The sequence below is a fragment of the Cricetulus griseus genome, chromosome 2 (assembly GCF_003668045.3).
Source record: "Cricetulus griseus strain 17A/GY chromosome 2, alternate assembly CriGri-PICRH-1.0, whole genome shotgun sequence".
In the NCBI taxonomy this organism is placed as follows: domain Eukaryota; kingdom Metazoa; phylum Chordata; class Mammalia; order Rodentia; family Cricetidae; genus Cricetulus; species Cricetulus griseus.
In genome coordinates this window covers 274,692,398-274,980,755 of record NC_048595.1, presented here as the reverse complement: position 1 = coordinate 274,980,755, position 288,358 = coordinate 274,692,398, and the positions used below count along the sequence as shown (strand labels likewise).

Genomic DNA, 288,358 nt, shown 5'->3' with positions numbered 1-288,358 from the left:
TTTTGAGTGCTAATGCATAAAAAGAAAAAAGAAAGAAATTAGGTTTTTAAGAGGGAAGAATCTATGAGCAAAGTAAAGTTGGGAGTTGTTTTATTAACAGTGATGTGATTTGAATTTGCATCTTACCATAAAGAAAGGTACCCTTTAGAGATATCCAGAAGGCTATGGTTTTTACTCATTATTCTGATAATACAATGGATGTTCCAAGACAAGCTGGGGGTGGTAACCAAGGACTTCATTTATCTGAAATTAGAAGTACCCACAATGGGTTGGCAGGGCTGTGGGCAGCATTGTGTGTTTCCCAGCTCTCTCTAATTAGCCCTAGAAAAATGCAAAGAATAGCATCCACATTTTGGAGGGCTTATTACCTGAAGAACCATTTTCCTTTTGTTATATCCAGTGTGTATAATTATGTTTTCAGAAAGCCTCTGTTTTGGAACCCTTCCCTCGCTGACCTGCCACCTCGTTGTAAGCCGTACCCAGCAGCGTCTCTTTATCAAAGGTTGGTTCTAAGAAAAGTTTATTTTAAAGTAATTAATAGTGATTGTGTGTGTGTGTGTGTGTGTGTGTGTGTGTGTATGTGTGTGTGTGCATGTGTGTGTATGTGCATGAGTGAGTGAGCGTGTGTGTGCATATGGTAGACTCCAATAACTTTCTTTCCAGGTCTTTGAAAGTAGCCTACCCAACAGTTGCATGTCCCTCTATCTCCTGATCTACTCTGTGGGTCACTTCTCGGGACCATTCCTTCCTCTCCCTATAGCCTGAGCCCAGCCACACTGGCCTCTCAGTTCCTCCTGGTGCTGAGCTGTTTCTGTCTTGAGCCTTTTCACTTTCAGTTCCCTTTCACCGAGGGCCTCTCTCAGTGTTCTTCACTAGCCATTTCTCAGCCCAAATGCCAACTCTGCAACTCCCACTGCTCTCATACGGTCTTGTTCCACCTACTAATCTACTGCCTATTGATGACTTCCTTTGTTCTCACTATTTTTTATCATCTGAAACTGATTTATTTACTCTCATTTCCCCATGGACTGTAGCACCTTTATCTGCCTTGCTCTTCCATTTACCTCTAACCACTAAGCAATACCTAGCAAGTGGGCACCTGTAAATAAGTATACATGCATCTTTACTCAAAAGTCTATCTATAGAGGTAGAAGTTAGAATACAAATTACTTTTGGGGTGTATTGATAGGGAAAGGGCATAGAAGGCAGTCTCGTGTGTTAAAAACATTTGTCATCATCAGGGTAATGGACGCATGAAAACACATGTATACAAACATGAATTTAATTGTACATTTATGGTTTGTCAAAATTTGACATATTTGTTTTGATAATTTATCAAGAGATGATATCCCCACATGATATTTGGGTAGCATTCAAGCTAGCTGTCCAGACCCAACATCTCTAACTGCTTTTTGGAGAATTGTTATTGGAAAATAACCATTGCCTTAAAGGACAGATGTAACACCGAAAACAAATAAAGCTGGTCCCCCAAGGATGCATATCACTTTGAACATGGCTCTAACTATATCCTCAGATAAGGTCTTATTTAGCAGAGGGAGCCTCACACATTTTAGGGGCAGTACCACAGTAATACAGAAGCATGAAAGAAAAGATAAGAAATGAAGATTAAAATACCAAGTATTACCTGGGTTTGGTGACACATACCTTTAATACCAGCACTAGGAGTCAGAGGCCAGTGGATCTGTGAGTTCTGAGTTCTAGGTAGCCTGTTCTCTATAGTGAGTTCCATGATAGCCAAAGATAGGTAGTGAGATCCTATATGAAACAAAACAAAACAAAAATACAAACTATTTAACAAAGGTATCATCAACTCATCAGTTTAATTGAGGAAAAATGATTAGAAAGAAGTTAAATTTAGAGGACATTAGCAGGGTATGAACCATATTAATTTTTTGGAATGAAAAGTTTGACATATTTATCTATATGTACAAGAAAGTTTAGCAGAAAGAACCACTGAGTAAGTTGTTTCTTATTTCAAAATATGCTTTTAAAAGATATAAAATAAATGATCCTATTATTGAAGGACTTTGTGGAAATAATCAAGGACAGTCTCATCTATGTAAGTTAATTTTTCAAATGCAATGAAATCTTAACTCAAGCATAAAATGGTAAAAGTTACTTAAAATATATTTAATCTTGTGAAATCTTTCTAAACAAAACAAGGATTTCTTCCCTTTATTATGCAAAATTTATTGACATGGTACACTGGTTTCTACCAGGTTGAGTACATGGTCCACCTGGATGGGCACACAGACCTGTCTTCATGGTTGCAGGTTCTATTGTCCTTATCCCAGCAACAGCTGACTATGTCTATCCTTCTCCACTTTCTTAAACTCTGCACAACTTTAACAACCCCCTTTTTGTTGGGCATGCTCCTCTGGGTCAAAATAATACTCCAACTATCATTCCCTGAGTGATTCACTGCTTGTAATTTGCTATCCAATTTGACATTACATTTCTAACTAAGAACAAGCATCACCACAAAGCTTAGTGACAACTGGATTACCATTTGACATGCCATTCTCCCACCCCCACCTCCTTAACTCAAGGTTCAAAACTACACAGAAAAGCTTCTACTTCATCAGAAATCAGGCCAGTAGGTAGCCTGGATGTGGATGAAGTCATTGTTATCACAAATCCCGAAATAGTAAGTAAAAACAAAAGACTTAATTGGTCAAAGAAAATGCATTCCCTCATCAAGGCTGGTCATGAGAGACAACTCTCATCTCTAAACATGGAGCATACTGAATTCTACTATGTTGCCTTAAGCCCAAGTCTCTATCTTCTGATCCTTACTGATCCACCCACTACACAAGTACCAATTTCTCTGAAACTGGGTATCCATGTTTTGTCCTGAGAAGAGATTAGAGGATGCCGAAGGTACTAAAGCGATCCCACCTACGGTCTCATTTTTTTCTGACTTTTTCCCCTGATTCTCTTCTTAGCAGTTCAGATTTTACAATTCCTTATTGGGGATTCCTAATCTCTGTATTATCTGGATGAAGGAGTGGAGGTTCAAAGAGGGGATCTGTGCTGGGACCAATATCCTGAGCTGACAGAGCAGCCACCTTGCCCCTGTCTTTGAAGCCTGGATCCTCATCACTGCCCTATCCATCCACAGGACCTGAGCGAAGGCATCCTAGAGGACTGGATTTACCAACTGTGATAGCTAATCTTGTTTGTCAACCTGACTATATGTGGTAAGACAAAATTGAGCACACTCAAGGAGGTATGGCTGTAGACTTGACTACATCTGGAACCAACTAAAACCCAAGGAGCTGGGAGAGCCTGCCAGGGATTTTCTTGACAGCATTATTTGACGAAGGAAGACTCATCCTAAATCTGCGCCACTCCTGATGGCAGCCCACATAAAAGGACCAGGAAGAAAAATGGCTTTTGCTTTTTGCCTGCTTGCCCTCACTCTCACTGATAAATTCATCTATCCTTGCTGCTGAGGTGTTCCTTCACTGGTATTAGAAACCACATCTTCAGGATTCCAACATAGACTGAAGACCAGCACCTTTCTAAGAACCCTCCAGGACTCCAATGCCAGATTGGGATTGCTGAGACATCCAGTCTCATGGACTGAATAACTACCAGATTCACACCTTTCCATCCAAGGACAGCCGTTGTTGGACTAGCTGGACCACAGCCTGTAAGCCACTCTAATCACACACACACACACACACACCACACACACACCACACACACACACACAGAGAGAGAGAGAGAGAGAGAGAGAGAGAGAGAGAGAGAGAGAGATTCTGTTTCTTTAGAGAACCCTGTCTAATATACCAAAATACCCTTTTATGTAGGGAGCCGTCCCTGCATTCTCCATTACAAGATGGCGCCTGCATCCGGCAGGCACCGAATGTAAACAAGATTATTGCGCAGGCGCTGGGTAATTTTCCATTCCTTGATCTCTGCCTATTCCGTGGCGTCATATGGCCGGATGAGCTGCAGCCAATCATGGGGTGACACGTCCAAGGCGGCGGTTGCCCTCCTTTATTAGGGGACGGGATTCTTGGCTCAGGGTCTCCGCTCTGGTAAGCTTATGCTCTCCTCTCAAGACGCATTAAAGCTTTCCTGCAGAAGGATCCGAGTGTCCTGCGTATGATTTCTTGCTGGCGAGAAATACAGAGCGCGCGGGACACTTTTACTTTTCTATCCATATCAGTCTGGTGGAAGCTTTGGACCTCTCTGCTCCCCACCTCTGAATATTCCTATATTATCTCTATGCTTTATGACGATGAATTACTTTATGTCATAAATCAGCTATTGTTCTGCAAATGCACTGTAATAAACTTACAGAAGTTTATGTTTAAGAGATCTCTTTTCCTGCATGTCTAGTCCTCCTTTTACTTTTTATTTTGATACAGAGATTCACTAAGCTGCACAGGCCTGCCTGAACTTATTCTGTGGCTATGCAAGGTTTTGAACTCAAAATCTTTGTGTTGAGGCCTTCCAAGTAGCTGAGACTACTTGGAAGTAGTCTCACTGAGCTCACACTGAGCCCAGCTTCTAAGTAAGAGTTTTGGCATGGCACATGACTGTGATTCTAGCATCTGGAAGATGGAAACAGACACTCATTAAGGGCAAGGCCAGCCTGGGCTACACCAAGAGACCAAAGTGCTGCCTCAAGATAAAAAGAAGCATAAGGAATTAGGAGATCACCACTTGTAACTAGCTTGTTGGAAGCTTTCCATAGGTCAAAACACCAACCCAAATAGTGACTGCTGAAGGCAGGGATTTTAGCTCCAAATGGAGGAAGGTGATAGAAAAGAGTTGAACGTGTGGGTACGTGTGATCATGTGTGTGTGTGTGTGTGTGTGTGTGTGTGTGTGTGTGTGTGTGTGTGTGTGTGTGTGTCTGTGTCTGTGTCTGTGTCTGTGTCTGTGTCTGTGTGTGCATGAACATTTGTGTGGGTGTTTCATATGTTTCTCCTGAATCACTAATGTTTATCATAGGCCTATGTTTCCCTTTCTCTAACTTGGCATTTTAGGCATTAGTAATATTTTTAGTTGAATGGATGTCAATTTTATTTATTTTATTTTCCCCAGTTTCAGATGTTAAGCTCTCTCTCTCTCTCTCTCTCTCTCTCTCTCTCTCTCTCTCTCTCTCTCTCTCTCTGTGTGTGTGTGTGTGTACTTTTAGCATAATCTTTGCATATTAGATTTACCTATGCCTATGTTAATTGTATAGTTCTTATATGAATGGTAGAGGAAGATGAAGGGAGAAGAAAAGAATAAGGAAATGGATTTCAAATTGTTTTCATCTTTTGCAATCCAGGATGACTGCTGTAACTGACTGTGGCCTCTTGTGAGTGGTGATATGACTGACACACAACCCCTTAATGTCAAAATTCTTTAGGATCTAGCACAACTAGCACAAGTTTTTCCCCTTTTATTAAAAATAGATTTTCTTCCTGTATGATATATCCTGTTCATGATTTACTCCCCTTTTACTCCTTCCAGGACCTCCACCACACATTCAGATCCACCCCTTTCTGTCTCTCCTTAGAAAAAATATACTTCGAAGGGATAATAATACAACAAACATGATATAATATAATAAAAAGTCAAAACAAATACTAACACATAAGAAGAGTTGGATGAAACAAACAGGAAGAAAAGAGCTCAAGAGAAGGCTCAGGAATAAGAGACCACTGTGTCCACCCTCACATAAAACACCAAACTGGAAGTCATAGCATATACACAGAGGACCTGGCGCAATCCCATGCAGGCCCTTTGCATGCTGCCTCAGTCTCTGAGCTCACATGAGCTTTGAAAAACTTAGTTTAAGAGGCCTTGTTTCTTGGTGTCTTCCATCCCTCTGGCTTTTACATCATTTTCTGCCTCCTCTTCCATGGTGCTCCCTGAATCCTGTGGGGAGGGATTTGATGAAGACAAGCTGAGCTGAATGTTCCAAGATCTCGAACTCTCTGAATAATGTCTGGCTGTGGATCTCTATATTTGTTCCTATCTTCTGCAGGAGGGATTTCTCTGATGATGGCTGAGCAAAGCACTGATCTATGAGTTAAGCTTAATGACATTAGAAGTAATTGTATTGTTTGGTTTTATTCTATTTTAGACATTAGCTTAACTTCTCTATGTTCAATGAGTTGTGTAAATGTTGTCTTCAGCAATGGGGACTTGATGTCAGTTTGTGCAGAGTAACCTATAATCTGGGCAACAAGCCTGGGTTGTTTGGAGAGTTCATGGGACCCTTTTGGCCAACAACTCAATTAGATATAACCCAATCCTGATACTGCAAGTGTCATTGGCAATAAGAGATGTCCATTTGAGGCTCTGTCTTCCTCATTATTTGGTAATTTCATTCAGATTGCTTTCATATATGTATATATTTTAGGAAGCTTCTATTGTACTAGGTGTCCATACTACCCCTTAAATGTCCCTTAATTTTAGATGTCTCTGTCCATATTTTCCCCCTTACCCACGTCTTGTCTCTACTCCTACCCAGATCTTCCTATATCAGCTCCAATCCTATCCATTCATAACTATCTAGTCTATTTCCCTTGTCTAGTGAGATCTATCTGTCCCCCCTAGTCCTACTCTATACCTAACCTCCGTGTCTCTAAGATTATAGCTTGGTTATCATTGGCTTAACATCTAATACCCACATATAAGCAAATACATATTTGCCTTTCTCAATCTTTCTGGTAACCCATTACCTCCCTTGGGATGTCTTTTTCTAGTTCCATCTATTTTTCTGTGTTGTGGAATAATCTTTTTGTACACTGTAAAGATGTGTCTTTTCCAAGGCTCCTTCTGATTGGCTTAATAAATAATAAAGAGATGAATGGTCAATAGCTAGGCAGGAAGATGTTGGACAGGACTTCCGGGTAGAGAGAGAGGAAGAGGAGATGAATCAAGGAGTGAGAGAGATGACAGAAGACATGGAGGGGAAACAGGAGATGCAAGATGGAAGAGAGCTAAAAAGTCACAAGGCAAAACATAGATTAATAAAAATGGATTAATCTAAGTTGTAAGAGTTAGTGGGACAAGGCTAAGCTATAGGCTGAGATTTCATAATTAATAATAAGTTTCCATGTCACTTTTTTTGTGAACTGGTAGAAAATCCCATTTTAACTGTTGAGTGGTACTCCATTGTGTAAATGTGTCACATTTTCCTTATATATTCTTCTGTTAAGGGACATTTAGGTTCTTTCTAATTTCTAGCTATTACGAGTAGAGCATCAATGAACATGGTTGAGCAAGTGTGTCTATAGTAGATGAAGTGTCCTTTGGGTTTATGCCCAAGAGTGGGGCATTAGTGATTTTAATCTAATCTAAAAGCTACTTTTATTCTACGAGAAATTCATACAGTGTATTTTGACTATATTCACTCCCTATTCCTGCCCTCCACTGCTCCCCCCAACTCCTCCCAGATCCAGCCCTTCCTCCCTACCCTCCTCTACTTTGTCTTCTTTTATTTATTTACTTAATTTTATTATTACTAGTTTTGTTAACCATATTGTTGTGAGTTCATGGGTGTAGTTTCCTTAACATGTGCAGAAGACATTGTTTCATAGCAGATATCTTGGTTCTCTAGTTCTTGGGATCTTCTGCTCCCTGCTTCTGTAATTGTCTATGAGCATCAGGTGTGGTGGTCATGCTTTGAATGAGTTAATTGGTGATAGGCCCTCTACCCTAAGTTATTCTCTGCACGTTGACAGCTGTGTGTTTCTGTTATGATCGTTGTCTACTAAACAAAGCTGCTTCTGTGGTGAGGGGTGAGAGCTACACTTTTCTGTGAGTGTATAAGCATGAATATTTAGAACACAGTTAGCAAGTATACTGGTTTGGGCAAGTGGCAGTAGTAGGTTCTTATCTAGATTCCTTGACCTCACTAGTCCTGGGCTGTTGCCTAAATTTACAGTGTCCTGCATGAATTCCCTGCTATCTAATTTATCTTATGTTTAAATTCAGTGGCTGTTGGTTACCCCCAGGATATAAATGACATCACTGAACCTTTTGAAGTATCTTGCCATGCTGGTCATTGTTATGATTTGTAGGCATTACAGCTAGATTGGACTTACTGGGTTGACTGTTTTTCTCCCTGGCGGTCAGTGTCAAGTGAAGCCAGAACATCATCAGAGTCTGTTTGTATCAGCTCATGCCTAGTCTTCCCATCCTGTGGTAACCCACATTACGGGGCCAACTGTTGGGTCCAGCCTACCTGTCCAGTCTGTACCTGAGAAGGGGAGTGTGGGTTAAGGAAAGAAACAGGCTAGAGACAGAGTTGAGAGGGCACCTGGTGGATACCAAGATTACTTTATTATTGCTCAAAACTCTTATATACCCCAATTAAAAGGGAGGGAAGGCAAAAAGAGTTCCTTACCAAGACACAAAAAACAAGCAAATGTAATTAACCTTCTCAATATCCAAAACATCTGGTAACCACACCTTAAACCAAATATCCTGTTGTCAAGGCGAGACATCTATTAGTTACTCCTTAGGCCAAATACCCTGTTGTCTAGGCAAGACATACAATAGCCACACCTTAGGCCAAACATTCTGTTATTTAAGCTTGAAAGAGCAATAGTGGGTTTGAACTCTCTGATCTTAAGTCAAGATGAAGTGGAGCCATTTCTATGGACCCCATTATTGTCCTTGTGCAGCTACCTCCAGCATGCCTTTGTGCCCCTGTCCTACTTTAACTGTCAATTTAAGGCAACCTAGAGTCACCTGGTAATGGACTGTCAATTGAGGGATTTCCCAGAGAAGATTGGCCTGTGGCCATGTGTGTGGGGAAGATTATTTTATTGATACAGTGGGCCTAGTCCACTGACAGTGGAAACATCCTGTAGCAACACAGTACGGGAATATATAAGGAAGCCTGAAAGCAAGCAAACCAGTGAGCAATGCTTTCCACAGTTTCTTCTTCAAGTTCTCCCTTGAGTTCCTTCCCTGAAATCTCCATGATGGACTGTATCCTGGAAGGAAAGTTCTTCCATGAGTTGATTTTGGCACACCTGTTTCATCACAACAGCTGAAAGGAAACTAGAACATGGCCTCTCCACCATTTCCACACGGGGCGAGGGGGGGGGGTAATTCTTTCTGCAGGCTTTCTTTTTCCTACACCATATTTTTGTACAAATGAAGTCTAACTTTTAAAAAGAGACATCAAAATACCTTTTAGGCTGCAAAAGGGGGCCAATTGGTCATAAAGTATTAAATAGAACATCGGAAAATGTGACTAAAAGGAGAGAAGGGGAATTCAGGCGGCTGGCCAGCCCAGTTTCATCATATTCAGGGTATAAAGGGATGGCTCTCAAACTGATGGAAATTGGAGTCATCTGAAGTTCTTATCCACCATGAGGCTTTCGAGATCCTAATCCAGGAGACAGCACAGACTTTTGATTGAAGGTATCAAGTGATGCTGTTGCAGGTCTTTGAAAGCCATTTAGGGAATATTTGGAGTATGAAATGGCACACAGTTGTCAATTTGCTTGGCCTTTCTTCTCCTCCTCTTCTTCTTGGTTATTTATTTATTTATTTATTTATTTATTTATTTATTTATTTGAGACAATGTTTGCCTGTGTGTCCCTGGCTGTCCTGAAACTTGCTCTGTAGACAGGCTGGCCTTGAACTCACAGAGATCCACCTGCCTCTGCCTCCCACGTGTTGGGATTCAAGGCGTGTGCCACCACAGCCCAGCTTTCTGTCTATCTTCTGAAGCCATAAGGGTAAGCACCTTATCATTTATGCCTAAGTAATATATATCACCTTAAATCACACTGTGGTTCTGGATATTTATCCTTTCATTACTATCCCTTCCCTCCATTTTGCAAGCACAGGATATTACAAGTTGAATGAACACAATGGTCTATATTAGGATGTTAAGGCAGGGAATTTGTAGTGAACAACTGGGGATATCTCTGTTGCTAAGCCTGGCCATAAGGAATTGGAACTAGCTTGTAGAGGTAATTTGGAAGTTAGGAGAAGTGAGATAAAGAAGCCCAAATGTTGCAAGCAGAGTCCACAGGGTGTTTGGGGTAGGGTGGGGTGGGAGTACTCAGAGGAGCGGAATGTAGGTAAAAATACAGACAGTAAAGTTTGGTTTTTGTGATCTCAGGTAGAAATGTGGAGATAATTGGGAAATTTGACAAGAGACCATTCATGTTACATTCGAGCCAGCAATTTTTTGACACACATACCCAGAGACTTTCAGTGAGGCAAAAGATAAAAGTACTGAACCAGTTAATTTGATAAAGAAAATTTGTAAGCCAGCACAGTGCACAGGTTGTGATGTGGTTATTGTTGACTGCAATATTCAAGGGGACAATAGAAAAAAGATGATTTGAGGTATTTTAGGAATTAGCCATATGCCACCCATGACTAACTCAAGTATATGAAAAAGTAAGCTCATTTAAAAACTTTCCTCTGTAAAGAGATGGTCTCTGAGGTACCCTGCTTGAACAGGGACATGCTGGGGCCAGCTACAAAGATGTTTCTCATTTCGTCATGTTTAGTCCCTCATGCACTCAGAAGCCGTTGCAGCTATGACCAAAAGTGATCTAACTGATGGAGCTGGCAGCAGCCCTTGGTACATCCATGTGATGCCAATTTTACAGGAAGAATGAAAGAGTTACAGGGTCATGGGGGCTTCCACCCAGACTTCAAAGGAAAGCAGAAGAGGCCAGACAGTATGTGATAGGCTGCCCCCTCAAGGGTAGCATATGAAGCTGTAATTGTGAAGCCAAATGTGGAAACCCCAGGAAGCTGCAGAGGACAAGAACATGGACTATCTACCAAGGAAAGGACTAGGCAGTGAGTTGAGTCAGCCTAAGACAGAAGTCATTTGGTTGCAAATAGAAGATCGGAGAATCAAGTCCAAACATTTTGAACTCACTCCACACAGCATGCTCCACTTCCAGGATACGATGTTTGTCCTTCTGGGTTTCAGTCTTGCTTAGGGCTGACCATTCATTGCTGTTTTCCCATTCTTCCTTTTTTAGGATGGGGATGTTTACTCTATCTTCAAGTGTGTCAATTTCTTTTTTATTTTAGAGATCATTACAGCTAAGAGTTTGCTGTGAGTCTCAGAGGAGATGTTGAACTTGGACTTTTGAGCAATATTGTACCTCTGGAGACTTTGGGAATTATTTTTTGATAGACAAAAACATTTTTGCATTATGAAATGGCCATAAACCTTGGGACCCAAGGGTGGAATGTTCTCTTCTAAATCTGAAGTGCCCTCATTGGCTTACTTATTGAACACTGGTTCCCTAGATTGCTATACTATTTGACGGATGTGGTAGAAACCTTGGGAGGCACGAGTCTAGCCAGGGGAAGCAAATCTTTGGAGTTTATATCATGAACCTACTCCTCTCCCTTTATTTGCTGTTCTATTGCTGAGATAATACATTATGGCTGAAGCAATTGATAAAAGAAAGAATTTAACTGAGCTTAGAGTTCCAGAGGTTAGTGTCTATGATGGAACAGTAAAGACACAGAGACAAGTAGCTGGAGCCATACCTCCTAAAGCTTCCCAAACAGTTCTACAAGCTGGGTACCAAGTATTCAAGCTTGTCAGCCTATGGGGCCATTCTCATTCAAACCACCACACTCCTCTAGCTGCTTCCTGTCAACCATGTGAAAAACAGCCTCCTCCTTCACATGCTGTTAATGTCATGATGTTCTGTCCAGGCATATGGAGTCAAGCAACCATGCATGAATCATATATGGATGAATGCAAGCAAACCTTCCACTTTTATGCTGCTGCAGTTGGCTTCCTTGTTACAGTTACAAAAGAGTAACTAATATGTCCTGCTTTCTTTAAAACTTATTGGTGTTGAGGATGTAAGTACAAGAGCCTCAGTTAGCAACATGGCTGACTCTCTGGCTCTAGACTTCATATACACTGTCTTTTTGGTGATTAGGCTTTGTGCTCTGTTGAACTAGGTCTTGTGTGTGTGTGTGTGTGTGTGTGTGTGTGTGTGTGTGTGTGTGTGTGTGTGTGTGTGTGTAGACAGGGTTTCTCTGTGAAAGAGTCCTGGCTATGCTGGGACTCACAGGCTGGTATCGAACTCACAGGGATCTGTCTGCCACTGCATCCTTTGTGCTTGGATTAAAAGTGTGCACCTCCACTGCCTGACTGTTGAAATAGGTCTTAATTAGAATGCATTAAATATCAACTGTGTTATCTGTCAGAAATGCAGAGTCTTTGGCTGGGCAATGGTGGCGCACTCCCTTTATCCCAGCACTTGGGAGTAGAGAAAGGTGGATCTCTGGGTTTAAGGCCAACCTGGTCTACAGAGAGTTCCAGGACAGATAGGACTACACAGAGAAACCCTGTCTGGGGGGAAAAAAAGAAAAGAAGGGGAAAAAAAGGAATACAGAGTCCTGGCTTCACACAGATTCAGTTAGAGGGGGACTGAGTGGCCTGAAATTTGCCTTTGCTCAAACTTGTCCTAGAGTGAGTGGGGGTCCCTACAGCAACCTGGATGGAGTCTGTTCACTGGTTGTCTCAGTCTCTCCATGCCCAACTGTTTCCCCTTTTCAGCTTTGGAAGCTTCATATTAGTCTTTCCTTCTTCCTGAAAACCTTTGTCCTCCAGATATCTGCAAGCCTAAATGTTTCCTTTCAGTCTGCTAGTAAGCTTCTTTCTCAGTGTGACCTGAGTACTTGACACAGTGACATAACCATTTCACTCCACCTATATGCCTTATATAGGTTTTTTCTTCTTCCTGAATCTCTTAACTTTTTAAAGTCCTATACAGTTTGATTTTCATATTTATATACACTACTTCTCTCTCTCTCTCTCTCTCTCTCTCTCTCTCTCTCTCTCTCTCTCTCTCTCTCTCATTTTTATGGCTAGAAAGAATACTCCTTGAATTCATGGTTCCTTCATTTGCTCACTGAGGTGTCCCAAGTGTCTTCAGCACATAGCAGGCACTCAATAAATATGTTTTCAATGAAAACAATTTTCTCGAAACTGGATGAAAAATGTAAGTGTGCCCAGAGCCATTCATGTTTTAATTTCTAAATACCTCATAATCCAGATTGCTAAAAATCTTTCCTTTGCAACTGAGAAGTGCTTACAATGGTGATGGTGGAGTGTGACAGGATGGCAGTTCTGCCTGGTTTCTGGTGCTCCATAGAGGTGTCCCATCTGGGGCCACTGTACTTTATTTAGCCTCACTTCCCATGGGGCTTTTCTCCAGGTGGCATGCAGTTTTCTAACCAATGCCAGCTTTAGCTTTGGAGATTTTTTTCTGCTACCACACTGTCCATCCTTTTAAGCAACCAGACATCCACTGATTGTGTGCAGCATGTGTGTGCTATAGATATGTAATATGGATTATAAGAAACTTGCTTGGAAGGCACAGGCAAGTGAGACCTACAGGGGGGAACAGGCAGGAGCCCCAAAGTGCTTTTTTTTTTATATGAAAGTTCCATGGTCATCTGGCTTTGAAATGGTTAGTATTGATTTGCTATCTGTGCACAGTGACTTGCACCACTCAATTCTTGCACATATTAGACAGACAGCAATAACTGATGCACTGAAAGATAGTACCTTCCTTTTAAAGTACTTATATCAACTACCCATGTACCTGAATATCGTAATAGTCACGATACACTACCTAGTTTAGTCTTTTAAAAAGTGGTTAAGTTTCCAACTAACATTCACTCCACCGAAGGAAACTGCTGCCTGCTACTCTGTTTGCTCAGGTTCTAAGTGCTTGGGCAGCTGCTGTGTTGTGTTTGCTGAAGGGAAATTGGATTCTTAAAGAAACCGAGTAATCTTCTCTATTAAGCAATAAAGTACAACGGGCTTTGGGCACATTTAGCAGGTGGGCTTGAAAGTGAAAAAAAAAATTGAAGATAACATTTGTATTTTAAGTGGACAATTTAAAATGTAACGACATGCATTTAAAAGAAAATGATGGCGGGTAGATTTTTTTCTATTAAGATTTCCCAGTTAAGACAAAAGGGGCAGAATATCAAGGAACTTATATAATGAAAGAAGTCGCTTAAATGGAAGCAGGCCCTGATTTTAATTGAGATCCATCTTTAAAAAATAAAAACATAGTGAAACTTATTCCATATTTCCAGATCTTCTTCTTCTAAAACTGATTAAAATTTTTATTTCATTTATCATTTTATTTTGTAGAGTCGCTCTTCACAGCAATGCTGTCACAGTATGGGGACTCTCATAATACTCTGTTTATAGGTCAAAATGAAAACCAAAACCAAAACGAAACCAAAGGCGTTATTCTCCAACTCATTAAAGAGGCGGGCCTTCCCTTTTAATATATTCATTTTTAATGAGACTGTTGGCGATTTTTTCCTCTGTGTTTTGACGTTTGTTAACTGTGAAATCTGAGACTGGAGACGCAAAATATCCCACAGTTATTGGTGATATACTCGTCTTAATAGCAGAACCACAGTTCTCGTCTCCGGCCCGAATTCCAGAGGCTAATTTCCACCCCTCCCACGGAGTCACCTGCTCTGGGGGAACCCCAGCCAGAAAGCCGGGTCGTGCCAGGTCAAATCTTGTGCGTCTCTTGTTTACTCCGCCCCGGGCTGGGCGGTGGCACGGACAAGTGGGTGGGGAGAGGGTGCTACGGCCCGGGGCTCCGCGGGACTCTTGGTTCAGAGGGCTTGGGAGAAGCAGCTTGGGTGCCCCGGGTGGGTGGCGCGCGGTCGGGCTCTGCGACTTGCCCACCCGGAGGAGGCGCTCCCGGCGCGGGCGCCGCCCAGAAGCCTGTGTCTGCGCTCTGGCGCAGCGACCTCCTGGGGACCTCCCCCGAGGGTGCACACGAGTCCACACACGCTGGGTAACGGCCCGAGGGAGCCCCGGTGTCCCCCGGGTGTTGCCGGGTTGGGGAGGAAGCCAGAGTCCCGGCCCCTACTCGCTTGGGATTCCCTCCCCACCCCCCGACGCCCCGCCCATCTCTCCCAGGGCTGGGTGTGATTTCAGTCCGGACCAAGGAAACAGAAGCGCACAGCTGGAGGTGGCAGCTCGCCCCCTTTCCCCGCAAGGCGCCCCCAGGAAACCGGCAGCTGCTCTGCGCGCCGCTGCCCCAGCCTATTTAAATACCCCGACGAGGGCGGGCGGCTTCCTGAGCAGGGTGCACCCGGGGCGCCCTGGGGAGTGACCCCGGGCAAAGCAATTGGGGCATTTCGAGCGCATGAAAACTTCGTGCTTCCGCCGGGGCACGGAAAATGCTAGTAAAACACTTTGAGAGTTCCAGGGGCTGCAGTATAATTTTTTTTCCCCCTCGATTGATAACAAACTCGTGAGTAGAGGCGGGGGTGAAGAGGCGAGGTGCCCTGGCAAAATGTGAGGAGCACACTGATCACCTAATTCCTTTCCCTAGGAAGGCAGGGAACCGGTACGTGGGAAGGGGGGGTGGGGTGGGAAGGGGATGGGCACGGAGGAGGTTTCCACACCCTAGTAGGAAATTCTCAGACTGCTCCAGACGCCCCAGTGTTTCTGCGTGGCAAGCTGATACCGATCCTCCGGGGAGATCCCGGTTCCAAGCGAGGGGAGCGAGGCCGCGACCTTCCCTCCCCGCGAGCCCGCAACGGGGCCAGTCCGGGTCGCCCGGCGCACCGCACATCCCTCGCCCCGCTGGCCAGCTCCAGACTGGTTTTTCTGGTTCAGCCTCCCTCCCAGGGACGCGCTGGGGGATCCGATGACGTCGCTGGCTGAGTCTCTCCCTCTTCCTCCCTCCCTCCGCTCGCCTCTCCCCCGCCCGCCCTCGCCGCGCACTCCTCCTAGTAACTTCTGTTCGGGGAGGCGCTGCCAGGAATAACCCGGTGCGTCCACAGCCCGGAGGGGAGGCGGCCGCTGCGGCTCCCGCACGCCGACAAACTGCGGCCCGGGCCCCGCGGCTCAAGCCCCAGCCTGGCGGCCCCGGCCCCCGGCCCCGGCTCCATCTCCTTACAGTGTCCGAAAATAAATAAATATATAAATAAAGGCAAGAGGAGCCTGGGCTGGCGGTGGGGATCGCCTCCCTCCCTCCTCCCTCCCTCCGCGCCCGCCCTCCCTCTGTCCTTAAGGAAATGCTACCAGACACCCCCCACCAGACACGCTCAGCCTGGATGAGGAGCGGCCGCGGCAGCAAGAACAAGGGCATCAGGGGGCTTTCCTCCCCCCCTCCTCTCCTTCCTCTTCTTCCTTCTCCTGCGCTGCGGTGACTTTACAGGTGAGCGGCCGCCGCGGCTGCGAGGATCCCCCCCACCGCCCGCCGCGTCGCGCCCTCCTTCGGCCGCTGTCACCCGGACTGCCGGGAGCTGACAGCCGCCCGAGGGGTTCGCGGCCGGGAGACTGGCGGCCGGCGGGAGGCGGGCTGGAGGTGAGGGGGTGGAGAGCTGGAGAGCGGGGCGCCGCCGTGCGCTGTCTCTCCCTGGTGGAGGAGGGTCTCCGCAAAAAGAAAAAGAAAAAGAAAAAGAAAGAAAGAAAAAAAGAGACATCTCCGGTGACTGTGGCATAAGTCTTTGCCAAGTTGAGTCTTGGACATTGAAGCTTGCCGGGAGCCCGAGCAACTTGAAAGGTCCCCTGGCTGGGTAGCAGCCTCCCTCCACGCCTCGACTCTTGGGTACTGGGTGCAGCCCGGGGGTGCGTGGAGGGCGCACCGGCCGCTGGCAGAGCAGAGCGGCGGGAATCTAGGTCCCTCCTCGGCTCGGTAAGTGGCCTCGGCGCTGTGTTTTTCCTGCCTGCTCCAGAGATAGAGCTTGTTTCACTTTACCCTCAAATCGCCGTCGCCCAACTCCATCGCCCCCTCGGCGGCGCGCGACCCCGGTCGGTTTCCCGGTGGCCCAGGGGTGAGGGTCGGAGGGGGCGGGGATGGGGGGGAGACCTCGGCGAGGGGGGTCGGGCGCGTTGGGAAATGCGGGGAATACCCTGGCCGAGGATCTATGCAGATGAGGGGAGGCTGCTTTGCGTAATGTCCTGGGGGGGAGGGGGCCGCGCGGGAGCGCTGGAGGCAGGAATGTGCCTGGTTACTAATGAGGGACGTGCACCGGCGCGCACCGCCCGGCCACCGCTGCGGCTGTCGCGGCCGGCGGCCCGTTGTCAGGTAGCGGGGGAGGGGGCGCGCGCGCGGCGCGGGGCCGGGGCGGCGCGGGCAGGCGGGCGAGCGAGCGAGCGGGCGGGCGGGCGGACGGCAAGGGCCGGGCCGCCGGCCTGCGGCCGAGCGAGCGCAGCCGAGGCTTTGGCTGTGGGCATTTCGGTGACTCCTTTCTCCTCCCGAGCGAGGAAGGAAGGAAGGAGAGAAGGAAGGAAGGAAGGAAGCGAAGAAGGAGGGGACTGTCTCCATGGAAGGTTCAGGCGGAGGCGCCCTCGCCTTGCGGGTGCACCGGCCGCAGAGCGGCTCCAGCCGCCGCCGGCTGGCCCCGGGCGCGTGGAGACGGGTGGGGGCGGATTGCATGCTTATTTGTGCTTCTGCTTGGGGGATCGGGAAGAAACATGTGTGTTTGGGCTGTGCACTGTGAGGAGCTGGGTCTGCGCCTTTATGTCTGTTCCCTGAAGTGGGTGGAACGTTGGCCCGTTCCGGGAATGTTCCATGACGTGGTGCAGCCACAGGAAGGGGGTTAACGAGGGGCTCTCTGCCGCGGCGGCTCTGCTGGCTGCTATCAAAGCAGATGTGCTGCTGCTGTCGCACCTCTCACCTCCCTTCACCCCCAACCCCCCCCCCTTTCCATTCTGTGCATCTGGTACTGGTAGGACTAAGACAGGAAAACAGCTCTGTGTGTGTGTGTGTGTGTGTGTGTGTGTGTGTGTGTGTGTGTGTGTGTGTGTGTGTGTGGTGTCTGTCGTATTTGGTGTGTGTGTGTGTGGCGACTCCAGATCTGCCCTGCCATCCCAGCTGTTATCACAGATCAGTGCGCTTTATACGCATGTGCCTCCCGCGTCCTGTCCCTCTTACATAACATACCCAGTGCAGCAGAGAACAGGAGCAAATGCGACCCCGACCCTCCAGGCTCACCCTGTGTGGGAGCTAGAAGGTCGGAAAGGGTCTCTGTCTGCGTGTTGCTTTGGGGATGCGGCTCCCAGTGGGGAGAGACCCAGGGAAAGGAGTGTTTCTTTTAGCGGTTCATCACTTGCCTGCTTGGAAGCATGTAAGTGCAAAGGACTGCAGGAACTAGTCCTCCGAATGCGAAAGCTTTTGACTTGCTTCGCCAAGGGAAAGTGGGCGCTCTCACCTCAGAGATGGAGCGAAGAGCAAGGGTCTGTAATAAGGACGCATGGAGGGGCCCCGCAGTAACGTGCTTAGGCTGGCGGGTAGAGTGGGCTAGCACGGAGGCGACCAGAGGAATCTCTTGATAATAGGTTACACTAGAAACCCCAGGACACCTGTAATGGCTTAGAATTCACACAGGAAGCTGTGTGTGCAACTGACATTGCAAAACCCTTATGCTCTGCACAGTTATTTAGGCCCAAAATGAACACAGAGAGGCTTGCTTCCGGTACTTTCATTATAACAGAAAAATTGAACTGATTTTTTTCCTCCTTCCCTTTCTGCCATTTTAAAAATAACTCAATTTATTTTAAAACTATATTGGTACTTTCTTCCACTCACAGGAGGACTTTTTTGTTTTTTTGTTAAGCCAACTCAGAGCCCTCATCGAGGGCTATTGATTTTTTTTCTCTTCAGCACAGTTTCTTTTGCCTGAATAATCAAACCCAGGAATTACTTGAAATATTAAAAAGATTCATACTAATTAAATTTGTAGTGACCTGTCCCCCTAAAAAAGCCCATGGAACTTTATTAGACACATTTCCTGTACTGATACAATGATACTATTTGTCCTTGAGCAAACCAAGTTATTTTAAATATGTGCATATATTATTATGGATAAATATGTGTAAGGGTTTGCAAATGTCTGATTGCTTATATGTCTTATAGGCATGCCAAGATAAAATTTTACACATTACCCAAGAGGATTGTATAATGAGCATGTAGGGTTTGAGTTTTAGGATATAGGTCCAGAAGTTTAATCAAGACAGAAATGCTTTGCTTGTGAGTAAGGTGGAAATAATATTTTATTGCTAAGAGAAAATTTTGGTGGAGCCCTAAGGAGTCATGGTACTGGATTATAACTGCATTTTTATTCTGAGAGGAGAGGGAGTTGCCAATATCCATACAATGACAGTGTGCTTCAAGTGTCATAATCTGTAGGACCACTAGGCTTGAAATAGGCACTATATTTCTCATGTACAGAAAAATACAGTATCACAACGCTGAATCTTTTGAAAATTGTCTGAGATTGTTGATTGCGTTGAGAATAGATGGTGTATAACACAAAATTGCTTAGCGGCATCTGTGGTGCATTCCAGTGATTGTATTTTATCAGATTGACTTTATTATTTATATACAACTTATTGTATATGAACTTGCTTAAGATTAAATCGGTGAAAATTGATGGGGGATGGTAATATATTAAAGCTACTTCATATTTAGACTTCAGCTTATATTTTAACTGGCTAGATCCTGGGGGAGGGGTGTTGTTGGGCTAAATAGTGTTAAAGTAGACATTTCTGTAAGACATCAAAGTATGAATAATTTGTTATGGGTAACATATCGCATAAGAAAATGGTCCTGTTTGGCTACATTGAAAGAACACCTAGCAGAACCTTTAGATTGATCAGCTCCTTTCCTATGCAATACATTTACAAATGTTCTTGTTACTATGAAACAAAACAGAAGACAACATATATGCAGGCGTGCCTTGGAGAATAGTGGTGCATGTGTCGGCTTGAACTTTTGGCACTATGACATTATTCAGAAACCAGGCTGAATGTCTTATGCTTATTCCAGTAAAATGATAAATTTATTTTATACTTTGCCAATTTTTTCTTTGTTTTTAAGATGTGAAGGACTTCATTTCAGCCATAACAACAAATAAGTCTGCTGTTTGTGTTCCTTTTTAGTTCTTGACTTAGTACCACATAGGAAAAGATTTGTAGAAAATGTTTGGCATGGTGGAAGTGTAACCCAGTGTTACATGTGAAATAGTTGAAACTTATACTCTAATAAGAGGAAAGTGGCTCAGATCAACCGGATACATGGCTGTGGGTCAAACGGGTTGCAACTCTCCTGCTGGCTAAAAACAGTTTCCACCTTTTATTTCCCATCAACACAGGGAGAGAGAGCCTTCTGGTAAGTCAGTCCTTTACATCAGCCCTGTAGGTGGAGAAGTGGCTCTATGTATGCCTTACTTGCACGTTGCTGCGGTAGACTTCTTATTTACCAAGTTTTATGTGAACTCACTTTGAGTTCATGCTTTGGCGAAACCTCCTTATGTCAGTGTTGTGACTTTTAGAGTTATATCAAAGAGTGGAGCAAAGGAAGTTTGCTAGCTCAGCTTCATGAGTTCGGGTCTCACATGGAGCTTCAAATAGTCCTGGGTAAGTGGGTTGGTTTTTAATCACTGGAAGTCTTCTGTAATACCAAGTAAAAACTTAAGTGGGTGCTTTGCTGTGAAACCATGGGTGGACAGAGAGTACTGAGAAAATAGGGAGATTTTGTGATAATATATTTGTACTTGTTGGAAGGAAATGTCTGAGCAGTGGCACCACTTTCTTAATTTGTCCCTGATACCACAATGGAGCTGTGCCCACTGTGGTAGTTAAGGTAAAACTTGGAAGAAAGAGTCTGAAAATCAGTATTTGCAAGAGGTGTCAGACACTGTTAGGTCATTTGGAAAAATATTGTAGTGCTTAATTATTGTGGCACAACTCCAAAACTTCAGGGAAAGAGGATGTGTTTCTTTCTCTGTGCAACTGAGGCTTCTCTGAGATGAGCTAGCATCTGCTGGCTACATAGTTGCATTGGGAGAGAACCAGAATTGATCTTTCATCTATATTGGTCTAGAGCAGAGATGTGCTAACCCTACACATTAGCACCATCCATCATTTGAAGTTATCAACTGTGACAAATTATTTTATTGTCTAAGTTAATCTCGAAGTTTAGATTTCCTACTAGCCTGAAACGGTGTGCAACCACTTAGACTTGGAGATGAAAGTGATGTGTATGCCCCGGAGGGTGAATCTGGGCAGGAAGCAGGAGGCGTCTCATCACATCTGGGTCTCAGGGTGATTGACTTCAGGGCCAGGAATAATCAGGCCCACCTTTTTTTTTTTTAATTTAAATTTAAATTTTTTAATACTTGCTACTCATACTCTTAGTTGTCTTTTCAGAATACCATGACAGATGTCCTGTCACCACAATTGAAAGTCTAGTCATTCAATAAGTATTTTCGATGGGTTGGTCCTTATGCTAGCTACTAAGGATATAATGATGGATCAAATGAGAAAGGGGGTTGGTGGACAGACACTGGACACATGGTGAATTTATCTGTGTAATCCTGAATTTGTTTGCTATGGAAAATACATATAGGAGCTTGTGTCACCCTGGTCTGGGAAGCAAAGAGTCAAGCACAGAAAAGTGGCTGAGAAAGTGTTGAAAGAACCATGTAATTTTCTTGAGGTTGGGAGATGTACATGTGTCCAGGGGCTGGAAGCAAGCCACAGGGGCTGGAAGGCTGATAACAAGAAAGAAGTGATAACAAGATAAGGCCAGACCAGGAGGGTGAGCCCTCGGAGGCAGGTGGACCGCATGAGTGATTGCCCAACCAGGCATAAAAGAGGCCTTCTCTCAGCAAATCAGGCCCTGTGATGCCCTTCCTAGTGGCCATGTTAGAGGAGGGTTGTTGGAAAGTGAATTTCCAAGGACTGCATCCAGATGTGTCACAGTTGTCTTCTTTATCAAATGGTTCTGGCCCTGGCCCTCTGGGAGGTTTTGTTTTGTTCCTTCTTTTTTTTTTTTTTTTTTTGATTTTTCTTTCGGTTTTTCAAGACAGGATTTCTCTGTAACTTTGGAGGCTGTCCTGGAGCTCGCTCTGTTGACCAGGCTGACCTCAAACTCACAGAGATCCATCTGCCTCTACCTCTCAAGTGTCACCACCACCCAGCTCCGCTAGGAGTTTTTAATGGCATTGAAGGAGCTGACTTCAGTTGAGTATTTGTAGTCATAGGGAATTTAAATTACAAAAATATTTATTTGAGGGCTCTAGTAAACTGAATTGGCCTGTGTCATTGATCCAGTTGATGACTAACTACCAACTCAGAGAGTAGTTTTTTTTTTTTTTCTTTTTTGTTGTCCTTTTTTTTTTTTTTTTAAACAAGTTTGTGGTGTGAAGGAACCAACTAATATTTGAAGGCCTGCATGAGCTGGATCTATTATTTCTCAACAACTAGTGAAGAGTGAAACTTAGGATTCTCTAGATCATTTATCTACATGACTGCAGGTATCAGGGTTTAATTTCACATGATTAGGGGTCAGTGTCCTGTGATGTTGAAGGAAAAGAATTGGAAAGAAAGGCTTCTGAAGGTTAGCTTTCCTTTCCTTTTTCACTTGGCTTACTTTGTTAGTGTTCTCTCAATCTCATTCTTTACGTAATATTGAAAAAACGTAAGTGGCAGTCCAAGCTTGGACTCTGTGGGCAGGCTCACCGCCAGACAACAGGACAATTATCTTCAAGGTTTCTTTTAGGATCTGGAGAAGACTTATGGTTTATTGTAAGCCTTATTAAAAAACAGAATTAAAACTTCCAAGTCAAAGCAGAGTATAGATGGAAGCTTCCTGCTCCCTAAATTGGAAAGAACTGAAGGTCTTCCCAGGAAAAGGGATTTGGAACCGGGAGCTTTGAAAGCTGAATAAAGTAAGTGAAGTGGTGTGGAGGGTGGGGTGGGGAGGGGAGGATAGAGTGGTGGTACCAGGGAGGGGAAGAGTCAGGGGAGCTTGGAAAAATAGCTGGCTGTAGATCCTCTGGACCCTTAACAGTCTGGAGGAAGCTGGGCTGCACTTGAGGGTTGGGGCAGAGCAATGATGTTATGAAGTGTGTATTTCAGAAAGGTTACTAAGGTCTTGGTGGTAAGGAATTGGTCAGATTGCGGTAACATTCAGTATGGAGGCCAACTCTGTTGTGTGACAGTGAGACTTCTTTCATCTCTAGCCTCAGGTTATCTTAACATGCAGTAAATAAAGTGATTAAAATATTTTATTCAACATTGCTGTTTCAGGTTTGATCTGCAATTTTAGTGGAATATGATACTATTATTTTAAGTTACTCTGCAAAGTTTCACCTTAGAAAATATTTATATTGTAGTGAAAGCTGATTATCTAACACCAGTGTGTAAAAGTGTTTGTAGTCAAAATCACAGGGCATTTATACTTTGGGGTGGAAATGTACAAGGATGGTGGGTGATTCATTGGAAAGCTATTAGAACATGGTTTCTAATTGGTAACCATTGTATCTAAGTCATGACAGCACTGGACAGTAAGTGGACAGTAGTTGCAAATGCACAGCCTCATTTGGCAAAGTTTTATTTGGTGGTTTCATTTTCTCTGAAAAGAAAGAATATCATAGGAGATCTTATTTGCATTGGGGCAGATTCACTTATGTCAGAGGTCCAGCAAAAGCTTTGGCAACTGGGCTTTGGGTAAATTTGGACACACCTTCATTTGTAATAACTTAAAGTTCTCCGCATGCCCTCCCTCAAACATATAAACATGATAGGAAGCCATGTGCGTTCAGTGAGAGAGAAAATATCTATAGTTACAAAATGACACCATGAATTCTGACCTAGATGGGCAGAGAAAACATTTATTTTAAAATTGAGATGCTAATTCCATGTAAGGAAGACTATTGGGAAGGTAATTTAAATTGTAAGTAGCTTTGTACTCCAAATTGGGAGATTCATTTGAAACTATGCTTTATTTCTTTTGGAAGCTTGACAACTAGTTTAATAGTGTACATATGAAGTGCTAATTTGCCTTGTTAATTGGATGCAATTAAATTGAAGTTATTTTATACTTCTTAATTGTCTGAAAATTACATGTGTTGCCTTGTCTGTGTAGTGGGAGGCCAGAGCCAGGGAAGGTGTAGCAAGAGTGCTGTGCGGAGGACTGAAGGTTTGTTTGGCTTGGTCTTCGAAGTGACACTTTTTGTGACAAACTGGTCATCCAACCTCTCTGGACTTCATTTGGAAACAAAAGAGTTTGGAACAGATGGCTTTTAGAGCCTCTTTCTTCATATATTCTATCAGTCTAAAATTCTACTTTGTCGTTATAGGGGACACGGTGTCATTTTATTCTGTAATTATGGTATTACCCGAATGAACAAAACTCTTAAAAAAAAAAAAGTTGGCACAGGGCCAATTTAGCAAATTAGTTAAGAGGGAGGGATTGGAGGCTTAAAGAGCCCTGGTCCTATGACAGGCCCCATAGCAGGCACCACTGCCCACCTATGAGCTCACCAATGCCCTGAGATTTGGTGTTATCTCTATGTTTACAAGTAAAGGAACTGAGTCATTAGTGGAGCAGGATTTGAACTCAAGGCTCCATGCCAATCCATGGTATGTAATTGTTCACGTTAAGAGTCTTTCAAAAATAAAAAAATAAAGGCCAACCATTTTTACCACTGAGTATAGGTTTCCCTCAGCAGCCTGTGGGTACTTACCAGGGAGTTGAGTGAGTATTCTATGGATAGGGAGCCTCAATTTGAAATCAGAACAGGATGAAATGCACCTGGGTAAATTCCAGCTGGGGTGTGGGGGTGTACAAACTCACTCAACAGCCCTGAGTTATGAAAGAAAGGAGGGAATACCTGTTGGAGGGTCATTGTGAAACTTCAGTGAGAAGGTGTGCTCTGATCTCTGTGAGAACTTAGTGAATGTATAGTACCAGGGCGGCTATGATTATTTTTAAGGGATTGCGCTGGAATAAAAACACAGCAGAACTCAAGTTGTTGTGACAGTAAAATATTCCTGAAGTATTTTCAAATGGTCCCTTAAACTCTTGATTGAATCGGTCTAGAAAACAATGTCATAATGTACAAGGCTTCAATGATTAACAAATGGAAACACCAATTAAGATCTTGGATATTTCTCATTCAGCTCAGCCAGGGTGCTGCACCCGTGAAGAGAACTTAGTACTCTGGTGTGGGAAGGTTTCACTCTAAAAATAGCCTTTGGTGCCTGAATTACCCAACTTGAACTTTTGCCTAAGTCTCAATAGCCAGAGCAGCAATGTGCACCCCTGAGGCCTTGGGTGCACTCATGGGGCAATTTTGGAGACTGCTGATTTTCAAATGTTTTCCTTATTAATTCAGCAAAGATTGGTGATCAGGGAAAGGTGGTGGTCTAGACACTGAGGCATCACCAGTGAACGAAATAGTAAAACAGAGAAGTCCCGAGCCTCAGGGAGTTTGCATTCTAATAGACCGTTTTAGAAATGTTCTGGCAAATTCAGTTACTATGCTATATTTTTTCAAGGTGTTCAGTAATTCCTTCTTATATAATGAGTCTTTAGCTCAAATAGGATTTAAAGAAACACTGAAAGATCACTTAAAATCACTACTGAAATATCCCACTGATTTAAACATATGTATTTATACACACATGTATACAAACATATAAATAAAGACTATAGCACTATTTATTTTTATTTTTTTTTCAGGGTTAAGGGTACAGTGCAACATGCACCCAAACCAAGGTTTCATCTGTAGTACTGCAAAAAAAAGAAAGCTGAAAACCAAATGAGAATTAAATTCTTTTTAATAGTGCTATCAGACTTGGCATGGGAATGAAACAACATTTTTTTTTGTTTGCAAATAACATATCACATTGTATTATAAGTGCATTTGTGATTTTGGAATTTATATTTTACTATTATTTAAATTAATAAAGTTTCTAGTAGATTAGGATGGCTCCCACTTCCACCAAAGTGTGCTGACCACACTGTGTGATGGTGGGCACATGGTATGTATTAACTGGATCTCCAGAAGCATCCACTAAAGACTAGGAAAGAAGTTTTCTCTCTCTACAAGGTGGGATATGTGCATAGCCACATGAAAGAACCTTATGGATCCAAGACCTGACAAGACTCAGTCTCAATGGCCAGTCCTTCAGTATGCTGCCCACTAGTGTGTCTTGCTGTTTTATTTTATGCTCTCTAGTTACAAAGACCTCTTGAAGCCAATATCTAAATCTCCTGTCTGTTTTCACCCAAGTTAACACACAAGCTCGAGCCCTTCTGTGGCTGAGAAAGGGACTTTGTCTTGAAATTGGAATTTGTCTGTATGAGGAGTTAGTTTTTTTCTGTTGAAGAGGCTCTCAGGAAGAGAGTTGTGTGAAGGGTTCTTGCTCACGGGTTGGGCTGTAGGGAAGTGCTGTTTCTTGTGGGGCCAGCTTAGATGAACATGGTATAAAAGAGGGAGTACATTTCTTTTTTCCTCTTCCCCTTGCTCCATGGAGGCCAAGCGAAATGCAGGAGGCCAGACTTGGAGTGAAACTTTGCCCTGTCTTGCAAAGCTGGTGATGAAATTCTCCATCTTGGGCACTGGGCAATGTCCCTTGAGACAGTCCTGATGGCCAGCCCAACACTTTGTAGATAGGTCATGAGGAGTTCAGCTTCTAATTGCCCATGGAGCAATGATCAAACTTTGTTTCTTTCTTCTCTTGACTTTTTTTTTTTTTTGACTAATCTCCATTCCTTTAAGCAAGGAAGAAAACCACAAGGTCATAAACATCCAGTTTATTTTCTTGTCCTTAACCATGTGTCAGAATTGATTCTAGAAGTATAGAAGTTTTGGAATTAAATGAGGATTTCAGATGCCAGCTCCGCTCTTCTAAAGATGTGCTCATTAAACTTTGCAGTAGGGCTGGAGGAGCCTCCAGAACGGATGACTCGAAACCCTGACCCCAGCACTTTATTGCTTGCCTCATTATTGATTTTCAAAATGACTCAGGCCAAGTGACTGTACCTCTATCATATTTTGTTGTTTTTTTCATCCGTGAAAGCAAAGGTTTGCTGGTACCACTGCTCTGCCTCCTGGGAACGGAGCAGGGCAATACAAGGGAATCAGAGGGGCTATTTTTAGAGTGGGAAGCAATACTAACTTTTGAGAATAATCCAGTTGCTGGAGAAAACAACAGCAAAACCCTACACACAGCAATATGTTTGTGACAAGGGTTAGCAAACCTTTCTTGAGATGACTTGTTGTTATTGCTGCAGTTTATTACAGAATGTGTGTTTCCAGAGAGATAATGATTAGACTCTTCATAGCTTCTGATAATGTCCCCTGATGGGTTTAATGTGATATAGATCATTACCATACAAGGCTAATAAAATATTGAGCTAGTTACAGATGTGTTCAAGCAGTAAATAAATAAAATGAAGAAACTGAGGGAAAGAAAACACACCCAAAGGCAATTGTTTTCGAATGTGTAATCTGTTTACTTGTTCAAATGACCTTAGTTAGATGCATGATGAACTTGGTCCCAAATTCAATCAAGTATAGCCTTTAAAATGGGCCAAGTGGCTCAGGATATTCTAAATGACCTTTTAAAAAACACAGCACTCAACAGTATTGAATATAACAAATAATTGGACACAAAATGTGGATGGTAGATTTTTCTAATGGACAAACTCCAAAATCTGTTAAGTCATTAGTTGAGTTTTGGCTGTGTTTGGGGAGAATTTTCTAGTGTTAAAACTAATGAAGCCTGACAGTGGTCATTAACAGCTGGAAAAGTTTTATCCCTTAGTGGATAATCCCATGAATTTATATTCTGAAGAAACTGTCCTGACCACCTTTTCCTCATTCTCATGGGTGACACAAGAGGGAACAGTTGAAGGCTATCAGAGGACATTTCAAAACTAATAATTACTGTGGTTTTGAAGTTGACTAACATTATATGAGGTCATCTTATAGCCATAAAAACAATATCTCCCTGTGTATGTTAGCATTTGTAATCTCCTTTTAATCAACTGGTTTGGGTTTAAGTTCCTTAGGAAGTTTTCATTATCTGCCACTCTATTGCATAAAGGAAATGGCTGTTCTTCTTTGTATTTGACATGGAATTGTCCCTGGAAAATGAGATAGAAGATGGGAGAGGAGTGAAGAGTAGGGTCTTTTGGAATATGCACATGTCTTGGTGTTTTAGACTATAGGTTAGTTCCTGATGCTTTTTTTCTAGTGTGTTAGAGTTTGTGTATGAGCCAGCTGTCCCAAGCTTCTCATAAGATGATTTTAGTCTTTCTCTGTGATAGATTGTGTAGCATGTATGGCTGTGGTGATGTGGTGAGCGCATTCAAGTGTCTAAAACGATGCTGACCAGTGATTTAAGTACAAGATCTGATGTAATGAGTTTGATCTGTCAGCTAGTGACAGGGTGTTTTGCAATGTGAAGTCTCTTATAAGATTCTGGGTGTAGATAAGACCACTGGAGTCATCATTTAATCCCCAGCCATGGAAGAAATATTTCAGGACAGTTCACCCTGTATTCAGCCTCTACTTAAACACCATTTTCTTTGGTAGGCCCCACCTACTCGTGGATAATTCTCTTCATGAGTAGTATAGTTCTCTGCAGGAATACAGAATAAATTTACCCATTGTCTGGCAGAGGTTCCTACAATTATTTATATGATAATCCTGTCCACTTTGTTCATTCCCTATTTTCCAGGCTAACTATTCCTAGTTCCTTCAATAGATCTCCTGGGACATTTTCATTTTTATTATTTTGTCAGGGACTGGGTGTTCATGTTTGAAACTGACTCCAGGCTGTTTTTTTATTTTTTAAAAATAAGACCTGAAAATTAAGTTGCTTAATTCTATCTACTCTTTTGTTCCAAAGTTTGGAAGATGGCCCAATTGGATCATTAATGTTTTATAGAAAGGGCCCAGTCATGCTAGTTGAAATTTTGTAGACAGCGCATCTAAAGCAGAGGTACCTTGTAGAATTCTACAGTGCAAGCTGATTTTAGCAAGTATAATTATAAGATTCCGGTATATGTAAGAAGCATGAGAAAATAAAATGCTTTATAAATACAAGCTGGTAGAAAACAGACTGTTTCACCACCACTGTCAAAACCTGTACAATCTAGCATGCTTTGGAAAAGAACTGTGGAGAGGAAGCTATTTTTAAAAGAGACAGGTGAAGTACCAAGAGAGAGGCTGAGACGATACATTAAAAAGGTGCAAAATAGCCCTTGGCAGAGGATGTGGGAGAGGTTTCCTGGAAGAAGGGGATGCTTGAGTGAGGCATTGACTTTGACAGGCATAAACATGGCCAGTGCAGTGAAGTGTCAGCAGTGTGTTCAGAAAGAAGACCTTTACTTTGAAGACAGCAAAAGATGCATAGGAGGGGAGTGCTGGCTGAAAAGACAGCTTTCTTAAGAACTTGCATTCGGGTACCCCTAACTCCAAGCAGTAAGAGATATACTCTATTGCACTGAGAGTTGGAACCTCATAATTTTACAAACACAGTTGAAAACGGTGAAATAAATAGGTGAAAGAAATGTATTCAGAAATTTCTTCACAAGAAATTCAGTTGTGCTTGTAAACCGCACGGCGTATAAAGACGTTGGTTCTGCATGGGCTTACTGTTATTACATACTACCTGTCCAACAAATGGAGCTGTCTCAAAACAATGACTTCAGTCTTAAAGGTAGAGTGAAGTGAATGTGTGCCAGGTAGACCCATTGCTACCCACTCTGGTGCTGTTTAGGCCGACCCCTTTACACTTCCTACCTTTTGGGATTAATAATGACATGCTTAGTTTACATTATTATCACTTTAAGATAAAGTTAACTAGTGTTTCCTGCAATGTCTTTTTTTTTCTACCAATTAAAAATGGGGGTGCAGAATATTGGAAGTATTCCCATGCAAGTGCATTAATTGTGCAACCTCTGAATAGTGCAGAATAGTATACCGCTATTTTTGCATCTTTGTAACAGGCTTGAGAATTTTTCTTGTTTGAACTCTGCACTGCCTATAGTGTCCAAATGAAAACTAGCTTGAATTCACCTGCCCAGATTCCTTATTAATCTATAAAGTGAACAGCTAAGAAAGTCAATATTTAATCAGGCATGTATGTCATAGAACAAGCAAATCTATATAGAAAGGTGATATATTAGCCTTATAATAGTTAATGATTATATATTACTAAAATAAGAGTTCTCGTTTCCTGAATAGGTACTTTGATTTTGGTTCTCTTAATGATTATGCGAGATTATCATATTTTAACTTCCTTCACATTTTTAATTTTTGGAGAAATATACTTTGTGTGGGGCTAGTAGAAACACAAGGTAGTGTGTGTATCCTTGATTTTCAGGCTCCATTCTGCATATGTGAGAACTCTGATGTTCAAGCACTACTATAATTTAAGTTTTATTAAAATTTATAAAATAAAGTATAATTAAAATCTACTGTTCTGAAATATTAAATATAGCTGGTAACTGACAAAGGAGGTGTGCTGTCACACATTGGAATGCTTCCTGTTTTGCCACTTGAAAATACATTAACAGCTTCCTAGAGGTCTGTGGTCTGAGGGGATGGTGATGGCATCTCATCCTGTGTCACTGGAGGGAAAGACAAGTGGTCCTTGGGGCTGTCTAAGTTACAGGTGCTTCAGTTTGACTTGATACCCAAGTGTGTGTGTGTATATATATCTATATCTATATCTATATCTATATCTATATCTATATATATATATATATAGAGAGAGAGAGAGATAAGTTATCCTTTAAGTTTCTTTTTATCTCCCACTCATTTGCTCTTTTTCACACAATGGAAAAACACCGTGGACCTGAGGAACTTATAGTTTTATATTATGCTCTGTACTTTCAATCACATGTTTATTCACAAGGTGATCTATTTTATTGCCATTATACTGGTTTTTATATCTTTAGTCTGTGCTAAATTTATAGCAGTATTAGCTTCATTTAGCCTGTAATTAGGATTATAAAATAGAATTTTTAACCATCCCTTTGTTCATTCCAAGTGTCATCATCAACAACGAAATATAAACCGGAGAGCATGAGGTTTGAATAAAACCTTCACTGAGCCTAGAGAGTATTTGGGCAGTCACTTGTAGTTTGTGGTGTGTTAATTATATGCCAGTGACATAATTTGAAAGAGTAAGTAAAAATATTCACTCATAAAGAAATGTCTAGTGTAGCCTTAGCGAATAAAACAATGATTGAGATGGAGAAGCACACTGAAATTAGTTGGTGAGGAATCACTCAGGAGAAAGACAAACCACTGAAGGTCTTCCTGGGATGGGACACATTGGAATCCCCTTTACAGTCAAGAAAGCTTGACATTGTTGGGAAATTCATAGAAGTTATTTTAAAAGTTGAGATCTCTCTATGTCTCTGTCTCTGTCTCTGTCTCTCTGTCTCTCTCTCTGTGCGCGTGCGCGCGCGTGTGTGTGTGTGTGTGTGTGTACGTGTGTGTGTGTATAGAGATGGTTTGGTGTTTAAGAGCACTTGTTACTCTTGCAGAACACTTGGGTTCAGTTCCAACCACATATATGGCAGCTCACAACTATCTGTAAATCGAGTTCCAGATGATCCAATGCCCTTTTCTGACCTTTATGGATGTGGTGCAGACAAAACACCCATACACACAAAATAAAATGAATTGAAAACTAATTTTTTTTAGTTACCATGTCCATGCTAAGGAAATGAGGCCTTTGAAAAGATTATGTCTTAGGTCCTCCCAGGTTGGCATTGCCGCCCTTCTCCCTGAAGTAGAGCAGTGGTGGCATCTGAAGGAACAAGGACAAGGTGCCCCCTTTCAGCAGCATTGAGAGGAGCAGAGCTCAGGTCTTTACACAGTGGACATTTCAGAATGCAGAGCTTATTTTTTGATGATATGTATGAAGTACATAGTTTTTCCCCCCTCTGAGATAGGGTTCCTCTGTGTAACAGCTCTGACTATCTTGGAACACAATTTGTAGACCAGGCTGGCCTTGAACTCACAGAGTTCCATTTGCCTCTGCCTTCTGAGTGCTGGGATTAAAAGTGCATGCCATCACCACCTGGCATAAATGGAATATTTTCATACTAGGTAAATTTATACTGATTACTCAATGAACTAATTTTGTTCTTTGGATGTTAAGCTAAAAAGACAAGGGATTAAAGACACATTGGCTTTGGGTCACTATAATGGCATCCTAGGTTTCCTTTGATAGTGTCTTAGATTGTAAGGATTGAATGTGACAGCTGACATTTCTCAGATTACATGTTTATGTCCCTTTAGCATAAAAAATAATCTGCCTTTTAAAATGAAGGGTCTTGGATTGGACATGCAGCTGAGTTAGTAGAGTGTTTTCCTGCTTGGATCCCAGCGCTGCAGTGGTGCATACCTGTGATCTCAGCACTAAAAAGCTATGGGCAGGAGGATCACAAGTTTAAGATCATTTAGCTAGAAAGCTTGTCACAAACAAGCAACAAACTTCTTTATTAAGGACTAGGCCTGGGTGATGGATTTTACAGAAGTGTTAAAATGGTGTTCTCTGTCTTGATTCCTCAATTCATTCTTTCATGTTTCCCTAGTTTACAGTGAAAGTTATGTTTAAATAATGTTATTATACAACAGAATTATAAATATGTTAAAATATATTTCATAGGTCAGTTTCATAGGTTCACAGCAAATTGAGAAGACTAGAGAGTTCTCATATGCCTTACTTGTGTGTATCCTTACTCTCCCCTTCAATATTGTACCAATGAGGAAGACATGTTTCCATCCAAGGGTTTATATAGAGAGAAATTACCATTACTGGAGGTCATAGTTTACAACGTGTCAAGCTGTAAATGGCTCTTGTCATGCATGTCCCATGAAACACTTGGTAGTTGAAATGTTAGAGACGGTGATTAAGTGCCTATAATACGGGCCCACCAAGAGAACTGAAGGCATCATTTGTCTTGTAATTAACAATCTATCTCATTAACAAACTGAAATGAAACTATTTCAGTTTTTGTTTCACAATGATTATACAATACCTTATGGTCTTATTTTTAACCACTATTAACCTTAACCCACTGACTTGTAGAATTACACAGGGTTATCATGGCTATGACTTGAAATTAAATAGAAGGCTAGAAATTGAGGATAAAGGGAACAAGATCAGTGGCTTAAAAAAAACGATAAACCAGTTGTTTTGCCTTTAAAATATTTTGGTCAAGTATTTTGTTGCTATTATCCAGGATAAATATAAGATTGAGCAGATCTTAGGAAACTTTAAGAAATGAGTTAAGAACATTAAGACTTTAATAGGTGAAAGATTTTATGTTGTGCAATGGGTAATAGCATTTCTTGTTATCTTTGACTTCATTGGAGGTATGCAGTTTGGAATATGCGTTTTCTTCTGCCATGTGACAGTTGCTTAAGGAATCCATATTGGAGATAGAAAGTGGGGCTGGAGGGGAGGATGGGAGAAGGCAGGCCACTTAGGTGGTCTCCATTTTTGATGCTTTAAAAAAGATTCCCAACGGAGAGTCCTATCTGGGAAACTGCATTCAGGACTCAGCCAGGAAAGTGTTCTTGGGGGTCTGAAGATGAGAGCTTCTTTTTGGGGAAGATGAGCCCTGCAGGAGGGAGCCACTGTGGAGGGCAGGGAGTCAAGTGGCCTCGCCTGGGAGCATAGACCCCTCATGCAGGGATGCGGTGGAAGCCTTGGTGCCCTCTCAGGCCTGCGCGCCCCCGCCCTGCCCGCTGCTGAACTTTGGCCCCGGGGCGGCCACCCGAAGGAGCTGACTGCGATGACGTCTCCTCTGCTGTCAGTGCACAACAGGAAATGCTCTCCGCCTCCCCCCTTCCTGCCGGGAGAAAGTGGGGCTCTCTGCTCCCGGCGGCTGGCCAAGACCTAGTTTCGGGGCCCACGCCGAGCACCCCGCTTCCGCAAGGGCTCCGGGTGCAGAGCTTGGCAGGGGCCGACCGGGCGGGCGGAAAGCCAGGGTGAGCACTGGCCGCGGACCGCCCAGCCTGGGGACCCCGAGCATCCGGAGGGGTCCCCGAAAGGAGGTCCTGAGTGCTGAATAATGCTGATCTCATAGGGCCTGGGCTGATTCTCCTGTTGCAAAGCCCTGACAGGAAACCTCTTTAACTCTGCTTCTCAAGGCCACCTTTTTATTTTGTTGTGGAAATACTGACATGGGCATCTAGAGCAGAGCATAAACATGACAGTGCCAGGCGACCCTGCAGGACACACTCCTTACCAGCAATCGGTCTCAGTAGTCATTTAAGTCATTATTTAGGCAAAGTTAGGTTTGTTTTTAAAAATACGAACCATTTTGCAAACTTAAGGACAATTCCGCAGCAGCCGTGGATTTATTATCTTGAAACTGCAGATACTTTCGCTGACTTTCCACCTCCCTGGTAGACCTAAAACAACTGAAAACAAAGTCAACCTAAGCTTTTTAACAAATGTTTACAAAATCTTTCAACATTGCATTTTATAAGTGATATTCAGGGTTATGATCTGTAATTTCGTGGCATGGATGCCTGTGTCACACATGCCTACAAGCACGATAAAGAGAAGAGCCATCAGCTAAGCGAGCATTGTGATAATTTCCGTGGTTGACTCATGAATAGGCTTTGTAATGGTAGATTGTTCTTCTGGCCGCACAGCCAAAATGCCAAAGTTCACTATGAGGTCTGCCGAGGTTTCTTATATCAAACACTTGACAAGAGTTTTAGTTAGATGAAAATGCTGTGCAGTAGTTTCCAGTAAACTTGAAAATCTTGTGGAATACAAACACTGCATACTCTTTAAGCTACTTGTAAAGCTCATCACTGACCTATGCGTATGTCCCCACATGATTACTCCATGTGTGTGTAACATATGATGATGTCATTAGCCTCAGGGAACTGTCGATTTATGCAGTGAGGGACTTTAAGGCTATTTGAATAGATTTTTGAATAAGACCGGTCGATCTTCAAACTGTGTCTTTTCTTTTCTTTTCTTTTCTTTTCTTTTTTTTTTTTTTTTTTTTGCAGGGGGTAGTTTTTTCCCTTTTGGACTTTGACACAATATGGAAGGCTGTTTAGTGAAATAAACTTGGAACTTAACAATCAGGGAAGTTGTATTGGGGGGAGCTGACTTAATTGCACAGACATCATTACTATCCGCTAGCACTCTTTTATTCAACATAGCCTAAATAATGTTAGGGAAGGTTGCTACCACTGAGCTACACCCATGATACGCTCCCGCCTCCCCTCCCCCCTCCCCGCCCCCCCCCCAGACAGGGTTCTCTGTGTAGCTTTGGAGCCTATCCTGGTACTCACTTGGAAGACCAGGTTGGCCTCGAATTCAGAGATCCACCTGCCTCAGCCTCTGAAGTGCTGGGATTAAAGGCATCAGCCACCACCACCTGGCATGATACACTTTTAGTTGTTAAACAGATTCAAGAGCAAACAGGTGATGAGAATCAAAATGTCTTGTGGAGTTGAAGCATATGATACTAGTGAAAGATTAATTTTGGGGAGGTGATTTTTCTTGTCTTTGTCCTCTGTGTGAAGTCAGGCAGAAGGTACATTGGATGTCATGAAAGTTATTTAAGTACATGTCAGTTTCATCCTTGAGGTCACGTTATATTTGCGTCCATTCACTCTGTTCTCTATTACTTAACTGCTTCTAAATTCAGCTTGTCCATTTATAACATTAGCATTGTGACAGTATTTATTTAGTAGATTTATAAGGATCAATTACTCCAGATTTGTATTAACAATAATCCCGCTTTTTTATGCAGCGTCTTGTTGGAGGTGCTAAGTAGGATCCCCAGACATATTAATTGAATCTCATAATCTCCAGGAGATTAACACGCTGTTGTATTTAAAAAAAAAAAAGTGTGAGGAGTACTTCTCATGGCACCAAATTTGAATTTTTATAACATTAATCCAAACTCAACACTTGATCTATTTTTGTGTCTCAAACACATGTACTTTGCTTCTTACATGAATTAGATATACCTTGTTTGAAGGGTATACTTTCTATGCTGTAGAAAGGTCATGTGTCTTCATGGAGCCACCCTACAGATCTCATGGGAGCAGTACAAATGTCTTTTCAACTCTCATCTTGGAAGTTGGATTCCTGGAGGGAAATCCTCAAAGAAATATTCCTGCACTAGAACTCAGAATTATAATTTCAAATATCTTTAAAAGACTTATATGATAAGTGATGCATTAAAACACTTTTATTTACTTATACCACAGATTTGCTATCTACTGTCTGCCTTTCCTAGTGAACTGTGCAATCGGAGGCTGTTTGCCCCATTGTTACCATATCCAATGCCTAGAGCTGCACCTCACCCTGAGTTCTGGCTCCATGCACAGGTGCTGAATGGAGCAATTGGAGGAAAATGTCCTGATAATCTCTGATTTCAGACATGTTCCACATTCCTGGCCAACTTTCAGAATTCTCTTTGTCAAGTGCTTTAAATTCAGCAACAATGAGACAATACTTGAAGCTTCAGAAAATGAATTGTAAGCATAATAGGGGCACAATAAATGTTTATTAAATTGAAGTATTGAAAGACACAGGATGCTTGGCAACCCTGCAGGCCTGGTCCTCTATTTACTGTTTTAGTCATTAACGAACTGCTGTCCATCGAATGAGAGTCATTTTTTAAATAACATCACATTGCCCTATTGATTTACAAAAGAAGGCATTTCAGGGGGAAGTGGCAAGCAGTCCACTTGAATCGGAATAATTTGCTCTAGCTCTTAACCCTTAGGCTCTACTTAACGGTGTGAGATTCGAAGTGCGTTTAAGAGTTTAAACCTAATGCATATTTGACTTTTCATCTCTAACATGATTGCTGATGCTACATTTAAGTTTTTATGGAAATCAGGATAACACATTAATGTTGTAGGCTGTACTTCCGGTGGCTAGTAAAGTGCTTAACAGGTTAGGTTGCTCTGTACAATCACCAGTGGAGCCCAGGATCAGAAGGGCCCTGAGTGTGATGCAGTGCTCTGTTGTGTTAGCCTTGAACGTTTAAGTATTTTAGGCAAGGATCTCTGTATATTTGTTTTGTCTTGTCTCAGTACATCACGTAGCTGATATTCGTGTTCTGTCAGTGTCTGTGACAAAAATGAAGGTCTGGCCCATAAGTCAGACGTGGATGTCAATCCTGAAATTATCAGTTTGATTGTGAGATTCCGCTTCTTCTGTTTTTCTAAGGTGCAGCGAAATGGAAACAAGGTGTTGGAAATCTGTGTTGCAAAGCTCCAGGGTTGGGGTGTATCTGAAGTTGAATATGCACAATCTTTTTCTTTTCTCTTCTTTTCTTTTCTCTTCTTTTTTTTTTTTTTTTTTTTTTCTCAAGACAGGGCTTCTCTGTGTAGCCCTGGCTGTCCTGGAACTCTGTCAGTAGACTAGGCTGGCCTCACATTCACAGAGATCTGCCTCCATCTGCCTCCTGAGTGCTGGGAAAAGTCGTGTGTTACCACCCGTTGGTAACAAGCACAATTTTAGATTGGAAATCCTTCCCTGAAGTGCTCATGACAGCCTCTTGGTTGGATGCAGCTGACAGAGTGCAGGAGAGTGTAGCAGCAGGAGTGGACATAGTCTATATTAGCTTCCTCTTCCTTAAAATTAACTCGTTGCCTTTCCTATCCTCAGCTATAATTTAATAATTTTATAATGGTTACTAAGTTGTAAAATATTTCTCCCTACTGGTGGTGTTGATCATTGGCATTCAGCCTGTTTACAACTAGTTATTGATTTGTTGCCAGCAGCACGTTATATATGGCAGCATTTTAATCAAAACACCCTTGTTTTCTGGAGAATACTATGTATTTATGTCCTCATGCATGGATGGGACTGTCCTTTATAAATACACTTAACAAATTGAAATTCCATAATTCTTACTGAGAGTTAGCACTGTTGCCTAATCAAATTCAAAGTGGGGAAACAGTGCTTGTCCAGGGTTGTATGTTGTGGAGCTGGTCTGCCTTGGATTGAATGCTGCTTGGCTACTTTTCCTTGTGTGATTTTGGGTTGGTGATGTCATTGTGATTTCCAGCAGATGATGTCATTTTTCTTGGCTTCAGTTTCCTGATCTGCAACACAGGTACATGGGCAAACTCCTAGACAAGACTCCTGGGCATTAAATGTGTTGAAGTCTTTGGTCTTTAAAAAGCACCCAGTAAAGGTGAGAAAAGGTTAGATAATTCCAGATCTCATTATTTAAAAAAAAAGATTTATTTGTATGCATGTATGGATGTGTTTGTGTGTGTAATGTGTATGTAATATTTTTTAAAGTAGGTAGGTGAGGCTGACTTCAAACTTCCTACGTAGTGGAGGCTGCTGTTAAAGTCCTGGTCCTATAACTTCCATCTCTGGAATTCTGGAATTATAGACTCTGGACCATTGTCTCTATTTTCAAATCTCAGATGAGATCTTGCATCATTACACACAGAAGCATCACGGTTGAGTGAATGAACTGACCTTGCATGCAAGAGTGAGAATATTATGAAATGAAAGCAAAAGTAGAGAGATGCTGAGGGAGATGAAGGAGCTTAGAAGGAGTTCTCTTCCTCTCCCTGAGTATATGATCAGATGGTGAAGCTTCCTGGACATCCAGACAACATGGTGGGGAGCAGCACAGGAGTCTGGGGAATTAGCTGAGTCTAAAGGGCAAGTGGCAGACCATGGTACATAGGGATGGTAGCTGAGGCCTGAAAGATGTGGACTCAGAGAGATAGAACATTACCCAAGAATTTTTTTCTAGTAACCACCAGAGCCAAGAGTTCCTTTTGGGAGACTGTAAGCCTCTCTGTCAAGGATACTATGGAGACTTTAAGTCCAAGTCAACATTGAAAGGTATTTGGTATTTGGGAGATGACTTACATTGATATTTTTTTTTATCTGTCATTTCCTGTTTATTATGAATGATTGCTTATGCCCTGACTCCTGGTAGGTACTCAGAGACATTTAAATTAGACACCCAAGTGTCTGAAAGAAGATAAATTTCTACAATTTCCAAAAGAAGTTTTACCATCCTTTCTTTCACTGTAGGTTACAATCGCCGGTTTCTGATTAGTTCGTGGCCCTGCTTACTTGTAATTTTTGATACGAATAGAACCATATGTGCCTTACTCATTGTCACTGAAGAATTCCTAAATATTTTTAATTCATGATGATTGAAAAAGATTGTTAGGCACTTTATGTGTTTATTATTTTTCCTTACATTTAGTTATCTTATACATTAAATTCTTTGTCATATGAACAAGGCTGTTAGTCTCTTTAGCTTATAGACAAAGAAATTAAGTTTCTTAAACAAGGTCCCCTAGCCTGTGGGATTTAGGGATTTGAGTTTTAAGCTCAGGTAGTCAGGATTTAAGAATAGGTTTCTTTTTCTGTAACTACATCACTTGCCTTCTTACAGATCTTCTGTGGCGGTAGGTGAAGGAATACCTGAATTAGGGAGACAAAGATGGAGTAAAAAATATTGTCTTTAACCAGAGCAGAAAATATAACTTTAAAAGATTGTCTTCCTGTTGATGAAAATGCCTTTTATTTTTCTAAAAGAAGTTCCTTTTTCTGTTACCACAAACAATCCAACTTCTTTACAATACTGCTTGAAATATGAGATGCACTGGGAGTTGTTTTCCTGGAGTTTGGAGAACTGTCAAACGAGTTATCCCTTTCAGTGTTGGTCATGGGGTCTTGGTTGCTGGGCCTGGTACTACAGCTGGTTATGTGGATGACACAAGAGTGGATCACCATTGGTATTGCCAGAAAGAGAAACAGTGAGCCACTCAGCTTGTGATGCAGGACTAGGCCAATACCAGCACTGAACGCCTTGATCTTTGGAACAGGACTTGGGAGGTACCAAGGTAACTAAGTGACAAATAAGTATCCGAATAGACAGAACGTACATTATTCTTAATGCTTGTGATTTTCTGTTTGGCTGTAACTCTGACCTTCTCTATCAGTCATATAAAATGGGGCTCATGGAAAAGTTGTGTCTTCACAATAACAATAACTTTATATTGTGGAACCAATTTTCTGTTAAAGAAGTACTTTTTAAAAAAGTTACTTTATGTTCCAGGGCTTAGCAGTGTCTTTAGGAAGCTTTGTGTACACACCCAGAACAGGGCGTTTTTTTAAGCCTATTGTTACATTATTTGAATAGGTGATTATTCCAGACCTTTCTGCCTCCCTGGAGGACATGGATTCTTTGCACTTTAACATCAGTCACTCCAGTGGAGTGGTAGATTCATTTACAGTTTCTTGATATGACTTGACAGTAGTAAGGCTAAGTGTGTAAGGACAGCCATGTCAGGTGTGTTTATTTTCAACCAACTCAATAAAGTTACAGTCACCAATATTTTAAATATTACTTTGCTAGTCTCACATAGTTAATGTGTATTACATCTTAGAGCTCAATGGATTTGAACCTAGAGTTTATTTTGTAATAGGCAAAATAAGGGAATATTTATTAAAAACGGGCCTTGGAATGATGGGAGCCATTCATAGTGTCTACCACACCAGGGCATGAGTTTTGAAAGAGCAATTTGATCTGCAAAAATAGATGTGTATGTGAGATGACTGTGGACCTAGATTTGCATGAAGATATTTGTGGGCACTTCCTGGTTTAAGTTTGAGCTTGGGAGGTGGCATCTCAGTAAGATTCAGCTTTTAATTTTTAAAACACATGAATGAATCAAGGACCAGGGTATATAAATCTTTGAACCCAGTGAAGATGACTCTTTTGGGGAGAATACAGATGATTTTGTATTTTTTCATGTATAAATGATAGTTAATAGTAGTCTTTACTAATATTCCTTTTTTCCCCCCTTTCTTTTGACTTTGGTCTCACTAGAAAAGAAGGTTGAGGTGCCTTGTAGCTTTTAGAGGTTTTTTTTTTTTTTTTTTTTCTTTTCTTTTCATCCAGCTTCAGTGTATAAAACATAGGTTGAACACACTGGAGTTAAGAAAGCCAGTGTGAGATACTGAAAGTGTCATTAAACTAGAGTGACAGGATAGATGGGGAAACTTAGAGATTTGTTCAAGATATTTACGTCAAAGGATAGTGCATTGATGGGTGTGGTGGCACACACCTTTGAGGCAGGGGCAGGTAGGTTTCTGTGAGTTCAAGGCCAGCCTGGTCTACACAGTGTGTTCCGGGACATCCAGAGCTCCATAGGGAGACTCTGTTTCAAAAACAAAACTAAACAAACAAACAAACAAACAAACAAAAAAAACCCTAACTTGACCACTTAAAATTAACCTGTAGGGTATTGTGTACTGTGAAGCAGTGCTTAGATGTGTTAACTATTAGTACTTAGGCAGTGGCGATGGTTTACTCTGAGACTTTAGGCTTTCCTAGTTGCTTTTATGCTGTCACCTTAAATGATCAGAGCCCATATATCCATTCCTTAAAATTAGTTTGCACATAAGAAAGTACATCTCTATAACTTGATTCATTTCCTTCATTCATTTCCTCTTGTATTTGTGTCAATTCTTATGAATGCGCGAGTTCCCTAAAATCTAGAGAACTAACTCCGTTGTTCGGTGGCAAATAAGACGTTGTTAGAGTGCTCTATTTTTACAGCTGCACTTCGGGGTGTCACGTTCTCAAGAGGTCAGCTGGGCATGACCTCATGGGCATGAGACAGTTCTGAAAGAGCCACAGGCCTGCAGAGTTGCAAAGTGAATACAGAATGGCTGAGTGCTGTGGCACCTATGCTGTTGAAGCTGCTGTCCCTTTCTCTTAGCAGCATAGATATTAAGAACTGAATATAAAGATAAGAAAGTCCTTCACCCCTCCAGGATATAAGTCTCAGGAGGAGGCAACTAGAAGGCAGCCATGGAGACTCTCTGGTTGCTGTCTTAGGGCTAACTCTGAGCTCATTTAATAGAACTGAATAGGAAGGAAAGGAGCAGGAGGTGAAGGAAACAGGTATTGAGAAGGGAAGTACTGAGACTGGTAAAGTTTCGCTTCACTGACATTGTTTTTGTTAAAATTGTAAGACACTTGATGGTTTTGTGAGTGTATGAAGCTGCACGAGAAGAATTTGTTTGCCATTCGCATGTGAATATCTGGGAATGTGGCTCAATTTTGCCATCATTACTTTGTACTTCCTTGTATGAAGGTTTGAGGCACAAATACTGATACTTGTGTTGCTGGTTACCAAAGCTATTTGAACTTGTTTCTAATGTTCTTGACATCCTAGAATACTCATGCAGAATCCTTCAAATCTGTGGTGTTTGGCAGTTTTATCTGGAGGCCTGTCACATACCCTGCTTCTGCAGTGGTGGCTTTGTGGTTACTTTCCCAGTCACCAAACCAATGTCTACACTTAGAAGAACTTTCACTTGGGTTGGAGAAAGTAACTGCTTTATTTTGGTGACATAATTTCCCCCCCTTTTCATTATGTGAATATTCTGTTTTTCATGTCAAATAGATTGATCGTTCTAGAGGTGAAAGAATTATAAAACCAGTAGAAGCACATAAGAACCAATAACAGAAAACCGTTATCGTTTGTTTTCACTTACGTATCTGGACTATAAGAGTAGGAAAAATAACTGACTAATCAGGTTGATATTTTGAAACCGTGACCTAAATTAATAAATGTTTATGGCTATGTAATTATTAACAATGCTGTATTGGAGAAGACATTAAAATCTAATTAAATTACCTGAAACTACTGCAAAAACATTTATTGTGTATTCATTGTGCTATGGTAGAGACTCCCTAGAAAATTTAAGCATGCCACATACATCTTTCTAAGGAGAGAATTTGCATTACAATGTAGACAATTAGAATTCAGCATTTTCTCTGGGTGCTCATTTACTATTCCTCAACTTATTTACAAGTGTCTGTTGAGTGTTTTTTTCTGTGCTGGCTGGGCACTGATATAAGAGTTGAGTTTGTAGTAGGACAAGGTAAGTCTGGTTCTGGCTTTAATACATGTTGGGGACACTCATCTCTATTACTACAAGTTAACCTGAAGCACAGCGGTGGAAGTGAATATGGTGTTAGCACAGAGAATTAAGGACAGTGAGGGAAGAGTGAGGGGCCTGGTGGTTGCACCAGGTTGAGGAAAATGCTTGCACACAAGCTCTGTGGTGGGTGGAATTACAAATGAAAGGCATAAAGAAACATGACTATGGCGAGAGCATCTGGGGCCAGGGAGGCAAAGCTGGGGAAGTTGGTGGGGTTGGTTCTGTCCTGGCCTTCTGTCTTAGTTAGGGTTTCCTTATGAAGGAAAACATTTGATTGGGTGGCTTACATGTTCAGCGGTTTAGTCCATTATCATCTTGTATGACATGGTGTACAGGGAGACATGGTGCTGAAGAAGTAGCTTAGTTTCCTACATCTTGGCTTGCAGGCAACAGGAAATGGCCTGTCTCACTGGGCGTGGCTTCAACATATATGAGACCTCGAAGCCTGCCTCCACAGTGACACACTTCCTCCAACAAGACCACAACTACTCCAACAAGGCCTCACTTTCTAATAGTGCTACTCCCTTTGGGGGCCATTTTCTTTCAAATCACCACACCTTGTAAACCTATGTTAGAATTTTGGTCTTTGCCCTAAAATAGATGGAAAGCCAAAGAAGTTGTCTGAACAGGCATGAAAGGATCGTACTTGCATTTTGAAATTTTCTTCATATATGGTATTAGAAACGCTTTCATAATGAATATAGAAATAGTCAAGGACTTTGTAACCCATTGACTGGATCACTACATTGGATTAATCTACTGTGATAACGTAACTAGAGGGCTAGAGGAAGAGGAGGATAGAGCAAGGTGGGGAGACAAGAGAAACTAGAGTGATTTCTAGAAGGAGAATCTTACAGGACTTGGTGGTGGGTTGGATACAGAGAGAAATAGCCCTGAACATGCCATAAGTGTGTAGCTGTGTATCTATTGCATTGGAAGGGGTAGAGGTGCCTGCCATTCATTGAGATAGGGTTACTGAGGCGAAGCGGATTGAATGTCTTGACTTTTGGCATTGGTTTTGCTGGGTTTAAGGTGTTTTTGAATGACTGAGTGGGCAAGTAATCCGGTGTCAAGTGACAAGCTGTGACTCTCTAGGTAGAGAGAAAGGAGGGGATGAGACTGAAATGTGGCAACCAGCAGCCCATTGATGGTGGCAGATGGGGCTTCAAGAGGCATAAAAGGTGTGGGGCTGGCCTGAAGCACTCCTGTTTTAAAGTTGGATGTGAGGTGAGGCCACAAGACACATTAGGCAGTACGGTCTAGAAAACAGCAGTAGAGAGGAAGCACTGTGGCAGTATTTAAGTGAGCAGAAATGTACATTTGTATTCTAAGACTACTGTGATCTAGTACCACAAAGAAGGGGGCTGGGACAGTGGGTTTCCACTGGCTTCTCCTGGGGTCTGCTGGACATATGAAGTCAGGCTGTCAGCAGGTCTGAGGCCTTCTGAGGGCTGGGAGGAAGAAGCTGTTCATGAGTTCCCCCCCCACTCCCCAGTTCCTGGTGACAGCTGGCAATCATGGGCATGTTCTGGCTTGTCATCACTCTAATTTCTGTCCCTGTCTTCACACAACATTCTCTCTGTGGGTCTCTGTCATCTTCTAAGGACACCAGACATGTTGGATTAACGGGCAACCTCACTCCAATATGACATCATCTTCACTAATTACATTTGCAATGCTCTATTTCTAAATAAGGTCATAGTCTGGAGGGTCTGGAAACACACACACACACACACACACACACACACACACACACACACACAGAGAGAGAGAGAGAGAGAGAGAGAGAGAGAGAGAGAGAGTTTAGTATATATAAGGAGGACTCAGAATTCAATTGTGAGAGGATTTCTTCTTACGTAAGGCCTTCGTGGCATGTAGTTTCAACAGAGACACAGTTCCTATTCTTATACAGTGCTATGCTGCTCAATAAGATTCAAATCAAATATCATGTATAGCAATAGGAGCTCTGAAGAGTCTAGGCAGTCTGTGCAGTGTCCACAGCCATGCACCGTGGGGCCCAGATTCTTATTCGAGGAGCTGCACCAGAGCTCAGTGCTTAAGCATCTGTTGCACACCCCTGTGTGCTATGACTGCAAACACTGAGCAGTTCCCGGGAGCCTTTTAAAAATAGATACTGGTACAAAGAGAAGTTTTACACCAGACATTGGGTTTTTGCTAGGTTATAGTTCTCTTGGTGGGAGCATTGTCAGCCCTAGAGATATAACTTCATTTAAACCACACACACACACACACACACACACACACACACACACACACACACACACACACGTCATTTTAGTAAGAAAAAAAATATTCCTTATTGTTTCCCAAACATGTTTAGTGTTATTTTCCCCCCTTCTTTTTCTGTATTGACTTCTCACTTAACAGCCCCACCCCCCAACCTCAACCCCCACTCCATAAATACTTGTTACTTTCCTGGTTTCTGTGGTTATTCTAGGTGTAAGAGCCACAGGACCGGGAAATATGCTGCGACAAGGAAGCTTCACCCATGATACTTCAACAATATGAACAAGGACAATATCAATAGCCATGCTAACATGGGAGGGTGGAATCTCATAGACAAAGAACTTCGGGCAACCAAGGAGTGTGCTGAGAGCGGGAGTAGAAGTCTTCCTCAGGGAAGAGCCCTGTAATTTGTTCTCCAATACCAGTTGGTCAGCCCTGAAATCATATACATCCAAATAACACTAGCTGGACTGAGCAGGTTGTATTTGTATTGTATATGTAGCCATTATGAAAGAAATGAATTTGAGAAGGAGGGGGCATGGGAGGAGTCAGAGGGAGGAAAAAGGAAGAGATGAAATGGTGTGATTATATTTTAATTTCAAAAGATAAAAGCATAGATATTGAAGGCGATACAGTGTTTAAGGGCTGTAATCTGACCAGCTTCTTGGGCACAGGACAGGTGTTTGTGCAGGTGGGGATTTGCACTGGTGAGTAAGGCGGATGAAGGACTTTGCTAGGTACTTTGAACAATCAACAGTGTCACAGGGAAGGAGGACCATGAGTAAGCCAAGAGATACAGGTGCGGGTGGGGCTGGGGCAAGAGTGGGTGACTTCTTGTGGAAAATGAGGTGTCTTCGGCCCTGTTCTAGGTTTCACTTCCTCTGGAGGCTGCACTTGGCCCCCACACCCAAATCTTTATCTTCAATCTCTCAGTCGTCATCAGAGTTGCTGTCGCTGTGTTGCTTTGGTTTCATTTCCTGTGCAGTTCCTTTCCCTCTGGTCTGAGGGGACCCTGTAGGTATTGCTAGCTTCCAGGGCTTGTGGGAAACTGCCGGTGTGCACAGTTTAGCAGGGAAAGTGCATTGCGCTGGCCTGGGTCAACAGTAAGGAGCTGGGTGCTGTGGATCAGCTTACTCTTCCGTTTTAGTACTTTCCATCCAGCAGCTCTTGATTGGGGTTTCCCCTTCACTGGGTTTAAAAATCAGACAGTTGCTCATATTTCAGGGACTTTGGCTCTATCCAACTGATATGACAAAGGGAATTTTCTCTTTCCGTGGCCTAGAAGCAGCTCTTAGAGCGAAAGTCTCGTCTTCTGGATCCTCAGGCTTGAAGTTGAAGATGATGTAACTGTCTGATTAAGAATCAGATTGAAAACTGGTCCTATGCTAAGAAGTTGGGTCCCATAGGGCACCATGAACGCTGGTTCTGCCACCCTGCAGGGTAATGGATAAATGGTATATCTTGGGTAAGAGGACAGTACTTTTCCTTGTTGACATGTGCTAAGTATGTTTTCATTCCTACTTCTGAAATAACTTGATTTCTTCTTTTTTTAAACATGTAAACCAAACAGTGTTTCCATCGAAGCAGTTGCTTTGTATTATGATCACCAAACTTTACCGTGCCACCTAGGTGTCTCCAGTCTGCAGCCTCCAGCTTCTAGTGGCCCAGGATAGGTATGAATAAAGCCCTGCACAAAACTGTAGCCTGATTTGTTTTGGCTTGATTTTTGTCAACTTGACAAACTAGAGTCACTTGGGAAGAGGGAACTTCAATTGAGTTATCTCTGTCACAATGGCCTATGGGCTTGTCTGTGGGGTAGTTTCTGAATTACTAATCTTGGAGGCCCAGACCCCTGTGGGAGGTGCCCTCTGTAGGCCTATGGGCTCAGTCTATAAGAAGAGTCTTGAGCAAGCCAGAGGAAGTGATCTAGTAAGCAGCAATCCTCCATGGTTTCTGCTCCAGTTCCTGATTCCAGGTTCCTGCATGAGTTCTTGCCCTGGTTTCCCTCAATGATAGACTGGGATGGAGAAGTCCAAGTTGAAATAAACCTTTTCCTTCTCAAATTGCATTTGGTCAAACTGTTTATAACAGCAACAAAAAGCAAACTAAGGCATTACTAAAAACATTATGAGAAGTGTGTGTGTGTGTGTGTGTGTGTGTGTGTGTGTGTGTGTGTGTGTGTGTGTGTGATAACTCAGTTGCATTTTTCTTGAGTGGAGTCTTTTTGGATGATTACTTCATGTGTCAATGTCTAAAGTTTAGGACATTTTTCTTTTGTATCTATATTTTTATTCTGTAGGTTGTTCTCAGCATGGGCTCTGACTCCTAATGTTTGAATCCATAACATGCCCATAATAGACCTCAGTGTTGGGGAGACTCAAAGATGCCAGCACTGGCTACACAGAACTAACTGCAGCAGGGAAAAGCGATGCTTATTCCTATGACATGAAGATGGAAATGACAGTAAAAAGAGAATTGTCATGACATAAAGAAATCTCTGAGGAGAACGACATGTTTTTCTTAGAGTACCTTGGGAAAGTGTGGTGGGAGGGAGCAGACTACATCTTTAGATATAAACAAAAATGGATGTAGATATTAGAATCTGTAGTTGTATTTCTCGAATAAAAGCCATACAGCATTGCTCTTCAAACAGCTTTCTGTGGTGATGGCCATATCCTATTTCTGCCCTGGTTTTGATGAGAGACACTGACCCTTTTTTAGGTTAGGGCATTTGAAACATGATTATTACTGCAACTGAGGAAATAACTTTTCAATTTTATTCAATACTGCTTTAAGTTTAAAATATAAAACCATATACCACTAGTGGCTATCATATTGGACGGTATAGCTAGATGAAAAATATGCAAAGGACTAAGCCAATATTATGAATTTGGATAATTCTCTTGATCATAAATCATAGAGATTTTGATTGGATTTTTTCTTTTCAATATAGTTTAGTACAAATTGCTAGTGTGGAAGCATCCGTACAAACAAATAGGAAAATGCAGTTGGATGTAAAGAAATGATGCATAGTCTGTTAAGGACATCTTCTGCCTTTGTGCAAGCACACAGTTCATGCGCACAGACCTCCATATACACACACAGGTGGGTAAGCTGACTCATGAACGTATGGGTGTGGATGCACTCTTTCTTGTACTCTTTCTCCTTTGGCTTTTTAACATGGAGAAATAGGAAAGTTTTAGATGTTTTATTCTTTGGAAGGAGTAAGAATGACTTAATGTTTTTCTACTGGGGGGTAAGTCAGGCTGGACAAAGAGTTCATACTAGAGGTCATTTTCATTCCTGGCCTACAATGACAGGCTGACTTGCTTAAGGGTTTCAAGTGAGACTTAGTTTCTGTGTTGTAGACGGTGTGTGTGTGTGTGTGTGTGTGTGTGTGTGTGTGTGTGTGTGTGTGTCACAGTGCTGCCTGTCTGCCTCAGCAGGTAATGTATATTTATAAAGCTTCCTTTTAGGGTGTTCTGTCTAAGCTAGTATCTTAGCTTTTTATAACCCTGCAGGACACTTCTTTTTCCCTTTGTGTTGACTGTGGTACCAAGAGACATGGCTATACATATTTTCTCCTTGATCTTCAATGTCCTCTGGCAAGCTCCACATCTCTTCAAGACCCACTTGAAAATCCCCCTCTTTAAATTCTACTCCATTCTTGCCCGAGAAACTTCCTTTCTGAGTCGTAACAGTACTCTGCCAAGTTTAGACTGTGCCGCCCTCAGTGTGGATGCATCCACCATGCCCTGGAATACCCTGAAATGTTGCTTCTGGATGCTTTTAAGTTTTTTTCTTATGTCTGTGCTTTGTGTTGTGCTGATTAGAATGGAAGCTCCCGGGGCAGAGGCTGGCTTTGATCTTTATTTTCTTGAGCTTTTTAGAATTAATTTTATCCAGTGGCATGCAGAGTGGCCTTCCGTGGAGGCTGCACTGTGATAGTTAAGTGGAGAACATGGGGCTTCAGGGCTTAGACTGGCATCTTTAGTGAGTTCTGAATGGCTGTTTGGAGCCAACCTTACCAGCTGTGTTATACCCAGCAGTCTCTAGGGGTGCTTCTAGGATTTAGTTCTGAAGGTTCAAGAACACTGGTGATTTAGTGGGTTTGAGATAGGGTGCAAGAAACCTGAATTTTAGGAAGTGAACCAGGTAATATACATGCAGCTGCTCAAGGGCTGTTCTTTGAGAAATAGTGATGTACATATTGTGACACCACTTCTGTCCCATACCCATGAATGGCTTTTGGTGGAAAGGAATATTGCTGTTAAGGAATGTAAGATTTTGAGGGTGTTGTTGCTGTTCTTCTTCTGGAAGGAGATGGGAGACAAGGTGGAGGATTTTCTAGAAGAAACATCTGTTTAGCTGGGCATGGTGCTACATGCCATTGCTCTCAGCACTGGGGAAGTAGAAGCACCAGTATCAGAAGTTCTAGGCCAGTTTTAGCTATATAGGGAATTTGAACCAGCCTGAGCTGCATGAAACACTCAAAAAGCAAAAACACACAACAACAAAAACCCAAACAAATCATCTGTTTAAATCATTATCATGTTAGCCAATTTCAGCTGAACACTGGGCTATCACATCAGAAAGGTCAGGATAAAGATAGATGGTTTCTCAAGCCACAGTGGTCTAAAGCACTGGCTGAGCCACCACTCAGTTTGTCCTTACTCCAGGATCGGTTTTCATAGGCTTCACGATCTGATCCTCAAGAGACAATTAGGAAGCTGGGCAGTGGTGGTGCACGACTTATTCCCAGCACTCGGGAGGCAGAGGCAGGTGGATCTCTGTGAGTTCGAGACCAGCCTGGTCTACAAGAGCTAGTTCCAGGACAGTCTCCAAAGCCACAGAGAAACCCTGTCTTGAAAAACCAAAGAGAGAGAGAGAGGGAGACAGAGAGAGAGAGAGAGAGAGAGAGAGAGAGAGAGAGAGAGAGAGAGAGAGAGAATTAGAGAAGTGTCTGGAAAGCAAATGGAAAAAGTGCCACTGGCAGCAGATGGCACATTGGTTGCAAAAGTAACCCATGGCAGTCAAAACGTAAAAACTAAAAATCAGACAGAAGACATTAAGAAATCAGAAACAAGGCATTTAGAAGGCAGAACAAAAAAGTAGACAAGGTAGAGCCACTGAAGAATGAAGGGACCAGCAAAAGTAAAAAGGTGACCTTGAGTTGGCTTCAGTAGCTAGCAGTGATCTGTTGCTCCAGCAGATGCTGTATTCCCAGAGCTTAACGGAGGTGTGGCTCATGCGAGCGGCTCTATAGCAATCTTGTAGTAAATTGAAATAACCAGATAAGTAAACAAATACATGGGTTTTAGATGGTCATCTATGTCCACATTCAAGACCCTGAGAGATGCATGACTAAAAAGACAGGCAAGTACTTTTTCCATTTTAGGTCATATAGTCTCAAATATTTTAGTATATGAATGCTTAGTACCTTGTTCATTCTTAGTTGCTCACTGGTGTTGCTATTCTCCCACCTGCCTTTTTCATGTTTAAATTGTCATAAAATACATAGGCTATTTTTTTTTTTTGGATTACAAATCCCCATACATGTAGTTCTAACATTAAGGAATTTTGAGTCATTGTTCAATATTCAGCATACCTCACACAGATAGCTTATTTTAAAGTCTTCAATAAAGTTCAGGTAAATTTTTTGCATATAGATCTGAAGAGGTCTCTTTTTACATAGCTAACGTTGGATCATATTTTATGTGACTAATTATCCTATAGTAGAGCATAATGATTTCCCTGGAGCATGGTACATCTATTAAAAGTAGATCTTTAGCATACATACTAATTAAGAAAATGCACACTAGTGCTAGCCCATACATAAGCTCCACATAGCAAAGAAAACCAAGGGTGGCCTTGAATCCTTAGGCTCAAGTGATTCACTGTCTCAACCTCTTGAGGTACTGGAGCTACAGGTGTGTGCCACCACACCTGGCTGAAAAACCGCTTCCAATATTGTGTAAAATAGGCTAAATTGCTTTGAGTAACTCTGCACTTTGTTGCGGAATCGTGTTGTCAAGTGGTTCTAGAACTTGGAATTTATTTTAGTCAGAGAGAGGAAGGAAGAGGTGACAAGTCTTTTACTGTAGGCATACATCAGGTCCTAGTGAGAACCTGAAATAGGCAGAATGTTTTCCTTCCAGGAACATGCTACCAATTAGACGTGAATCAATTAGCTGGTCAGGAAAGACCCAGTTATTTAGCTCTAGGTCTCACATTGTTTTATTTCACTTTATTTAAAGCTATATGTTCAAACTTGCCTCATTCTTGAGTCATTCCTATTCCTTTCTGATTGGAAACCACAACCACACCTAAGAACAACTTAAATACCTGGTCTGATTCTTTCAATGGTCTAGGAATGATGCAGAAAGAACAGTGGCTTTTGTGTTGTTTGTATTCGCAGGAAGTATGCAACCTAGTATCAGTGATTTATGTACAAAGGAACTCAAGATACTCAAAGTCAGAACAGAAGGCAGAAAACAAGTGCAAGTTCATAGGTAAAGGTCAAGAGCAGTTACAGGAAGGAAGCAGACAAGATTTTATGAACACTATGGGCCTTCATGTATGGTTAACATCTTTGGAAGGAAAAACAAAGACTGGGAGTGGCATCCCTGGGAGGGTGAATATTACAGATAAAATTAGGTCCACCTTACAGGGATGAGTAAGAGATGGGTATTGATGAAGTTTTCAGAGCATCATTCACAGGGGCTGTCCTATAAATGATGGTTTCTGCAGTGAACAGCATCGTGGTCCTGAATGAAAAAACGTATGCAGGGCTTTGCTCAGCATAGGCTGGACTACTGGATATGCTGGTGGATCCTCAGTGAAGGTTATTGAACTAAAAGAGCCTGAATGCCTCTGAATTTGGTGCCACTAGGATTGTATTTTTCTTGGAAAGAGAAAGATGAGGAAGACACTTTTGAATGACAGAGTGACTAGAAATTTGGAGAGTAAGGATAAACTAGCAGTACCCAGGATTAAATGAATTGAGATGTTACTGGGCTTCAGATGTGTTTAAAATGATTCATTATAGCTATCCAAGAAAAGTCTGAGTAATACATCAAACTGGCGCTCTTGGGGACGATGCAAGACTCATGCCAAGCCAGACCTAGCATCGACTTTCACCTGAGTCTGTATTTTTTTTTGTTGTTTCTGCCTTACACAGAGGCCTAATTTCTCTGGTTTCTTGTATAATAATTAAGCTATTAAATGAACATTCCAGCATCAAAATTTTGCTGTGTGTGTCTGTCTCTGTCACCTGCTCTCCACTTGCATGTTGACAAATATACATTTGTGGATTGGTCCTGGACTTGGGTTCTCTCCTGTGTTGATCACAGATGTTTACTTTTGGTTTGTAGTTCCCTTTAGTTCTAGTTCATGAAGGCTTGTTAACATTGTAGTTGGAGCAGGGTAAGGGCCAAGTAACAAGGATGGAATTCTGAAGATGAACATGGAATTCCATCCATCCATCCATCCATCCATCCATCCATCCATCCATCCATCCATCCATGGTTTATTGCATGCTGACGAGGTGAGGCACCTCTTTAGTGTGGTTTTCCTATAGGGTCCTGCTTTCATTGCTTCTGTCTTTCTTCTGTCAACCTCTTTGCAAAGGTTTACAATTTCTGCATGACAGCTGATTGTCCCCAGGGGTAATAGCGAGGCCTTTGATAGTGTTAGCAGCAGCTGGTTTTATTTTTGGTTTTTGTCAGGTGTTTGTAAGTTGAGAACCGCCTGTATTCAATATGATTTGGTGGTGTATATGGCCTCCCATGGAAGTAATGGATGTGGCAAAATAAGGGGTAAAATGAACAGTCTTTAGCATCACATTCTTCTATAAACTTTAAAAACGTGGGTGTGGATGAATGACTGTGAGAAGATGACTATGCTGCAGAACATTCAATCTCATTTCAGGTAGATTGGAGTTTTGCTTGGTTTAGAGATCTGGTCACTGATGAATTCTGTTATGGAATAGTAATGGTTCTACGGAATTTACAGGTTGATACACTTGGGAGGTTTTATTTTGGCGCCTACCAGATTACTGTAAGTCAGTTGTTTGTGTCAGGGTTATAATTTATCTCACCAGCAATATTGTCATATACAGAAAAGATCTGCCTTGTATCAGTTTGTTTAAAAATTTCCTTCTATATGCTAGTTCTTGCTCACATGTGTGCCTTTGAAATAGTTAACTATAATCCTTAGCTTCAGTCTTGTTAAAAACATTTACTTTTTTAATAATTTCCATATTTTAGTTTTAATGGGCACACAAATTTGATTGAATACAATGTTCAAAGATTTCAAAAATGTTTCATTTCTGAGTGTTTTACTTTTCTCAAAAGTTTGTTTGTGAAATACTGTGAATATTTTTAATTATACACAATCCCTATCTTATTCCCAAGTATTTTCCCATTTTTATCAAATTTGTATCATAGTAAAAAATTTCACCTCATCATTTTGCTTTTCATTAAAAACATGTTGGTGACTTTTCTTTATTAGTTATTTTCATTTTCTAATTTATTTATTTCTCAGTTACTTTTGAAGAAGTTTCTTTGAATTCTGTTTATTCCAAATATTCTTTAATATTCTTTAAACTATTTTTATTGCACTAGTATACTGGTTCTCTTTCTCTCTCTTTCTCTCTCTCTATCTCTCTCTCTCTTCTCTCCCTCTCTCTCTCTCTCTGTGTGTGTGTGTGTGTGTGTGCAGACATGAGGATGTGTACACACACACACACACACACACACACACACACACACACACACACACACACACACAAATAGAAGTGAGAAGGTCAGAGGATAACTTGTGTGAGACGGCTCTCTCCTTCCACCTGAGGGTCTCTGAGGATTAAATACAGGTGACAGTATTTAACCCCTAAGCCATCTTGCTGGCCCCTAAATATTAATTCTTATTATTTGAACTTAGTTTTACTATCAGTATGATGGGTTTGTTATTTTTTCTGTTATTCACAGGTTTTTATAGTGTTAGCTTAGTTTTTGAGTCATTTGTTTGGGGCTAGCTTTCCATTAGTGTTTTTAGTGTTCTGTAAGTAGTCATAAAGGCAGTATGGGCCCCCAGTTTTCAACATTTAAGTGGATACTTGGTCTTCAGGAAGAATGATAGAATGCTCATGCTATTCATTGTCAGATAATCATGATTTTACTATCTAGGGATGCTAATTTATCATATATTTACAGGTTAAATGCTATTATTGACTGAGAGTTTGGGTGGTAGATGAAAACTATATCCAAGAATTTCTGTATTAGGTGTGGGGGTGCATGCTGCAGTCAGCACTCTAGAGGGTGAATTTCTGACCAGTTTGAGCTATATAGGGAGATCATGACTTGAGAAGACAAACAACAGAACTCTCCATTTCTATTTACAGTGAATCTGACTGGTAAATTAAGAAATATACATTTCGTATTTATTAAGTGTTTAAAAGCAGTCCATGTTTGGGAATTATTTTTTCCATGTGCTGTTAAGCATTTATGATACTACCTCTGAGGCTCATAGTCTATTATGTAAATGGGAAGTGCTTCTGGAACTTATAATGCACTTCAGCATTTTGTTTTTAATTGGTTCAACTGACTTAAAAAAAAAACAATCTTGTTAAAATAACCTGTTACCTGATACAGTTTATTGATAGCTGAACACTATATTTGTCAACTCTGACTTAGGGATGAGAATTCAATATACTCTCCGGTCTTCCATATAGGAGAGGAAACATTTGGAAAGGTAATGAAAGATTGGTTTTCCTCAAGTGATTTTGAAACATGGTCTGTATTAGAACATGATAATCAAGCAAGCAAAACCATCCACATGGTTATTGAGAATGTTTAGCTTAGTTGATATTAATAGTCATGTTGGAAGAGTATTCCTGCTTACAGTCCATGTGACATACCAGCCTAGTGTTAACTTGGATCCAAAGATGAAAATATGGGTTGCCTATGGTTACTTAACTGATAAAACATAGCGTGAGGGTGCTGGGTAGCATGTCTGAAACACGTAGGCTGAGAAGAGTTTGGGGATGGAGAACATAAACCACTCCTACAGAGTGTTGTAGGTATGGTTGATGCTTACTTAGTAGTGAAAGCTCAAGAGTGAAGTTCTGGATCCTTCAGTTCTGTTTCTCTTGGGTAAGAAAGGGCTGTTCATTTCAGACTCTGGTCATGCACCCAGTTGCGTTGGGTTGCCTTATTTTCTTTTGGAAGGAATATGTGAACGGAATCTGGATCAAGTTAGATTTCTACCCTAGCACACTGATAGGAAATTATTATTATTATTATTATTATTATTATTATTATTATTATTTGTGTGTGAGTATGTAATAATGTGTGAAATGAAATATCACATTCGTAGACTGTATTTCTCAGTGCTTTTTAAAGTTTGATGTTCTATTGTTCACATTTCTAGGGAAATACATAATTTAAAGGAAGTGTATGTGACACTGAAACCTTTTTCTCAGCCAGTTTTTTTTTTTTTTTTTTTTTTTTTTTTTTTCAGATCGCTAGTTACGGAGTTTTCTGAAAATGTCTCTTAAGGGGATGGGTGAATATATTGAAGGTGATTAGTTCAACACATGAAAAGCAGAAGTGGGGACATATGCCCCTATTTCATTTATTTAATTTTCTCTGTCATTTGGGGGTACTCATCAAACACTAGTTGAAATTGAGGTAGAAGAGTAGAGTTTGTAAGTCTAAAAACTACCAGAAATTCAAGTCTTATCCTGATAGCGCGTTTTGTCTCTGTTTGTAGCTCTCTGTGAGTGAATTTGCCCTTCTTCTCACTGTGTTAGCTCCATGCAGGTGTTCTCTCTCCTGCCTTACACATGTAGCAAAATGACTGATGATGTTTAGGCCACTTCCAGATTGCAAATTGCTACTGTGCTATTCTACATTAGCCCTGGCATTTCTTACTTCATTTCGTTTCAGTAAAATGGGGAGAGAAAAAATCTATGGGAGATGAGTGTCATGGACTTTAAGCAGACATTAAATATTATAGAACTTTTATAAAGAAATCTGAGTCTGAAAAAGTTCCCACCACACTGGTTCTCCACCTTCTAGCAAATTTTGAAATCAGTTATCAAAGTCAGTGAGTGAATGCTGGGAGCAGGGCTGATTTTATGAAGTCTCTTTGTTGATTGACACTGTGTCCCAGAAATTATGTTTCAGGTTTTCTGAATTCACTCTTGGCATGAAAGCTCTTGAGCCTGGAGTATTGTTATCTTTATCAATGGAGAAGAACACTTACTCAATGGCAAGGGTGGCTTTGGGGAAATTGTGCTTGCTCTCTGGCCCTAGAGAAGTTGATTTTCTATTTTTTATTAATTTTTTAATTTTGGAAACAATCTTACTTTACATATCAATCCAAGTTCCCTCTCCCTCCCATCCTCCCATGCCCACCACAGACCACCCCCATCCCATCCCTCATCCACTCCCCAGGGAGGGTGAGGCTTTCCATGGGGGATCATCAAAGTTTGTCACATCATTTGGGGGAGTGCCTAGGCCCTCCTCTGTGTATCTGGGCTGAGAGAGTATCCCACCATGGGGAATGGGCTCCCAAAGTCCATTTGTGCACTAGAGATAAATACTGGTTCCACTGTCAGAGGTCCCATATACTGCCCAGGCCTCTTAACTGAAGTTGGTTTTCAAATTATTGCTTCGAGCTTCCTTAATGTGTTGGAGCATGATGGTTAATATCCAAAGTTTTATCCTTTGTCTGGGTGATGTATTGCACAGTCTTTTAACTTATTTATTACAAAATAGAAACGTTGGGAAAAGACCCAGATCTTTCCTGCTCTCATGAAGGGAGTATTAGAAGGTCAATGTAACTTTGGTCGATCAGCAGTTGGATGTTCTAACTTTTCTGTCCTCATTGACAACACCCTGCCTCATCACACATATTTGTTATTTTTTCACCAGTCTTCCACGTGTATGTGCACTCTGTTTGCATCACTTAGTCAAAAGATGGAAATGCCTGTTTCCTATCTAGGGCCTCTAGATAGGGTTCTCAGAAGGTCTTGAACCACTGGATTGTTGACAGGGTGGAGCCATTGAAATAGAGTGAGTCTGTTTAAACAGATGCCAGATTCATCACTTTTAGGTGCATTGTTACTAGTAATTATGAAAATAGACATACTGTTGGTGGTGAGAAAAAACTGGTGTACAGCAGTTATTCCTGGGTGTTTTTGGAGGCATTAAGATCAAAGAAACAAAGTTACTATGAAAACAAAATCATGACTGAAAAAGGGTGATCTAAGGCTGGGTTCAGTGAATAAAGTGATGGTTGCACAAGTGTGAGGTTGTGAGTTCAACTCTCTAGCATTGAAATAAAGGCTGAGCATGGAAGCATGCTCTGGAAACCCCAGAGCTGGTAGAGTGGGGTCAGATGGATCCCTGGGGCTCCCTGACTTGTCCTTCTAGCTAAAACAGTGATCTCAAGGTTCATTGAAAGACCCTGCTTGAAAAAGTTTTAAGTGGAGAGGGGAGGGGAGGGGTGGGGAGGGAGGGAGGGAGGGGGGAAGAGAGGGAGGGAGGGAAAGAGGGAGGGAGGGAGAGAGGGAGAGAAAGAAGACACCTGATAGGGATTTCTGACTTCCACAGGTGCATACATGGGTGAGCACACATGTCCACATACACATTTATACACTACCTACAAACAGAAAGAACAAAAGAAAGAAAAGAAAAAGAGTGAATTTTGTCAACTTGGATGACTGATTAACATATTGAAAGAGTTTGGTTTGCTTAAAAGTTCATCCAGTATGAATCCAGTACTCATTTACAGTGTGACACATGATAGCATAACTACATACCATGATACACTCCACTTGATTTGTCTAGGGTTGACCATTTTGAGTTTTGTAGACTGAAGTTATGCATTTGGATACAGGATACTTTATTGTGATAGAGGGATATCACATTTTCATTTCTGCTCTCTGGTGACATCAACCTTGATTACTTGGTTGAGATAGAGGCTGCCAGGTTTTTTCCACCATAAAGCTATTACTCCCCCCCCCACCTCTCCTGAACTCTGCTTTAATTGGGTAAAAATTATGCTTTCTCTCTTTAAGTATGCATGTAGGGTGGGGGAGAGATATTTATCAATACATTTTATTGGTTGATTGATTTCAAACTGGACTCATGGGTATCTATTTTATTCTTTGGGTTATCATTCGATGCCATCATCATTTATCTTACAGCCCTTAAGTATTTTCTTTTCCTCTTTCCTTCTCTGTCTGTCTCTCTGTCTCTGTCTCTGTCTCTGTCTCTGTCTCTGTCTCTGTCTCTCTCTCTCTCTCTCTCTCTCTCTCTCTCTCTCTCTCTCTCTCTCTCTCTGTTTTCTTTTTTCACACAAGGTTTCATCACTGTTTGGCCAGACTGAAACTCTGTATGTAGTCCAGGCTGCCCTTTAACTCACAAGATCCTTCTGCCTCTGCCTCCCAAGTACCGGGATTACAGGTGTGCAACACCATACTCCACAAAGTTTGGCACAGCAGATATTACCTATGAACTGCTTCTCCTTTCTCTACATGCCTATGCTCTCATTATTCAAACATGGAGATCCCATGTTTTCACCCATTTTCATAGTTATATTGTAATGTATGCACTGTGGGTTGAGAAGTTATAATATGTAACTTCTTGTCAGCAGATTGGTGAATTTACCTGAGAAATTGAGACTCAAGATTATGAGGAGGTGTGACTAGGACCAGAAGCAGATGTCCAGGTAGGAAACTCAAACTTGCTTTCCTTAACTCCTTTGAGCTTGTTTTAGCAGAAGTTGAGATGCTAAGAGGGGGAAGGGTGATGGTAGAGATACTGTTTGTGAAAGGAAATCACACTGTTTCTTTTTCGGATTCTGTTACTGAGCTCCCAAACATAGGTGAGCTTTGAAATGAGGTCCAAAAAGAACTTGTAGACATGTATGTATATTTGAAAATGGATTCTAGACATGATTTTGGTTCTTGAAAGCTATTCAAAAAGTAATTATAACAATATAAATAGTATTTAGGTTTATTATGCCAGAGGTTACACCTACCAGTTATGAGATGTTTGACATGTATCTCAGTATGCTTATTAAATGTGGATTTATTAATATTTTACATTTCTCGAAAACTTCCCTGGATGTTATGAGGTCATAAACACCTTCTACTAGAAGGCTGGGGGAAGCTCATGTATCATGTATATGCTCACAACTTGGCATATGGATGTTAGAAAAGTGAGAATCAGTTCAACAGCTGCTTTTATGGTGCTGATGCTGTGAAGTTAAGAAACAGGAAGTCAAGAGAAAATCTGAAATGCAAGTGCAGTTAGTACTCACAGTGATTCTTACCTCTGCCATAGAAGTGTAACAGCGGGATGGTGCTTCCATGTAAACCACAGAGGTGTCAGCTGCATGGCAACCTCTTGTCTACCAGAGGGAATGGGTACACAAATGCATTTACAGCACTGTGCTGGCAGGTGGGGGGTGGCGTTTGTGGGGAGGGAAGTTGAGCACTTTGAGTCCTGCTTGTGTGTGTGTGCGTGCGTGCGTGCGTGCGTGCGTGCGTGCGTGTGTGTGTGTGTGTGTGTGTGTGTGTGTGTGTGTGTGTGTGTGTGTGTGTGTGATAGGAGACTGCAGATGGCCACTAAGGTCATCCACTCTCCTTTGCCTCTCCTCTCTTCCCATTAAGGGAACAATGAGGGGAAGCTTAGGCAGGCTACTGCAAGAGAACTGCCCTTCTTCTCTCTAGCAATGCTAGCATGGGTACTACTTCTCTGGGTGTTTGTGTGTGTGTGTGTGGGGGGGGGCATTTGGCTGCTGATCTCCAGTCTCATTCTGGAGAGCACTGTGGCATTATATACACAGGGGCTGCTGACCACTGAGTTTGGTTTTCCCCTTTGGGGGAAGCGGCAGGCCAAGTGCCCATGGAGTGAGCATTCCTGTCCATGCTCTCCCAGCCTCTTCACATAACTCAGATATCAGTTCTTCTCTCAGTGGGTCTCACAGCCACACCCATCCCTAGAAGTCTCAGATGCCCTTTGCTTCCTTTCTTCGTCAGGATAGATGGTACCACACCTTCACTATTTACCTGTCTATATTCTGGTGGAGCAACCTTTGTCCTACTTTCTCCAGTCCAGGAGATAAAGGAGGGATATTCTGCTCTTTCCTAGTTGCTATGAGAATAATCCTTAAGAAATCCCAGACTACTTTTGTTCCATGGAAAACTTGAGCTTGAATATTGATTATCATTTCCACTGGGTTCAGAGGTTTGAGATTAAAATGAGATCCTATTCTGTACAGAATTTTTTTGGGGGGAGTGGGTGGGTAAGACAATCACACTGTGTAGCTCAAGTTGGACTGGAATTTGAAATCTTTTGAAATCCTCCTTCCTCGTCATCTCAAGTGCTAGGAGTGTGTAGCACCACTCCTAGCCTTCTAAAATTTAATATCTGGCCAGAATCTTGGATGGCTCCAGGGTTAGAAAGAGCTGAGGTGAGGCTGAAAGGGGGTGACAGTGTGCTCCGAGAATACTTGTGCAAGAGCCAGATGGTGTTTTCACATCTCTCTTGAAGGTGCTTGCTAGTAGGTTCACAAACAGAAATGGCCCAATCTAGTATTGTTTCTGTTGTGAACATTCTCATTGGATTCACTTGAAAAAGAGATGAGTTCTCAGTGGTAAAGTGTCTTACATGCAAGTACAAGAACCTGAGTTTGGATTCCAGAACCATGTAAGTGCAGAGTGTGCCAAGGAAGCTAGAAACAGTGGCTTTCCTGAGCCAGCTGCCTACAAGACTAGCCTTATGGGAAAGCTTGAGGTGTGGTTAAGATTCACCTCCATGTGCACACAGCTGCAACCATCCACACACCTGCATCCACACACATGTCAACATGCTTGCATACATTCAAACAGATATAGTACATGCACATATATATGAAAAGAAGAAGGAAAAGCCAGGGATGGTGGCATACACCTGTAATCCCAGTACTGGGGAGGGGGAGGTAGAAGAATCCCTGAAGCTTATTGGACATCCAGTCTTGTTGAATTGTGAGCTCTGGTTTCAATGAGAGACCCTGCCTCAAACACTAAGTGGTGAAGACACTAGCATCAACCCATGGCCTCTGTGTGTGTATACACACATGTGCATACATGCATGAACATATATACACACATACAACACATATACAAATAACTAAAGATAAGTAAAAAAGAAATTTGTTGCAATAGGCCATTTATACACATATCATTTATTTCATTTATTAATTCATTTGTCCAAGTATTTTGGTTAACTATTGTTTGCTGGCCAAGACACACACACACACACAAAAAGACAAAATATATACCTGCTCCTAATTAATGTACTATAAGTAAGAACCGAATACTACAAACACAACAACAGTAACCCATAACACAATATGAAATGAGCTATATGAGGGTCAAAGCATCCATTAAACCTAGCTGTGCCAAGAAAGTAATGCCTTAGCTTTGCTTGAGGGCTTTGACAGGGACACTAATGCCTGAGTTATATTTTGCAGGATGCATGGGAATTTGATAGATAGTAGGAGAAGGGCATTCTAGAGGTACAGAATGCTGGCACGCAGAGCATAGAGACAGGGAAACAGCAAGCACTGCCCAGGGTAAGCAGCATATCTGCTTATGGTTTGGTTGCAGGACAGGTAGAGAAAGAATGGATGGAGTCACAAGGGAAGAGTCTTGAGGAAGAGCATGGCTGTGACTCTGTCTATCAGGGGATGCCATAATGGTGGATGTGACCTCTATCCTGTAGGTAAGGAATATCCTGTAGGTAAGACATGCTCATATTTGGATTTTACATAGACCTTGTAAGGCAACACCATGAGAACATGAATTAGAGGAATTCGGTAGTATATGGATTTGGGATTTGGGAGACATAGCATGCAGACCATTACAATCTTCCTGCAAAGAAAGATAAAACTTAAGGCCTGGGCTAATGCTGTGGTGTCAAGAGTAATGTATACAGGACGGACTGTCACTCTCAGCAAACAGCACTGAGTGACTCAGTCAGTGTGAAGAGCATGGGAGAGGAGGTAGTCCCTAGGATTACAGCTTGGCTGACAGGGAAGTGAAGTGGTGAGACTGCACGAGATGGGGAAGACAGGCAGCCCTTTGAGGAAAGCAGTGACCCACATTGTACATTTGCCGAATTTGTGGTCTTACAGTCTGTGGGAAGGTGCAGCTTTGCAATCAAATGACCTGATTTTCCACTTTACTTCCCCAACTGCTTACTGGCGTGCCCGTACCTCTGTTACTTTACCTCGGGTAACCTCCGTTTCCTGTTCTGCAAAGTAGGGGTGACACTGACTTGCAGGCAGCTTGTGAGAGGTGAAAGCGACAGTTTATACCGATTTCTGGACTCAAAGCCCATTCTTCCTCCAAGAGCAGATTCTTGTTACCACAGTGTCTTCAGGTGCATCCCAAGCCCAAGAACCCAGCAGAGAGGCTGAAAAAAAGACTTTACAATCCAGCGAATAAAAGAGAACAGGGCCAGGGCCATGCCTACCTTAGACTCATTCACTCAGAGTATCTGTTGAGAGTAGGTATGTCTAAAACGACAGAGAGACTTAGCCCTCAGCCACAAGGGTCTTGGTGTCTGCTGTACAGGACAGGAATGGAAACCAAGGAGTTTCTAAAGAAAGGATACAGACAAATCAAATCTAGGTAGGTGTGTGTGTGTGTGTGTGTATGTGTGTGTGTGTGTGTGTGTGTGTGTGTGTGTGTGTGCATGTGCAGCAGATCTACTAAAATCTAGAATGTTCTCAGCATTTTAAGGGCACTCTTCTAGTCTCTATAGAACCCAAAGTTGACTAAATTCTGACTTTTCACACTGCCTTTCTTAGTTTTGTCTGGTTTTGAAAATTTATAGCTATGAGATCAGATGCTCTGTTGTTTTGTGTGTCTGACTTATTTCACTCAATACATGTTCGTGAGATTAATTGTTACTGTGTGGACCAGCAATTCATTCTCATGACAGTGTTGAATTCCGTTGCACAAATGTCATTTAGCCATTTTACCATCCATGAATTTAGTTTTCTGTATAAGGAACAGTACTTTGGTGAACATCATATATATATATATATATATATGTGTGTGTGTGTGTGTGTGTGTGTGTGTGTGTGTGTGTGTGTGTGTGTGTGTGTATCAGTAAGGGGTGGCCTAGGGGGTGGAGTTACTGCATCAAGAACTTGTGTGTATCCATTTTAGTAGGGGGTATGCCAGCTTATTCTCCTTTCAGCAATGCATGTGGGACCAAATGCCCCACTCTGATACTGTAAGTCTGACCATCTGATGATTATGTAGAGGTGTAGTTACTGAGATTTTCTCTTCTGGTGGTTTATGTAGTTGAGTCCTTTTCTCACATTGTTTTACTATTGGCTGCTCTGTTTTATAATGAACTCATTGAAGTATTTGTCACTTTTCCTGTTGGTTTTTCCTCCTTTTGAAGAATCAGTGTTGAACAAGAGAAATATTATCGAGGACTTGTCAAGAACTGGAATTACAGTAGTAGAGTAGCCATGCTTGATGCCCTTCTGAAATTTGTGATTTTTGAATGGCCATCTATGTGTAGGATGGGTGAGAGGCTAGACAGCAGAAGAGGTGGGGGCCAGAAAAACATAGATGGTAACCTATTGATTTGTGTGGACAAGGGGGAGGGAAAGGTTGCTATTTTAAGGAAAAGGTGACAACCAATTGAGCAGAATCCAGGAATGGCCACTGTGTTTGGAGATTAGATACAATGTTGTGTTAGTACACTTATGGTCAAAATGCTCCAAAAAGCATAGAGTTGGATGCTTGGCCAAGACACAACTTCGGGAAGCCAGTTGTGCAGCATGACGTTTCAAAAGAACACCGTATAATTGGGTACCAGTATCCAACTACTGGCAATTTGGCTAAGGAATAGATCAAATAACAAGAAAGGAAAATATGAGAAGACAAAGGTTGAGAAAATAAGACTGAGAAAGGTAATAAAAGAATTAAAAAATTAATACCTTGGAAATTTCCATTTACACTTCTTCTTTGTAAAAGGGAAATTTTAGTGGATGCTAGCTGGACTCAAAATGATTTTAAGCCAATAAATGAAAAATAACATGGAGGCTTAAGGTTATACAGGAGGGAAATAAAGTACTGCAAATGGCAAGGTAAACTGGCTGCAACATCACAATATAATTATTAAGATCAAAATGTAAACTTTAAAATTTTTTTCAACAACTTGTTGCAGGATGAATGTGCTCCATGTTACGCTTTTGGTCACAGAGTAAGATAGTTGTAAGTAATTACACATATGAATTGTGAATGATTCAGGATACCTTCAATTTACATAAGGTCAAGCCTGTTCCTGGAGTAGCTGTGGAGATTTGGTGAGGTCTGGGGGCAATGTCTGATATTCAGGCAATGGAAAAGGGTGGTAGAATGGTTGTAGGCATCTATTCTGAGTGCCATCATCTTGAGCTCAAACAACATTCCACTGCTCACCAGCTGTACCCTGGGGAAAGCTAGCTGGAGTCAATTTTCTCCTTTGCAAAATAAGAGAAGTACCAGTGCCTACTCTCAATCGTTCCCAAGATAAACTATTAAGAGTAAAATACTTGAAATAGTTCAAATGACATTGTGGATAATCAGTAAATGTTATCCTGAAACATAGCTTATATTTTCCTATCCTCTGTTAAAGGCACATACAATTTCAAAGACTATTCAAATATATATTGCAGTTCTTTTGAGTGTTATTCAACTAAAATCACTGGCCACTTGTTCCTTGGTGCATAAATGTGCTCTGTGCCATAAAAGTCATGCTTGAGACATGGCTTCTACCCTCTTTGCATAATACTTAGGCTATGCTGAGAAATAGCAGAGAAAGTAAAATAAAGTCTCATCACAGGTGAAAGTTAGTGGCATTTAGGTGAGGCTGGGAACACATCTCATCTTGACATATTACTGAGCATAGCACGTTACACCAGAAAGATACTGCTGCATTTTCTGGAGCGACAGGTAATACAATGGATGGTCCCAATGGGTAACGCAAGCAGACTATCTGGCATTCAAGGGGTGACTCTAGTAATGATTATCTGAATTGTATGCAACTGACCTAACATAGTTGATTTCCTCACATGAGCAACAGGCTAGGTACCAACCTGCTGAGGTTATCAAGAAGGTTAAATCAACAAATATTGGTAAAGATGCCTTATGAACCATAAGATGCTGGGCATCTGTGTTGTTTGGCACGATTTGTGTGATCTTCTGTTTGCATTGCTGAAGATTGATGGCTGGACAATGAACACTTACAATAATGTAATTTTAATAGGATTATAGGGAACCTTATTCTCTGTAGAGTAACCTTGAATCTGATAATGGATGGCTAACTTCCTGCAGAGATTAGTTCAAAAGAAAAAAAATATGGCTGGAAGGTAGAATAGAGATTTGAAAGGTTAATGGGCTGAGCTAAGGCTACAGTTAGCTGGTGCAGAATAGAACGGGCCCTGAGGGTCATTCTGCAGTCTTCAGGGCTTTCCTTCATTTATTCCCCAATTGAGAGGAGGGAATTGACAGGTTAGACTTTGAAGTCAGACCTGAGTTAAGGTTCCTGCTCTATGCTTTACTAGGCACAACTTACCAACACCTCTGAGCTCCAGTTCTCTCCACTCTGAAGGAGAGTCGGTCATTTGCCTGACCAAGCTCTGAGTGTTAGAGCTGACAGCTGACATGGTCAAGTTCCTCAACAAGTAGCTATTATGATTTCACATTGTCAGACTTCAAGTCAAATTGAATCACACACATGCTGAGTAGGAATATGGAGAGCCCAGTCATCAACAACACGTTCTCTGAGGTGGATTCTTTGTGCCAGGATCCAGTTCAAAACATTACATGTATATTGTTCTCATTGGATCTCTGAAAGTGGTGGATGCCCTTTAGTAACAGTGATTTCCACTAAAGTTCAGTCTGTAGTGCCAGCTTGGGCAAGGTCGCCAGCACGGTTCACAATCCTTGGCATTTATGACTTGATCTCATTTCTCTTATTTCTGGATTATTCTTGCTCCTCCGAAGTCAGTAGAGAGCTGTGGGGATGAAGATGAAAGGACTGTTTCACGGGAATCTTTTTTTTTTTTTTTTTTTTTTTTTGAGTGGGTATTTGCTGTTGGAATCAGCACCATTTCTGTTGAGAATAGCGGAAGAGACAGCCGCACTCATGGGCTGCCCTACTTTTTTTCTTTTTAAATAATATTTTAAATTTATTCTTCAAAAATTTCATTTATGTATACAATGCATCTTAATCCTACAATGTATCTTAATCCTATCCTATCCTTAATCTCCTTACTCCCTCTCTCCAACCCCCCCCCCAGCTTCTCCCTCCCAACTTAACATACTTTTAACAACAAACAAGTCATCAAGCCCAATTATTGTTGTCCAAATGTGCACAAGTGTGGAGTTATTCACTGGGGGCATGGGCAGTGTGTCAGTTCAGCCACCTCCTAAAGAGAAGGGACTCACCTTCCCGCAACAGTTATCACCTGCCAGTAACTGCTGTCCTAGTTAGCTTTTTGTTGCTGTGCAAAAACACTGACTAAAACCAGCTTGAGGAGGAAAGGGTTTTTTCATCTTACACTCAAGGTCATAGTTCATCTCTGAGGGAAGTCAGGTCAGTGCAGGAACTTAAGATTGGAACTTGGAGGGAATGAAGCAGAGACTTTGGAGGAACACTGCAGATTGCCTTGTTCAACTTGCTTTCTTTTACAATCCCAGGCCCACTTGCTCAAGGGTAGTACCACCCACAGTGGGCTGGGCTTTCTCCCATCAATCATCAATCAAGAACATAGTCACAGACCAATCTTATGGAGGCAATCCCTTAATTTAGGTTTCTTTTTTACCAGATGACTCTGGTCTGCATCCATGTGACAAAACCAAACCAAACCAAACAACCTATTCTCCCAAAACAAACCTAGTACAGCTACCTGGGTAGGGGTGGGATCCCCGGAAGCCCCTCCTTATTCCAGCTGGAATTTTTAATTGACTTGATCAAGTGCAAGTCCTGTGTAGGTAGCTACAGCTGCTGTGAGTTCATGTGTATAACAGCCGTGTCATGCAACTTTTGAGCGTGTTGTGAACTCTCACTGAACTTTGCTTTTTGTACAATGTAATAATTATACTTCTTATGAAAACTGTAGAGCCAATCCTGGCACCGTCTCCAATTCTAATCTCTGCTCCTTACTCCTATTTAAGTAGTTGGCATGCACTAAGTACAAAGCTTTGGGCATAGCCTGCCATCTGTTTACATTTTAAGTCAATAGGATTCTTGGTTAGCTGGCATTTCCACATTTTAAATGGTGATGCTTCCCCACAGGATGCAGCATTGATCCCTTTGAGAGGGCATAAGGATATTCACTTTATACTTTCACATTTACCTGCTCTTTGATTTTTTTGCCCTGTTTGTAATGAAGATAAGCTTATCACATCTGTCTTGTTATTTTGCATCCCTTGTCCAGGTATGTATACTTAGAACACAGTCCCTTTAAGAACCGCAGCCATCAGCAAAAATAACTTAGGGCAGCTCAGGTTACCGCCAGGCAGTGAAGACCTCGGGAAGACCTCAGGGGGTCAGGTTGCTCAAGTCCAGCCTTCATTGTAGGGGTGCAGGGAGAGCATTCTGTCCTAACAGAGGTGCTATGAGTTGATGTGTGTTCATATGTCCTTATCTTTTGCCAGGGGCCCTCAACTGGACTTGTTTTCCTCTGGGTTTGCCTCCTTCTTCACTGTGGAAGACTTCCTGAGTGGATTACTTACATTGCTTTAAGTTCATTGCAGTCCTGTTCTAGGACTGGAGGATAAAACCACTCTTAGCTGTAATCTTAGGTTTTGTATTATTTCCTGGAAAACAGGAATGAAAAAGATCAAATCCCATCAAAACAAGCATACCTTTGCCAAAGGTGAAAATGTGGTAGAATAGAGAAAAAATGTCATGTGAGGATACACCCTTGTCCCTGGAACCTAGAACCTGTCTGCACAGGCCTGCTCCTGATTCTTTAGAGGAATGGTTTTACTGGCTGGGCATAGCCATGGGATCAAAGAATAAATAGGATCTAATGCTTAGTAAAGACCAAACAAACAAACAAACAGAATGAACTCCTTAGTTAGGTCCAGTTTTTCAGTTGTGAAACAATAGGGAGATGTCTTAAGAGGCATTACAATGCATGACCTGAAACAAAGATCCAGCTAGGTCTTTACCATTGTCTCAACGATGCTGGGTGATAGCAAGTTGCAAAGGGTGGAATTTTAACTGGTAGGTGGCATCTGTGAGTCACTCAGTCTCTCCTTTTATGTAGAAGGAGGGTGAGGCCCAGAGGGATGGGTGACTTCTGTGAAGTTACCCAGCTGGTTGGAAGGAGATGTGCAGGTGCAGCTCAAAGACACACATCTTTCCTCTCTGTCATGAAAATACAGACAAGACTCAAGATCTCTTCAAGCCCGACTCTTATCTATAAATGGGAATTGTACTGCATGGCACACTGGCTTTATAAGGTGTCACAAAGATTTGCTAAGTGAGTGTGGCTGAGAACACTTTCAAAACCACTAATTTAATGTCTCAGTATTTATACATATACTCACATGTGTATGATGAGATAGGCATATGGTACAATCTCTAATACTTGGTTGAAATTTTAAGATGGAACAAATGAATGAAATCCAAGTTCTCTTTTAGAAATATGAAACTCTAGGAAGTTTCTCAAGTAGAGAGATTAGAGCAATAAACTTAGGACAGTTAACCCAGATGGCTTTGTTGACTGACTCTATCAATGTGCTTTCCTGAAAGATGGGAATAATAAAAAGCTCAGCCCATCTTGAGGTTGTCCTGGTGAGGACATTATAGATAAAGCGCAAAGTAATTCATGAGCTGAAAAATCTATAGAAAAAATATAGAACAAAAGTGAACTGTTACTATTCTTCAGATACTGTCTAGGGCTGGCATTCCTTGTTTGTATAGTAGCTCTGGTGTAATTAAGTAGATAGGTCATACACATAAGAGCTGTTGTAAACATTGTCTCCCCTTGGTGACTGACAAACACTGTACACTGCCGGTAGTGACTATAATGGGCCATAATTTTTTTTTTAAAACCAGAATTTACAAATAGAAGTGTAACTATCTTTGTAATTATTTTAAACTTGAACCTTCCCTGTAGAGATGCACTCAGATTGCTAAGACATATGCATGATGCTCTGTCTATTTGTAGGACATTGTTCTCTATAATAACATGGGGCTGGAGAGTAAAACATTATTTTTATGACTCTCAGTTATACCATTTGCATTAATCTTTATGTGCCTGGTATATTTCACTTAATCATTATTATAGAAGAGTCAGGAGCTGTAATTAAAGTAGTAGTACCTGACAGATGGGAAGGTCAAATGTTTCTTTCCTACAGAAAGCAGAGCTGAAAGGGAGCCTCAGATCTGAGGTTTCCTCCCAATTTCTGTGTGCTCGCTGCAGTAGTGTATGTCTCTATGTCTTGTCAGTTCACCTCCTTCATCCCTATAGTCATTCACTTCCAACATGACACTCCATTGTGCAAGGGAAGAGGACTCAGTGAATTTATAGCCATGGACAGCATGCAGAGACTTCAGTACTTTGTAAGATACAGTTTTTAAAGAGATTATTGGAAGGTGATGGACCGAGGCTTTGTTACATGATCCTCTGAGCTGTGCAGAGCAGTTTCTGACCCTGTTAAGAGTAAATTTGCATATGGAGCAAAGACTACAGACACACAGTCTGATTTCTTTAACAAAAGGGTCAACATTGAATAGAGGAGTGAAGATACACACCCCAAGGACCACTGACACTGGAATGCTTGTGAACATGACTGTTTTGGTGAGCTGGGGGAAAGCTGGGTACACAATGGGGTTCCACTTGTGTTCGGGTGGTATTCATGATCTGTTTGGGTCTAAATTATTACGATATAAAAGGTCAAGTTCCGTAGTTATACTGGGCCCTGTTTCAAGTATATTGGGAGGCACAGGTGTATAGACATGTGCTGGTCATGCTGATATCTGATAAATGTGTATATTTGCATATGAGAAATAAGAATTCTTCTGTTGCTGGTCATCATGATGCACACCTTTTATATCCCAGCATTCAGTAGACAGAGACAGGCAAATCTCTGTGAGTTCAAGGCCAGCCTGGTCTATGTAAGTGAATGTCAGGACAGCCAGGACTAAATAAGGAGACTTTGTCATGAAAAAAAAAAAAAAAAGAAGAAGAAAGGAAAAAGGAATTCTTCGGTTGTGTTTATACTGTAGACTAGTCATTGCTTCCATATACTGAATTCATTCTCCATAGGTGCCAGCTATTACAGCATGGGCATACTTTAGCAACCCCAGTTTAGCCTCACTCTTCTTAATAGATTGAGAGCTCAAGATTCCCAGTGGTCATATCATTGAGTAACATCTTAGTTAGCTTTCTGTTGCTGTGATAGAGCACCATAACTAAAGGCCACTTGGGTAGAAAAGGATTTGTTTCTTTACAGATCCATACCCCAATTCAAAGTCAGGGCAAACACTCGAGGCAGAAACTGAAGCAGGGCTATGGAAGATTGCTGCTTAATGGTTTGTCCAGCCTGTTTTGTATGCACCATAGGGGCACTTGCTTATGGATGGCCCCTCCCATATCAATCACGAATTAAAAAAAAAATATCCCATAGGCTTGTCTACAGTTCAGTCTTATGGAGGCATTTTCTCAGTTGTGATTCATTCTCCTCAATAACTCTATCTTCTGTCAAGTTGGCCACCAAGCCAACCAGGATACCTAATATAATAATTTGCTTTGGGGCCCTATGAATATGAAGAGTTATAATGTCATTGTAGAGTACTATCATTCTATCTATAATAGTTGCACAAATGTGTCAGGCACTCTGCTGGGAGCTGGAGGGGAACTAATGAGTACAGTAGCCTCTGATACCAGGAAGTTCACATCAAACACGCTGTTTAGGCAGAAGAGTTAATAATTACAATAGCACGAGGGAGTACTGCCACAAGACTTCCTGTGCCACAACCCAGAGCCAGTGAAAGGTCTTCACAAAATATTTTCCAGTGTGTGTGTGTGTGTGTGTGTGTGTGTGTGTGTGTGTGTGTGTGTGTGTGCTCTGTATCTGTATGTGGAGGAAGTCAGCAGACAGCTTTCAGGAGTCTGTTCTCTCCTTCCACCATCTATGTTCTAGAGTTTGAACTCAGATCCTCAGGGTTGTTGGCAAGCGTCTTTATCTGGTGAGCTATCTCTGGCTGCATGGAGATTTTAGTGGAAATCTTGCCATAGACAGATTTGTGATTCATTAAACCACTCTTGTTTCTGTGCATTTCTGTATAATGCGGTTTGAGAGAACTTAAGGATAATTACTGCATTTACCCAAAGAGAAACAGTGAAAGCTAAAACTGAGGTCACTGCAGTGGAGTTAGAGAGAAGACAGACAAAAGGAGGAGGAAACCTGATAAAATTGACTAGTGTTGTGATTAAGTTTGGGAGCTGAGGGTTAAGGCTGGGATGAAGGTAACTTTCACTGTTCACCTTTAGTACTTGGATGTTTGGCCTTATCACAGGAAGTGAGATATGTGGCGAAGTAAGTGTATGTGTGTGTGTGTGTGTGTGCATGCACGTGTGTATGCTTTTCTAGGTACATTAGAAGTTGAAAGATGACGGTAACTTAGTTGAATTCAGCCCATAAAATATCTAGTAAGTAATCTTGTTTGCCACATTAAAAAAGACTGTTAGTAAATAATGAGACATTTCAAGGATACAATAAAACCATATTAAAAACAAAATTCTACTCAGATCCTCAAACTGACAGGGGCAACTAACCATATAGTATAAATTGATATTTAGCTGTCCTCTGTTAAGCATGATATATTGAACTGGAATGTATTTTCCCACTTTTGATATAGTTAAAATGTGTAAAAAGATTTCCTAGCATGGTTTTCCATTAGTGATATGTTAGTCTTTCTTTGCAGTGACAAATATCAAGAGTTATGCTTCTAAAGGAGGAGAGACTTGGTTTATTCTCAATTAGAGAGATTTTAACCCATCATACATACAGGGCGTGTTGTGGCAGCATAATGTAACTGACATCATGGTGACTAGGAAGTGGGCAGAGGGAGTGACTACAGCAGGTCTTCTCATTTGTTCCATCTGGACCCTCAGTTTATCAAATGATATCATCTACTGTCAGGGCAGATCCTTCCCACCAGTTAACTGGAAACACCTCTACAAAGACAACCTTCAGTTCTACGTTCTGCTAATATCCTAAGCATCAATCAACCCCACTGAGACTAACCATTCCAGGATGATCTTCAATATGGCTTCTACAGAGTCTAATGCTAAAAATGGATTTATTCCTCTGTATTGTATTCCTTCTATGCTATTCTAGTTTATGTCTCCCTTTTTGCTTCCAGTTCGGTACAGATAGTCAAATAAGCTGATCTTAGGTTAGAGGGCTAGTGATTTTGGTTGTGTTCCAAAAGATAAAATCAATTGCTTTATTAGCTGTACATTGGCATTTAAAACAGTTAAGCTATGCTTTCTTTTAAGATTTATTTATATTATTTATATTGACTTGTTTTTATTTTGAGACAGAGTTAAGACTCTGTATCCTTGGCTGGCTTGGAGCTCATTATATAGACCAGGCTGGCCTGGTCTGGAACTCTCAGAGAACCACCTGCCTCTGCCTCCTGAGTACTGGAATTAAAGGTGTTTGCCACCATGTCCAGATAAAGATTTATTTATTGATTTTATGTGTAGTGGTGTTTTGCTTGCAAGTATGCCTGTGCATCACTTTTATTCCTGGTGCCCTTGAAGGTCAGAAATGGGTGCCAGTTCCCTTGGAACTGGAGTTATGGATAGTTGTGAGCCACCATGTGGGTGCTGGGAATCAAACTTCTGTGCTCTGAACCACTGAGTCATTGCTCCAGTCCCAGCTGTGTTTTCTTTAAGCTCTTAATTGTCATACATAATACAGGAAGTGATGTCACATATTGAAATATAAAACCCATCATGATAGTATAGTTTCTAATCTAGGGTAAGCAAGTTCCCTTTTCTAAGAAGAAAAAAATGCTTTGCAGATTTAATGATGGATATGGAATTATTAAAACCAGGGAATGATGATGGAAATAGCTTATGGGAATCAGGCTTGTTCCCTGGATTGACAGTTGCTGATCTGTGCAATTGGATAAAGGGCTTGCAAGGAACCTGGCTTTCATAGACCTGTCCAAGCACAGACCAGCATGATGGAAGGCTATCATGTGTATGAAGTACAGTGGAACCTGGCTATATCTGGGTACTTTAGCTCATTTTGAGCTATTTAAAAGGCAAGAGGTGTGTCAAATTAGTGAAATCATTTTGGTTTCTGAGTCATTAATTTATGGAACTTCTCATTTTGATAAAGAGGACTGTATCTCATCTATTTATTTTTTCTGTTTCTTAAATTTTCTTTATGGTTTATTATTAAAAAAAAACAAAACAAAACAAACAAACAAAGCAAACACTGAAGTTTTGTGAAATGAGAGCTACCCTGTATTTACTTTGTTCCTTGGCCTCCCATTACATGATGCTAATATGTGAGTTGTTTAATGGAGAAATAGAATATGGATGAATGAAGTGATGGAGGTGCAGGTGTGTTTCTTCAACATTGCTTAGAGACACTCAACTAGGGACACCAGTGAACATTTCCATTTAGATTCTGTAAAGTAGGCCACATGCTGTTGACACGTATGCATAGGAGAGAAATTCGAGGAGCACTCTGTGAAATCTTTGAACTAAAAATAATTTTCACCTGTATTTTTAGCCCTGTTATCATACTTGAGGAAAGTGGTGGAGAACGTACCAGTAGAGGAAGATGTCATCTTAGCTGTTTCAGAGAAGCCAGACTCTTCTAAATGAAATCCCAGAGTATGCTGTCAAAGTTACAGCCTTGTTGCTAAGAGCTTTTTGCTAGTTGTGTAGGCAGGAGAGTCAATAACACTAGGTACCAGAGCTAAACTGCATCACAGAGCCATACTCTATGGCTGATGATTTGCATGGTAGCAATGGAAGTCTGTCCATTATGAGGAAAGAATTGTTAATTAAGGCTAACGAGAAGGGCAGAGCAAGCAGGGGAGGTGTTCAAATCCCGAGGCTGAATTTTAGGCTCTGTCACAGCCAGTTTCCTTCCTCATTCACTACAGTGACACATTTGCTTAAAGGAAACTTGGACGGGAACATTTTTAGATATTCAAATGGAAAATATGCTCAAATCCAGCCTTTGCCGCTCTGTAAATTCTGTGAAGGACCCCTTCTCCGGAGTATCGAACTGTGCATATGTTTGAGTAGGAGGGAAAAAGAACAGATGACTTGAAAACTATTAAAATTGTGACATGTAAAAAGTGATTTTCCTCCTCATAAAGTAATAATAATAAAATAACCTAACAACCCAGGCTTTCAGTCTCCATTAACGTCTCGTGGCTTTTGCTCAATTAAGATATTTGCATATCTTACTTCATTTATGATCTTGATTAACATGTAATAGTCCACATGTAGCAGGTGTATGTAACACACACTATAATTATTTCTATAAATTATCCAACCACTTCTGAAAAATTATAGCCGCAAAGACAGTGGGAAAAATGTCAGTTTCTTTCGTGCACCTTGTAATTAAGCTTTATGCCACTTACAAACATATTTTCAACGGACAAAAGATGAGTAACTGCAGTTTGTGTTATTTTCCTAACATTGATTTAGAAAAGCAACCAAGACTATATATCTCTGGAACCGCTATAAGCGGGAATTGTCCTTTGAAAGGTGTTTATGAGATAGCTGTTTGATGCTTATAAATTTATGCTAAAGTTTACTAAACAGCTTAATGTGGTGGGAGCCTATCTAAACCAAGCACTCCCGGTTGTGTCTGTTGAACTTAAACTTCAGCACTTCAGCCACTTAACTATGGCACGTTGACTTCAGGTCTGTTGTAAGAAAGTCTAAATGTAGGCTGTTGAATAATCCCTTTGAGGGCCCTGTGACTATTTTTATGCCTGGATATGCGTCATCAGTGGGTATTTTCTCTGGTGACTCGCTTACATCAGGTCTCCTTCCATACATTCTACCGGCGAGTGACTTATGATTGATGGGAAGCACGGCTGTTGTTTAGCGTTATCTGTGACCTCAGCGAATGGACAACAAGAATTTCCAGGCTGTTAAATTCTCTGCATGCCTGAAGACAGGGGCTCACGGTGTTGATCCAGGCAGGTAGTGAGGGATATCATTCACCAGTGATGACGGGGGAGGGACAGGAGAAGAAAGGGGAGGGAGAAAGAGGGGAAGGAAGGGGAATTCCTTTTGTGAACAGCAGCAGCCTGGCTCAGCTAGTCCCTTAGCCCTCCTCCGTGGCTGCCTGTGGGGAAAGGTGCATTTCCGGGACCCGAGAAAGTGGATAGTTAGAACCCTGCTGTGGGCAGCGGGTGGTAACTCTGGGGTGGGTTGAGCGGCATAGGGCCCTTTCTTTTAAATTAGTTGAGGGGTTGCTTTTCAAATCGGCCGGACTGATCCTTGAGCAACTGGATTAGTTTTTGTTTTTTGTTTTTGTTTTCTTCATCACGAATAAGAGCAGAGGTTTTAAAATTTAAGATGTTCGGCAGGCACAGTGATAGGAATTTTGTGTTGTGTTTCGTCTGGCGATATTTGGCTATCCATCTGGCACTATTTTTTTTTTTTTTTACCTGCATCTTATTTTTGACAAGCTATGGAAAGCAGAGCTGTGCATTTGTGTATATGTATGGAAATGAATTATAAGTAACACACAGAATTGCAGAATTTCTTTTTTCATTTGCCTCCTTTCCCACTTTGTTTTTCTTCAACACGTGTGTAAGATTACAGCGGAGAGATTGGCCCCAGCATCTAAACAACTGTATGTGCTGCTTTCTCCCAAGCGGTTCCTCTGTCTGTCTGTCCTTCCGTCTATCGCCCACCGCTTTTTTCCCTCTCTATCTTATCTTCCTCTCCTTATCATTTCCTCATGCTACTTGTTTGCAAAAGTGATGACTGACTTCCTGTGGAGTGAAGGGAGGTGGGGCTTGAGAGAGTGGGTGGGGGTCACCTGTGAGTCAGGGCACTGTGTGTGATGATCTTTCTAGTTATTATTTTACTTTCTTTAAATGACAATTAAACAAAATTAAAACTCTCCATTTACTGTAGTGCAGTTATAATGTTTACTCATTTATGTAGAATTAGTTTTCTGATCTTTTAAGACGATTTTCATTACTCAAAGAAATTTTTGATTTCACTCACCAATTTTATTGTTCCCCACCCCCCTACTCCCAAATAAGGGCATTTTCTCTTAATGTAGCATTACCAGTATTACTGCCACAACTTTCTAGATGGTTTGCCTCGTAGGAACCAAATTAGGAGATAATCCCAGGCCCTAGTACCCTGAGAAAGACATGTGGGGTGAAGAAACCCTCCTGGAAGTATTCTGTTCATAGCTCTTGCTTCTTTCTGTTCCATGAAGTGGGCATGGGACATTTTGTAACTATTTTTGTCCTTCCTTTCATATGAGCTCTCCTAATGGTAAAAATCTATCACCTGTCAAGTCATATTGTTTCAGTTTTCGACATTTAAAATTCAAATGACTGAAGGAGAGAGAGAAACAAGTGTCTCTGTAAACCTCACCTACAAAGACACTTCTTTCCTTTTGAAAACTTGTTCCTTGGATAAGCAGGATGACTCACAGCAAGCAATTTATCACTTGAAATCTGTGAGAGATTGAAATTCAGAGCTATGAGTTTTGAGTCACTGGTGATATAATGAATTAAGCTTTCATAATGGATCTGTTTAGAAGGAAATTGTTACAACATGGGTGAAACGCATTGTTGGTTGACTTCATTGTAGTATTGCCCCCAAGAGCCACTGGCAACTCCATTTGCTTATTGGAGAGTGACAGTATGTGGAAAGATGCATTTGGGGGGTTAGCTGAGACCCTTATATTCTCCTGTGCTCTGGGTTGTGGAGGATGTTATGAGAAGGTATGCAATTCTCCCTTTCTTTAAAATGATTTCAGGCTTTTATGTGGGGGAGTACAGGGGCAGAACCAAACATGTAGGAGGATTATGTATTCTTCATTAAAAATATATTTCACAGAAGATTATAATTTGTGTGGGAGGGAAATAGTTGCTTGTCCCTTGATTGCATTGTGCTCATTCCATGTAAGAGCTATTTGAGTTTAGTCAGGATTGCCTCGTTTTGGTAATCTGATGACTGCCTCTGTTTGGAGAAGAGAATATAATTTTGAGGCCACACGCTGATGGGTAAGAGTAATTATTCTCTTTTTGGCAGAGCTTAGCATGGAATCTGCTTTGGCATTTTTATAACTACATATGCAAATCTATCCTTCTACCCCAGCCCCCCTTCTCTCTCCATGTACAGTGATTTCTGTAATCTTCAGTATTGTGAAACTCTACAGGTGTAAGACATAATGATATGCATTTGATGTGCAAACTTAAGTTAGAGCAAGATCTTGGCTGCAAATGGCCTTTCTGCTAAAGCGGACCCTGCACCCAGAGTGGATTTCACTATATACTTGGTTTCTATGGAGACACGTTTATTGCTTGTAGACGATCACTCTGAGTATAGGGTAACTGACTGTTATATCAACTTGGGTCAGAGCAGCTGGTGGTGGTTCCTGGCTAATGTGTGTTCTCTCTGGAGGTGAAGCGTAATGGAAGACTACCAGGAGGTTCCATGTTCAGCCCATGCTTGCCTCTTGTTCCCAAAAAACAACCCATTGACTAAGCTTCCTGTTGCTTGTACAGAACTATGAGAACACTAATAAGAGTCCACAGCACTGATGAAATATAACAACTTTTCTAACTTAAATAAGCACACCCGACTGTTGTGTGTGAATAAGCAGAAACTTCTCAAAAGCACCCACAGTTAAGGTGATGTGTGTATCAGGAAACCGACCTGTGAGACAAACCAGAAGACCCGCTTATGGAGCTCATGTGGCGGGGAAAGTGATATTTTATTTGGTAAAGGGTGCTTCTGCTTTCCTGGGCCATTAGTGAGTTGAGTAGAAATATTCTCTACTTTTGTGAATTCTCCCTGGTAGTTAATGATGCTTTGCACTTCACATCAGTCATTGCACAGATGAGGACCAGGAGGCATTGTAGACAGATGGACTCTGAAATTTCCCATTCTATCGACAGTGGTTAAGGGGCAGGTCTGCTTACAGGATCTTATCTGTGGGGAAGGAGAGGAAAAGCTCTCACCTCCTATGTCTGATGTCACCAGTGAGTGTTCAGAGTCCTCCTGCGGCCCTGATAATGGTAACACGATGGTAATTGGTTAAGGTTGTGTCTGTGACCCTGAGTGCACTATCTTAATCACCCTATAACAAGGATTGACAGAGGCCCCCAGTGGCTGATGTTTAGATAAACCAGGAAGTACTTGAATTTCTACAACAAGATGTCATCATTTAAGCCAGCAGAGTTTGAAACTCCTGCCCAGTGATGACTTTGGGGAAATACTTTCACAGAGCAGAGACCATTAGGAGGTAGCAGGAGAATAGATAGAGACGAGTGCACTTTTAGTGGAAATATTATTTTGTACTCTTTTCAGTTGGAAAGAAAGGAATTGTGTGTAACTGAAAAAACAAACAAACAAACAAACAAAAAAAACCAAACAACTCTTGCATCTGTTCTGAGATTTGAAAGTGGAGTTCTAGAGCTGGTGCTGGCGTTCAAGGAATTTCACCAAAGCCATTCTTCTAAGTTCACTAAAGTTTGATGACACTACACAGTTGCCTTTAAAAAAAATTAAGACAAGTACAAGAAGTCACCTATCATCCTGTGTGGAGGGGATTCTTGCCACACCTCAGACCAAGTGGCTGTGGCTCTCTTAACCCACTTTGAAGTTCACTTACTATAGAACGCTATGCAAAATTTGCCATTTCTAAGCCTTTATTTTCCTTAACTGATTAAAATTTCCTGACATGTAGATTTACAGATACTTAAATAATGAATTGCCCACAAATGTCTCATTTTCTATAAAATCATAGCCTGACTCCTGTGTGAAGTAGGTTAGGACATATCCCCAGTTGGTTTCCTGTGTTTTTTAGATTAGTATATGTGCATGGAGAGGTATTTATAAGGCCACCCAGCATAGTCCAGTGAAGAAGTTATCTTCCTCCTGGGGGAATAAATTTAAGAAAGGCTGGGAATATATAGTGCTACCTGTGAAAACGGATCTAAGTACTTAAAGTACAAGACACAAGACGAAATGTCTGCTGTTAGGAAAACCCAATCTAGCAAAGGAAAAAAGGGGTGACCACCTCACACTTGGCTGAAACAGGTGCTTAGGACCCAAAGCCAAGTTCAGGAAATGAAGGAGAAGGGAGTACTGTGGATGGTAATTTGAACTTTGCCTTGGCATCTGACTACGGGAAGACTTGAGGCCTACCAAGTAATAGGTGTAAAGATTTAGTCAATGCATGAGAACCAAGTGAGGAATTGGGGGCAGTCTTGTCAGTGTAGACCAGCTTTTTCCATGTGTAATGAATAGCTGAAGCAAAGCTTTCTTTTTTTCTGTGGAAAGTCTGCCTCAAAGGAAGAGTACAGGACACCTTTGCCACCATAAAGCTCCCAGGCTGCAGAGAACTTATACCTTTAAAGGCCAGCCATGCTGCCTGAGAAGAGAGGCTTCTTTGTCATCAATGTAGGACACATTGGTGACTGTCTCTGGTGGCAAAGGCTTGCCTGATCGTCCCACTTGAGGCTCAGCTGTCCCACTGGGACACTTGGATTCCTCTCTGATCTTTGTTTCTTCTCTGAAGTCTCTTTTTTGGGGGTCAGGGTAAAGCCTCACCTCTCAGAGCAGGCTGCAAGCTGTGGGGTTCTTGTTGTGGGTGGTGGTGGTTAGATTTGGATGCCTGTGAATACTTATCAGAAACTTTCCAACATTGTCCTCTTGTTTGTTAGTAGGCAATCATCTCAACTGCAAAGTGCCAAATGCATATGAAAGCTGAGCTTGGAATCCTGGGAAATGTCCCATCCTCTGGTTGGGAAGGAAAATAGAATAGTAAGAGGTGGGGGAGGGGTGGAAGCCAAAGAGAAGGCAGTAATAGGATGGGTGGTTTAGAAAGTTCTCAAATCTTATCAGGTTTATTTATTCACAGTACACTGAGGGTGTTCTGTGCTAATCTCTAGATAGAACAGTGACCCAGACAGAGTCACTGCTCTCAGAGTTCATTGGAAGGCAGGGATCAAGGCCCTTGCTATGATTACAACATAACCCAGGAAGACAGAAAGGATGTGAGGTCAGCCTAGTTTGGTTAGAGCATGGGAGTGTCACTTAGAGAAACTAGATTGTGAAAGTCTGAGGAGGGTGCTCTGAGATGTCCAACCATTGACAGTCATGCAGAGGTAGCCAAATTCAGTTGGTCCGGGATGTTGGGCAAGAGACGAGGAAAGAGCACTTCAGCAGCTGTGAAGAGGTGAACACATGGGGAATCTGTTATTAGCAGGATGACTTTTGAGTCTGAGACTGAGGAGAAGAGGGTCCAAGATGATGATGGGGTTAAATATGGCCTGTTAGAGGGGGGCTCTAGAGGTCAGGTAATGAGGATTAATGTGACAGCAACTCATGAAATGTTTATCTCTAATTTATTCCTATCTCTTATGCTGGGTATGTTCTTTATTGAAAAAAAAAATCTACTGGGTATTTCAGTTGATTCAAATCAGCCTGTTAGTGCCTCCACTGCAAGGATCATCTTAAAATGCCATTTTAAATAGATTAATATGAAGGTTCAGAGCCTTCACTAGCTACTTGTTGCCCACAAATTAAAGACATGCTTCTTCATAAAAATTTAGAAATCACCATTTTCACAGGCCTTTAGAATTTGTCAAGGACTTTCAACAAATGGTCTTGATAAATTCCTACAGCACTCATCTGGTAAATGGGCTAGATATTGTTCTCTCCTCTCTCACCTTGTAACTGCTATAATAAAGGATCAGACAAGTTAAATAAGTTAAAGCACCTACCTTGCTAGTGCCTCACGGTGCAGGAGAGGCAGAGCCAATAATAGATATCAGGTCTTCTGAGGTCAAGTTTAAGGTGTTTGTAGCACCGTGGCCTCAGCTTGCCTGGAAGACTTGTCTCTGTTCTGAGCCTAGACCTTTAGAATTAGGATGTTGAGATGTGGTGTCTTTGGTTCCAGCAGCACTGCAGGGAAGGCTCTCTGTGTCCCTGTAGTCCTCTTTCTGTCACTGCCCAGAAGCTGTCATCTAGGGCTGTCGGCTGAGACATATTCCCTTGCTGATTTTCCCTTAGATTGGGAAAAGCCTGTTTCCTGCCAGGACATCTGGGGAAGCACAGAAAACACTGTGTACTTCCCTCAGCGTCTGCTGGTCTCATTTGGAGCATTTGGGGGGGGGGCATGCTTTCACTGCCTTCCCATTTGTTTTTGGATGGGTTTTGGCTATGGCAATGGCCAGTTTTTCTTCCTAAAGGCTTCAGGGAGGTGTGCCAGGGAATCAGACATTGCACCTGGAGGAAGTCTAGGGATCAGTACTGGTTTCAGAATGTATGCTCAATTGTGTTATTAATGGACCTGATACACATGGTGCTCTGACAGCAGTAGTTTTGAGAAGTATTGCATGTGGAAGGGTGTGGAGCCATACTTTGAAACACACATTCGAATTAGGAACATTTGTCAGTGATTGTTAATATTTGTTAGTGCAATGACCGATGAGATGCATCTGTGTTAACATGATCTTACAACATATTCTGTTTCTATCAGTTTCTCATTGCATGGAAGCTAAAGTCATTTGGATTTTGACAGGGTTTCTTTGGAGGCAATTTACTGCCTCAGAAGTTTAAATGATAAAAAAAAAAGCCTGACAGTTAACTAGAATATCTCCTAGTGAAGGGAATATATGCATGGGAATTATGACATACTTCAAGAGGGCTACACTGCCTATCTACAACAATTTTCCCACCCTCAGATCTTGGCATTGGTTTGGATATGTGGTTCACATCTATTGGTAGTGTGTGGGTTTCAATGACAGTGACAAAAGCTGAGATAGAGAAGTCTCCATACCTTTACAAGCCCATAATGTAATCCTTATACCTTCCCTGGGATGATGCATTTCACCTGGGAACAATTGCACAGTTCTCCAGGAGGCTGAGGAACAGGTTTCTTATTATTTCTTATGCTTTCAAGTGTTGGAATCCATAAATATTTGGAGATTGGATCTAAGGCTCTCGACTACCAAACTAGATGTTTCTCTCTTTATTTTCTCTAATGTAACCAAAGGTGTCGTGAATCACAATGCTTTGAAATGAAATACAAGTTGTGTTTTGGTAAAAAGGCATTTTAGGGAGGTAGTGTTGTGTAAATTGAAAAAACTACTGAGTGAGAATATTCCTGAAGTGGAATTTAAATTCTGAACATTTTAGCTGTGCATCATTTAACTTGTAGGTAATTGAAAAAATTCACCAGAGTAATACTAGAAATATTGAACTAGGTAGTCAGAATAATTTACCCACTGGGCCTCATAATGATTATTATGATCATTATAATTAATTATAATTATAACTAATACTAATTAATGATATAATTAATTAAATGAATAAGACATTTTGGATAGAAGAATAGACGTATGCCTTTTGAGTTTGTTATTACATACATGACACAGTAAATTGAAAGATGAGTAGGACATTATTAATAGAATTAATAGAAGCCTGCTCAAAACATATGACAGTAAAGAATAAGAAAGAGAACAAGTGGACACTTTGGTGGACAGCATTGCATCTTCTTTAAGAGAGACCTCATGTGGCATAGCCCAAGATAGAACCCTTCAGAAGTACCCAGCCTTTTAATCTCACCACTCTTTCCCCATTATTTTTGGGATGGCTTCAGGTATTTGAAACCATTTTGACTTTCTCTGGCCTTGTGCTTTTTCAGAGCTTTTTGGTGTCCTGTTCATCATTCCCATCCCTATTTAGCCTCGCTTTCGTGTACCCCTCTTCTAGTGCAAATTGATCTTGCTCACTATTATTTGATCAATTTTACAACTCTCTGCATTTATCCTTCTCACTCAGAATTCTTGAGAGGATCTTTATTGTTCATGGTGTAGGGGACAACTGACACTCACAAAATCAGCACAGGAGGTGGAAGGCAGAGGCCCTTGTTCCCATGCCCATGGCCTCTTATTTGCCTTGCTTTTCAAAATGCCTCTCATTTGCATGGCATTACTGTCACCAGTTTCTCACTCAATGTTCACCTTAACCAAAATCAGGGCCATTTGTTTTCTTCTTTGAGCTGCACGTTTGGAGTAGGTGACCCCTATGATAAAAGCTACCTTCTCTTAACTTCTGTGACATTCATGATGCTTTTCTCCACATGTCTCTTTGGTCTCGTTCCTACCCTTGCCCTAAACATTGCAGTCCCTAGGGTTCTGTTCTGTTATTTGTCCAAGTCTCCTTGCAGATGCCAAGTAAGCATCTGGTTCCAAGTATCATCAAGTTGCTCAGTGTCAAAGTTTTATCTCTATGAATAGATTTTCTTGTGAGTTCTCAACCTGTATACTTGCTGAATATGAGCAGTTAGACAGACAAAAGGGAATGGTTGATGTCCGTTTGTTCATCTCTGCACCTCACGAAACACTTCAAAAACTCCTTTCTAAGTAAATAGAATAATTTCACATACCACCCATGCTCAAGTCACGAATTAGCTCTTTTTTAAATCTCTCTCTCTCTCTCTCTCTCTCTCTCTCTCTCTCTCTCTCTCTCTCTGTGTGTGTGTGTGTGTGTGTGTGTGTGTGTGTGTGAACTCCTGCTTATGTGAATTGCCTGTATATGTCCACATGCATATGGAGGCCAGACAGCCTCAATTAGTACAGTTGGGAGCTCCATCCATCTCTTTTGAAAAAGGGTCTTCAATTGGCCTGGAACTCACCAATCAGGCTAGGCTGGCTGGCCACCCAGCTCCTGGGATTTGCCTGTTATTATCTCCTCATCACTAGGATTACAACAGTGCACCACCATGTTCTGGCATTTTTATGTAGGTTCTGGGGGGTCAGTAAAGCAAGTGCTTTACTTGAATTCTCCAAGCTGAGAATTCATTCTTGAGTCTACTCCTTTCTGAGAACGCAAGATAAGTCTTTCTGGATCATTCTACAAAAGAAATGCTGCATGGTGGAGTTCTCACTGTTGCTTCTGCTACAGTTTCCATCAAAGCCACCATTTAGTGGCATAGTCTGTTCCAAAAGATGTTAACTGTCTTTCTTGACTATATTCCCTGAAGTAACCTGGGGGGAAAATGATACTTTTTCCCCTTTTGCTAAAAATCCCCCAATAAACTAATTTGACCCTTTGAATTAAATCCAGTCTCGTCCCCATGGCTATGGGTCTGTGTTTCTCAGGGCCTCTCCCTTTCCTGCCCCATACCCTATTAGGTTGTCATCATATGGCTTTTTTCTGTTCCTTAAGTTTGCTAAGTTTGTTCCTGCTTTGGTCTTTGCAGTGAACTGTTTTTCTTTTATGGAAGGCTCTTCACTTTCATCTGTTCAGGCACGGGGTCTCCTTTTTAGAATCTCCAATGTTGTTTTATACAGGCCATTTGTGACTCAAGTTTGAGCAGATGCCTCTATCCTCAGTTCACCCTTAAAATTTTTCATTGTATGTAGGTGTTGTACATAGAGCTACATGAAGGCTTTTCATACAGATACATATTATGCATTGAGTACCTTGTCCACCCTTTACATCTCCCTCCACTCTGTTGTGCCCTTTGCTTCACTACACAGTTTCATTTCTGCTTTCATGTCATATATATTTATATATATATCTGGGTATATACATATATGATCTTGTGTATCTATTTAAAATCTAGGCATCACATATTAGGGACACATGGTATCTTTTTCTTTCTGAGACTGGCTAAATTCGCTTAATACAATTATCCATTTTCTTCCAAACAACTTTGTTCTTTATGTACAGATGAAAAATATTCTGTTATGCCTATGTGTCATTTTCATAATCTAGTCGTCTGTTGTATGTCAAGGTTGGTTCCATAACTTAGCTATTGTGGCCAGCATAGCAGTAAACATTGATGTGTAAGGATTACATTACATTCCCACGACTCAGCTCACCTTTTTATCTCATTCTTTTCTTTATAGAGATGACCAGATTGCTCTTGTGTGTGTGCCTTCCCATTGTTCCCAGCTCCCCAGGTTCCTGACATGTTGTGATTATTGTCTGTATGTCAGGACTCAGCACAGTGAGGAGTAGGCATTTACAGAGTCTTGCTGACTCTTCACCACTTGCACCTGCTCTCCTATCTAAGACAAAGGTGTTAACCAGGCTAACTCAGTGACCCCAGACACTGCCCTGCCTACTCAGTTTAATACTTACCTCATCTCCAAGTCCCTGACCTGTTTAGTTGACTATAGTTCCTATAAATGGACCATGTTTATTCAGGTTTGCAAGCCTGTGGTTCACCCTTCCGGAGTGAAGTGTCCTTCCTTTTCTCTTCTGTTGGCCACATTCCCCGACTCTTTCTCCCTCCCCAGCTTACTATTTAGTTCTAGTCAGGCTAACCTCAAACTTTTCATCTTCCTGCCTCAGTCTCCAGGGAGCTAGTATTATAAGATGGCACCGGCTTGCTCGGCTTCTCCTTTTCTCTTGAGAGCTGTCGTTGTAGTCAGTCCCTGAGATGCCTTGAAGTATGGGCTGTGGCTCTAGTCATATCTCTTTTGGATGTCCATGATAGCTCTGAGGGTGTCAGCATCCAGGACACATGTATGCTTCCACCCCAAACATGGATTTCAGAATAAGAATATTTGCCTATTTAGTAGTTGATGTAGAACAGAAAAAAATTACAAACAGCAATCAAAATCGGTTTATCTTTAAGAAGCCTGAACTGGAGAAAAAAGTCTGAAGGTAGAAATTTTAGATAGATTATGATACAGTGTTTTGTAAAGATTTGTAAATGAGAGGCTGAAGAGTTGGCTTGGCAGTTAAGAGATCTTGCTGCTTTTACAGAAGACCTGGGTTCAATTCCCAGAACTCATATGGTGGCAACTATGGTCTATAACTCCCCTTCCAGGAGATCCAGTGTCCTCTTCTGGCCTCTGTAGGCTCTAGACATGCACCTAGTATCCTAACTTACATGCAGGCAAAATATCCATACACATTTAAAAGAATAATACAGTAACAAAAGTATTTTAAAAGTAGTTTGAAACTGAACCTACGAAAGCTTTTGCTACGAATTTTGATTTTTGTATGAAACGTGTTTGTGGAGAGTGGAAAGGAAGACAGGCATTGTCTCTCCAATTAACTTGGGTCAGAGCTCGAGTTGGGTTTTTAATTTGGTTCACTCTGTTCAGGTATTTGGAATGTGGAGAAGCTCTGTGAAAATGTCCCGCCTACACGCTTTGAATATCCTCTTCCTGCTATCTTCAGAACAGCTTGCTTCTTTTAATAGCGAATGGCTGAGTGCAGGGGAGCCGTGTGTAGTGGGTGAATGTAAGTACAGTGTGTCCTCCCATTCCCAGCTGAAGTCATGGGCTCTGCCCAGGGCTCTGTGAGAGACTCAGCTGGGTTTTCTTTTTGATGTTGGTCAGGCCCCCGGAACTCTGTGGCTCAGAAACATGCTGCTCATGCCCCTTGGACCCTCAGGAGAGTTCCTGGTCAGCACTGAAGCATTCAGGAAGTGGAGGACACCTCGTGTACTCGTTTTATGTAGATGCTGATTTATTATTGTCCTTTAGCAACTTTTCTGAATCCATGTGGGCCTGGATAGGAAGAGCAAGAGTTGAGGAGTCTCAGGCTTGTTTGGTAAGTTACAGGAACCCAAGGCCATGAAATCTGGCCTAGTTCAGTGAACATAAATGGCATATTTCTCCCCTTTCAGAATGGCAGGAAAAAGTTCACTTTGAGCTAGGAGTAACCATACACTCCTTTCCCCAAAGATAACTCTTTTTCAAATATTTCAAGCAAATGTATGAAAGAAAACATTTGATAACATAAAAGGCACCCGGTTACTGTCATTGGAAATATGGCTTGTCCAGAATGTGCTGTTTTGTGTAACTCTGTTTTTCTTTGCTTTAGTGGCCCTATGAATCAAACCTAGAGCCTTGCACATACCAGATAACTGCTTTACTACAGAGCCACATCCTCCACCTCACCACTTTTTTGAGGGCATCCGTGTATTTTAGGACAGTAGGGGTAAAGGAAATACTTAGTGCTGTACATATCTTGCTTGGATTTGAAGTAAATGGCATTACAAAAATTGAAGAGAATAGATGTAAAGGATTTCCAGAAGGTTCCATGATTTAGCATGGCAACTTGTGGAGTACTTGTTAGGTTTGCTGCCAGGTATTGGTGGCCTGCCACTCTGTCCATGTTCCCATGCAGCGTCCTCTGCTGGGTCCTGGCTGTATTAAAATAAATGTGTTGTTTAATACTTTAGAATTGCACTGTAATTTCTTTCTGTGAAAGAGACTTTTTTTCCATATAAAACTAAGGGCCATTTCTTGGTGTGTATGTCTTATGGTTTCTCTTGTGACCTTGTTAAAGCTCCCTGGAGAATTAACACATGTGTAGTTTGGGACTAGGAACCCCTAGAATATATGGTTATAGGATAGTGGACTGGGAAGGAGGGCTTGATCTGGAAGGGTGGGGAACACTGGGGCAATACATTTTATTACCAATGTAATGCAGTTATTACAAAACTGTGTAATGGGAATCACTAAGAAAGCCAGTGGTTATAAAATCTTACTTTAACCTTCAATCTTGGTCACAAAAGGGCTAATTGCTATCAAAGAGAAGTGGTAAGCATTTAATTGGTGCCTCTTCTGTAGGTAAAAAGAAATAATTAAAAGGAAATAATATCTCTTCGCTTTGTTCAGGTAGGAGCCTTTGTACTTTTTCTCTTTAGGCAATGATTTGAATGCCATTTAAATGAGGATGGACTCTGATATTTTCTTCCTGGTGAGCTCACTGGCTTCTCACCCACCAGATATAATAATACCAACCATTTGCTGGTACAGAAAAAGATGTATCAATTCTTATTTTATAATGGAATCACTTCCCACTGTCCATTTATTTCTTTTCCTCCTCCCTCTCTGTCTCTGTCTCTCTGTCTCTCTGTCTCTCTCTGTCTCTCTCTGTCTCTCTCTGTCTCTCTCTGTCTCTCTGTCTGTCTCTCTCTGTCTCTCTCTCTGTCTCTCTCTCTCTGTCTCTCTCTCTCTCTCTCTCTCTCTCTCTCTCTCTCTCTCTCTCTCTCTCTCCCTCTCCTTTTTCTTGCTAGCTGCCATCTGGCTTAACCTTTTGACTATAACTATCAGGGAAAATCGTTGCTTTACAGAAGTGCTTTCAAAGCTTCATTTTCTCAGACATTGGACATCCTCGTTACTCCAGTTCAGGAAAACTTGGTCAAAAGCAGATCCATTACTAAGCTATCAGTAAATAATTAACCACTGACTTGTTCCCAAGTTATATACTCACTGGTTTAGAAATGATTTCCCAAACTACTGAAGATAAGAGAGGTTATTCCCGGTTTCACTGTGTTGCCATTGTTAACAACTTGTAGCGTGGGAGACATCAGCTGATTCCTATGCACTGGTCCAGCCACTCAATCAAACAACTTCTTGGGGTTTTCTCCTATAGTGGCAGTGATTCAGAAGACACCACAGTCATTTGTGAGGACTTCTCTGTCAGAGTTACTATGGGTCTGAATGTCAGGGGATTGTTTAGTTCAGGAGGAACACTTTGTTGCTTGGCTATTAAATCTGTGTTCCAACACAGCTGAATTTCAAGTTGCTTGTTTGTGTACTTTAAACTCTAGCTGTAAAATGCATTTATTTAGGTAATGCATGGCATAGCATGCTTTTCAATGCAGAACTCAGGAGGCAGAGGCAGGTAGATCTCAGCATTCAAGCCAGTCTGATCTGCATATGAAGTTAAAGGCCAGCCAGGGTTGAATAGTGAGACCCTTTTTTTTGTTTTGCCTTGTTTTAAGACATTTATATGAGATTTAGTATATGCTAACGGTGTAAGAGCCTAATTTCTATCTGTTAACCAGTCAGTGCTTTGCCTGAGTTTCAACTGTATGCAAAGTTCTTCTGTGTCTGGTAGACACAGGCAAAGAGAGGCGCCACAGCTGGCTGCAAGGGCAGGTAGAGATGCGGAGATGAATGATAAAGATGGATGGAGGCCAAATAGGGTGTTAATGTGAGCATATGTCTCATACTTTTGTAAATATGTATTTTAGTGATCGATTTTTAACTTCTGCTTAGTATGTTTCTTAAGGTTATTTTTTTTAGGATTTGATTTGCAATATGAAAATGTAGATAATGTTTGTTTACAAATCTTTTGTTTTATCCTATTGTCTTCCTTAAAAGAAAATATTTGAAAAATAGTTTGGAATTGTCATATTTATGTTGTTTTCTGTTCCTTCAGAATGTTAAAAATTGCATTTTGGGCTATAAAACAAGCAGCTAAGGTCTTGGTTCATTGCCTTATTTTTTTAATTAATAAATTTTGTGTGTGTGTGTGTGTGTGTGTGTGTATGTGTGTGTGTGTGTGTGTGTGTGTGTGTGTGTGTGTGTGTGTGTGTGCATGTATAGGCATGTTTGTGTGTGACTGTGCATGCCACTGTGTGTGCAAGTGCATATGTGTGCTTGTGAGTGTGGCGGCCAGAGGAGAGCCCCTGGTATTCTTCTTCAGGTGCCTTCTACATTGTTAGGTTTTGATTTTTAAATCAGGGTCTCTCAATTTTATCTAGAACATACCAAATGGGCTAAGTTACCTGGCTAGTGAGCCCCAGGGATCATTTGTTGCTCCTTCTCACCAGTAGGTTTATAGGTACAAACTTGGTTTTGTACACAGGTCCTGGGGATTGAACTTGGGTCCTTGAGCTTTCAATGCAAGCACTTTACTGACTGACCTATCTCCCTAGTCCCTGTCAGCCTTTTCCTTTTGTGGTGAAGATAATGAGCCCGTACTTAGTGGCTTATCATATGCTTCAAAAGACTGCTGATTGGCACATTTTTCACCCAAGGCCTTTTAGGGGTAACTGTTTCAGTAAACTTGAATTGGTGAGTAAAGACTCATGTGCATACTGTCAAGGCACTAGTTCAAGTCAGCTGGGTCTTTTACTTGTGTGCTAAGTTGATGTCTTAAGTTGCTGGAGGCAGTAAAATGGTTTTCTGTTTTTTTTTTTTTTTCTTTCTTTCTTTCTTTTAGTTGAAAGTAATAACCAGCCTTAGGAACTTCATGTTGGGCCTGGAGCTGAGGGCACATCTCTGGTTAGTGTCCCAAACTATGAAACAGCAACAACACCCCCCACCCCAACAACTCGTAAACCAAAAAACGGCACTGTCTTATACACCATATTCAAATGGGTTAAGATGTGGGAAATTGGTCAGAGAAAATTTAACATAGCACTTGAGAATTTTTTAAAGGACTGAACACCAAAGTTAAATGTGGAGGAATTACTTCATATACATCAAAGGGTAAAGTTGAACTGTGATGTTGGTAATACAGTTGAATGCATCATTTCCCCCTACATATTGTTTTCAGTTATTTCTATCTGAATCTGAAATTTGTGCATAGTTGATAATTATACACTTGTCAAACAACTGGGTTTGTTTTAACTCAGTACAGTTTTGAGTAGTTGTAAAACTGTTTTAAGAAAAACCTTGACTTTGTGTACCTTATGTTGCAGAGAAGTAGTAGGTGTTAGTATTCAGGCACTTGTACTGACCTGCTCTTGGGGTCCTGGTAGGATACCTCCTCAGCTGCAGCCACTAAGAATACCACCACCTATGAATATTTACTATGTTCCCTTATAAAAATCAAGCCTTGCCCACCTCCCATCTCTTTGTCTTCTGACACTCTTGTCCCCAGGGACCGATCTCTGCCCCCCTGACCCTTTCTTTGCCCCCTCTGTCCCCTTCTCTGTCCCTTTGTCTGCCCATTCTCTCTCCTTCCAGTAAACCTCCCATGTGAGCCCTGTTGTATGGCATGACTTATCACTGATTTTTAAATTATAACAGTGGGTGACCTGAAGATGTTACATTGGCAATAATTTACTCTTTTGAAGTAAGATCAGGGGCAGGATTTCTCAACCTTGGTGTTGTTGACATTTGATTCCAAATGATTCTCTGTTGTTGGGAGCGGTCTTGTGCAATGTAGGGTGTTCATTCACTAACATCCCTTGACAGTCAACTATAAATGCCAGAAGTACTTACTTACCCTTCTCTGTTAGTGATCATCAAACGTGTCTCCAGACACTGCCAAGTGTCCCTTAACAAGACAGAAACCATGGCTGACTGAGAGCTACTGACACAGATCTTCTACATTATATTTAAATCTACCTGTCTGTGTCACTCTACAAATTTGAATAGACAAATAGAAGCAATACTTGTTAATTATTGAAAAAAATAAGATTATAACAAATCCAACTTGGATTGAGAATAAGTATTTTAGTTAAATCCCAGTTACTGTAAAGAATTCCAGATAACCATAATTCCAAACATTTTGATTATATTGCCTCTTCACTTTCAAAATGTAGAGATCCCCTTGATTTGAATGAGTTTATAATAATAATTTGTTTTCTTCAAAACTTCAAATAGTTGGAAATAATATTGTGGTTTGACATATGTTAAAGAATCTCTCAGACTAGAATATTCCTTGTGTGTCTCCTAAGAAATTTAATTTCCTTTATGGGTGGATACATGTCTTGATGAGTAATAATTGTGCTGAAGGGTTAGTTTTTAGACATTCATTTATCAAGTTTTTGGTAGACATTTTACCATAAGGTAGCAAGTAGATTCACCTGGTTATTAACTTTTGGAAGGATGTAGGCAATTCTCTTGACCCAAGAATTGTTTGCTCTTTAAAACACATTTTGCTAATGATAAAACATTCTTTCATACTTGTGACCCAGGAGTTGAAGCTTTGGCCAATCAGAGGAAGGAACTGGCTAGATGGTAAAAGGAAGTATTTGTTCCGTTATTGAAGCACATGGCCTCTTGCCATCTTTGATAAAGGATTGGATATTATGCACCCAAAGTCTGCTGCCCTCTTGACCCTTCATCAGTCATCAGCTGGCCTGTGAGGTTGCCTGAGCCAGAGTCCAGTAGGATGACTATTGTTTGAACGTTGTGTAACTCCCTCAAACGGAAATTACTGACACAGCAATATCACTAAGGGATGTCTTTCTAGTTTTAGATTATGGGCATGTGTTTCCTTTCTGTTCTAAAGCTCTGCCAGGTTACAGGTATAAAATGGTAAAATGTAGGGCCTGGAATTGTTTAATATAGACGGACAACTGGAAACTTCTTTCGTTTGGTGGAGTAATATATGATCTCTTCTGGTACACAGTTGTATATAGCATCCTGCCCAAATTTCCATTGTTGTAAAAACTCTTAGAGCAGTGGTTCTCAGCCTGTGGGATTGCATATCACATATTCACATTATGATGCATAACAGTAGCAAAATTACAGTTGAGAAGTAGCAAAATCTAGATTTGATGGTTAGGATCACCACAACATGAGGAACTGTATCGAAGGGTCTCGGCATTAGGAAGGTTGAGAGGCAGTGCGCCAGGCCATCTTGAGGTTGTTGCACACTGTTCGTTCTCTTTTAAGGCATTAATGACTGAAAGAGATGACTAGTCACTTGTGTGAATTCTCCTACCATACATCCTATCTGGTTTTTTGACTTGCTCAGAGAGTCTTTATAGAAAGAGCTGTTTAATATTCACAGCTTCGTGTCATCTAATCTCTTTATTTATGCCGCGTTCTTGAGCAACTAACATATCAACTGCAGCTGTTGCTGACCAAAGCTGCTGAGAAGTGGGTGGAGGAAGGGGCAGAGATAATGGGTTCAGGTTCTGTGTCTCAGAGCGTATCTGTCACCATCAATCTGTGCTGATAGCAACTGGTTTGCAGAAGGCAGCTCAAGCCAGATACTTGTTTTACATGTAGTTTGTCCAGATATGCAGTCGTGGATACCATAGTGATAAACATCACTGATATATAGTAGAAACTGGATGAATATCTGTGATTGTCAGGCTTTTCATGAATGTATAGTGTTGATTAGTTTGGGCCACCAGCCTTTCTGTAAAGCTGTTTGTCTGTGAATCTTGTTTTTTTTTTTTTTAAATAATATATCGTAGAAAAATAGACAGACGAAAATACATCATTATAAAAGAAGGAAATGTTTGCTTCTCTGATATGAGCAAGCAGTGATGTTTTCTAAAAGAGGGTATTTGGAAATAATGAGACATATTTAGGGGCTGGGAGACAGCTCAGTTGGTAAAGTGCTTGCTGCATAAGAGCGAGGACCTGAATTCAGACTCTTGGCACCGTCATACAAAGCCAGGCAAAGTGTCACATGCCCGTGATCCCAACACTAGGAAGGCAGAGAGAGGAAGATCTAGGGGGCTTGTCAGCCATCTAGAAAAACTGAGGACTCCTGGGTTCTTTGAAAGACTCTGTCTCAAAAACTAAGATGGAGAATGAGGGAGCAGGGCCCCCTTGGTTGACCTTTGACCTCTGCATGTGTATGTGTGTATGCACAAACTCATGTACATATGAACAGCTCATACAGATAGCACACATGTGTACAACACACACACACACACACACACACACACACACACACACACACACACACACTTGTACTCACATGTTTGAATACTAGTGTAGAAACTGCCCGACCACCCTTAGTAGAATAGGCTAGACAGACTAGGATCTGATCATCCCCACCTTGTAATTCACATAACAACTTCTTTTTGCATCTTCCTTTCTTCAGGTTACCTTGGGGGAGAATTAAAAAACCTCCACCAACAGCATAGCTTGTTATATGTTTTTCAATAAAGACATCCAAGGGAAAGGGATTGATTTGAAAAGCAGTTAGGAAGATACGGCTACCTCAGGCTTACTCTTCCTGTACTTAACACTGTTGGGTTTAAGAGAAATGTTTATGTGCTCCAATCAGATCATGCAAAGGGCTACCTTAAAAATGAGAAGAAAGCCCTTGACACAACCTGGTTTCTTAGAGTTTCTGTTGCTGCAACGAAATACCATGACCCAAAAGCAAGTTGGGGGAGGAAGGGTTTATTTGGCTTACACTTCCACATTGCTATTCGTCACGGAAGGAAGTCAGGACAGAAACTCAAACAGGGTGGGATCCTGGAGGCAGAAACTAATACAGAGGCCATGAAGGGATGGTGCTTACTGACTTTGCTTTCCAAGGCTTCCTCAGCCTGCTTTCTTATAACACCTAGGACCACCAGCCTAGGGATGGCACCAACCACTATGGACTGATTCATCATCCATTTCAGAAGATGTCTTACAGCTGCATTTTTATGGAGGCATTTTCTCAATTGAGGTTTCCTCTTTTCAGATAACTCTAGATTCTGTCAAGTTGACATAAGATTAGCCACACAGTTCCCCTTCCAGTAATTCTCCTCATTATCATTAACCATGAAGTACTTGCTGCTTTGAGGACTGCTATAGGTCTCCCAGAACTAAGTGCTTGTGTGTGTCTCTTTGATACAGATACACATGCAGACTGAGCTGAAGGAGGAATTAGTGCTTCCTCCATTTTACAGGAAGGTGTCACAGCACAAGTAGAGTTTCAGGCACTGTTCACTGATAGGAATTATCTGTGTTGCTGGGGGCTGGGGGAAGGAAAGAAATTACATATGACTGAGGTTCCTGTGTGCTGATGACTATGCAAGATAATTTCCTAATAGCTAACATCTATTGAGTGCTTATTGCTTGCCAGGAAGAAGTGCTAACTAGGTATTTATTAAAGTAACTAGTATGGACCTATTTAGTTCTACAATTGACTTTTGAAGTAGTTACTGTTATCATTCCTATTTTACTCTTGCATCCCCATGAGTATGTATGCCTTGCCCAAGGTTTTGTTCCAGTCTATTAGGGGCTGGGCTTACAGCATGCCTCATATCCATCTAATTTAACTTCTACCACATCCTTGGCAAAAATGGGTGCTTTTGTTCCTCTTACAACCTTACAGACGAAGAATGGAAATCTGGAGAGGTTACCTGTGACAAAGCCAAGGGCACAGGAAGGATTTGAACCAAGGTCTGATTTCCTCATTAATTTGTTTTTCCCTGGGGGAGGAGTGCCTGGTAAAAGTTCAGAGTTGTAGCTGTAGGGATGTCTGAATCCCTCCTCATAGGGATGGTTAGGGTTTTGAAAAAGCCCACAGAGGTGGGCATACTTCCAATAAGGTGGTAGAGTCCTATTCACAGAAGACTGTGAAGCCCTCTCTGCTACAGCCATGTCTTATGGCCATTTTCTGTCTTTATCATTGAGCCTCTTCTTGATTTCATTAGTTTGTTTCTTCTCAGTGTACTTGGATCCGCTATTCCTGTTTATCAATCTTTGAAGTGTGTACATTCAAAAAGTAATTAAGTTGCCATCATAATTTCTAGTATGCCTGAAGTCAGTCACCCGATTTAACAGTGAGAGATGAGAAACAGAATGTTCATGTGTATTTGGAAAGCACTGCTCTATTAATTACATAGGGATTTTGAACTCAGTAAAAGAAAAGTATGAATCTTTATAATCTTTAAATTTTTTCCTTTTTTCTGGTAATTTCAGTTTAATGATTTGTGACCTTCATTAGTGACATGACTCTGATATCCTTTTTTTGTCATTTATAAATGAAATTAAGATTTTTCTTACTTTCAGTGTTTCCTATAAAATGCCTGGATTGCATTAATGTACCCCCTTTCTCACACCCTAACTACATATATATTTGAAAAAATAGATAACTGAATTTGAGCTGGATGACTATCTGAGCAGCCCATAGCTCTTAGCTTGGTAAAAATATCAGCAAAGTGGAGGACTGACATCATTGACTGAAGGTTGGGTTTTTCTAAACAACAGAGGTTATCCAGAGCCTTACTTTGTTATTAGAGAACAAAACTTGATGACAACATGTGGATTGTGATAAAACTTGTTGAAGGAATCTATTTTTGAAGATTCCATTTTTCTGTTCTAAGCCCAGACAGATGGATCTAGATAATGTTTACCATGTGAGCACTGACGACTTCGGAGGTAACTGCAATGTGCGTTAGAATTGACTGTATTAACTCTTGCAGGGTTAGGACCTTCAAGAATAGAATACTGAAGGACTCTCACACATCACCCATGTGAGTGACCTTTCTCTCTTCAGTGTGTCTCATTGTTATTTTCTTTTGATGGATATTGAACTGAACTGTATTTCTGAAACAAGCAATCTTAAAAAGAGAAGCAGGAGCCAGTGGAGAGGGGGATAGGGCACTTAATTGAAGGGTGCCACAGCAAATGCATATACCACCTGCTTGAAATTTATTGAATGAACGGCTATCATGCTCATGTGCATACTCTGGTCCTTCCTGCCCCTTTGGAGGCTTGTAAATATCCTTGGCTTATAGATACTTATGTTGATTAGTCTTTATTCTTCTTTGTAAAGTCATAAAAATTGACCCGTGCCTTAGTGGAGTGTTAGTGGTAGTGATGTAGCCATAGCCTGATCGTCAGTTTCTTTGGACAAGTGTATTCTGAAGGCCTAGCTGTGCTATTGGGAACTACATGCTAACACTATTGGGAACAGCATCACTCCTGATCTATGTTCTAGGTAAGGGCTTCCTAAACAGTTTCTACTTGCAGCCCTAGTTATACAGATATACACAATAGGGGCACAAAGTAAACCTTTACTGATGATAAACCATAAAGACATTTATTTTTAAGCATTTATTTAATACACATGGAATTTTATCGTCGCTGTGGTGGGGGCTGCATAACTGTAATCCTAGCACTTGGGAAGTGGAGGCAAGAAGACTAGGCATTCAAGGCCAACCTGGGCTACATATTGTTTATGAGGCCAACCTGGGCTATATGAGACTCTGTTTCAAACAGAAACAATAAATGAATAAATTAAAAATGAATTATTAAAGATAAAAACAAATTTGTATATTGAGATGAATGGGCTTATTTATTTGTATATAAATAATTAAATCTTAGCTGAATATTTGATACTACTAAACACAGAACATAATTAGCATTTTTCAGAGTTGATAAATATTTTAATTTTATAACTGCCAATGCTGATAACTCTGATTTGTATGATTACCTAGTATAAAATGTTTAGGGTCGTTTAAAAAAATATGTTGGCCATTTCATCCTAACTCCAAGCCAAAATTCAGAATTAGTTTTGCTGACCCAAGTCAGCAACCCAAACTCAGTTTTAAAATCAAATTTTCTAAAACAATCCAATCCAAAGGAATGTTGATTAGATAGTTTCTTCCATGCTGAAGGAATGATTGTAGGAAAATGTTAAAATTCTTTATTTTCTTTAAGAGCATAAATCTTTGTAAATATAGTAAATACATTGAAAGCCACAATAGACCATAGTCTCAAACCTGAGCCAGTGTGTTTCAGGCAGCTTTTCTTGGAGTTGCATGATGTGAGGTTGTGCACAGTGGTAAGTGTTGGGAACCAAGGCTACAGGGAAGCTGTGAGGTACCACACAGGTCAATATTGCCTTGGATGTGTTGGGTCTGCCACACATTGGCTCTTGAATTCAGTTTTGATCATGGAGCTTCAGAAACCTTTTTCTGTTGCTAAAATTTTCACCACCACAGTATGGGGTTGTAACCTACAATTTAAGAAGCTGAGTCCTAAGCTCCTTCTAGAACTGGTAGAAAGATGTAGATGAGCTCCACTGGAGGCTGGTGGAGGCAGAGGTAACATAGTTAAAGTGATTTCAGTTTTAGTTCCAGATTGCAGAACTAGAGGGTGGCGGGGTGGGGGAGGGAGAAGAGGAGAACACTCAGCCAGGCCAGCAGAAAGTGAAGAGCGAACACCCTGCCACTGCCACTTGAGCCCCCCCCCCCCAACCCTCCCAACAGCAGCCCTTTCTCTGGCCTGGCTTACTGGGTGGCCTTCCCAAGGAAACAGACAAAGGTAAATCATGCAGGTTTAATTTGAAAATTGCTAACACACATATAGCCTCTCAATACACCCCCTCTTTTCTAGCAGTGTAAACCTTTCTCTACACTGGGACCAAGTTGCATGCAATCCCTGGGGTGAGATTTAAGTGAGGGGGGTATTTATAGATCCGTTTGAGGGACCTGTGGACTACTGTGGTAGTTCTTGAATTGTTGTTACTGGGATGTGGAGCCTCTTGCAGAAAGGAGATTCAAGTCTGTTTCAGAGATGGAGACAGGGCAAGGACTTGGAGATGTTTAGTGTGCAAAAGCTTGAATAACTGAATGTGGATGTGAGGTACTGTATTGTGAAACTTGGCGTTGGTATTTCCCTTTCCCTTTTCTTTTTAAAACTGGCGGGCATTTACTATTGAATTTTTTTTTTTTTGTGTGTGTGTGTGGCTTACTTGATTCTAAGCTTACTGGAGTTCTGCATTACTTCTGAGAACTCAATGAAATCTGTAATAATATTCATAACTTGGTATTTGCCATGCTCTGTGCTTACATCTTACAATATTGTATCTTCTATGTTGTTGATTTTTCAGGAGGTGATATTTTAGAAATGTTACTTAATGCATGATAACTGTTAAAAGCCAGTAGCATTTTGAAGAAGTTTCTTTTCCAAAAAGACATCAAGTGTTAAAACAAAACAATTCGGTTTCATGTGCCATGGTCAGGACAAGACAGAGAAAATGTTTGATGGTTTTAGGATTTATAAAGTAACCCAAACCAGAGTACTAAAATTGGGAGTTTATTTAAATGTATAAGTATTCTTTTGTAAGATGTTTCCTATTACGTTTGATGCTACAAAATAGAATTGTGAAAAAGATAAAAGAAAATATAGCCAAACCTATTCTTATCATGTATATATATGCACATATCCATTGATGTGTAGTATTCAGTGTAGTAGCAAATCTATTTTGTTCTTGCCTTTTAAACATCCTTGGCCTTGGGGCTGGAGAGGTGGCTCGGTGATCTAGTTATAAGAATGTTCTGTTCTTGCAAGGACCTTAGTTCTGTTCCCAGCATCCAAGTTGGACACTTTGCAACCACCAGTAGTTGGGTCTCCAGGGAGACCGAACAAATTTGGCCAGCACTAGCACCTGCACATTTAGGCACAGATATACACACATACACATAACTAAAAGCAATTAAAGTAAATCTCAGTAAGTCATCACATGTGTGGAAACTGTCTGAGGGAGGATGGCGTTTGTCCTTCACCTCTACAAACACATGACATTTGCTTCCTTCTCTTTTATAGTTTAGTCCAGCAGGATGGCGCCTCTGTCTTGGAGACTGCTGTAGTATGAAAGGAGAATGCAGGCTTGCAGATTCAGCAATAAAAATCAATAACAGGGTCTTAACAGAAAGTGCTGGTCTTAAACTTCACACTAATTTTATGAATCTAAACTTTTTAGAAAAAAATTTAAGTTACAATAGGAAAATTTAAATAATGTCTCCTCATTGTTGGTGGCTTAAAATCATGTCAGAAAGCAAATGCTTAGTTGCCATTGTCCCATCTTTCTGCAGCTGCCCAGGGAGGCCATCTGTTCTCTCAGGTGGACAGGATTCTAATCTCCAGCAAGGCTTCTGTCCTGTCTGGTCTGCTTGCTTACTCCTTTCTTAGGAGCCCTCTTTGAAATGAAATCCTTTCCTAAACAGAAGTTCCACACACCAAGTGGTATCTATTTATAATTTGCAAGTGTGGGACTGACAACTTAGAACTTAGATGACATGAAATTGTTGAGCTGGACAGGACTAATTTTAAGGGCAGTTAATTGAGGACTTGAAAAGAAAGCCAAAATAGATCTGTTTTTTTGTTTGTTTGTTTGTTTTCTTTTTGTAGTATTAAAGTTTTGTCTTCATTACATTTTAGCAACAGCTGATAGGGGAAAATGTGCATGTATGTTAAAACAGAACACAAAAAACAGGACCTGGAGATATAGGTCACTTAATGAAGTATCTGCCATGCAAGCATGAGAACCCTGAGTTCCATCTTCAGCGCCACATAAAATCAAGGTGTGGTGGCCTGAGCCTCTGAGAGTGGTGCTGTGGACACAGAGGCAAGAGGATCCCTGGAGCTCACTGGCCAGTGAGGCAACCTAGCCTATCGTAGAATATTATTTTAAGGTGTGTTATTTTTGTTTATGCTCTGGAACATTTGTTTAATGATGCAAAGATGTGTTTGATTAAATAAAATTCACCTGCCATCAGGAGTCTGAGTCAGCTTAATAAGAATAAGACGCCGTTTGTGATTTATTTGGGAGCTGGGTGGTGCCCTCCCCCCAAAAAAATGAGACAAAGAGTAAAACAACACTACTGACTCTTAACTATGGGATTTGCTTAACAAACCTGATGTATGATTCAATTTGTAAGAACAACCCCCAAGTCCTCTTCTCCTCCAACCTGTCATTACTGGGGTCAACTACAAGGACCTAATAGGGAGCTTGCAGCATCTTCCTAGCCTAGGCCCAGGGCAGCTTTCTGGGATAGCTGGAGGCTCAGGTAGATTCATACCTAAGCCCCCAGTTCTGGCTCAGCAAAGGTGAGGTCCTGGCTCAGAAGGGACAAACCACTGAAATTAAACCAGAGTTTCAATATATATACACTACCCATGATTAGGTGTTTACAGCATCTAATCTTCAACAATTAAAGAGAAGAAGTGTGGGTGGCGTAAAAAATAGCTATACCCACATTCTGAAGTCTTTGAGAAAAACAGGAAACTAGTCTTTTTTAACCAGTGATGCCCAGAACTGGTTATTGCAAAGAGCTTGTTTTCCTAATGTGATGTGGTCAGCCCAGCTGTGCCAGAGGTCGGTTTTTGCTCATTATGATGGGCGTCTGTGGATTTCTTTAGCTGACAAACCTATAGACAGGCAAGCATAATTATCCGTGGTAACCTGGTCATTATGGCCGGATGGTGCTTCGAAAACAATTTGCCCCAGTCCTGGAAGCCCTTGAGAACATATGAAATAAGAACATTTGACCAACACATAGTTATATCCAGGAGTTGTAAATGAACCAGGCCTGTGAGCCATAGAATAGTTTACTATAGAAGAGTCCACTGAGTTTCTGCCATCATTATTTTATTTTGTTGTCTTTTTTTAAGTTGCCATACATCACTGGGTGGCAATAGATCTATTTTCTTGATTTGCTCATCAGCTGAAGCATCACGTAAGAATATCTTGAACTTCTTGTTGTTGTTGGCTTCAATGTCTGGTTGCAGTCAGATAAGTTGAAAATGAAAACCAGGGTCACAGGGATGTCATTTGTCATTGTCAGTCTCACAAAGGCTCCTCCCCACCCACCACTGCATTTGTGGACAATATAGAAAAGAAGTGACCATGGGGGGGGATGATTTAGGCATTTGTAGGCTAGATTTTTGACCCTGGGGAACATGTAGATTGTTTCAGAACCAAAGCGAAAGGAGAAATCCCCATTGCCTTCACTGCAGGTTTCTGACAGAAGAGCAAGTCAGTGTCAGACTGGTGCTGAGGATTCCCTTCTGTTTCCTGCTGTGGGTTCCTGGTTACTGGGGAGCCCATCTCCACCAGAACCCTCCCTGCAGACCATTTCTCTGTGTCATCTTAGGGATAAAGGGGGCATTAGGCTTTTGGAAATGAAGTAATAACAACCACTGCCCTCTTTCTTTCTTTTCTTTTATAATTTTTTTTTTTGGTTGCCAAACCAAGCATTGGGTTGTGCAGTGAAGGCTTTACGCCTGTCTGTTTGTATCAGTCTTTACAGTTGTCTCTTTAATAAGTAAATTACTCACCCTTTGCTGTTATGAAGCTTGTTTTCAGTGCTTGGTCCCGGCAATGTGCCTGGGCTTAGCATACCCCCTCTCCAGCTGACTCCCGGGCAGTTCCAAAAAAGGCAGTCTTCCCTGCTATTGATTTGTGGGGCACATCAGTCATGTTAGAGTTATTTACAATGAGAGGAGTCAAGCTTCTTGCATCTGTCTTTTAGGTTTAGCACAAGGGTACTGTACAGCAAGGCTGTCTTCGTTCTGATCCAAGGAGATGTTTTTCTCGCCTTTGGGGGCAGATTGGCCAGAATCCTGTGTAGCAAAAGGAGCAGCAAGTGGATCTGGGGGGAGGGGGTGTGACGGTCTCTCTTTTTTTAACCCCTTGCTACTTCTTAGTGAAAAGTGAGGACAGTGGGTAAATGGTATCTGCCACTTAGCCTTTACCAGGATGAGGTAAAGGTAATGAGATAATGTTTGCCAAGTACACTCAAACACAGATGAGAGATATTTCTAAAAGTGCCAGCCCTTACTGGGGTAAAGAAAAGCTAACAACAGAACTAGCAAATAAACATGTCTTATCAAGTCTCGGATTTCAAATGCATGTTAAAATCTGGTGTTTCTGCAGGAAAACAAAGCCTTGAGACATTATGATAATGTTAAGATGGCAGGAAAGAAATGGATTATTATTGCTTTCACTTTATACTTGCTACCATTGTGGTATATTTTCTGTACATTTTCATATTCAGACTTTAAAATACAATTACATTTTTTCATACTCCCAACAGTGTATGCTTACCACTACCCCTATTTCAATAGTTACCTATTGAATAGAGCTACACCTATTATTGGAGCACAATATAAAAAGTTGGGCCAACAAGCTGGAGAAATGACTGGGTTTAGGGGACACTTGATACTCTGTCAGAGGACTGGGCTTCTGTTCCCAGAATCCGTGTAGGGCAGCTCACAACCACCTCTAACTCAGTTCCAGGGGACTTAACACCCTCTTCTGGCCTCAGTGGGCTCTGCACTCACACACACCAACCCCCCCACAGACACACATACACACATGCAATTAAAAATAGAAACAGTTCTTTTTTTTAACTACTCAGAAGAAAATGGTATTTTTCTTAGCATAGAGTGATCAAAGTGTCCCTATCTGTCATTCCCATTACTGAGCTTTCCACTAGAGTTAACAAACAAAAAAAATGTGTGCCTTTGACCAAAGACTTCTTACACTTAGCTAGATGGTGCCCTTCCACTCCCGTGTGACTTTATTGAGGAGATGCAGTGAAAAGACCAGTTCTCCCCTACTGTTTTCTCAGATTTCTTAAGGTCAGCATTACTGATACCTCGAGCTATGTGGAGATTTGGCCTATCTAGCTTCAAAAAGTATTCCCGTTGAGAAATAACTCACTGACTGGTGGGAGTGGAGGGAGTGGGTGCAATAGCTCACTGCCTGTAGGGATGAAGGAGGTGGGTGGCAGTTTTGCCCTGCAGATACCCACATGGTAGGAGCCCAGGTTGCAGAGGAGCCCCCGGCTCACTTTGGTCTCCTTTCTTGTAGCAACATCCTTGCCTTTCTAGCTCTGAGAAGGAAGCAGCCCTGATGGTGGGTGAGACTTGCTAAAGGAAGTTGTAGGTAAAACGGTGCTCATCTGGAGATAGAGTAGGGTCAGAAAGAACTGCCATTCCCTGCCTTGGTCAGGCAGCCATTTGTGGCAGAGGGGACTGGAGCCTGTGCCCTCCTGGAACCTGTGCCGTGCCAGACATCACTGCTTCCAGATGATTTTTTTGCTGAGTATTCTTTGCTGGAGAGATTAATTGCTTTAATACTGATTGGCCATAAGTCGGTCCTACAGGAGCTTGCTCTCTGCTCCTGGATGTCATTTGAAACTGGATGAGGAATACAGTTGCAGTTTATAGACAGCTGTGGCATGGTTTCTCTGCTCCTAGGAGTACCAAGTACCTGCAGGGGAAAACTTCAGTTTAGTCTAGGTGACACCAGCTTGATAGCATACTCCATCTGCCAGCATTCAGAGCTGAGATGTCTTGATTTTTTTATATCCTTAATTAAAGGCCAGATATTACAGGTTGATAATTCTGAACAGTGTTTTGGTTTTGGTTGACTTTGTTTTGGTTAAGTGTGATCTTCATAGTGGAATTGATACTCTTTGTGGTGGGGAGACTGTCTTGGGCACTGTGCAATATTTCCCAACACTCCTGTCCTCCACCCACTGAATGACAATAGCCCAGCCCTACTCTTTTCCCAATCTTAACAGTAAGATGTAGCCCCTGCCATTGCTCAATATCCCTAGGGAGGCAAAATTTCTGCACATGTAAACCTCCATAGGCTACCAATAAATCTGAGGCCTGTATACATACCAGCCTGAACCAGTCTTTCACCAACGACACAAAGGTTGAACCAAAGAGGCCAGAGTAGGAAAGTAAGGATGGAGAGGGTTAAATTTCTTCGTAGTGAGTATTCCTAGTCTATGACTGGGTGAGTAGTAACCCCAACCAGGGGACTTTCCCTGCTGGCTTGTGGCAGGAATTCCCTCTCCCTCTTGCCCTGAACTCTAGAACTCCCTCCTCAAGGACAGCCCTTGTTTCTGACTCACTTAATTCTTCTCTCCCTCCTGTTTCCATTTTCTGACCCCTGTTGCGGCCAGTATCTGGACCAACTCTGCTGCCTCTGACAAAGCTAGGGAGCCATTGAGAGTGTCCCTGTCAATGCCTGGGCAGGTCACTCTGCCTCTAGACAATGTGTCTTGCTATGCTTACTTCTTCTCTTTAGAATAATCCCTGGTTTTTGTGACCTATGTAGGGAAACATAGTTTTCTATGCTATTGACTCAAGTCCTCGGTTTGGCTATCTGGCAAGAAACTGTGCCATATAAAGTTGGCAGGTTCTATGGTACTCGTCTTACGTTGTCATAGGCTAATTCTAAACCCAGTTATGTAAGCTTCAGGAGGGTAGCCTGAAGTGCCTATTCCTGTGGTGGTAGTCTGGAGGAGAAATGTAGTCCACATGTCAAATCTGAGGTGTAAAAGTGGACTTGGGGAATGTGATTTCTTTCAAATAAGATGAGAAGACAAGGGATGGATGGGCAGAGATGGATGAGAGATGGGTTGTCATAGTCCAGCTGGTACCTGTTAGAAGTAAGACCTACGTAACACTATGGGGAGATGCTCTGGATAGGGAGGTCAGAGTTTGTATTCCCGTGGGACAGAACCTTCACTCTCAGTCCCAAGGTCAGAGAGCTGACAAATTGGAACAGTTGTGACTTGGTACCCTCATGAGGAGTAGAGGAAGCATGGAGATATTTTGGATTCCATGTGGACATGCTGTGGTCTTTACCAAATGTGCAAGGCCTGCCAAGAGGTGAAAAGAATAGTAACTGTGGATTGAGATCCCAGTTCACCAAAGACAGTAAGAAGTAACTGGGTTCCATGAGTTTTAAAACAGAAGATGTATGCTGTACAAGTTTGGGATGAAACTAAGAAAAGTTTAATTACAAGAGAAGCACAAACACAAGAGTCTTTGTATATCAGATAACAAATGCTTATATCCAGTTTGTCAAGGTAGGGGCATTTGTCATTTTACATTAGGACTAAAGCAACAAAAGAGACTGTTACTCCTGGACCTGAGAAGGTCCAAGGGTTCTTGTTAGCCTGTGTCCTTTCCCTCTTTCCCTCTTTCCCTCTAAAGCTGTCAAACTGTAGATGGACATTTTAGGTAGATATATTTACCAGAACTAGAATGTGAGTGGGGTGGTGAATCAGTCACTTCTTTGGGAAGTTTCTAGAACATCTTACTGATGATTTTGAAGTTGGGTTCAGGGTGCCCTGGGACATTGGGTAGTTGTAGAAATGAATTGTAGCTCTGGTGGACAGTTGTGAATATGAAGCTTCGGGTGGTGAGTTTTAGAGGGCATGCCATTGGCAGAATGTTGTCAAGCTCAAGTACTCATAGATACCATGTGCCTTTTGTTATGGGATTTAACCAGTAAGAGTTGGTTTTCCATGGGAAACAGAACTAAGTCGTAAAGCAGCATATGTTTGTTTGTTGAGTGAATAATGAATAAATGAGAAGGAAAAGTTCATCATTAATACTTTTAAAAAATATTTTTTAATTCATTAAGAATTTCATACATACAGACAATGTACTTGGTCATATCCCCTTTTGATCCTTCCCTCCAGCTCCTACTGGCCCTCTCCCATACCACATACTCCTCCTGACTTTTTGTTTTTTCAAAGCCCACGGAGCCCAAAAAGTAACGCTCATATGTACATGGCCATCCACTGGAGCATGGGCAACTTACCAAGGAGCAATTAAAAAATACAAGTAAATGCTATTTTTCGTTGGAAAAATTAAAGACATTTTCTAATAATGAAGTTACTGCCAAAGAGCCAAATGTAGTGAATTAAACCTCCCCCCCCAAAAAAACCTTGAAAACCTGTGGCTCTTATTCAAGGACAACAGGAATAGATTGTCATTTCTAGAGACAGGGAGCATTACACACTCTCCAAAAGTCATCTAGAGGAATACAAGTGCAGAAAATCTTCCAAACATTGATTTTAAAGCTGATATTAGAGTAACAAACACTTTTTTAAAAAGATTTTATTTATTTATTATGTATACAACATTCTGCTTCCATGTATATATGCACACCAGAAGAGGGCACCAATCTCATAACAGATGGTTGTGAGCCACCATGTGGTTGCTGGGAATTGAACTCAGCCAGTGATCTTAACCTCTGAGCCATCTCTCTAGCCCTAAACACTTCTTAAAGCTAGAATAAGTTAATACAGTGAGCAAGGTGGAGCTACGTAAGAAAGGTTTTGGTTTTTGTTGCTGACTATGGAGTCCTGAGTTTTACTCGAAGCCTGAAGGCAACGATCACCATGTAGGATCTGGGGACATACAGCCCCCCCTCCCCTTTTTTTCTGTCACAGGCCAGTCACACTGGCTCAATGAGTGGCCAGGCATTCAAGTCATCAAGACTTGAATTTGAGAACTGGGTGTGTATGACTGCAAGGTGTTTTGACTTTTTTGAACCCAACGATCTTCTCAACTTCCCAATCTGTGTGTCAATCCATTCTATATCATAAGTTGAGAGTTCATCACAGAGGATTAAAAGATTTTAGGGCCCTTGAGATGACTAACTGACTAGCCTGACAACCTGAGCTCAGTCCTGGAAACCCACGAGGTAGGAGGAGAGAGCTGACTCCTGCAAGTATGCATAGATGCTGGAATATAATCAATGTATAAAAGTTTAACAAACAAACAAATAAATAAATATCCACCTTCATCACTTCCTCCACAGCCATGAACAAGTTCCTTAGACTTTTGAGGCCTTGAGTAGGCTACAGGGAGGTGGTGATAGGAAATAATTTCACCTGCCTCATAAAAAGATTAATGAGAAGCAAGCAGTAATCACTTAATGCAGTACCAGAACCCATGGGAATCAGTAAATGCTGGTTGCCTTTATTTTTCTCTGATGATGGTTCAAATTCCATAATTGTTTCTGGATGTTTTATTTACTTAGCATTTCCAGTGGTCAGATCAAATTTTAAGCCTTTATAGAACCTAGAGTGGCCTACACAGAATCTGGACTGTCAAAATATCCTGTTCTATCTTGTAAAGAAATTGGGTGATGCCTGGGGGATCTGTGTGAGCGTACATGTAAAGAGCCATACTGAAGGCAAGTGGACCCTACTCTTGGCTAGGAGCCAGAACCTCCTTCCAGGTCTTACGTGTTTTAGGCCTTGCGGCTTCTTGTTGGTCTAGTTTTAAATTTATTTTATTCTTTTTCCTGACATCTCTTTAAGACTCAACAGCAAAGTACTTAGAAAAATCCTAACTTGTAAAAGAAATAAGAAAGTGCTTCTATTATTTTTATATTCATCAGACACCAACCTCATATGTCATGTACCCTCCCCTGAATGTTTCATCCCATGAATAACTAGGCTTTCAGTTAGAACCACACAAAACAAACCACGACATGGTAACACTAGTGTTTTTTGGTTGGGATTGCTTCTTGTTGAACGTTTTCGATGTGGTGGTTTCCTTGTTCTGAAGCGACTTTCAAGATGCGAACATGGTAAGACAAAGTGTGTCAGTCTGTCTTGGCGCTAAATGTGACGCAGCCACCAGTGTTTTCCCTCCCTCTGGGTGCTTCGGATCTCAGTGTTTCACTGGTGCCTTTAATGCTCAGGCTTAAGATTAACCTCCTCTAGAGAACAAGTTTGAAAAGTTCCTTCAGCTGGGCACTCTGGGACTTCTCTTTGTCTCAGATATTATCTTGAACATTATAAACCCTGGTTAGATTTTCCAATGGCAATGGTTGTTATTGCATTAATTTAAAAGCAGCCTTAAAGCAGGAGTCTACATTGATGGCCTTTAAAGCTGTGGTGGGGATCACTGCTGCTTAGCCTCTTCTGTGTCCCGTTTCCACAGTTCTGTCTGATTTTTTACTGATTCTTTTTATGGCAGAACAGCGTATCCCTTTGATTAAAGGCTCCCCGAGCCCATAAATCAATATTAGTGGTTAGCTAATTGTTGAGAATTTGAAGTTTTACTTTAACACAATCAACTCATAATTATTTCTTCACCGTGGCCAAAATTTAATCTTGTAAAATCTTGGGAGGATGTTGTTATTTTCCTCCCTCAGGTCTTTTTTTATTAAAGACCTCTCAACATGGAAAACTGAAAAATGTTGAAGTCTCTTCCATCTTGGGAAAGAAAAAAAAGGAGCAAATGATAAAACAACTCCCAAGGCTTTCCAGCTACTACATTACTTGTTTCTATGGCTTCATCATTTTGACCACCTAAGCTGTTATCTCAGTAGCTTCCTGATTTGAAACTCTGTGACACATTTCAACCCACGGTTGGCTTCAGCTGTTGCATATTTGTATTTGACTCTCGTCACTAGCTCTTCCTTCGTTTGTTTCAATGGCTCTGTGCCCTGGTAGCCCTGTCACACTGTTGTTTTTAGCCACTTTACACACCTGTCCTCCTCATGACTCCAACTAAATTTCAGCCACTGGGCCGCTTCCTGCCCACAGCTTCTGCAGTGTTCTTATAAGGCCTGCTCCTGAGCATCACTCCAGGCTACTGGATACAGCTGGATTTTCCAAGTTTTATGAATACACATATCCCTTGCATTCCATACCCGGAGGTGCAACTGCTCCCTCTTGGATATTTCTATCTAAGATGTTCTTTAAGACACCCCAATCTGAGTTTGTCCCTAAACTGAACGTATCTCCTCTTCAGATTTGGTTTTCTCCCTGTCTCCTTGACAACTGTTTGTTGATGAATGTTAAGAGTCTCCCCTCTCAGACATCCCCTGACATCAGCCATCTACCCTTCCTGGGGCCTACTGTAACCTGATGGGCCATACTTCTCATACTTCCTCCAATCATGTGATTTTTGAGGTCAAAGTCCACACTTGTGGTCTTTGTGGCAGCATGGTGTGTATTACTAATAGAAGACACAAACAACCAGTTAGAGAGACTGGAATAGTTAGATATCAAAATGGTGATCTTTTTGGTGTTATACACATTTAAAAAAATCATCAAGTCTTGTTAGTTGGATGTAGCCTGTAGAACTCTGAAAGGAGGAGAGAATTGTCTTGCCTTCATAGAGCAGAGTATACTTGCTACTTAAGCTCCTTTTAATGGGAGTCCCACGATGGGATGGTGGCAGCAAGCAGTTTTCACTTGATTTTTTTCCAGGTATTTTTAAAAGCAGTGGCTGGAGGAAGTCAATTCCAACCACCTGCTTGAAAATGCTGAGATGTATGCTAGACACCTTCTTCTTATTTATCCCACATTCTCACGTGGGTCAAGATTGGGGAGCTCATATGTAAGCTACTTCCATTTGTGAATGCACCAAGTCGTTGTGTGTGTGGGGGGATCAGTTTCATTTAGAGTGGCCATTCCCATTCCAAACCCAGATGACACTCTGTGTGTGGCCTGTGCTCCTTCAAGGGTGTCTTGAAATCCAGTACTATCAAGTTCATCTTTTTGTGGCAATGATTTCATCACAGTAACTTTAGGACAGGATTGCTCTTGGAGTACTTATAATGTTAAAGAGATTGAAAAAGGAAGCAAGCAAATCGTATTTAATCAGGCAGTGAAGTCTGTTAAGCACTTAGATACTAAAATGATGTTGGTTTTTTTTTTTTTTTCTGGTTTTGTAAAGAATAAAAGTCACCAAGCCTTACTGATTGGATGTAGTCTGTTGTAACTACATAGAATAAGTATCTAGTTACTACAGAATAATCCAAGCTAATCTTAAAAGTTCGAAGCCTAAAGTGTGAAGACTCAGGTCTAGGCAGGCTGGAATTCTTGGAGCTAGGATATGGACCGGAGTTATGTAACTGTCTTTCCGTTTTGGCATTCATAAAAACAAGAAACACATTTCCCGGGGTCATTTCACATTGATTAAAAATTTTAAATACATGAATAAAAATTCCATTTGGGTTTTTGGATGTAGCCAGACTTTACATGGATCTGCAGTTGGGATGTTTTCAAGGCTGATACTGGTTTGGTTGTCTTTTATGAAGAACAACAAACAAAACATCCTGTTTTTAGAATAGTCGGCACATGTCTCCGGGGAATAATTACAGAAATAGCCAAGGTTCCTCCTATATCAGTTAGAAGCCGTAAAATTTCCATTATTATTATGCTTTCTTCAAAGTCCTCTTCAGTAGTGTAACATAAAGAAAATCAATTGGTGGCCTCAAGGACCAGAGCTCTGCTAAGTGATGGTTTACCCACTGACAGTGTAACAACCACCATCTTATAAACTCTTCTTTTTGTTTTTTTACTTCTTCCTCAGTTCCTTCTGGTAGTTTCATCTCTTGGAGGTTTACCAGGATTCCTTTAAATGTTTGCTTATGTCAGAAATGAGAGAAAATTGAAGAGAAAAAGGTATTTTGAAAGGATTGTGATATGGATTTAGGGTTGGAGAAGGAGCCAGAATGGTTATTTACAAGCCAAACATAGCTCTTCATTTCATGCAATCCAGTAAAACACTGTACCTTGGCATCCCCACACCGGATTAGCAAGGAGTTGGAAGTTATTCCACCCCCAGCATGCCATTAGGGTTGACAGGCAGAGCTATGACAAACTGCTGGCTCGGTGGAGCATGTGCTGCTGGCCATACAGCCATGACGTACAGGCCTGATTAGTGCTGAGTGACCTCAACTCACACACATTTCTTTGAAAAGGAGCCTGACAAGCTGTCTCTGTTCTAATGAGCATTCATGTAGTGTGGCTTCCGACCACCAAGCCAGTCCGTTTAGGGTTGCAAGGATCCCATGTCTTTTCTGTCTGCTTTACTATAAAGGGCAGTGAGCTTCTGCCATCACATATCAAGAGATTTATTTTTATGTATCTTATAGGTTGAGTATGTGGGGTGTGTGTGTGTGTGTGTGTGTGTGTGTGTGTGTGTGTGTGTGTGTGTGTGTGTGTGTGTACACATGCATTCATATGGAAACTAAAGGTCAGTGTTGTCAGGTATTTTCCTCATTTACATTCCACTTTATTTTTTGAGTCAGGGTCTCTCCCTGAACCTGGAGGGCAATGATTAGGCAAAACTAACTGGCCAGATGGTCTCCCAAACCAGCTTTCATATGTGTGGAGTGCCTCAAATCAGAACTCAGACCTTCAAGCCTATGTTTGGTACCCTTTGTCAACCCAGACTGAGCAGTTTTCAGGGCCCTCCTACAAGGCAGGGGTCTCTGTCTGTTTCTGTCTCTGGTTTGTTTTTTATATAAGAAAATGTGAGCCTAAGATGTGTCCGAAGCTGGCTCTACTTCTGTTGAATAGGTGGCTAAATCTCTCCAGTAGAACCTTTTCAGTCAGGAGCTGTGCCATGCTTGTGAGCCAGAGTTTGCAGCCTAACCTTAAATCCCTGTTACCTAAAAGGGGACTGTTTGCTGTGCCCTGCCAAATCATAGAGCTGTCAGGTTATAATTAACACTGGATGTGACTCTAATTAAACAGAATTGGTGGGAAATATCTGGGAGGGTGTAACAATGCAGCCATCATGTTTGCATTTAAATGTTTGAGATTGCTCCCTTCACTTAAAGCCTTCCTAAAATGAGGGGGGGGGGAGGGGGGAGGCGTCATATCTCACTTAGCTGTATTGTTTTGGATTTTGGCTGCAGGCTATGGGGACCAGGGTGCTTTCAGCTTGCATTGTGGTGTCTGTCTTTCAGACAGAGAAGTTGGAGAATGTATATTCTTTTCCTTTTTTTATTTCTTCAAAGAGATTAAATCACAGCTCTGACAGGAGAGGGCAGGATCTCTGAGAAGACCTCCCCAGTGCTGGGAATTCATAGATTCCTCCAGGTCCCTTTCCCTATTGTCCCTGGCAGTGCACTCCCCAGCAGCTCCCAGCATCTTTGGCTGCAGGCCAGCCTCCCAGTGCCTCTGGCTTTGATGTGTGGTGCAGGCTGTCCTCTGGCCAGGTTGTTGTTGCTGTGGCCTGGGCTTCACTCACACTGAGTGCCAGGAGGGATGTCCTGTCTGCAATATACATTTCAGCCTTAGTCCTGAGACTGAGAGAGCCTGCCTTTGTGTGAGCCACAAGTGGCTGTCCCTGACTGCTCTGCTCAGCTGTGCTTTCTTCAAGTGTCTGCTGGAGACAGGTTTGCACCCTGCCTGTCACTTGGGAGGAGGGCCCACCCCTCTGTGTGGGAGAAGACAACAGCTCTCTGCCAGGTCCATTGTTAGTGTGAAGGGTTTTCTAGGCCTGGCCCTGGGAGAACCAACACAGCTAGTTGACAGCTAGTGACCCTGGGGGCTGCACTGACCTCCATTTAGTGTAGGCCTGGCAGCAAGGTTCCTGAAGACATCTCTTCTGGCAGGGGAAGTCTTTCTCACCTGAACCCTGTTTGAACCACAGTTCCAAGAATGTAGTTAGAAGCTGTGCTGCTGCAGATAAAACTTCTGGTGATTCCCCTCGGCAGTTCTAAAAGCAGGTAGACACTCAAACCAACACAGAGGATTACAGAGGCAGCTACCAAGGAGTATGAAATGGCTCTCTGTTTCATAGCTAGCCCAGAGCTGTGCACACCTTATCGATGTCAGGTGAGGGAGACTTGTCACTGATGGTCTGTGTTCAGAAGGGCCAATTCAATTCAGACAGAAATTGCCTCAGAAAACCAAAAGAAATCCTTGTCCTGATTTAGATCATAAGAGTCTCTTGCTGTGTATCCCACTTGATTTGATGGTGGCATTTCCCTCAGAGGGGAGTTTGTTCATCCTGTTTTAGCAAAGGCCCACCTCCAAGTCTGTCCCTTCAGGGACAGTTACTTACTTCTTTATGTAGAAGTTGATAAAGCCTCAAGATTTCATGTTTGCTTTTGTTTTCCTCTTAAATCTTTTTTCCTCAAAACTTACTGTGCGTGGTTTTTTTTTTTTTTTTTTTTTTTTTGTTGCTGTTGTTTGTTTGCTTTTGTTCTTGGGTCACCCCCAGGGAAACTTGGGAACTCTTTTGCTGTTGTGGATTTAGAGAAATGAAAGATGTATTTGACTTGATCCCATGACTCAGTTAGGGGAGGGTACCAGGAAGGGTTCTGAGTTAGAAAGATTTGTGGAAGGCAGGCTTCATGATCCCACTAGGGCATCCTATTCATACTGTATTTTATGTTCTGAAATTGCTCCTGATAGACTTAGAGTCCCTTTCTCATTGTGAGTATTGTATGTCTGGGTCTTGGATAGGACTATGGATGGAGGGCAATAATTCACCGGGGAAGCTGGGTTCCAGGTCTCTGTCTAGTAGGAGTATTACAGTAACAGGTATCTTTTAATGTTCAACCCTTGAGGTTTGGAAATGGCAGAATGCTGCCATCCATCCCATCATGTGTTTCCTAAATTCTGCTTTCTCCTGTGGGGACAGATAGGATATGAGGAGAATTAGGTAGGGAAAGCGTATACCTGGGATGGTTAATGTTAGTTCCTGCTGCTGCAGCAGCCTGCCTCAACATTTAGGCAGTTGCATCATCACCTGCCCCCAGGTGCCTTCCCACCATCAGCTACGGACAGGTGCACCCTTTAAAAGTGCCCGCCAGTCACATTCCCTCTCTTCCCTCTCTTGACTCCCAGCTCTCTTCTTGCCTGCTCTCTCTATCTCTATCTGTTGCCTGCCTTTCTTATGTCCCCAGTCCAAGATGGCCTTTTGTTCATTCACTCTCTCCCTCCCTCCTCTCCCAGGAAACCTCTTGCACTAACTCTGTTGCATGTGCAGTGTTTGCTTAGTGGCATACCCTGGCAGGGCCAGTTGAAAGGTACCCACTTCACTTTTTAAAACATCCTTTCAGTTATTTCAGTAGTTGATGTTAATATGAAGCACAGTACATGGACCGTTCCAGGTGTGTTTCTCAGTGCCCCCTAAGAGTGATGGAGTATGTTGTATGACCAATTGAAGTAGAATGGTCAGGCTGTCAACTTGACCTAGCGATGTTGACCTGTCCTAATTCTTTTTCAGATGCTTCTCTTGCACTTGCTGGTAGCAGTTACCTAGCTACCCACAGCTCCCTTCTTGAGAATAGCCTCATGCTGGAATTTCTACTTTGATATGGATCTTTTCGGTTCACCCTTGCTTTTCTATGGAATATTTTGTGCAATATATACAACATAATGTGGGCCAGCAGGAAACTGTTTCAGAGGAGGTTAAAAAAAAGAAGGTATAATTCATTAATGATTTTGTTCTGTTTCTGGGTATGTTTCTTCCTATTGTCAGCCAGTGTGGGAGGAAAAGGAAGAGCGATGCTGCAGTTGAGGGTGTTGTGTGGGTATGTGCCATCCAAAAGGACTGTAGAAGAAACAGTTTTAGCAATAAAAGTAATATGAAAGCACTAGCAGAAAATCGTTAATTATGTTAAAGCAAAAAGTTGTGGCCTAATGCTCTTAAAGCTTTTATTAAAGACAAATGTTAAAGCAGAGACATATATATGCATAAATATGTATACAAAATGATAATTTTGTGCTCCCATGATTACACCCAAAATGTCATTCTTAACACTGTTAATGCTGCCAGTGGAGCAAATTTGCATAGGACTGAGGCAAGCTATCCAATCCTCACCATTGTAGGAGACGATTATAAGTCTCAGACCTGAAAATACTGGAGTCGAAGGTTCCCTTCGCTATGTTAAAAGTGATTTCTGGATGAAAGTCCCCCCCCCCCAGTGATGAGATATATGACCTCAGAGCAGGTTCACTGTAGCTGTCTGAACTCTACCTTCTTGCTTGCCCTGGGAGTCCTTCTCTTCCTTCGTTCCTGTCTACTTCCCATTCCACCCAGGGATTCTACCTCCAGCACACTTGAAGCCATTGGTAGCTGCTGTCCACTAAATGGAATGCTTCCTGTTCTCAGCAATTATTATTCTTAGGATACTCATATTTTAGCATTGAATAGCCACTCTTATTTATTTATTTATTTATTTATTTATTTATTTATTTTGTTCATTGGTGTTTTTTGTCATGGATATCGGGTTCCCTGAAACTGGAGTTACAGTTGTGAACTGTCATACGGGTGCTGGGAATTGAACCTGGGTCCTCTAGAAGATCAGTCAATGCTCAAAATACTGAGCCATCTCTCCAGCCCAAGCACCTACTCTTAAGAAACAAACTGTTTGTGCCCTCTCCTTACCCTGCAGGCTTGCAGTGTGTGTGTGTGGGGAGGGGGGTAGTATTGTTGGTGGTATGTGTGTGTGTGTATGTGTGTGTTAGTGTTGTTGTTGTTGTGTGTGGGTGTGTGGGTATGTGGATGGGGCATTAGTATTGTTGGTGTGTGTATGTGTGGTAGTGCTGTTGTTGTTGTTGTCGGTGGTGGTGGTGGTGGTGGTGTGTGTGTGTGTGTGTGTGTGTGTGTGTGTGTGTGTGTGTGTGTGTGTGGTAGTATTGTTGTTGTTGCTCAGGTCTCATCTCATAGACTTTACCACTTCCTGAAATGACTAGAAGAAAGGCAGACCCTTAGTAAGCATTTTGTAGTTGACTGGCTGTTAATTAAAATCTTGCTGCTCAAACTGTGGTCCTCATACTAACACACCATCTATGTTTTAGTTTCATCTCAGACCTACAGGATCAAGAACTAGCATTGTAATTTAAGAAACTCCCTTCCTGTTGACTGTGTCTGTGAAAGCTTTTAAAAGACCTCCACCATCTTCAGCTTTTCCTTTTGGCAGAAGTTCTCTTGTGATTTAGCAAAGTATCTAGCTATAGCAGAGCACTACCTGCCTTTCCTGTGAATATGATGCTGGTCTTAGGCTCTTAAGTATAACTGGTCCCTTCTAGTACTGTCGAGATCGTTCCGTCTGTAAAGCACCTGCCTTGAAAGCATGAGAGTGAGTTCTTATCCTCAGCACCCACTTAAAAACTGGATATATGGACAGGAGGATCCCTGGATCTAAGTGGCCAGCCAGTCTAACAAAGTAGCAAAAGTAGCAAGCACCAAGTTCAGAGATATGCTGTCCCCCCAAATAAGGGAGAGCTATTGAGGAAGACACCCAGGGCCAACCTTTGTGCTCTCTCTCTCTCTCTCTCTCTCTCTCTCTCTCTCTCTCTCTCTCTCTCTCACACACACACACACACACACACACTATACATACACACACACACACACACACACACACACACACACACATACACATATATGTATATGTCCAACAGATTCTGTGTGAAGTCATATAAATTGTATTTGTATTCCATATCAAGCTATCATTTCACACAAATCCTACACAACTCTTCAAATGGCCTCTTGTAGATGCCTCAGTATGATTTACTTTCCTTAACTCCTCCTTCTTCTACTTGTTCCCTCCCTTCTCTCTCCCTACCCTTTCCTTCCCTCCTCTCCCCATCTCTCTTTCTGTCTTGAACTGCTCACTCCCACTCAGCTTGCTATTTTGAACTGCAGGCAAGAAAATTTGTAGACATGTTGCAGTCTTTGAGGGAACATGGTTTCGATGAAATAACCTGTCACTTTCTCTATGAGTTTCTTTCTTCAGTAAAATAGAGAAAAGGCACTTGTACTTTCACACAACTGGACACATGGTGTGGCTTTTAAAGTAAACACAGAAACAGCCTTTGTCCTTGGGTGCCCACTCTCTCACAGGCCATTGAGTTGCTTTCTTTCTATCATTTTTGTGTGCTGACCTTCTCTTGCCCATCAACACAGAGTCTAGATGTATGACTACCTGAAATGGAAGATTGCTTTCCAGTAGTTATTGAGTATCCATTAAATCAAGGATGATGGCATATGGTTGTAATTAGCATGCACAACAAAATGTAGGCTGTTTTCAGTACAAAAAAAATAAGCTGAAAATATTTTATTGTAAGAGGGTCTTATGCAGCTCAGGCTGGTCTCAAACTTGGCAATGTAGCTGAGGCTGACCCTGAACTCCTGATCCTCCTGCCTCAACCTGTGAGTGCTGAGCTTTTAGGCCTGTGTCACCAAGCCTGGTTATTTTATTATGTCTCCAAGTCACTTACGCTCTGTGTTCCTCTATCTTTGAGTTGAAGCCTAGATGACAGAAGAAACAGGAGACATTGGAGAGTGAGAAGGAAGAAGTTCCTTGGAACTAGGCTGTTTGAGCCATTCATTTTTTTTTGTTTTAAATGAGCTCCAGGGTTCCTCAGATAGGAAAATTAAATGGATGATGGGGATACTTTGTGGAAGTGGTAGTGTTTATATATAGTTTGATCTAAGTTTTGTCAAGAAAATTAAGCTGGTTTATTTAAGATAGGACTTAAAATACTTACCTTCTACTTAATCACTGTCTGACCACATGTACAGGATAATATTCTGGGGGACTTAAAAGGAATTAATGCAATTAGTTGCTGGATAGGAATGATGTATTTTTAGCAAGTAAAATAGGAATGGGAAAAGAGAGAAGAGGAGACTAACAGAATATAAACATTTATGGAATGTGAAGGTCAGAGTGTCATACACACAGAGATAATTTATAATACAGTGTGCTTGGTTAACATGAAAAACTAAAGTCCTAAAAAGACATTTCCATTTATCACACCTAAACATTGCATTTATGATAAATGCAATTTTAACCACAATCTAGGCCGATGTTTTTGAGTATGATCAAAATGAAGGACATATAATACAGGGGTTGAAGGTTATGGCACCTGAGAATGTTGCAAGCACATACCTATTTCAAAAAAAGTTAGAATAAAATAACAAGGAGCAGAAGGTTGTCCTTCTACAGTCTCAGACACACCACAAACAGAAGTAACTGAAGCAGCCCAACATGTGCATGCCATGTTCATGCAACAACACGGAATTGTGTAGTTCGGTGCCAGTCATATATTATTACAGGTTGAATCAAAGTTCTGTCTTCCATATGTGGATTGAGATAATAAAAAGAGAAGTGACTCATTAGACTACAGCATAAACATACAAACATACAAAATAGCCCAGCAACCACGGGATGAGAAGATGGCACTGGCTGCTGTTGTAGAGGACTCAAGTTCTGTTCCCAGCACCCAGAACAGTTGGTTTCCACACGCCTATAACTACAGCATCCGTTTATTTGGTGCCCTCTTCTGGCCTCCATTGGCATCTGCATACGTAGGTACATAACATACATACACACATACACACACACACACACACACACACACACACACACACACACACACACACGGCCATTTAACTATAAAAGTTAAATTTTAGCCAGGACCTAAACACGGTCAAATTTTATGATTGGGCGAATTTTTCATTAAAGATGAAAGACAGTAAAATTATTTTAAACAGGAAAAGAATTACTGTCACCATTAAAATAATAAAAAAGAAACTGAGGTATGACTTGTATTTTTTTTAAGTGTCAAATACAAAGTAAGGACATTGGCTGAATGTAGAATACTTATTTATGTTTGGCTGCTTCATAAGTAATTTAAATCATTTGATGTAGGTTAAATCTAAGTTCATAAAATATTCCTATTTTTGGTTTAATGATATTTTTCTGAAAATATTTTAAGGAAAATAGTATTTCTAGTGATACAGGTAAAAGTATGTGACATTTTTCCATATCCGGGAATAATGAAAGAAAAGTGATTTCATGCAAACTCTGTGGAATAATATGTAAGGACGAGCAGTGTGAATACCTGGAAGTTAGAATTGCTTACAGAATAGTGAGTGAAAAAAAAACAACAAAAACGCATGTGCAGTAGAAGGGCATCTGTATAAAATAAACTCGTATTGGAGCAAATAGTAGATATTGTGTTTGGGTTACAGAATAGGACAGTCTTTCTGATTCTAGCATTTACGATTTTTTTTTTTTTACGTATTTCTAAGGAAAACTGGTAAGAGTAACTAAGCAGGGTTGCTGTACTAACCAAGCTGCTGGGGGGGGGTGGTGATGGAATGGTGAAGTTTTCTGTACTTGGGGTCTGTTCTCTCACTGTTTTCATTTGTATCCACCTTTCTGTTGTATCCTAAACCAAGAAACAATTTTACTGGAGCTTTGCTGGATTTGTGCCCTCCAGGAATCCAAGACATCAGTTTCTAGTTGCAGACCCTGAGCCATATTGACCTTCTAATCCTCATTGTTACTGCCAGTGAAAGGAGAGTGTTGGAAGATTGCTCAACATTAGCTCAGGTGTATAAGGACAGGGTGACTCAAGCTTACTGTACCAGCCACTCTGAGCTACTTTGATGACTGTTGCAGCAGACTAGCACCACCATGCCCCAGAGAGTATCTCATGAACTTGCAGAGCTCGGTCCCAGTGTATAAGCAGGAAAAGCCATCCATCTAGCCCCAGCCATGCAAGCCCAGCTGAAACAGTTCAACTGGTGACAAGCACAGTCAAGTAGTAGCTAACAATAGACTATTCTATTGACTAGACCTTGAAACACAAGGTTCAAATCAACTTTGATTTTCTGATAGGACCAAAATGCCACTGACTGAGCAGTGCCTCATTCTGCTCTAGTGTCAAGTATGGTGTGGGCAGCAGTAGAGGAAGGTAGAGGAGAGGCAGTGTAGACCCAGCCTCTTCAGCTAGGTGTAAAAATATTTCTGTGTTTCTTTGCTTTGTGGCTTTGGATTATAGGGATCTACTGTAATGTCATGTGTCACTGTTTAGTTTTAAAGAAATGACCATTAAAGAAAATGTCTTGTGGCTTGCCCACCTAGGCTTACAGGCAACCTAATTGTATCTTTTGTGCTAATCCCTAGCAGTCATGTAATCAAGTCATTCATGGGTGAATAGTGCATTTTCCTTAACCGCTCTTGGACTTCTACAGCGGGTAACTGTACTACGTTTAGGCACTTTGCAAACATTGTACATGTCCTTAAGTCATTTGAAATTGCAGCTCATCCCCACCAACAGATACAGAGAAGATGTTTGCTGTGGCTGTGTAGGTGAAAAGGCTTTCAGCATATGAGTCTAATCTGTTGATAGGCCTAATATCTGGTTGTACTCAGAAATTTATATAATTTAAGGAAACTGTATTCTATGTAAGAAGTGAGAAAGACTAGAAAGGGATATTAGATTTCAATGTTTGTATCAGTTGGTCAGTTTCACATTTACAAATTAAAAAAAAAAGATTTAAAGAACTTTCAAGCTTGAGGGCTGGGGGGATGGCTCAGTGGGTAAAGTGCGTGATATACAAACATGAGGTCCTGACTTCAGACCCCCAAACACCTCTACATACACATAAAGCCAGGCGTGGCTGCACATATCTGCAATCCTAGAGCCATGAAGGATTTCTACCAGCCAGTCTAGCCAATAGGTGTGTTCCAGGTGTAGCAAGAGCTCCTTTCTCAAAAGATGGACTGGAGATCCATCAAGGAAGATACACAAACACACATGCATACACAACACACAGCCACACAAAATGAGAAGAAATTGTGTAGGAAGAATCTTGAGGTGTACTCTGCCTCATGAGGAGATGAGCCCTAGTCTATTCTAGGAAGTGATGGTCTGAAAGAAGCATGCACTGGCTTCTACATACACCCAACCTGACTTGTATTCACAAATTGTATGATGAACCTAGGTACCATTGTTTGAAAGTCTTTGAAACGCTTGCATAACAAAAAAAATTGAAAAATAGGGAAATATTTTTTCGGCTTTCAGTGTTCAAAGACAATGTATGTTTGTGTTGTACCATCGAATGATTTATTTGTTGATTCAGCAAAATTAAAATACACACACACACACACACACACACACACACACACACACACATTGAATGAACTGGGGTGGGGTATAGGGCAGTGGTAGATCTCTTAGTTTGCAAGTGCAAGTCCCTGAGTAATATTCCCAACACCACAGAAATAAATGGACGGATAAGTTAATAACCAAAGCCTGTGACATTTGTCTTGTCATACTAATGGCAGGAACTCTGGAAAGATAATAAGGACTGTTTATCTTTGCTAATGAAGAAGTCTCTTGAGTCTATGCCCAAGTGAGCTTCCTGAATACCACTCTGTGAACAGCAATGAAGCCAGAATCTAGGCATAGGTTTCCTTGAAAGTTCATGCATATATATTCCTTTTCCTAGTATAGACTGTACTTGGATGTGGCTATTGTTATTTATATTACCCATTATTAGACTGGTTTCTTCAAAACACTGATTAATTTTATTAATATGTGTAGCAATACTTCGGAAGTGGCTGTCTCACAATTCTAAATTGTGCAATAAAAGCCATGTATGTATGACTTTGGAATATGGGCTTGAACTTTGACTAGGATGCGGTCGTGTTTATGTTCTGTGACTTCAAAATACTGGCTTGTTTGAAAATACAGAACCTACCCCAATGAGACCTGAGTCAGGATTAGCTTGAAGCTGTGTAATTTTCTGTCATCTGCTCTTCTGCTCCATCCTTTAGTGTCTATTTTAGTCTCTCTCCAGGTAAGCTATTGCTCACTTTCTCTTGGAACTTCTCCCACAATTGAGACAGTAATTTGATTTCTGGACTTCAGGGCAGGTGTTATGCTGACAAAATGAGTGGAATGTGCTGGAATATTTATCGTCAGCTGTCGATGGGGCTTCACTACTGTGAACAGTTGCTGGGGAAAACAAGACAGCATGTTCAGGATGATCTGGAAATCCATGGTGCTGAATACCTTTCAAGATGGCTTGATCACTGTTACATATAAATCATCAATCTAAGTGTTAGTGTCTATTCCTTAGCAGAAATTGGCTGTAGCCAAGATTTAACGGCTTTTGTGAAATGTGACCTACAATTTGGTTGTTAGCCAATTATCGGAATCAATGGGGGTTATTACAGAACAACTATTTCAATGCTTGCTTGTGTGTGATTTTTAATGTCCTTGCATTATGTGGTCAATTATTCCCATGTGTCGGTTGGGGTTGGAAATAAACTTTTGCATCTTATTGTGTGACTTTAATCTCTTTATGCTTGAACATTCATTTTACCCCAATTGTAAAATTTGACCCAGTGAACAAATACTTTTGTTATTTGATAGCACGGTAATAGAAAAGATGTATTTTCTAGTCTTGATCTGAATTTTGTATTGTTAACTTACAGATAGCATCAGGCTCCCGATTGAAGTCCTCTTCTATTTGTGTTTTCATTAGGTGAAGTCTGTGAGTTTTGTCAAAGACAATGATAATCAGATCTACTTGAAAGATTAAGTGAATTGATTTGACTGGAAAGTTCTCTCAACAGTCAGCTAATAGGTAAGTGAATGTACACTCTTTCTGTGGTTTGACTTCAGATACCAAAGTGTGATATTAAGTAGTGTTTAAGGGAGATTTTGACAGGAATAATTTGAAGACCTCAAAACTGGTGATAGACGTTGGGGCTGTTGCCTCAATGAATGTATTTGTATATCTGTCCTGCAGTTTTAAAACATAATTGTGTGTGTGTGTGTGTGTGTGTGTGTGTGTGTGTGTGTGTGTGTGTGTTTGTGTGTATGGGGGTGTGTGTGATTGTGTATGCATGTGCACAGGCCTGGGTACACAAAGCCCAGGTGATATCCTGCTCTAGGAGTACAACACCTACTCTATGGCTCTCTGCCTTATTTATTTGAGAGAGGGCCTCTTACTGACTAGACTAGCAGCCAGCAAGCCCCCGAAGACCTCCTTGCATTTTCTCCACAATACTAGAGTTACAAACAAACACAAGGCTATGCCTAGCTTTTTACCTGGGTGCTATGAGCTGAATACAGACCCTCCTGCTTGCTGAGCAAGTGCTCTTACCCACTGAGTCATCTCTGTCATCTGTTTAGTCTGATTTAGCTTGAACAATGGCACACGCCGCTTACTTTTTGTTTTATTTCATTCTATTATATTAGATACAGAGGATTGAAACCAGGACCCTTGCACAGGCTAACTCCAGGTTCTATCACCCCCCCCCTTTATTTATAATTTTGTTGAAAATTTCCTTGTAATCTTGGACTAATATGAGGATATCCTATTTTACTTTGAGGGAAATCTCTCTGTCTTTCTCTCTCTCTCTCTCTCTCTCTCTCTCTCTCTCTCTCTCTCTCTCTCGTGTGTGTGTGTGTGTGTGTGTGTGTGTGTGTGTAACTGCATCCTATTGAATTTAAATCTAAGATACAGTGAGCTTTTAAAGATACCCCACATCTTGCCATATTAAACCATTCTTATGCTATGGAAATTTCAGTTTGTGTGTAATATGAACAGACATTTAAGTGATGGCTTGCTCAGTTGAACTTTATGCTGTGCTGGGTAGCACTGGAAGCTCCTGAGATAGAAAATAGAGAACCAGGAGGAGTTTAGGCTGTTCCCAGATCTCTGGGGACTGCCAGAATTTAGTGGGAACAGGACTTTGGCTACTCTTAAAATGTCAGTGTAGTAAAGCCTGCTCTCTCAAACAGATTTTTGGCATCAGAAGTCTAAATGATTCTGATTTTAGGGCTTGATATGCTTTTTTTTTTAACTCAGGAAAACTCATGCTTTAATTAACCCTTTGTATAGTAACAGAGAATGGGGGGGTATGTTTTCCTAATTTAGGCCACAAGATTTGAATTACTGGAGTCTTAACATATTTTTCATGATGCTAAAATTGTGTACCTTGTTATTTAATTTCTCTTCAAACAAACTGGAACAATTTAAAACTTCAGTGAGTGTTAATGAATAAGAGAAGAAAGTGTCTAATTATTTAGGGAGGTAGTTTCAAAGGAACCAACCACTAATGTTTGTTTAGTTGTGAGCACCTAAAGGTTAGTCTCTCACTGATAGTATTGTACGAACTGTGGATACCAGTAGCTGCCTTTTCAGCAGTGGTCCACTTGAAGGCTCTTGTCTTAGACCTTACTTCATTCATGTAGCCTTTGGACATCCAGGAGAGGAAAAGAATCAAATCTACAAACTGCAGGAAATCTTTTTCATCCTGCCTTGTAAGGTTCATGATTCAGTACTCATGTGTGACCAGAAAGTCTCATTGTTATGCACATACAGTGCCATTTGGAGAGAGTATTAAAGGGATACAAGGGGGTATCATACATGTTTGAGTGTGAAACTAGACTATAGGCTTTTAAGAACATCTATACATGACTTCCAATGACCTCACTTTGTTTCATCATTATAATAGATCCATATGGAGCCCTTGAGTTACTACTTGAGTTTATGAGCTGTGTGGTTTCATTTCTCAAAAAGTATTTCCTTGAATTTTTCAAGCATTCACTTGGTCACATATTTCATTCATTCATGAGATCAATAACATATCCATCTATTCAGTCAGTCAACATTCATTAAGGCAGTCAAATGAGCAACATACATTTCATCCCACGTCTATTCTATAGCTATTCAACACTCTGACGGAAGGCTGCTCTCTTATTTAATACTATTCTCTTCTGTAGCATTATTTCTGACTCTTTCCTTCTGTTTGTACTGTATGATGGCTGTGTGGGGAAAATCCCATCAGTTACTTTCTGTACTACCCCAACATGATAAAACCGAGTTACTGTGTCCTTTGTTTCTCTCTGTGTGTTAACACTCAAGTTTATCATTTACAAACAGTGTTCAACTGTGTTATCTCATGTATGAAAACAGCTGTGCTATAGAAACAATACACACTTTATTTTGTGTACAAGGAAATGAAGGCTACTACTGGAGTTGTGGTACTCTAGCTAGTGACTTAGTCAAAGGCACAGCCCTAGTGAATCACAGAGACAGACTTCAACTCTGATTTGCCCAATGTCAGATGACATTTCACAGTCACTGTGAGGTCATTATTCAAATATTGATTGCCATTATCCAAATATTGGAGCTTCGTGGATATGGTCACTACATTCTGTTTAATATGACTCATAGAAGGAAAGAGAAGCCATGCTGCAATCATGAGAATCCGAGATGACACATGACCTGGGAACCCGTGAACTTGTAGGATACTGGGAGGTTTGGGGGCAGAGAACTGAGGCAAGATGGCCCTATGGCACTGTCTGCATGGCAAAAGTGTAGACGCTGCCTGTGGCCCTGGCTGAGGATGTCCTGAGTGTTTATGGGCACTAGAGTGTCCTGTAGGAAGCGTTTGCCAGTTGTATTCCCTGGTATGAGCAGCAGTGGGGTAGGTAAGTGGGTGTAGCAGTCACTGCAGGCTTAGGGTGTGTTCACATGAAGTCACTCCGGAGCTGTCACTTAGTGGTGTGCCCTTATTCTCTCCCCCTCATACTCACATCACAGACAAAGGCCCTGCCTAGGTCGCTTAGGTGAACGTTTATGTCGTAGGCTCAGGGAAGTCTTTCTCACTTGACTTTAGGGAAGTCTTTCCCACCTGACTTTCCCTCCTCAGTTCCTGGCACCTCAGGTTTTGAATGCCTGGCTTTTGTGGCTGCCTTCAGGCCTCCTTGTTTACCTTCAGGTTTTCTTTACACTCACACAGGTCACCACTCTTGGTAACTGCTATTGTATCCTATGTATCCCAGGGCACTGTGCCCAGTATTGTCCTTGACTGAGAATGTGACAGTTGTACCTAGACAGCCTTGTCATCTCCTGACTTTGCTGAGTGGAGGTGGAACAGTTTTTGGGACCTGAGTTGGAATAGCATGTCAGCACAAAGGATAGACAGGCCGCACAGGATTGAAAGGGAAGTATATAGGAAGCAGTGAGGGATTCCTGACTGGATGGAGACTCTCTCTCTCTCTCTCTCTCTCTCTCTCTCTCTCTCTCTCTTTCTCTCTCTCTCCCTCTCTCTCTCTCTCCCTCTCTCTCTCTCCCTCTCTCTCTCTCTCTCTCTCTCTCTCTCTCTCTCTCTCTCTGTGTGTGTGTGTGTGTGTGTGTCTGTCTGTCTATCAAAGTGCACACACTCATGCTTATGCTGAAGGTGGGAACAGGGGGCTTTGAGCCTGGAGTTAAAATATGACTTTTCACCTAAAAAGGAATGTGAAGACAGATACCAGTTTGGGTAGTGGTATGATCAATTTGATTTTTATGCAGTTGAGATAATACTAGACAAAATGCCATGTATTTTATTCTTTTCATTTTTCCATGAGAGTTCATAGTTAAAAACAAGAATCCACTGGAAAAGTTGAGTCTTTTTCCTCTTCTTGCTGTTCTTTCTGCTCGTTAAATATTCCCAAGGGTTTAGGAGGGGTTCAGGTTTTTTCATCCCTAATTCTTGCCAAAATTCCCCATGAATTCACCTCCTTGGGATCTCATGTACTTGTCAGTACTCCCATCAGCCAGAGTGTCTCTTTCAGCCTCCCAGAATAAGACAGACAGGGATTAGCTATCTTTTCCTTTTGAGGACATGAGTCCTGTCTTCTCATGACTTCCAGAAGCATCACTGTGATGGGACAGTTTGGCTCCTGCAACCCTAGGTGATGAGCAAGTTCACACTTTTCTTTTCCTATGATGCATTTCATTTGTCAATCTGGTTCAGAGAAATGGGGGGGGGGGTGGTATTAAACACCAAAATAAAGACAAATATACCAGCTATATGGATGAAATTTTTAGATGGGAGTTACTGTCCTGCCCAGTCCCTCAGCCATTTAGTTCCAAGTAAACTCACAGAGGCTTGTATTAATTATAAACTGTTTGGGCTATTTCTCAGTCTTAATGCTAACAAGCTCTTACAACTTAAATTAACCCTAATTATTATCTATGTTTAGCCTCATGGCTTGGTACCTTTTCTCAGTAAGGCATTCTCATCCTGCCTTTCCTCTTCCCAGAATTCTCCTAGCTTGGTAGCCCTGCCTATACTTCCTGCCTGGCTACTGACTAATCAGTATTTTATAAAAACCAATAGGAGTGACAAAACTATAGTGTACAAGAGAATTATCCCACGTCAGAAATTCTTCTTTCAATTGCTGATGTATCTAACAAGAAAGGCTTAGGTTTTTAGATTTGATAGTAACTGTGAGTTGGCTGGCTTGATATAATTCACTGCTGTTTGGCTCTATAGAGGAGTGTTGTAATCTCAGAAGAGATGTTCTGGATTATGAGCATCCTGTGATCCTGTAATTGCCATCACCTTTGTCATTCCTTGGTGTAGCAATGATTAAAGCAAACATGTAGTAAATATAGGGCACTGAGTGTATCTTAAATCTTAAGTCATGAAAGATCCCCATTAACAGTGATTTGTGTGCAAATCAATTAATTATTCAGAGACTGCAGCCTAGCTTGCTTCTGTCATCCTTAAGTGGAAATCTTGAGAATACCAATCACCACAACCACCAACACTGCTGCCTTGAGCTCTCATCCCTTTTTTCATGAAACTTGAGCTTTTTTTGGCTACTTGTGAATGCTGTAGTTTGGTTAAATTCAATGAACATTTATTGGAGGCAATTCTGCCATATGCAGTCTCTGGAAGCAGAGAGGAATACAGTGACCAGTAAGTCATTGGCTTTCGCTTGCTTCCAAACCCCAAAACAGAGCTAGGAGTAGCATTTACCTGACTTGAATATAAGGAAGTTGGTAGCCATGCAGTCCAGAATGTCTGAAGAGAAAGCTTTGTGAATACAAGAAGAAAGAAACCACATTCTTGCTCTCCAGGGTGTCCTAGAGTCAGTGGGCTGGAGGATCAGATGGGATTTCCTAAGAATGGTTTTAAAGAAAGGGGAAATCTTGTCAAGTGGGAAGAATTGCACCCACCTAGAGTAAGGCATGGGATGAATATTATTGTTCTAAACATGAAATAGAGAGCAAGCAGCATATATGAGAAATATCCTTGATAAATAGGGAGAAGATGTGGAAGAAGAAACAGAGTTGGTTAAAGAGCAGAGCTAGCCTTTCATGTCATCAAATACTTTGTTTTGGAGAGAACTGGAGGAATGTTAGCACACCTTGGAGCTAAGGAGACACACAATGGGCTTACTCTTTTTTTTGAGGAGGTGCTAATTAAAGCTTATTTATTGACAGAATTGTAGAGGAAAATCAGAAGAACTACAAGTAGATAAACTGGGAGGTTGCTAAGTCTGTGTGAGAAGTTACAAAGTTCTGAGCTCAGATGGCTATAGGAACACAAATAAGGAGATAAATCTGAGAGATCATAGTAAACAAATTATCTGATCTGCAGGATTTCTGTGACAAGCTATGAGGGATGAGAAACAAAAAGAAGATAACAATTCCATTAAGTGCCTTTAGTAAATGTCAGAGAATCAATTCAAATTAAAGAATGCCAACTCAGTGCCATATTGAAGTATGAGAATCATTCTACCAAAAATAACTAAATATTATTTGGGGAATCACATACATCCTCAGTTAACTAAAATCCAGAGCAGACTTCTATAAGTGCAGTAGTATGAGTTGAACAAAGGGTCCTGGGAATAATGTTAATTCTGGACCAGAAAGGTAAGAAGTGTGGAGGGAATCAGATGCTCCACTTGGCCTTGAAATTCAAATCCAGTATCCGAAGTATTTTAGTTATGTGCTAGTTTCTAATGTTTGTCCCAAGTACTTAAAAGAAGCCATTGAAAAGGAAACATTTATTTTGGCTTATAGTTACAGAGGTTCAGCCCATGGCCACTTGGCTACATCCCTGTGGAACTATGGTGGAACAAAGCTGCTTACCTCATGGTGACCAGGAAACAGAGGCCAGGGATAAGGAAGTTTTCAGAGCCCAGCCCTCAGTTGCCTACTGCTTCTAACCAGGCCTCTGCTGCTTCATCCCAAATGTCATTACGTTATTAATCCCTCAATGGATGAGTCCGTATGTTAGAGCCATGCCCTCATGATCCAGTCACTTCTTGATGTTTGGATCCATCAGCTGGGGACCAAGTCTTGAGCATGAGACTTCTGGACTTCTACAAGCTGTACTTGTAGACCATACCAAGCTGTCGGAAATGTAGTTGAAAAATAAGACTGGAAAGCATGAGAAAAGCTGAGGGAGGAAGAGCTTGCTAAAGAGAAGGACTACTGAGAGTTACAGCCTCAGCTGAGTGCCCTGTTTCACAGTGGGCATTGGGGATATGCTAAGTGTGTAAAGCTTCAGGGTATTAGCCAACACTAGCATCCAAGAAAGAGCTACTGGCTGCCACAATGGATCCCAAGCAAGCATTACAGAGTTTCAGTGTAGAAGTGGAGGTGAGAATGTTCTGAAAGCTGTAGACGTGAGAGCAGAAGAATTTTGGAAGTTATTTCTTATCTTGAAGATGTAATTAAGCACATAAGTGAGCAGAAGGGCTGAGCTTTCTCTCTGTGGTTTCTCCTTGTTGGGTAAAGTTTATATAAACCCAGGGTAGATCTTTGTGTTCTGGCTGGTCTTAGAGGCATCACTTGAGAATGTGTTTGTCCTGGGAAGTCTTTGCAGATTTCGAAATACAGCAACAGTGTTGGACTTCCTGCTACCAGCTCCCCGCCCCCTCCGTGCATCCTGCTCAGTTCCTCCTTCCCACGTGGTCCCTTGGGCACCCTGCTGACGGTGCCTAATACACTGTACACCCTTGGCTTAGGTCAGGGAAGTCCTCGGGCTCTCCTTGGCCCTTGGCCCATGTAGAAGGAGATTTCTACAGAGAACAATCTAGGGAAGTGGGTGTGGGAGGACACACACAGACGTGTTTATACACACATGCGCATGCGCCTACCTACTAGTTCTTTTCCTGTTCTCAAAGATACTTACGGACTGACAGCTAGACAAACCACACAGTCATATGTAAGGGCACAATGTGTCGTAGCCTGAAGAAGGGGAGATAGTTGTAGAATTCATGCAGTAAGTTGAAGGGATGGAATTTATATCTTGTTTGGTCTTTTCTGTTCGTATGTTTTTAAAGCAATTATTGCAAGCGACTGGCACAACAAAACAATTTTCATGCAATTACCCATATTATTAAAATTACATGGATGAATTCAATTGCATTTATATAACTTTCAATTTTGAAGAAATAGAAAGGGTAAAGGAAAGAGAGGATGGAGGGAAAAGGATGTCCTATATAACCCTACATGTGCACAAAGAGTGTGAACACAACTATAATCCAATGTTCACTAACTGGTTGGTCCTTTAACCACCATACATTTCTGAGCTTCTTTTTTATTCAGGCTGATCAGTAGGAAATGTAACGGACTTGATTGAAGACTTGCAAAATTTTAAATAAAGTGTATTGTGGGAAACCAGCCAACATAAGCAAGTTTCCTAAAATTATAGAGTTCCTATGAAAAGTACATTTATAAGGTGAATATTACATACATATTTCCCCCATGATTTGTCTTCTGCTTCTTTGGACCCCATTTTATGTTGAGCTTGTGAGAGCTCAGTCTAGGTCTCAGGAGAACAGCAGAGGGAAACAGGTGGGCTTCTGGAGAAATCCTCATGCACGAAGTTTCACTCCTGCAGCCTTGTGATTCCCTTCTCTGTGTACACAATGGACAAGGTGCTTGCTTCCCTCTAAGGTCTTAGCTGAAGGCCTGGACAGATTGGCCAGTGTGCTTGTCTGTGTGTCCAAAGACCATCTTTGGGGATTCCCCTACCTCTCTCTGGAAGCACCAGTAAGATGCTAGAACCAGTGGCTGAGCTCAGAGCTGAGGACTCTTAACCAGAGAGTTAGAGACTTAAATCCAGACTCTTAGAGTTTATTTTCATTCTTATTATCTTCTCCTTGTCTCACTTTCATCATTTCCTATTTTTCTTCAGTGAATGACAAGTTTGTGTCTTGCAGGATTTATCATTTTTATTTTAGCTTGTTTATGTTACATAAGAAAACACGGCCTTCATTTCCTCCTTACTTGCTTTGTAGCACGGTTTTGTGAATGTTTGAAGTGCAACATGCTGGCAGATTCACCTCTATTTTACATAATCAGAAATTCAGATTTAATCAAGAGGCTAGGGGCCTTTGTTATGGGAATCTTAATCTTTAATTCATTCATATCCAAAGCAAATAAAAATCTGTTTTATGATATAAGCACAAGTGGTAATAATTTTCATTATGCCAACCAACAATAAACTTAAGAGTTTCATAGTGAGTGAACATTAACAGGTTTTTTTTTACAGTGACTAAAATATTTGAATTAAATTATTCATTTTGAAGCATATTAATATTTTAAGAACACCCCAAAACAGATTTGGAATGTTTTCTTTTTAACTATGGTGAAATGTTAATGTGGATTTTGAATTTGAGGAAGAAAAAAATAATTTCATTTTGACATTATTTCCTTAAAAATTATGCATTTGTGCCTGCATTATCTTTTAAAACACCACATCTTCTTGCATGTTATACATATGACTTTGGAGAAAAGAAAGGAACTAGCCTGATATGTGTATCTAGATCTTTCATTCATTCATGATAGGGGTTGGTCAATTATTTTTGTTTTTCATTTTGCAAAACACATCAGTGTAACTGTGTTGTTATGGCAGCTAAGCAACATATTAAAAATGGATGGGTAGAAGAGGAGAGAACTTCCCTATCGGATCTAGAAACGTGTAAGAAATTATCAAGTAACTATAAAATCCTCTTTGAACATTTGCATGTCAATGCATATAGCATGATAGAATATCTAGAACCATAAGTGTATTTCATTAATTAATTTGTTTATTCGGAGTTCTTCTGGGGGAGAGGGTTGGTTTCAAGTAGCTTAGGGTAGCCTTGAGCTCATTGTGTAGCCAAGGATGGCCCTGAACTCCAGAGGGTCCTGCTTCCACTAACCAGGTGCTGGGATGACAGGCATGATGTACGCTGAACCTTTGCCCGATGACAGACACAAACTTAAAGTGCTTTGGTTACTTGACAGCTTTTCTCTGAGGTTTACTGCAAATGCAGCTACACAAAGTCTGGATACCAACTTTTTACCCCTAAGTTACCTGAACATATATGTAATGGGGGATCTTCTAAACTAAGAATTAAAAAATACATGACATTTCCAAGAAGCCAAATTCAGATGTTGGAAAGACTTCTAAGTCAAGTGCACAAAACCAAGTTTGGGTTTTTGAGGAAGTGTTATTTTCAAGAGGCATTCTACAATGTGCAAGGTGGAGGGTGCACACTCTGTCCTTTCAGGCTTTCCCCTTAGAATTCAGAAATGAACTAGTGAGCAAAGAAAAACTTGAAATACATCTGAAGGGGGCTGGAGGGATGGCTAGGCAGTCAAGAGCATTTCCTGCTCTTCCAGAGGACCCGAGTTCAGACCTAGCTCTTTGGGCTTCCTTAGGCATATGTGCAAGTGTACACACACAGGTATGCATGCATGCAGACACACACACAGATGCACTCACACATACACACATGTACACACATAACATATTCACACATATGCAGAAATGAAAAAATTTAAATATATGCACTATGTATGTATTTGTGTATCTGAGCCAAGTATGATAGCATATTCTTTTAATCCCAGTACTTGGGGGGACAGAAACAGGTATATCTCTGTGAGTTCAAGGCCAACCCAGACTACATATAAATTTCCAGGAAAGTTAGTGATAAACAGTAAGACCTTGTCTCGCTTTCGGGTCTTGGATCTAAGATGACCAAGAAAAGACGGAACAACGGGCGAGCCAAAAAGGGCCGTGGCCATGTGCAGCCGATCCGCTGTACGAACTGCGCCCGGTGCGTGCCCAAGGACAAGGCCATCAAGAAGTTCGTCATTTGGAACATCGTAGAGGCCGCTGCTGTCAGGGACATATCCGAAGCCAGCGTCTTCGACGCCTACGTTCTTCCCAAGTTCTATGTCAAGCTGCATTACTGTGTGAGCTGTGCTATTCATAGCAAAGTAGTCAGGAATCGATCTCGGGAAGCCCGGAAGGACCGAACACCCCCACCACGATTTAGACCTGCTGGTGCTGCACCACGACCGCCACCAAAGCCCATGTAAAGAGATGGCTTCAAGAAGACAGAAGAAAAGAAACGCCTTGGAAAAATAAAATGAGCCTTTATATTTCAAAAAGAAAGAAAGAAAGAAAGAAAGACCTTGTCTCAAAAACAAAATAAAACAAAACTACTCTCTCTCTTTCATGTGTTGTGTATATGTGTATATATGATGTTCATTACTTCATTTTAAATGTTTGTTAGAATTAAAATAACTCATTTCTACTTTTCATATGGTATATTTTACATGTACAGGTTTGAAACATTTTGGAAATCTGATGAAAAATTTAAACTGAAAAAAATTAATTCATTTTAATCCTGGCACTGTGAGTTATTCTTCAGAACAGATGCAATTAGTTAATGTTTTCAATGTTTTTTTTTTAAATGATCACATTATTACTGAGGATTTTTCTTAAGATGTTTAAGGGAATTGAGTCAGGAAGTGTTCTTTATAATTTCAATAATGGTCAACAGAATTGGATACACTTAGAATTGTATATTTAATAATATAAAATAATATAAGGATCTATATTATTTTATTAGGTTCTATTTCCTAATGTTTTCAGAGCCTTTATAATCATGGCTTTGGGGGGCTGCATATCAATATCTTGGCAGCAATGTCAGCTCATAGGGCTGGAGAGGAACAGTCATTAACTGGAAAGGACATTGAATTTCCAGGAAGCCAAGGTTGCTGCTCTGCACTGACAGTAGCTTACAGATCTTGACAAGGTGCTCACTCATCTCTTCTCAGGTCATCACTCAGCCTTTTGATATGTGTGTGTGTGTGTGTGTGTGTGTGTGTGTGTGTGTGTGTGTACATATACCTCTCTCTCTCTCTCTCTCTCTCTCTCTCTGTGTGTGTGTGTGTGTGTGTGTGTGTGTGTGTGTGTGTGTGTGTGTGTGTGAAACTGGACTTCAGGGTTGGGAAAATAGTTCAGTGGGTAGGAATACTTGCTCTGCATACCTGAGGGTCTAAGTTTGAATCTCTAGCCCTGCATAAAAAATTGGCTATGTAACCCCAGCACTGTGAATGAGGCAGAGGCAGAGGATTGATAGCACTTGCTGGTTGCTAGCCTAAATCCTTACTCAGTGTGAGGAATAAGGTACAGAATGATGAAGCAGCATACCTGATGCCATCCTTGGGGGTTCTACTCACGTGCACACACACACACACACACACACACACACACACACAATGGGTTTCACTGTATATCTTCAAAATCTCTAAAATTCCTTCTGTGTTTGAGACAAGAAAGTCAATACTCCTTTTACCAAAATTTATTACAGATTATTTTGAGCTAGTCCCTCAATCTAGACGACTAAGAAAAGTCTTTCCCCCAGGCTTTGAAATATAAAAGAGACAATTCTATTCAAAATAGTCATGTGTTCATTAAGTTGTTAAAATGCTTGGTCCAAGATTTGTTTGAGTAACAGATGATGCCAGAAATATGAAATGATGGTTTTGGTAGCCTGCTAGGCCCCCATTGGCTTTTGTTGCTGGACAAAAGGATACTTGTTTTAATAAATATGTGAGGTGTGAAGGTGAGGGAGTACATGGCAGCCAGGAACCTGGCTGGAAGAGAGATGGAACAAAGATGAATGAGGGGCTCAATTAAGTCCTCATTTTTGCCTGTAAGTAACAATGGTATCAGAATTCAGCTACAGACTACCTCCATACTTACTCTTGTACGTGTTCCCACTCGAGGATCAGCTGTGGTTTAGTGTCCAGCTAGAAAGCAGTGGTAGCTGCCCAGAGGTGCAATGGGACACATGTGTGTTGCCTCCTTAGTTCCCCTGCCTGGGGCTGAGGGATCCTGCTACAAGGGGGAAAACCCGGATGGAACTTACTTTTTGACAGCATTGGAAGAAGAGAAAGGACTGTAAGCCAAGCTAAATTTAGGTCTTAAGAATTTGTAACTGGGGAGACAGTCCGAGCTGGCAGGATTTGTTTGTTGGTCATCAAGTATAAGGGTTCAAGTGAAGAGTCCCCGACATTTTTTAATTTAATCAGCAATGAAATCTTTATCTATAAAGACCATGAAGTTTCTAGTGATTTCTTCTTAGGTGTTCAAGTTGTAGGTGTGTTGGGAATAATTTTCTGGCTCCTTTTTATTGTTTTGAGCATCAATTAAATCTTCATCAAATAAGGAATTTGAAATATCCTGTTAGTGTATTTTATGTGGGTCAGCTTGACAAGCTTGCTCACTTCTCATTGTTTGAAGCTTTAAATGTTAAGCCAAATGACTCTTTTTAGGTTTTGTGTGTGTGTGGGGGGGTACTTTTTATGTTTCGGAACATAAGAAGATACATATGCCAAGGTTCTCAGTTATACTATTCCCAGTGACCTAGAAGATTTAAAATAATTCCAGGAATGCAGCTCAGTGAACAGAGTGCTTGCCTAGCACTCTGGAAACTTGGGTCCCATCCTTGGCAGCCTATAAGCCAAGCATGGTGGCCCATGCACTCTGAAGTTCAGGGTCATCCTCTGCCATAGTGAGTTTGAAGCCAGTCTCAGATACAGAAAATGCTGTCTCAAAATGGGGGTGAGTGAGAAGATGGCTTAATGAATAAAAGCCAGGCACTGTAGCCTATGTCTGTAATTCCAGAAGTCCCATGAAGAGATGGGAGAATTCCCAGAAGCTTAGAGCCAACTAGCTTTATGTATCAGCAGTAAACCAAAGAATCTGTCTCATACAAGGACCAAAATGAGGATTGATACTTGAGGTGGCCTTCTGACCTTTGGATGAAAACTGTACCGTAGGGTACACAGTACTGGTACCCTCATAGTAACGTGTGTGCTCATGTAATGTGTGTGCGCACACACACATAAAACCAATTAAAACTGAAATGTAATTATACTCAAATTATACAAAACATGAATATATTTCATAAAAGTAAAGCATGATAATTGTAAAAGTTTTAAAAACTATTTCAAAAAGTGGTTTAGTAAATATCCAAAATTATACATTAAAAAGAAAGTCTGCATTATAATGAATAAATGAAACATTTTTAATCCAAAATTATTTTAAGAACTCAAGCATACACGCACACACACGCGCGCGCGCGCACACACACACACACACACACACACACACACACACACTAGTAAATTATTCTAACAATTTCTATGTGTCTGTTTAAATGTAACTAAGTCTCAAGCTGTTTTGGTGGAGCTAAAACCATGTACAGACTCAGTCTGAAATGCTGACTTATATGTGACTATAAATAATTAACATCATGTTTCCTGTGGCCAACATCTTTACTAATAGCAGACTAAGAAGGAATGCTTAATTTTGAAATACTCTTCAAGTGTCATGTGAGATTGTTGTAAACACTGCATTAATTCATCAACAACTGTGGAGCCACTGACCAGACAGCACTGAGCGAAAGAAGCAAAGGGATGCTTGGTGTGGCTGGCTTTTGTTAAGCAAGTCTTTTGTGTTCATGCTGGCAGCCACAGCTAGGCACTATGTCCTTTATTTAACTCAAGTATTGGGCTGCTTGAACCTGTGCACTTGCAATCGTGTCTACCTACACACTCTTCAGTGTCCCAGCCTGCAAATCTTTCGGTCACTCATTTCAATTATTTTCTTTTTAATCTGTGCAAAAAGATTAGGCAAAAGGATCCCCCAGGAACCTAAACAGTTGTAGTCGTGGTTTAGGATTATAGGCTCCTGGATGCTGGTGACAAAGGTGGTGATAAACTTTGTGTATTGTATACAGTGTGTGTGTGTGTGTGGTGGTGGGGTTTATGGCACGTGGGCCTTTTAAAGTATGAGACTCAAGGCACGAACTTGTCTTGCCTGGGTGCAGGGCTCTGTTGGCTGTGGGGCATCTGGGCATTAGCATTCTTGCTGTGGGCACCATCTGCAGAGGTGGCAGAGGGCTGCCTTCCTGAGGACACTAGGGGGAGCTGGCACTAGCAGGAGGAAGCAGCAGATGGTGTTGTGACTGGCTGTCAGACTGCCTGTGGGCTCTTTGAAGTTTCCCTCGCTGGAGTCCTAGAAATACTTGGTTGGGACTTTTCAAGGGGGCCAGAGGGCCTGTGTGGGCAGGTGGGGGCTGGAACAGGAATTATAGTTAATTGGGGTTAATGGTGCTACATATGTACTTGCCTGTATGCTAGGAAGGCCTGGTTGTGTCAGTAATTCATTTCTAAGTCAGTAAATGCTCCCTTCTCCTCTGTCACAGCAAAAAGTAAGGGCATTTCTAGAATTTTTTTCCCTAGTGGTTGGAAAGGAGAGGAGTGGGCTTATTTCTCCTTGTGACTATTCTCTACTGAGAAAGAAGGGGTGTGACTCAGTGACTGTAGCTAGGTAGAATTACAAAGGGGTTTATCATTTACCTAGGTTGGCACTCTCACCTACAGATGTACAGAATTCAGTTGAGGAAAAAATAGTTGGGTATCACTAATCTCTAAACCCAATGCTTGCATTCCTGTTTCTATTAGAGTAAGAACCCATGGCAGTAGTTATAGCAGTGTCCATGGCTTTGCTGCCAACAGAGGTCATAGCTCTGTTGGCAAAATGTCTTTATAATGTGGCAAGTAATGATTATGCAGACATTAGACCCGTATATCTCTCATTCATAATTTTGCTTATATTTTTGATGTGACTATCATAGTAATTAAAATGGTAACCCAATGTGTTTTTAGTTGCATAGTTAAAAATAATATACTCTGAAAGGTCCAGAAACATAGATAGGGAAAGAGAACAGAACTGATCTCATGTGTGCATCTAGAGCATTCATTCATCCATCAGCTCATTCATTCAGGATCGGTATTGATCATTTGCTTTTTGTTCTTTGTTCTGGTAAAGGCAAACTAAATACTGATAACCCAATTTTCCTGGGCAGTGCTAAGCAATACCTTGCCCTCCCTTCCTCCTTCTTTCTCTCCTCTCCCCCAGGACTCTTAGGGGAGCAGGCAGATAGGGAGCGCTCAGAGAAGCAGGAAGAAGATCCTCTTCTTTGTGTCCGTTCTCTCTCTTTCCCAAAGCCTACAATCACCAGTGCTTTGGTGGTGTCAGAAATTTACTTCTCCATCAATAAATTCTCTCTCTTTCACTTCTGTAGAAATTGAAAAGGATTCTTCTAGAAATCCATTGGTTGGGTAGGGATGGGTTTAATTTCTCTTTGTGACTCTTGTCTTTGGAGGAAGCAGAAAGAAGGTCCTAACAGCAAAAGGACAGGGATGTACAAAATCAGACAAAATTCCATGTTTTACCCTAAGATATCAATGCCTTATAACTTGGTAGTTACTTGAAATCATATGATAGAAGAGGAATTCAAAGAAGTGTCCTTCCTTTGCCGGGTGGCCTCCTAGCACTTCACCACTGATTTGAGTGTCAACTGAATGGGCACCTTTGTCTTCATCAGTAAATGTTTGACTATGATGAAGGCCACTCACATCCTGGTCTTAATGGCTTCGTTGCACCTTTCATTTCTAGGCCTGGTGAGCTGTGGCAGTCTCCAGCCCTGCTTTCTCCAATGTACCTCAGCATCACATGCTTGTCCTGTGGGAACCAAGAAAATAAACTGTTAACCCCAGATGATTTGATTCAGTTTTAATGGTTGTATTTGACCTTCCCTTGGGATAGACAAATCTTTTCAACAATGCAATGGCTTGCTTAAACTACTTCAGGGACTCTTCTGACATTGTTTCTTTCTGACTTTTAGACGAATGTATGTCAGAAATATCAACTGAAAATTACAGACCAAATGGCTAACATTTGTGGTCACCGAATGGTGCCACTTTAAAGGCCTGAGTAATTCTGATGGCACCATTGCTTCTATCCCCCACTTAACAGACAAGAAAACTGAAGCACCGAGAGGCTAGGTAACTCACCTGATGCTCTGAGTGGTTCATCAAATGAGGGATGTGATTGAAAGCTGAAATTCTGGCTCTGTGCCCATGACCCGGCCAGGATGTTGCACGCTTCTCATTATTACTTCAGAGCTGTACACTAGGGTTTTCCAATCCCTGTTGTACTTTGGTTAGGGGAATGAGTGTATCCATAAGAAGGGAGCCTTTGGATGTTTTGCCATCTCAGTGTCATAAGCCCAAGCAGAAATTCTCCCCCATTTCTCAAATCTGTCTCTGAAAGATTCTGTTGTCACTTGGTTCAAAGCCCATTCCGCTTTGTTCCCTTTCTGTATGAGGGTAGGAAAAACAGATTCTTACCCCAAACTCTAATAGTATGGGAAAGTGCTGGATTTAGACTGTCTCTGTATTTCAGGGATATGACAAGGCCTCAGCCTTTGCTATTGAAACCTCCTAGTTTCAATAGCATTAGTAGGTACACTTTGAACAGTTCTGTCTACATTCCTGTGTTTTAGAGGGAAAATAATTTGCCAGTGTTTATCTTCTTGAACACTACTTGACATTTTGTCAACTAGTTAAAAAAAAAAATCTGAAAGTCTGAGTGCTGGCTGAGAAGCCAGGCTTGCTAGAACTAGTCACCCAGATGGCCAGGCTGGGTGACAAACCTGCTTTAGAGATGCTCCATGGTTGACACGTGCTGCTGTGAGGTGTGCCGTTTCCCTTGTCTGTGCCAGGCATGCACAGCGTATTCCTTCACAGACTGAGACAGATGGTACAGTGCAAACTAAAATGATGAGGGAGGAAAGAAAGGTTCAAAAGAAAAGTAGAGAAAGGGTATTTGATTTTCTAATTCCCATTTTGGAAGTGACTTCAAACTCTGGTGGTTGACCAACGCATGTAGTGTGGTTCTAATACTTGAATCCCTTAGTGTCTGCTTGAATAGATTGGAGTACTCAACTCGGCAGAAAGCAATCTTTTCCTTCATGGATATTGTCCCAAATTTCATGGGGTTGCCTGCAGGTCTGGAAGATTCGGGCCATTGGAAGACATCAAAGATCGATCCGGATTTTTCAGAGCGATGCTTCCCATATCAGACATATCAGGAAGCAGGGAAATGGGCTGACTTTTATTTTTATGCTAGACTATATATCTCTACACATACGCATATCAGTGTGTGTGTGTGTGTGTGTGTGTGTGTGTGTGTGTGTGTGTGAAGCACAAGTGCCTGGCAAAGTAGCTAGCGGTGATAGGGATAATTAATCAGTCTTCGTACAGCTGCTTCCTGACATTTCTGCAAATTGTTGTGGAAAAATTAATGAAGGTTAAATCAGTAATGGTTTCAAGCTTGGCCAGTGGAAAGTATGACAATGTTTCCATCAGCAAGTAAATTGGGCTGCTTTTTTTTCTTTTCTTTTCTATAGGGGAAGTGGTATGATGTGCGTTCTCCACAGGAAATGGAAAAGGGCAGCCGAACTGTGTGCTGTGCAGGTATGCAGGAGTGCTCCAGGAGTGCTCCAGCGGGCTGCCATTGATTGACACCACTTATTTGCCTCTTGTGCCGGAAGTGTTGTACTGTCTGTAGAACAAAAAAAAAAAAAAAAAAAAAAAAAAAGAATGCTTTAAAAAAAAAAAAAAAAGCCAGTGAAGTTGGCCTTGTGCTGACCTGCCACCTCATAGAGGCTGATGCCCTGTGAATATGAACTTCGGGAGCCAGAATGTGGAATTTATGACAAACAGAAAGTGAAACTCACCTACCTCAGTTTATTTTTCAAGCTGAAGGTAGTTCAGTACAGGCCCTGTTCACATCCTGTGTAACCCTATGGGATTTTCCCCGGCATTCGTTAAAAATTTTCCCATAGGGTCACACAGGATGTGAATTAAGTAAGCACTCACCAGGCCTGATGAAAAGGAAATTAGCCCTCTAAACGATCCTTTCACTTTTAGCATCCTGTCCTTATTAGAAATGTGGGCAAGGGTCACTTGAGTGTCTTTTCTCAAGTCATTACATTATTAATTGGAATATTAATCTTCTGCATGACGCATGAAATGCATTTCCTTATATAAGAAACTAAACCTCTCGTGTGCGTGTGCACATTTCATTCATGTTTGGGTTGTATGTATGTGTTAGGGGGTGATGGATGTATGTGTGTGTGCCTAGGAATGTGGCAATCAGAAGGCAACCTCAAGTGTCATACTCCACAGCCAGCCATCCTACCTTATTGAGACAGGGTCTCTCATTGACACTGACATGTCACTTAAGCTGCCCTGCTTCAGTTTCACCATCTCTAAATTGGTGGCGGTGGAGAAAATCAGTCATTATAGCCTGGCAAATAACCCAGCCTCAGCATCTCTCTCTACTAAATACATCTATCTGTATCTGTATTACCTATGTGTCTGTCTATATCATTTCCATCTACCTATAGCTCTCTTCAACTTTGCTTTAAAATGCAGTTCAAATGTCACTTCTTTGCATATCATGTTTGCAGTTCCTCAGGGCAGATCTCCTCTACAATACACACACAAACTTTGTCCTTGGTGTTCCTTTGTGGGTTGACATACTTCTTTACTCTTACATTGTGTTGGCTGTCACCATTCACAAGGAAAAGTGTAGTTAGTGATGCATACCATTGCTGGTAAAACTGTATTTACCTGTGTGCACATACTCAACGTTAAGTCCAACTTTGTTCTGATGACATCAGGGTGCTTCCTGAGTGTTGCTGGGAAGCGGTTGGTGTCTGCTAGAACCTAGGATTTAGGTCTGGATTGGGGTTGTTCCTACATGGTAGCTGCCAGTCATCACTGAATGAACAAAATACTAGTATACAGGAAGGATGAAGTTAGTAGGAGACTTGAGTTCTGAAAGTGTGTTTTCTACCTTTGAGCCACACCCCCAATCAAGCATCTTTTGCAGGGAGGGGTAGAGGTACACACCTATGTGTGTAGAGTTCAGAAGACAAACTCAGTGTCATCTACCTTTCTTTTTTGAGTAAAGGTTTCTTGATAGGACCTAGTGTTGTAGAATATTATTTAAGGTGTGTGACTTTTGTTTATGCTGTACTTGTTTAACTCTGTGAGGCTATGAGTCTTTGCCTAGCTAAAACACCCAATGGTCCTAATAAAGAGCTGAATGGCCAGTAGCTAGGCAGGACTGGCAGGCAGAGAATATAAAGAGAAGGTGAATTGAGGAAGAGAGGAGGATGTCAGGGGCCAGCCATACAGAAAGACATAGAGTAAGATGGAAAGAAAGGTATACAGGAATAGAAAAGGAAAAGCCCAGAGGCAAAAGATAAATGGGTTAATTTACATTAAGAAAAACTGGTAAGAAACAAACCAAGTTAGACCCAGGCATTCATAATTAAGACTAAACCTCCGTGTATGATTTATTAGGGAGCTGGGTGGTGAGCCCCACAAAAAGCCAAAAGAATTAAAATATCACACAACAACCTAGGGTGCAACTGATTAGGCTAGGCTGACAGACCAGCAATCCCAGAGAACTTCCTGTCTCTGCCATCACTTTCTGGGGATTGAGTTTGGGTTTCCATGCTTATACAATAAACATGTTATACCCTTAGCTATCCACCTAGAAACAAATGCTTCTTTTTTAGCTCTAGCTACCATCACAGTGTGCTCTAAACCCAATATATTTTGGCTAGGATTTTCATGCTGGTTAATTACCAAGTGATTTTTTAAAAATGGGCACTGTTAAATTTCTGAAATATGGAGACATAATATCCAAGTCTTGGGAGAAAATTGAGGTCCCAGAACTTAGGTTCATAGTTTATATTTACTATCTAAGATCAAAGATATTTTGAAGGTCTTTCAAATATGCTTGCTTTTGGATTGTTTCACCCTTTAAATGCTAAACTAGTAGTCTTCAGTTACATTCCACAGGGATTTCCTCTGTTCTCAGACTACAGTCATCCAGCTAATCTCCTCCTCCTCCTCCTCCTCCTCCTCCTCCTCCTCCTCCTCCCTCCTCCTCCTCCTCTCTACCCCATCATTCTCCCATCCCCTTTCCCCTCCCCTCCCCTCCCTCCATTTTTCTCACTCCATATTCCTTGATGCCATTGCAAGAAAGGAATTTAAATAAAAATGTGTCTAGAAGCAGATTGTCTTAGTAATTGAGCAACTTAATGGTGGCAAATTCTTTACTTCGCTGTTGTGGATTAATGGTTTGCAAGCAGTAAATTACGATTTAGAGTCTTGAGCACAGAAAGTGACTTTGAAGCAAGTGAGTCTTGGAGGAGGGGTCTTAGAGCCAGTTTGTGTGGGATAAATGGCAAGCTTGTACACAGGAGAAAAGTGCAGAAGGTTTGGATGGTCCGAGTCTTTGACCTATAGAGAGAAGCTGTGTTCTAATATGCAGAGTGCTAGAAAACTATGAATACAGCACAGGATGAGGTAGTGTGTAGGAGGAGCATAGTGATGGAAAGATCTTCAAACTGGGGCTGAGAATCTGTCCAGGTGCTAAGAGTATTGAGTGAAATCAGATATTGTCAAGAACTGAAATGGGATGTGATTACAGAGGCTTGTGGCTATGCAATGCAAATAAAGAAATTAATTAAGGAAATTCAAGGAAGGAAAAAATACAGGCTAGACATGGCTGAATTGAGGGCAAAGACCAGCAGAATTGGAGATTTTGCTCATTAAATCGTTGTCATGAGCCCTTGGCTCTCCTGAGATGCATAACCACTGTTGTGCTCAGGCATTTCCGAGCCTCGTATCTGCCTGTCAGAATTTTCAAGCCCTAATTTAACATCTACCAGCTGCATAAATATTTCTTTCCCAACAGCAGCTCATAGCAACCTTTCCTTTACTGCACTTGGATAGTACTATTATAAATGCAATGGCACTCAACTTGATCTTCAAGGCTATAATTTACATTTTCATCTGCATGCCTACTTGTCTTCCCAAAGAGATTCCAGACTGATGTAGAATTGCTATAGATATGCTTCTCTAATATCTAAAGCAGATGGCAAGACTTCGATGTATGTACTAGAGACTTAAAGGAAGACTGAGCCTTTGCTAAATCCTCAAGGGATTACTAGATGGGACAAAGGGGAAGAAGTAGAAAACACAGTCCTTATCTTCAATTTAGATTAAGATAATTGAGCAAAGTATTCTGTTCAGGATATTAGCAGTATGGCAAATGTTTGGGATTAGACAATGAATGCTTTGGAATTCTGAATTTTCTAAAACAAGGTTGTGCATGTAACTGGTTAGCACTTCCCCACATATTAGGGTTACACTTATTGTGAACTGGGAGGTCCCAGGACAACTGTCAGGAGTCAGTTCTCTCCTGCCACCTTGTGGGACATGAGAATCAAATTCAGATCAGCAGGCCTTGCCTGGAAAGGCTGTCCCTGCCCATCCAAGCCATCTGACTCATTCCTCTAGGAAGTAACAATATAACAGGAGCCAGTGATCTTGTAGTTGACACATTGAATCTGAAGGCCTTATCCATTCCTGGGATGTTTCCCCCCCACAGCACAGAGCAGTAGCCACCTTACAGCTGCAGCCCAGTGAACATAGGCCAGTTCTCACCCACAAGTGCTCTGTTGCCTTTGACCTTTCTCTTTGAACTCTTCTCCACTATTTTCTCCTTTCTTAATATCTCTTTGGGTTTTAAATGAACACAAGTAGTAATGGGTTTACTTTTGGTATTTCATATGTACTTTCTTTTGGTTGATCTTTCTTCCCTGCTCACACCCCTGGCTCCTCCTGTATCCCCTTTCTTCTTTCAGATTACATACATTCTATTACCCTCCCCTCCAACCCTTCCTTAAACTTCTTTCTTCCCTCCCTTGATCAACTTTCTAGTGTCATGAACTACACACTCACTCCCACATAAATGAACACACACACACACACACACACACACACACACACACACACACACCCCACCACCACCACCACCACCACCACCACCACCACCACCACCAAGACCTGTGAGAGAGAACTTACAGTGTTTGTCTTTCTGAGTCTATGTTACTGTCCTAGCTGGGGTTTCTATTGCTGCAAAGAAATGTGGTGACCAAAAAGCAAGTTGGGGAGGAAAGGGTTTATTTGGCTTACACTTCCACATTGCTGTTCATCACCAAAGGAAGTCAGGACAGGAACTCAAACAGGGCAAGGTCCTGAAGGCAGGAGCTGATGCAGAGGCCATGAAGGGATGCTGCTTACTGGCTTGCACAGCCTTCTTTCTTATAGAACACACCACCCTTGTGAGACCACCCACCATGGCCTGGGCCCTCCCCCACTGACCACTAATTGAGAAAATGCCTTACAGCTGGATCTCATGGGGGCATTTCCTCCACTGAGGCTCCTTCCTCTCTGATGACTCTAGCTCGTGACAAGTCGACACACAAAACCCGCCAGCACAGTTACCTTACATATGGTTCAGTCAGTAAAGTGCCAATAGTGCAAGCATCCGCTCTTGTAAAAACACCCTGTAAAAGCTGGACCCAATGGTGCCTGTCTACAGCTTCAGTACTGGGTGGGACGAAGACAGGTGAATACCTGGAGCTCATTGGCCAGCAGCCTAGCTGAATCAATAAGCCTCAGGTACAATGGGAGAACTGGTCTCCAAACCTAACATGGAAAATAAATGAGGAGGACACTAGATGTCCTGTGGCTTCTACACTCATGTACTTATAAATTCACATGCACCCACATGAACCTGTACATGCAACACACACACACACACACACACACACACACACACACACACACACACACACACAATAGATGGCAAATAATTATTTCACCTATACATTTTCCTGCAAATTTCACAATGTTATTTCTCCTTACATACATAGCTGAAATTGTATTGTATATAACGGTATCACATTTTCATTAATCAATTCATCAATTGAGTCAGGCTGAGTCCAGGTCTTTCCTTTTCTGAATAGAATAGTAATAAACATGGATGTGCAAATTTCCCTATGGTTGAATCCTTCAGCAACATGCCCAGAAGTGGCACAGATGGGTTACATAATGGTCTTGTCTTAGGTGTGTGGTTTTTGTTGTTATTGTTTTGTCTAAAGTGGCTGCCATTTTATGCTCCCACCAACAGTGGATAAGGATTCCTCCTTTACCATAGCATCAGTCACTATCATTTGTTTTCTTTACAATTAAAAAAAAAAGATGTATGAATATGGCTTTTTTGCCGGCATGTATGTTTGTGTAGCATGTGCATACCTGGTGCCCATGGAGACCATAAGGCATCAGATCCCCTTGTGAGCTACCATGGTGGTGTTGTGAGTTGAACCCAGGTTTTCTGGAAGAGCATAGTAACCTGTGAGCCATATCCCCAGCTCCATTATGCTTTTTTTGGAGGGGGGGTTCTAGACAGAGTTTCTCTGTGTAGCTTTGGAGCCTATCCTGGCACTTGCTCTGGAGACCAGACTGGCCTCGAACTCACAGAAATCCACCTGCCTCTACCTCCCAAGTGCTGGGATTAAAGGTGTGCACCACCAAGGCCCGGCCCATTATGCTTTTCTTGATCATAGCCTTTCTGATTGTGGTGAGGTTGAGTCTCAGAATAGTTTTTAATTTTAACTTGTATTTTCTTGAAGCCTAAAGATGTTCAGCACTCTTAAAAATATTTAGTGGTCATTTGCGTGGGTTTATTTTTTATAATTATCAATTCATTTCATTAGTCCATTTGTTGATGGACTGTGTGAGTGCAAGTGCAAACGCATGCCTTTGTGTCTGTGTTTATACAGTTCTTTTTATATTTTAGCTATTAACAGCCTGTCTGAAAGTATAGCTGGCAAAGATTGTTTTCTTTTGTGCAGGTCGTCTGTTTATTTTGCTATAGAGATACTTTGTAATTTCGTGTAACCCCATTTGTCAGCCCTTGGGATTATTTTCTGTTGGAGTCCTTTCAGAATGTTCTTGCTTATACCAACACCTTGATGTGTTTTAGTTTTCCTCTAGCAGTTTCAGCATTTAAGGTTTTAAAATAACATCTTAGGCTCATTTAGAATTGCAGTATAAGAGAGTATCCTATGCAGATGGATACTCAACTTGGCCAGCAGCATTTGTTGAATAGGCTGTCCTATATATTTGAGAGAGAGGGGGAGAGAGAGAGCATGGAGAGAATAATATGGTGCTATGGCATGAAAGGGGAGAGGAGATGACTGGAGTAGAAGGGTGCAGCAGGAAGCAGCGGGATGACGGGATGACTAAGGGAAAAGGATGAACCGAATCAAAGTGTATGTGGTATTTTTGTCAACATTTAGTTAGCCATAGCAATGTGGGCTTATTTCTGGGTAAAACTTTTCTGTTAGCCTGCATGTCTGTTTTGTGTCAGTACTATGGTGGCTTTGTCACTATGGCTCTATAGTATACTTTGGAGTCTAGTATAGTAATAATACCAGCTGTCTTCTTTTTGAGAGTCTGTCTTAGGAGCCCGGCATGCATGGAGTTGCAGGTGTATGCATAAGTGCCCCCATCCTGTGTCATGGCCTTTCTTCCAGTGACCAAGTGCCTTTGTCCCCAGATGGCTAGCCATCCTGAGAGCTAGGTTTCATATTTTCTTCCTTTCTGTTGTTCCTAGGCAAGACAGTAAGTCAGGCTCCTCTTACTCTGTGTGCTGGTGAGGCTCATTCAGGCTCATTTTAGCTTTATTTACTTATTTATGTATTATTATTTATGTATTATCTGTTAGTCTGAACAACTCAAGATGCCACTAGAAATGACTCAATATAGGGTTTAACTTAACATGCACACCTACCCTGGGAACTAGATCTGTGAAATCAGTGTGGAGAGAAAGTGTTAGGAAACATTTTTGTCCCATTGGTGTAAGAATTATTCCTTCCTCCAAAATACTTGCACATTTATAAGCTTTAAAAAAAGTCACATGGTTTGAGTTTAGTTCTGAATTTGTGACACTTAAAAACAATAGCCCTTTCTTTCTATTCCCAATTTGACATTCTTCAAAATGGCTCCATCCTTCTGCCAGGGAGGCTTGTAGCATGCAAGAAACTTCAGCCCTTGCAAAAAATGCTTGCATTTACAAGCTACAGATGCCATGGTTTGAACAAATCACCCACTTACCCGTATTTCTATGAAGCCTGGTTTCTTACATCATTCTTAAGTGATCATTTCGACATCACTAACCTTTCTGTATCTGCAGCAGAGGGGCTTGCATGTTGCATTTTTAATGCTCTGTCTTAAATGCTTCTGAGGTCATTCCATGGTGGAATGCTATCTCCCTCCACCTCCCTCCCTCCCTCCCTCCCTCACTCCATCCCTCCCTCTCTGCATCCCTCCATCTCTCTCTCTCTCTCTCTCTCTCTCTCTCTCTCTCTCTCTCTCTCTTTCTCTCTCCATGCACACACACACACACACACACACACACACACACACACACACACACACACTCATGAGAACAGGTGTTTGCCAGAGAATGTTCTGATTTACTCTTCAAAGATAATAACATTTGTTTACACAGACAGACAGACAAACACTGGAGCCTTCTTTGGGGCTGGGTCAGTATAGACTTTTCTTGAAGAAGGGTATGTGTGCACTTACACTGACAGGGAGGTGTGAGGACTGAGAAAGGATTGCGGAAGAATTCCTGAGAGCTAATGCTCTGATCGACCTACTTTAAATATTTAATGCTGAGAGGAGAGACCATTCCCTTTCTTTCTTGTTGTTTCCTTTTTTTTTCTTTTTCAGTCCCCTTGTAACACCAAGTAGAAGAAATCATATGGGGCAGGCTGTGTAGTCCTAAATCTTGTATCATATATTGCCTGCTTTTCTATAAATCAATGCACCCCTGTATATTCCTTTCTGTTGTCATGACATTTACATCCAGATTCCTAACTGGCAGCATGAGAAAATAATTGCAACCTCAAATATGTGGACTATATGTGTATGATGTTACTGAAATAGCTTTTCACTATGGTTTTAAAAGACACTCAAATTATTATATATGTAATAATTAAAATATTCATTTACTTTTAGCTGGCCTCCTAATATGTTAATTATAATTACTACCATTATATAGCTATAACCTATTTTCAGGAACTGTTAGGTTCTTGATTTACATAATTCTCAAACTCACAATACCCTGCAGGATAGGCATTGTTATGGCATAAGGGTAGGGGAGTGAGGAGTGGGGGCTAAGATGTGGGGTGGGGGGTCAGGGCATGAGGAAATCAGCATAGAGAGGACAAAGACATTTAAGCTCATAGCCAGAGGAAGCAGCAGACCTTAGATATGTCTGACTGTGGAACCCAGGCCCAGCTCTTTTCTGCTAAAGGACTGACAGAGAGTCTCTGTTTGCTCCCAATGATTGTATGTGATAGATAAAAGAAAATTCAGAATGTTGGCTAAGTCCCTGTAAAATAAATACTAAGAGACCCCTTTGAGAGCCATGTGTTTGTCAGATAGTTTTCTATGGGTAATAGGTTGCTGATGCCAATGAAAGTGACTCACTTGCCCTTGGAGACACACACTCAAGGAAACAGCAGTTTCATGGTGTGGGGTGTGTTCAGTGTTGAGAGGGAGGGCCCAGGGTCTTGGGGTACAGTGTGAAAATGGGAATGTCTTCAGAAGACATCAAGAAGCAATGATTCCTGAGTGGATTATGCAGAGGGAAGAAGAGGTATTGGCCTTGGTAATCTCTGTCAAAAGCGTCAAGATCACACCTGAGAACTTGGTCTGAGAAGCAAACTCTGATAGTGGGTACAACCTCAGCTGTGGCAATTACATGCATTAAGCTAAGAAGTATGTGCCTTTCCCCATATCCACCATACTACCTTTTTAATATTTTAAGCATATATTGTGTGAGACCTTAGATTTTGGGAGGGGGTACATGAAAACAAATATAGTTTAGTCTTCATGAGACTTTTATTTTTTTAATAAGAAAGGGAGAACTGTATTCCTGTATTCATAAAAGGAGACAGAGTTTTGGGTTTCCTGACAAAACAGAAATATGCTACGGCACATAGAGAAGGGGATGGTTATTACCAGCAGAAGGATTTACATACTCAGCCATTCATTCATCCATCTATCATAGCCACCTGTCCATTCTGCCAGTCAGGCAACATACACAAACAGAACATTCATTAGACATCATATAAGGTATTGGCACATCAACTGACTCTGATGTCCGCATTGTCTTTAATATCATGGTGGTCATGATAAAGAATATAAGCAGAGCCATATGGCCTGCATAAAGGCACAATGATGGAGAAGCCTGTTTGTGCTTGAGAACAATGCTTATGCCATTTTTCTGTAGCTGCAGAGCCTGGAGTAGAAGGTAGAAGACTGTGATGGAAGCCTATGTTGACTGGGCAGTAAAACAGTAAATACTAGAGAATCCTAAATGGTAGACCTGCGTTTGGGGACTTCTGTGGGACAGGGGAGTCACTGAAAGATTTTGAGCAGACGAGTGATGAGATCAGAGGTTCAGCTTTAGGAAATCGGTGTGGTTGAAGGAACAACATAGAAGTGGAGTCATGCTATGATGTTAGACTCTGCAGTTTTCCTATGGCTTGACCCTATGGACTTGAAGCAATTAGTCAGCACTTATATTCTTTAAAATATTTATTTTTTATTAAAGTGTGTGTGTGTGTGTGGTGTGGTGTGTGTGTGTGTGTGTGTGTGTGTGTGTGTGTGTGTGTGTGTGTGTGTGTAGCCCATGGGGGTCAGAGGCAGCAGATCCCCTTGAATCTGGAGTTACAGTCAATTGTGAACTGTCTCATGTGGGTTCTGTGAACTGAACCAGTGTTTTTGGCAAAAGCGGTGGACTTTCCTAACTACCGGACCATCCCTCTAGACCCATCATGTATGTTCTTAACTGCAGCTGCCTTCCAGCTGTTAAGCATCCTGGCTGTTGTGTAGTCTCCCTCCTGATTTGGACCCACAGTCCTTCAGCAATTCTCAATACTGTATTATGGCTATGACAACCATTTTGTAATATATGTGCACACCCAAGACATTATTGTTGAGTATATGCAATTACAATGCTGGATTTACTAGAGCATGGATATCCAGCCATAGATTTGAAATGTGCTTCTCATTCAGTGTATCTTTATGAAGGAAAAAAAAGTAAGCTTAATTCATGGCATTTCAGTGTGAAGGACTTTTCTAGGACAATGTCAAGACACTGTTTGATATGTGACTGTCTTCGTATGACACATATGGTCCCTTCAGCAGAGCTGTATGAGGCACCGTACATGCAAGACATCTTGCTTTGTATGCACTGATGTGCCTCAATGCAAATAAAATGTAGAATATACTCAAGGCATACAAAGTGAGGGTGAATTTGATTAAATGGAGCATGTAGGGAAGGTTGACCTTTCTAGCCCATGGTTCTAATGTCTTAGCCAAGTTGATTCTGCCTACTTCCTAGTCCTGGCCAGCTCTTGACTATTGGTGTATCATTCTACCACCTAGGTAGCCTTTTAGCATCCTCCTGAGTCTACCTGTCATGGCCTGTATTTAACATCAGTGTCCTTTGTTAAGCCATCCTTGATTAGTGCAGCCAGAAGTACACACACTCCCCCTGTGAATGGTTCTTGTAGTTCTTGTCTAGAGTAAGAACTGGGACTTAGTGGTTGAATGTACATGGTTCCATTGCCAGCTCCTTACAACTCCTATAACCTCTGTAAACCTGAGCTAAAATGTGGGGACAATGCCATTTACCCCCAGAATTTCTTTGATAGCTAAATGAGATGATGTGTGCAAAAAGTTAAGCATGACATGGCTAAATTATCTCTGTTCAGGAAATAGTCAATTTCTTTACTCATGCTCTCTTATTTGTCTTTGTAACTCTTGCCTACAACGATCTCTGAAAGAAGCTGTCTTAGCTCCTTTGACATAGCAAATATTCCATACATGTGTATATACCTAAATATGATTTCTGAATTGGAGAATGAATTGCATAGAAAAAGGCTTGACAGATACAACTTCAGGCTTTGGTTGCAAAGGATAGTTACAAAGGACAGTCCTAGGAGGAGGGTATGTTCTGAATTAGCTTCACCCTTAGAGAGCAATGGAAGACCTCTTCCTGGAGAATTCATCTCTCCTTGGCAAGCCCTGGAGGAGAGCAAAGGAAGGCAGGCTCTCCTGGCCTTTCCGCTCTCCTCTCCCTTCTTCTATGGAAATGAAGAGCAAGACCTGCGGAAAGATTCCTGTGTTAGGTGGTGGAAGTTCTGGCACCTAACCACAGTGTTCTCAGAGGTTGACTAGAATGTCAGGCTGGGGAGTATCTTGAGAAGGAAATGTTCTTCTTTCTTGCTTCCTTTGCTCTCTGTGAGAAGCACAGGCTGTCCCCTCTGTTCAGGGACCGGCTAGAAGAAGTGGCCCAGGGTTATGCACCTTGTACTCCCGGCCCCTTAGGCTCTTTAAGGGCATGTGCTGAGCTCAACAGTTCACCAGCTGCTCTTCAGCTCATGGTCGATTTCATCTCACTTGCTGTTTAATTCATCTTAAGAAGCAGATATCCTCATTGTCTAGCATTCGATCAGTAGATTGTTAAAGGATTTTTTGCGTTATATTTTTGTTTTATTTATTTTTGGATAAGGGCAACATTGGTAATAGGTGGATCTGATAGAGTCCAACTGGAAGGATTGCTCTTGTTAAAGTCTGTTCAGATAAGTGCCAGGACGTCTGTGTGGGAGTTTCGCCACACGAAGATGGGGTCGCCATATATTCAGGTACATGTCAATATTTTGATAGTCTGTTTTCTTTTCCTCAGGCGATCTCTGGAATACTGAGTTTGTATTTCATTGATGGGCTAGGCATAATACCCAACCTCCAGTACAACAGCTTTTATCTTCCATTTGCTTGATACCTTAAGCAAAGGTCATTGGAGAAAACTGTGTGCCTCCTACTCAGGCAGAAGTGAGCGGGGAACTTTAAGTCAGTTTACAGGACCAGTTCAGTTTCTTCTTTAGCTGGTTCGCATTGCAGTCAGGCAGTCATTCTCCATTTAACTCTTAACTACCACTCTCCCCGTTTCTTTGCCAAGCACCTCCCCACATCTTCATTACCTACCTGGCCCCTGAAGGGAAGAGCTTTGAACCTTGATGTTCTGAGATTTATCTTGGAATCAGGCTAGGCCAAGAAAGCGTGAACTTCACCACACTGTGAGCCCATTGGTCTGTTTTAGCACTTGTGTATTTTTTTTTTTTTTACTTTGAAATTTTGCAGAGCTGGCCAGGCCACACCATGTGTGATATCCATTTGTAATTATTCACACGTCCTTTGAGCTCTTTGCTATGAAGGCATGGCTGTTGAGGCTGTGAGCAAATTCTTCCAATTAAAATGTGTGCATGTTGGATAAAAATAAAATTGGTGTTATGCTTCCATGTGCAATTAAAGTCTAAGTTTGAGTTTTCTGCACCATGTCATGAGAGACTGGCTTGCAAACGTTATACAGTAATTAAAAGAGATTGTAGAAACAGGTGAGTGAAGTAGTTTTTGATATTCCTGCCTTAGTGATCCCCTAGAGAAGTTGAAACCTTTGTGAGTTCAAAAAATTTGTATAAAAAAGGAGACATTATAGGCTCCCCCTGTCCTTCAGGAATCAGGAGGGGCATTTCCCATAAGGAAGATACCTAAGGAGGTATAGGAGGAGGCCCTCTAGTTGACTTGGGAAGGGTACCCTGGCCCTTTAATCAAGAAGAAAAGCACCTTGCCTTTCCCTTTGCTCTGTCCCAATTGAACTGTGCAACTGTGGGGTCAGGGTAACTCCTGAGCTTATTTTGCTGTCAAAGTGTCTGTGTTCACTTGAGTCCAGAGAGGATATCTTCTGTTTGTGTCCTGAGGGTTTCTCTCTCTCTCTCTCTCTCTCTCTCTCTCTCTCTCTCTCTCTCTCTCTCTCTCTCTCTCTGTGTGTGTGTGTGTGTGTCTATAAATAGTTGTGGGATGTATTCCTCCCAGTTGTTGGTTGTAACCGTAAAAGATGCAAACAGCAGTTGCTTCACAGTTTAAACCTAAGTCTTTGTGCCCACATAGTGTAGGAGAAGTCTTTCCCCCCATCAGCCCTCTCCTTCAACTAATTATATGCCTTGCCTATGCAACTGTAATTATTTCACCAGCCTCTGCAAAACCTCTCTTTAAAATATAGTTGGAAAAATAGCAGAAATGAACCTATTTTGAGAGCTCATGTGGTAAAGCAAATTCCACCAAAGGAAAGGGATCCTCCTGGTTGGAGACTTCATTTCATCAGTGACAGCATTTCATCACTTGTAAGTTCAGGCGATGGTGATATCCTAGTGATGTACCCACTTTCCTACTGGACCTGAAACACACACTTGATAGATTTCTTTCATTAAGAATTAAATGCACTGCAGTCTTGACCTTGTCAAATGGTGGCATTTTTTTCAACCACAAAACTTTCCATGTACACATTTTCTGCAATGCCCTTGGAAGACCGCATAGTCACCCTTGCTATTTGTAAAGTGATTTTGTGTCAAACAAACATTTTGGATGTCATTTTCATCCAAGTGCTTGATCAGTCTTTTAGCTCAGTTGATTTTAAAATCGCAACAGTATTAGAACATCAGCATCAGAGTTTTAAGATTGCAACATCGAGCTCAACTATAGGCACATGATGGGACTCTACCTCTTTATATTAAACAATGTAAATTTACAAAGTAAATTGCACAGTGAGCACACTCCATCCTGCTCTCTACCTTAAGGGTGTCACTGTTCCCTCTCTAGGGCATTCCTTATTATGGGATAATGCTGTTTTAGAAGCTTTAGACTTTGCTTATAATGCTTTGTGTGTGTGTGTGTGTGTGTGTGTGTGTGTGTGTGTGTGTGTGTGTGTGTGTTGTTTTGTTTGCAATGCCATTTTTCATCCTTAAAACTAAGCTTGAGTATATTAGGGAAGGGGAGGCAAGCAATGTTTTGTGAAATTAAGAGAATTAGAGTTGGGAATGTTTTCTGTACATGGTACTTTTCTTTCCCTAGTGTTATTTCATGACCACATCTAAGTCCATGCACTTACACACCAGACAGCATCTTTTAACCTTTAGTGTGTGACAGAGGGCAGGCTGGAGAGTTGTTAAACCCATGTCCTGTCTACTAGGGCTCACTCACTGCGGCTCCTAAGCTCACTTACTGTTGGAGGAACCTTGTGGCTGGAGTGCTTCTCCCTGGAATGTGGGTAGAAGTCAAGTGATAAATTCTTCTGACTGATTCCTAACACTCTCCCTGAATACTTCTTCCTGTTTCTTCCTTTTGCTTGCTTGAATCTTTGATAGCAATTGGAATTATTATCATAGAATGTAAAACCCTAACTTTGAAGGATACTTGGTGCCCAAATTACCTCCAGGATAGAACCACCCATCCATCAGGGTGCTCTTATGCATTTCAAGCTGCTGTTATAAAGAGGCCATTATGCATTTCCCCACTTTGGCTTCAAAAACTAGCAGCATATTAACAAATACAGATAGATTCCTTACCTTCCAGGCCTCACACTGTGACATTCTGCTTCGTGAGCTGTGTGTGTCATGGTGTTATGTACCACTATGAAATGTCTGTCCTATTGAATCACAGGAGAGGGCTGGGTAAGCAGAGGCAGAAAAAACACTCAGAATGGCATGTAGGGATAGGCCAAACAAGTCCCCAGAGCTATGGAACTTTCAAGATACAAATGAAGAACTTCCACCAGGAAAATGGATGGAACTAGAAAAAACCATTCTGAGAGAGGTAACCCAATCAAAAAGACAAACATGATATGTACTCACTCATATGTGGACTTTAGACATAGAGTAAAGGATGACCAGCCTACAATCCACACTGCCCGAGAAACTAGTAAACAAGGAGGACCCTGAAAGAGACAAACATTGTTCCCTGGAGAAGGGGAAAGAAGGCTCACGATCTCCTGAGCAAATTGAGAGCATGGGAAGAGGTGGGAGGGAGCTACGAGAATGAGAAAGGAAGAAGAGGAAGGATGCAGAGGTCATGAGGGAGCAGAAAGGTTGAGTCAGGTGAAGAATAGAAGAAAGGATATGTGATAGGTAGGGTTTTAGTTGGGGGGGTGGTAGGGGAGGATGGGAGGGAGAAGGGAACTGGGATTGTCATGTAAATCAATCTTGTTTCTAATTCAAATAAAAAAATTTTAAAAAAGAAATAATAGACTATATCTCAAAGACAGAACTAGAGAAATAGCTTTGGCAATTCATGAAGGAAATGAAAGGATACCAGGAAAAAGCACACACACAATAAAAGATGGACGATACAGGGGAAAACAAACAATCAAACAACAACAACAAAAAACCAAATGAAGAACTTAAGTCAAGGCACAAAGGCCAGTAATGAAACATCTCTAAAATGATTACTAAGGAGTGTGTGAAGTCATCATTCAGCACTTACAGTGATATAGTGATTGTCATTTTAATATCATTTTCATATCCGCTCATGTATTGCTTCTTGGTGGAACATTAATGGAGAGGTGTGCTGTCAGGTGACTCTGTTAAGTGAATATTATGGCATATCCTTCCACAAACAAAACTCCCTGATGTTGCAAGGCAAGGTGAATTGATGTGGCCACCATTGTAGATGGAGTCATCCTTGATGGAGCTGTCTTTATGTGGCACATAGCTTCATTTAGTTTTATAGTAGCCAAAGTTAGCAGGGCAGGGATGGTTGCAACCATTTTTAAATGAGGAGGCTCATCAGCTAAAGAGCTACATAGCATACAGAACAGAATCTTCTTGCTCACAGAAGTGTCAGCAAACTCAAAAATAATCAGTAGCCCTACTATAAATGGATGATAAATATGCTGAGAAAGAAGTCAGGGAAACATCACCCTTTACAATTGCCACAAACAACATAACATACCTTGGGATAATGCTAACCAAAAAAGTGAAAGACCTGTATCATAAGAATTTTGAGTCTTTAAAGACAGAAATTCAAGAAGATACCAGAAAATGGAAGGATCTCCCATGTTCTCGGATAGGTAGGATCAACATAGTAAAAATGGCAATCTTGCCAAAAGCAATCTACAGATTCAATGCAATCCCCATCAAAATCCCAGCACAATTCTTCACAGACCTTGAAAAAACAATTCTCAACTTTATATGGAAAAAACAAAAGACCCAGGATAGCCAAAACAACCCTGTACAATAACAGAACTTCCGGCGACATCACTATCCCTGATTTCAAGTTCTATTATAGAGCTACAGTCCTGAAGTCAGCAATCCCTAGAAACACCAGGGGGCACAAACGGAAAGAGCATTGGCTATGAGCACCGTCCCTGGCCTTGCTCTCTCCATAATCCTTGGTCTTATCTAACCTTCTGTAGTGAGAACTATCAGAGATAAAGCATTCTCAAGTTTGCTCCAACTTGCTTAATTGGTGTTCTTTTTCACACTGCCACTGTACCTCCTGCGATAATTTGCGTTTGTGGGCTCACTTGCCACCACTTTTTTTGGATGCCTCCTACCTGGCATCATACATGGTGAGACCCAGGGAGTGTCCCTTCCCCTCTGATGTGAACCTGCATCAGGACAGCCTGGAGGAGCAAGCAGACATGCTGGGTGGGTCACTCTGTGACATTCATAGCCAGAGGGGATATCTCATGCCTAGTGAAGAAGAACACTTCCAGATTTAGAAAGGCGAATGACTCCTTCTCATTATTTCCTTAGACATAAACACTTTGCATGCGTTCAGGGAGGTTTCTCTTCCTAAACCTCCCAGTCCTCGTTTTGTTTTGTTTTGAAGTTCTGTTTCTTATCCATTGTGATGTTAAAAGAGATTTCATCTCTTGACTTTAAATTTGAATCCCTCCACAGATTAAACTCTTTCTCACCTAATAGGTACCAATTAAGTAGAAAAACAAAATTCTATTTGTAAAAACCCTTCTACAAATAGATTTATTCGTTATGGTGACACCTTCCTCTTTTATTTTCTGGACGTACTGGGCATGTATGATGATGGAGGCTAAATCCTTAGAAATCTGGACTGGGAAAGGAATGAGGTGTTTCATAGGAGAGCATAAATCAAATGAAGATGCTATCTGTTAGTTAGAGTTCCACCTTATTAAACTTGAATTCTGCACTTCTCAGAGCAGAGGCAGAGGTGCTTAATAAGTGTTAATAATGACTAATATCATATCACAGATGTTAATTGAATGTTGATAAGTATCTAAAAATTACAGTAATAGAGACACCCTTCAGCAGGCAAGCATGGCGATGCTCTTCCTGGGCTGAATTCTGCAGATTTTTTTTTTTTTATGTGCATGAGCAATTAAGACAGGCTTTTCACACCAGTCAAATGCAGATATTTTCAGTATTTTTGTGGTGCCACCCGGCTGTGCTGCAACCCAGACACCAAGTCTGAAGTAAGGGAAAAGTATTTGCTGCTTAATCTAATATCTGGGGAAATTCTTGAGCAAAAATCCTGAGAATAAATAGCCCTTAGCAATTTGACCTGGATTTGAAAAACATCTGGGATTCCTGACATTAAGTGACTTGTGTATGTGGGGCCTTCATGCATAAGGAGTAGGGTGAAACTCCAGTTAACCCATGATGCTGGGTATCTGTAGTAGCTATGGAGGTAGCATTCCCTTTGCTCCTGTGAAGGGACTGGTTTTGCTCAGTGGCTGGATACAGGTCTAGAGGTGCCCGTGCATTCTGATGTCACCAGCTTGCTCCTATTCCACCTTGAACTCTGATCACACTTTTATAGAAGTTAGTTGAATAACGCTGCCGTTGAAGACTCTGAAATGTTTGGAATAATGGGAGATAGTTTCCACAGGTCTCATGTTTTCAAATAGTTTGTGGAAAAAGAAGCTGATTGCTGCTGGTCAACTCTTGAGTTTTTATTCTGTGGGGTTGGAATAGTGTGTGGTTTGCAGTTGTTCCAAGGCAGGAGGGTGTCTGATGGTGGTATTCTTGCTCTTAGTATTTTAGTGCTATGCAAAACAATGGTTCTCTCTAAAGTTGATAAGGTCCCTATTTCCCTTTAAGCTTTAGGAATATCTAGGTTGGTACAGTGGACCATGCTTTACTTCTGAGCTAAACCCAGTATGACAAGGGTGGCCTCTTGCCAACAAGTTGAGAAATGAGTTTACTTCAGTCATAGAAAAAAATCCACAACAGAAATTCTTATGACATCGATAGTCTATTAAGTAACTTGATGAAATATGCTAGATATATAAATTCTAAATATTTTCATAATTGAAGTTATATCTATACCAGATAAAATCTCTAGGTTTTATATAAACACATTTGCATGGCCTGGTATACAAGCAAAATCTGTTTCAACTATGGATGTCCATGTTATCCTTGAGTCTCAGATAGTTTAAGGTTAGTGCCTACTTTGTAGGTATTAATTCTGGAAATTTAACTTACCAGTGTAGCAAAAAGAATGACAATAATTTATGACATTTTATGAGCTATAGGTGTTATCTTGAATGACTTAACATGTGCCATATCATATAATACTTATAACAACCTTCTACCACCAGAACTATTTTAATGAGGAAACATGTTGGGGGAGCCATTCATTTAACCAGGATGTCATAGTTGTGTGTGAGGATTAAGACCTAGCTATATTGTTACACCAGAGTCCATCACCTTCATGGACTCACCCTTGACCCAGAGCAGTCAGGAGCAGAACTGCTTTTCATTTGAGAAAATGAGCTATGCAGAAACTTACATCCAAGAAGAAAGTCTGTGGCTTGCTCCTCACACCTTTGTGGCCATACAGGTGATCTGGGAAGAGGGACGAACCATCCTACCTAAACAAGGTGTTCTAGGCAGAGCACTTGTTTCATACCTTTGATTGCAAGCTCCTGACCCAGATGGCCCAAATCAGTAAACAGGGTGTTGTTGGTTGCTGATCCCACCTAGCTGAGAGCAAGCACCCTCGTTGTCTGCTTTCTTTTTGGAGTATTCTCCTCCTCTCTGCTCTGTCTTCTTGGCTTAGCAGATGTGCCATCAGATTCAGTGACAGAGGGATTCGTGACTTCCTCATCTCACCCACAGATCCAAATGGGAGAGAATTTCCTGTCTTCTTGGGATAAAAATCTCCCTTCATGTTTGTTTGACAGCTGCTGCTCCGAAGAGCCCACTTCAGAATGACTTCCAAATCCCTTCTCTGGTGTAATGTTACCATGTTTTTGGCTACACAGAGGATTTTCCAGATATAGATGCATACCAAGCAGTTATGTAGACAAGGGGGAAACTGTTGTTCATGAAGCACCTTTGCTTATAGTTGGTGTATTGGTTCAATGTATACTTACTAATTTTGAGTCTTAGTGACTGTGTCCTTAAAGAGAATATTTCAAATTTATTACCTTTGACAAGTGACTATTTTCTTTGGCATATGTAGGGGTTATGAAAGACTTTAGAGTTAAATTATACTTTAATTCAGCTTGGTATCACTACATGTTGAGATGAAGTTTTATACTTTAATTCATTAAGAAAAACTAACCAAAAATAAGTACTGGGTTTGATGCTAACTACACACCTATGTAATGAAAATAAATTTGCTAATGGATGTTTTTAGAAGGTTTATAGTAGTGGTTCTCAACCTATGGGTCATAACCCTTACTGAGGTCAAACAACACTTCACAGGAATTGCATATCAGATATTTACAGTATGATTCATTAACAGTAGCAAAATTATAGTTATGAAGTAGCAACAAAAATAATTGTTTGGTTGGGGGGGGTCACTATAGCATAAGGAACTATTAAAGGGTCACAGCATTAGGGGGATTGAGAACCACTGCCTTATGGCCTGAAATAGCTATAAAAGACTTATAGTACCATACTGTATAAAAGTTTTGTGACTGGCTATTGTGTTTACAGGACCTTTCTTGGTGCCCCCAACAAAGCAGGAATCATTAGTGAGGAGTTAGTCCTTTGAATTTCTTCTACATTTTCCCCCACTGGCAGCAAAACTACCATGCTTGTTAGTACCAACAGCAACAGCAGTATTTACTAGGCATTTAAAATGATTTAATTTCTTTTTCCACTTAAATGAACAGGTTACCCTACCCTGTCATCTCAATTTTGACTTGCCTACATAGCTACATAGTGTGAAAGTGAGGTCACAAACTTTGTTGGCTCCATTTTACATATTAAGAAACTCAAGCTCAAAGAGATAAGGGCTTCACTCAAGGTTGGTCCCTATGAGAAGAGATAGGACACCTATGTGTCCATGCACCACACAGTAGTCTTTCTGGGACATAGGAAACCTGGAAGGTTCCTAGTCATGTAGTCTTCTAGAAATTGGGATGGTCCTTGCTTGTCCTTCTATGGCCTCATTTTGTTCGTATGTTTTAAATTCAAAAGATGTTAAGTCTGTATTAACTTTGATTAAGAAGGCATTTCTGATGTGTTTTCTTCATATTGTATTTCTCTGTATTAAGAGAAATATTATAATCTGTTTTTTCAAGTAATTTATATCCTTATTTAAAATAAAGGAGCAAATGCTGCAATAAAATTAGTCTGGGCACTTTATCTAAGTCTCTCAGCAAAAGCACAGCAAGGTGCCTAGAAGTTTGACAATACAATTCCTAATTTTGTAATTTTCTGTTCTGTTTGTGAGCTTTTTGTTACTTATGGGGTTTAGTCTTGTTTTATTTTGTTTTCTTAAAACAGGATTTTGTTCTATAGTCCAGGTGAGCATGGAACTCACTATGTAGCCCAGGTTGGCCCGAAACTCCTAACATTCCTTCTTTCTTAGCATACAAAGTACTAAGATTTTTAGGCATGAGCCATCATACCCACCTCCGTGTCCATATTTTTCATCTGCTTTTGTTCACTTTGAAGAAAGTGTGTTACAGTTGGACTGTGGTGGTGCACATTTTTTATCCTAGCACTCTGGAGGCAGAGACAGATGATCTCCCTGAGATCGAGGCCAGCCTGGTCTGCAGATCGAGTTCCAGGATAGCCAGAGCTGTTACAGAGAGAAACCTTGTCTCAAAGAAGCCAAAAAAGTATGTTATTGAAGTTGATCATGGCTATTGAATGTTTTTACAGTGCTGAGCATCTAACTCAAGCTTTATTCCTGTTAGACAAAAGTACCCTATACCAATCCCAAAGGACTTTTATTAAGATTGTCTCTAGCAACTTCCTTTTCTTTCAGTGATAGATGAGAAGGAATGAAAGAGAGACTCCAAATGACATCAGTCAAAGTGGAGCCACTGAGATGTGAGAACTGATGCCATCTGAGGGCCTGTACACATTGACTTTCCTTGTCGAAACAAATGTAGGCTACCAGGTTGTTATGACTTTCTCAGGATGAATAACTAATGACTTATGTAGGTGTAACAAAAACACAAACATTACACCAGTAAGCCCATGTTGGGGAATGATCACTAAAGCTGACTAAACCCCAAGTGGGAATTCAAAGCACACACCCTGTAGTGTTTACTTGGGACGGAAGACTGCCTTAAATCACACTCAACTGATTAATCAAAATGATGCTTTGTTTTCAAACTCTTCATTGTTTAAAATTTTAATATTAGTTAAGACTGGTAGTGTGTGCATGTTAGTGGATTAGGCAGATTTGAGATTTGATCAAATATTCAAATCTAGTTAAAGTACTAGTTAAAATCTGATTGTTAACCCTGTGTGTGTTCAACAGAATCTTCATCCAAGCCCTATGGCAAACTGCAGAAGGTTGGGATGTGGGATCTGCCAGCATCAGTTATCTGTGTCCAAGAATATGTCAAATACATTTTCAATGCCTCCTGCTGAGACTTGACAGTAGCTGGAAACTTGACCATGTCTCAGAGATAATATAATTTGACCATATTATTTCATGTTATTCACATGCAGTTTCCTCATGAAGGAAAAATAATATGTTTCTATTGAGTTGCATTGTTGCAGCATATACCTTTTCTGTTGCAATTGCAAACCCTTCTAGAATCAATATATTATAGTTAAGGATTCAGGAAGGGAAAACTACTTGGGTAATTTTCATTATTTTTTATAGGCCTGGCACTAATTAGTTTTCATAGTTGTGCTGTCCAAACATGATTACAAGATACAAATAGATTGAATTTTGGAAACAGTTCCTAACTTTGCTTATGATGTTTCTTGCCATTTTCCCCATTATTGAGATTTGTGTGTGTGTGTGTGTGTGTGTGTGCATCCTTTTTTTTTTTTTTTTTTTTTTGTGGCTAAAACACAAGTGTTTCATGGTGGATATGATGTTAGTCATCAAAAGTGTGCCTAGAAAAAACCAGATACTTCCTTAGGAGAGGACACACATTTATGTTAGCTTTCTACCAATTTGAAGAGGGCCACTAAATAGGCTGGAAAATATAATGTCTGGTTTGAAGTAAAAATAAAATTATTGGGTTAGTGAGATAGCTCAGTGGGCAAATATCCATGAGCAAATTCTTGCTCTTCCATGCTCATGTGTAAGGGTCTAGAAGGTTCCTTTTTGAGTACCAAACAAGAAAGGGTTTTCTCTAGGTCTTAAACACTCCCCCAATCAGCAAATTCATACCCATTCCTTAGTTCATCTAGTCTTTCACATTTATTTATGTATCCCTTCACTCATGTAAAAATATGCACGGAGGGAGGGGGAACTGTGGTTGGTATGTAAGACAAGAAAGGTCAACAAACCACTCATATAGAAACAGTGATACTTGGGCTTTCTAAGTCTTCATTACACATTACAGATGAATGATTGAAAAATACATTCAAGAGTAATTTTTTAAAAATGAAGGAAGAAACAACCGGCTCATGACAGAGCAATCTACCTGTACATGGTTAAGTGAAACCACACTCATAATAAGGAATCCAGTTTAAATGAGCCTGAGATTTTTCTCTTCATTCTTTTATTTTTGAGATTATAATGTAATCACACCATTTGCCCTTCCCTCCAAACCCTCACAGTAGTACTCCTTGCTCTTTCAAATTCATGGCCTCCATTTTCATTGAATTTTTCTTACATGCATAGATGTATATGTATAGAATATACTCCTAAATGTAACCTGCTTGGTCTGTATAATGTTATGGAAATACATATGTGTATTTCCAGGGCTGACTACTTACTATTGGATAACCAGTTGGCGTTCTCTTCCCTGGGGAAGACTATGTCTCCTGACTCCTGAGTTGCCTGAAGCTCCTTATGTAAGGGGTTAGGCCTGGGCTTTCCTCCATCTGCCTTAGCATGCCTATTGTTCTTGTCCTTGTTCAGCTCAGATTTAAGCAGTCATGTTGGTGAGACCTTAAGAGTACAGTTTCTGGCATTACTAGAAGACACAGTCTCCCAGCAAATTCCCTGATCTTCTGGCTCTTACAATCTTTCTGCCCTTCTTCCACAATGTTCCCTAAGCCTTACATGTGGGAGTTGTTCTCTAGATGTATCTCTTAGGATTGGGCGCTACAACTCTGCATTTTGATTGACTGTGGTTTTCTGCCATGGTCTCCATCTATTTTAAATAATAAATTCCTTGGCCAGGGATGAGGACCACACTGATCTTTGGTTATAACGCTAAATATTTAGAATGTACTTAAAGGTGATGATGTCTTAGTAAAGTCGCAGCTGTAGGCTCTCCTCCAAGATCCATGACGTCACTAGCCGTGGATAGTTGACTAGGTTTCTGTGACCCAGAGATTTTTTTAAAAAACAAGATTTATTAGCACTCTTTCTGACAAACTCGGTATTTATTAAATATGATTTTTCTCATCTGGTAATTTCATCTGAATTTAATAACCCAAAAGTTTTTGTAAACCCACACTCTTCTTTCATTATAATGCTTAACCATATACCTCATAAACTGTTGGTTTCTATGAAATATAAACATGTAACCCAGAAATTTTGGGGAAATACTTTTATTTTGATGGAGGAACCAGATTTTAAAAACTCACTTAAAATAATGGAACATTAATTTTCTAAGATAGTTTCACCATGTCCTCACATTAATAGTGAAAATAATTGCCTAGCTTGCAGGACCGTAACTGATTGCCTGCCTGGGCAAAATCACTCCAATCAATTCTGTACCATTCATGTTAATGTCATTTGTGTCTCTGCTTTAAAACCACAGTAATACCTGGGAAAGTGCTACAAGGTGAAAGACAGACATGGCAGTGACAGTATCATTAAGCTTTGTTGATTTTCAAGATAAAACATGGAAAAAGTCAGGGTAAGTCACATAGTTGTAAATCTGTTGAACCCATTTTCCAATTCTTGGTGTGAAACCCTCCACGAGGGTGAAAAAGGATCTGTAGTCTGAAACTTCAGAGATAAGAACATGATGAGAGAAAAGTATGTCCTACTTCAGTAGCCATTCCACAGCCAAAGTGAGAGCCTTTCCCCAGTTACAGCTTGTCATATATTCACAGAATCTGCTTGGTCTGTGGAGGTGGCTGGCAGGAATAGTGAGTTGGAATTCATTCTATCTACTAGAATTGAGTTCTCTATCCCCTTCTAACCTCTTACCGTAGTGACTATTAGATGACCCGTCACAGGTATTCAGTGGAAACGGAAAAAAGGTGTTGCCTAAGAATAGCTATCTATGGAATCTTGGCCCATTTATGTCTTGGATGAATTTTGCTTTGAATACAAAACAGTTCAATGGTTTGTCCTCCTTTTTTTAGAGAATGCCATGTTTTTTTAATTTAACTTAAGCTCTTATGACCAAGGGACTTTATTTTCCTCTTTCTTTAAAAAATAAATTTTATTAGCAAAAATTGCAAGTAAATAAAAACATCACACAACACAATTAACCAAGTCCAAAGTCTATACAACTCAATGACATTTTATGCAGTTAGAATAGGCATTTGGAGAATCTTCCCATTAAAATTTACACTTTTAATATTGAATATATTTTATTCACTTATCCACCCCCCCCCAAATAACCTAGAAAAACAATTAGTTTTATATCCCCTTTCATAATGTGTTGATCATCTGGATTCAATTCCTCCCTCATTCCCTTATATTGGGCCTTTCTTTAGGTGATACTGTACCCACACACATTTATGCTTAAATATATATTATTGGCTAGATTGCACAAATAAGAGAAAACAAGTTTTTTTTTCTTTTTTTCTGAGACTGTGATAGTGCTTCTTTTGGATTAATTTCATTTTTAGAGAGATGATAATTGATGTGCTGATATATGGTGTCCTCTTCTCTTTTTGTTGTTGCTTTTTTGACATTACACACTGTTCTTCTAATGGTTAGCAGTCATGTTCTTTGTCTTTGCTGAAGTTTCCCACTTAGAGAAGAGTAGAGCTTGACAAGTGTCATTTTGAGTGTTAGCAATGGTTGATGTGAGGCAAGAAGAATCAAGTTTAAAACAGAAAATCAACCCAGCATTTGCTTAATAATTCACTGTTTGCTGCAGTAGAATCTTATCTGGCCACCCACATTCATCTGCTTGCTGACGTAGCTTCTGCTTTGCAGAAGCTATTTTTTGCACCTTTTGTGTCTTTAGAGGAACCAAGTGGGCCTGCTTGCTTGTACTGATTCATATCTTAAAGTGCACAGGGTGTCCTGAAGTCCTGCTTCGGGGATGCAGTAAGATGGTGAGGGGTCAGGGAGGAGGGAGGGGAAACCCTTTAATTACTTGTAAGAAGTGGTCCAAGGACAAGGCATATTTTGACAGTTGGGTCATGATTCCTTAGTTCTTTTTGGAAAAGTTTTGAAATTATCCTGGCAGCAATACAGACAGCATTGTTGTTATTGTCTTAAATAGTAAATATACAATGTCCATCTGTGGGTATGATAGTCATTTTCTTTTAAGATGGTGTTTTGCTGTGTAGCCCAGATTGACTTAGAATTTAGTCATCCTCTTGCCTCAGATTCCTGATTCCTGGGATGGCTGACCTCTAGCACCACAGCAAGATGCATAGTAGTTTTCTGTTGCTGTTGTTGTTTTTGGCCTCTCATGCATATAGAACCAGATGATTTCAGATAATTAACTCATATGTTCCGGTTAAGTAGTTTGATCTTCCTTGCATTTCTTCAGATTAGATTTGGATAAATATTAATGCAAAGTACAATGGAGTCCTTTTCTTCACTACATGTTCACCTCAATGGAGGCTCTAGACATTTTTTTTTCTTGGTGTTGGATTCCTAGTTTGGAAATTAATTTTAGCACAGAACACAGCGGCTCAAAAAAGGCATTATTCTGAGGTTATCTGAGAATATGCAGTTTACCTGATGACTCTCCACAGAAGCTCCGTAGGGACTCTCTGAGGCTAGGAAGTGGAATGGCAGCCTGGGCTACAGTGCCACAGGTTCCACATCCAGTGATTTGTGATTTGATGTGATTTGGTGTGTGTAGTGCTCATGTGTTTGCACATGTGCAGGCATGTTTGTGCACACATGCATGCATGTGGAAGCATGCCTTGGGTGTCCTTCCTTATGTACTACCCACCTCAGTTTTGAGACCGTCTCTCCTTGGCTTGGGATTCACCAAGCATGATATCTGTCTGGCTAGTGAGCCCTGGGATCCACCTATCCCTGTCTCCCCAGCCTCATGCTTGCCAGGCAAGTACATTATCAACTGAGATATCTGTAAATGGAGTTCTTAATATGTCTAAATAATAAAAACCCAGAGTCAGATATAGAAGGAAATGCTGAGAGATAGGAGAGAAGGAGCAAACTAAAGCCACCTTTACCTCATTAGCTTCCCAGTGAAAAAGAGAGTGAGTTCCAGTTTCTTCCCACTTATATCCTCTCTCAGCCCACCATCTCACTTCCTGTTTCCACCCAGCCATCTCACTTCCTGTCTGTCTATATATACCTCCTGACCTCTATGGTTAGGTAGTGGCAAGCTCCATCCTCTGATCTTCAGACAAGCTTTATTTGTACAAGCAAGATATCACCACAGCTACCCACCTAGCCCTAGCACATTAAGTTTTAACTATAGTGTTTTTTAATTGCTTTTGCTCCCTCTTAATACAAATACTCATCCAAAGATTTACATTGTGTTAAAACAAAGGAATTTTAAACTAAAAAGTGATGTTATTTTAAGAAATAAAATCCCAAATTTTATTACTTGAGAGCAGGCAATTCCTACTGATGAAGAGTAAGTGTGCCTATTAAGTTAACTGTGAACATCAGCATCTTAATGTTCTTGTTCATCCTTCAGATTCCCAGAAGTTGTGCATGAGCTTTATTACCTTTAGTCTTTCTCAAGATGGGCAAGTGACCAATAGGAGGAGAGTACCGTGTGTCTTCTGGTACCCTGTCAAACAACTAGGAGAACTTTGGGAAAGTGAAATCACTATGACATCACTTTGATGTACTCCACAACATGGAGAGAGTTGGGAAGCAAAGATGATTGGGATGGGGTTTATTGACATGAGGATAGCAGGTTAAGAGCTAAATTTATTATTCTCTCCTATCAATTTTACATGTAACTTGAGGAGCAGTTTGGACCTGTAGTGAACACCTATACAATCTTCCTTGACCTGATGGGTGTATTCCATCTAGATAGACCTATGTTGAACAGCCTTTGATTCTTTTGATGTTCATGATTGGTCCATTTTCATCATAACCTCCTTAACTGGGAGAGTCTCATTTGACAGTACATTTTTTTTCTGGTTGGCATAGCCTATTTCCACCTGAAGTTTTAGTAATCCTTATAGGTATAACTTTTACAATATGATGGGCAAACAGGTCACCAGAAATGTGAAATCACAAGTACATCTTTACATTTTATGACAATATGTAAAAAGCACCATGCTAGAGTCAAAATAAGTTGTAAGCATCTTGGCTACATCTTCAGTGATGTTTGCACTGCAGTCCACTTGGGAAAATATGACTCCATTTTCTCTGACACTCTTACTTGTCAATTTAGACTGCAAACATTTTGGAGTACATCAAAGTGATGTCATAGTGATTTCACTTTCCCAAAGTTCTCCTAGTTGTTTGACAGGGTACCAGCAGACACATGGTACTCTCCTCCTATTGGTCACTTGCCCATCTTGAGAAAGACTAAAGGTAATATTGAGATTTTTACTAAAGGCAGCATTTTTTGCGTAATTTAGCTTACAAGAAAGTACCTTCTTGAAGTCATCTCATGGAAATCTGTGTTCGTTTGGACTTTGGCACTGGTCACACTGTTTTTGAGAGGTCCTCTTTCTATTACCTGTTAACTTCTGACCTTGTTGCTCCCTAGTAGTAGTTCATCAGTTGTATCATGCAGGTGGTGGGGACACAGGACACCTACATTTCAGCAGTTGTGATCCAATGTGTGTGTGTGTGTGTGTGTGTGTGCGCTGTCTTCTCTCTAGACAGGACCTCTTGTAGCCCAGGTTGTCCTATGTAGCTAAGGATGATCTTGAACTGCTGACCCTCCTGCCTCCTCTTCCTCCTCCTGAGTGCTGGAATTACAGGTGAAGGACACTATGGCTGAGCTCATGTGTTTCCTTCTTTCTTTTTTGAAACAGAGTTTGTGTGTGTGTGTGTGTGTGTGTGTGTGTGTGTGTGTGTGTGTGTGTGTGTAGCTTTAGAGTCCTTCCTGGAATTCACTCTGTAGACCAGGCTGGCTTTGAACTCCCCGAGATCCACCTGCCTGTGCCAGCTCATGTGTTTCTTGACATATTTTCTTGATGATCTGTAGCAACAGGAACGTCCATGTACTTGTTTATGAGTACAGTGCCACACAATTCTCCAAAATAATAAGAACAGCAAACAATAACGAAGACGCCATCTTGATCTTAAGCAATGCCTTACTAGTAAAATACTGGAGGTAAAGAGGCTGAGCTTGTTGTTTGCTGTTACTTCACTACATAGGATGTAATTATCTAGTGATGGTCACATAACTTTTGCTACCTCTAAAGTAAGAATTAATTTCTTGTGGTAAACTTTGTTTTCTGAGATATTGTTTTTCCCAGCTAAGAGCAACCTGGTAGGGCAGCTCTCTACTCCTGAGCACAGCCAACCCACCTGTCTTGCTACCTGTCCCACCCTTTCTTTCATGCTGTGTCACTTCCGTATCCTCTGGCTCCTTAACACACAAAACACACACACACACACACACACACACACACACACACACACACACACACACTGAAACAGCCATGCAGAGATGAATACCTTTCAAATGTCACTATCTTCTGAAAAGTGCCACTGTCTGGCAGGATGGTGCAGGTCTTCACTGACACAAAGACACCTTTTGGCTATTACACCATCCACAGGAACCCCTAAACCCATATGCTGTAAATTTTATCCTCAGTACCCTGAAAACACTGGGGGAAATTTTAAATGTGGATGTGAGACTGTGCTTAGAATATCAAATCCTTTGTTGGCAGTGGGTGCCAAAAATGACTTTGTGTGGGTTTGGTTGCCATAAAAAGAAATCCCAGTGAATAAAATGATAACTAGCTGTTTTCTTTGCATATAAGAATTGCTCTGCTATTGAATTTGTTAGCATGTTAATCGATTGGGGAAAGCTGGTATTTACATTTAACATGCTTTTGAAATTATGAAAAATGGATGTATATGAAGAAATCTAGCTGTAATTAATGAAGTTACTATAGAGCTTTGTGGCTTTAAGCAGATCTATATAAAAACATTAAGCTAAAATCTTAAAATATGCAATGATACATTTGGTAATTTGAAATAATATTAGGTCCAAAAAACGTGTTCCTGGACTCATTTTCTCTCTACTATACTTTCCTTCCTAATATACTCTAATAAAATGTTTTCCCATTTATGACCATAATCATACATTTTAGTAAGAAAATACAAATGAAAAAATTGATTTATCTATTTATTTAGGATAATTAAACCTCAAAGTGAAAATAGCAGTTAAGAATAACAAAAAAGAAATGTCTTTATCAAATGCCGGATGGAACTTTGAAAGCCTTGTGTTTTTTAGAGTGAATTCCTTTCCTTGGCTTATGGGAGGGAAAACAGCACAGAAACTTTTGAGTATACCCTGAGCCTGCTTGGATGTAAAGGAGAAGCTCCACCACATGCAGTCAGTAGCCAGTGATGTGCATCATGTCTATTACATTTAATTCTCATGTCGAGGAAAAAGCAGCTCAAGACAAGCAGTTCATAAAACCCACCGTGTCTGTAATATCCATTGATGTGATCCTGAAATTCCCCCAAGGAACCACCAGTACTTTTTGCCCTTTCCCACCTCTCCCAGTCTCAAAAAGTTCCAGTGGTTTATGGATGGCAGTGAATTGAAGGCTAACCAAAAATAGTGCTGGGAAGAGCAATGTTTAAAATCATATGTAAAGGGTTCATGTGGAACAGGGCTTCTTCCTAACTCCATAGATTCTCTCTCTGTCTCTGTCTCTGTCTCTGTCTCGTCTCCTTTCTCTCTCTCTCTCTCTCTCTCTCTCTCTCTCTCTCTCTCTCTCGTGTGTGTGTGTGTGTGTGTGTGTGTGTGTGTGTGTGTGTGTGTGTGTGTGTGTGTGATGCATGTGCCCTCCTGTGCCTTGCCTTTTACATGGATTCTGGGGGAATGAACTCAGTTCCTCAAGCTTGCAAACAAACACTGGTAACCTAATGATCACCTTCCTAGCCCCCTCCTTAGTGACACTCTTAAGGGTTTCACTGACACCAGAAGATCAACTCTGCCTTTAGAAGAGTATAGATGAGAGTGGCCTTGTGCTGAGATGTCAGCTCTTCCTCAAGGACCTGGCAGTAGGAAGGAAGTCCTGGGAAATGGTGTTTCTGGATGAACTAGTGAGGCATCACAAGGAGCCCCAGACTTTCTCCAGAAAGTCTACTTTTAAACTGTGCATGGCACTTTCCCGCCTCTATTTGAGAAGTCTATTTTCAGAATAGGCGTAGTTTTTGATAGGAGTTTTATTTGGTTTGTTGGGTGTTTTTTGTCCTCAGTAAGGATGTGTCTAGTCACTGGTATAATGGTTTTAATTGATTGCTGTAAAACGGAATGGTAGTTGTCTGATTTAGAAAGATAAGTACCTCATTGTCAATGAAAACACGACTACATTAGAGTTTTTCTTTTCATAAAAATCTGTCCTTACTTCACTTGAAGTTTCTGTTATAGCAAAATTACATATTGTATGTCATCCAAAGAATGGGAAGTGATAAATGCTAATTTTCACTTCTGAGGTTGATATTTTCCTTTAAAGTAATGATCCTCCGAGAACAAAGGAGAACAATTTGTCTTGAAGGTTTCCAATGTTCTCATAAGGCGCTGCCTAAGTCATACTTTTTAAATTATGGACATTTTTTTCCTCAAGTCATATTTGTGGCTATTTTCTTTATCTTCAACCTGCAAAGGTCAGATTATTTTCTTCTAGAACCTTTCAAACTTAAGGGTTTCAAATATTGATAGTGATTGACACTTTGGAGTTAGGTGAAAATACTTAGAGGAAAACATTGAAGATACAGTGTTTTAAGTTGTGATGAGACTTCATGGAGAGTGAGGGTGAGACGCCTGGTGCCCAGAGGTCAACCAAGCCTGGGTTGGATTCAAGCTCTCACTCTCAGTCTCCTGATGTTTTCGTCTTCAGTGGGGCAGATATAATAGTTCTATAATCAAGAAGTGTCATAAAAAAAAAAAAACAAGTGAGGCCGGGTGTTGGTGGCACACGCCTTTAATCCCAGCACTTGGGAGGCAGAGGCAACTCTCTGTGAGTTCAAGGCCCAGCCTGGTCTCCAGAGCGATAGGATAAGCTCTAAAGCTACACAGAGAAACTCTGTCTCGAAAAACAAAAACAAAACAACAACAAAAAAGAATTGATAGAAGTAAAGTCTCACTGATATACTTTGAGGCCATCACTTTTCTTTCAAATTAGGAAAAAAACAAATGTGATGGGACAGACATCAATTCAATGTAAAACTTCCCAACAAATCAACATTAATATGTGTGTGGTTTAGTTTCTATACATATGATTTGAAGATCTATTTATTATGCCTCATACCTACTAATGGAAGAAGCTTCCTGTAACAATTTCTTGCTATAAATGTCTGGCTCCATCTCTACAACGCTACTGCTATTAAAAGCTGCTGCAGGTCTGGAGAGATAGGTCAGTTGGAAAAGACCTTGAGAACTTGAGTTTGGTCCTCAGAACCACACAGAAAAGGCAGGCATGGTGGCAAGTGCTCATAATCCCAGTGCGGTCAAAGCAGAGACAATCCAATCCTTGGGTTTTTTTTTGTTTCGTTTTTTTTTTTTTGTTTTTGACCAGCCAGCTCAGGGTATTTGGAAAGATGAGAAACCCTATCTTAAAAGAACAAGCTAACAAATAAACAAAAACAAGAGGATCACCTGAAGACTGACACCTGAGACTTCCACATGCACATAAGCATACATGCATATGCAACAGACAGAGAGAGAGAGAGTACCTCAGCATCTTTATGAAACTATCTATATTCCACATCTTTTTATTTATTTATTTATTTATTTATTTATTTATTTATTTATTTTCTATTCATTTATTTAGCTCATAAATAAAGTCATGCACAATTATGATACACAATACAATATGTTCACAATGGCAAGGTTAAATTAAACCAATTAACATGTTATATCACACATATTCATCATTTTTGTTTTGAGAACACTTAAAGTATACTATCTCACAACTTTTAAAATATAGCATATTGTTATCAGCCATATTTATCATGCTCTTATTTATTTTATTTTTTCTTTTTGGTTTTTCAAGACAGGGTTTCTCTATGTAGACCTGGCTGTCCTGGAATTCATTCACTCTGAAGACCAGGCTGACCTTGAACTCAGAGATCTGCTGGCTTCCGCGTCCCTAGTGCTGAGATAAAAAAAGGCCTGTGCCACTACAGCCCACTTTCCTTCTCTTTTTATTAAAATGAAATCATAATATGCATACTCAAGCGCAGTGAGTTTTTCTTCACTCAATTCTCTCTCCAGAGCAGGTTCTGGTATCACTGCCTGCACTTCTTTTTGTGGTTCTGTTTTCTCTGCAAGCCACGTTTTAGTAGTCCTTCCACACATTTCTTTGTGCACAAGCACATCCTCTGGGTAAACCTCCAGTGAAGGGATTCTCAGCCACATGTTAGCTGTTTTGTTTCAATAAGCACTCCCACACTGGCTGTCATGGAAGCATCTCCACTTTTATCCTGACTGGTGGGTGGGATTTAGCTCCAAAGCCTCAGGATCCCCTGGGTACTACATTGATCCATCCTTTATGGGACTCCAGGATTCATTTAAAGACTTAACAGTTACCAAGTGGTCCTTCCTTCTGGGCTGAGCTGGTCACCCTTCTCTGAGGGACTCCTTCACACTTCTGAAATGTAAATAGCTCATTTAAATAGTCAAATCTTAAATATTGAAATTCATTTAAATATTTAAATTTTAACTACTATGTTCAATTTTTATATCCAAGGAATTAGCCATGGGTTAATTTAAAAAATCATAAGCTTTGCTATATGTAATAGTCTTGGAAATATAACAATTACTATTTAAAACTTTAATTACATTTAAGTTCTTTTTTAAAAAAAAATATGTGGATTGATGTTTTGCCCTGGGTGGTGGGTCCCCTGGAACTGGAGTTATAGACAGTTGTGAGCTGCTATGTGGGTGCTGGGAATCAAACCTGAGTCCTCTGGAAGAGCAGTCAGTGCTCTTAACCACTGAGCCATCTCTCCAGCCTTAGATTTAAGTTCTTAGATAAAACAAAATTCATCTAATTTCAGGATCACCATACAATACTGTAAACATTATACAATGTTTAAATCTAGTTCAAGATCTGTTTTCAAGTTTGAATTGTGTAGCACACTGTGATCTATATTCTCCTGACTACATCACAGTGCACTAGAACTTTTTGCTGCTAAATTCCCTTAATACCTAGTGAACACCATCTCCCCCTACTCTCTGGATCTCTAGGGTGCTCCCATTCCGCTCTCAACTCAACTTCCATGAGATTATCTTAGATTCCACATTAAGGGTTTTATTATATGGTTCATGTAATTATATGGTTCTGAACTATTTCACACCCTGTTATGGTTCTCAGTTACATGGGCGTTATTGGAAATGATGAGATTCCACCTTCTGTGTGTACATGTGTGTATGTTAATATGCACAAGTGTGTTCAGGTGCACATGTTTATGTTTGCATGTGGAAACTAAGGGGGCAACAAAGGGTGTCCTGATCCATCACTCTCCACCTTACTTTGTTGTTGTTGTTTTTTAATTTTATTTTGGGGGATAGGGTTTCTCATTGAATCTGGAGCTTGCTGATTTGGCAACACTGGCTGGCCAATCATGTTCCTGTCTCTGTCTCCTCAAGACTTTGGGCATCAAATTCATTCTTGTGTGGCAAGCATTTTTTCCCAGTGAGCCATCACAATGGCCCCAAAATTTTCATCCTTTTTAAGGCACAATAATATCCTACCATGTGTGTTTCCATGTAAATTCTAGAATTGTATTTTTCTAGGTCAGTGAAGAATGTCTGTTGGTATTTTGATGAGCATTGCATTAAATCTATAGGTTATTTTGGGTAGTATGGTTATGTAACTATATTGATTCTTACTGTCTATGAAGTTGGGTTGTCTTTCCAAGTTTTTATGTATTCTCTTCAGTCTCTTTCATTAATGTTTTATATGGTAGAGATCTTTCAACTGTTTGATTAAATATATTCTTTTTTTATTATAGAAGCTATTGCAAATGGGATTACTTTCTTGATTTGTATTTCAAACAACTTGCTACTGGCATATACCTACTACAACTTTTTTATAGCTTTTTTACTTTGGACAAAATTTGTACCATCTCTCAGTCTCCTGAACTTGTGCAGCAAAGGAAGCACTGGCTCAACTCTTATTACTTCTGCTGTGGCCCAGCATAAGGCTTACCACTCTAGGACAGTACATTGTAAACTAACCTCATTGTTGTTTTAGGGCAGGTAGCATTGTGACTGTCATCCTTAGTGCACTGGACATTGTTTCTGTATAAGAATGCTATATATTAATGGAGTAGCTTTTCCTAATGGTGTTGTTTTTTATACAGGACGCGTCAGCACAATCATGTCCATGAGAACTCTACACTGTTCAGGTAACCTATTCTTTTTCAAATGACCCCTTAAACTGGCCTCCAAGAAGGCTCTGCTTTCCAGGTTATGAAGGTTTTAGGATGGTTCTGTTAAGACACCTTGATATGACTTCACCAAAGCTCTTTGATGATCTTTGTCTTCTATCTTCGATCTAGCTCTGCTGATCGATGTTTTCAAGCTGTAAACATACCTATGTCTTGTATTAAATATTACATGAAATTCTATGCAGTTATGTTTTATAACATATGTATTATATTAGGTTGATTTTATTTATTATTTACTTTTTATGTTTTATATTAACATAGATATATGAGTATAATTTATTTTAAGCTATAGAGTTACATAATACACTTCTGCATTTGCAAGCCATAAAACTCGACTAGGAATACCCCTCAAGTTTCTAATTAAGGCTTTGCAATTGTATATTATAAACAATATTTAACAGTACACTGTCCTTCAAATGCTTTGAGATGTGCATGGTGGATGGAACCCAAGGCCTCACAGATGCTAAGCATGTTGCCTTGCCTCTAAGCTCAGACTCCACATACACTTCCTAAGCAAAGTTAAAAGGTATTTATAAGACTGTTCTGCACATTGGCAATGGAAGAAATTTACACTCATAATTCTGGGTTTGAAATTCCTATCTTTTAGTTAGGTATTATTGCAATAGCTATAAATTATTGGTCTTGCTGTCTAATTCGGTAACTCTTTTGACAACTTGCTTTCTTTTCCTTTAGGCCATTGTACTTTAGTGAAGCTGGCTGTTGAACTTTGCTGGAGTTGATGGGCAAAATTTCTCCTGGACTATTCAGCACCCTAATTTCATCCTAGTTGAAAATTTTTCAAATGCCATAAGGAACCTTTGTAGCTTTGCACTTTGCTTTTGAAGATGGACATTTTTGAGATGGAGAAAACTGCATTATAGCTTGGTTCAAGGACATTGCCATCCAATGCCCACTGACTACAGTGTGAGTGTGGAAGGTTCCAGAGAGAGGGAACAATCCACAAGTTTGCAGACAACCAGGAACATGGAAGCAACCCAGATTTAAAAAGCACAGCCTTGGAGACACTCCATGAGTCTGCTTGGCTTCCCGGCAAAGTAGCACTTAAGACCTTGTGTAACAAAATGGACACTGGGGACACAGCTCTAGGACAAAAAGCTACCTCAAGGTCTGGAGAAACTGACAGTGTGTCAGGTAGATGGCAGCAGGAACAATCAGCTGTTGTTAGGATGAGCACTTTCGGCAGTCAGGAAGGACAGCGGCAGCCACAAATAGATTCTGAGCAAGTGGGGAATGCAGCATCAGCACAACTGTTTGGTTCTGGGAAGCTGGCCGCGCCTGGCGAGGGGGTCCATCAAGTCACAGAGAAGCAATACCCACTGCACCGCCCGAGCCCCTACCCATGCCAACATTCGCTCTCCTTCCCTCAGCACTCACTACCACAGAGCATCATGCACAGCAACAAGCCACACCAGAGCCTAGAAGGCCCTCCCTGGCTTTTCCCTGGCCCATTGCCATCTGTTGCCTCTGAGGACTTATTTCCCTTTCCGATCCATGGCCACGGTAGCGGTTATCCTAGAAAGAAGATCTCAAGTCTCAACCCTGCTTACAGCCAGTACTCCCAGAAAAGTATTGAACAGGCAGACGATGCTCACAAGAAAGAGCACAAACCCAAAAAGCCCGGCAAATATATCTGCCCATACTGCAGCAGGGCATGTGCCAAACCAAGCGTCCTAAAGAAACACATCAGGTCCCATACTGGTGAGCGGCCATATCCATGTATACCTTGTGGTTTCTCTTTCAAGACAAAGAGCAATTTGTACAAGCACAGGAAGTCTCATGCCCATGCAATTAAGGCCGGATTGGTACCTTTCACAGAGTCATCTGTATCTAAACTGGACCTTGAGGCTGGTTTTATTGATGTAGAAGCAGAGATACACTCAGATGGCGAGCAGAGTACCGACACAGATGAAGAGAGCTCTTTATTTGCTGAGGCTTCTGACAAAATGAGCCCTGGCCCTCCCATCCCATTGGATATTGCTAGCAGAGTTAGCTACCATGGGTCCTTGGAAGAATCTTTGGGAGGTCCGATGAAGGTGCCAATTTTGATTATCCCCAAAAGTGGTATCCCGCTACCTAATGAGAGCTCTCAGTATCTGGGTTCTGACATGCTCCCAAATCCTTCTTTAAATGCTAAGCCCGATGACTCTCACACAGTGAAACAGAAACTTGCACTGCGACTGTCAGAGAAGAAAGGACAAGACTCTGAGCCATCCCTCAACCTTCTGAGCCCACATAGCAAAGGAAGCACTGACTCGGGTTACTTTTCTCGCTCGGAAAGTGCAGAGCAGCAAATAAGCCCCCCCAACACAAATGCAAAGTCTTATGAAGAAATCATCTTTGGAAAATACTGTCGGCTTAGTCCAAGGAATACACTCAGTGTTACTCCCACCGGCCAGGAGCGCACCACCATGGGTCGGAGAGGCATCATGGAACCATTACCTCATGTAAACACCAGATTGGAAGTCAAGATGTTTGAAGATCCTGTCTCACAGCTGATTCCCGGCAAAGGAGAAATGGACTCCAGTCAAACAAGCATGCTGAAGCCCACAAAATTCAACAGTGAATGCAGGCAACCACAGGTCATCCCATCATCCATCAGGAATGAAGGAAAACTTTACCCAGGAAACTTCCCAAGCAACAACCCAATGCTCTTAGAGGCACCTGTGGACTCTTCACCCCTTATTAGAAGCAACTCAATGCCAACTTCTTCAGCAACTAATTTAAGTGTTCCTCCTTCTTTGAGAGGCAGTCACTCATTTGATGAACGTATGACAGGGTCAGATGATGTGTTCTACCCCGGCACTGTAGGCATCCCTCCCCAGCGTATGTTAAGGCGACAAGCAGCATTTGAGCTGCCGTCAGTACAGGAGGGGCACATGGAGTCTGAGCATCCTGCCAGGATGTCCAAGAACTTTGCCAGCTCATCTCTGAAGGAAAAGAAATTGGTTCCTGGAGACAGAGTTGGGTATGACTATGATGTCTGCCGTAAACCATATAAGAAGTGGGAAGACTCCGAAACACCAAAACAAAGCTACAGGGACATTTCTTGCTTAAGTTCTTTCAAGCATGGAGGAGAATACTTTATGGACCCCTCCGTGCCATTGCAGGGAGTGCCAACAATGTTCGGGACCACCTTCGAGAACAGAAAACGCAGGAAAGAGAAGAGTGTTGGGGATGAGGAGGATGCTCCCATGATTTGTGGTGGCATGGGAAGTGCTCCCATGAACATCATGTCTTCAGAATATGACCCCAAGATGCAGGAAGGAGGGAGGAGTGGCTTTGCCATGACTGGCCAAGAGAACCTTCCTCATGGTCACCCTGAGCGGTTTGACCCAGCTCGACCACAGCTGCCATCTGGAAGTTCATCTCTTGGGTCAGAGGATTTGCCCTCAGCTGCTGATCCTGACAAGATGTCAGACCTGGGCAGGAAGCCTCCTGGAAATGTGATTTCAGTGATTCAGCACACAAACTCGCTGAGCAGGCCCAATTCCTTTGACAGAGCTGAGTCAGCAGAAATGGTGGCCTGTACACAGGACAAGACCCCTTCACCTTCCGAGACATGTGACAGTGAGATTTTGGAAGCCCCCATAAGCCCAGAGTGGGCTCCTCCAGGGGATGGTGCAGAAAGTGGAAGCAAGCCAACCCCTTCACAGCAGGTGCCACAGCCGTCCTACCATGCACAACCTAGGCTTGTTCGCCAGCACAACATCCAGGTTCCTGAAATTAGAGTCACAGAGGAACCCGATAAACCTGATAAGGAGAAGGAGGCTCCTGCAAAGGAGCCAGAGAAACCTGTGGAGGAATTTCAGTGGCCCCAGAGAAGTGAGACCCTTTCCCAACTTCCTGCTGAGAAGTTGCCTCCCAAAAAGAAACGCTTGCGGCTTGCAGACATGGAACACTCCTCAGGGGAGTCCAGTTTTGAGTCAACAGGCACCGGCCTCTCTCGAAGTCCCAGCCAAGAAAGCAACTTATCGCACAGTTCCAGCTTCTCTATGTCTTTTGAGAGAGAAGAGACAGTTAAACTCACTGCACCCCCTAAGCAGGACGAGAGTGGCAAACATTCTGAGTTTTTGACTGTCCCTGCGGGTACATACTCATTGTCTGTCCCAGGTCATCACCACCAGAAAGAAATGCGGCGTTGCTCCTCTGAGCAAATGCCTTGTCCTCATCCAACGGAAGTCCCAGAAATACGGAGCAAATCATTTGATTATGGGAATCTGTCCCATGCCCCAGTGGCAGGGGCCTCCCCATCAACATTATCACCATCCCGGGAGAGGAAGAAATGCTTTCTGGTACGACAGGCTTCCTTCAGTGGCTCCCCAGAAATCGTCCAAGGTGAAGGCAGTGTGGACCCCAGCGTCAAGCAGGAGCAGATGGAGCAGCTGCATGCTGGCCTCAGGGCAGCATGGTCCTCTGTGCTTCCACCTCTCCCAGGGGATGACCCAGGAAAGCAGGTGGCCGGTCCTTGTGGCCAGCTCAACTCAGGGCCACCACTCCACCTTGCCCAGCAACAGATCATGCACATGGACAGTCAGGAATCTCTGAGAACTCCGTTGATGCAACCAACGTCCTACATGACGAGCAAGCACTTACCTGAGCAGCCACATCTGTTTCCACATCAAGACACGGTCCCATTCTCTCCTCTCCAGAATGCCTTGTTTCAGTTTCAGTACCCGACTGTCTGTATGGTTCATTTGCCAGCTCAGCAGCCTCCCTGGTGGCAAGCACATTTCCCCCATCCCTTTGCCCCACACCCTCAGAACAGCTACGGCAAGCCTTCTTTCCAAGCTGACATCCATTCTAGCTACCCCTTAGAGCACGTAGCAGAACACACTGGAAAGAAATCTGTTGACTATGCACACGCAAAAGAGCAGACTTACCCGTGTTATTCCGGAACATCAGGGCTACACTCCAAGAACCTCCCTCCGAAGTTTCCATCAGACCCAAGCAGTAAATCCACTGAAGTGCCCAGTGAACAGCTTCTTCGAGAAGATTTTGCCTCCGAAAATGCTGGGCCTTTGCAGTCCCTCCCGGGAACGGTGGTGCCTGTTCGGATCCAGACCCACGTTCCGTCCTATGGCAGTGTCATGTACACAAGCATTTCTCAGATGCTTGGACAGAACAGCCCCGCCATTGTCATATGCAAGGTTGATGAGAATATGACCCAAAGAACACTGGTGACCAACGCAGCCATGCAAGGGATAGGACTGAACATTGCCCAAGTGCTTGGGCAGCACTCGGGCTTGGAAAAATACCCTCTTTGGAAAGTACCTCAGACCTTACCCCTAGGCTTAGAATCCTCCATCCCCCTATGTTTACCTTCCACCTCGGACAGCGCAGCCTCTCTCGGAGGAAGCAAGCGGATGCTGTCTCCAGCCAGCAGTTTGGAGCTCTTCATGGAAACAAAGCAGCAGAAACGGGTGAAAGAGGAGAAAATGTACGGGCAGATTGTGGAAGAGCTCAGTGCAGTGGAGCTAACCAACTCAGACATCAAGAAGGGCCTCTCCCGCCCCCAAAAGCCCCAGCTAGTGAGGCAAGGGTGTGCTTCGGAGCCAAAGGATGGCTCCCAGTCAAGGTCATCTTCCTTCTCCTCCCTGTCGCCCTCCTCTTCTCAAGACCATCCGTCTGCTAGTGGGCCTTTTCCTCCCAATAGGGAGATAATTCCGGGTTCCAGGGCACCTGCACGACGGAAGTTCAGCGGACCTTCAGAAAGCAGAGAGTCCTCTGATGAGCTGGACATCGACGAGACTGCATCAGACATGAGCATGAGCCCTCAGAGCTCTTCCCTGCCCACAGGAGGCAGTCAGCAAGAAGAGGAAGGGAAAGCCCGCAAGCTGCCTGTTGGCATGCTAGTTCACATGGCCTCTGGCCCTGGTGGAAACGTGGCAAATTCCACTCTTCTTTTCACAGATGTGGCAGATTTCCAGCAGATCCTTCAGTTCCCCAGTCTGCGGACAACAACTACTGTGAGTTGGTGCTTCTTAAATTATACAAAACCCAATTTTGTGCAACAGGCCACCTTCAAATCCTCAGTTTATGCTTCATGGTGCATTAGTTCCTGTAACCCAAACCCATCAGGATTGAACACCAAGACTACGCTGGCCCTTCTGAGATCCAAACAAAAAATCACTGCAGAAATTTATACTCTGGCTGCTATGCACAGGCCCGGAACTGGCAAGCTCACATCCTCCAGTGCCTGGAAGCAGTTTGCACAGGTAAGGACAGGCCAAGGGTTAGAAAGCACAGTATTGTGGGTCTTATCCGAGGCAGACAGTGAAGGATAGAAGGTCTAAAGCTTCAAACATACTAGGGAATATTCAGTAATCTGCTCCTACCTAGAAATGGAGAAGCCAAAGTCAGCACTTAGCTCTGAGGGATCCCAGGAAGATCTTCAAAGGATGAGAGTCTCTACTTAAGCCTAGACATGGGACATTCTCCTACTGGGAATAATGTCCATTGGTCATTTTTCCTCTGTCCTCCTGAGTGATGATAGCACAGGCAGACATGAAGAATTTTGGGGCTTATGAAATGGTGTAATGAGAAAAAAATGAATACTGAAAAGAGATTGGGAAGGAAGTGTGAAGGGTGTTGGAGCTCAGATTAGCAAATGCCATCAATGATCCAAGGGTATGTTTGACTAAAGTTTATATTCTACATATCTTTTTCAGAAATAACTTCCAGTTATTGTTATTGGCTGGTTTGCCCCTAAACAGTTAGTACTTACATGTAAAAATTTAAAATGTGAACAACTTTAGAATAAACCCAATTAATAATGAAGAAAATAGAGATTTTAAAAAATATGTTTCTCATTCATGTCAGTGATTATTCTGTTTTTGGTGATTTTTTGAGACAACATCTCAATATGGATTGTTTGGCTTGCTACTTCAAAAATGTAGAATGTCTTTGAAGTCTCTGTCAACACTGGGCAGAGGAAGTGCTAACTAAACAGTGTCCGGGCACTTACACAAACATCGAATTCACCGTCCAGAAACTCATCTTCCCTCTGATTTTACCCTCAGAATCCTTTGTTTTCTGCAATCACCTCATAGCCTTTTATTGTGGAACTTAAGTTGACTTTCAGAGGCGACCGAAGTGTGGGATGTATGGGCCAGGATATCCTGGAGAAAGCCCGTGGAATGATCCTCTCTTTTGATCCCACAGATGAAACCTGATGCACCCTTCTTGTTTGCCAGCAAGCTAGAAAGAAAATTAGTGGGAAATGTCTTAAAGGAAAGAGGGAAAGGAGAGCTCCACGGAGACAAAGATCTTGGATCCAAGCAAACTGAGCCCATCCGAATCAAGATCTTTGAAGGGGGGTAAGGAAAACATAAACTCAAATGTAAAATGTTTGGTTGTAAGTTGGAATGACTGGTCCTGAATGTTTGGTTGTGGTAAATAGTGTTTACTCTAGCAGAAGTCAAAGGAAATTTCCTTTCCCAGTCCAATCTATGAACTCTGGCTGGTAAAAGATGGAAACCACATACATCTGCTTCTAGGACTTGCCCTCAGTGAGCATGGTCCCACTGTGTATGGAGTGTCTGCCTTAAGTTTTCACATCTCCAATCTTGCATGAAATCTTCTACATTGGCAGCCTCTTGGTGTCACTTAAGTTCCTTCATTCTTTAATATTTTGTGGACATTTGGGTTACTACAGTGGCATATTTGTATTCTATGTTGTGTTAGTGGAATCATTCATATTCTGTATATTTCTAAGAAATCATTTCTTTGAACTGTAGGCTTTCATGGGATATTGACAGTTTCACCACCCTTGTCCCTTTTTGCTCTTGATTCAAGTCAAGGTATCATATTGCATTTAGTTCCCTATCTCTATTGATGTATAACAACCTCTTCTCAAATATTCTGAGCCATTGAAACTTAAATAATAAGGTTCATCCTCCACTCACAGATGACATAAGTCAAAGCATATCTGAGAGCCTCTTATCACTATGTTTTGATGATTCAGAAATGTTATGTGTGTATTTTATTTTCTATCCCTTGCCCAATCATTCTTAAATCTCTAAACTAATTCTCTGCCAATTTCTGGTACCCAGGCATTCATTTCAAACAGTGTGTTCCCATCTCTTATATTGTTGCTTGCAAAGTGGTAGCAACAACAATGAAGAATTACTTACTGCCCAACTGTCCGGGTTATCTAATTGATAGGGTTAATCAGTGTTTCTTTAAATTACTCTTCATCAAGATTCATTATGTAGCAGGTAGATTTGTGTGTCTGCAGAAATGTTATAAACAGGCTATCTGAATACATTCTCTCCATATATAAATTTATTTAGAATTCTGCTTTATTCCATTTTGGAAATGTGTTAATCATAAGACACTGAAAATACACTTTTTCGCTTGAGGATAAAATGTGTTTCTAAACAACTGTGATGACAGGCCATAGATAAAGGTGGAGTACCCTTCCCTGAAGAATATTGACTTTCTGTAAGATCACCCTATCCCCTTAAGTAGTTTCACTTCCTTAGGAAACAGAGAATAAAATTGATTAGAGAAGAATATTTTTTGTATCTTGAGGATTTATTCTGATTTATTATAACCTTCAAATGTGAAAAGAAAACAAGTTTGAAGACCAAACCAAAGTTGAAGTTTTTTATGAAAGGGGAAAGGGCCTGCAAAATTTTGATGACCTTCATTTTTCCCCTAGGTTAGTACTAACCACAATGTTGAGCATGCTAAGATCAAGTATTATCCACAGCAGAGTTGGTATTCCAGTATGTGGATGGATATTTTTGTTTCTTGAAAAGATTTCTGCAAATTTGAATCTGTCTTTGTACCTGTTGGGGTATTAGCTAGAGCTATATAGGAAGAGTAACAAGTCTCTTAGAATGTAAAAACCAACTGTAGATCTAAATACCACTAAGGAAATCCACAATGAACAAAGAATTTTGCATGCTAGCCTATTGTAGGAAGCTATAAAAAAGAACCCCTAGAAATGCTTTCTTCCCAGAATGATATGGGATCTAAAATTTTAGCCTTGCTATGATGAAAGAGATCATCATCCCATTCACTGAGTTGTTCAGTAGAAGTCTATGGTCTTTGTGATTTATTATGTGCTATAATTTTCTAAGCAAAATGAGATTGCAGAACATTGGGTTGGTTTCTTCTCTTCTATCTAAGACTTTTTCATTTATTTAGTTTCATGGAAGTAGATGGCCCCAGATACCATTTCAAATCTCTCTGTGAAATCCTTCAGGAAACAAATGCTAATCTTATTCCATAGTCTCCAGTTTTCATTATGCAACAGTGCCTTTAAGAAACCAGTTGACATGCAGACTCCACATTAGTACAGAGTCATGATCCTGGGAAGAACAGACCAGATCTGTAGACAACAGTTGGTGAACTGAGCTCAGTCTGTGTAAAGTTGAAATTTCTGAGGCACTCATGTGCCAGCATTGTAAAAATAGAGTGGAAACTTGCAAGGAAGCATTCTATTCTCAGTTGTGCTTATTTTAGCAAGTGTAGAGGAGTGTTTGCACACGTATATTGTAGATGATGTCATGTTAGCAGATTATGCATGAAGCATGATTGTCCTAATATGCTGGTATGTTTTTAGCGATGTTCCTTGATTGGAGGCTATACAATGCCCAAAACTAGTAGGTCCAGGTCTATTTCTTCAGGCTTATATAAACCTATTGGAACATGTGTACACTACATCTGTAAATATGTAATTCCATCTAGAATGACATTTTGTTTGCAGTGATAAATCTGTTATATGATTGTCTCAAGTATTTGCTGTATAAACTTTTCAAGGTTCATAGAAGTCAAGATGAATAATTGGGAAAGACCCTCATAAAAATTAAAGTCAGGCAATGACTAGCTTTTGGCTTGATGTATCACATAGTAAGAGTATTTGAAATTATAGTGATTGCCTTTTCTTCAAATAGGTACAAATCAAATGAAGATTATGTGTATGTCAGAGGGCGTGGACGCGGAAAGTACATCTGTGAAGAGTGTGGAATCCGCTGTAAGAAGCCAAGCATGCTCAAAAAACACATACGCACTCACACTGATGTCCGGCCTTATGTATGCAAATTATGTAATTTCGCTTTCAAAACGAAAGGTAAGAGCATGATTTTTGCTGAAGTTGTTGTTTTGGGGAGGGGGTGGAGGTTTCAGGATAACTTCTGGCTGCTTAGGATCCTGAATACTACTTTGTAACTCACTTTCACCAACTATAAAGAGTATTTTGTTTGTGAAAATATGACTGCCTGAGGTATACTTCCTCCTTCCTGTTCAGGATTAAAGGACGTATATGAGACTGTAAGTCTCCTTTTATGACTAATTAAGAGCTACAGACTTAGAGTCAGGCAGGTTGTCTCTGAAGGAAGTGGCTTAGAAGTGCCTGCATAGCCATTACTTCATGTGGGAAATTTATGTGGGCTAGAGAATATTTGCTCCAATATTGAAATTCTGCAGGGAGACAGTGGATAAGCAGGGAAAGCAACTGGGAAGAAAACATGTGCCCGTGGTCAGTTTCAAGGGTATAAATAATGTAAGGATCCACAGACTCCCCGGTGGGCCCCCTCCATCCACAGCTGCATTAATTATGCATAGAGATTTGAGAGCTCCTGCTCTGTGTATTCATCGACATGGAGACAAGTCTTACTCTCAGACCTCAACGGTTAATCTCATCCAACTCAGACCTGCCTTGAAATAACATTCTATCGTTTTCAAGTATCTGTTTCAGTAGCCTGATTTATACAAAGATATTTCACTTATGGTTGCTGCACTTTTATTTCTATTATTCTGCAATACGATGAAAATCTCCATGTTGAGTTGTCAGGTCTATCTAAGGCAGCTTGTAGACAGCCCCTCATCAACCCCACTTCATTTCCAGTGTCTTAACTTTAAATTTTAAAACAACTAACCTGCTCTGATGTTAACAATTAAAAGCAGATATGAATTATGATAATCTGGTAGGAAGATATATACCTATTTCAGTTATAGCCACAATCTTAAATTGTGCTTTTTTTGATGTTTAGTGTCTTCAAATATCTGGCGTTTGTTAGGAGAATATTTATGTGTCCATAATGCCTTATCTGAAGTCCAAGAAGGGAGAGGGAGAATATTAATTGTATTTCAAAAGAAATTAGCATGCTGCTCTTTAAATACCCTTTTTCCTTTAGCATGATCCAGCTTACTGATACATCCCTAGGAGGAAAGAAAATTAAAAGTGTGAATTTTTAGGACACTGCAATTTCACCAGTTGTTACAGAGGTTATGTCTTCACTGGACATGCGGGTTTGCTGTCAGTGGGGATGCATGGAACTGGATGGTGAAACAGTACATTTCTAGGTAGCTGATTAAATTTGGTTCTAAACCATGGTCTGGAATATCAACAGGAAGTGACATATATTTGAACATTAATGGATTTTCCTTGTCAGCCTTTGGAATCGTGCAGCTAGAGGTGTCAGAATTTGGGGGTGAGCAAAACATCCTAGGAAGCTCCACAGGATTCATCTCCTGCTGAAATAGCTTCTTTTTGGATTTTTGTTCTCTGAGCACAAGTGTAGTGTAAGGACCTAACCCTCCTCCTTGCCTGTACCAAGCTCCCAGCACTCTCTTGTTCTCTTTGCTCTAGCTGCTACCTCAGGCGCTCATGGCTCCTACAAATCAAAGCCCAGACAGATGTTTCCACTTCCAACTTCTAACTGCAAACCTACTCTGAAGATGCAAACCTACTGAGAGAAAGGGAGTCTAGAGCACAACTGAATGCCTTTTTGGAATATGAATATGTATATGAAGAGGCATACTAAAGTTGAAATACAGTTAGCTCTGTGTCTATGAGGGATTAATTCTAGGACCTCTCACAGATAACTTATATCCTCATACAAAGTGCTGTATTACTGATACACAACTCACATTCTTTTATTAAAGTATACTTTAATAATTTCTGGGTTATTTGGATACCTTATACAATGTAATTGCTGTAAAGTTTTCTAAAAATCATATTGCTTATGGAGTACTCAAGAAAACTTTGGCCAGGCAGTGGTGGCCCACACCTTTAATCCCAGAACTGGGGAGGCAGAGGTAAGCAGATCTCTGTGAGTTCGAGGCCAGCCTGGTCTACAGAGTGAGTTCCAGGATAGGCCCCAAAGCCACAGAGAAACCCTGTCTTAAAAAAGAAAGAAAGAAAGAAAGAAAGAAAGAAAGAAAGAAAGAAAGAAAGAAAGAAAGAAAGAAAGAAAGAACCTTGAACTTGTTCAATACAGATAATATGTTTTTCAGTTTTCTTTTAATATCCTTGGGGGATAGAGTCTACAGATGTAAAAAGTCATGGATACAGGGGACTATCTGTAAATTATCTTGCCACACTTAGCATTTGCACCCATATACATACCTTCCACACACAGTCTGTAACAGAAACAGATGAGTTTCATGAATTCATGGAAATTTAACAAAGTTTAATTCACTTATATCTTTAAGAATTAATAGAGTCAAAAAATTGGGATCCTTAAAAATTGTAAATAAGATGTTTTGATAGGAGCAACAAAGGTATGGAAATATTTGTATTGGAGGCATTAAACTAGTATATAGAGTTCCTAGATATATAAGCAACAAATTAATAATAATATAAGATAGTAGTTTTTAGAAAAAATGTTTTTTTAATTAATTTATTTATTTAATAGCTAGCATAGCTCTACTAAAGGAAAAAAATCCTTTGCTCAGATTGTTTCCACCCAGGCTGCTGGGAGCCTGCACTTGGTAATCAGGTGCATACCGATACATTTGCTACTACATTGTCAAGATGATAATAGAAAAATAACTTGATAATTTAATCAGAATGAAAGAATAGGCTCTATACATCTGAATTGATCCCTGAGTCTCTTTTTAATAAGTTTTATGACATAGAAAAATGTACATACCCAAGTTAGTTCATCACACACGTTTTTGCATCAGTCACCACAGTATGATAGCCAGTTAATTCTCTTTGTTTTCTTGTTTGTGTTTTCTAGGAAACTTAACGAAACACATGAAATCTAAAGCACACATGAAAAAGTGTCTGGAGCTGGGTGTCTCAATGACATCAGTAGAGGACACAGAAACTGAAGAAGCAGGTGTGTAGCTTCCTGAGTTGACTGGCCTCTCTGGTGGGCTTTATGGCCCAGTGATTGCGTGTTACTTTTTAAAATACTCTTTGCATGAAATAAAGTGGCACATTGAATTGCTTGAAAACTACTAAGTAGAAATAAAAACATTTCAAGTGTAACTTGTTTTAGAGTTGGGAAGGCATTACTAGGAAATTAGTTGTATCTCAGACTGTGAAGGGATTTGTACGTGAGGAGGGTGAGGCTGTGATTTGTGTGCTTTTGGAAGAAATGAACACATTTTAATGTGTTAGTGTTCCTATTTAAAGGAAACCTAGTAGAAAAAAATATCCATGGTTAACCTCGATAGAAAATCTGAAGGTCAGCAAACCTCCTGAGGTACCCCTTTTTGCTGCTGCTTTTCTTCATCAGCAGTATTAGCCACATCCATTTGTTTAGCTTTTTCTAATGAGACCTTTCTGAAGTCTGAAATATGAGATCTGATTCTGGAGTTCTCGGGGAATGAAAACACAATAGGCAGGGGCAAGTAAGTGTCCAGGGGTAGTTCAGATGTGTGATTGTTTCAGAGGGTCCAGGGCCTAAAGAAAGTTCTGGAAAAGAGTGTTGGCCCAGATATGAATTCCTAGCATTGAAACTGGGATTTTAATCACTGTTATTGTTGGATTATTTCAGAAAACATGGAAGAATTGCACAAAACATCTGAGAAGCATAGCATGTCCAGCATTTCAACTGATCACCAATTCTCAGATGCTGAGGAATCTGATGGTGAAGATGGAGATGATAATGATGATGATGATGAAGATGATGATGACTTTGATGACCAGGGAGATTTGACACCCAAAACAAGATCAAGAAGTACCAGTCCTCAGCCTCCTAGGTTCTCCTCCTTGCCTGTCAATGTTGGCACTGTACCCCATGGAGTTCCTGCAGATAACTCTCTGGGACATTCTTCATTGATCAGCTATTTGGTTACTCTACCAAGTATTCAGGTTACTCAGCTTATGACATCCAGTGACTCGTGTGAAGATACCCAGATGACAGAGTATCAGAGGCTGTTCCAGAGCAAAAGTACAGACTCTGAACCAGACAAAGACAGGTTGGACATCCCAAGTTGCATGGATGAAGAGGCCATGTTGTCTTCGGAGCCAAGCTCCTCCCCAAGGGACTTCTCCCCCTCAAGCCACCATTCCTCACCAGGATATGATTCTTCACCCTGTCGAGATAATTCGCCAAAGAGGTATCTGATACCCAAAGGAGACTTGTCACCCAGAAGACATTTATCACCCAGAAGAGAATTGTCACCCATGAGGCATCTGTCACCAAGAAAGGAAGCTGCACTGAGGAGAGAGATGTCTCAAGGGGATGCTTCACCAAGAAGGCATTTGTCCCCAAGGAGGCCATTGTCTCCTGGAAAAGACATTGCGGCAAGAAGAGACCTCTCTCCCAGAAGAGAGAAAAGATATATGACTACCATCAGAGCACCATCTCCCAGAAGGGCTTTATATCATAACCCACCATTACCCATGGGACAGTATCTGCAAACAGAGCCAATTGTATTGGGGCCTCCTGTAAGTATGACTTGAGCTCTCTTTCCACCAAAACTGCAGGACACCTCCTATAGCATTAGTAGCAAGGCATTTATTATAATGTGATTATCTCTCGAGGGAACGAGACAGCCTTTTTAATACAAACATCAGGAAGATATTTTTATCACACACTATGTTGGTGATGTGGCTGTGGCATTATTCCAAGTATAATATTACATCAGATCAGGAGTGAACTTCCAGATGGGAAGAGGTGAAGCCTTCTGAATGTTTTCTAAGCTTAACTAATTAAAGGCAGGAACCAAAACTCTTAGGTGGAGCCCTGGTAATGGTATGCCTACAGAGTCAAACATGAGGACGCTCAAGTGTTAGTGATATGGACTCTGATCCAGTCCTCAGCCTTGATTTCCAAGATGGTTTTATTTTTAAATATACTCATTTCATTGTTCAACATGAATGCACATGAGAAAATGGTCAGGTCCTAGAAAAAGGCAGTGCAACACTCTAGTGCTCATGAGTTAAAGGCATAAAAGTTTCTGCATTTGTTGTTGTTGTTACCACCTGGTAGAGATGCTGAGTTAAAATGCAGGCCCAGAAAATGAGCAGTCAGAGAACTTGGAGAATATTCTGAGGCTTCTAGTTTTGCCCTCACTACAAACTAAGATGGCAGCAGTGGTGGCCACAGACCATATTGAAACTACAGGTTTAGTTTTAAAAAAAAAAAAAGGCCCGCTCTGTCTCATTCTGCAACATAGCCCAGCAGATCTTGTGTCTCTTTCCATGTGGGGAGAACTGTCAAAAGGCAGGCAGGACAGAGGCATGCTGTCTTCTGGGTTTGTTTGCTTTAAGAGTCGTCTCAGTTTCCGGATCTTTATTCCTGTCTGTATTCTCTTTGCTCTGGATTCTGTCTGACATAGCATGGTCTTTCTCAGTCATAGAAGCCACTGCCAACTTCTAGCTCTGTCTATCCCTACCCTTGTGGCCCATTCCCTCCCTCTCACCACCTATCATCTGGAATGGTAATCTCACACTGCCATTCTCAAACTTCAGGAAAGCTCCCAGCTTTCCTCCCTGTATCCTCCTCACTCTTTTTTTTTTTTTTAAACCGGGTACAAAGTTCATCTTGATGTTGCAATTCTGCAGAAACATGCCCAGCAGTTTGAACAGGACCAATTTCAAGCTAATAAATTAGCAAGCCAAGAAAAAGCACCACAGCTTTGTAAGTTTCTGTATCTTGTGTAGCATCAGTCTCGGCATCGTGAATGGGCAGCTGGAAATCCCTCTGGGTTAGCATCAAATGATTCCTCTGGTGGAGATATGGTGAATGCTGGCCAGGTGTACTAAATCAGTCCTGACCCATTATCCCTGAGGCTTTTGACACATCTTTTGGTCAAGTGGACCATAACTGGCCTGTATGAGATGGTAGAACTTTTTCGGGCAATCACATCATGAACACAGAGCCATTGGTTTAACATGCTGTTAATCTTGAGCAAAGGAATTAAGGAGTCAATTAACTAATTAATTAAAGGAATTAAACAATACAAGAATCCATCTAATTTTGGACCTATTACTGAAAAGTAGTTGGAAGAAATTTTCATCAGTTATTGAGTTTTTCCTAATTTTTGTGTGGTGTTTTATTTTGTTGTTTCCTTTTAAAATGTCTGGATATCTCACAGAGCCATTGAATGTTGTCACTGACACAGCCCTTTGGCTTGCTACCCAGTCCAGTTCTGTTGCTGTTGACTCATCAGCTTTGGGTGAGCAGGGAGACCTTTCATCTTTCTGTGAGGTGTGGACAAGATGCTCCTGTCAGAGCCAAATAGGCCTGACCGCTCTGACAGGTGTTTCTCTTGACTGCTCTCCCAGGTGAAAGCTTCAGCCTTTCTAATAATATACGAATACATCAAACTGGAATAGGACTAAACGTAGTCACTTCTCTATAATTCTGTTACCAGTACCTTTCTTTTGGCAAACGTTGATGGGGGCTTTATAGTGCAGTTGCTGTGGTGTAAGGAACCCTGACACTCACATAATTGGTTTAATCTGAATTTAGGGCCAGAGAGCAGATTTAGAGGGGGCAACATTTATGACTAGGATTCTTCCCCTAACTCCTTCAGATAGATGATAGAATTTAAAGGCATGTGTGTTTTATTTATTCAGTCACTGTGGTCATCGCTTCACTTTTGATCAATGATAGTCTGAATCTGAAATGTCTACCGAGAGCACGAGATTTTATTGGATTTAGGACACATGGAGTGTGTTCTAGTTCTAGAAGCTAATTCATCACTCCACTGTCAGCGTGGAATTGGGGATTTCAAGTAGCTTTGTGTAATGACACGTCTTTCCTGCTGTCTTCTGCTAACCCCTTCCTCAGCAAACTTGTAAGATCTGTACTCTCACGAGGTATATTCTGTAGATGGCACAAAGAGCAAATAGTAAAGTGGAAAAATACTCAAGTCAACTTTTATTTTAAACTTTAAATCTTTGATAACTATGGTTTACAAAGAATTCATTTTCTTTGAAGATTGCTCCCGCAAGCATTAGGATTCCTCTGACTTAACTGCGCTTGATGAAGACATGCTCTTTTTAAAACAGAGTGTAGGGACAGAGTTTATGTGTACACGGCATTTAGGGGATTCTTCTTGAGTTCTGAAATGTTCATCCATCCTAGCTTGTGAGATTCTGGTGTTCCCAGGGCTGGTGACTGGACCATTTCATCTGTGTTACAGAATAAACCATTTGTCTGTAGCTTGGATAAGATGTAGCCCAGAGCACAACAAAATCCCGGCATGGCACACATTAGCAGGCAAATGCATAATTTATAGTTCCTAAGCCAGGCTAAAACCTAAACAGAACTGGGTGAATCCTTAGTGGTAGGAGTCAGTCCTTGAATCTGAGAGCCAAGGCATCCTTGGGATGACTTACAACATTTTTAAAGATTGCTTTCCTCGATTACCACTATACTTGACAATTTTTAAATCTACCTTGAGTTCTCATAAACAGTGGAGTCCATTATTGATGAATCATACCAATTGAAAATCTGATACATTTACTAGAGTCTGATAATCTGGCAATCTGAGTTAAGTTCTGCTACAAAAACAAGTATAACAAATAGAGCCTTCATTTCGGGACTAAAACCATGATATATGGAATTCTGGGTCCAATTTCTAAAAACTTTTACTTAATGAATTTTCTTTATTTTATTTAGAAACAATCTTATTTCACATATCAATCCCAGTTCCCTCTGCCTTCCATCCTCCCATGCCTCCCACCCACCCCATCCCACCCCCACCCCCACCCCTATCCACTCTTTAGGGAGGTGAGATCTTACATGGGGGATCATCAAAGTCTGTCATATCATTTGGTCAAGAAGACATTTACATTATAAATATCAACAGAGGAACTGAGGCATAATCAATTGGATATAAATGATTATTAAACACACATGATAGTTAACTACTTGCTCCCTTTTAAACACTGCCATTTCTATAAGATTTGGCCTTGAACTAGGACTTGTAGAAACCTGCATTCTTTACTGGGCCTCTTCTTAGTAGGTATGCATTCTTGTAGGTCAGTGCCTTGCACAGTAGGGCCTCTCCTTAGTAGGGATGTCTTCCACTAGACCAGAGTTCAGCACAAAGGGACCTCTGCTGAGTAGAGATGTATTCCTGTAGGCCAATGCACTCATAGTAAAGGAGCTGGTTTGTGGTTTCTCATAAATACCCAATTGTCCTTTGTGTGGAAAAGTGTTTCCTAAAAGCCTATCACCAACTTGTCTTTTCTACCTAATCTCAGAAATATCTTTCAGCTCAGCCTAATACATACATAGTTAGTAATCCTATTTCCTTTTTTCATTTTAGTTTCAATCCCATCAATGTTGGCCAGTTGTTTTTTTGTTTTTTGTTTCCTTTGTTTTGTTTTGTTTGGTTTGGTTTGGTTTGGTTTTTTGCTTTGTTGTTTTCCTGGTGAATCCATTCTTTTCATTTGCTCTCATGAAAACAAACAAACAAACAAAAAACAGCGTGTAACTTTGTGCCTAGTGGGAAATACACTGGATGCTCTAGAACTTTGCTGTTTAAAAACAAAAGCCACTGTCCATAGGCTGGCAGCTTCATTAAAGAACTGGAAAAGATGGCTGAAAATCTTTTCAGTTTGGAGAAATTCTTCCTAGGTGTTGGACATCCTGGAAGGGGAAGGGGGAAAGAGGGAGGAGGTTTAGCACAAGAATGTGTTCACATCTGAACTCTGTGCTCTGTTTTCCTCTGTAGAATCTAAGGAGAGGATTACCTCAGGTTCCTTACTTCAGTCTCTACGGAGACCAAGAAGGTGCTTATGAACATCACGGCTCCAGCCTTTTCCCTGAGGGTCCTACTGACTATGTCTTCAGTCATCTTCCACTCCACTCTCAGCAGCAAGTCCGAGCTCCTATCCCCATGGTGCCAGTTGGTGGGATCCAGATGGTTCACTCCATGCCACCGGCCCTTTCCGGTTTACATCCTCCACCCACATTGCCTCTGCCCATGGAGGGCTCTGAGGAAAAGAAAGGAGCACCAGGGGAGGCCTTCACTAAGGATCCCTACACCCCTCCAAGGCGGCATGAGAAACAAGCCCCTCACGTTTTGCAGTCATCTGGTCTACATAGTTCACCCTCCTCCCCACGGCTATTGATGAAACAGAGTACATCAGAAGACAGCCTAAATGCCACAGAGAGGGAACAGGAAGAAAACATACAGACTTGTACAAAAGCCATCGCCTCACTTCGAATTGCCACAGAAGAGGCAGCTCTGCTTGGGGCCGATCAGCCCACATGGGTGCAGGAGCCCCATCAGAAACCCTTGGAAAGTGCACACATCAGCATTAGACACTTTAGCGGGCCTGAGCCAGGTCAGCCTTGTACCTCAGCCGCCCACCCTGACTTACATGATGGTGAAAAGGACAGTTTTGGTACATCACAGACTGCAATAGCTCACTCCACATTTTACAGCAAGAGCAGTGGGGATGAGAAGAAGGCGGATTTTCATAGCAGCAAGGAATTATCTTTAAGCACAGAGGAAGGCACTGAACCTTCATCAGAAAAGAATCAACTACATTGATCTGAGATGCATGGACACATTCATTTCCACATCCCCCCTTTTTTGTTTTTGTTTTTCTAGGAATAGAGGTAAGGGAGTTGATAGCATGCCTGTCCTAAGTTACAGTAGTTGGCTATTATAAATACTTTTGTTATTTTGAAAACAATTAGGGAAATTAACAAGTCATCTGGAGCCTGACCAAAACAAAATTTGAAATTAACCTATTGGGTCTGGTACTTTTAAAATTGTACAGATGTTTGTGCCTTTTCTTTACTTTGCTTATATTCTTATAAGCATTTTTTAGCAGTAATTTGTACATATTTTAGAATTTGTGTATCTGCTTTGTAATAAATGTAATTTCTTTCCTCTTTTGGACACTTGGATCTAATGGTGTAAAGCAAAACAGCATCAATATATATGTGAGGTTGCACTAAAACATATTTTTATATGATAAAAACTGAACAGCTTTTATGTACAGCTCTGATTCTGTAATACTAATATTTATTTTGTTTCATAAATTGTACATTTTTTCTTAATGTTGTGGATTGCTTTTCTATGTGAAGCATGGATTTCCTGTTGCGTAACTAGAACAGAAATGTCCATTGTAAGCAAGATATTTAAACTAGAATATCTTATTCTGCACTTATGCATTAGTTACAAAAAAAAAAGATAAAGGATGTATCAGTTGGTTCTTAACTTGTAAATTCTTTTTGTCTCGTTTGCTGGATTGACAATAACTTAAGTGCTGATTGTGATTTTAAATGGATAGTACCGTAAAGCATTAAAGTAAACAATGTGCTATTGTGAGTTTTTTCAAAGCTTTATAAATCAGTTATAAATAATATTAAAAGTATTTGGTCTTATGTGAACATGTTGATCTATATACTCATCTAAAAATATGGAAAAACATTCCGCCCCATGTAAATACGTACAAGTGCATCACTGGTACAGTTTTGTGTAACTCAGTTGGACACTAGGTTGCTACAGACCTACGCTAGGGTGTCTTTAAAAATTACAATGGCAAAGCACATGGGACTGTGTAGAATTTGGTTATCGGCCGGCCCGGTGGCTTGGTAGGCAGTGCTGTGCGCTGCCCATGGAAAAGACCTGGGCTTAAAAAATCTTGGTTCTTGGTGCACAGGAGAGTGACTGGAACTAAGGCTGCACGGAGGGATTGCACTTGGACTTGAGGGTTGGGTGTGGAAGTAGGGAAGGGAGGATGGAGACCTGCTCCCCAGCTCTTCCCATCAGCCTGTCCTTATGGTTACAGGGTTAACATCAGCATTAGGGGATGCCGCCTTGCCCTTTGTACAGGGAAAGAGTGTCACTCCTGGCTGTCTCAGGGGGAATGAAGAAGAGAAGCCTTCAAGAGAAAGCAACTCTTGGGAGGAGGAAGTTTTTTGTATATAACCTTCAGAATGGCTTTTGATCAGTGTTGAAGGTGGGAAGAGCCTTTGCAGGTCCAGAAGAGTGGAGCAGAGGGAGGGGTACAGCAACATGTGCACACGCATGCACATGTATGCGCATGCGCACACACAATCTGGGTTATCTTTGTGCTATATAGTGGATTATAATTCTGTGAAACCAAGTTTGTATATTGAATTACATTAAGGAGTGTTCTTTAAAAAGAGAAATAAATATACAATTACATGCTTGAGGTGTCTAGTTCTTGTGTGTGTGTGTGTGTGTGTGTGTGTGTGTGTGTGTGTGTGTGTGTGTTTTACAATTCATTTCTGATCTTGTTTCTTAGAGGAGTTTCATGCTATTAACCTACACTTGGTGACTTTAATTGCTGTGTACTTTCCATCCTGAGGCATGCCAACTGCAGATAGTCTTTAACAAGTGACAAGAAAGCTATTGGCTTCAATGGATCATCTGATTAGCATAGGTGGCAGGCAGTTTCTAGAGTGTGGTGCTGAGAAATGGGGTCATCCAAACAGAATTTTGAGCCTGGGGAGCATGCACTGTGTCTGAGTAGAGTCTCAGATGCCCCCCACATCTCCCTCTCAGTGCACAGACACATATGCAAATGAAATTCCTCTAGAAAAATTTCCTTTTTCTGCTGTTTCTAAAGTCAAAAACCATCAGAAATATACCATAAAATACCCACATATCATGAAGATTTAAAAGACCAGAATCTTTTTAGTAATAAAAGCAATAAAAATGACCATAAAGGGTCGAAATCTCTGTTTTTATGATAAAAATCTCAAGTTGGTGTGTTTGTAATTTACCTGCTTCATTTTATCAATCAGACTGTCTTTTCTAATTATTTTTTACAGAGGTGAATTGAAGGTCAGAACAACCTTTGGGGATAAGAATCCCCAAAACATTTTGATTATGTGTGGAGAGTTTTGTCTTATTCCTCTGACATCCTGTGTGTGTTTGTGAGAGAGAGAGATGGAGAAAGAAACAAGGGGTGGGAGATTCTGGGCCTTTGCTTTTACATATCCATCACTTCTTCATTCACTTATTGCTCAATATTACTTGAGAACCTTCTGTGAGCTGAGAAGATGATGTGCATCTAGAATGGATGAGTTCATCTGCTTTCCAGAAATTCACGTAAGTAGTAGAGGTTTATATGTGAGCAAAAGATAGCATTAAAAACTACACTGGGTGTGGTTTGTAGTAACTAGGATTTGTAACCAGGATTGTAGTTTTGCATGTAGGTGGAGAGAGACCACCACATCCTTGGAACACAGCCTGGAAATAATAATGTTGACAGACTCAACATATTTTTTCATCACTTGCAATGGAGCACCATTCTCTCTGCTGGGTGTACAGTACAGAGCAAAACAGAGCCTTGCTTTCTGATACATATTATATACTATATATGTATATGTAAAATTATAGAAGAGGTCATGAAGCAAGGGAGGAAATAATGTTAAATGTAAATATAGTGTTCATGTATGAAATGATCAAAAACTTTACATTTCAATTAAGAAAAAATAGCTGGGTGTGATAGTACACGTTGTTAATCATAGTGTGGGGGGCAGGACAAAGAAGGACCCTTGGGACTCACATGCGAGCTAACATAGCCTGCTTGATGAACCATCAGCCAAATGAGGATCTCTCAAAAAAACAAGATGGACAGTACTTGAGGAATGACAGCCAAGGTTTTCCTCTGGCCTCCACATGCATGTGCACAAACATTTGCACCCAGATACATACAAATATATATATGTATATATATATATATGTATGTATATATGCGTGTATATCTATACATGTGTATATTTCATATATATATATATATATATATATATATATATATACAAATAATTTTAAGGAGAGAGACAACACTGAATAATGATTTAGTAACAGTGTTTACTTAGAAGTGTTATAGAAGCTTTGTCTAAAAATACTACAAATTATTAAACCTGTAGACCAGTGAAGACAGAAAGACAGTTCATTGATGAAGTGGGGCTCAGATTGCAGCCTCCCATCTCTGCTCTTAAATGACAGACAGTTTGTTATTGTTGCCTCTTAATTTCCAGTGAAAGTTGCTAAGGTCAAATAAGTTCATAAGGGTACAAGAAACACAAAGGCCATATCCATGATGGGTAACCACTGTTATTAGTTTAGAAATGATGCCAATTATGGCTGTGTCATCTTTACCACAGGATTGCTTTGCTTCCCCAGGGCTGTTTGTCATCATACAGGCCAATGTACCCACTAGTTTCTGACTGTAGGGAAACATGTTCTGTCCTGGCTATATATGCAATAACAAACCAGGCTTAGCTTTGTCATGCCACTCAAGAACACGATAGAAATGATTTTGTTTCCCATTAAGGTGTAGCTAAATATTGACGAGCAGAAGCAGCTAATCTTCCATTTTCTAAAATTCTCTGCGGTCGTCTTTCCTCTTCAGACTCATATCCATTGCTTAGCCAAAACTAGGGTCACCTTCAAAGGTAAAAAACATTGCTTAACAAAAGCAACCAAACTAGCAGATTTCCTCTATTTACTAAGGTATTTCAGAATCAGCAATAGACCCTAGCCTGTTTTTTTTTTTTTTCCTTCAACCAGAATTCAAACTTTGCTGTCTTGTGTAAACACAAATTTAATAAAACATGGTTTGATATGAATAAAATCTCATCTCAACAAAAAATCGAATGGTTAGCCGGGTGTTGGTGGCGCATGCCTTTAATCCCAGCACTCGGGAGGCAGAGGCAGGTGGATCTCTGTGAGTTTGAGGCCAGCCTGGTCTACAAGAGCTAGTTCCAGGACAGCCTCCAAAGCCACAGAGAAACCCTGCCTCGAAAAACCAAAAAAAAAAAAAAAAAAAAAAAAAAAAAAAATCGAATGGTTAAGGACAATGCTTATTGTTACCTTCATTTATTCTTTTGGGGACACAGATGCCATGGTATATGTGGGGAGTTCAGAGGAAAGAGGACAACTCTTAGGAGCCTGTTCTCTCCTTCCACACTATGGATCCCAGGGATGGAACTCGGATCATCAGACTTGGTGGCAAGCACCGTTACCTGCTGAATCATCTTTCTGGCCTGGAGGTCTATTCTGACTACAAAGCATCAAGGACTTAAAACGCTCAGTTCTACGAATAACTGTCATGGCTTAAGTTTGATGGTAGTGCTAGGTACGAGTACTCAAAATTGTTATCCTCATCACAACTTCTTGTATCCATAGAAACAGTTGCAAGTAAAGCATATACGGTTCAAGAACCATACCACTTTCATCAAGAACAACCCTCTACAAAAGCATTTTTCAATAATAATTATGTAGTGTGTATAAGCCTCCCTTTAACAGCTTTTATCCATTTACTCACTTCACAGTGACACACTAAAGGAAGTAGTTTGATTAAGTTGACATGCCTAGTTATTAAAAGGGAAGGCAGTTAGTTGTTTTTTTTTTTTTAACTATGGGAGAGTATGCATGCTATGTGTATGTGACATGATTGCCAAGTTATGCATGTGGGGACTAGATAGCAATTTTTTGTACTACATTCTCTCTTTCCATTTTGCGTAAGTGTGGGGGGTCAAACTGAAGGCGCCTGACTTGCACAGCAGGTACCTATATATGTGAAGCTATCTTCTGGCCCTCTATAGTGAATTTTTTAAAGCATTAAAGACCAGTAAAACTTTCAACAGTGATGAGATCACTCCGTATTTGCGCTTTCCAAACACAGAAAATACCCCTTCGCTGCACAGGGCTGTTGAGCACTTGAAGTATGGTATGTACAACTGAGAAATTAAAATTTTAATTTGTTTCCAAATACACTTAGCTTCAACTTCAGCAGCCACATGTGGCTAGTGGCTCCTGAATTGGACAGCAGTCTGTGGAAGCTACATGTCACCCTTGTTGAATGCTGTGACACATGTCTCTAGTTGCATTCATTTACTTGACAAAAATTGAGCACTTGTCACATGCCGACTCTATTCTTGTTGCTGGGGAAATAATGATGGACTGCAACAAACAAAATCAATATCTCTCGTAGACTGTGTCACCAATACCCACCACTACTAAGTGTCCAGTTATGGGTTTGCATTATTCAGTTCTACTGATGGCTCCTCATTCAGTTGAGTTTTGGACCTTGGTAATCCCGCTAATAGCCAAAGTGTGCTCTTATGAAGAGATAGATTGTAGTTCAATTGTAATTTGCTGAGGTTACACTGGAAAATACATCATATTCTTCAGACTTATGTAGACTCTCTCAGTCTGCCTCTGTGTAAATGTGCATGCCTCTCTACAGGCCTAAGGGGAAAAGGCTGGGACTAGGCTCTGAGACAGACTCTGACTCAGTGTGGAATGTGGGTCTGTGAAGAGAGCTGTCTGCCACAGGCCTAGAAGTCCTGCCTTGTTCCTTTGCAGACAACATGTAAGTGAACATGTAAAACTAAGCACTTCTTTATCAACAGTTCTCAGCATAAACTTAAATTCCAAAGAAATAATACCACTGCTTTTATGATAAGATGGTGTATAAGTCTGCCCCTCTGAATGTCTTACCCTGGGCATGATTTTTTTTGGGGGGGGGCGGTTTCGAGACAGGGTTTCTCTTGTATTGGTTTGGAGCCTGTCCTGGAACTCACTCTGTAGATCAGGCTGGCCTCCAACTCAGAGATCTGCCTGCCTCTGCCTCCTGAGTGCTGGGTCTAAAGGCATGCACCACCAACACCCAGCCCCTGGGCATGATCTTACCCAAGTGTCTGAAGAAGTGACAATTTAAAATGTGCTAGGGAGTTTTGGTAGGACTTTGGTGTTCCTATCACTCGGTACTCAGGTTAGATTCACCATTGTCATTTCCCGCTCCCAATCACATGCCCTAACCTTTTAGGTTAACAAGGAATTAGAGAAATCTCTGATCTCCATTCTAAAATAAAGTTCTCTTGTTTCTAATTAAATCTGAGTCTTAGGGGATGCACACCTGGGCAGCCCTATGAAAAGGGGGTATGCTGGTTTTCCTGTGTTCTATGTAGATATCTACTGTTTTAGGTGTGACATCTGTTTGTTTGTTTGTTTTTACTTCTGATAGTTCTTACCAAGCATTTTCACAGCTGGCATTTCCCTGACCACTAAAGTACTGGAAGAAAAGAAACCCAAGGTATGTAATGTGACAGGCTGAATTTCAAACTCAGGTTGGCCTGACTCCAGAATCATCTGTTCTGTAGCTTATTTCTGTGATGTCGATTTGTATCTGAAAGCAATGAACAAAGGAAGGTCCCCATTCATTATTTTCTGCCTCCATTCAGAATTATTTACTCACTCTGTGCTCTGTGCTAATACTGGTAAGTAGGCAACATGGTTTAGGGGCGTGAGATGGCAATGAGGACAGTGCAAGGCTTTAGTAAGGGAATCATTGTTGCAAAGTCAACATAGATAAGATGTAAGTCAGCCTGAAGGAGGAAAAGGGACTTCCCATTCGGCTGAAGGTGTTGGGGTGTAGCAAGGTTGCTAGGGTGTGAAGGTGGTTACCAGGTGAGAGTAGAACAAAAGCAAGACAACAAGCCCAAGGAACCCCTTATAAGGATCACATACTAAGAGAGCAGGGCATGTGGGACATAATAAGACAAATTTTACCCAGAGGTTAAGACTGAGATGAGTGGTTCCCTAACTTTGAGCTCTTCCTGTCACTTGAAGTCATTGATGGCTGCTGATATGTATAGTTTGACTTGATTTGCATGCAAATTTATGGAAGCTGTATGTATAATTTTAGTTGTAAACCCAATATTAATACATGGAACATAAGTGCAAAAATAATGTTTATGCCGATGTCTATTAAGTTACTATTATTGGAAAGACATGATAAGGACAGCTTGTTGGAAATTTGCTGTTGTTATGTGTGAACATATAGAAAATATGAATAAAAGTAAAGGTGAAATTAATTCTCCCCACTAAGTCATTTTTGAATGTCTTTTAAATCTCTTTAAATAGACTACAGCTAGAAATTAGGGGTCTGAGCAGTTGGGCGTCAGCTCCCTGACTGCCTGGCTGGGTCTCCAGTCACAGACTCGTAGAGAAACTAGAAATGGCCCAGATAAGCCCCACGGCAAGATGATGAGTGTATGTTAAAGTTTTAAGTGTTATGCATCAACTTTTATGTTTACTTTTTAGACTGAGCAGCCATTAGCTCAGATTCCACTGTTGAGATGACTTTTCCTATTACTCAAGAGGTTCTGTAGTACAGGACGGCAGAAGCAACCACACAACAGCATATTCACAAGGCAAAGGCAACTACATAGCTACTTGTAGTCATTTGTTTCTCTCCAAAGATCTTGGTCAAGTCTAAATAAATTTTATGAGTAAAAATAGCTTCTCTGTCTTACCTTCCTGAACAACGACAATAACAAAACAAAAACAAAAATTCTAAGGAAAATTTCACAATGAATTCTTATTAACAGATTTATTCCCTAACCAGCCTAGCTTTCTGTGGTAATCATCTCCCTGTGTTGGAGATGGGGTGGGGGGAGATTAATCAGCTGCACCTTAATTTTAAAATGAAATAATCACCACAGAAACTCCTTTTCACATTCCTTAACCATGACAGAGACCTCAAAATTAAAATAACTATTTTGAAGCCAACCAGTTACTATAAACACCAATATAAACAATGGCACTGTGTGGGTAAAGATGGCAAGAATGAGCAGGAATGGTATTTTGGAATGTTAATTTATTTCTTCCTAAATTTTCACCAACAATCCCCCCCCCTCCTCTCTCTGCTATAAAGTATTTAACATTTTGGACCTCGACATTCAAACTAAATCTCCTGAAATCCTTTCATTTCCAACAAAATTTCAGAAATACATCCTTTGCTATTTCCTTGGTTATTTTAAATAAACTGTCAAAAATCTCTACGGGAGAGAGAACTCAAAGACTATAGGTACCTTCCAACTCTTTCCACTTACTCTCCTTCCCCTTGGATGCTGCCTGCTTCCAGATGTTTGGGCCTATGGTTCTAGAGATGCACCTGACAAGGTGGCAAGTAGTTAGAGAGGCACTTGAGAGTATTTATAAGAAGCAAGCATTGGTCATCCAGGGCCTTGTGCTGACAAAGGTGAGGACTGATTCTGTTCTGTTATGCTTTTAACTGGATATCTGGCCAGGGATGCCAAGTGGAAGCACAGAACACCCTCAACCACTTTCCACCCTTCTGGAAGTTACCAATACTCAAACTCAATGCGTTATCTAGAGCAGTGGTTGCTAACCTTCTTAATGCTGAGACCCTTTAATACAGTTCCTCATGTTGTGGTTATCCCAAGCCACAAATTTATTTCGTTGCTACTTCATAACTATAATTTTGTTACTATAATGAATCAAAATATAAATATCCGATGGGCAGGATATCTGATATGCAACCCCAATGGGGTCATGCCCCACAGGTTGAGAACTACTGCTCTATCAAGAACACTGTGTGGTGTTGGTGAGCAGAGCTCAGGAACTAGATGACATGGATTAAAACCTGAGCTCTGCTACATCTTAGCTGGTGGCTGCGGTGTAAGAGAATTGTCTCTTCTAGAACAAATGGCCCTGACACCAGAGGCTTAGTCCACAGCTGTGTGTTATCCACATATCAACAGTGTTCCAGGTCAGCAAGTACTGAGATGTATGAGTTCAAATGCCTGCTCCATCATATCTGATTGACCTTGAATAGGTCATTTTGTATTCCTAAAATTCATTTCCTCTCCCAAAACATGGGGTGTGATGTTAGGAACCTTCTTTGACTTACTATTAGAATTCAATAAGATGATACATAATGTAAAAGAGTTTCTAAAATTTAAGTGTTTTGTATTATTAATATTTATTAAATTTTAGAATTATTTTGTCACATTTTTAGTTACTTGTTTATGTATATGTGTGCATGTATGTATGAACATGTAAAGGTCAGTTTCCCCCCTTGATGGAGTCAGTTCTCTCATGTGGGTCCTGGGGACTGAACTTGGATCCTAGGGCTTGTCAGAAACCTCTTTAACTGTGCCCTCTCCCCAGTTCAACTATAGAATTATTTATAACCCGTAACTTTAGTTAGATTTAGTCTGGAATCTAATTGAGTACATTTTCATATCTCTGATTAGGACAATGGTATAATCATTATCAATTGTCTCAGAAGGTTAATATCAGCTGATTAAGAATGTAAGTATTTGAAGCCGGGTGTTGATGGTGCACGCCTTTAATCCCAGCACTCGGGAGGCAGAGACAGGCGGATCTCTGTGAGTTTGAGGCCAGCCTGGTCTCCAGAGTGAGTACCAAGATAGGCTCCAAAGCTACACAGAGAAACCCTGTCTCGAAAAACCAAAAAAAAAAAAAGTAAGTATTTGTTTACTATGAGTATTAAAGTGTCATTCTGCTTAGCTACCATGACATATACCATTACCCATTTTTATTAAGGAAGAGTCCTACATTCTAGAAACAATTCAGAGAAAACAATTGAACATAATATATGATAGAGGTAGATTCAAAGGTGTGATATCACTTTGCCTTTTGTTCCTTCTGCAGAGAAAATTTCATTTTAATCCCTTGATTCTTTCTCATGAAGGCTTATTTCATTATAAGTCGTGGAGTAAGGTCAACATGCTCATACACAGATTGGATTGATCAAACATTGCCTGATGTGGTGATGGAGGGAAGATTGAATCACAGAGTCATGAGAGAAGTTTGGATTAGGGGTGAGCATGGTTTACTGTCTTATATTTTGACTGTTTCAACAGCTCACAGCTGCTCACATTTGTCACAGCTCTTGGAGTTGTAATATTGTGAAGGTGAATTTTAGACTATGGTGACTCACACCTGTAATCCCAACACTTGGGAGGCTGAAACAGGAGGGCTGTCAAGACTTTGAGGCTAGCCTGGACTACATGGTGAATTCCAGAACAGTGTAGGACTCTGTTTTGAAAACCAAAGTAAGCAAATAAAAGATTAGCTTTACTCTATATAAATTATATTGTGATTTTTATAAAAGAAAGGCTGGGTTGATAATTCTGTTTTGTCTCACGCTTAGGAAATGTCAGTGGTGAAACTGATTTTTGCATTCTGGGATAATCAAGAGTCATATATTTGTACATTTACAGGACCATCATCCAATGATAACTTTAAGTTTTAAAATTAATCATAGAATAGCTCAGCTAACCTGAATCTCATGGTGCACTGGCTGTGTAGACAGAAGACTATGATGTACTGAAGAGTAAGGTACATATGTGGCAAGTGTGCAAGGAATGGCATCTAAGGAAGACCTGCTGAGAACACAGCTTCCCACTAAATGCACCAACCATGGTAAACAACCGACTTTGGGTGAGTATTATGGAAATTCTTCCCATTGTATGGCTGCAGCAATGCCATGCTGTGGTGAGGTCTTGCAGTACAGGCATGCATAACATAGCCAAGAGTGATCAAGCACTCTGCATGACTGGAGCCTGCTAGCTATATGTCTGCAACAAAGGGAATTTCATTCTTGTTTTTGATGGGAAAAGGCAACTTCTAGCTTGTGCTTGGCTCTCACGCCCTAGTAATTGCAGAGAGTGATTGCCTTCGCAGAGACATATACGGCTTGCTGGGAAGCCTGAGTCATCAATTGAAACATAGGTGCAAAACTCCCAAAGCTCAACTCCCCAAACAAACCCAAACAAATGATAAGAGGGTGGGCATCTGTCCTGGGGCTGGGGTGGAGGCCATTGCTGCTTCTGCTTGCTGCTGGGGATCTTTTCTGTCAGAAGCCAGTGGAGTGGCACTACTGTATAGTTTTTAACTTGCAAGCTAGTCATCTGTGTTCTTTCTTCCTTGCTCTGCAGTGGCCTGCTTTGGACTGCTGATAAGTTATTTCTTGCATTTGATAAACATTTAGGATTCCTTCTCTGTTCTGTCCATAATGCATTAGATATGTGGAAGGCAAAGACCCAGTCCCAAGGGATTTTCTTACTATTATTTCTATCAATATTTTTTACATCATCTAAGTCAGTATCATTCAATTTGCAGATCATCATAATTACTTGGGGGGGGAAAAGTTTCGTTTCATCAATCAGTAATACCAACCTATAGTAATACTCTATGGCTAATGCTAATAGGCAATACCATGCCATTTACCTTTGAAGTTTTTACCACCAACTAGAGAAATCTATACACACAAAGGAAAGAACAGATCGAGTAGTTTTGTTTCAGAAGAGTGAGGCCTATAGATACATAACCCTTTATCTATTTGTTTAAAATATTTCTTTAGGACTTGCTATATGCACAGGGCAATGTTTTAGATACTGGTGATATAGCAGTAGATAGGATGGTTGAAGGTAGGCCCATTAAAGATGTATATCTCAGTGAGGTAACAGGCAAACAAAGGGGTGGTTCTTCAAGTGAGTGCAGGCTTCAGGGTCTAATGAGAACATGGCTGAAGCCCTGTTCCTTTAGCCTCAATCTCTTTCTGGTGAAGTTTCGGTAGTTCAAAAATTGAAGAGCAGGAGACTCTGATGGTTCGGTCTGGTGAGGGAACTTGCTATATGGCCACAACAAATGGTTTTACCTTGAACCAGCAAGGGAAGAGTGAGAGGATCTCAACAGTTGTTTTCTGTAGCCACTCTTGCTTGAGAAGTCCCTCAGTCTAATATCCTGGGCCTTGGTAACCAAGTCTCAAACATATAAACTTTTGGTGGAACACTTGACAGAGTACAGCAAGAAGTGAACAAGGCTGGTGAACATGAGAAGGGGGCGTCTGCCTACTTTTGACTCAGAATCATTTATCGTTACTAGATTGCTCAGTGGCCTCATTTCTACCATTGAAGAATAAGCTTACTAGCATGTTTCTTAATCTCTAAACACATCAGTATACATTCCTAATTTTTTTTTTAAAAAAGGCTATTTCTGTGTGTGAAAGATAATTTTATGTGTTGATTAGACTAGCATTTTCTCAAACTTCAGGGTGTTTTAGATGAGACAAATGTTAATATAATACGTGGTCTGTGGAACGCAGATTACAGCCCCTAGAGGAGGCAGGTCTAGAGCAATGGTCAAGAAAAGCCTGGCCCTCTCCCTGAGAGAATTCTTCCTGTCTGAAGGTTTAGAACTGGGAGGTGAGCTTCCTTCAGATCCTTGGACTTCACAGTCACTCGAGCCATTTGCTTATCGTCTGCCTCCTTCAAGAGATGATCCTGTTGCTTCTGATACTCGAGAGAACTCTGAGGAATGTACCTTATCTAACCATAGAACTTAAGGGAAACTGGGCATCGATACAGCTCTTTACACAAGCTGTCATGCCTAATGCAATTTTGCTGTTATTAATGCCCTCAGCACCATGAGTTTCTCTTCCATCACAGTGTCTCACAGTCACATTTGATATTTAGCAACCACGTCTCTTTGGTGTGCTTTCATCACCATTAGATACTTCTTTTAGGCACCTCAGAAAAGTGTTTGAGATGTGGATATGAGTGGGAGACTAGGTGGTCCACAAAAATGTTCCCATAATGAGTGAGTTCTGGGAACAGAGTAGGAAAGCCAGACTGCTACCCAGCCTTTCCTCCATTTTAAAGCATTCCTTGACGTCGACACACATTCAATGCACATTCCAAAGAAATGAGAAAGCACCATTCCTTTGCCCGTGATCACAACGGTTGTACAACCCTGAAAGAATATAATTGCTTCATGGTTTTGTTTCCTTCCCACCACATGAATGGGTACACTTTCTGCACAGAAGTCCTCATTCCACTCCTTCTTTGTTTATCTTTCCATTTCTGCTCTTATTTCTGAATACCTTCAAGACTCTGGCTATTCTGTTTGGAACTATTCATGTTTCCGTCCTATGATGGGGGTGTTTACTCCCACATCCCTTTACTCCACTCCTCATGCCACACAGGGATGCCTTCCCACCCTGATCCAGAGTAACTTGCAAAGTATAGAACTTTCAAAATGCAGACATCAAAACCATTATTGCCATTCTTTTCCTTACTGCTTATCTCCTGCCTTGATTCAGGATGGGGATGGGTTTCAAGTCACACAAAGAAAAGTGATCAACAATTTATTAAGTGATAAACAATGGCTCTAACCTATTCTCTAATAACAATTCTCTAACCGACTGCACTGTCAAATCTACTGCTACCTTTTTATGCAGACTACAAAACGCAGTTTGATTTAGTGAACCTACTATGTACACTGCTATATGGTAAATGAAGTCCTAGGGAGTGGTCTGCACTACACATAAGCTTACCTATCCACCCATATGTTACCAAGTGTCAAACTCACAAAGGAATCACAGCTATTGAAGTTTCTCAAGCCTTGATGAACAGTTTCAAAGAGTGCTGACTCTGTAAGGACAGCTTCCTCTCTGCTCTGTGAGGGCTGCCATAGTCTATGTGAAATTCCAATGCCTATCGAAAAACTTTGAGCGTTGCTAACCTTCCTTATCTCTGAGAGCACAGGGGCCTGTGAAAACAGCACTTCCTGCATGACATGAATAGGGAACACAGCTGATATGACTTATTTAAGACATCTCCTGCTGTAGCTTAAGCATCACAAAGTTCCTAGACCGTCTGCATGGCTGTGATCTCTCTTTCCTGAACCTTTAAGGTCTTCAATGTACTCACCAAGAAGATGGGAGGGTTCCTGGGGTGCAGGATAGATGCTGGACCTTCCAACACTTGAGAAACTGATTGGAAGTGACTGATAAGAAAAGGAAGCCCAGGCAAAGGAAACAACATAGAATGCACAGCCAATTTTTCACAATAGCTGAGTCTGTGGGAACGTGATTTCATTCTCATTTTTCCCATTACAGCTTTGTTCCCTACCCTCCTCATTCCCCGACTCTCTGGGGCATAATATAAGACAAGGAATTTCAACATGTATTTTTAGGGAGTGCTATCAAACAGATCAAAATTTGAACCTTAATGTTATCACAAATAATACATATGTGGGAATAAAAAATAATAAAGAGCTTGCACTGGGGGTAAGAGGCTGCAACTTCCAGCTCGGATCCACTTCATTTCTTGGTATTTTATTAGCCATTTCCTGGTGGTGGTTGTAAGCAAAGTGTTTGGAATTCTGCCAAATCATTCTTAAGCAATTTGTTGCAGTGATTGTAGGTCATGGTCTTTTACTGTTGGCAGGTGTTCTGGGCTTGTCCTCACTCAGGAAGCCCCAGTTAATCCAGTTTGGTACAAGTCTTTTCTGTTCAGTTCTTAAAGATGCCCCATTTGTACTCACAGACCTGAAATGTTAGCTAGGGTTGAACTCACACACTCAAATCCCCTTAGTGCCAATTACTAAGAACTGTGGGAAATTGTTGAGAGCTCTTCACATATCTGCATTCATTCACAGAGGACTTTCCAGTGGGTTGGTGAAAATAAAGGGAAGGTACTGTGTAACAGCTCATGGTCAAGAGTTACCTGAGTTGAATGCATTATAAATATGTGTTCTTTTTATTGGTCTGGTGTCACATAATACTATAGACGGGCTTACACAATAAACACTTATCTTTTGTACTTCTAGATGCCGGGAGGCTTCAGATTAAGGTGCCTACATATTCTATTCCCAGACAGACAGAAAGGGCCCTCTTTCTGTCTTTGAAAAAGTTACTCACTTGCCGGGCGTTGGTGGCGCATGCCTTTAATCCCAGCACTCGGGAGGCAGAGGCAGGTGGATCTCTGTGAGTTCGAAACCAGCCTGGTCTACAAGAGCTAGTTCCAGAACAACCTCCAAAGCCACAGAGAAACCCGGTCTCAAAAAAACAAAAAAAAAAAAAAAAAAAAAAAAAAAAAAAAAAAAAAGTTACTCACCATCCCTGTTACCTCTCGTGGCAGAAGAGCCCCAGTTTCTCCTGCTCTTCATAGAAAGGACACATATTCAATCATGAAGGCCTTACCCTTGTGACTTCATTTAACCTAATTATTTCTCAAAGATATTATCTCCAAATACTATCACATATGTAGGTGTTCAGTATGCTATCAGTTTCCACTGGTGATCTTGCTCACTGTGTAACACTGTACCTATTTTTGGTAGGAAACTCATTCAAGGTTGGAGAAAATAACTTGCTTAAAGAAGCCTCCTTCATCTGGGAAGATAGCTACTCTAGGCAGTTAAAATTCTAAAAAGCCCTGGACTAAGAAAGTATTGGGAATTTCTCCAGCATCCAAGGTATTCAGAACTCAAGAGAAACAGATAGCATTTTCCACAGAAGTTCTGCGAATGACTTGTTCCAGAGACCACTCAGCCCATGGGACGTTTGCAGGAATCTGTCTCTCCACGTGTTAATGGTACAGACTCAGGTTTGAGAATTCTACTTCTCTAGGATAGGAATTTCATGAGGTTCCAACTACCATTCTTTCTGAAAGAAGGGTTCCAGGGCAAAGAGAAAATGTGAAGACCATTGTCTCAGGCCTTGTTGCCTCTGACTGGGTGTCATTACCCAACAACTTCTAGGAAGAAGACAGAAAAGCTCCCCCAATTATGACACCTTTGCTTAAGTATTCCAGGGACCACTAAGGCCATCAAATTATACTTTGGGCTATAATAAAAAGTGTTCAAATGTATCTGAAGGTAAAAGAGAGCAAAAGCTTCTGGATGCTTCTAATGTGATTTATTTGGTTTATGAATCATATTCCTTTAAAAATTAATGTTACATAATGTTCCTGCACTAGACAAATATTGATGGAGTAATAAAAACAAGCTCTTCATCCAGTATTTACCAAGTGCCTACTGCGTGCCTCTGTCATTGCTTGTAGCCTATATGAATATTCTCAAATGTACTATCATTTTTCAAAAATCTCTAGATGGATTTCATCATTTATGTAAAACTTTGTTGACTTTGTCATAGCTTTCAGAAATAGCAGCATTTCGTTTGTCAAACCTTGTCCTTACATACTTAAACTTATTTTTCCATGAAAGTGAAGACATTGCCATGTGTGAAAACTGAGGGAACCCTTATCTGACTGCAATGTGGCACTGATCACCAAGTACTAAATCCTTTTCTTCATGAATATAAGGCACATCCAGTATTCTTTAATGGGCAATAGTATTTAAAAACATGATGCAGGTGCTATGAAGGCCTCTTGATGTTCCCAGGAGTATAGTAATAAACACTGGCCCCCTGGACCTGAAATCTGCCTAGTCTTGATTTTGATAAATTTTAGCTGACTTCTCTTTGCCAAGTACTGTGTGTGTGTGTGTGTGTGTGTGTGTGTGTGTGTGTGTGTGTGTGTGTGTGTCCCCTTTTTCCTTCTTTCCATCTCTTTGTCACTCAGCTATATCCCCATGGCTAATCACTTCCCTAAATCTCAATTCCTCAACCTGGGAAGTGAGTTGTTGAAACCCTGTCTGCTCTGACAGTTTTGATCTAGGCCTTAAGCTGATTCAGCTGTGCTTGGAGCCTCTCCCTTCCAGCTCCATTTCCATCAAGAAGGCTAACCTTCAAGCCAGGGCTTTCCCTGGTGAGAAGACATCTGTGTGCACTGCTGCAGTGAGGGGTGGACCCCAGAGGCCTTGAGCAATCCTGGTGCTCTGTGGCTGTTGAAAGAGGAAGTGACTACAAAGAAGTCTAAATTCTGAGAATCTACTTCACGGGAGCCAGAAAGAAAGTTCACTTCAAGGTCATGACTAGGAAGTCTGTAGGGGACAAGTTTACATCTTGGGGAAGGCTTTCAATTCCTTAAACATCTCCTTCCTTCTCCTCAATTCCTCCTCTAGCCACATCTTTCCCTGTCCCTGGAAATAGTTTTTGTTTGTTTGTTTGTTTGTTTGTTTGTTTTTCTGCCACCTATGGATGAGTGGTCTGGAATGAATACACAAAGCTACATGCATCAGAGGAACTGTCTAAGAAGAGACTTCTTACTTGTAGTCATCTTACTAAATGCCAATCACTACTCCAAGATTCTTCATGTGTTTTAATTAAAAAAAAAAGTTCTTTGCCACCCCATGTTGTTTGCAGTTTGCACCCTCATGTGACAGATAAAGTGAGATGAGGAAAAACTAAGTAGGTGCCTTGTACTCACAGTGTTGGTAATGTCTCATTCAACACCAGGACTATACTTTTGGCCTCTACTTTCTCTCCTGACCCAGGAAGCACTGTGATCTCTTTATCTCCTTTTTCACCTTGGATTCAATTTTTTTTAAAGTCCTTCCTAGTCTTAACCCTTGAAATGCATTGCTGGAAGGCAATAAACCCTAATGGGCAAAAACATGGATTCTGAAGGCACACTTCCAGGGTGAAAACCCTGATATTACCAGATATTAGCCACTTAATTTCAGTGAGTTATTTAATCACTTTCTTCTTCGGTTTTCTCACCAGTAAAATGAAATTTAGATCATATAATTAACTCAGAGGGTGATTTGATGATGAAATTAAACCAGACAAAACAGGAAATTTCCTAACAGGTTCTAGATATATAAATGCATTTATTGAAAAATTAAGTATCAATAGCTTACCCACTTATAAGAAACACAGCCACCAAGCTCTATCAGTAAGACCCGTGGCTGACTGGTAAAGGCTGCCATGTGTACCTAGTTGGAATGCCGGTCACAATGCTTTACAGATGTTGGTGATGGTGGTGCATTATTTTGGACACTTGAACTGGCCTTCATCCCTCTGAAGACACACACTCTGTGCAGTACGGCATAGGGTGAAGTTGGTAATAAAACTGGAGTTAGGGTCACACGTGTCTTCCCATGGCTCACTGAGCTAGAGGAGGAAAGCAGAGACTCCTGGGAGCACAGATGACAATAACCAACCTGCACTTCTAGACAAGTGAGCTGTCTGGGTTCCAGCAATGTCCCTCTCTATCAGGAAACAATGATCCTTGTACAATCTGATGTACCGAGTAACAGCAGCTCCAGTTAGTGTTGAGATGAGCAGTCAGACTATTTCATGTGGTAAGATTCATTTCTCTCCTCGGCTTTTATGAAGGAAAAAAACAGAGATCCTTAAATAACCACATTATTATGGATCTTTTTGTTCATAGAAATCACAAGAACACCATGCAGTAAACAAACAAGTTTTTATCTTCACTTTCTTTGATGCTGATGACAACCCTGTGAAGGAAACAGGACAAATTATCCAAATGCTCGCTGTGTTTTCTCCCAGTTTCCAAGGTTGAAATCTTCACGTTTGCTTCTTCTTTCTATTTATTTAGAGAATACTTTATTAGTTTTTGTAATCAAACCCACATAGATAAGACCTTACATATTTAATACAGTGTGTTACCCCTGTACAAATGGAAAAATTTAAGTCCAACATTTCTAGACCAATATGGCTATTAATTTCTGTACAATGCCTACTCAACACGGTAAACTGGGATACTTTTTTCCAAAGTTGACAGCACAGCTAAAGTTTCCAAAAATTCAAATGATATAATTCAAATCATTTGAATTATATATATATATATCAATAATAGCAGTATGTTATCCATCAATAGCAGGAACAGCTTTTCCAGGTTCTGTAGTCATTTGAACAAAATGAAACATCCAGCACACTCCAATAAAAAACAACAACAACAACAAAAAAGTGAAAAACAAAATCCCAGAAAACAGCACATTTCTCTTATGGTACCTGGCACCATTTTTTTTAAAATTAGCTTCTCAATCATCATCTGGAAGGAAACCATTCTGAGCAACATCATTAAAAACAGCTCTGATAAAGCACAGTCACTATTATGTATCATAAAGCAGGTCCACATATGAGTGAGTACATATCATGTTTGTCTTTTTGTGATTGGGTTACCTCGCTCAGAATGGTTTCTTCTAGATCCATCCATTTTCCTGCAAATTTCAAGATTCCATTTTTTTTTCTGCTGAGTAGTACTCCACTGTGTAAATGTACCACATTTTCTCTATTGATTCTTCGGTTGAGGGGCATCTAGGCTGCTTCCAGTTTCTGGCTATTACAAATAAGGCTGCTATGAACATGGTTGAACAGATTTCCTTGTTATATGAATGTGCTTCTTTTGGGTATATGCCTAGGAGTGGAATTTCTGGATCTTGTGGTAGACTCATTCCCATTTTCTTGAGGAGTCGCCATATTGATTTCCAAAGTGGCTGTACAAGTTGGCACTCCCATCAGCAGTGGAGGAGTGTTCCTCTTTCTCCACATCCTCTCCGGCATAAATTGTCATTGGTGGTTTTGATTTTAGCCATTCTGACAGGAGTAAGATGGTATCTCAGAGTTGTTTTGATTTGCATTTCCCTGATGGCTAAGGATGTTGAACACTTTCTTATGTGTCTTTCAGCCATTTTAGATTCCTCTATTGAGAATTGTCTATTTAGTTCTGTACCCCATTTTTTAATTGGATTGTTTTGTGTTTTAGAGAATAGCTTCTTGAGTTCTTTGTATATTTTGGAGATCAGCCCTCTGTCAGATGTGGGGTTGGTGAATATCTTTTCCCAATCTGTGGGCTGTCGTTTTGTCTTGCTGACTATGTCCTTTGCCTTACAGAAGCTTCTCAGTTTCAGGAGGTCCCATTTATTAATTGTTGATCTCAGTGTCTGTGCTACTGGTGTTATGTTCAGGAATTGGTCTCCTGTACCGATTAATTCAAGGTTATTTCCCACTTTATCTATTAGTAGGTTCAGTGTGGCTGGGTTTATGTTGAGGTCTTTGATCCATTTTGACTTAAGCTTCTTCTTTCATTTACTTTCTTTACAGTGGGATGTTGGCACCATTGATTATATTTTGCTACATCCTTTGAGTTTTATACATTAGACCTTTGAACTCCTCCTGTCCCATCTACTCCCACAGCACTCATCTTGGTCAAAGCCTCCAACAGGACTCTTTGGCTCAGGTTCAAACCAATAGTCACTCATTGCTCTCTAAATCCTTGTCAACTTCTGAAATTAATGAAGTTCCCCAATCAGAATTGATGCCCCTGTCAATCAAATTTGTGATCTTCATTTAAAGATATTTTCATGAGACACACAGGAAATGTTAGTATAATAGTACCTGTGACAGCACCTGCCTGTTTAAGTCCAGGGAAGTCCTGTAAAGGTGGCAACTCTGGTTTACTCACTTGCATAGCTATTCTTCTCCTAGATGAAACCTTCCAATTAGTAATACACTCCAATAAAACACTCTAAGACAGTTTGTTGAATTTTAGGATCAGTTACTCTTTCCATACAATATGTCTTCAATGTCAGTTGTTCAGTGATCACTTTTTCGTTGTTTTGTACTAAAGTCATGTTGTTTGTCTAAGGATTTCAGGTTGACACCCATGGAAGCTCACATTCCAGGCCAAGTGTAGAGTCCAGACTGTTCTACACCTTTAGAGAAATATTTCCAGGGAATAGAAAGTAGGATATCAATTGGGGCAATGGCATTCCTGGACCTCCTCAAATTAAGCAAGCTGTGGTTAACTTTGAAAGTTCTAGAATGTCACCCTTGGAGAGAATTGAAGTTTTCAAAATACAGTAAATGAGGAAAACAAATCTTGATTTGTAAGGAGTATAAAAGTATGTCTTTTAAAAGAGTGCTTTAGAGAATTTTGGTTATTTTAAAATTGTGTATAGGACATTTTAGAAGGAGACAATTTTAACAAAATCAAATGAAGTACTGCCTGATAGTTGGAAAGGAAAAAAAAGTGTAAGGAGGTATCAAATGACAATGGGTATAGAAATGCATCGCCAAGATGTCATACAGCTCTGTTTTCCCTACATTTAATGCCAGATTTACCCATCTGAGAACAATAATTGGATGTGTAGCAGATAGCTTGGGGGAAGCTTGTCTATTATGTTTGTATTTTCAAAAAGAGGAAATAAATATGTATGCATTTCTATAGATATATGTGGCCATGTTTCCAAAAAGATAGAGTGGACCAACCAACCAACCAAACAAACAAACAAAAAACCCATAAACCCACAGATGGAAGAAACTTAATGTGCCAGACTTGGAATAGTCCAAACAAGCCACAATGAAACACATCCTATTGTTAAAGCCAGTAATGAAGAAAAAAAAAAAACATACGTTTCAATTAAATACAAACCCACATATTACTGATAAACAGTTGTCTCAATGGCAACAGGCATCTGGTCAGAGACTGTGCAAGCCAAAGATGAGGAACTGACACTGTCAAGTGATGAGAGAAAATCAATCTCTATAAAATCCTCTCCCCAGCAAAAATGCCTTCCAAGTATGAAAGCAGATGAAAAATTTTTGACAAGGAAAACTCAAGAGAATTGACTGTCAACAGACCTGCACTAGAAAAATAAAAATAAAAAAAAAAACAATGAAAGTCTTCAAGGAGAAGCAAAATACCAAATACACATTTGGATCGTTGTAAAGGGTTACTGAAACTGGAAAATATACAGACAAAGTAAAGTAAATTCCTCTCATTTTTAATCAGTTTAAAAGCAATTGACTGGCTCAAAGAAAAAAATAACTATTCTTGTGCTGATAATGCATATAGAAATACATCATACAACCACAATAGCTGCAACATCCAGGGTGTGGGTGAGATGGAACAGATTGCTGTAAAGTTCTAAAGCTATTTGTAAAGCAGTATAATATATTATCTAAAGTAGAGTGTGATTGAGTTAGATATTTATGTTAAGGCAACCATTATCAACAAAACCAGCTGACATTTCAAGAAGATCATTTTTCAAAGGACAAGCATGTTTGTGGCCTTTTGAACAGTAATAAAAATCCAATAGTGATACCATGTTTCTTAAAAATATATATCACTATGCAGTGGTGTGTGTGTGTGTGTGTGTGTGTGTGTGTGTGTGTGTGTGTAAGAGCAAGAGGGGATAATGACTGATAAGCTTTTAAAATAAATTTGCAAGTAACAGCAAATAAAGACTAAATAAATAAATGACCCATTAAAAGAATAGAATGCCAATGCTTGAATGATTTTTCAGGACCTGAATTTTATGATTTTTTTTAAACTTGACACTGGATAATTTTTATTAACCATAAAGGTAGATGTTCCCTTCAAATGGAAAGACCTGGTGGAAATTAACATAAATAAATTGTCAAACTTGGCTTCCTCTGTGAAGGGACAAAATGACATTCTGTGCCACTGGGTGAGCATGGATCAACTCTGTATTATCATTGCTTTCATCCTGAAAACCGAATCTGATCATGAGGAAATAACAGAACGAGTTCCAACTGATGCTGATGTTCTCCAAGGACTATCCTGAATGTAGGAACCCTCCTACCTCCAGGGATTGTGCAAACATCATCAGTCCAAGGTTCCCTTTGTTAGTAAGGGCCCCACATGCAACGGGGCACCTTGACTGGGAAACAGAGACTCCCCAACTATAAACAGTTTGTCCCTGGTCACAGCTCACCAGAGGCAAAAAGAGAGGGAGAAAAGAATTATCTGTCTGGCTGTATTCATAACCAAAGCCTGAGAGTTCAATTTTCTGTCAGTGTTTGTGGTTTGTCACAAAACCCATGGTCAGCTTGTTGGAGGTGGTGTGGTGTGGAGAATATAAGATGACTTGCAGGGGGGCATAAATGGGAAGTAAATACGATTTTATTTCCTAAGTAAAAAGAAAAAAATAAGTGAGAGAAGAATTTTAATTAGTGGTCTTCCAGAAATGCCATAGTTGGCCACCAAACAACAGGTGTCACTGATGTCAAGGATCCTGTTTATCTCAGATCACAAAAGTGACAAGTGACTTATTTTATGCAAGGAGAAGAAAGCAGGCAAACACAATCATCCTAAGCATGAAGAAACTAGATTGTGAATACGAGGCCTGCTCTTCCTCTCTGACTCCTCTCATAGACCCCTGATTTTGAGGGAAAAGGAAACCAGGAAGTGGATGAGAAGCACCCCGCAAGAAACAGCGCTTAGCAGGAACAAAATGTGTCTGTAACCCCGTCTCCATATTTAGCTCAGCCATCATCCATCATTTGCCGAGCAAAGCAAGCAAAGTGCTAGGTCTGTGTTGAAAGGAGGAAAAGTGTGAGTGGCATCCTTGCCAGCTAGCACTGGAAGTGGGAGGCAGCAAGGGGCTCTATCTTCTACCTGAACTCGGATGCACTGTTGCCAGCTTCAAAACTGGATTGGAGAATCAGAGCTAAAAATTTAACATAAGCTGAAGCCTTTTGAAGTGTGAGTGAATGGGATGAGATGTGTGAACACGCACAGAACCGGTCCTTCTGTTCATCCCAGGAAGCTCCCTGACTGTGGATCCTGCGATACTCACAAAAGGAAGAGACCTTCCGAATGAGGGCACGCGGTGGGGTTCCCTCTGTGAACAGTATCGGGATACTGGAGAGATGTAAGCCTCCTCTCTGGCCAGTTTTAGATTTCAAGCGATGGGGCTTCCTGGGGTCTGTGATGGAGCAGCCCAGGCTGTCATGGACACCTTCAGACACTCCCTGGCACGTTCACAGTGTGGATGTATCTGTGAAACTCATTTGGCTCATTGGCATCCCTTGACGTTTGACTGTATTTCTGGGCATTGCCGCAGGAGCTCGGAAAGCTCTCTGAAGCTGGCTCTCTGCATGCTTTGCCTGTGGGGGCTTCGCTTGGATGAAACCTCCCCTCGGGAATTCAATTCCTGGGGATCCAAATTGGAAGCCAAGTTGTTAGATGGAGAATCATCCTGTTCTCCAAGATCTGGGCCTTCTGGGTGATTTTGATGAGAAGCAAGAACACAGAGCACAGACGCAACATATGGAGAACAAAGGCTCTGCGCGTTTAGTAAATTGAATTCTCATACATGCAATGGCTGGTCCCTATGTTCATAGCTGAATTTCTTCCTGCAATTCACTGCATCAATACTTTCATGAAGGAATAATACGATGATTCCTTTATTTACTTCTCAAGCCATTGAACATAGTACTTTAAAAAAAATGCAGCTTTCTCTGTGACCCTTTTCAAGTAATCTTCGGTAGACTACAGTTGTTCTAGTCTAAGTTCTACTGACAGGTAATGTCACAGACATTCATTTTCATTGGTGGCCATGCCATCTTCAAGATGGAGAGACATAGAGATGAAGCCAGCTCCAGATGGCATAAATCAGGACTCCTGGAATTACCTGAAGAGCATCTTAGCATGCATCACTAGTGTAGGCAAAGGTAAAAATGCTGAATTCAAAGCACAGCTTCCATGATATGTATATTGCTTTTGCACTATGATAAAGCTGAACCATGCTAAGTGCAGACTATCAGCCATGGTTGACACCTCCCATCCCCCAACCTGGGAGTTAGCCCCCTTTGGAGTCACCCTCCAGTGTCTCTGAATAGACAGTGGCTGTTTTTTTTTAAGGATTTTACCTGGATCTTCTTAATAAATTAGTCTGGCAGAAGCTCAAGTCTATCATTGCCTTTGTCAAGATCACTGCTCATGTTTTTGCCTAGTTTTGATTAGTTAGTCACCTAGAGGAAAACATAAGACTTAGCTTTCAATTGACCGTGCAATAGTCTGTTTGAAGAAATTCTCATGTGTTTGGTAACCTTGGAAATGAGAGAAAGATCATAACTTTGAGATATGTGCTTGAAACACTGAGATTTGGGGAAAATCTTAAGCACCTGTCTTAGCTAGGGTTTCTATTGCTGTGGTAAAGCATGATGAAAAGCAACATGGGAAGTAAAGGGTTCGTTTCATCTTAGCCTTCCGTATCAACCCCATTCCTGAAGGGAGGTAGGGTAGGAATCAAGGCAGGAACCTGGAGGCAGAAACTGCAACAGAGGCTTTGGAGGAATGCAGTTTACCAGCTTGCTCCACATGGTTTGCTCATCCTGCTTCCTTAGACACCCAGGACCCCCTTCCCAGGGGTTCACAGCCCTCAGTGTTGTAGACCCTCGCACATCAAACTTTAGTCAAGGCAATAGCCCACAGGCCCGTCCATGGTCCAGTCTTGTGGAGGCGTTTTCTCAATTGAGGTTACCTCTTCTCAGATGAGTCTGAGCTTGTGTCAAGTTGACATAGAACCAAGCAGCGCACTACCTAAAACTTCCCAGTTGAATTGTAAGATCACAAGAAGGAACAGAAGAAGGCAGTTAGGGGAAGGAATGAAAAGATGGAGGTCAGAAGTTCCCTAGAAGCTATTGTGGGAAGGAGGAGTTCAGGACAGGCTGTGAACAGACTGGTTATTAGTTATCCTTATAACAAAGATTGAGAACTTAGCCTACTCTCATCCTAAAAGACTGAAGTCTCTCAGCTTCCCTTGGGAGAAGAGTTTGCTCCTAGACATTTGCTATGTGATCTCGGAGAGTATGAAGTCTTATTGCACATAGTCTGGCACCTGCAGAACCTGCAGTTATTTTTTACATCTCAGCTTTTCTTATTTCATATGTCATGTGCCATTATGAAGGCAAATTACAGGTAGCTGTGTTTTCCTGATGTTGTGTCCATATGAAGCTTTCTGTTGCTTTGTTCATTGGCTTTTGTTTTCAGGTATCTTGGTCCCTGGACTTTGCTCTGTGTTTGTCCACCTCTAGAGCTTTTGTTCAGAGAAAGCTTCGTTTCTTCTTGCTTACAGCTCCCTGCTGATAGTTGCCTGTGGCTGACAAACCCTGGAGTGAGAGCCTAACACAGGAATAAGATGTAGTTTTTCTTACTTTTTAACTAGAACCTTAAATCAAAAAACCCCAAAGGCCAGGTCCCAGATGGAGCACTCTCTCTTTTATTCCCAGCAATGGAGCAATCTCCACAGGAGGTGACCTAGTTTTCTCACATGCCATTCCTCTTATATTTTGACCCACCTACGGGTACAAAGTCTCTGTGATTCTTCCTATCCTGCAAACATGATCCAAAAGGCCCCCAAAACTCCCAAACCATAGAGAAATCATTTTCTCATCATTTCCCTTACTTATGCCATCAACTGCCACACCATACACCTAGAAATGGATTACAGTGTAGTGTATACTGCCTATTTGTAAACTCTTAGAGGTGCATGTATTCACAGAAATGAGCAAAAGTTGGCTAAAAAAGAACCAAAAGAAAAACTTGAATTCAATGAAACTGGCACAAAATTATTTCGTTGTATTAATTCCTTCATCATTATGGTAGCAGCAAAACATTCCTACTGTATACCAACTCTCAGCTGAAAGTTCTTCACTCACTGAGAGGGGACCTCTGCATTGGTATGAGATTCACAAGAAAATCATAGCGTCATGCCATCTGCATAGCAAATCAGGGAACCCTAGGCCTTCTTTGAAATAACCAGAAAGTTCAGAAGGTGACAGGGAAGAGGGAACGTGAAGGAAGAAGGTTTGGGCTTACTCACCAATAGCCACTGTAGCAGAAAAGAGAAGCAGCTCTTCTGGTGTGTAGACTGGAAGTGGAGTTGAGAGTTGGAGGAGAGAGGCCATCTAAGAGCTAACAACCTCTTCCAGTATGTAGACTGGAAGTGGAATTGAGAGTTGGAGGAGAGAGGCCATTGGAAAGATGACTGTTGATTGAGAAATAAAAGGAGCTTGGGATAAAGATAACCTTTATTAGAAAAACACCAGCCAAACACAAGCCAGAGCATGCCAGGGGTAGCAAGGCAGAGAGGCCAGAGAGAAGGGGCTCCCATGTGCTTTGCAGCCCCTTAAAACCTTATGCATCATCCTGACCTCACCTTGACCACGCCCTGACAGGCGTGGTCAGGCACACCTGTAGCCAGCTTCTAGCAGGCATGGCTTACACTGTCCCCTACAGATGACAACCTTAATTCTTCAGATACACCAATCTCCATGTCACCAGGATGTTCAAAATTCTTTTAAGAAACAGTTTTTAGGGAGCAGAAAAGCAACCAAAGTAACAAGACACTCAGTTGTGACTAGTGGCAGTTGCGCCATGTAGACATTTCCAAGAGGGTCAAGGGGATGCATGACAAAGTACATGTAGTTACTCACTCACAGGAGCTCCCAGTTTTAAATGAGGAAGAGGTTTACTACTTCCCAATTCATTCCTCCCAGAGAGGGAAGCTAGCAATGGTGGAAGCCCAGAAGTGGAATGAGGTCATGAACTTGTGACCCAGAACTGGACCACTACTCACCCATTTTGTTTTATTCTTCTTCTTGTCTTTGAACACTTTTCACACTTTGATATGTGGTAAATAATGTGTGAGAAGACAGAGTGGCAGATATGCTCTGAGTTTTGCCTCCTCCCCCCTTTGTGAACTTAGAGGAATTGGTTCAAGTTTCTGAGCCCCATCTCTCCAGCTAATTTACCACAGCAGTGGTCCTTAGTTAAAGAATCTAGTACGACAGCTAGTATCCAGTTCCTGCCACATAACATTTACTCACTAAGTTTTATTAACTCAATTTTCATAATTAAAAATTCTCAATAATAACAGAGAATATAAAATCAGTTTTCCAAGATTATACTCCCAGGGTACTGGTGAGGGGTCACACTATTAGCATTTAGAAGACAATTCTAAAGTCTACAAATGAGAGAAAAACCATCATTTACCTTGACACTTGCTGTCTGGATAGGCTGAGTTTCATACTGTAAGGGCACCTGGTTGAGTTCTCTATTCAGAGGACTTTGTGACATCAGTCTCAAGTGACACTATGAGGGCTCAAGAAGACAGTGCCATCAGACAAATCCTGTAGCCTCTGGAGTGTGTTGAGAGTAGTAGGTTTTCCTGACTCCAGCCTATGTCAAAGATCCTCAGTATTGGTTTATCATTTCAGATCTTAGAAAACACAATGAGTCACTCTGCAATGTGACTGTTCACTCCATACTCCAAAAGGACATCAGTGTTAAAGGCACTGCAATGAAGATGAACTCAAGACGTAGTATTTCTCCGTCCTCAGTCTTTTTCTCAATCGGCAGCAGACATGTACCAGACATGCTGGCACAAATTTATAATCCAGCACTTGGGAAGTAGAGGCTAGAAGATTAGGAATTTGAGGTCATGTTTGGTGACATGGTAGGTTCAAAGTCATCCTGGATTACACGTGATCCTGTGTCAAAAAATAAACAGTTGTGGCAGTAGGCTATTGAGAAGTACCTGTGAGTTTAGAGGTGAATATTTGATAATTATTACTCCAGTCTGACACAGAAGTCCAAGATCTCTGATTGTCTCTTCATGCTTCTAGAGCTGAGTTAGCTGCCTGTGTCTGCTAGAGTTAACTACCACAAAGGTCTTGATTTAAAACACCACCAATACATTTCTTTCCAATCCAGTATGGGAGAAGTCACCGAGTCTGCAGTGAATAAAGGTATTCATGGGACCTATGTATTCTGAAAGCTCTAGAGAAAAAGCTTCTTTCTTACCTTTCATTCACTAAAGGATATATGTATCCTTACACTCATGGCTCATGGTCTCTCCATCATCAAATCCATCACTGTTGCCCTATTACCCACCTCTTCTGATCTCAGCATGAAAGATTCTGTAATTTGGAAGACTTTTGTGATTAGACTAGTTTCATCTCTATCATCCAAAATAGTTTCTTTAACTCAAGGTCTGTAACTTGTCCTCTCTGCCATGCCTTCTTTGCTGAAGGAGGTAACATATCCATTCAGGCTTCAGGAATTAGACTGTGAGCAACTTTCTCAGAAGGAAGATATGTCGTTACTCTGCCCACTTTAAGTAATCAGGACAATTTGAACTTGTGGCTCAAGCTTCTAGATTATCTACATATTTCTCCAAAGCACATCCATCTTCTCTTAGAGAGGACCCGGGGGAGCTCTTTAGAGTGAACACTGCAGCAAGGCCTTGAGCAGTGGCCTTGCTATCTCATGCCCTTACATGACTTCACAAGAAGTAATGCCTGGGCATTTGCAAGGACAGTAAACAATTCCAAGGATGTGGAGAGAGGAAACAAAAGGGAGTGAACTGGGAAGTGCCTAGAAAGTTGGGTCTTTCCTAAGAAAGAATCTGGGAACATTGTGAAGCTTGATGATGATAGGTAGCCCCTCCCCAAGATAGTTTTGCCAGAACTAGTGTCTATGCCCAGCCATTTGAGAGTGAGTGTACCAGAAGGAGGATGGCATAGCTCTGACTAGATGTAGAATGTGCAGGCAGCCTCAGAAATCCTCAGGATGAAAGTTAGAGGCAATGAACAAAGTTCCCTGGCAGGTAGTGCCATTGGGTGGGCGTCCCTGTGGCTTCGTCTATAGCAAGAGTTGATTTCATATTTGTCTTGAGAGCTTGAGAGATGTCAGTGAGTGTCTGACCTTGATGTAACAATTTTCCTTATGAAATGCCCTATCCAGTGTGCTCTAGGATTTGCCTGGGGCTTTTCCAGCATGTCATCTTATGCTGCCCATGAGGAAGTGAACAACTAGTGAGTAAAACTTGGAGTAGCAGCAGGAGGGAGGAAAGGGAAGTTAAAAGGGTGATGGGTTTTCTGAAGAGGATTAGGGAAAATTTATGGCCCCCACTCTCTAGCTGTTTTCTATAACAGGGAGTGTTTCCAGGAGCTTGCCCCTGAGGGTTGGGGCTGTTCGTGGGACAGAAGCTCAAGGGAAGAAATAAAGCAGTAATGATGCTGAAGAAGAATGTTATAACAGAAAGAAGGTTCTCAGGGTTTGAACCAGAAGTTACAACCATTTCCTAAAGGGAGGATAGGTTTATTTTGGCCCATGGTTTCAGAGGTGTCTGTTCATTATGGTGGAGAAGGTGTGGTACAACAGCAGCTCCCTTATAGCTGGCTGCCAGAAAGCAAGGGGAGGGTGCCAGACAGAGAGAAAGATAGACAAACATACTCACACACAGAGACAGAGAGAGGCACACACACACACACACACACACACACACACACACACACACACACACACACAGAGAGAGAGAGAGAGAGAGAGAGAGAGAGAGAGAGAGAGAGAGAATATGCTTATCCTCTCTCTTTAGTCCCATTTGAGATTCCAGCTTTTGAGACAGTGCTACCAGAGATAATCCTTTCCCTTGTCAATCCTCACCAACATTCCTAGTGGCCACTTCACTCATCTCCTGGACATCTCTCAGTTCAATGAAGTTATTCAAAATTAACACACCCTACATTTTTTTTCTGGGAAAAATGGAAGCTGTTTTAGTGTCAGAATCACTTTACTGATCTGATTTAGTGAAAATTTTAGGATCAGGCCTGGAGAAATGGCTCAGTAGTGAAGAGCACTTGCTGATCTTGTAGAAGACTCACACAGATTCCCAGCATCCAAGTGGTAAATTGCAAACATCTGTAACTCCAGTTCCAGGGGATCTGATGCCCTGACCTCTGTCAGCAACAGGCACACATGTGGTAAATGTATATAAATGCAGGCAAACACTCTGACAGAAAAGAAAATGTTAGAAATAACTGATAGTATTAGAATCAAACTAGCACACAGAGAAACTGAGAGGGGGAAGTACAGAGGCTCTCGACAGTGATCTGAGGTGAGAACTATTTCACAACATGTCTGTACAATAAAGCATCTTCACACTTGGAACACACACACTTTTTGTTGGCGAATTATACTTCATAAAGCCTGGGGAATATCCAAAGTAAAGTAAATATCAATGACCACAACTGTGTTCTTGGAGAAGTGATTCCTGCCTTTGTTGTGATTTGTATCCATAACATCCAGGGAGACATTGCTCCATTCCAGACAGACTCCAGGTTTGTCATTCAAATGGCCTGAATTCAAGCCCAGTGTCATCATTATTAATAGGATGACATTGAACAATCTCTATAAACCTGTTTTCCTCATCCCCCCAAAATGAGAATAATATAACATATGGACTTGGTATGGTTTAATAAGATAAAACATTTAAAATGGTGCATTGCCTGACTTTTCACACTCAAATGTTTAGTGGGCATTTTACAAACACCCTGTGGTGAATGCGTTTATCAGAGCAGTTGTCATCTGCCTGGGCTCTGATAGCAAGGAGCATAATGGAAAAATTAGATGATGGGTATGGTGATAAGAAGCTGATGACAAGTAGAGGGCACTGAAGAAGGCATGATGGTGCACCTTGGATTCCTTGGATTAAATCGTGTTGGCGTGCAGAACACATCTATTAGTCTTTTACCTAATCCAAGCGTACAAGTCACACACCAGAAACTCCTGTGGATAGCTGAGCAGTGAAACAGATTCTACTTTCCAAGGTTTAGAATCTGACTATGATTACTTCTGAAGTGAAAGGATGCCAGTTGAGGAATTCCATTAAACATGGCTCTAAACTCTGGTATTCATCTTTAAGAAGAAAATGTAGGGAAGAGTCTTCTTTAGAATTCCCCCATCTCACATTCCATGCTTCTAAAATAATTCCAGAGTGCCAATTTTAGGTATTTCTCTTTATAGGCATTCACTCTGCCTGAGTGAATTCCTATGAGCAAGGCCATATGCCAGGAATATTGTGTAAGTCAGGTCAAGTAAGCAGGACTGCTCCTTCTGCCTCAGCTTCGCTTTAGCAAATCCTCCAAGCTGGCTTTCCTTATTTATAACTCGGTAGAAGACCAAAACAACTGTGCATCTGATGAGGGTGCAGAGAAACCAAACCTAGCTGCAGCATATTGCTAAATGGTGAGGTCTCATTGACGTATGCGCTATCACAGACCTTGCAGCTGTGTGTCATAGACATCTCAGGCTTGATTACAAACAACCTCTGACAGACTGCTCTGGGAGAAAGGGGAGGGAGCTCTTCCTTCTACAGACACTACTTCTCTCTTCGTGGAACAAAGGCTGGTATGTTGAAGGACAAATTTCATCACTGCACCTTACCTAAGGAATGGGGGAAGTAGTTTGGGTATATTGAAAATCAGAAGCATCCATAATCAATCATCCCTATTTGGGCTTAAGTAATTATTTTTACTGGTAGTCCCTAAGGGTCTTAATTTCTAAACACACACACACACACACACACACACACACACACACACACACACACACACACACGGATTCAGAATGAAATTGTCAATGTAGCACTTGGTGAATAGTATATCCTTGACATTGGACTGTTTCCTAACCTCTTGCTATAGCTTCCTCAGCTGTCTTTTATCAGAGTCACCAATAGTCTCTAGGCCTATTAGTTCAGCTATCATTAGACTCCTGTAGCTTGCTCTCTTGTGTACCTGTAATTTCCTTCACAGTTTGTCTATAACCCCAATGATTGGGATAAATTCTTCTTTGGATGAGGTTATAATGACCTATGCTTATGGCTTTTGGAATGCTGCCTGTGTTTATTAGTGTGTTACTTTATGGAATAAATTCACTGAGGATGGGAGCTGATGTGAATGTCCATAATATACAGAACACTTGGGTAGTTAGTGTTAGCATTCAGGCATCTGTACTGGCCTGTCTTTGGGGTCCTGACAGGATACGCCCTCAGGTGCAGCCACTTAAAGCACCACCATGCATATTCACTATGTTCCCTTTTAAAAGGGCCCTGCCCATCTCCCATCCTTCTCTCTCTTTCTTTCTGTCCCTCTCTGTGACTTTTCCCCTCTCTCCTTCTCTCTCTCTCTCTCTCTCTCTCTCTCTCTCTCTCTCTCTCTCTCTTCTCCCTCTCTCTCCCCCTCTTACCTCTTTCTCCCCCTCTTTCCTTTCTCCTCTCTTCTGCTGATCCTGTTTCTGGAGGCCAGTCTCCCCCATTCCCTTTTCCCTTTTTATGACCCCTTTCACTAATACAAAGCCCCTGTGCTTGAACCCTGTCATATGGCGTCAATCTCTTGTACGCCACTTTTCTTAAATTACAACATCCAACACATGGGAATGATAAGACAGTTTCTTACATACCAAACACTGAGACACATGGAGGTGACTGAGCAACTGGTACATCCTTCATGCTTCCTGCCATTGTAAGACTTCTTAGTCCTAATGGACTACATCTTCAGTTCTCACCAAAAACAAACAAGCAAACAAAAACAAAAAGCCAGTATCTCATGATTCTGTTTTGTATAGACTTCATGCAGATGGTTTTTCCTCTTTAACGCCTTGCATGTGATGGGAAGACAAACAGGGATATTTCTGGAAAATCTGTAATGCTCATTTAGACCTTTTCCGCAAGTGAAGATGTGAGGTGCAATGATTAAGACGTAATTAGTTCTCTGGTTTGAAAACCAGACATTTATCTATTTAATGAGTGATTAATTTTCTGTCTTTCTTATTAGTGTGGCCATATGATTTATATTCAAGACCTGAACTACTGTGAGGGGGATGAGGTAGTATTTATGATGCCACAGGTCAACAGAGGTAAAGCTGGACTCGATGGAGCACAAGGGGACATATGATCCCTCTATTTATAGGAGAAGATGCTGCTTGCTGCCCTATCACCAAAAGACAATGAACCCAGCATAGTATTCCCATAGCTGTGATGTGTAAGGAGACAGGATATTCTATCAATGATATGACAGACATGGCGAGGTGGATTTGTATCTAGGTGGCACAAGTTAATTCCATTGACAGGGTTATTTATTACTTATAGTTTCTAAGAGAAGTGGGCATGTTATTTCCTATAGGGTCACTGGGGACAGACCAGAATATAAAAGGAGTGAAAGAAGCTATGGCCCAGAGACACCCCCCCACCACCATTTTTGTACTGTCTACAACTGGAACAAAGCAGCATTTAAGCCATGTTGGTAGACTCTGGGCTAGTGTCTCTTATCAGTTGGTTCCTAATCTGAGTGGTTTAGTGTAAGGGGACACTGAGAGTTGGTTAAAAGAGATGATTGTAGATAAAACTCAAGCTTGATTGGACGGTCTGTAAATGGATTTCATAAGTCTGTGCAATAAGACCTTGCAAGCATGTGGAGATGTCACAACTTGGCTGTTGGTTTCCCTCTGTGACTGATGGATACCAAATACACACACACACACACACACACACACACCACACACACACACACACACACACACCACACAGAGAGAGAGAGAGAGAGAGAGAGAGAGAGAGAGAGAGAGAGAGAGAGAACATAGAACCATAGAGCAGTTGTCAGTGGTCCTGGTAGGTGGGGAGGAACATTTCTGGACTTGGACTTTGGAAAGCCTCTGAGAAAGCCTATAACCATGGAAGACTGAACATACTAGCATGAGCTCCATTCTACAAAGCTCCCAGTGCCTATTCTCAGCTTAGGGGTAATAGTTCCCCAGGGAACTAGAGTGCCCAGAGGCCTGTCAAACAAGGACAGTGCTGAAAGAACATTGAAGAGTCATCATTGACATCAATGGCTTGAAAAAGGCTCCCTTCCAGGTTGGCCTAGAGTCACAGAAGTTTGGCATTTTTTACTTCTTCTCAAGAATGGCTAAAACTGATTGGCTTTTCTTTAGGAATGGTGTGACTGTGAACAGATGACAAAGGCCTGTGCTATCCACTGGTAAGCACAACAGGAGGTGAAACCAAACTGTCCTACTGGATACCCTCTTGTGACCCTAGCAAGGAGGCAGTGGGGACGATAATAACTTAATTTTACAGCTAGCGAGAGTGAAGGGGGTTGAGAGAAGGTAAGCATCCCCCATATACTAGCTGCCTGCTCTTGCCTGCTTAAAAACCTGTGGAAAATCTTCTAGAAATGAGAAGCCCTTCCTTCGCTTGTTCTAACAGCAGGTTGGCTTTTGCATATCTCCCAGCATGTTGCCATTTATGGATTTGGGCAAAATAACAGAATTGCACAGCTACAGAGTGTCAGACTCCTTTCCCCCCATTTTCTTCTTCCTCACTGAGTTTCCTGTTTCTATGGCAATGAATAGGATGTTTTGCACCAAGAAACACTTTAAATGCCACTGGGGGAAGGTAAGAAGCACACAGGGCTCTCTACAGTGCAGGAAGGTGAAATGAAATGCTAAGAACTGACTGTAAAAAGAAGAAGCCCGAAGAGAAGCAGAGACAGAGAGGTGAGAGGTTAAGAAGCAAGCACTTAGGAGGAGAAATATATGACAATCACATAACAGCTAAGCTGAGACCTCTGAGTAGTCACGATGAATATGGGACTATCCTTGAGTACTCTAAAAGACCTTGTTCAGTTCAGTGGAGTACCACATAAAATTCACCTGGAGACAGAACTCCTGGATGCAGGAGGCCTACTGATAGTCTCTTAACCCAGGACCCACATGGAGGTGGTTTTCAAGGTATGCTATATGGTAGGAGAGTTCCAATAGAATCCCCTTCAAATACTGTACATTCTGGGGCAGCACTAGGACCCTTTTCTGGCCACAGTATTAGATCTAGAATTTCCCCTCAATCATGGATGCACAGTGTTACTTCCTAGGGAGGTGGTAACAAATGAGTATGCACTCCACACAGGGATGCTAGACCAAAGCAATGGGTCCACTTAAACATGCCTTAGCAAATCAGTGAGTTTATTGAGGTTACTTTGAGGTGTCTGGAGGAGCTCCTTCTGGGAGCATTTATGACTCAAATTCAGCTACATCACCAAAGCTCTACCCCAGTGTGGACAATGACAAATGACAGCTGAATCTCCAGAACTTTCTGCATGACATGAAGGCAGCTTGGCTGGTCAGAATTTCCTCTCTCCAGAATCCTTAGTGTTTTTCTAACCCTGGAGAGAGGCTTTAGGAGTCCTGTAAGTTTCAGGAACTTCCTGAGAGGTAGGGTTTGCTTACCCAAGTCTTAAGGAGCCATCCTCTAGGAGAAAATGTTTTAACTGGGAGGAAACAGCCACACAGCATCAGTTGCATAAGGTTCTCCTTTCTTCTTTTCCTTTTGTGTTAATCAACTTTCTACTCTGGTAACAAGTACTTGAGGTAATTAACATATAAAGAGAAAAGTTTATTTGGGGTTACAGTATTGGAGGTTTCAGCCCATGGTTACTTAGCTCCAGGTTTTTGGACACCTGGCAAGCCAGTGTGTGGGTGCCATGTGGTAAAGTTACAAACTACTCATTTCATGGTTAGGATGTGAACGAGAAAAGGGAAGGGATTTGAGCGTCAAAATCTCCTTTTAGAACCTCCCATCATGACTTAAAGACTTCCTGCCAGGCCTTTCCTCCTGACCATCCTACATCCCACTATTCCAGAGCTTCCATTACATGGACCTTTGGAAAATTTTCCATATCTAAACTATAGCATCTTCTTTATTTGTATGGGGTTGTCCACACATGCTCCCTAGAGGGCAGATGTTCTCCAGGTAATACAATAAAGAGATGCAGAAAAGAATCCGGAGAGTTCCAGAAAAACACAAAAAATATAAAAACAAAACAAAACAAAACAACAACAACAAAACAGAGCACCATAGAAGAGATGCTGAAGGAGCTCACTATGAGCTGTGGGTGACATATCAGGTGCCTTTTACTTCCTGATCTGAAGGTTTTCCAGGCTATAGGGTACAGAATTAAAGTCACATAGTAGAAATAACTGATCAAAGGGTAGCCTCAATCTGGGGGAATCCATGTTGAAGGCCAAGGCAGACACATTTGTCCAAATGCTTGATGGGCACTCAGCTCCACCCCCACCCCCTTCTTGCCAGAGACCTGTCTGTAAAAGGCTCACCTACAGCTGCTTGTGAAATTGTCCCTTGTTAGCGAAAGTCCATGAGGAGCTGTATGAGCAAATGGCATCTGCACAGAGAGGACCAGGTGCCAAACAGAGCAGGAAATGGCTAGAGGCCAGGGTCAACAACTGGGGAACAGGAGTTAAGGTGAGTATCTGTCCTCGGATAGCTTTGCAGGGCCCTGCTTTCCAAGGCCTTGGCCAGGGTAACCCGGTTTATTTTCAGTTAATCTGGGTATGCCCTAATTTATTACAGGAGCCTGAAATTTGCATGTCTACTTTAAGAGACCCTAACAAGTACACATAATAAAATGTTAATTTATGCCTTCTGTGAGGATTGGAATCAAGTGTGGCTTTTGACGCAACTGCAAAACAGAACAAATCTGGAAACCCTGGCAGGCAGGCAGGAGAGTGGAGGAGGGAACACACACTTCTTTTGGTTTTAGAAGGGTGCCTGAGAAGAGGTGGGAGACATGTCCTGGCATTCAACTCCATTTATAACCTCTGAAGAGACTTTCTATGATAGTTGAGGGGGGTCCTTTTGTCTCAGATCCCTGACCAAACACAATATCCAATAGCACCAAGTGTCAAGTAGACTCATGGTAAATACTTGGTGAAATAATTCACAATACAGGGATGTCTTGAACACTAACGTCTCCTTCCATGCTTCTGGCAGTATCAGCTCTTGCTCTGAAGCTCCACACCTGGCTTCAGTCTTAAGGTAAACAGCCCACCTGTGGGATTCTGAGCAGCTCCGGCCACACCCCAAAAGGATCTGTGAATTCTGCAGACAATCTAGTGCACACTGACATGGGCAATCTTTTGCATTCATCTTTGGACAGACCATCCTCTTTCTGGCATCATCCCCATGGTTGACACTACATAGCAGTGGTCCTCAACCTTCCTAATGCTGTGATCCTTTGATATAGTTCCTTATCTTGTGTTGACTCCAACCATAAAATTAGTTTCATTGATGCATTATAACTGTAATTTTGCCTCTGTTATAAATTGTAATGTAAATATCCATGATTTCAGATACTCTTAGGTAACCCCTATGAAAGGGTAGTTACATGGGCGAAGGTTAGGAATCACTGATCTGGACTCTTCTAAATTGGCCCTATTATTTAGAAAGACAAGTCTTGTTTATTTACTTCTTTTCATTCATACTGACCTCAGGTTGATTTCAGGTTAAAATAGACCAGCAGACTTTTGGTAGTTTTATGTAAACAACTTTTGGAGCTCCTGCCAAACGTGTGACACCACATCCCTCTAAGAACCATTGCTTTCTCCACAAAAGGGAATCCCAAGTAACCAGGCATGCCTTAACCCATCCAGCACAGTCATGGTTCTCCATGAAGGTCTCCTTTAGCTCACCTTGTGTAAGCATTATTTTCCTCTTAGGAATTTATAACTGTATTTAAGGACGATGACTAGAGGTAAGTGTCTGTGTTTGGCACAGGCATGGAGTCTGACACTAGCCAACTAGTCTAGACTGGCTGGCTGGCTGTTGAGTCTCAGGTGTGTGCTGCCTCGTTCCCAGTGCTGTGATTACAAGTATGGCAATATTCTGTTCTTTTTAGATTGGTTCTGGGTACAGAAGTCATGCATGTCTTCACTCTTGCAAGGCAAGCACTTCACCTACTGAGCTGTCTCCCCATCTCTGGTCCTCCTCTTTGTTTCCTTCTCTTTCCCTGGATCACTGCCTGGGCTGGAATGGTCTTTCCTCTGGCCATACATGTAATCTGGATTAGACACTGGAAGCTTTGCATTTTCATGTAAAACAATGCAAATGATCAGAGTGGAGAAAATGGACTCCTAGTGGGCACAACACATATTTACAGCAATGAAAATTTTACACAATTAAAACTGGGTTTAAACTGTTGAAGAAGTGAGTGAGCTAAACTCTGGTTTGGGCTTATGGGGAGGAACTGTCTCCCTTTCAGGAAAACTTGAGCATTTTCTAGCCTTGGAGAAGAAGCCAAATAGCACCAGTGTTTTCCCAGATGTAAAGGGCAGGGCAGGGTCTGTGTACATAGAAAGTATGCAATAATTTATCAGGCCCTTCTCTGTGTGTGCAACGTCAGAGGACTACATAATGAAATGATTCAGGAATGGCAGAGGAAAAATCCACTGGATGTATGATTTTGATTGTCCACTGAAAATAAAATTAGATGCTGGGATGTAGAGAGATGGATCAATGGTCAAGAGCATTGATACTTTTCCCAGAGGACTGGGTTGTGGCTCACAACCATCCAACTCCAGACCCAGGGCATGCAAAGGCCACTTCAGGCTTCTGTGTGGACCAGGTACACATGTGGTATGCAGGAAGGAAAGATAGCCACAAATAATGATAATAACAACAAATATTATTATTATTATTATTATTATTATTATTATTATTATTATTATTCCAGAGATGCTAAGATGTTCTTGGCTGGAGTCCAGTGGAAGTGGGGAATGCTGCTGCTGTACATTACAGGCACCCTTATTTTAGCCCGTGGAGCCATGCCATAAAGTAGTTCACACAACATTTGTTACAAAACGAAGCTCAAGAAGTTATTTCTTTCAAAACGTATGCAAAAGAAACCCAGTCTGTACTTTGTGCCAATCATTGTCGTGGTGACTCGTCTTTCTTTAAGGTTGATGGTATGTGTTGCCTACTCCTGGGTCTTCCCACTTTTCATCTTGCATATTTGCTTCATCACATCTTTTCTTTTGTAAGAAGTGTTTTTCATTATCACAGGAATGGAGAAGGATGGAGTGAGGATGGGAGGGAGGGAGCTGAGTTAGAAAAAGAAATCAACAAAAACAAAACAGCGACAGAGTTGAGTCCTGCAAACACGACATACGGGATTGAAAGACTTTTTTGATGGCCACACATATGGAGAAGGTCTCTCACTGCTTACACCCTCCACTGGATTTCTCCTCTATTCCTTCTGGCTTCCTGTCATCCCTTGCCAAAAGAAATGTTTTTTCTGTCATTCTTTGAAATCATTTTAATTCTGTTTTGAAGTGAGCTCCAATTTGTTTAAATGCGAGATTACACACGGTTACAAAGAATCACAATTTTAAAAGTTGGGAGTACAGCTTGAGGAGAAATAAATTCACTTACAGTAATTTTTTAAGGCCCCCGTTAAGAGCAACACTTCTAGGGGGCTGAAATGCATTGCAATACTGAAAATCTCACAATAACTTCAAAAACTCATTTGTGAGTCACTTGCTCAGAGGCGGCGGCAGTGGGAGGACGCTACTTTGCACACGATAAACGTTGGGGATTTGAAAAATTAGCTCCCCCAGCCACCTGGTAAAACACAAGCACACTGGAGGATTGGGTTATAGGAGAGAGTGAGGAGACTCATACAGGAACGCTACACAAATGTGTTTAGCTAACTTCAAGGAAACCCAGAGTGTCACCTCCGAATTCTTCACTCCCTTACCACACAGCAGGAAGAGCATGGAGCATGAGGGTTTAACATGTATAATTGTAGAAGGCAGAGGCCACCTGAAATGTTGGGAATGTGTCAGATCTAAGGAAAGAAAGCATGAGGTGCGTCAACGATTCAAAGCTGTCCAATCGATGGAACGAGAAACACATGTGAAGACGTTAGGACTATGAATGAAAGCCATGGTTCTTTCTTCTGAGGTACCCGTGGTCATCTGAATGACTGTCTCAGACATTGGCTTGTGGAGGAGTGTGAGAGAAGAAGCAAGATCTGGGGAGCCATCTGGCTCTTGAATATGAAGGAAATTTCTAGTAACTCTATTCTTCCAAGTAATGTCATTGGGAAATCACTTCTAGAGAAGAGATGACCAGGCCTAGACGATTCCCAATTTTTGTCCTCCCGCGCCCCCTAGTGTAGGATGACGAGTAGTTCCTGGGTCACTGGGTTAATGTTGAAAATCTGTCATTCTTAATTACCCTCTTTGATGAAGGAGAGACGTGGGGGAGGGGATAAGAGAATTAGAAATAGACTAAAGTTGAATAATGGGTTAAACTGGCAACCGTGTAAGCTTCAGGGTACATTTGTTGAAGAAAGGAGCTACCTCGATAGGCTCAGTACCAAGCTGTGAGAAAGAAAACTGGGCAGAGTTTTCATTATGTAGCCCAGAGTGTTTCAGACTTAAAAAGCATCCCTGTGATCACCCTCAGACCATGTGAACATATGGAATTTTGGTTGTTTTTCACATGGCTCCTCCACTCTGTGTCTTTATCATACTCTCAAGAGAGGCAGAGGACATTGGTCTATGGATGACACCTTCCTTAAGCATGCATGGTGTTGTCTGTCCTCAATAGGCCTGTGTGGCTCCACTAGCCCTTCCAGGAGCTGCCATCCCACTGTGCACCGGTCCTCCTGTTCATTTCCAACCCAAGCGCTTTCAGTTCATCAATTAAGTTTTCTGAACCCAAGAAGCATGCGCCAGCAGAATCTACCACTTCTAACAGTGAATTTTCATCACCACTTATTACCCTGTGATTCATTTTGGTTTTTTTCACCTAAGGTTTGCAGGGGAATGGGCTGTTGTTTCATTTTATTTCTTTTTGGGGGTCCTGCCAGTGCATGCTGTATAGGAGATCTCTATAAAATAAGTGTGTAGCCTTCCACCGCAGGCATTGGTCTGGAAGTACTTCTGTTCTCCTTGCAAAGAGTCAATTTTGAATCTGAAGGGGCAGGGGAGAAAGGCTGGAAAGGTCTTGGGTATTGTAAAGGAAATCTCCCTAGCATATCTATGGAGAATTTGGATTTCTTAGTATGTTTATGATAAATATTCCATGACCTTGGAACTTTTACCTAAGGCTCTCCTTAAAGGTAAGGGGCTTCTTTTGACTTCTACTGAAGTTCACATAATCACTCCATGTGAAAACATTTCAAAATTCCTGAGCAGAGAAAGAACAAACCAAGTAGATATGAATATACACACTCTATTATAGAAATAGTATTACTACGTGCTCCAAAAAAAAAAAAAAAAAGAGGGGGAGTGAAATTTTCAAGTCAAGAAAAACGTGTCAAGAGCGATTTTAAACATTCTTTTTTAAAAGTTTGCATTGTAATAGGTCATTTCACTGTGAAAGATGCTTAATGTGAGCTTGGCCATGAGAGATGGGTGGCAGTGCTGAGGGATAGGCCAGACACTTGATGGCTGAGTGTGTATGAAGGCCAGACATCCAGTGAGTGAGTGTATATCACCTGGTAGACATCCAGTGGATAAGTGTGTATCATAGGCTAGAAACCCGGTGAATGAGTGTGTGTCACAGGCCAGACACCCAATGCATGAGTGTGTAGCATGACTAAGAAAGATACAGATGCAGGTTGTTTCCGGTAGCACTGAGCTGGCTGTTGAAAAGTCAGTTGCATCTCTGTGGTGGTTTGAATAGGAATGGCCTCCATAGACTCATCTATTTGAGTGCTTGGCCCATAGGGAGTGGCACTTATAGGAGGTTGGGCTTTGTTCGGGTAGGTGTGTTCTTGTTGGAGGAAGTGTGTCACTGTGGAGGTGAGCTTTGAGATCTCATTCATATGTTCAAGCTATGCCCAGTGTGACACACACTTGCTTCTGGTGCCTGCGGATCAAGACGAGGAAATCTCAGCTCTTTCTCCAGCACTATGTCTGCCTCCACACTGCCATGAAGATAACCGACTAAACCTCTGAACTGTAAACCATCTCCAACTGAATGTTTTCCTTTATAAGAGTTGCTCTGTCATGGTGTCTCTTCACAGCAATAGAAATCCTAAGACAATCTCTTTTTTGCCAGTTTAGAAAACACTGACATAGACAATGGGGGACAGAGGCAAGCATCTCTATGCATTTACTGTCTATAGCATTTTAAATACTGGCATTAAAAGGTGGACAGATGATTACTGAGTCTGCTGACAAATAAGCTGTAATTATTCATAGAATTACCAGGTTATTGCATAGAGCACTAGAAATATCAGCTGAGGGAGGAAGTCCCTGTCCTCCTTTCTATAATAGGGCTTCCTCTTGGGCATCTCTGAGAGCTCCCAACAACTTTGCTCAAACATCCCCAGTCAAGAATGCAATCATCTCTTTTTTAATACATTTTCTATTATTAGAAAAATAATTTGTCTTCACTGCCATAATTTTAGAAGACAAACGTAGAAATATAAAACTAAAAGTTGGAAATATCCTTACCACTATCCCAGAGATAACTGCCACTGACAGTTGGACGGCTGCTTCTTCATTTTCCAGAAATCTGTTCATGTGTTGAGTGCAAATGTACAAACACTTTTATTTTGAAGATGTGTGTTGTATGTATTTTAAAGTGAGCTTTTGTCCCCATTTGTTCATTAGTTTTTCCTATAACATCATTTTAAAATGTTGAATAAGCACATTTAACTTCCAAATATCTCGACTTAGTAGGACCTTTTCCTTCTACAAATACAAATGTACTCTGCCTTCTGGAGTCACAAGCAATAAAATGCTAAATCCTTCTTCAGGCCAGATTTTCAAAACCATGAAGACTGCTCTCAGGTATCCCTGAATCTATTCTTTTCCTTATTTTTTTTAAAATAAAAATGTGACTAAAGCATGTTATTTCCCCATTTCCCTTTTCTCCTTCTTCCCTCCAGCCCCTTCCATGCCCACTCTAACACCTCCCTTGCTCCCTGATGCCTGCTCAAATTCAAATTCATGATCTCTTTTTCTTTGATTATTATTTTTGTGTGCACGTGCATGCTTCCTCTCTCTCTCTCTCTCTCTCTCTCTCTCTCTCTCTCTCTCTCTCACACACACACACACACACACAATAAATAATATAACCTGCTAAGTTTATTTAGCATTGTTTGCATATACATGATTCCAAGGCTGACCACTTGATACTGGATAACCAATTATGGGATCTTTTCCCTGGGAAAAATAAACGCATTCTCCGTGTCTTGGCATTCTTTAGTTTCCTGTAGTTCCATGTCTAGGATTGGGCCCAAGTGGTTTCCTCCTTCCACAATAGCATTGTTCAGGCATTTGCTATTGCTGAAATACCATGGTTGCAGCTTTCTTGTCATTTCTAGGAGACACAATCTCACATCATGCTTCCTGGTCCTTAAGGCTCTTGTAGTCTTTCTATCCCTCTTTTGCACTATTCCTTGAGCCTTAGATGCAGGAATTGTGCAGCTTTAACAGCTGGGGCCAATCACTCCATGATCAATTGATCTCTGCATTTTGACCAGTATTCATCTTTATGTATTGCAAAGAGAACTTCTTTTTAAAATCCTTTTTACATAAATTGATAAATAATAGCTGCATATATTTAAGAACAAAATTCTGAGCATTTGTCATTCTTTTGGACTAATGAGCAATCACACAGTTAAGGTGATACTTAGGTCCATTACTCTAAAAAAGTTTGCTCAGGCCCGTGTGTGTGTGTGTGTGTGTGTGTGTGTGTGTGTGTGTGTGTGTGTATGTGTGTGTTCAGCAGACTTAACATGAACACTACTTTCTCAACTACTTTAAGCTTATAATTCAACATTGTATGCTAGGGTAGCTTGCTGTGCTGCAGATATCTAGACCTTCAGGCACCTACTATAACTAGCCTTGGAGCTGAACCATAGTTTCTCATATTTTCCCTTCCCCAGTCCCTGACAACCAGCACACAAATCTTTGCACCTATGAGTTTGGATGTTTTAGATGCCTCATACATGTAGCACCATACAGGACTTTTCCTTCTGTGACTGATTTAATTTAGTAGGATAACCTCCAGCTTCATCCATGTTGTGGTATATGGGAAGATTTTATTCTTTTTAATGCTTAATGGTATTTCATGCCATGTACATACTGCATTTCCTCCCATTGGACCCTTGATGGACATTGAGGTTGGTCCTATGTCTTGGCCATTGTGAATAACACTGAAATAACATCTCAGAAGTGGAACTAATAGCTCAGATGGCAGTGCTATTTTAGTTTTTCTTGAGGAATATTTGACAAGAGTGCCAGGAATATACCGGGAGGTTGGGGTATGCTGGAACATGTCTGCAATCCTAGCAATTGAGAACCAGAGGTAGGAGGATCAGGTTCAAGGTTATCTTCAGCTGTGGGTTTGAGGGTAGCCTTGCCTTTATGAGATCATTTCTTTAAACAAAAGAGAAATGAAAAATGAGGCAATGGGGGGCTTTTCAACAAGTTGTGCTGGAAAGATATATAGCAACATGCAAAATAATGAACCTAGGCCCTTTACCTTATAACACACACACACACACACACACACACACACACACACACACACACACACACTCATCTAAAAGAGATCAAAGAATTAAAGATAAGGTCTGAGAATTCCTTCTGAAGTTTAATCTGCCTGTGGTTCTCAGGTCCCTTGTGGTTCTTGATTCTATCTTACTAGTCAGTCCCTAGATTATTTGTTTGACATTTCTCCACAGCCAGTCATAATGTTTTGAGGAATTGCCACAATTATCTCATCCCTTTGTGCTGGAAAGTTGGATTCTTTTGTCTAGCCAGAGATGTGCTGAGTCTTGATACCCCACTCGTCACTAATATATTAAGTCTTGCACTTCTTGCTCTCACATCTGCTGCTACTTAGCACAAAGCGTCTCTCCTACCGTTGCCTTATGACCTGATCTTTAAATGTACTGCTCTTAGCCCCAGAACACTTGTGTTTATTCTTTCACCAGTCCAACAAATATTTACCCAAAATTTATTTATGTAACAAAAGCTGCACTGGGCACTAGAATTACAGTGTTAAGTGAGACAGGCTTGTCCTCCTGCCCTCACCAAGCTGCAATCTTCAGTAAGGGGCCTGGGAAGTCACTGAAGAAACACAGCAGAGGCAGTACTTGGTCTCCTTGAAGACCTTGGAGAAGACCTTGGTAAAAATGTACCATTTTAGGCTGGAAAAATCGCTCACCAGTTGAGTGTATTTTCTGCTCCTCCAGAGGCTCTGGGTTCTGATCTCAGTGCATGTTGGTGTACAACTGTCTATGACTCCATTTCCTGGCATCCAATGTCCTCTGTGTGCACATGGAGTGCAAGTCCCCCCCACCCCACATTCTAAATATTCTCACTCTTCTCTGTAATCTCCCCCTCCCTTATCTACTCCCATTTCATTTCTTACTAATGTCTTTTTACACAGTTATGTCTTTTTGTTCTGTTAATGTCCCTCTGGGTTTGGCAAACATTACCTGTTCAGCCTTGGGATTGAAGCCTGATTGGGGGGATGTCCTTCTGTAAATATGTTTGTCATATTGGTTGGTGAATAAAACACTGATTGGCCAGGCAGGAAGATAGGCAGGACTAGGAGACAAGGAGAATTATGGGAGATGTAGGCAGAGGCAGAGTCGTGATGTGAGCCTGGGAAGAGAGGATGTGAGTATGTCTGGTAAAATAAGACCATGTAGAAATACGTAGATTAGTAGTTATGGGTTAATAATTAAGACAAAGCTAGCCAATAAGAAGCACAGGCCAAGAGCCAACAGCTTTAGAATTAATATGTCTTTGTGTGTTCATTTGAGGCTGATGAGGTTGTGGTACCAGGCTGGTAGGAAGAACCATCTATAACAGAAACCATCCTTTGGAATATGTGGGTTCACCAGTGGGTACACAACTGAAGTCGGGCTCCACCAGAGTCCATAAGGTGTGACTAGTTCAACAGGAAGTGATTGGATCCCATAAGTTCCTCCCAGATCTGTGACTGACAGTTGAATTTGTCTGCCTTAGAGTCAGTGCAGGTGATTGTAGACACTCTTGAGTTCATGACTACATTGTTGTGTTTGTCTAGAGGATGGGATTTTACTGCCCTTCTCTCTGTCTTCCAGTTTTGATTTTCCTCCCATCCCTTCTTCTGTGTCTTCTGATCCTTGAGGTGATAGTAAATTGACTTATTTAGAGTTGAGCACCAATTCTTCACTATTCTCAGCATTCACCACCATTCAATACAAAGAAAGACTTTTGTAGTTAGGGTTAACATCAGGTTTATTAGGAAAAATAATCTTAAAAACATAGACCTAGCTAATTGAAGGCAGTTTTAAATTTTATCTTTTTAGTTAAACATTAGTAGTAATTTCCATATTATATAGGCCTTTGGCCTTCTGAGGAGTGAGATTTTGGTCAGGTTTACAATACCAAACATTGTAGGCTCCTTTCTGTGGAGCTTTCTTCAAATCCAGTCAGAGAGTGCATGGTTAGCCCATCACAGTCTTACCACTACTGCACATGCGGCCATTTTGCCTGGTAGGTTGTATAGTTCACTGCTAATTAACACTGTTGATGTCTACCACCCCTCCCCCCACCCCACCCAGTGCCCTGCAGCAGCTGGCATAATATTGTCTGTCATTCTGAAAGCTAGCTGGAAGGGAAGAGGTTTCCAGTTCAATTCTATCTTGAGTTTCCTTTGTCTTGCAACCACCTTGTGTCTACTTGTGTTTTGAGGCAAGGTGTCTCATTTTCACTTGGAGCTTGCCTAGGCTGGTTCGTGGGAGCACTAGGAACCCATCCAGCACTGAGATTACACTACAAGTGTGTGCTACCATGCTCTGTTTCCACACCCCCCCCCCCCCCCCTGTATTCTGGGGATGGAACTCAGGTCCTCATGCTCACAGGGCAGGACTTTGTTGACCAAACTATTTCCCCAGCTCCCTGAAGAACTTTTATTTATGACTCTGTTTAAAGTGGATGAAGAACATGGTTAATATTAAATCGACTTAACCATTTTGTTTTATGATTCCTTGCTCATGTGCCTTATTATATGCTTAAATCCTAAAAAGCCTGATCTTGGCTGACTGTGGACATGTTTCCCAAAGCCCCCTGATGCTTTGTAAGTGGGCTGTCAATCAGGAGCTCTGGCTTAGGATGCAAATGTCTGCCCTTTCAAGCTTCATAGCTCTCTGGGTGGTGTCCTTGGGAACTGCTCTCAGGTGGATGATAAGCACATTAGACTGTGTTCTACTGTATCCTACAGAACCCACTCCAGGGCTCTGTTATTTTTGCTCATAGTCTTACACTGCTCTTTGCTCTTTAAAATAAGTATATGCTCATTATTCCTTCAAACCCCACTTTACAATATCCAAAGGGACCAATTCAGTTCCCAAACAGCCACACATTTATTTGCACCACAAACATAAACAAGCAAGAGGCTGAATGAATGTTTCATTTTTCAACCTCTTTTGACACCATGGAGATGCATATTGATCTCTCCTTGCTCTCGCCAATCTTCAGCAACTACCAGGATGGAAGGAAGACAATGCAATATTTTAGTCCTCAGCCTAATTTCTCTCCATGAATTTTTGCTTCATTTTATCATCTGTAAGTGCTTCCATGGCAGATTGCAAGCTCCAAGAAAGAAGGGAAGCTTGTTATGAAACAGGAAGTGAGAGTCGAAATAGCATGTGCCAGGCAGAGCCTGTGGTTTCTATTTGAGTGACAGTGCCAGCTCCAGTGATGAGCTAGAGAGAGGAGGGGGTCTGTCCTAAGTGCAGAGTCACTGTTTTCCTGAATTATATGGCTGATACATTTTTTTTTTGTGGAACAGTAATTTTTTGAAAATTACTTCCAAACTTTGTTTAAAGATCACATTGCCAAGAAAGCCAGCCTACCCTTCTCTCGGAACTCCATGACATCACTCACTTAAATAATTTTTTCAGGAACATCTCTGCTTTGCTACTGCTATTTAGTATTATCTAATGTTCTTCTCTGCACGCACTGGAAAATTAAACTCTTTTGGTTTGTGACATTACCATTTATGCACATCCATATCAGGCCTGTTTTGAGAAATTTAAATTTTAGCAATTGCATGTTATTGTTTGTGTGTGTAGAGAATACTTTTTCCTGTCTAGCAGTGAGTCACAGTCTTAATACCTTGTACGGCTTGCCACAGGTTCTTTTCACACATGTGAGTTGCACTTTGAAATAACAGTTAGCTCCTTTGCAGAGAACACAGGGACAAGAGACAGGCAGGGCATTCTGTTAGAGGTCTCAGACAAGGTGACATTCTGTTGCAGCCGTCCTGTCAACCAGGATGACACAAAGACAATGCTTCTCCCTGGTACTAGTCAGGAGGCAGACCCTCAGCAGGGGCCAGAGCATACTTCCCACATTTTATATGGTTCAGTGTTTAAAAAAATACCCATTTGATGTCATTCTTGGGGCTTTCAAACACAGAAGAATCGCTGAGCACTTGTGCACTTCTCAAAGCATGTTATGGATAAATTAATAACAATTTCCAGGTCACATTTTCAGTGCAGAGTGCTACATTTTATTTTCATCTAAACAGTGATTGAGTTCTTCTTGCAGTTATTGAATACTTAACTCATCTTGGAAAAACTAGTCAGGGAAAATTACTTTGGCCCATCAAAAACATATGACTCATTGAATTATTGAAATGCAGTATTTATTGAGTAGCTAATATTTAATAAGTACTCTCTTAAAACGTTATATTAAAACACTATTTAAAATTCTGTACTTTGATTTACTGATATGTTTGTCCTTCCGTTATAGAATAAACAATTGAAAAGTTCCTCAGTTGCACGTAGGAGATATCAAAGTCCATAGACATAAGCTCATTCTCAATCCATCTACAATCCATAGTCTACTCAAGAATACCATCAGAAAAATTTGAGGGAATCTCACAAGAGGACTTTTCTCATTCTTTACAGGCAGAGGAAATAGAGGACCAGGAAAGACTTTAAGAGCTAGAAGTGCTAAGGCAAGAACAGCCCACACAGCATAGCAGTGGCCAGTATGACACAGCTCTGATTGTCAACTGTGTCTCAGAAAACTGATGCTCTGCGCTGTAAAGGAGAGGTGGCCCAGGAAGGTAGAAACCATCCCAGGAGCCTCCCTGGAGGGGCCTCTGCAGCGTATGTATGCTGGTTGTTGTTTTAGTGGGTTTCCTATTGTGCATCTCAACAAAAATGTCATCAAGCAGAGGGGACAGAGAAGACTTTTTTCTACATAATACATGATAAATGGACAATTTCCTTCTAGTGATTAAAAAAAAAAACCTTGAGTTAGACTACGTAGCTCTACCTGTACCATAGACAGACAACTCCTACTGTCCACATTAAACTCAAATGATAGTAAAAGTAATGGAGATGGTGAGAATAATGAATGATGTTCCATATATATTTTAAAGAAAAGGACATGGGAGACCTATTGAAGAAAATTAAGTGATGTGTCTCCATTTATTTTTAAAAAACATACAGTAGATGCAGTAGCTCCCACTTTCACAGAAATGGGTATAGTTTGGTTCATCATATGGAATAAGGCAGCACTGATGGAATGTATAAATATATGCATATGTTTCAAGAAAGACAATTTAAAGATGGCTGGCACAGTGAAGGAGTCGAGAGATGTGGTAACAGCACAGGGGAACATATGCTGCAAGCTCACCAACAACGCAGCTGCACTGCAGGTACCGAGCAGATGAGATGAATTAAAATCATCTGTTTCTACTCTTCGTCTCAACCCACTTACATAATTCTGGGCCAACTTTGAAAAGCAGGATTTGCTGAACTTCCTCCTCCTTACTTCTTGATAAACAGTGAATTGCTGAGTGCTTACCACTGAAGAAGACAAATCCTTCACAACCCAGAGAGTACCATGTAATGTGAGAAATCCTTCACAACCCAGACAGTACAGATGTGATGTAATGGGGAACAAGTGAGAGTGACCTGGGCCTCCAAGAAATCCCTGTGAACAGAAAGTTCATGGTTTTCCTCTCCCAGCTGCAGTCTTTCTGAGACCATTGGCTGGTAGGACTCAGGGTGTGCCCTTGGGGTAATGGTTTCCACACAGTGGGACTAATTCTCAAAGCGATATTCAGTTCAGATGTCGTTTTCTCTCCAAGAGTCAGGGTGGTCTCTGAGAGCCTTACAATAGCTCTGTGGAGAGGAAAAGAAGGTATTTTGTAACAGGCAAGTGGCAGCAATTCCACATTGGAGAGTCGGCCCTGGAGACAAGCCAGGCTCTCCACAGTCTTGCATTTGCCTGAGTCTGTGCATTCACAAGTAGGACTTGAAATAGCTCGAGTTATATAAAGACAACTGATGAAGACTCTGAACTTTAATGTGTGATGCTGTGAAATCATCGAAGACACTAGCAATTCTCCAAATCAGACTTTAAAGAAGGTTACTTGTACACATACAGAGCACAAAAAAGGTTCTGCCTTGTCCTGGGGGGATTAAAAAGCAGGGTCATGATAGAAATAACTGCCCAGCTGTGTCTGACCACGTGTTTCCTCAGTTCCTTGGTGAGGAAATATCAGAAGTGATACATCAGATTATCCTATAGTTCTATCTGCAGGCTAATTGTTATTAGTTATTGTGAGTCTGGACTGTTCCAGGTAAGCAAGATGTTAAACAGCTCTGCATCCCATGTTCTGCCACATCAGTATGCCAATGTGTATTCATATGTGTTTACATATACGGGTACACACATAATTTCCTTTAACAATCTACTAAAAATCCTATTTGGACCTGTTACAGTGAGATATGTACATTAGATATGTGCTACTGATATAGCCACACCAAACAGCACTCTCCAAACACAAACTCAACAGGGCAAAATTCCTCTTGGGTATGTCAGAAGAGCAACCCACAAGTCTGTGCTTGCTAAAGAGATTCATGGAATGTTTGAGGACTGAAACAGACACCAAGCCTAAGGCCTTCTTTTATAGGCAAGGATACTGAGGCCAGGACTTCCAAAGGCACAAAAGGTTACCCCAGGGACTAGAACCCCTGACCTCAAGACAATCCTCCAAATTTTGGAAGAAAACAGAGGGAACTGATGTTGTTTTTCAGTAGAAGACATTGTGCAATATAAACATGCTATCTGCTCCCCAAAGGATTGCATTTCCCAACCTTATGACTGTACCCTGGACATCAAACAAGCATGACAAAGAAGCTAGAGCCTTGACTTAGAGTCTCTCTCGTTCCTTTTTTTTCACACTGGTTATTGGAGAATGGCAGAGCAATCATTCATGTCTTTCCCCAGCATGGCTAGGAAACCACAAGTCTGAAGAGACAGATGGTGAGAGGGGGAAGTTTGGAGAATGGCATGACGGAAGCTGAAGTGTCTCGCTCTCTAGTTGGGCACATCTGTGTCCTGACCACTTAACTAGCTTTCAGGAGGAGTCCAAAGCCTGTGTTCCTTCCTGTCTTTCTAATCACAGGTAAATGCTACTAGACTCAACATGGTCCCAATCATAGAATGGAGGGATGTGTGCTTTATGTGTTACTAGGAGATAAATACAAATCTCCTTTGAAAATATGTCACCATTTCTAAAGTCATGGAAGTAAGACCTTTTATAAGAGTTATGGTCTCAAGGGATGAAAACAGAATATAGCAATCTCTCACAAGGAGTGAGTTTTATGAGACAAGACCCAAGCTCTTCCCTTAAACACAAGGACAAAGTCTGGAAATTCCAAGCTGTCCTCAGGAAGGGACACAAAATCCAAAGGAGTTGAAGTAAGGAGAGATGCGTGGGAACCCTGGTGTGATCATATGGCAGCTAGCCAGGTCCTTCGGCAAGTGGGAGTGTTTGAGGAACCACTTCCTGTTCTCCTACATTTCAACACTCCTGCTTAAAGGAGGTGTTCTGTTGGAGAGGTACTTTAAGTGAGAACAACCAGGCACTGCCTTGTATGGAAATAGATTAAAAAAGAAGAAAGGGAAAGGCAGCAGGCAGGCAATGGTGGCACCACTAAATATACAGGGACACCAACAACGACCATACAACAAGCTTCTCCTGACCCAGTACATTTGAACTCATTTTTTCTAGAATATTCTCCTCCTAGCTCCTCACACAGATATCCTTCTTTTTTTATTAATTTATCAATCAATTATTTTTCCCAGCCAGATCATAGTTTTCTCTTCCTCCTTCTCGATTCTCCCCCCAGGCCCTTCCCTCTAACTGCACCCATCCACTTCCCCTTCCTTCTTTTCAGAAAAGTGCAGGCCTGTCATATATATCAAAGCCAACCATGGCATATTAAGCTGCAGCAAGACCAGGCACCCCCCCTCTCCTATTAAGGCTGGACAAGGCAACCCAGCACGAGAAAAGGGTCCCAAAAGCAGGCAACATAAGTCAGAGATAGCCCCTGCTCCCTCTGCCAGGCATCCCACAAGAAGACCAAGCCACACAACAGCAACAAATATGCAGAGGGCTCAGGTCAGTCCCATGCTAGTTCTCCGACTGGTGGTTCAGTCGCTGTGAGCCCCCTTTAGCCCAGGTCAGTTGACTCTGTGTTTTTCTTGTGGTGTCCTTGGTTCCTCTGGCTCCTATTACTTCCTCCTCAACTTCTACAGGATTTCCTGAAGTCCACCTAATGTTTGGCTGAGGGTCTCTGCAAAAGATGTCCTTCTTATATATGGCATTTCTGTTCTCCCACTTTTGTCTTTCAGAGGACCCTGTTAATTACCTTCACCATACAAAGTCACAATGTTAGATTCTCAAATATGTTGGTAATTTGCTAAGTATCTGTTGAGACCACCTTTTATTGCAGGAATTTATTGTTCCCATCCCTGGGAATGGTGATGAACAAGCAGATGACAGACTCTGGTCCTTTGACCAACCAGCACAGTGGGAATGGGAATATATCCCACTCAGGAAGACTGACCTGAATCCAGGTATTGTGCCCTACTCCATGTGCAGAGCAGAGTAGTAAGTGATATAGGTTCAGTCAACAGCCCCTCATGCAGCTGAAGAAATAGTATGAGAAGGTTCACACTCTTGTCCTGAGTCAGAGCTCATTCAGGAGCCCTTGGAGTTCCTTGATTAGGATCTATTGATGGGGAATATTCTTCTGTATATATGTTTCTCTTATTGGTTAATGGATAAAACACTGATTGGCCAGACAGGAAGTGACGTAGCTGGGCAGAAACTTGCCACTAGCTAACCATAGAGGTCTGGAGGTCTGTACAGATAGATAGGAAGTGACATAGCTGGGCAGAACCAGAATATAAGCATGGACAAACAGGAAATTGCTCTCTTCTCTGCAGAGATGCCGAGCAATCACCATGTAGCAGGCAAAGGAGTTGCAGGTCAGGCATTCTCCAGTAAGCCAAGAACACATGGAAATACTTAGATTAATAGAAATGGGTTAGTAATTAAGACAGAGATAGCCTATAAGAAGCCCTAGCCAATGGGCAACATCTTTATAACTAATATAAATGTGTTCATTTGGGAACAGGCTGGTGGGCAAGAATGCACATTACAATCTATTTTTGTAGGATAGAACTCCATGGCATCAAGGTACCTTTGTGTCTTCTTGCCATTGTATCCTCAGCATCTGGTACATAGGTACCAGTTAGAAATGTTTACAGGGGATGGCTAGCATGTGGCTCAGTCATAGAATACTCACCTAGTATACCACAGACCTTGGATTCTATTCCCAGTAGAGCAAAAAATGTTATCAAAATTATTAAAAATTAAATGTTTATAGAATGAATACAAGGAAATGGTCCATAAAAATTGCCATTAGGAAAAGTCCAGGCTATTTCCATAAAAAAGACAGCACATTCCACCCATGTTAGTTGTGTGGTAGCAGACACATCCTAATTTTGCTACCAATTTCAATCATGGCCTTCCTGCAGAAAAGCATCCTATTGTTCATCTGTGTTTGACCACTGTTTCTGCTCTAGTTAATACTTAAAGTGAATCTTAAATTCCTCTTTTATTATGACCTCCTATCTACCTGTTTATTGATGCTGCTGTGTTTGGTCTCCAGGAAGCTAACCCTAGTTCCTGAAATGAAAACCATGTCCCCTCATCTTGGCTTTCAGCTGGATGACTCAAGGGCTGGCTCCCACGCCCTGGCATCAGAACCCAGAAGCCAGGCGTTTGGAAGAGACTTTATTTTGGTATCTAAGTGAGAAGAAAATACCTGGAGCATATTGCCAGTACTCAGAAGGAAACAGAGAGAAGTTGTAACAATAAAGATGGCATCTTGGGTGAAGGCGATTCCATTTATAAGCACTTATGCTGTGAAAGCTCTGCCTTTACAGCATGGGTCAAGATGTTCATTCTCAGTTTCATGGAAGTGGTTCTGAGTTGCTGGTGGACTCTCGAGTCTTGGCACAGATTTGGAGTGGCTGTAGGCAAGAGGATTCAAAGTCTAAAGAGTAATGAAATTCACACATGTACCAACAGAATCAGGAAGGGTTGGAAAATTTACTTGGGAATGAAGTGAAAAACTAGCAATCAGCAGCGTGTTTGTTGAAAGCTTTTCTTAACAAGTGGACAGAAGATGTTACTACCAATAAAAATGACAGAAGCAACATCCTCATCATCAGACACAAGGCTGCAGCTTCTGTGCATCAGCAACTTGGTTCTTTCAACAATGATGCCGCAAGGAGGATTATGATACCCAGCAGTACATTCACTCAACCTCTCTTCAAAGATGTGATTGCAACACATGTCTGATGGACTTGGAGATTTGACCATAGTCCTGCATTTGACCAGATGATTGTGTAGACTCTGAAGAGTGGGAGGGGGGATAAAAAGAGTGGGTAGTCATTACTAGAGTCTCTTCTCACTTGATCTGGAATTCATTCACATGAATTGTTAGACACTGAAGGAAAAAAATCTTTAGGGACTTTTCCCTTGCACATGCTATCATTTCCTGCCCCTTCTTGTATTCTAGTGAGTCATTTGCATAGGAGAGAGGTCCAGGTGGGAGAGATTAACATCCTCCTCATGAATATTTTATAGGGAAGGCATTTCTGTCCTCTTTTGCCAAGAACACCAACAACAGGATAGGGACTAACCTGGAACACACCACACAGCTTCCAAATGCTAGAACTCAAGTAGTTGAACACAAATATTTCCTACCTATATCTTCGTTCTTTTAAAGACCAAATTAGCTACCATGCCCATGGAGAGCGTCTTCTTTTTTTTTCTGGTACACATGGTCATGGCTCTTCTCTCCATAGAAAACATGGGGGTACATGTGCTCACTCAGCCGACATTCCCTTTCTCTGCAGCCTCTGGCTAATGCCTCTTGTTTTTTTTTGTTTGTTTGTTTGTTTTTGTTTTTCAGGGTGTCTGTAGAGCTATCAGTCCATTTTCCCTTATCTGGGGTGAATGTGGGATACAGAGAGTAAATTTTAAAATGTCATCCCCTCAGAGGAACAGATAGGAGATAGGGTGGGGGAGCAAGTAGGGAGATCATGAGGAGAGGAGGGAGGGGGAATTGGGATTGGAGTGTAAAAATAAACTAATATAAATGTTTAAAAGAGCAACTGGGACTGAAGTAAGCCATTTACAAAATTGTTTCCCAAGAGAGAGAAGCAACCCTTGATTCTGGATGAGGCAAAGGACCGAGTCTTCATCCTTGTTTTGCTGGGTTCCATGCAGAGGCAGAGGGCCAGGACCATGCCAGGGAATTATCAATGTCAGCAAGACAGCAGGCTTCTCCTAGTGAAGACCTAAATGCAAGAGGAGAGATAACAGGAGATATTTATTATTTTGTAATTTACCCTAAGGTCTGTGCTACCCTGAGTGTAGGACATAAAAGAACAGAAGCCATCAGGTTCTCTGAAACCCTTGCTAGAGGTAGTCACAGAAGGTAAAATGGCCCTGGAGCAAGGGAAGGGCCCTAGGGGGTTTACTGAGGTCAGTTCAGTTAGAGACAAGACCAAATTCTCCAAGTGTTATGACAATGACTCCTTCCAAACACGCACATCAAAGGAGTCCTGATGGGCCAGATAGTGGTGTTCTACTGCAGTAAGGGTTCTTCAGTGGGACCCATTCATTCTTAGGGAATTTGAAAGAAGAAAGGAGCACTAGCAAGAGCTCTATTTTTCTCTAAAGGACAAAGGTTAAGTGTGAACACACCCTGGCTAGTGAATCTTCGCTGGGACACTTCACCTTTCTGGCCTGCTGAAAACAAGTTGAGATATGAACCAAGCCTTCCTGCTTTCTGTGGGCCATTCCCAATGCATGGTTTCTCTTTCACTCCTGCTGTCTCTCCTTCCCCTCTCTATGTCATCATTGTTTGCATCATCAGCATTCTCTCTCTCCTTGTGTCTTTTCCTCTCTCCACCCTCTCTCTTTCCTTCTCTCATTCAGGAAAATAAATCCATCCAGTGACCACGATGAATGTACTAATCAACTACCTAGTCCCTCCTCAGAACATCCGAAAGAGTGTCAGGACAGAAAGCAGAAAGAAAGAGATAGAAAAGGGGAATCAGAATGAGACTAGCACATCACATTCATGCCGAGAACTCCTCTGCCTTCTCTATCGAGCTGGAAAACCCCAAGTGTATAGCCAGAAGCAGGAAGGAAGACAGCTACATACTTGACTCAGTGTGCCTGCAAGACAAGAAGACCAAGCCACAGAGCAGGCACAAATCTAGAGTATCACCCAGACCAGAGAGCGAGGATGCTCAGGACAGGAACTTGGTTCAGAAGAAAACACCTTAGGGCTCTGAAGAGGTAACAATTATGACACTGACTTTGGGTTTCTTAAGAGACAGGATAGGATTCCTTCCTCTTCAAGTCCCAAGATTTTTCTGATCCTTCTGGTGTGGACACCAATATGAAGTAGCTTGTGGGCTTCCAAGGAAAATTGGAATAAACTGTAGTTCTCTGCTAGATTCTTCAAGAGCTCTTTGCTTTTTAAAAATAGCAGCCAGAATGTCATTGAATGCCAAGATTTATCTGGATTACAAACCTGTCATCTTGAAAAGATTCAGGTGTGGTGTTGAATTTTTGGAGAAATAAAATGCCCCTATTCCCACTATGTGACTATGTCCTTTAAGAAAGGCGATATTCACTGGGCGCATGTGATTCAGGGCAAAGCAACGCTAGAGAGTGTCTGCTGGTTTCCTAGTCATTCTTAAATTAAGGCTCTGCAATCTGTTACATAAATCTCTATTTTCTTATTTTAGGTTCAGCCAGCATTTTGCTAGTGAATAAATCAGACATCCAGATGTCATCTCTCCCCGACTAGATATAAATCACAACCACAAGGCTCATTAGGTTTGCCAAAATTGCTTCACATGTCAACAAAATCTAACGTTACTGCCTAGGATTTGTTCCTCCACACTCTCAGCCCCCTGCTGAGGAATAGAGAGATCATTTACCATGGGGGGGCATCAGAGAATAGCCCTGCCCAGGTCTGGTGATGAGTAGTGAAACCCTCCCCCAGACATATGGGCTTCAGAGTACTGGGAACATCCCTTGCTCAGGGGCAGGGAAGAGCAACTTCCAAGACATTGCTTTCTCTTCTCATGAGAGAGGTTGCAACTGAACAGCACTGTAGGGCAATTGCTTCACAGGCCTACAAGTAGAAACCAAGTGGAGTTTGTCCTTGGCAACCAACCCCCTTCATCATACATATTAGGGAAGGCTGTGCTGGAAGGAGGAAGCCCACACCCCGGAGTCTTCACAGACATTCATTTCTTACATATCTCAGTATCATTAACCAACTTCCCTTATTTCTTCAGAGGCCTAGTGTCCCTGTCATCTCTTAACATCTTCTTGAAAGTCTGATAATCCAGGGCAGCTGGGTAGTCCAGAAAAAGATGGAGTTGGCACAGGTTTGTTCAGGGTGTTTTGTGTGATGCCCAGAAGGGCCCATTATTATTATTCTCACAATTTATCTCTCCTAGGGCTCAGTTTCCTGAGTCCTTCTGACTACCAAGAAGATGGACATGCAGTTTCTTTCCAAGGTCAGGGGAAGGAATGCATCTGCAAGTACATGCCTAGCTCTGCCTTGGAGGGCAGCTCTCTCTCTCTCTTCTTCCTTCCCAAAGGTGACTCTGTTCTTGGTGCTTTGGCATGGTTGTTGTTTTCTTCTTTGCTGTTAGTGTATTTCAACAGTTGGGGTATCAGGACTTCCACACTGGGGAATCTAACTCAGTGTTAGGCATGTGGCCTAGAATGAAATGTAAAAACAGTACCTTTTGTATATTTAGGAATCATGATGAGTTAAAAGTGTAGGGAGGATGGAGTTTAAGAGCAGTTAAGAGCACTTGTTGCTTTTGCAAAGGACTTGGGTTTGGTTTTCAACACCAATATAGTGGTTCATAACTGCTTCTAAGTCTATGTCCTAGAGATCTGATGCCCTCTTCTGGGTACCACTGGCAATTGCATTCATGTGGTGCACATACACACATGCAGGCACATACATAAACATGAAAATCTGTTATGAAGTGTAGAAATGAATAAAATATGCCTGACACATCATCACTATACTATTTTCTAAAGAAAGGCTGAAAAATTCCTGATGTGGAGATGAAGTATTTCCAAATGTACTTGGCAAATATTTCCCATGCTCACATGACATATGCACGAAATATCTAGCCTATCAACATTTATCAAGAGAGATATAAAATTTTTGATGAATAATAAACAGCAAGATTTTAAATTCAAATTTCTACCTTAAAATGAGTCCTTAATTGGGGAATGACACATTCCTATCTTTAGCTAACATCTGTGATGCAAAATACACCACTGTGGCTCCAACAGAGAAAATTAGAAACGTCCACCCCATCTATGGGGAATCCTTATTTCAGTTGTTCTTTCTGCAGCCCTGAGAAGGTGGTGGGGGAGCCAATCACTGTTGCCTTTAAGTGCCCTGATTGTGGCTTCGTTAACAGCACATAAGTAATTCCTTAGGATCAGGTAACTGATCGATGCTTTCTTCCTCAAAGGGATTTGAGTCAACAGATTAATGCATTAGTAAAGGATTGTCACAGGAGACAGAAGGAGTTAAGGATGACCAGCACATAAATTAGAGAAATACTGGCTTGAAGTGCAGAATAAGATTGCAAAACTAGTGAGACAATTCTTTCTGAGGGCATTTTCTTTCTTCAGTTTACCTTGTAAAATTTTACCTTTATGGACATCAGTTTGGTAAAAGACAATCCTAATAGTTTTCAAGGACTAATTTATCTTGGTTTTGCATGAGACTACAGGCATTTTGTTGTTGAATTGTATCAATCTTTTTAAATTCTTGAAAATTTTCCATAAATCTTAACAAGATTTATTTACCATTACTGGCTAAGCCCAAGATAATTAAGCTATAATATTCCTACAAACACTAGTTGTTTGTGCAGTTAGTGTAAAGAATTCCTGTCACTGATATCTTTCCCTAGACTGTAGGCATTGGTAGGTCAAATTGTAGGCTTGTTTACCATAATACTTTCAATGTCTAAAATGATAGCTGACATACATTGAGTTCTCCTAAATATTCATTGGGGATTTCAATGGATAAATAGAATCAGGGGGGTCTTCAGTGACTCTTAGGCCTAAATATTGTGTCATTATACTCTGGTGTTCTAGCTTGCTCTCTGTTTCTATAACACTCTGAAAAATGCAATTTGGAGAGGAATGGGGTTATTTCAGCTCATGTTTTCAGGCCACAATCAGTCACTGAAGGACATTAGACCAAGAGCTGAAGAAGGAATTGAAGCAGAAGTCACAGAGAAATTCTACTGGCTCTCTTTATCACTGGTTCATGCTCAGTTAGATTTCTTACCTAGCACAGGACCACCTGTCTAGGGCAGGAGCTGCCCATAGTAGACTGCTCCACTCATCAGTCAGTACAATGGCTCACAGGCCAATGGGATTGAGGTAGTTCTTCAGTTGAGATTCTCTCTTATGAGGTAACATAGGTTGTGGCAATAAAAACTAACCAGTATACTTGGGTACGAACCGATCAATTCACTAGGTAGTTTTCTAAACTATATCGATGCTGTTTGAAAACTTACAAATGCATTATTTTATTCATTTGCAAATGAAGATTTTAATATGCATTAGTCTGCCTCTGTTAAGAGTTTAGCTCATTGATGTTTAAAAAGGCCTGCTGAAACTTAGGCAACTAGAGGGCAAACAGTGGATTTAAACAGCTATGGGAGTCTACACATGTTTTCCAAAGATACTAACCTAGGAGGCCATGACAGTGGAAAGTCATTGTCTTTATTCTGCCAAATCTGGGTCGTTTGAGAGGTGAGTTTTCTTGTGCATATAACACACAGTGTGTGCCAACAGAAATTCATACAAGAGGGGAGGTTATGGGCAAATAACAGGAATGAACTAGTCATATAATCTTTGGAGTCACTGTAAACTTTTACAAAAAATAAATTTTAATAAAAATTGCAGACTTAACTAAAGTTAGAAATCAAGAAAGCAGGTGACAGTACCTGAAGGGGAAGCAAAGAAGAAGAAAGACACAACCTTCATCAGTTTTTACTTTTGTGAAATTTGGCAAAACCTGCTAGTCTTTTTATTTTTTGTTTTTGTTTTGTTTTTTTTTTTCATTTGAAGATGTCTCCAGAACATAAGTTCTTAGACACCTGAAATTTATCCAGCATGCTATTGTCTCTAGTATAGATTATAGCATAAAGAGAAAAATTCTAAGCATAAAAAGAAGATTCATAACAGATAATAGAAAACCCAGTAAACCTGTTTCAATGTGGAAAACCCTGCCCTGGGAAGATACCTGGGACCCAGGCTTGCCTGATTTCTTGCTCTGTGTTCATCATCTGGCTTCTGTCTCATATACTCACACTTAATCAGCACAATAGACAATCTACTCCTTTTTGAAATCGAGCATTCCAATCCATCTCCCCTCCCTATTGGCAAGCACATGATCATATGGCCACACTTAGCTGCAAGAAGGCTGGGAGTTATAGTCTTTGGCTTGATGGCTGGAGTTCAGTTGAGACCCAGGACAAAGCAACAAAGACCTCAGAGGCAGCCAGTAGATACTGCTACTGAATTTGAGAGTGAAATGGCATCAGGTTTGAAACTAAAATGGTGTAGACTGGGTATAGGGGCAGGGGTATGTAAAATGGAACAATGACAACTATATAAACAGCGAAACCATGGCCCACAAATATTGATGGTAGATAAAGGGCAATATTAGTACTTGTTTAGAGTTGGTTCAGTGTTTAATACTATCCTAGGCTTTTTATGTAGACCACCTCATTTAAAACATAGTGTTATACATGTCTCTATCTAAGAGTCTCAAAACAAACAAACAAGATGCTGCAACAATCAAGGCTCAAAAAGCATTAGAAATGCACTCTGAGATGTGCACAAATGACTCTCAGTGCTGGGAGACAAACTCAGGATGCAAGCTTGTTTAAACATGAGGCCAGCCTTGATTCCTTATGAGGGCGTAACTGGAACTTCTCCACTCTGGATATGTTGCATAATCTCTTCAGATAGGCTTTATAATTCTGTGGCACAACACCAAATAATTTGGTTAATGAAATATATTTGAAGTTTTGTCTCCCTTATTCATCATGATATTTCTATGTTAATATCCCTTTATTCTCTTCTGGTCCCTCACATTCCTAAGCAATATTTGATCTGCGTGGGGTTTTTGTTGTGCCAGTAAACAAGCTAGTAATCCCAAGGTAGAGAAATCTCTAAATAGTGATGCTTCTAGCTCTTCTATTGGGAATCTTGCCTCTTTGAGGAGTTTCCTATCCCACCTGGCTTCCCTTCACTCCTGCTGTGTTCCAGAAAAGTCAAAGTATCTGTGTATGCTTCTGCACACTGCTCTAATCAGCAGTTGCAAAGTTATTCATCTATACCACCAGCCATTTAGTTCAACACCGATTATATCTGGCAGGGTCTAGAAATTTGAATGAAAACTGATCTGTGATAATATAAATCTAACAATCCATGTAGAGGACTCCAATAAAAACCACACTAAGGGGACAATAACTTAAAAGCTTAAAGAGGTGAGAGGTTATGGTATAGTGACCATTGACAAAGCAGGTCAATCACTTTGAATATAGTAATTCCTGCTAGTAATTTATATGGAGTCATGCCACTTTACACTGGAAGTAAGGGAGGAAGAAATAGCACCTACATTAGGGCGGGGCATTTGATGAGCATACATTGTATAGAGAACATGAGGTAGACAATAGGAACCTGTTGTACCCGCAGAGACACCTCCCCCAGTCTTCCTGTGCAATGAAGACGAACTCAGGGGTATTAGTTTCAAGAGTGGTTTTATAGAGTTACAAAATTAACTCTGACAGAACTGGTTATGAAATAGCTTTATATTATAGCCCACAAACCAGAAGTCATTCTGCTTCGTTAGCATTTGTCAAGAACAGATGAAGAGAGGCAGGTTCCTGAGGGAGGAATGACATGAGGAACTACATGGCTGGAGAGAAGTGAAATACTGGGGCACAGGGCAAGCATGTGTGAGACATTGGAAAGGGACTTTCTGAAATGAATTAAAAGCCACACGTTTGCCCATGTTTCCCTGGACCACTCAGGATTAATCAGACTCAGGGCTTACTTAACTTTCACAAACCAGGCATTATAAAGAGAAGGGCATGAAATAGGAACTAGTGACTTCCAGTTTTCCCCAACTCCCAGCTATGTATCAGGCTCCATGTGTCCTTTCTTCCTGGTGTTTCTGGAAGGAAATGAAATGGAAGGTGTATGATCATGAAATCACAACTAGATGCTGATGCAAAGATGTTCCATGAGCTTGGTCCCTTTCAGGTTATCTTTCTATTTTCTATTAATATTTTCTGAGGCATATCTTAAAAATAAAATGAGGGAGGGAAACAGAGCTGAGAACAGCAATGCAGGGCAAATGATTGACCTTCCTATTTCTCATGCATGTTTGTGGAGATGCCAAAGTATTTCCCTTAGCCTTCTCTTTCCTGGAATAGTGAGTGGTTGCTCCAAAGCCTCCCTCATTTTTGCAGGCCTACCTCCCCATCCCATCTCTTCCCCTCAGGCTTGTTTCTTCTTGGCAACTTACAATGCATCGATTTCAGACAGAACCTAGATTGTAGTCAATATTCTCCAGCAACAAACCTGCACTTTAAATGAGCCCTCTGCATTCAGACCCCCAACTACAGCAGGTAAAGGTGGTGATTGTAGAGATTATGGCAGTTTCTGGGGGAGATTTCTAAAGTCAGAGATGCCTATTGGTAACCTTCAAATCATATTGATTTAAGGTGTTACAAAATCACTGTGCTCTTTTGAGTGGTGTCTGATGGAGGTACAGTTATTTATTGGTGGACATGAAACTTTGAGATTCTAAAGCTGAGACATGCATGGTTCTTCTCTATCTACCTCTTCCACCTGTTTTGCACCTTTAAGTGATATTATGGTTAATCTTTGTCAACCTGAATGATTTAGAATCACCCTGGTGACACATTTCTGGGCATGTCCGTAAAGGTATTTCTAGAGTGGTTTAAATGAGGAGGGAGGAACTTCATGTGTTTGGGAGAGCCATTGTCCTAAGAACTGTAGTCACAGATAATGCAAAGTGATAGCCAGAGGACACTAGCTGGGTACCAGCATATATCTCTCTCAGTATGAACACCATGTGACCTGCTTCCCCAAGTGTGGTGGTTTGAATAGGAATAGACTCATGCATTTGAAATCTTGGCCATAGGGAGTGGCACTATTAGGAGGTGTGGCCTTGTTGGGGTAGGTGTGACCTTGTTTTAGGAAGTGTGATTCTGTAGGAGTGGGCTTTGAGGTCTCATATGTTCAAGCTACACCCACTGTGGCACACAGTCTCCTTCTGCTGCCTGAGTATCAAGATGAAGAACTCTTAGCTCCTTATCCAGCATCACATCTGCCTGTTCTCTGTCATGCTTCTTCCCATGACTAAACTTCTGAAACTGTAAGCCAGCCCCAATGTTTTCTTTTATAAGAGTTGCCATGACCATGGTGTTTCTTCACAGCAATAGAAACCTCAAGACACCAAGCTCCTACTGTCACAACTAAAGCCAGTCTTTCTACTATGCTTCCCCCACCACAATGAACTCTGTCCTCAAACTATAAATCTAAATAACTCATACCCTAAAGTTGTTTTTTCTTATCAGTTATTTGGTCACAGTCATGAGAAAAGCAACTAATAAAAATGTCTTCCCATAATTATAAAACATGGGCCTGGAGAGATGGCACAGTGATTAAGGGGGCTTGCTATGTGGTCATAAGGATCAGATTTCAGATCTTGGTACTCACATAAATAAACAGGTTATCTCTGCCAATGTCTGCAAAGTCTCTTCTGAGTATGACATAGGCAAGGCTAGGGCTCCCTGCTTTCCAATCTAGTTGACAAAACTCCAATCTTAGGTTCAGAGATGAGCCTGCCTCCAAGAAGTAAACAGAGAGATAAAAGACATCTGACACCCTCTTCTAGCCTTTGTACATGTGTACCTGCAACATTCTCTAATATACAAATAAATCAAGCAAATATTTAAAATAATAATTACAAAACCCACAACGGAGTAGAACAGGAAAGAACCACAACAAAACTAGTGAAAAAAAAAAAACTTACAACTGAGTTTCATGAAAATACAAATTAATTGTATAGAAGACACCAGACTTATCTACAGAAAGTCATGTTAGCAATTTGGAGGAATTTATTTCAGGCCTGCTGACATGAGGGTATTTCTTTAGGGAAAAAAATACATCATAACAACTCCAGTGGCAACAACTGATGTGTGCTTCATTTTTGGGCTTTAATGCAGATCTGATTGCAGCAATGCGCATTGTCCACGTTTCTAAAATTGGTCGTCCTAACAAACTGAAGTAATTGCAATCAGATGTAGCATAGGATAAGGTCAGCAAGTTATCTTATAGGGAAGAAAATCTGTGTAGGATTTTAAAAGGCAACCCTACTATACTGGAGTATCCCTCCCCTGCCCCCCCCCCCACCTGAAACTCCTCTTCCTTCCTCCCTGCCCCTCTGTCTTCCTCCACAAAAACAAACAAACAATCAAACAAAAAACCTCCATTATTGGAATCCACGTTATAAAACAGTTCATTAAGCTCAGGAACACTGAGAGAACAATGGGAATGTGCCTCTCTAGGAACAGAGACCCAGCAGGAAACATGAGCTGACCTAGGAGCAGGAAGTGACAGAGCAAATAAGAGCTTTTCAAGGAGATCTTTGAAGCTCTAGAAGATACTCAAGACTCTCTACTCCTGTGTTTATGAACAAAATGGAAACTTCCACAGAACATTTGTAGCATCCTTCAGCGTGCTGAGTTACCGTCCCCTAGATGCCTCTCCTTAGGGCTTTTCATTTACCAGATAACTCACATGAAAATGATCAAATAGAACAAGCTGGGTGTTGAATGGTCCCTTGGAAAGATAACAAAAATAACATTTAATAGAATGGAAAGCAAATAGTACTCCCTTTTGCATTTGAGGAGTGATGGTCCAAAGAAAGTGGATGTGTTGTTAGTGTACAGAGAAATGGAGAGTGTTTGTGAGGGAGGTGGCAGAGAATTTACACAAGTGTTTCAATTTCAATTCTCGCCCCAATACCTAAGGACTTTGAGAAGAAGTGCATTGATTGCAAAAATTTAAGTGATTTTTGACTAGTATTTGATTGTTTTTAAGGTAACTGGGTTAAAATTTATGCATTGTTAAGCATACTTCAGAGTCATGGGGGTTGGTTCTGTGTAACAATGAAAGGAACATAAAAGATAAAGTAAGGGTTGACGTGGGAGCCAACATCAGAGAGTCCTCCTGTCTCAACAAAAGATCCAACAAGAACAGGTCCATGGATTTGTTTTACTTCATTAGGCTTCCAATAAATGATGCCTTTGAACAGATAATTCTTTAATAAAAAATAAAAATGAAATAAATTTTGAGGAGTGTAGAGGGACTTACCAATACACTCTGGTATACACTAGTTCCACCTGGGTTACTACCATAAATACAGTGGATTCTTTTGGTTCCATGGACCTGAATTATAAGCTATTTCTTTAATGTGCATCTTGGTGCTTTGTTTCAGTTTACTGTGTAGGTGCTATCGGGAGGGTAGGGGGAATCTACTTCCAAGACAAAATTTCCCTTTTGGTAGTCCATGCCCAAACCAAATACTTACCTTGGAGCCATTAAGAAAAAAAAATTGGTCGGGCATTGGTGGCTCAAGCCTTTAGTCCCAGCACTCGGGAGGCAGAGGCAGGTGGATCTCTGTGAGCTCAAGCCAGCCTAGTCTACAAGAGCTAGTTCCAGGACAGTCTCCAAAGTCACAGAGAAACCCTGTCTCAAAAAACCAAAAAAAAAAAAATGTTAGAAAAGGAAGCTGTTATTTCAATCCTTTCTACTGGTCTCATCCTAGAACTATTTAGTTTTGTAGAGGACATACCTTTGTGCCTTTGTTTGGCTTGCCATTTATTTTGACAAGTACCTATGCTGTGCCACTATGGGTTTTCTTTAGAAGATTTTAAGAAGAGACTGGAGATATGGCTCTGCAGTTAAGAGCACATACTATTCTTTCAGAGAATCTATGTTTGATTCCCAGCACCCACGTCAGGTTGCTCAGAACCGCTTGTAACCACATGTGTGACACACCTGTATTTTGTCTCATGTACACATACCCACCCACAACCCTACCCACATGTACATACTTTAAGAAAGCAAAATAAATATTTAAAATAAAATTTAAAGGATCAGAGATCTAATGGCTACAGTTTTATGACTTATTAGATATTACCAGGTTTGCATTTTCTTTTAATTTAGCACACTTATTTCAGTATATTGCTTCTAAAATACACTCATGAAGTGTTCTCAGTGCCTATGTTAACACCTGTTTTTTCATTCTTATTTAATGAGTAAAATGCATTTGTATGAATCACTAGTATGATTTCTAAATTTTTGTATACATTCTACGTTTTTCTATGCCTTAACCCTGGAATTGACAGTATCAAAAGCTAGGGTCTTTGGGAATGGGTCAATCCATAAAGATATAACCATTAAGAAAGGATCAGGCCCAGTGCCTTTATAAAGGACTCTCCAAAAGGTGTCGCTTTGGATAGATGGGTCATTTCCAGAAAATGAAGGTGCTGAAACCTCACCCTTGGGTTTCCTAGCCTCCAGAACTGTGAGGAGTGTTTGTTTTCTATAAGTCACCCAGTGATGGAGGAAGTCCTTCTGTGTATATGTTTGTCTTATTGGTTGATAAATAAAGCACTGTTGACCAGTAGGAAAGCAAGATAGGTAGGACTAGGAGAGAAGGAGGATTCTGGGAAATGTAATAAAGAGGGGTCGCCATGTGATTCTGGGGAAGAGAGGATGCATGCCACTGGCATCCTCGATAAGATAAGTCTTTATAAAATATATAGATTAATGATTATGGTTGATACTTAAGACAGAGGTAGCAAATAAGAAATCCTGGTCATTGGCCAGCAGCATTGTAACTAATATAAGACTCTGTGTGTTATTTGGGGGCCCTAACATGGTTGCAGAACTCAGGCAGCTGGTGGAAAGAGTGTCGTTACAACTCAGTGTGTGACATTTTATTATAGTAGCTGAACAGAATATGTCTTTAATCTTTTCAAAGTTATACAACACTTAAACAATAGATTTTGAGATTGCTGTATCACAATAGACACAATAGAATTACACCAACTCAGAGACAATTCAATAAACTATGTGTTAAGAGGGGTCAGGAAGATGGCTCAGTGGTGAAGCACACTGGTTGTTCTTTCAGAGGACCAGGGTTCAATTCTTACTACCTTTATGGCAGTTTACAAATATATATATATAACTCTAGTTTCAGGGAATTCAACACCCTCTTCTGGCTTCTGTGGGTACCAGGTACACATGTAGTGTGCAGACATACATGCAGACAAAACATTCATACAAATAAGATAAGATAAAATAAAATAGTAAACTACATTGTAAGAGAAGTACTGGTCATGAGGTCCTTCAGGCCAGTCACATTTTTGGGGGGAGCAGAGGCTTCCTCTTTCCTATTCCTCTGCATTTTTATTATTAGTTTCTAGACAGAATTGTTGGCCTGATGATACATGCTTATATCAAGGCCAGAGTTTTATTTCTTTATAGAATCAGGGTAGTGAGTCATAGTTATTAGACCACCAGATTGGCTGTAGCTATAAAAGGAATAGAATCACTTGTAAAGACATTTGCTTGGGCATTGTGTCTTTCTACAACTGGTTTCAGAGACTTGTGGTTACCAGGGTACTAGGCTGGACTCAACCCAATGCTCAGGAGAGCAATCTGCTCATAGAATATAGCTTCTATGGAACTAATAACCCACTGCCTGTTGGAGACAGTACTGAGTCTTTTTCAAGATCTCTGATCATCTAATTATCCCTCTATGGTGAGTAGTAAAGGGTTACTTTGTTATTTTTACTCATGGCATATTCTTGTGCTTATACAGTTGTGACTGAAAAATATGCATTTCTCGTGGTGTAAATTTTAAATATATTCTCCTTTCAGCAAGTGCTAATAAATTAGATTACATGATCTCTAAAATTAAGAGATTCATTCTTATAGGTTTGTGTATTCCCACTTACTTGGTTGTCTTAGACATTCTTTAGATAATACTTAGTGGTTTTGGTATGTGAGTCTTGTACACAACTATTGTTAGAATAGCTTGTGTGTCGATGTTATTATGAATGATATTGTTGGTTTCAGTTTCTAATCATTACAATTATAGAGAAATGCAAATGATTTCTTTCTTTTTACTTATTTATTTTTTGAGACGGGGTTTCTTTGTAGCTTTAGAGCTTGTTTTTGAACTCACTCTGTAGACCAGGCTGGCCATGAACTTACAGAGATCCTCCTGCCTCTGTCTCCTGAGTATGAGGATTAACTGCTTGCACCACCACAGCCTGGCTGAGAAATGCAAATGATTTCTATATATCATTTACTTATTTACCTTCATTAAACTCCCATTGTTAATTTGAATATTTTTAGTGGATTCCTCACAATTTAATAAATTGTCTATGACTCTGTTTTCTTCATTTCCATGTTTTATTTTACCTCCTTTTATGCTTTATTTTCTTGCCTATTGCATTCTTTAATATCTCTATTACAGATTTGAATGGAGATGGTAAAAGCATGTATCCTTGACCACATTTTTTTCTTTAGTTGATTGTGCTTAATTTTTTTCATGACGTCAGTATTGATTCCTACTACATGTCTTTATTAGGTTGAGGATGCTGACTTTATGATTTAGAATTTAAAAAAGTAATTAGTGAGTATTCAACTTTGTCAAGTGATTTTCTTCATGTCTTTATAGAAGGGTATATGTTTTTCTTTTATATAGATTATTAATATGATAAAATGTTGTAACTGATTTTCCTGATGTTAAATTTGCATTACTGAAATAAATAACATTTCACCATGGTAACATTCCTATGAATTGCTTGTCTCAACTTGTTAAAATTTTAAGGAGGCTTCTTTCCATATTCATGAAGGATTTTGACTTGTAATTTTCTGTTTGGTACTCTTCTTCAATTTATGATAGAGGCATTGGTTTTTTGTTTTCTGTTAAGACTGGCCTCATGAAATGACCTGGAAGGCATAATGTCCTTTTTGTTACCTAGCATGGGTTTAGCATAAACCATGATCTTGTTTCTTCACTAAATGTTGGGAAGAACTCTGTAAGCAATAAAGTCTTGGTCCAAAATTATTTTTTTCTGGAAGATTTTACCAATGAATTAAACTATTTCTATGCAATAATTTGGGGCAATGACAGAGCTCACCTCCTGTGTCACCTTCTATCAGGGATCAAATACTGTTCTTGCTTTTATCCCACATCTGAAAACAAATTGTTGTTCCATAGCTTGTGTCCAGTGTCCCATAGGTCAAGGTGAGGAGGTGAAGCCTGTCTCTATCCCCCATCATGGTCAGAAGAGGAAGAATTTGGTTTCAATGTGTTCATTTATTGAAGTGTTTTGGCAAAACAGGAGTAGCATTCTACTTTTAAAAGCCTACCAGTGATGGATTAGCTTTTGAATATTCAGTCTGTTTTTAACAAAAGCTAAAAATGGTATTCTTTATTTATTGGGTAATTTTGCTAGAAAGTAGGATTTTATTATATCATCAAGGTTTCTTTCTGTGGTTACTAATGACTTTGTAATGTCCTTGTCTTTTTAAACAAGTAACAAAATTTCTCAGTTGTGAATTCTGTGGTTTCTTCTAACTGTATTCTTGAAGTTTATTTTAAAACATTTTTGTTATTGTCATTTTAATGAAATTGTATCTAAACTAGGTCAGTATTAACCCCATCCTTCACTATTCTTATGCATCAGTGTTGTGATCTGATCATTTCTTTCTTAATAACACATCTAATTTTCATAAAATTAAGTAAAAAACTTCAAGATAGTTTTTATACTTAAAAGTACCTTTGAGACTTGTCCAGATAGACATTAAAAATCATAATTTTTTGTCTTTTACTTTTTAAAAGATGATAGTAATTAGTGTTTTTGTATGTCCTGTTATTATTAAACAGTTCAACATTGTTTGCATTTCATGGAAAAAACTATTAATTAAGTGGCTGAGCTTTCTCTAAGCTAATATTGTGCATGGAAAAAGTTATTAATGTACATGTGTTTTACTTTTAATTGTCAAAATATATTTATTCATTTTAGTATTTATGGACAGGGTGGGGGTATTGGGCCAAGGCTCAACAGCAAATGCATTTACTTGTTGAGCCATTTTGCTGGTTCATAAATATGTTTTATACATTATATATTTTGACAAGGTGGATTAGAAGGTCTTAAAAATTTGTCAGTATATAATACATTTTTTTTACCTTGAATAGAAATAATTATCTAATGCAGTTAACAGAGTTACACATTTTGTTTACTTCATTGGAAAATTTTACTATTTTTCCATGACAATAATACTGGCCACTTGATGAACTAGTATCTATTTAGTCTTAATTAATGGCAGCAAGTTGCTTTGACTTTTCTCTCATGCTTGACTGAAGGCATACATTTGGTTGTCAGTGAAGGGTAGATTGAGAACTTCTTACTTAATGTTATGAATTAAATTGTCACTCCCACTGACAATTCATATCTTTAAGTCCTAGCCTCAGCAGAATGTGTTTGGAAATAGGTCTTTAAGGAGACATGATAAAGAAAGGCCTAAGGTGACATGATGGTTGTCCTGACAGAAAGAGATTAGGCTACAGACATCAAAGAGAGACAGCATGAACACAGAGAATGAGATTTCAGAAGGCACTTACCTTGCTAACTCCTTGATCATGGATGTGTTGTCTTGAGGAATGTCAGGAAATAGATGTCTATTGTCTAAAGCACCAATCTGTAGTGCTTTGTCAAGGCAGTCCCAATGAGCTGCTATGCCCAGCTACGGTTCTTACAATGTGGACTTTGGAACTGGCACAGCTCAGACAACCCTGACAAAGCATTTCCAGAGCTCTTGTCAATCCAGAATAAGTTGATTTTATGAAAGCAGCTGCTGGCAGAAGCCCTAGAAGAAAAACATTTATTAACTTGGATTGAAGGGAAATAAATTGTGCTTCTTTGCTTTGAAATATTGATATTGTTTTAATGTCTCATATTTAACCAGATATTACTCAAGCCCAAATCCCTTTATTCTTTCTATTGATAGATCTCTCTCTCTCTTTCAGTTTAGTATGAAATACTTCTGAAACTTGACATAAAGCATTCTTTGAATGTTATTGTTTCCTCCCTGACATCTCAGAACACAGAAATAAGTATTTTTAATAGATTTCCTTACTTTTCATGTCAGTATAGTTATTTGCATAAGTTCAATGTGAGTCTTACCTCTTTTTTGAGCAAGATATATTTAGAAAAATCTATTCTGCAACAAAAACTTGACTTGAGGTGGAGTGTTTGAGAATTTATTTTTCCTTATACTTTTGTGATATGACCATAACTAGGGACCAAGACATTAATTCCTATGTGGAATTGGCACTGATAATGCCCCCCCCACCTCAGAAACTAGTTGAATACTGCCCATGCTTGCAGAGCCCTGGAATTAGTGGTAGGAAGGAAGATTTGTTCTTTGCAGGGCACATTTGTAAGTATTTAAGTCCTAGCAGGAGTCAGGAATTTGCCTGTATTCATACTCACTCCCAGTGAAACTTCATAAATAGAATTGCTTGGGCTGATTTCATAACTTCCAGAGGTCAAACAAGCCAGAACAGTATATGAATCTCAGAGAGAAACATAGGGGAATATTCTGACATACACCTCTCAGAAGGAACCTTCTTCATAGCTTCTTTTCTTGTTTGATTTTGGTCTTTAAAATAGGATTGCATGTAGCCTCAAACTTCTTATGTAGTCAATCATGAATCTCTACCTCCTGATGTTCCTACCCCTGCCTACCAAGTGCTGGGTTCAAGATGTGTGCCACCACTTAGAAACTTATGTCGTTTAAACCACTTTTTAGAGTTACAGTGTTACAGAAGCCTTAGCAAACCAATACATCTAGTTGACTACATTATACTTGATAGTGTGCATATGATAGAATACCAAAAGTTCCTGTATTCCTGTAAGATAAAGGTTTACATAGGAGTCCACATTCAGGAAGTGTATATATTTTACATAATGAGGTAGAATATGGTCTTTTCAAACTGACAGAATTAAAGTCAGGCCAGAATAAGGAATAACCAACAAATTACCTGAAGAGATTGATCTTAAAATGATTAAGAGAAAAAAGATCGTATAAGGATTAAAAAGAAAGATCTTTAACAATAGAAATTTGGAGAATATAACTGCAGTGGAAATATTGATGAAATTACAGTATTTTATAGTATGAAGGTGACTGTTCTCAGGTGTTAATAAGGCCACTTTTTGTGAAACCAAGACAAGAACAAATCCATGATCATAAATGCTATAAGAAAGGATAAAAAGAAATAAAATAATAAGTCAGTATGACAGTGAATTAAAGAGAGGAAACTAACACATGCTGCATGCCCTTCTCATGCTCAAAATGTCAATAAGTATGTCTTAGATGCAGAAAACATTTGTAAGTATATAAACAACAATTTGGAATGTGATCTTATGTCATTTGTTTGTTTCTAACCATCAGATGAGCAATGGCGGCAAACAAACAAAGAAACAAACCAAGAAACCATTTCATTTGTACCCAAGGTGTTGTTCTACCCCATGTATTACTCCTTCTTGTACTCCATGAAAGCACTGAGGAGGGTGAATTTGCACAGGAGGCTCTTCTGTGGAACTATGATAGGAGAAAATCTGAAAGGTAACAGAAGAAATCTGAAGAGACCAAAGCTGCCCAACTATGTCGTGTGTGATCCTCACATACCTTGTGGACTGAAGCAGTGCAGGAGCAAACAGTGCAAGACTGGTGGTACTCATGAAAAAAGAGGCTTTGAGCACAGCATAGACTTAGCAACTCGGTAAGAAGACCAAGACGGTTTGTGGGAAGGATAAGCTTCTGTTGCATGATGGGTAAATAGACAATGGTTGCAGAATAGGAATAATATGTTTAGGGAGGGGATAGAAGAACAGTGTAGCTCTAGATAAGGGTTAATCATTTTAATTTTAAGCAAAAGCTAGAGCACTACATTTGTGTAACCTTTGACACATCCACAATGATTAAGCATGGAACAGCAACACTAGTAAGCTGGAAGGCTTAAGTCAGTGGTTCTCAAGCTATGGGTCTTGACTCCTTTGGGGGGGTAGAAGGATTCTTTCACAAAGGTGGCCTAAGACCATCAGAATAAATGAATATTTAAATTGTGATTAATAACAGTAGCACAATGACAGTTAAAAAGTAGCAACAAAAAAAAATTTATGAACGGAGATCACCAGAGCATGAGGAACTGCATTAAAGGGTCACAGCATTAGGAAGGTTGAGAACCAGTGGTTTAAGCAGAAGAGGTCTTCAGAACTATAAAATGCTTGCTGTGAGCTTCAAATGAGCAGGACCTTACCAGAGGGAAGAATGGAAACAAGCAGAGAGGAATAAAGAACTTATCTCTCAAACATGGAGTGCACAAGGCATTAGACAATGACTCTCCCTCTTTGGAGAAGCTCTCTGGAGACATGCAATCTCTAGCAAGGGTAGTGTCCAGGAAAGGTTAGGAGATGGAAAGAAAAAATGAGGGGTTAATGAAACTAGTTAAGCTTAGTTATGGAGCTCCAGGGGGCACTAAAGAATTAAAGTTAGGAAGACTACTATAAGAGGCTGAGTAAGAGAAGAGCCAGCTCAGAGTGGTAGAAGAATAACATGTTCAAAAAGGACAGTCAACCAAATGGCAAGGAGTGGGAAAGCATAGTGGGTTTAGTTGGTCACTAAGTGCCAGTGTTTGCTAGTAAACTTAGAGGGTGTGGCCCTAAGGTAAGGCCTGTCAAGAGCCTTACCTTCAGTCATCTGTCCTTCTCCAGAAGAGAGCTCTGCTTTTGCAGAATGTCAAATGAGCTGGCTTAGACGTGAGGATGCACTCCTGATTGTCTTCACATGACGCTGTGGGTGACATGAGGATCGCCATCTTGTCCAGACAGTACATAGGATTCGATACCTGCTGCTCATTGACATTGTCAAGAAACTACCTGGAACGGGTAAGGAAGGACAGCCTTCAAAAGAAACTTCAGGATCTTCATGTGAATCTGTAAAGCCTCACCCGCATACCACTCTCTGGAGAAATAATAACTGTGGGCATCATATCAGAAACAATGAAGACTATCCAAAGAAACTGAGGTTGAAGAATGATCTTGGAGATGTCTCACTATTTCAAGAAACGGCTGCTATCCCCAAGCTGTTAAAACACATGAAGATAAATCCTTATGAAGAATGTTTCTTCCATTCTTTATGAGGGCAGGACATGAACTCCCCTCTGACTTCATTTGGGTTCCAGGACAAGCAGAGCAGAAGCAGGCCCTCAAACAAGGCCTGGGTACAGTGGACCTGCTCGCCCTTCTGCCAAGGATACAGTCCCAGTCTCTCCCAGCCTGATGCTGCACATGCACTTTCAAATTCCCCTTCTAAGACTTGGTTGAAGAGATGCTACCCTCAGGAAGGTGCTCTGAGAACTTCCAACAGCTTCTGCTACCAGAGATGCAGAAGCCATCTGCTCCTGCCATAGATTTGTTTTGTGCTTACTTCTAAACTTTAAAAAAATCTTTCTCTGCTCTCTTTCATATGGCTTGTGATTAAATTATCTGAGTTAAGCAGCCAAAAGCAATCAAAAATGATGGAAATAAAGACAAGAAATGGCTTTATTTACAATGCAAATGATCTGGTTCACTCTCAAACAGAAGAAAAAAACCTAAATTTTCTGCTATTTAAAAGGTGAGGAAGGCACTGTCAGGAGCCACTGGCAGCCTTGGGAGCTGGGTTCTCCATGGCTCTTGGCTCTGGATAGGGCTCCCGGCACATATCTATGTAGCAAGGGTCTGATTCACTGCATGTAATTGGAGTGAAAACATTGAATAGAAATTTGCTCCATTACAACATGACAAAATTCAAGTGCCAAGTGGTTGTCAGAATATCCATGTACAAATGACAAATGCCCTAGGGGAGATGACTCAAGTTAATGAGGATGGTGTTTACTAGTATGTCTACAGCCTTGGGTGTTCATCGGATGGTTGTTTTACTTAATCTGGTGTTTCCTCCACAAGTGGAAAGATGTCCCAGAAGGAGTTTCTTAAATGAAGAGGGTTTTTGCAGAGGGCTTAGGAGAGGAATAGAAATATTCTCCACCTTGGAATTTTAAGAAAATGACCGTCATTCAATGCTGTTTCTTGCTTATAATAAGCCCTCTTAATGTTGTCGTAAGTTTCCTTTAGAGTGTAATAACCTACCTTGTTAGCTGGGCAGGCAGTCTTGATACAGAAATATAAATACACAGTATGGTGATGGCTGGAACATTTCCAGAAAGGATATTGAATATTCACTGAAAAATCATAGGTGGAGAGAAACATACCCACTTCCTCAATTTTTCTCCAGTCTAGGGATATTCTTTGTTGATGGAAACTTTTCTTCTTGTTCTTGTTCCTCCTCCTTTTCCTCTCCCTCCTCCACCTCTCTTCCTCAACATTCTAGCAAAGAAGTCAGCCTGACAATGAGCATGAGTTGCTGTGTTTTCCTGTGTAGCAGAAGGGGATTCTTGCTGCAGTTCTCATGGTGAGAGCCACTTTTTAGAAGATGCTGAGTGTTCACATTTTACTGTAATGGTACCCCAGTGCAGTTGGGATTTGAGGTTTCTGGGGCAGCCTTGGGAATTGTGGCTGCATGATAACATGTACTGATGTATTTGACTCCCTGCTTCATGAGCATTTCAGTATTGCACCCAAGACAAACCTAGGGTCAGAGTCAATAAGGTCTTGCACAAAAGAGAAAGAGAGTGAGAATTGCTCAACACCACATCTTCCACCATCTGCTGCCATCCTCAGAGATCTCAGGGAGTGAAGAAGACTGGACCCACAGGGTCAGCAACCCTCTATTACTGGCTTAAAGTTGGAAGCCACCTCCTAGGAGAAAAAGAATTGCCCTGTGCATTACTTCTGAGAACTCTGTTGTTGGAGAGGTGACAGTGGACAGTCTCCTTCCTAAGTCCCCTCTCTGCAGTGGAGATGACAGCTTTCCCCCTAACAGCTGATTACAGGATCTTCCTACTGCAAGGAAAAGGGGCTGTTCAAAGAATTCTCCCAGGAGGGAATCCCACACAAAAGAAAAAATTATTACAGTGATTTCTTTGTTCTTCTTTGTGAATGTTCCATGTCAACTGCTCAACTCTACCATACTTGACCTTTACCTGAATTTTTGACAGTGTGGAGTAAAACAAAGGCTCAAGTAAGTACTTCAAGTACTCATGGAAGCTGGAATGCTCACCACCCTCTCATGGGATCCATGTGATTCACTGAGGAAAAACAGGTGTTTTGTCTCTCTGCAGCTCTCGCATTTCAAGTTCACCTTGGGACCTAAAGCTCATCCTCCAGCTAAGACTAGTCTCATGCCTGAGGTGATATATACATGCTGATGTCACCCTTGCAATAATTACACTCTCTGCTGTTCACTTCCCCAAATGATCTGCATCATAGCAATTCACTTCATGCTTGAACTTGGATTCCTAATAAGAATTGCTTTGGAAAAAGTCTGTATCAACTTAATATTATTCGTGACAGACTATCAAACAGTACATATTTGTCTCTTATCATTATAGCATGAGAAGCCTGCCAGTGTAAGATATGGGTACCCCATTATTCTGAGCCCCTAAGTTTGCATGAAAACATCAAAGGAGGTGTAGGAGTGTGGTTTGTTCTGAAAGACGAGAAAATCAAATGAAAACTATTATCCTCCAAACTTTGAGGCCCAGCAGCCTAAGCAGCACCAGGAGAAGTAGAAGCAACAGAAGACACAGCAACAATAAAGAGGAGTAAGAATGGAACCCTTAGGGATGTAAGAGCAACACATTCATGAATAGACATGAGAAGCCCTGGCTGAACTTTCACAAGGAACTGGGAATTGCTTGAAGAGAGAATGCAATGCCTTAGAAACTGATCTCTGTTTTCCTAACTGGGGCCTGTGGAATCTGGGGAAGAAATAGTAACACTGCCTCACTGCATGGGAAAGAAGCCTCCACAGTGCCGATGTTCCTGTTACAAAATGACAAGAGATGTGAGATGTTTTTAGAGTAGGAAAACCCTTTTCAGATTATCTGAACCCCACCCTCCAATGAGTAGAGAAAGAGGGACTTTTTATTCTTAATTTTTTTCCATTTTATTTAAATTAGAAACAAGATTGTTTTACATATCAATCCCAGTTCCCTTTCCCTCCCTCCTCCCCTGCCCCCCAGTAGCACCCTACCATACCCTTTCTGCTCCCCAGGGAGGGTGAGGCCTTCCATGGGGGGAGGTCTTTGGAGTCTGTCATATCCTTTGGGATAGGGCCTAGGCCCTCCCCCATGTGTCTAGGCTCAGGGAGTATCTCTTTATGTGAAATGGGCTCCCAAAGTCCATTTCTATGCTAGGGATAAGTACTGATCTACTACAAGAGGCCCCATAGAGTACCAAGGCTTCCCCACTCACACCCATGATCATGGGGTCTGGATCAGTCCTATGCTGGTTTGCCAGCTATTAGTCTGGGGACCATGAGCTCCCCCTTGTTCAGGTCAACTGATTCTGTGGGTTTCACCAGCCTGGTTTTTGACTCCTTAGCTCATCACTCCTCCTTCTCTGCAACTGGATTCCAGTTCAGTTCAGTGTTTAGATGTGGGTGTTTACTACTGCTTCCATCAGCTGCTGGATGAAGGCACTAGGATGGCATACAAGGTAGTCATCAATCGAAAGAGGGACTCTTGAAGGAATTATTTCTATGTGGGGGACTCTAGGATGGACAGCTAAAGGCCCATCAAAATAAAAGCTTAGGTCTCCTAAAAATATGGTTTTTCACCTTAACTTAAATTATTATGTTGTAACTTGAGGTGAAAATCTTTGCTAAATTATTGAAATGATAAGATGTTTTAAGGTAACTGGTAGTTTGAAAGAAAATGGTCCCCCAAAGTTAGTGGCATTAGTAGGAGGAGTGGTCTTGTTGGAGGAAATGTGTCACTGTGGGGCAGGGGTGGGCTTTTGCAGTCTTTTTTCTCAAGCTTCACTCAGTATGACAGTCAGTCGACTTCCTGTTGCCTCTGAGTCAAGATGAGGGACTTTCAGCTCCAGCACCACATCTGCCTGCATACCACTGTGCTCCCCATCATCATGATAATGGACTAAACCATGGAAACTGTAAGCAAGTCACCCCAATTAAATGTTTTCTTTATAAGAGTTGCCGTGGTCATGGTGTCTTTTCACAGCAATAGAAACCCTATCTGAGACAATTACTAACACAGAAGGCCATTTCATTTCAGCTCAACAAATGATATGAAAATGAAACAGGACACTTTTTCTAACCATCATTCAATACACATTCAGGAAATATTTGTGTTTTGCTATCCATGGGCTGTCATTTTAACTGGAAGCATCAGAGTTAAGCAAAGGGAAACAATAGCTTAATGTCATAAGTGACAAGTGCTACGCAAAGTATAGGTCATAAGTGACATAGAATTAAAGATGGTGGAGTCACCAAGCCATGGGGATCAGAGAAGTCATATCAGAGAAGGGAGAGCTATCTGAGGGAAGATGTTTGATAGTAGGTGACATTTCAGTGAACATAAATATAAGATGTAGGAGTGAGTGTTCACTTTTTTAGGAAAAATAAATTAATAAGAAGAGGGAAAATACCTATACTGACAGAAACAAACTGCAATTTGTTGAACCCCTTACCATTTATGAGTAAATGAATGTTACAGCACAGTGACATTCACTTAAGTATAAAGAAGTCCTTATTGTCTCTAATAAACGTGTGGAGACTGGAGTGCACGCTCACACACAGTTAGTAAACAGTTAAAACTCCATTATGTTTGATTCCAAAGCCTCAAAATATTTCTATGAAAATAGGGGAAACACAGGTAGTATTTGATATGCCTTGTGGAGTGGGAATACCTCTGGTTAGAAGCTACAGCAGGCATACCAAGCGGAGACAGCCGGAGATTTCAGCCAGTTAATTCCCATGGCTAATATTGAAAGAGCAGACTGCTGGATGAAGTTTTTGCCCATTAAACATTCAGCTATGAAAATCCATGAACACCAGAAAAATGGAAAAGGTGAATGCATAAATGCATTTTCTTTAATAATCATGGGCTGAGAATCACTAAAGTTAAAAAAAAAAAACCAAAACTTTGAATTATAACATGAAGTTCAAGCCAATATGGATGGGTAGAAAAACGTAACGTTATTTACATCTTAAAAATTAAATATGTGTGAAATCTGGCTTGTGCTTCTCAATGGGCCTCTCACAGTCTCCATCCAAAAAATATTGGAAGCAGTTTTATTTGCCTCAGTCTTGTGTCACAAGACATTTTTGCCTTACTCGTGTCCAAGGGACCGTGGAGAAGTACTCAAGGTCTCCAGTAAATCCGTGGCTGCTTTTCTGAGAAGACACCTTGATGTTGCCAGGTGGGGATCCAGCCTGGAAGCTGCTAGCACACTGAACGGAAGCACGCCCATGCAGAGCGTTACTTGACTTTTCAGTTCTTGAATTTGGCTTTGCTGTTTCCCTCTTGCTAAGATGAAAAGTCAGATTGCCATCTGGGAACCCTATGTTAAGGTTCTCAAACACCCGTTCTATTTTTGTTGTTGTTACTGGTGCCACTGATGGAGCAAAAGAACTTCCTGAGTGACCCGGATGAATCTGCAAGGCGATCGGTGACTTTCCTTATCTAAGCTGTCCAGCAACAGGCAGACAAGGATCTTTCTGGTTTGGTGAAAGAGCGGCATTTCCCAAAGGCCACGAGTCGCTTCGATGCTATGGTCCAGCGATTTCTCCTGGGACTGGGAGTTCGGGAACCAAGAGTTGTATCCGAAGGCTCTCTGTTGCAGATAGTCCTGACCTGTTCTTCCTACCAAGGAAGGACACTGTTGGCTAAGGGCATAAAGCCCAAGATAGCATGTGTGCAGATGTGCCTGGGTTACAGTGGAGACATATGTACCAACCTGGCTGAAGATACCCTTAATTCTATCACACTGGTTCTCCTTCCTAATGAAGTTTCAGTTGTATTTTTATGAGGAAGAGTTACAGTCACTGTGAGGCAGGTGAGTGAGCTGTGATTCAGAGACAAGAGTGTGACCAAAACTCTAGGCCTACCAGGTAGAACAGTTTCAGAAATTGCCAGAATCTCTTGATGCCAGATTCATGTGAGAGGTTACCCTGATGTTTACAAACTCCTTGGGAGTGTGGAGGGTTAGATGTGGACATTTTTGATGATCATGGGGCACAAGGCATTCATTATACTCTACAGTTTTGACTGAATGCAGCCATCCCTTGGAGCCACTTACAGAGGTCCATGCATTATTTGTGTCTTTCTTCTGTCTCCACAGAACAAAATATTTTACCCAAACACCTTTTCTGCTCACACAAGGCAAGGACTTCTTTTATCCTTTCTTCCACTTTGCTTCTGGCCTGGAATCAGAGTCAGCTCCATAGGCATGATGGTTGCTAAGACATTAAAGACAAAACTGGCAAGAAGCTCAGGGGTCTGTTTTCTTTATATTAGTTACTTTTTTATTGCTGTGACAAATACCTGACAAGAAATAATTACAGGGAAGAGGTACCCATATCTTCTTACAGTTTGAGGGGATTGTGTCAGAGAACCCAGGACAAACGAAGTACAAAATTGAAGGCTGATGTGGCTCTAGAGTCAAGAAACAGAGACCAGACAGAAACTGGGGCCAGATCATAAGGCCTCAAGGCTTTCTTGACCTACTTTCTCTCCATGGAGAATCTATATGCTAAACATTTCACAACCTTCAGAACAGTCTTACAAAAAAGAAAGGGAGAAGAAGAGGAGGAGGAGGAAGAGCAGGAAGAAAGAAAGAAAGAAAGAAAGAGAGGAAGAGAGAAAGAAAGGAAGAAAGAAAGAAAGAAAGAAAGAAAGAAAGAAAGAAAGAAAGGATAAAGAACAGAAAACAACCAGGTGGGGACTAAGTGGACTAAGTGTTCAAACACATGAGCCTATTGGGGACACTTCACATTCAAACTACAATAATGGTTAAATGTTTACACAGGCCTTTTTGGGGAAAGGAATTTAGGGTTCAGAATAGAAATGAAAGAAGAATCTGCAAGTAAGAATGGAGATTAGCAGAAAGTTACATCCCCATTCTTTCTAATCAAGAAACAAAGATGGAGAAATGTTACTCATGACTTCCAAACAAGAAACTTATGAGGGAGAAAGAAACATATGCCAAACTTGTAAATATGGCAGAGGCATTGGGGGATGGAGTTAAAGGCATTGCAAAATTTACAGATGATGAGCAAGACTTTAAACTAATTTAGGATTTTTACCAATTCTTTGGCTATAGGGAACCAGAGTCCATTTTCAGGATCCTTTAGTTATGATATGTTGCATCCCTCATACTGATCATTTCTTTTCTAACAAAGACCTTTGCATATGCTGCTGTTTCAGCTGCAAAAACATTTTGCTGTTCTTACTCTACTTAATTTCTAATTATATTTCACATCTTAAGCACCGGTTCTTTAGAAAGCTTTCCCTTTGGAAAAGCTGGCTCTCCGTTGCCCATATCGGAATAGTACTAAGAGGCGAATATAATCTGCATCACTAAGCTGGTTTGATTAGCATTTCCTTTTCTCTGTGTTTTGTATTAGTCTAGTAGGGAGAGACCAGCAGCCAATCACTGTAGCTGTCTCTGATCTGCTCCTCAGTGACACCAATAGTGACCTCTAAGCCACAGAAACTCAGATTGTGTGGCTTCCGGAAATCTGCCCTTCCCTGGACAGGGTAAGGGATGACCATGGTCCTAAGACAATTCTGGAGTGACAGGTATTTTCAGTATCACTCCTTCCCATCAACATGTATCTATAGTTGCATGCAATCAGATGCCTATTTTTGTAGTGTAGAATTCTAGAATAGTCATCTAGGTCTGGGTGTCAAGTATATAAATATCAATATTGGTGATTGGAGAAGTTCATTTGTAAAACTGAAGTTCTGGGAGTCATTTATCAGAACAGATAGTCTACATATCATGATTTCCTCCCTAATACCTTTTTTCTCTTGAAGGAAAATGTTACGGATAGTTCTTCCCACCAGCCTGGTCCCAAAGCCACAGAAGCCCCAAATAATCACACAAAGACTTATATGAATTATAAAGCTGTTGGCCGATAATGAGGGCTTCTTATTGGCTAGCTCTGTCTTAATTATTAACCAGTAACTACTAATCTATGTATTTCTACATGATCTTATCTTACCAAAGAACACCTGATTCACACCCTCTCTTCCCAAGATCACATGGTACTCTCTCTTCCTACACCTTCCAGAATTATCTCCATCTCCTAGACCCACCTCTCTTGCTGCCCTATTGGACAACAGTGTTTTATTCATCAACCAATAAGATAAACCTACACAGAAGGACAACCCCCATCAGGAAAATATAAACTTTCCTTCCCTCTGATAAAGCGCTAGTTGGAAAGAAAAATGCCCTGCCGCTAATAGGTATAATTTTGCAAAGCATGTAGGATATGTTATTCTTCACATCATAGTAGCTCACATTGTTTATTGGGGGACCTATTGTACAAAAAATAAAAGTTATGCCTTACCTATGAATACAAACAAAATATGAAAATATAGTGGTAAATAGCTGTAATAGTTGGTTAGAATTATCAACTTGACACCACCTAGGATCACTTGGGAAGGTAAGATCAATGAGGGCTTATTTATAATTGGTTTGCCAATGGGCATGTCTACAAGAGATTGTTTTTATTGTGTTCATTAAGTTTGGGCCCTGAATTTTATGAAAGTGGAGAAAGAGAGGTAAGTACAAGTATGGATGCAGTCATTGATCTCCATTCTTGTCTATGTTATAAGACCAATTCCTTCAAGTTCCTGTCACTGTGGTTTCCCTGATATGAAGGATTATAACCTGTGACTGTGAGTTAAACCTTTCTCCTATAAGTTATTTTTGTCAGGGTATTTTATCAAATCATAAGAAGCAAAATTAATTTAACAGATGTGATAGCTAATTATATGGGTCAAATTTGGTTCCTCGACATTTGGTCAAGGATCATTCTGGTATGTCTTTGGGACATTTATACTTGGCATTAGTATCTAAATCAATAGACTACATAGAGAAATTTGCCTTCCCTCATACAAAGCCTCATTGAGTTAGTTTTGAGCTAGAAAGGCACAAAGTCTGACTCACCTCTGAGAACTCATCTTGCATGACACTCTTAAGCTGGGACACCAGTTTTCTTGCCTTTGAATAGGACTGAAATATCATATCAGCCCTTCCTGAGTCTCAAGTTTGTGGGCACTTGGGCTAGAATTATGCCAAGTGTCTTTGGTTTCCAGGACTGATATTAGATTCTGGCTTTTGGGAATTGCCATAATCTCATGAGGTACCAAGATATAAGATGCTGTTGTAAAAAAAAAAAAAAAGACAATTGTGGAAATGGCTTCAGAAGTGGGTGATGAGTAGAAGCAGGAAGACATCTGAAGTCCCAGCTGAAAAAAAAGTAGATTGCCATGATACGATTATATGTAGACATGTGGGTGTTTCAGATCATACTGGTGATGTTCACAATCTTCTTAGTAAGAAAAGAGATGAGCTGGAGAGTCAACTCCCACTTTCTAAGAGAATCTGTAAATACTCATGGACAGCAGGTTGGTGGGAATATGGATTGTAAAGGTCAATCTGGGGTTATTTGGATGGAAATGAGGAACACAGTATTTTAGAAACTAGAGGGAAATGGTGCTGATACTTGTGGAGAGGGAAAGGTCTTGATTCGGCTCTGTTTTGTGGGAAGTGCATTTGCAAGAATTGAAATTGGGACTATAGCGTAGCAGATATCTAAGCAAAGTGTTGGGAGATTAGTCTTTGTTACTCTGGGCCACCCACAGTACTGTATTATATAGGCTTTTAAAAGAAATTGTTAAGAAAGAGGAATCAGAGCTTGAAGATTCGGAACTTTTAGCATATTCATAATAGAAAAAAACAAGCCCCAAACCAAACTTAACTAAAGGAAAACAAAGCCCACCAAAAAGTGTGTTAAATAGAACAATGGTGTGACTTGAGTATCATTTGCTTAAAGAGGAATGTATGAGCAGAAGCAACACCAATTTGAAACCAAGGAGATAGAGATGGGACAGAGTAAAGTGAAGCTGTCAGACTTCATGGATTCTATAGGGCTGTTTCTGAAAGTGCATCATTCTTTAGTAAAAGGGGAGAGTGACCCTGGAGTTGATTAAGAAACAGACAGGTACATCATTCCCAACAAGACCAGGTAACACGATTGTCTTTTTAGTTTCAGAAGAAAGGACCCTGGCAGGCAGCTGTGTGGGTACTGCCCTTACAGGCTGCCTCCATAACAGAGCTCTCTCTAACAGGTGTGAGAACAGAACTCAGAAACAAGCAAAGAGCTATGGCCATGACAGTGGCATCCCTGTGGGCTTGGACTTTGAATATTAAGTCAAAGAGGCAAAGCTTATCCTATTTCTGTTCAATCAAGCATTTTGGAAGTCCACAGTTTACCTAGTTTTAAAGTTTTATAGCTAAAACAGAATTTTGCCTCAAGATTAAGTATACCTTGTGTTACCCAATATTCTGGATTAGATGGTATTAATCTAAGACTATTTTAGACTTCAGAGTTGATACCGGAATGAATAAAGTCTTTGGGGTTCAGGTTTATAGATAGAATAAATATTTTAGCAGCATGGATTTTGAGGTCTAACACGGAAAGTTATTGATTGTGTCCTCCCCACACAATTGTAATGTTGAATCACAGACATCTAGTTTGCCTGTACTCAGAAAAATGGTTTATAGGGAGACATGGATATGAAGTAAGGTCATTAAAGGTGTCATCTGCTTCCAAGATCTCCAAGAAATTTGTTTCTGTTGTTTACATCACCTTGCCTTTGATACTTTGTTTCAGTAGCCTGATACAGTATTTCTTCTGAGTTGTTCTTAATGGCCCATGAGTAAAAGGATAGCAAAACCTGCAGTGGTTTTGTGCAGGATCCCAGGAAAGACAGTATTCACCTTTTTCTTCTGATCAGGTGAATTGTTTAACTATGGAACAATTGAGGAGAGCTGCTTTCTGGTCTAGAATGCAGCTTCAAAGTATCCACTGAGTGAAGGAAGCAAGTTGCACTGTACCAACCTCTGAAAATCTTTGCTAGACCAGTGTTTTCTATTCAGCTTCTTTTTCCCAGACTAAGAAATATGAACATAATTTGCCAAAAATTTAGGAGATAGAGGGAAAGAATGACCAAAGGTCTGGAAAGCAAGGTCATGAGGTAAAGAGTCAGAATCAATTAAGAAAATTTGTGTGGCAATAAAATACCTTTGTTTATACCAAGGCCTATTTTTAGCAAGGTCTTGGGCAGTCTGTTTCTTATTCTACCCGAATAAAGAAAGTGATACTGTTGGATTGGGAAAAATTTAACCTGGAAAAAAAGATAATGTATTCCCAGATGTGGGAATCTCTCACAGTATCTACTCACAAGACATATATATGGATACTAGAGGCTCCAGAAAATATTTATATTGTGGCTTCAGTCTACCTGGTATGGAAATATAACCTTTACCAAACATATATGAAGTTCATCAACACTAGGCACATAAGTACAACTGTTTTGTTTCACAAACAAGAATGGTTGCTATAGATATATAAGCCCGAATTTTCTACTTGATTTCAAATTTCTAGTTGGACATATAATGTGTCCAACCTGTGCTAAGCAATGCAGATTGGTTACCAAGTGTGTGAGTACATGTTACACAGAGAGAAAGATAGTTAATGGGAACTTATTTCCAAAAGATTTGGACAAAGCTTATCTAGAGATAAAATACTGACTGGCTCCATAACTCCACAGTTCGTGTATTATTATGCAGTGCAAATAACATTAATATTCCATAGAAAATAATTTAAGTGGCTACATTTTATGTATCACAGGAGTGAGTGATGACTACGAGTGTTCTGTTTCTGGCTCTGGATGTAGCTCATTGGTGGAACATTTGCCTAGCATGCATAAGACTCTTAAATTCCCCAGCACTGGAATAACTACACCCAGAAAAGACACAAATTCACTGTCTAGAAGTGCTACAGTCCTAGCTCTTTTCAACATAACTAAGTAAATGAGGGCTTATGTAAGGGAGAAACAAACCAAAGAGAATTAAAAAAATGTAATGCAGACCACAAAGTTGTTTTTTTCAAAGTTTTGCCACTAATTAATTCATTGATATGTTGTAAGGTTTAGTGATATATCAATTTGGCTAGGCTGGCCTACATTTTTAAGAATTCTTCCTCTTTTAGGTTTCCAGATAGAAAATTTAGCCATGGGAAGGAAGCTACATGGTTCTGAGGTTGGCAGTCATTGTTGCTGGTGTGCTGGTTCACTGTTGGCTGGAGGCACCTGGGTCTGCATTTTCCCTTCCTAGATCCTCCTTCCTGTCTCTTGCCTCCACGAGGAAGGTCCTTTTCTATGCCAAGGGACCTGTCTTTCCAGGGCTAGGGGTAGTGAGAGTGGACAGTCTTCCTGTTTTGTGTATTCAGTACCAGCAGCGTGGGTTTAGGCTTGCTCTGTGCTCTGCTTGCCCTCACTCCGTAACTAGCTGTCTTAGACCATTCACGTTGCTGTGAGAACACTGCAATACACTGGGTGGTAGATACACAACAGGCTGCAGCTCACAGTTTTAGAAGTGTGGAAGTTGAAGGTGAAGAACTGGCAGGTTTGATGCCTGCTGAGGGCTCTTTTCTAATTCACACACACCACCCAAGGTTAAAGAAGAGCCAGAGCTCTCCAGGGTCATTTGTGTAACCTACTAATCCCATCTATGAACTCTACCCTAATTACCTCCCAGTGGCCTCACATCCTAATATTCTTATAGTGGAGGTTAGGATTTCAATATACAAATTCTACTGATATTCAAACACCTGGTAGGAATAAAAGTTTCTGTTTCATGACTGTCTGCCCTTTGGATTACAGCCATCGACTTGAAGACAAAAGCCTTGGAGGAAATATTTCACCAGCCTACCCCCAGCACAGCATGCTTACGAGCATAAATCTCCTAGTGGCTCTGCTTCACTGGTTGAACTGTGTCTGAAGTATGTGGTAAAATGCTTCCAAGAGAGTTAGAGAGCAGGTGAATGTTTAATGATAGGAGGCAGTGCCTCTGCTAACATTAGAAAAGCGCTGTCAGAAGACTCCCAGATCCTTCTGTAATCAATCCACTTCCTTCAGCTTTGCTGGAGCCAGAGCACAAAAGATGAGCTGATATGGAAAACTCCTTACCATTACAATAAGGCCATTTGGTACTAGCTTTTAAATATTGATAGAGAGATACTCCCATCTCATACATAAGGCAAACAGAAGTTCAAACGCTTGAGTAAACTTGAGCCCCTGGCTGTGTTAGAAGGAAGTTCAAGGTTGAGATTTTATAATGTCCATATGGTTCCAGTTAGAGTTGGATGGATGCAGGAAAGTCATGATGATTATCAGCCTGACTTCCTGCACTCAGAAGGAAGGAAGTCACTTATATGATGTGTGCTGGCTAGATACTTGCTGATTTCATTCTCAGTAATGGACAGGACTGAACTTCCTACAGTGTATAATAGAAGAACAGAACTAAGTTGCACAGGAGTTGGTATGCACTTGAAATGTACACACAGTAACAGCCAGTTTTCATGTGTGTTGCATTAATTCAATTATTCATCAATGTAACATGCAACTAGGCAATATTATCACTATTTGATCACTATTACTATGCAAACTGTGTGTTTGTAGCTCTGCAAACTTGACCATCACAGCTCTTTATGATCAGCCTATATAGATTGCTTTTCAAATCTATTTTTCTCCTGTCTCTTAACATGTTCCTTGTATTTCAGCCAATCATTCCCCTTCCCACAGTGAACTTCTCTTTGTTTCGTCAGAGCAAAGAGAAATCCAAGTTGATTCAGATACAGGTCAAAATACCTTTCTAAATTGCTAAATCTCAACTCAGCCAACTTCTCCCTTTCTTTGTCATTCATCTTTAGGACATCCGACTTCCTGGAAGGCTTCACTCTAGTCCACCCTCATCCTGCCACTGTAGTTTCTAGGGACATTCTACCTGTTCTTTGTAGTCTTGTTCAAACAGCTCTCTCTTCATGGTGTCTTCTATTAACTCCCACCCAAATGAGGTCAGTGTTCCTGGTCAACTTGATAGAATCTATAATCATCTTGGTGACAGCCATTTGGCCATGCATGAGGGGCTGTGTCTTGGCTACCTACTTTTATGTGGAAAGATCTGTCTTGAGTAGTTGGGGTTAACCCCTGGGCACAAGAATCTGGATTCAGCACTCTCTTGCTTCTTGACTGTAGAGGCAATGTGAACAGCACTTTCAAGCTTCTCAGGGCTGTGCCCAAACTGTGACCCAGAATAAACCCTTTCTCCTATAAGTTGATTTTTTCAGAGTGGTTTATTGCAGAAAAAGGAAAAAAAGAATTAAGATACCATTGGAGTTCTCTTCTTTTTTTTCTTTCTTTTTTTTGGGGGGGTTTTGAGACAGGGTATCTCTGTGTAGCTTTGGAGGCTGTCCTGGAACTAGCTCTTGTAGAACAGGCTGCTCTCGAACTCACAGAGTTCTGCCTGCCTCTGCCTCCTGAGTGCTGGGATTAAAGGCGTGTGCCACCACTGCCTGGCTTCTTATTCCAAGTGTTTGTAGCCTTATGTATTCATAATACATATGATTGGATAGTAATGAATGCACTGTTTTAATTTTATCAAATATTAAAAGCATATCACAGTAAATCGGCATGCCACCTTTTACTCTGTAGTTTCTGTCTCTGCTGTCACATGCAGCATGACATTGAGTGTTTTGTATATGAACCTTCCCTTCTCAGAGCTGTGTGGAGATGTGATCTTTGTTGTTCATTTTTCTTAATACAGCAGTACAGCCTTTTTGCCTTTTCTCTCTAAATACTTTAGACACCTGTAGATCATCACTTTTGTAATTGCTGAACAAGTGTTTTATTGATGTGTTTACCATAGTATTACATTTGTTGATCTTTGATTAGTAACCAGCCTCCAATAAAGACTGACTTCCTTGAAACTTGGACCTTACTGTATTCGGCTCAACACAAATCACAAATCTTGGAACAATACATTGTATATAAGGTATACTAAGAAATAAGTCTCTTTAAAGATTTAAACTACACAAAACTGAATTCACCAACTTTGTGTACACTCATCTCCCAATCAAGGTTCAGCCCACCACATATTGGCTTACCACAAGCAAAGAGGAATGAGGAGCAATGCTTGACATTGAATAGAAGTTTATCAAAGAACTAGTTTAGGCTGACTAATATAGAGAGATTTTTTTTTAAACTCCAACTTTTTTTGGTTGGTTTTATTATTGCCTTAAAATCTCTGCAGAAGTATACTCCCATTTGTCTAGAAATGAGGCATATTTACCATATCACTGGTGCCTGCTCTTGGGCATCAAGACAATCAGTCATTCTTGATGCTTTTCAGGTCCCTGATTCCAGGAAGTCACGACCTACATTCTGCAGTGCTAGATTATGCCTTTTCTGTTCTAAAACACACAAATTAAATTATATAGAACTCCTTCATGTCTGGCTTCTTTTATTTAGCATGTTTTAAAGATCCACCCACATTCTTGTGTGTATTTGTAGTCTATTGTATAATGACATTACACTTTTTTAACCATTCTCTTGTTGATGGATTTTTTTATTTTTTTACCCATGATTCACTGTCTAATGTAAAACTTTTATGAATAATATTCTACTTTTCACAGTTCTCTTATTAACTGTACATATAACTTTGTAAGAAAGTGCCAAATTTTTCCCTAAATAATTTACTGCCCTACTTTTTAGACTCACTTGGGATATCTAAGAATTGTAATGTTGTTAACATTTGTTACTCATTCTTTTAAAATTTCAGGAGTTCTAGGGGATATAAAGTCATATCCCATTGTTGGTTCACTTCATAATTTTCTGGTGATTAATGAGATTAATCATTTTCTCACTTGCCTAGTCTCCACTCATAAATAATTTTGGTGAGTTTCGTTTTCAACCACTTTGCTAATTACAAAAAAAAATGGGTTGTATGTCTTTCAAAGAGAAGTTTTTAACCTGATGAGCTACAGTATATTCATCTTTTCATTTATGTTTACTACTTTTGTGTCCCACATATGAGCTGCTTGTCTACCCGATGTCGAGATTTTTCACTAGAGTCTTAACCTAAAAGTTTAGGTACATGATATGGTTTGAATCGGCAGTGTCTCCATAAATTCATATTTTGGAAGCTGCTTCCTTAGCTGGTGAAGCTGTTTGGTAAGACTGTGTCATCTTCAGAAAGTGGAGCCTAGCTGACAGAAGTTATGAGGAGTAGGCCAGCCTCTGGTATGGCTCTTGGATCCCACCCTTCCTCTTTGCCTCCTGTTCTGTGTTGTGCTTAGCCACTGGCACTCCCCCATCCTGTTATGGATTGAACCACTTTGTTATAGCTCCCTCATGATGAACTGAAACCCTCTGAAGCCACGAGATGAATAAATTTCTCCTCCTATAAATGATTTCTGTCATGTATTTTGTCATACTGACACAAAGCTAATTAATATAGTAAATCTTCAGTATATTTAGCAACAATATCTGTATGATATAAGGTAAGTGTATAGGTCAATTACTGCCCTTCAAATTTCAACCCCTTTTGTTAAGTATAGAATCGTCTCCTCTGTTTATTTGTGTTAATATCTTTCTCAACAAAACAGTTGACATGTGTGGAAGAGTCTATGTTTACATTTCCTTTGAATTATACGTCAATTCTTTTCCTTTGAATTATATGTCAATACTACTTTATTGAACTCCTTTCTGGTTCATGTGCCAGTATCATGTTTTGCTAATTTGTACAATTTTTCAGTATGTCTCAAAATCCAGCAATGTGCACTCTCTAATACAAATTATTCCTTTTGAAATTTTTTTGGACAATCTTTGTAGGTCTACGTAAAATTTAAAGCTAGCTTTTCAATTTCTTCCTTAAGATATCCATACAAAATTTGACAGGTAGTGAACTGGGTTTACAGAAGTTTTAGGCTTAATAAAACATAAACATGGTATATTATTCCATTTATGTAGATCCTCTTGATATTTTTATGATCACTTTTTGCAGTTATCAACATATAGAACTTGCATACAATTTTATGTTACATAGATGATGCATAAAACAAATGCATTTCATATATTTGTGTGCTATTATACATACATGGCATTTAAAATTTAAATTTGAAAGTATTCCTAGTAAAAATCTAAGAATATGTTTCATTCATGAACATGAGACCTTCATTTATAGCCTGAGGCCTTGGTAAATGCATCAACCAATCAGGTCTATGAACTTTTTGTAGATTCTGTGAAATTTCTTTTGCAAACACCTATTTTTTTCTTTATGTGACTTCAGACATTTAATTATCTCTATTGTAATCAATTATGGACATTTTGTTTCTATTTATCAACTTATTACATATATACTTCAAATATTATAAGCATAATTTGAAGGAAATTTTAGACAATATTTCTGATATGTCTTAGTTGCCACCTGTCATGTGACTGAGGTATGAATTTTTCCACTCATTATGTCATATCAGCATTCAAATAGTATTGGATTCTGAACTATTTTGGAATATGGAAGTTTGGATCAAATTTGTTCAACTTCAATACGAATGAACAATAAGCTTTGTGTCCTAGTTGGATGGTAAATCTGTCTTTCAACATTGAATATGATGCTTGCTGTAGGTTGTTTTCAATAATGACTTTTATCAGATTGGATATCTCTCTTTTTTATTAATTAAATTATTGTTTGACAATTTCATTTTTGTCAAGAATGCATACAGGTACATGATGCCATCTGATTGTTTTCAACCTC

At 40.9% G+C, this 288,358-nt stretch overlaps 2 protein-coding genes across 5 annotated transcripts; both read left to right on the top strand.

Moving 5' to 3' along the window:
• Window positions 1-58,756: 58,756 nt before the first annotated feature.
• Window positions 58,757-133,125, top strand: LOC100757586 (40S ribosomal protein S26). Of its 2 annotated transcripts, XM_035440382.1 has the most exons (3): window positions 58,757-58,791; window positions 122,403-122,504; window positions 132,684-133,124. In XM_035440382.1, the coding sequence occupies exon 3, from the start codon at window positions 132,684-132,686 to the stop codon at window positions 133,029-133,031; it is 348 nt and encodes a 115-aa protein (XP_035296273.1). In that variant the 5' UTR covers window positions 58,757-58,791; window positions 122,403-122,504; the 3' UTR covers window positions 133,032-133,124. The 2 variants fall into 2 exon arrangements, with proteins under 2 accessions (XP_035296273.1, XP_035296274.1); XM_035440383.1 differs by lacking the exon at window positions 58,757-58,791 and having other exon boundaries at window positions 132,684-133,125.
• On the top strand, window positions 122,401-197,152 carry Hivep2 (HIVEP zinc finger 2). Of its 3 annotated transcripts, none has more exons than XM_035440381.1 (9): window positions 122,401-122,504; window positions 164,833-164,931; window positions 175,707-175,751; window positions 176,487-182,029; window positions 182,976-183,130; window positions 185,717-185,892; window positions 188,789-188,890; window positions 189,554-190,449; window positions 194,694-197,152. In XM_035440381.1, exons 4-9 carry the CDS (start codon window positions 176,876-176,878, stop codon window positions 195,516-195,518), a joined length of 7,308 nt encoding a protein of 2,435 aa, XP_035296272.1. In that variant the 5' UTR covers window positions 122,401-122,504; window positions 164,833-164,931; window positions 175,707-175,751; window positions 176,487-176,875; the 3' UTR covers window positions 195,519-197,152. The 3 variants fall into 3 exon arrangements, with proteins under 3 accessions (XP_035296272.1, XP_035296271.1, XP_035296270.1); XM_035440380.1 differs by lacking the exon at window positions 164,833-164,931 and adding an exon at window positions 140,267-140,333; XM_035440379.1 differs by lacking the exon at window positions 164,833-164,931.
• The last annotated feature ends 91,206 nt before the right edge of the window (window positions 197,153-288,358 follow it).

Bases quoted from the DNA above. Each gene is read 5' to 3' on its own strand.
- LOC100757586 (XM_035440383.1), top strand. From the start codon at position 132,684: ATGACCAAGAAAAGACGGAACAACGGGCGAGCCAAAAAGGGCCGTGGC.
- Hivep2 (XM_035440379.1), top strand. From the start codon at position 176,876: ATGGACACTGGGGACACAGCTCTAGGACAAAAAGCTACCTCAAGGTCT. The intron at 182,030-182,975 runs GTAAGGACAGGC...TTGATCCCACAG, and splicing joins CCTGGAAGCAGTTTGCACAG to ATGAAACCTGATGCACCCTT. The intron at 188,891-189,553 runs GTGTGTAGCTTC...GGATTATTTCAG, and splicing joins CACAGAAACTGAAGAAGCAG to AAAACATGGAAGAATTGCAC.